Raw genomic sequence first — 259075 nt, forward strand, 5'->3', positions numbered from 1 at the left:
TCGACACACATCATGTATAGCCAATACAGTAGGTTATAGATGAGGAACACACGTCATCTATAGTCAATACAGTAGGTTACAAATGATAGACACACGTCATCTATAGCAAATACAGTGTATTATAGATGAGATACACACGTCATGTATAGCCAATACAGTAGGTTATAGATGATCGACACACGACATCTATAGCCAATACAGTGGATTATAGATGAGGTACACACGTCATCTATAGCCAATACAGTGGATTATACATGATCGACAGACGTCGTCTATAGCCAATACAGTAGGTTATAGATGAGGTACACACGTCATTTATGGCTAATACAGTAGTTTATACATAAGGTACACACGTCATCTATAGCCAATACAGTGGATTATAGATGATAGACACACGTCATCTATAGCCAATACAGTGGATTATAGATGATCGACACACGACATCTATAGCCAAAACAGTAGGTTATAGATGATCGACACACGTCATCTATAGCCAATACAGTGGATTATAGATCATCGACAGACGTCATCTATAGCCAATACAGTAGGTTATAGATGAGGTACACACGTCATCTATAGCCAATACAATAGGTTATAGATGAGGTACACACGGCATCTATAGCCAATACAATAGGTTATAGATGAGGTACACTCGTCATCTATAACCAATACCATAGCTTACAGATGATCGACACACGTCATCTATAGCCAATACAATAGGTTATAGATGAGGTACACACGTCATCTATAGCCAATACAGTGGATTATAGATGATCGACACACGACATCTACAGCCAAAACAGTAGGTTATAGATGATCGACACACGTCATCTATAGCCAATACAGTGGATTATAGATCATCGACAGACGTCATCTATAGCCAATACAGTAGGTTATAGATGAGGTACACACGTCATCTATAGCCAATACAATAGGTTATAGATGAGGTACACACGGCATCTATAGCCAATACAATAGGTTATAGATGAGGTACACTCGTCATCTATAACCAATACCATAGCTTACAGATGATCGACACACGTCATCTATAGACAATACAATAGGTTATAGATGATCGACACACGTCATCTATAGCCAGTACAGTAGGTTATAGATGAGGTACACACGTCATTTATTGCCAATACAATAGGTTATACATGAGATACACACGTCATCTATTACCAATACCATAGGTTACAGATGATCGACACACATCATGTATAGCCAATACAGTAGGTTATAGATGAGGAACACACGTCATCTATAGTCAATACAGTAGGTTACAAATGATAGACACACGTCATCTATAGCAAATACAGTGTAATATAGATGAGGTACACACGTCATCTATAGCCAATACAGTGGATTATACATGATCGACACACGTCATGTATCGCCAATACTTTAGGTTATAGATGAGGTACACACGTCATCTATAGCCAATACAGTAGGTTAAAGATGGTCGACACAAGTCATCTATAGCCAATACAGTAGATTATAGATGAAGTACACACGTCATCTATAGCCAATACTGTAGATTATAGATGATCGACACACGTCATCTATAGCCAATACAGTGGATTATAGATGATCGACACACGACATGTATAGCCAATACAGTAGGTTAAAGATAAGGTACACACATCATCTATAGCCAATACAATAGGTTATAGATAACGTACACACGTCATCTATAGCCAATACAATAGGTTAAAGATGGTCGACACTCGTCATCTTTAGCCATAAAAATAGCTTATAGATAAAGTACACACGTCATCTATAGCCAATACAATAGGTTATAAATGATCGACACACGTCATCTATAGCCAATACAGTGGATTATAGATGATCGACACACGTCATCTATAGCCAATACAGTTGATTATACATGATCGACACACGTCATCTATGGCCAATACAGTATTTTATAGATGAGGTTCACACGTAATCTATAGCCAATACAGTAGGTTATAGATGATCGACACACGTCATCTATAGCCAATACAATGGATTATAGATGATCGACACACGTCATCTATGGCCAATACAGTAGTTTACAGATGAGGTACACACGTCATCTATAGCCAATACAGTAGGTTATAGATGATCGACACACGTCATCTATAGCCAATACAATAGGTTAAAGATGGTCGACACACGTCATGTATAGCCAATACAGTAGTTTATAGATGAGGTACACACGTCATCTATAGCCAATACAGTAGGTTATAGATAAGGTACACACGTCATCTATAGCCAATACAATAGGTTAAAGATGAGGTACACACGTCATCTATAGCCAATACAATAGGTTATAGATGAGGTACACACGTCATGTATAGCCAATACAATAGGTTATAGATGATCGACACACGTCATTTATAGCCAATACAGTGGATTATAGATGATCGACACATGTCATCTATAGCCAATACAGTAGGTTTTAGATGAGGTCCACACGACATCTATAGCCAATACAGTAGGTTATAGATGATCGACACACGTCATCTATAGCCAGTACAGTGGATTATAGATCATCGACACACATCATCTATAGCCAATACAGTAGTTCATAGATGAGGTACACACGTCATCTATAGCCAATACAGTAGGTTATAGATAAGGTACACACGTCATCTATAGCCAATACAATAGGTTAAAGATGAGGTACACACGTCATCTATAGCCAATACAATAGGTTATAGATGAAGTACACACGTCATGTATAGCCAATACAATAGGTTATAGATGATCGACACACGTCATTTATAGCCAATACAGTGGATTATAGATGATCGACACATGTCATCTATAGCCAATACAGTAGGTTTTACATGAGGTACACACGTCATCTATAGCCAATACAGTAGTTTATAATTGAGGTTCACACGTAATCTATAGCCAATACAGTGGATTATAGATGATCGACACACGTCATCTATGGCCAATACAGTAGTTTACAGATGAGGTACACACGTCATCTATAGCCAATACAGTAGGTTATAGATGATCGACACACGTCATCTATAGCCAATACAATAGGTTAAAGATCATCGACACACGTCATGTATAGCCAATGCAGTAGATTAAAGATGAGGTACACACGTCATCTATAGCCAATACAGTAGGTTATAGATGAGGTACACACGTCATCTATAGCCAATACAGAGGGTTATAGATGATGGACACACATAATCTAAAGCCAATTCAGTGGATTATAGATGATCGACAGACGTCATCTATAGCCAATACAGTAGGTTTTAGATGAGGTACACACGATATCTATAGCCAATACAGTAGGTTATAGATGATCGACACACGTCATCTATAGCCAATACAGTGGATTATAGATCATCGACACACGTCATCTATAGCCAATACAGTAGTTTATAGATGAGGTACACACGTCATCTATAGCCAATACAGTAGGTTATAGATAAGGTACACACGTCATCTATAGCCAATACAATAGGTTATAGATGAGGTACACACGTCATCTATAGCCAATACAATAGGTTATAGATGAGGTACACACGTCATCTATAGCCAATACAATAGCTTATAGATGATCGACACACGTCTTCTACAGCCAATACAGTAGGTTATAGATGAGGTACACACGTCATTTATGGCTAATACAGTAGTTTATACATAAGGTACACACGTCATCTATAGCCAATACAGTGGATTATAGATGATAGACACACGTCATCTATAGCCAATACAGTGGATTATAGATGATCGACACACGACATCTATAGCCAAAACAGTAGGTTATAGATGATCGACACACGTCATCTATAGCCAATACAGTGGATTATAGATCATCGACAGACGTCATCTATAGCCAATACAATAGGTTATACATGAGGTACACACGTCATCTATAGCCAATACAGTAGTTTATAGATGAGGTACACACGTCATCTATAGCCAATGCAATAGGTTATAGATGTGGTACACACGTCATCTATAGCCAATACAATAGGTTAAAGATGGTCGACACACGTCATTTATAGCCAATACTGTAGGTTATAGATGAAGTACACACGTCATGTATAGCCAATAAAATAGGTTATAGATGATCGACACACGTCATCTTTAGCCTATACAGTGGATTATAGATGATCGACACACATCATCTATAGCCAATACATTAGGTTTTATATGAGGTACACACGTCATCTATAGCCAATACAGTAGTTTATAGATGAGGTACACACGTCATTTATGGCTAATACAGTAGTTTATAGATGAGGTACACACGTCATCTATAGCCAAAACAGTGGGTTATAGATGATGGACACACATCATCTAAAGCCAATTCAGTGGATTATAGATGGTCGACACACCATCTATAGCCAATCCAATAGGTTAAAGATGGTCGACAAACGTCATCTATAGCCAATACAGTAGGTTATAGATGAGGTACACACGTCATCTATAGCCAATACAGTGGATTATAGATGATCGACACACGTCATCTATAGCCAATACAGTAGTATATAGTTGAGGTAAACACGTCATCTACAGCCAATACTGTAGTTTATAGATGAGGTACACACGTCATGTATAGCCAATACAGTAGATTATAGATGATCGATTCACGTCATCTATAGCCAATACAATAGCTTATAGATGAGGTACACACGTCATCTATAGCCAATACAGTAGGTTAAAGATGGTCGACACGTCATCTATAGCCAATACAGTAGGTTATAGATAAAGTACACACGTCTTCTATAACCAATACCATCGGTTACAAATGATCGACACACGTCATGCATAGACAATACAGTAGTTTATAGATGAGGAACACACGTCATCTATAGCCAATACAGTAGGTTACAAATGATAGACACACGTCATCTATAGCAAATACAATAGGTTATAGTAAGTACACACGTCATATATAGCCAATACAATAGGTTATAGATGAGGTACACACGTCATCTATAGCCAATACAGTGGATTATAGATGATCGACACACGTCATCTATAGCCAAAACAGTAGGTTTTAGATGAGGTACACACGTCATCTACAGCCAATACAGTAGTTTACAGATGAGGTACACACGTCATTTATGGCTAATACAGTAGTTTATAGATGAGGTACACACGTCATCTATAGGCAATACAGTGGATTATAGATGATGGACACACATCATCTAAAGCCAACACAGTGGATTATAGATCATCGACACACGTCATCTATAGCCAATACAGTAGTTTATAGATGAGGTACACACGTCATCTATAGCCAATACAGTAGTTTATAGATGAGGTACACACGTCATCTATAGCCAATGCAATAGGTTATAGATGTGGTACACACGTCATCTATAGCCAATACAATAGGTTAAAGATGGTCGACACACGTCATTTATAGCCAATACTGTAGGTTATAGATGAAGTACACACGTCATGTATAGCCAATAAAATAGGTTATAGATGATCGACACACGTCATCTTTAGCCTATATAGTGGATTATAGATGATCGACACACATCATCTATAGCCAATACATTAAGTTTTAGATGAGGTACACACGTCATCTATAGCCAATACAGTACGTTATAGATGAGGTACACACGTCATTTATGGCTAATACAGTAGTTTATAGATGAGGTACACACGTCATCTATAGCCAATACAGTGGGTTATAGATGATGGACACACATCATCTAAAGCCAATTCAGTGGATTATAGATGATCGACACACGTCATCTATAGCCAATACAGTAGGTTTTAGATGAGGTACACACGATATCTATAGCCAATACAGTAGGTTATAGATGATCGACACACGTCATCTATAGCCAATACAGTGGATTATAGATCATCGACACACGTCATCTATAGCCAATACAGTAGTTTATAGATGAGGTACACACGTCATCTATAGCCAATACAGTAGGTTATAGATAAGGTACACACGTCATCTATAGCCAATACAATAGGTTATAGATGAGGTACACACGTCATCTTTAGCCAATACAATAGGTTATAGATGAGGTACACACGTCATTTATGGCTAATACAGTAGTTTATACATAAGGTACACACGTCATCTATAGCCAATACAGTGGATTATAGATGATAGACACACGTCATCTATAGCCAATACAGTAGGTTTTAGATGAGGTACACACGTCATCTATAGCCAAAACAGTAGTTTATAGATGAGGTTCACACGTCATCTATAGCCAATACAGTGGATTATAGATAATCGACACACGTCATCTATAGCCAATACAGTAGTTTACAGATGAGGTACACACGTCATCTATAGCCAATACAGTAGGTTATAGATGAGCGACACACGTCATCTATAGCCAATGCAATAGGTTAAAGATGGTCGACACACGTCATGTATAGCCAATACAGTACATTATAGATAAGGTACACACGTCATCTATAGCCATACAGTAGGTTATAGATCTGGTACACACGTCATCTATAGCCAATACAGTAGTTTATAGATGAGGTACACACGTCATCTATAGCCAATACAGTAGGTTATAGATAAGGTACACACGTCATCTATAGCCAATGCAAAAGGTTATAGATGTGGTACAAACGTCATCTTAGCCAATACAGTAGGTTATAGATGGTCGACACACGTCATCTTAGCCAATACAGTAGGTTATAGATGATCGACACACGTCATATATAACCAATACAGTGGATTATAGATGATCGACACACGTCATCTATAGCCAATACAGTAGGTTTTAGATGAGGTACACACGTCATCTATAGCCAATACAGTAGTTTATAGATGAGGTACACACGTCATTTATGGCTAATACAGTAGTTTATAGATGAGGTACACACGTCATCTATAGGCAATACAGTGGATTATAGATTATGGACACACATCATCTAAAGCCAATAAAGTGGATTATAGATGATCGACACACGTCATCTATAGCCAATACAGTAGGTATTAGATGAGGTCCACACGACATCTATAGCCAATACAGTAGGTTATAGATGATCGACACACGTCATCTATAGCCAATACAGTGGATTATAGATCATCGACAGACGTCATCTATAGCCAATACAGTAGTTTATAGATGAGGTACACACGTCATCTATAGCCAATACAGTAGGTTATAGATAAGGGACTCACGTCATCTATAGCCAATACCATAGGTTATAGATGAGGTACACACGTCATCTATAGCCAATACAATAGGTTATAGATGAAGTACACACGTCATATATAGCCAATACAATAGGTTATAGATGATCGACACACGTCATCTGTAGCCAATACAGTGGATTATAGATCATCGACACACGTCATCTATGGCCAATACAGTAGTTTATAGATGAGGTACACACGTCATCTATAGCCAATACAGTAGTTTATAGATGAGGTACACACGTCATTTATGGCTAATACAGTAGTTTATAGATGAGGTACACACGTCATCTAGAGGCAATACAGTGGATTATAGATGATGGACACACATCATCTAAAGCCAATACAGTGGATTATAGATGATCGACACACGACATCTATAGCCAAAACAGTAGGTTATAGATGATCGACACACGTCATCTATAGCCAATACAGTGGATTATAGATCATCGACAGACGTCATCTATAGCCAATACAGTAGGTTATAGATGAGGTACACACGTCATATATAGCCAATACAATAGGTTATAGATGAGGTACACACGGCATCTATAGCCAATACAATAGGTTATAGATGAGGTACACTCGTCATCTATAACCAATACCATAGCTTACAGATGATCGACACACGTCATCTATAGCCAATACAGTAGTTTATAGATGAGGTACACACGTCATCTATAGCCAATACAGTAGGTTATAGATAAGGTACACACGTCATCTATAGCCAATACAATAGGTTATAGATGAGGTACACACGTCATCTATAGCCAATACAATAGGTTATAGATGAGGTACACACGTCATCTATAGCCAATACAATAGCTTATAGATGATCGACACACGTCTTCTATAGCCAATACAGTAGGTTATAGATGAGGTACACACGTCATTTATGGCTAATACAGTAGTTTATACATAAGGTACACACGTCATCTATAGCCAATACAGTGGATTATAGATGATAGACACACGTCATCTATAGCCAATACAGTGGATTATAGATGATCGACACACGACATCTATAGCCAAAACAGTAGGTTATAGATGATCGACACACGTCATCTATAGCCAATACAGTGGATTATAGATCATCGACAGACGTCATCTATAGCCAATACAATAGGTTATACATGAGGTACACACGTCATCTATAGCCAATACAGTAGTTTATAGATGAGGTACACACGTCATCTATAGCCAATGCAATAGGTTATAGATGTGGTACACACGTCATCTATAGCCAATACAATAGGTTAAAGATGGTCGACACACGTCATTTATACCCAATACTGTAGGTTATAGATGAAGTACACACGTCATGTATAGCCAATAAAATAGGTTATAGATGATCGACACACGTCATCTTTAGCCTATACAGTGGATTATAGATGATCGACACACATCATCTATAGCCAATACATTAGGTTTTAGATGAGGTACACACGTCATCTATAGCCAATACAGTAGTTTATAGATGAGGTACACACGTCATTTATGGCTAATACAGTAGTTTATAGATGAGGTACACACGTCATCTATAGCCAAAACAGTGGGTTATAGATGATGTACACACATCATCTAAAGCCAATTCAGTGGATTATAGATGGTCGACACACCATCTATAGCCAATACAATAGGTTAAAGATGGTCGACAAACGTCATCTATAGCCAATACAGTAGGTTATAGATGAGGTACACACGTCATCTATAGCCAATACAGTGGATTATAGATGATCGACACACGTCATCTATAGCCAATACAGTAGTATATAGTTGAGGTAAACACGTCATCTACAGCCAATACTGTAGTTTATAGATGAGGTACACACGTCATGTATAGCCAATACAGTAGATTATAGATGATCGACACACGTCATCTATAGCCAATACAATAGCTTATAGATGAGGTACACACGTCATCTATAGCCAATACAGTAGGTTAAAGATGGTCGACACGTCATCTATAGCCAATACAGTAGGTTATAGATAAAGTACACACGTCTTCTATAACCAATACCATAGGTTACAAATGATCGACACACGTCATGCATAGACAATACAGTAGTTTATAGATGAGGAACACACGTCATCTATAGCCAATACAGTAGGTTACAAATGATAGACACACGTCATCTATAGCAAATACAATAGGTTATAGATGAAGTACACACGTCATCTATAGCCAATACAGTAGTTTACAGATGAGGTACACACGTCATTTATGGCTAATACAGTAGTTTATAGATGAGGTACACACGTCATCTATAGGCAATACAGTGGATTATAGATGATGGACAAACATCATCTAAAGCCAACACAGTGGATTATAGATCATCGACACACGTCATCTATAGCCAATACAGTAGTTTATAGATGAGGTACACACGTCATCTATAGCCAATACAGTAGTTTATAGATGAGGTACACACGTCATCTATAGCCAATGCAATAGGTTATAGATGTGGTACACACGTCATCTATAGCCAATACAATAGGTTAAAGATGGTCGACACACGTCATTTATAGCCAATACTGTAGGTTATAGATGAAGTACACACGTCATGTATAGCCAATAAAATAGGTTATAGATGATCGACACACGTCATCTTTAGCCTATATAGTGGATTATAGATGATCGACACACATCATCTACAGCCAATACATTAAGTTTTAGATGAGGTACACACGTCATCTATAGCCAATACAGTACGTTATAGATGAGGTACACACGTCATTTATGGCTAATACAGTAGTTTATAGATGAGGTACACACGTCATCTATAGCCAATACAGTGGGTTATAGATGATGGACACACATCATCTAAAGCCAATTCAGTGGATTATAGATGATCGACACACGTCATCTATAGCCAATACAGTAGGTTTTAGATGAGGTACACACGATATCTATAGCCAATACAGTAGGTTATAGATGATCGACACACGTCATCTATAGCCAATACAGTAGTTTATAGATGAGGTACACACGTCATCTATAGCCAATACAGTAGGTTATAGATAAGGTACACACGTCATCTATAGCCAATACAATAGGTTATAGATGAGGTACACACGTCATCTTTAGCCAATACAATAGCTTATAGATGAGGTACACACGTCATTTATGGCTAATACAGTAGTTTATACATAAGGTACACACGTCATCTATAGCCAATACAGTGGATTATAGATGATAGACACACGTCATCTATAGCCAATACAGTAGGTTTTAGATGAGGTACACACGTCATCTATAGCCAAAACAGTAGTTTATAGATGAGGTTCACACGTCATCTATAGCCAATACAGTGGATTATAGATAATCGACACACGTCATCTATGGCCAATACAGTAGTTTACAGATGAGGTACACACGTCATCTATAGCCAATACAGTAGGTTATAGATGAGCGACACACGTCATCTATAGCCAATGCAATAGGTTAAAGATGGTCGACACACGTCATGTATAGCCAATACAGTACATTATAGATAAGGTACACACGTCATCTATAGCCATACAGTAGGTTATAGATCTGGTACACACGTCATCTATAGCCAATACAGTAGTTTATAGATGAGGTACACACGTCATCTATAGCCAATACAGTAGGTTATAGATAAGGTACACACGTCATCTATAGCCAATGCAATAGGTTATAGATGTGGTACACACGTCATCTTAGCCAATACAGTAGGTTATAGATGGTCGACACACGTCATCTTAGCCAATACAGTAGGTTATAGATGATCGACACACGTCATATATAACCAATACAGTGGATTATAGATGATCGACACACGTCATCTATAGCCAATACAGTAGGTTTTAGATGAGGTACACACGTCATCTATAGCCAATACAGTAGTTTATAGATGAGGTACACACGTCATTTATGGCTAATACAGTAGTTTATAGATGAGGTACACACGTCATCTATAGGCAATACAGTGGATTATAGATTATGGACACACATCATCTAAAGCCAATAAAGTGGATTATAGATGATCGACACACGTCATCTATAGCCAATACAGTAGGTATTAGATGAGGTCCACACGACATCTATAGCCAATACAGTAGGTTATAGATGATCGACACACGTCATCTATAGCCAATACAGTGGATTATAGATCATCGACACACGTCATCTATAGCCAATACAGTAGTTTATAGATGAGGTACACACGTCATCTATAGCCAATTCAGTAGGTTATAGATAAGGTACTCACGTCATCTATAGCCAATACCATAGGTTATAGATGAGGTACACACGTCATCTATAGCCAATACAATAGGTTATAGATGAAGTACACACGTCATATATAGCCAATACAATAGGTTATAGATGATCGACACACGTCATCTGTAGCCAATACAGTGGATTATAGATCATCGACACACGTCATCTATGGCCAATACAGTAGTTTATAGATGAGGTACACACGTCATCTATAGCCAATACAGTAGTTTATAGATGAGGTACACACGTCATTTATGGCTAATACAGTAGTTTATAGATGAGGTACACACGTCATCTAGAGGCAATACAGTGGATTATAGATGATGGACACACATCATCTAAAGCCAATACAGTGGATTATAGATGATCGACACACGTCATCTATAGCCAATACAATAGGTTATAGATGATGGACACACGTCATCTATAGCCAATACAGTGAATTATAGATCATCGACACACGTCATCTATAGCCAATACAGTAGTTTATAGATGAGGTACACACGTCATCTATAGCCAATACAGTAGGTTATAGATGAGGTACACACGTCATCTATAGCCAGTACCATAGGTTATAGATGAGGTACACACGTCATCTATAGCAAATACAATAGGTTATAGATGAAGTACACACGTCATCTATAGCCAATACAGTGGATTATAGACCATCGACACACGTCATCTATAGCCAATACAGTAGTTTATAGATGAGGTACACACGTCATCTATAGCCAATACAGTAGGTTATAGATAAGGTACACACGTCATCTATAGCCAATACCATAGGTTATAGATGAGGTACACACGTCATCTATAGCCAATACAATAGGTTATAGATAAAGTACACACGTCATATATAGCCAATACAACAGGTTATAGATGATCGACACACGTCATCTATAGCCAATACAGTAGGTTATAGATGAGGTACACACGTCATCTTTAGCCAATGCAATAGGTTATAGATGTGGTACACACGTCATCTTTAGCCAATACCGTAGGTTAAAGATCATCGACACACGTCATATATAGCCAATAATGTAGGTTATACATGAAGTACACACGTCATGTATAGCCAATAATATAGCTTATAGATGATCGACACACGTCATCTTTAGCCAAAACAGTGGATTATAGATAATCCACACACGTCATCTATGGCCAATACAGTAGGTTTTAGATGAGGTACACACGTCATCTATAGCCAATGCAATAGGTTATAGATGTGGTACACACGTCATCTATAGCCAATACAGTAGGTTATACATGAAGTTCACACGTCATGTATAGCCAATAAAATAGCTTATAGATGATCGACACACGTCATCTTTAGCCAAAACAGTGGATTATAGATAATCCACACACGTCATCTATGTCCAATACAGTAGGTTTTAGATGAGGTACACACGTCATCTATAGCCAATACAGTAGTTTATAGATGAGGTACACACGTCATTTATGGCTAATACAGTAGTTTATAGATGAGGTACACACGTCATCTATAGCCAATACAGTGGATTATAGATGATGGACACACGTCATCTATAGCCAATACAGTGGATTATAGATGATCGACACACGACATTTATAGCCAATACAGTAGGTTATAGATGATTGACACACGTCATCTATAGCCAATACAGTGGATTATAGGTCATTGTCCGCGTCATCTATAGCCAATACAGTAGGTTATAGATAAGGTACACACGTCATCTATAGCAATACAATAGGATATAGATTAGGTACACACGGCATCTATAGCCAATACAATAGGTTATAGATGAGGTACACACGTCATCTATAAACAATACAATAGGTTATATATGATCGACACACGTCATCTATAACCAGTACAGTAGGTTATAGATGAGGTACACACGTCATTTATGGCCAATACAATAGGTTATAGATGAGGTACACACGTCATCTATAACCAATACCATAGGTTACAGATGATCGACACACGTCATGTATAGCCAATACAGCAGGTTATAGATGGTCGACACACGTCATCTATAGCCAATACTGTAGGTTACAGGTGATCGACACACGTCATGTATAGCCAATACAGTAGGTTATAGATGAAGAACACACGTCATCTATAATCAATACCATAGGTTACAGATGATCGACACACGTCATGTTTAGCCAATACAGTAGGTTATAGATGAGGAACACACGTCATCTATAGCCAATTCAGTAGGTTACAAATGATAGACACACGTCATCTATAGCCAATACAGTAGGTTATAGATGGGGTGCACACGTCATGTATAGCCAATACAGTAGGTTATAGATGAGGTCCACACGTCATCTATAGCCAATACAGTAGGTTATAGATGAGGTACACACGTCATCTATAGCCAATACATTAGTTTATAGATAAGGTACACACGTCATCTATAGCCAATACATTAGGTTATAGATGTGGTACACATGTCATCTATAGCCAATACAATAGGTTAAATATGGTCGACGCACGTCATGAATAGCCAATACAGTAGGTTATAGATGTGGTACACACGTCATCTATAGCCAATACTATAGTTTATAGATGAGGTACACAGGTCATCTATAGCCAATACAGTAGGTTATAGATAAGGTACACACGTCATCTATAGCCAATGCAATAGGTTATAGATGTTGTACACACGTCATCTATAGAAAATACAATAGGTTAAAGATGGTCGACACACGTCATCTTAGCCAATACAGTAGGTTATAGATGAAGTACACACGTCATTTATAGCCAATACAATAGGTTATAGATGATCGACACATGTCATCTATAGAAAATACAATAGGTTAAAGATGGTCGACACACGTCATCTTAGCCAATACAGTAGTTTATAGATGAGGTACACACGTCATTTATGGCTAATACAGTAGTTTATAGATGAGGTACACACGTCATCTATAGGCAATACAGTGGATTATAGATGATGGACACACGTCATCTATAGCCAATACAGTGGATTATAGATCATCGACACACGTCATCTATAGCCAATACAATAGGTTATAGATGAGGTACACACGTCATCTATAGCCAATACAGTAGTTTATAGATGAGGTACACACGTCATCTATGGCCAATGCAATAGGTTATAGATGTGGTACACACGTCATCTATAGCCAATACAATAGGTTAAAGATGGTCGACACACGTCATTTATAGCCAATACTGTAGGTTATAGATGAAGTGCACACGTCATGTATAGCCAATAAAATAGGTTATAGATGAGGTACACACGTCATCTTTAGCCTATACAGTGGATTATAGATGATCGACACACATCATCTATATCCAATACATTAGGTTTTAGATGAGGTACACACGTCATCTATAGCTAATACAGTAGTTTATAGATGAGGTACACACGTCATTTATGGCTAATACAGTAGTTTATACATAAGGTACACACGTCATCTACAGCCAATACAGTGGATTATAGATGATCGACACACGACATCTATAGCCAATACAGTGGATTATAGATGATCGACACACGACATCTATAGCCAATACAGTAGGTTATAGATGATCGACACACGTCATCTATAGCCAATACAGTGGATTATAGATCATCGACACACGTCATCTATAGCCAATACAATAGGTTATAGATGAGGTACACTCGTCATCTATAACCAATGCCATAGCTTACAGATGATCGACACACGTCATCTATAGCCAATACAATAGGTTATAGATGATCGACACACGTCATCTATAGCCAGTACAGTAGGTTATAGATGAGGTACACACGTCATTTATGGCCAATACAATAGGTTATACATGAGATACACACGTCATCTATAGCCAATACAGTGGATTATAGATCATCGACACACGTCATCTATAGCCAATACAATAGGTTATAGATGAGGTACACACGGCATCTATAGCCAATACAATAGGTTATAGATGAGGTACACTCGTCATCTATAACCAATACCATAGCTTACAGATGATCGACACACGTCATCTATAACCAATACCATAGGTTACAGATGATCGACACACATCATGTATAGCCAATACAGTAGGTTATAGATGAGGAACACACGTCATCTATAGCCAATACAGTAGGTTACAAATGATAGACACACGTCATCTATAGCCAATACAGTGTATTATAGATGAGATACACACGTCATGTATAGCCAATACAGTAGGTTATAGATGATCCACACACGACATCTATAGCCAATACAGTGGATTATAAATGAGGTACACACGTCATCTATAGCATCTATAGCCAATACAGTGGATGATAGATGATCGACAAACCTCATGTATCGCCAATACTGTAGGTTATAGATGAGGTACACACGTCATCTATAGCCAATACAGTAGGTTAAAGATGGTCGACACAAGTCATCTATAGCCAATACAGTAGGTTATAGATGACCGACACACATCATCTATAGCCAATACAGTAGATTATAGATGATCGACACACGTCATCTATAGCCAATACAGTATTATATAGTTGAGATACACACGTCATGTATAGCCAATACAGTCGGTTAAAGATAAGGTACACACGTCATCTATAGCCAATACAATAGGTTATAGATGACGTACACACGTCATCTATAGCCAATACAATAGGTTAAAGATGGTCGACACACGTCATCTTTAGCCATAACAGTAGGTTATAGATAAAGTACAAACGTCAAGTATAGCCAATACAATAGGTTATAGATGATCGACACACGTCATCTAAAGCCAATACAGTGGATTATAGATCATCGACACACGTCATCTATAGCCAATACAGTAGTTTATAGATGAGGTACACACGTCATCTATAGCCAATACAGTAGTTTATAGATGAGGTACACACGTCATCTATAGCCAATGCAATAGGTTATAGATGAGGTACACACGTCATCTATAGCCAATACAATAAGTTAAAGATGGTCGACACACGTCATTTATAGCCAATACTGTAGGTTATAGATGAAGTACACACGTCATGTATAGCAAATAAAATAGGTTATAGATGATCGACACACGTCATCTTTAGCCTATACAGTGGATTATAGATGATCGACACACATAATCTATATCCAATACATTAGGTTTTAGATGAGGTACACACGTCATCTATAGCCAATACAGTAGTTTATAGATGAGGTACACACGTCATTTATGGCTAATACAGTAGTTTATACATAAGGTACACACGTCATCTATAGCCAATACAGTGGATTATAGATGATAGACACACGTCATCTATAGCCAATACAGTTGATTATAGATGATCGACACACGACATCTATAGCCAATACAGTAGGTTTTAGATGAGGTACACACGTCATCTATACCCAATACAGTAGTTTATAGATGAGGTACACACGTCATTTATGGCTAATACAGTAGTTTATAGATTAGGTACACACGTCATCTATAGCCAATACAGTGGATTATAGATGATGGACACACATCATCTAAAGCCAATACAGTGGATTATAGATGATCGACACACGTCATCTATAGCCAATACAGTAGGGTATAGATGATCGACACACGTCATCTATAGCCAATACAGTAGGTTACAGATGGTCGACACACGTCATCTATAGCCAATACAGTAGGTTATAAATGAGGTACACACGTCATGTGAAGCCAATACAGTAGGTTAAAGATGGTCGACACACGTCATCTATAGCCAATACAATGGATTATAGATGAGGTACACACGTCATCTATTGACAATACAGTGGATTATAGATGAGGTGCACACGTCATCTATAGCCAATACAATAGCTTATAGATGAGGTACACACGTCATCTATTGCCAATACAGTAGGTTACAAATGAGGAACACACGTCATCTATTGCCAATACAGTAGTTTATAGATGAGGAACACACGTCATCTATATCCAATACAATGGTTTATAGATGAGTAACACACGTCATCTATAGCTAATACAGTAGATTATAAATGATCGACGCACGTCATCTATAGCCAACAGAGTGGTTTATAGATGAGGTACAAACGTCATCTATAGCCAATACAGTGGATTATAGATGAGGTACACAGGTCATCTATAGCCAACCAATAGGTTATAGATGAGGTACACACGTAATCAATGGCCAATACAGTGGATTATAGATGAGGTACACACGTCATGTATCGCCAATACTGTAGGTTATAGATGAGGTACACACGTCATGTATAGCAAATAAAATAGGTTATAGATGATCGACACACGTCATCTTTAGCCTATACAGTGGGTTATAGATGGTCGACACACATAATCTATATCCAATACATTAGGTTTTAGATGAGGTACACACGTCATCTATAGCCAATACAGTAGTTTATAGATGAGGTACACACGTCATTTATGGTCTAATACAGTAGTTTATACATAAGGTACACACGTCATCTATAGTCAATACAGTGGATTATAGATGATAGACACACGTCATCTATAGCCAAGACAGTGGATTATAGATGATCGACACACGACATCTATAGCCAATACAGTAGGTTTTAGATGAGGTACACACGTCATCTATACCCAATACAGTAGTTTATAGATGAGGTACACACGTCATTTATGGCTAATACAGTAGTTTATAGATGAGGTACACACGTCATCTATAGGCAATACAGTGGATTATAGATGATGGACACACATCATCTAAAGCCAATACAGTGGATTATAGATGATCGACACACGTCATCTATAGCCAATACAGTAGGGTATAGATGATCGACACACGTCATCTTTAGCCAATACAGTAGGTTACAGATGGTCGACACACGTCATCTATAGCCAATACAGTAGGTTATAAATGAGGTACACACGTCATGTGAAGCCAATACAGTAGGTTAAAGATGGTCGACACACGTCATCTATAGCCAATACAATGGATTATAGATGAGGTACACACGTCATCTATTGACAATACAGTGGATTATAGATGAGGTGCACACGTCATCTATAGCCAATACAATAGCTTATAGATGAGGTACACACGTCATCTATTGCCAATACAGCAGGTTACAAATGAGGAACACACGTCATCTATAGCCAATACAGTAGTTTATAGATGAGGAACACACGTCATCTATATCCAATACAGTGGTTTATAGATGAGTAACACACGTCATCTATAGCTAATACAGTAGATTATAAATGATCGACGCACGTCATCTATAGCCAACAGAGTGGTTTATAGATGAGGTACAAACGTCATCTATAGCCAATACAGTGGATTATAGATGAGGTACACAGGTCATCTATAGCCAACCAATAGGTTATACATGAGGTACACACGTAATCAATGGCCAATACAGTGGATTATATATGAGGTACACAAGTCATGTATCGCCAATACTGTAGGTTATAGATGAGGTAGACACGTCATGTATAGCCAATACAGTGGATTATAGATGAGGTACACACATCATCTATAGCCAATACAGTGCATTATAGATAAGGTACACACGTCATCTATTGCCAATACAGTAGGTTACAGATGGTCGACACACGTCATCTATTGCTAATACAGTGGATTATAGATGAGGTACACACGTCATCTATAGCCAATACAATAGGATATAGATGATCGACACACGTCATATATAGCCAATACAGTAGGGTATAGATGATCGACACACGTCATCTATAGCCAATACAGTAGGTTACAGATGGTCGACACACGTCATCTATAGCCAATACAGTAGGTTAGAAATGATCGACACACGTCATCTATAGCTAATGCAGTGGTTTATAGATGAGGTACAAACGTCATCTATGGCCAATACAGTAGGTTATAGATGAGGAACACACGTCATCTATAGCCAATACAGTAGGTTTTAGATCATCAACAAACGTCATATATAGCCAATACAGTATGTCTTAGATGATCGGCACACGTCATGTATAGACAATACAGCAGGTTACAGATGATCGACACATGTTATGTATAGCCAATACAGTAGGTTACACATGAGGTACACACGTCATTTATAGCAAATACAATAGGTTACAGATGATCGACAAACGTCATGTGTAGCCAAAACAGTAGATTACAGATGAGGTACACACGTCATCTATAGGAAATACAGTAGGTTATAGATGAGGTACACACGTCATGTATAGCCAATACAGTAGGTTATAGATGAGGTACACACGTCATCTATAGCCAATACAGTAGGTTATAGATGATCGACACACGTCATCTATAGCCAATACAGTAGGTTACAGATGAGATACACATGTCATCGATAGCCAATACAGTTGATTATAAATGAGCTACACACGGCATCTATAGCTAATACCGTGGATTATAGATGAGGTACACACGTCATCTATTCCCAATACAGTATGTTTTAGATGATGGGCACACGTCATCTATAGCCCATACAGTAGTTTATAGATGATGGACACACGTCATCTATAGCTAATACAGTATGTTTTAGATGATCGACACACGTCATCTATAGCCAATACAGTATGTTTTAGATGATGGCCACACGTCATCTATAGCCAATACAGTAGTTTATAGATGATCGACACACGTCATCTATTGCGAATACAGTATGTTTTAGATGATGGGCACACGTCATCTATAGCCAATACAGTAGTTTATAGATGGTCGACACACGTCATCTATAGCCAATACAGTAGGGTATAGATGATCGACACACGTCATCTATAGCCAATACAGTAGGTTACAGATGATCGACACACGTCATGTGTAGCCAATACAGTGAATTATAGATAAGGCACACAGGTCATCTATTGCAAATACAGTAGGTTATAGATGAGGTACACACGTCATCTATAGCCAATACAGAAGGTTATAGATGAGGGACACGCGTCATCTATAGCCAATACAGTAGGTTATAGATGGTCGACACACGTCATGTATAGCCAATACAGTAGATTACAGATGATCGACACACGTCATCTATAGCCAATACAGTGGATTATAGATGAGGTACACACGTCATGTATCGCCAATCCGGTAGGTTATAGATCAGGTACACACGTCATCTATAGCCAATACAGTAGGTTTAAGATGGCCGACAGACGTCATGTATAGCCAATACAGTAGGTTATAGATGAATTACACACGTCATCTACAGCCAATACAGTAGGTTAGAGTTGGTCGACACACGTCATCTATAGCAGATACAGTGGATTTTAGATGAGGTACACACGTCATCTATAGCTTATACAGTGGATTATAGATGAGGTACACACGTCATGTGTAGCCAAAACAGTAGGTTAAAGATGGTCGACACACGTCATCTATAGCCAAAACAGTAGCTTATAGATGAGGTACACACGTCATCTATAGCCAATATAGTAGGTTATAGATAAGGTACACACGTCATGTATAGCCAATACAGTGGACTATAGATTAGGTACACACGTCATCTATAGCCAATACAGTGCATTATAGATAAGGTACACACGTCATCTATTGCCAATACAGTAGGTTACAGATGGTCGACACACGTCATCTATTGCTAATACAGTGGATTATAGATGAGGTACACACGTCATCTATAGCCAATACGGTAGTTTAGAGATGAGGTACACACGTCATCTATAGCCAATACATTGGATTAAAGATGAGGTACACACGTCATCTATAGCCAATACATTAGGTTAAAGATGGTCGACACACGTCATCTATAGCCAATAGAGTGGATTATAGATGAGGTACACACGTCATCTAAAGCTAATACAGTGGATTATAGATGAGGTGCACACGTCATGTATAGCCAATACAGTAGGTTAAAGATGGTCGACACACGTCATCTATAGCCAATACAATGGATTATAGATGAGGTACACACGTCATCTATAGCCAATACAGTAGGTTATAGATGGTCGACACACGTCATCTATATCCAATACAGTGGATTATAGATGAGGTACACACGTCATCTACAGCCAATACAGTAGGTTAAAGATGATCGACACACGTCATCTATAGCCAATACAATGGAATATAGATGAGGTACAAACGTCATCTATAGCCAATACAGTAGGTTATAGATGGTCGACACACGTTATCTATTGCCAATACAGTGGATTATAGATGAGGTACAAACGTCATCTATAGCCAATACAGTAGGTTAAAGATGGTCGACACACGTCATCTATTCCCAATACAGTAGGTTATAGATGAGCGACACATGTCATCTATAGCCAATACAGTAGGTTAAAGATAAGGTACACACGTCATGTATAGACAATACAGTAGTTTATAGATGAGGTACACACGTCACGTATAGCCATTACAGTAGTTTATAGATGAGGTACACACGTCATGTGTAGCCAATACAGTGGATTATAGATGAGGTACACAAGTCATCTATAGCTTATACAGTGGATTATAGATGAGGTACACACGTCATGTGTAGCCAAAACAGTAGGTTAAAGATGGTCGACACACGTCATGTACCACCAATACAGTAGTTTATAGATGAGGTACACACGTCATCTATAGCCAATACAGTAGGTTAAAGATGGTCGACACACGTCATCTATAGCCAATACAGTAGTTTATAGATGAGGTACAAACGTCATCTATAGCCAATACAGTAGTTTATAGATGAGGAACACACGTCATCTATAGCCAATACAGTAGGTTATAGATGATCGACACACGTCATCTATAGCCAATACAGCAGGTTACAGATGATCGACACACGTCATCTATAGCCAATACAGTAGGTTTTAGATGAGGTACACACGTCATGTATAGCCAATACAGTGGAATATAGATGACGGACACACGTCATGTATAGCCATTACAGTAGGTTACAGATGATCGACACGACATCTATAGCCAATACAGTAGTTTATAGATGAGGTACACACGTCATCATTAGCCAATACAGTAGGTTATAGATGAGGTACACACATCATCTATAGCCAATACAGTAGGTTATAGATGATCGACACACGTCATGTATAGCCAATACAGTAGGTTATAGATGATCGACACACGTCATCTATAGCCAATACAGTAGTTAATAGATGATCGACACACGTCATCTATAGCCAATACAGTAGTTTATAGATGAGGTACACACATCATCTATAGCCAATACAGTAGGTTATAGATGATCGACACACGTCATCTATAGCCATTACAGTGGATTATAGATGAGGTACACACGTCATCCATAGCTAATACAGTAGTTTATAGATGAAGAACACACGTCATCTATAGCCAATACAGTGGATTATAGATGATCGATACACGTCATTTATAGCCAATACAGTAGGTTATAGATGAGGTACACACGCCATCTATATCCAATACAGTACTTTATAGATGATCGACACACGTCATCTATAGCCAATACAGTAGTTTATAGATGAGGTACACACATCATCTATAGCCAATACAGTGGATTATAGATGAGGTACACACGTCATCTATAGCCATTACAGTGGATTATAGATGAGGTACACACGTCATCTATGGCCAATACAGTAGGTTATAGATGATCGACACACGTCATGGATAGCCAAAACAGTATGTTTTAGATGAAGTACACACGTCATGCATGGCCAATACAATGGTTATAGATGATCGACACACGTCATCTATTGCCAATACAATAGGTTATAGATGAGGTACACAGGTCATCTATAGACAATACAGTAGGTTACAGATGAGGTACACACGTCGTCTATAGCCAATACAGTAGGTTATAGATGAGGTACACACGTCATCTATAGCCAACACAGTGGATTATAGATGAGGTACACACGTCATCTTTAGCCAATACAATAAGTTATAGATGAGGTACACACGTCATCTATTGCCAATACAGTAGGTTACACATGAAGTACACACGTCATCTATAGCCAATACAGTGGATTATAGATGAGGTACACACGTCATCTATAGCCAAGAAAATAGGTTACAAAAGATCGACACACGTCATCTATAGCCAATACAGTGGATTAAAGATAAGGTACAAACGTCATCTATTGCCAATACAGTAGGTTATAGATGAGGTACACACGTCATCTATAGCCAGCCAATACAGTAGGTTACAGATGATCGACACACGTCATCTATAGCCAATACAGTAGATTATAGATGAGGTACACACGTCATCTATAGCCAATACAGCAGTTTATAGATGAGGAACACATGCCATCTATAGCCAATACAGTAGGTTATAGATGAAGTACACACGCCATCTATAGCCAATACAGTAGTTTTTAGATGATCGGCACACGTCATCTATAGCCAATACAGTAGTTTATAGATGAGGTACACACATCATCTATAGCCAATACAGTAGGTTATAGATGAGGAACACACGTCATCTATAGCCATTACAGTGGATTATAGATGAGGTACACACGTCATCTATAGCCAATACAGTAGGTTATAGATGATCGACACACGTCATGTATAGCCAATACAATAGGTTATAGATGAGGTACACACGTCATCTATTGCCAATACAGTAGGTTACACATGAGGTACACACGTCATCTATAGCCAATACAGTGGATTATAGATGAGGTACACACGTCATCTATAGCCAATACTGTAGGTTATAGATGAGGTACACACGTCATATATCGCCAATACAGTAGGTTACAGATGAGGTACACACGTCATCTATACCCAATACAGTAGGTTAAAGATGGTCGACACACGTCATCTATAGCCAATACAGAAGTTTATAGATGAGGTACACACGTCATCTATAGCTAATACAATAGGTTATAGATGAGGTACACACGTCATCTATCGCCAATACTGTAGGTTATAGATGAGGTACACACGTCATCCATAGCCAATACAGTAGGTTAAAGATGGTCGACACACGTCATCTATAGCCAATACAATAGGTTATAGATGAGGTACACACGTCATCCATAGCCAATACAGTAGGTTAAAGATGGTCGACACACGTCATCTATAGCTAATACAATAGGTTATAGATGAGGTACACACGTCATCTATCGCCAATACTGTAGGTTATAGATGAGGTACACACGTCATCCATAGCCAATACAGTAGGTTAAAGATGGTCGACACACGTCATCTATAGCCAATACAGTGGATTATAGATAAGGTACACACGCCATCTATAGCCAATACAATAGGATATAGATGATCGACACACGTCATCTATACCCAATACAGTAGGTTAAAGATGGTCGACACACGTCATCTATAGCCAATACAGTGGATTATAGATAAGGTACACACGCCATCTATAGCCAATACAATAGGATATAGATGATCGACACACGTCATCTATACCCAATACAGTAGGTTAAAGATGGTCGACACACGTCATCTATAGCCAATACAGAAGTTTATAGATGAGGTACACACGTCATCTATAGCTAATACAATAGGTTATAGATGAGGTACACACGTCATCTATCGCCAATACTGTAGGTTATAGATGAGGTACACACGTCATCCATAGCCAATACAGTAGGTTAAAGATGGTCGACACACGTCATCTATAGCCAATACAGTGGATTATAGATAAGGTACACACGCCATCTATAGCCAATACAATAGGATATAGATGATCGACACACGTCATCTATACCCAATACAGTAGGTTAAAGATGGTCGACACACGTCATCTATAGCCAATACAGAAGTTTATAGATGAGGTACACACGTCATCTATAGCTAATACAATAGGTTATAGATGAGGTACACACGTCATCTATCGCCAATACTGTAGGTTATAGATGAGGTACACACGTCATCCATAGCCAATACAGTAGGTTAAAGATGGTCGACACACGTCATCTATAGCCAATACAGTGGATTATAGATAAGGTACACACGCCATCTATTGTGAATACAGTAGGTTATAGATGAGGTACACACGTCATCTATCGCCAATACTGTAGGTTATAGATGAGGTACACACGTCATCCATAGCCAATACAGTAGGTTAAAGATGGTCGACACACGTCATCTATAGCCAATACAGTAGGTTATATACGATACGACACACGTCATGTATATCCAATACAGTGGATTATAGATGAGGTACACACGTCATCTATTGCCAATACAGTTGGTTATAGATGAGGTACACATGTCATCTATAGCCAATACAGTAGGTTACAGATGATCGACACACGTCATGTATAGCCAATACAGTATGTTTTATATGAAGTACACACGTCATGTATGGCCAATACGTAGGTACGACGGGTGTTCCTTAAAGATTTCCCCTAAACCACTTAGGGTTATCATATTTGGTTGAAATTTCACATGTGTAATGATACATGTATCTATGGGTTATGTCTGAACTTGCAGCACCGATCGCGAACTATTAATCTTACCACTTTTACAGGTGTTATGATCGAGTAGGGTGTGACAATGGAGCCAGTAGAATACCGAGCAGTGATTAGGTTTTTATATTTGAAAGGTCGCACACCAAAAGAAACTTTTGATGAAATGAAAACAACTTATGGGGAAGAAGCCCTATCATATGACGTTGTTAAACACTGGCATCGCCAGTTCAAGTGTGGTCGGACATCTGTGGAAACAGCTGCCATTCCTGGTCGCCCCAATTCAGCCATTGATGAGGACACTATCCATCAAGTGGAGACCGCCATTTTGGCAGACCGACGTATAACTGTTCGCCAGTTAGCACAAGATGTCAAGATCAGTGTAGGGTCTGTGGAAAAAATCATCCATGACAATTTGAACATGCATAAGGTGTCTGCACGATGGATTCCCAGGTTGCTCACACCTTTCCAAAAGCAGGAACGAGTCAATTGCTCAAAGGATCTTTTGGACAGGCAAACTTTTTTGACAGACTTATCACACAGGATGAAACATGGGTCCATCACTATGATCCTGAGACTAAAGTTCAGTCGATGCAATGGAAGCATGTGGAGTCACCACCCCCAAAGAAGGCACGTGTCCAACCCTCTGCAGGCAAGGTCATGCTCACGGTGTTTTGGGACCAGCGCGGAGTAGTGATGATGGATTTCTTGGCAAAGGGTACCACAATTACAGGAGCTTATTATGCTTCACTGCTGCGGAAATTGCGGGACGCTATCAAGCTTAAGAGGCGTGGCATGCTGACCAAGGGTGTCCGTCTCCTGCAAGACAATGCTCCAGTACACAACTCTCATGTTGCCCAGGCACAAGCGAGGTCCTGTGGCTATGAAATCCTTCCACATCCTCCTTACTCTCCTGACCTTGCACCATCTGACTTCCATCTCTTTCCAACCATGAAGTCATTTTTGAAGGGAAAACGTTTCACTGATTTCTGAAGTCAAGTCCTGGTTTGAGACGCAAAATGAGGGCTTTTACAAGCGTGGTCTCCATAGTTGCATAAAACGATGGGAGAAGTGTGTAACTCTTGGTGGTTCCTATGTGGAGAAAGACTAATACCTATGCCAAGTTTCATTCCACTAGGTCCATCGGAAGTGGGTCAGGGGAAATCTTTAATGAACACCCCTCGTATCTCTCATGAGAATGAACTGAGGAACGAACTGGACATGACAAAGGTTTCAGCATCCTTGGTTGCCAGGCTTCTGACTCCTGAACAGGACTATCATCTCTCGTGAGAATTTCCGTCGTTTTACACCAGACCCAGCAGATGATGTCAGCTTCAACCAGGGATTGTAGAAGTAATTTAGGGCGCCTTTGGTGCTTATTGTTTGCAAAAACCTAGATATATAAGAATGCCGCATGATCTTTCACGTAAGGCAAGTGAATAGAAAGTAATTTTAAATTACTACGCGCTTTATATCGCTATTTAAGTGGAATATTTGGGAAGAGACACCCATGAATAACGTCATTTCAAAATAAAATATTGGATATAAATGACAATGATATATCGTCAATTGCGTTCAAACATACAGGATACGAACTTGGGAATCCGTATTTGACCATGGAAACTGCCCTTCGCTTGTGTTTTTATCTCCCCTACTGAAATCTTTCCTACTTGGAGGTAGAAAGAGTAATATAAAAGGGCGACAACTCTTGCCCCTGGAAAGTTTATACCAAAATTGGAACGTGTGAGACAATCCAGCCAAGTCAACTATGTCGTCCGATGTCGATACACTCATGGAAATGGGATTTTCCAGGAACAAAGCGTATGATTTTAGGCTCTGACAATTCAGTTCATACATTTTTCTGAATCTTCAGTGTCTGTCTGACTCGAAGATTGAAACGATGCAAACTTCACGTTTGATTATATTTAGCTACGGGTATTGTTTCATAATTTAAATACACATGATCATTACTAGTTACAAAGAAATAACACTGCTTTTGAGACTTATCTACAGGGTTTCAGATTGTTCAATTTCCGATATTCTTATAGTTATAGTTAACCAAAATGGTGACATAATATTATATGATTTTGAGCAGTGTCCTAGACCAGGCGAAGGAACTAACACGTGAAACAGCTCAATAACAGCAAGTATCGGGAGCGAGCTGCACATTTCCCAACTGGAGATTGTTAACACGTTTATATATGGACGCATGTGTATATCCCCATTCTGAATATAAAATATGTCTTTCAATGTCACTATACATTGTCATTCACATTTTCGACTGCTGACCCCCTGGAATAGTTGTGAGTACATCGGTAAACAAACAAAAAATAATAACAGTATCACAGCCTAAACATATCTGCCGGATATCACATAACACACTTGTGTTTGTCCTGAGCGAGCTGAATCTGATCATTGCTGATAACTGTTTTGATATTTTCACATGTTTCAGGCAAAGGGCCTTGGCAAAAACCAATTATAAGGGAGTTCAGTTAGCTATGGATTGGTGAGTAAAACAGTTTTCTATTATCATGATTACCATGATTAATACAAGTCCCTACGATGGTATGACGTTTTGGGGATTCCAGGATAGAATCGGTCCCAAGCAACCGATGATGGTAATGAGAGGCGATCAAACAAATTGAGTAGTCAGGCTTGGTGACCTGGTTTGATTGCTTGTCATCATACCCTGACGGGATGGATTGTTGCTCACAATATCCATCACTGGATTGTTAGTTCCAGACTTGATGATTTACAAGCTGCCATCATATCGCTGGAATATTGCTGCATGCAGCGCTAAACAACAAGTAAAGTGAAATGATCAATATCTCACACACACATCATACACCTTGATTGTTTTCATCAGGTTCACAGTGAAGTCAAAATGAGTGAAATCTTCATATAACCATCTTCCCGAGGCAAGAGAGTTAACTAACTTTGAAAGTCCAGTTTCCACCCTTGCCGAACTAGGCTGGAATTCCTGGGTTCGATCATAGCGCCACCACTGGCTATTACGAGTTATGTCCTTTCTATGCCTCTCCTATTGACCAATCAGATTCAACCTCTCATATCACTTGCATTTGTTTTAAACAAAACGGTGGCACCCAGTCAAGACGATCTGATCGATAATCCAGATCTATATTGTGATAGAACGAGTCTTACATCGTGAAGTGCATCAAATCACGTGAGCACCTTGATAGAAAACATGAAAAGATTTAGAAAATATCTGTTGACAACAAGTTAGCGGTGCACATGCTTTGCAAATCCTGCAGTCGACCGAAATCTGCATGACACTCTGCGGACCGGATTTCGATTTCGGTGCGCGATTTTGATTGGACTATGCATAGACTCGTTAGTCCAGCCAAAATCTAACTCCATAATACCAGCCTTGTTCGGCAAGGGTGGAAACTGGACTTTTATAGTCAGTTAACTCACTTGCCTCGGGAAGATGCACATAACCAGCTGCCCAGACCATGCTATACCTGGTGGTTTGAAGTACCAGGCTATTAGTTCTATCCAGATATGAAAGGTAGATCTATGGCTGGTATATGATCAATAGGTAGAGATGGTAGAGCTTGAGAAAACCCCAATGGCAACCAACATCAGCCAAAGGAAAATGTCTGGACTCATACTGCATGCATGTATGCATGAACGATTGAGCATTCATCTTGTCCAAAAGTGTTCAGTTTAGGATATTGTTATTAATAATAACAGTATCCTGCAGAAGTATTCACCATAAAGTTTTATGACACAGAAATCTGCTATTTCATGTGGGCATATGGTTTGGATATTTGAAGTCTATCAACATTTCATTGTAAATTCAAAGTTGGACACATGTCTGTTTGGCCACTGACTCCTCTACTTGTCTGATGCAGGTTGTTTGCCCATGATGGAGATGCAGACATTGATGAACCTTTCGAAGCTCCCAAGGGAAATGTTCTTGGTAAAACAGAAGGTAGGGATCACAGTTATCAGCCTCTTCACCATGACACTGTTTGTAAAGCTGGACTCCTTACATAGTCAGCAAAGGTTCTTTACAGTTTCCTGTCCTGTTTAAGACCCTGGTCATTCTTATGCTACTCACAATTTGGAAGATTAACTGCACATCATACATAAGTGTTTTGCTTCAATATCATACCTGGCATGAAATATACTTGTTTGTGCACCAGTATGCAAGAATGCCATATTAGATGTGTGGTTTCAGATCTCCCTGCCCCTCCCACAACTGCAGGGGGAGAGGGGCCGGACGCCCCAGGTGAAGAAAACATGCAAGCCAGGTCACTCAAGTGTGATGAGTGAGTACCCGGGTAGAAGCAACAGCAGCATGCTATATCTACATCACCATTTCACAGGTGATGATGGCCTCAAGGATGCAACTTAACCTGAAATAATACTACCCCTGAGGATACTTTAACCTTGGACAAACTGACTTGTGCCAGCAGGCTAGTGTCAATGTACACCTCTGTATACTAATTATGCTAATTAAGCATTCTAATGATCCGTAAGCATGTCTGATTAGTTGGTTAGTTTACCTATGCTATACCATGTTCCCTATTTCTGCTGTGAGCCTCACACACAGTGACAAGTGTTGTGTAGCCCACCACTAATAGGTAATACTGAAACTCAAGATGACAACAGTCAGCTGTAATGCAGGGTTAGAACTAAACTCGAAGTTTTGCTACCCCGGGCAAAGATAAAATGCCCTTGTAATTTTAAGACAGTGGGAAATTGGGAAATTTGTACCAGCCAACAGGAATTTGTAGTAGCGAGGGCTAGCGGTCTAGTGTTAAGTACTACAAATCATTGTTATATTATAATGACCACAATCTACAACCTTCTTTGGTTTGTGCAAGATTGCATTCAGATGGCTAAGTTAGATAAGGAGCTTACAATACATGTTTTACAAAGTATACTGGATGAAGCATCCCTCATATCCTAGATCAAGAGAAGAATTGTTACGTCCTATGTGTTCTGCAGGTGTGGCAAGTTGCTGAGGTCAGAGATGGACGCTCAGGCCCATGCAGCTCGCACACAACATGCCAGCTTCTCTGAGAGCACAGAAGAGATTAAACCCCTCACAGACGAGGAGAAGAAACAAAAGCTTCAAGAGTGAGTTGACAAATGTGTCTGGAGAGAGTGAGTGAGTTAGTGCCATATTGTTGTAGCTTACAGAAGCCTGGGCTGTAGGATGCATAGATACTGACAGTGTGAGCCAACAAAGGCTTCATTCTTACACCTGTGAATTCCTTTCAGTAGTGACGATTGTTCATGTCCAGTGTAGTAGATGCTGGGAATATATTTTAAATTTAATTAATTTTGGATTATTATGTTAATTGTTCAACTATGTGGTTGATAGGCATGTGTGTACTAGTGAGTGAAGTTGTTGTCAGTCTACAGGACCGGTTGAAGCAGCGGCGGATGGCGAAGGATGAGGAGGAGAAGAAGGAGCAGATCGCCCGGGAGAAGGCCCGGCGCACCACAAACAAGGAACTAGGCATGGCCAAGCAGAAGTAAGGCAGGCACCATCTTGTCACCAACCTTTGTCTGTGCTTCTAAACATGACCTGAAGATGTTAGCTTGATGTGTTAATGACTTGATGTGTTAATGACATGATATGTATATTTTTGCAAAATGAATAATTAAAATAAAGAAGATCAGATTGTAAGAAACCAGTTGTCATGGTTACCAGAAACTTTCACATCGGTAAAATCTATCTGCATATGTCTCTATGTCAACTTTGAGGGAAGAGAAATGGTGATCATGATCACATGATACAGAATCTGCTGTGTCCAAGTGAGTTATTGGGTATATGTGAGTACACATGCAGGTCACAGCTGTACACCTTGGTATATGTGAGTACACATTCAGGTCACAGCTGTACACCTTGGTATATGTGAGTACACATGCAGGTCACAGCTGTACACCTGGGTATATGTGAGTACACATTCAGGTCACAGCTGTACACCTGGGTATATGTGAGTACACATCCAGGTCACAGCTGTACACCTGGGTATATGTGAGTACACATGCAGGTCACAGCTGTACACCTTGGTATATGTGAGTACACATTCAGGTCACAGCTGTACACCTGGGTATATGTGAGTACACATGCAGGTCACAGCTGCACACCTGGGTATATGTGAGTACACATGCAGGTCACAGCTGTACACCTTGGTATATGTGAGTACACATTCAGGTCACAGCTGTACACCTGGGTATATGTGAGTACACATGCAGGTCACAGCTGTACACCTGGTTATATGTGAGTACACATGCAGGTCACAGCTGTACACCTGGGTATATGTGAGTACACATTCTGGTCACAGCTGTACACCTGGGTATATGTGAGTACACATGCAGGTCACAGCTGTACACCTGGGTATATGTGAGTACACATTCAGGTCACAGCTGTACACCTTGGTATATGTGAGTACACATTCAGGTCACAGCTGTACACCTGGGTATATGTTAGTACACATTCAGGTCACAGCTGCACACCTGGGTATATGTGAGTACACATGCAGGTCACAGCTGTACACCTGGGTATATGTGAGTACACATTCTGGTCACAGCTGTACACCTTGGTATATGTGAGTACACATGCAGGTCACAGCTGTACACCTGGGTATATGTGAGTACACATGCAGGTCACAGCTGCACACCTGGGTATATGTGAGTACACATAGAGGTCACAGCTGTACACCTGAGTATATGTGAGTACACATTCTGGTCACAACTGTACACCTTGGTATATGTGAGTACACATTCAGATCACAGATGTACACCTGGGTATATGTGAGTACACATTCAGGTCACAGCTGTACACCTGGGTATATGTGAGTACACATTCTGGTCACAACTGTACACCTTGGTATATGTGAGTACACATTCAGATCACAGTTGTACACCTGGGTATATGTGAGTACACATCCAGGTCACAGCTGTACACCTGGGTATATGTGAGTACACATGCAGGTCACAGCTGTACACCTCGGTATATGTGAGTATACATTCAGGTCACAGCTGTACACCTGGTTATATGTGAGTACACATTCAGGTCACAGCTGCAACCTGGGTATATGTGAGTACACATGCAGGTCACAGTTGTACACCTGGGTATATGTGAGTACACATGCAGGTCACAGCTGTACACCTGGGTATATGTGAATACACATTCAGGTCACAGCTGTACACCTGGGTATATGTGAGTACACATGCAGGTCACAGCTGTACACCTTGGTATATGTGAGTACACATTCAGGTCACAGCTGTACACCTGGGCATATGTGAATACACATTCTGGTCACAACTGTACACCTTGGTATATGTGAGTTCACATTCAGATCACAGATGTACACCTCGGTATATGTGAGTACACATTCAGGTCACAGCTGTACACCTGGTTATATGTGAGTACACATCCAGGTCACAGCTGTACACCTGGGTATATGTGAGTACACATGCAGGTTACAGCTGCACACCTGGGTATATGTGAGTACACATGCAGGTCACAGCTGTACACCTGGGTATATGTGAGTACACATGCAGGTCGCAGCTGTACACCTGGGTATATGTAATTATACATGCAGGTCACAGCTGCACACCTGGGTATATGTGAGTACACATGCAGGTCACAGCTGTACACCTTGGTATGTCCCTTGAGTTGCAAGTAGATAGTGTGTTTATTCTGCTGACAGAATTGAGGAGGAGGAGATAAAGAAGATAGCGGAGCATAGAAGGCGGGAGAAGATGGAGGAGAGGCAGGCCAGGTGAGCAGGAGACACACACTCAGAGTTGCTTCCCTTTACCTATAATGAAGTTTGTAGGTCAGGGATCAAAACTGTATGGGGGCCAAATTTCCTGTTGTTACCTCACCCGACAGAAAGTCAAGTGGGCTTATGTTTTGGCGTGTTGTCTGTCTTCCAACTTTTTTCATTTTCAACATGTCTTAAACTCCAAGGCCTATGTGAGTATGAAGCTGAAACTTTGCATGAATGGTCCCAACTATGATGTTTCTAAATACTGCTCACAGAATCGTTTTCAGCGTTTAACATGTTCAGTGGTAGTGCTAGGACTCCCAGTTGCCTACTAGTCCGAAGCCCCTGTCTAGTAACATTTCTAATGACCTAGTAAGATCAGCTTGTACTAGTCTGCATACTAAGACTGAAAATAACACCCAAATGGAAGGCTAGCAGACTCAGAGTGAAGTTGGCCTGGGTGTAGTGTCCCTTTAAACACAGAGTAGTGTTGTTGCTTCATACTGTGAAACTTGTTGTTTCATACTATGTGGATCAGTAAGTTTTATTTGTGGTTGAATGTGCAAAATTGCAACAATATGTGTGTACCAGTGAGTTCCTCTCTTGGACTGTTGACTTCTTGTTCCAGAGAGCGTGTGAGAGAGCAGATAGCGAAGGACAAGGCTGACAGAGCTGCTAAGGTAAGCTAAGTTATAGCTTTGCAAGCACTCTTTACTTGTGGCTGATAAAAGTGAAACGACTTTGATACTTACTGGTAGTTTTACATCATTGCATTAAATGCTTTGTTAAAAAATCTCTCATTTGGAGAAAATAGGATGTTTAAAAAAATCCCAATTTTGAACCTATCAATGCTTGTTTTCCTGGTGTCCAGGTGCAGTTAGTGTGGAATCCTAGATATTTCTCTGATTTGTTTGTGTACTGTTCACAAATTGAAGTTCTTCAGACCATGCAGTGGATTGAGCTCAATTAATGTGTTAGGTGTTTCTGATCCTAAAGGGGCATGGATGGGCCAGTCGTCTCAGGTGCCGCGATGCTGGTACACAGTGGACTGTTTGTAGTGTGGCCAGACTGTGTGTTCAGTGTGGTCGTGATGCTGGTACACTGTGGACTGTTTGTAGTGTGGCCAGACTGTGTGTTCAGTGTGGTCGTGATGCTGGTACACTGTGGACTGTTTGTAGTGTGGCCAGACTGTGTGTTCAGTGTGGTCGTGATGCTGGTACACTGTGGACTGTTTGTAGTTTGGCATGACTGTGTTCAGTGTGGTCGTGATGCTGGTACACTGTGGACTGTTTGTAGTGTGGCCAGACTGTGTGTTCAGTGTGGTCGTGATGCTGGTACACTATGAACTGTTTGTAGTTTGGCATGACTGTGTTCAGTGTGGTTGTGATGCTGGTACACTGTGGACTGTTTGTAGTGTGGCATGACTGTGTTCAGTGTGGTCGTGATGCTGGTACACTATGAACTGTTTGTAGTGTGGCATGACTGTGTTCAGTGTGGTCGTGATGCTGGTACACTGTGGACTGTAGTGTGGCCAGACTGTGTGTTCAGTGTGGTCGTGATGCTGGTACACTATGGACTGTTTGTAGTTTGGCCAGACTGTGTGTTCAGTGTGATTGTGATGCTGGTACACTATGGACTGTTTGTAGTGTGGCCAGACTGTGTGTTCAGTGTTATCGTGATGCTGGTACACTGTGGACTGTTTGTAGTGTGGCCAGACTGTGTGTTCAGTGTGGTCGTGATGCTGGTACACTGTGGACTGTTTGTAGTGTGGCCAGACTGTGTGTTCAGTGTGGTCGTGATGCTGGTACACTGTGGACTGTTTGTAGTGTGGCCAGACTGTGTGTTCAGTGTGGTCGTGATGCTGGTACACTGTGGACTGTTTGTAGTGTGGCATGACTGTGTTCAGTGTGGTCGTGATGCTGGTACACTGTGGACTGTTTGTAGTGTGGCCAGACTGTGTGTTCAGTGTGGTCGTGATGCTGGTACACTATGAACTGTTTGTAGTTTGGCATGACTGTGTTCAGTGTGGTCGTGATGCTGGTACACTGTGGACTGTTTGTAGTGTGGCATGACTGTGTTCAGTGTGGTCGTGATGCTGGTACACTATGAACTGTTTGTAGTGTGGCATGACTGTGTTCAGTGTGGTCGTGATGCTGGTACACTGTGGACTGTAGTGTGGCCAGACTGTGTGTTCAGTGTGGTCGTGATGCTGGTACACTATGGACTGTTTGTAGTTTGGCCAGACTGTGTGTTCAGTGTGATTGTGATGCTGGTACACTATGGACTGTTTGTAGTGTGGCCAGACTGTGTGTTCAGTGTTATCGTGATGCTGGTACACTGTGGACTGTTTGTAGTGTGGCCAGACTGTGTGTTCAGTGTGGTCGTGATGCTGGTACACTGTGGACTGTTTGTAGTGTGGCCAGACTGTGTGTTCAGTGTGATCGTGATGCTGGTACCCTATGGACTGTTTGTAGTTTGGCCAGACTGTGTGTTCAGTGTGGTCGTGATGCTGGTACACTGTGGACTGTTTGTAGTGTGGCCAGACTGTGTGTTCAGTGTGGTCGTGATGCTGGTACACTATGAACTGTTTGTAGTTTGGCATGACTGTGTTCAGTGTGGTCGTGATGCTGGTACCCTATGGACTGTTTGTAGTGTGGCATGACTGTGTTCAGTGTGGTCGTGATGCTGGTACACTGTGGACTGTTTGTAGTTTGGCAAGACTGTGTGTTCAGTGTGGTCGTGATGCTGGTACACTGTGGACTGTTTGTAGTGTGGCAAGACTGTGTGTTCAGTGTGATCGTGATGACGGTACACTATGGACTGTTTGTAGTGTGGCATGACTGTGTTCAGTGTGATCGTGATGCTGGTACCCTATGGACTGTTTATAGTGTGGCCAGACTGTGTGTTCAGTGTGGTCGTGATGCTGGTACCCTATGGACTGTTTGTAGTGTGGCCAGACTGTGTGTTCAGTGTGGTTGTGATGCTTGTACACTGTGGACTGTTTGTAGTTTGGCCAGACTGTGTGTTAAGTGTGATCGTGATGCTGGTACACTATGGACTGTTTGTAGTTTGGCAAGACTGTGTGTTCAGTGTGGTCGTGATGCTGGTACCCTATGGACTGTTTGTAGTGTGGCCAGACTGTGTGTTCAGTGTGGTCGTGATGCTGGTACCCTATGGACTGTTTGTAGTTTGGCATGACTGTGTTCAGTGTGGTCGTGATGCTGGTACACTATGGACTGTTTGTAGTTTGGCCAGACTGTGTGTTCAGTGTGGTTGTGATGCTGGTACACTGTGGACTGTTTGTAGTTTGGCCAGACTGTGTGTTAAGTGTGATCGTGATGCTGGTACACTATGGATTGTTTGTAGTGTGGCCAGACTGTGTGTTCAGTGTGGTCGTGATGCTGGTACACTGTGGACTGTTTGTAGTTTGGCCAGACTGTGTGTTCAGTGTGGTCGTGATGCTGGTACACTGTGGACTGTTTGTAGTGTGGCATGACTGTGTTCAGTGTGATCGTGATGCTGGTACCCTATGGACTGTTTATAGTGTGGCCAGACTGTGTGTTCAGTGTGGTCGTGATGCTGGTACCCTATGGACTGTTTGTAGTGTGGCCAGACTGTGTGTTCAGTGTGGTTGTGATGCTTGTACACTGTGGACTGTTTGTAGTTTGGCCAGACTGTGTGTTAAGTGTGATCGTGATGCTGGTACACTATGGACTGTTTGTAGTTTGGCAAGACTGTGTGTTCAGTGTGGTCGTGATGCTGGTACCCTATGGACTGTTTGTAGTGTGGCCAGACTGTGTGTTCAGTGTGGTCGTGATGCTGGTACCCTATGGACTGTTTGTAGTTTGGCATGACTGTGTTCAGTGTGGTCGTGATGCTGGTACACTATGGACTGTTTGTAGTTTGGCCAGACTGTGTGTTCAGTGTGGTTGTGATGCTGGTACACTGTGGACTGTTTGTAGTTTGGCCAGACTGTGTGTTAAGTGTGATCGTGATGCTGGTACACTATGGATTGTTTGTAGTGTGGCCAGACTGTGTGTTAAGTGTGATCGTGATGCTGGTACACTGTGGACTGTTTGTAGTTTGGCCAGACTGTGTGTTCAGTGTGGTCGTGATGCTGGTACACTGTGGACTGTTTGTAGTTTGGCCAGACTGTGTGTTCAGTGTGATCGTGATGCTGGTACCCTATGGACTGTTTGTAGTTTGGCCAGACTGTGTGTTCAGTGTGGTCGTGATGCTGGTACACTGTGGACTGTTTGTAGTGTGGCCAGACTGTGTGTTCAGTGTTATCGTGATGCTGGTACACTGTGGACTGTTTGTAGTGTGGCCAGACTGTGTGTTCAGTGTGGTCGTGATGCTGGTACACTGTGGACTGTTTGTAGTGTGGCCAGACTGTGTGTTCAGTGTGATCGTGATGCTGGTACCCTATGGACTGTTTGTAGTTTGGCCAGACTGTGTGTTCAGTGTGGTCGTGATGCTGGTACACTGTGGACTGTTTGTAGTGTGGCCAGACTGTGTGTTCAGTGTGGTCGTGATGCTGGTACACTATGAACTGTTTGTAGTTTGGCATGACTGTGTTCAGTGTGGTCGTGATGCTGGTACCCTATGGACTGTTTGTAGTGTGGCATGACTGTGTTCAGTGTGGTCGTGATGCTGGTACACTGTGGACTGTTTGTAGTTTGGCAAGACTGTGTGTTCAGTGTGGTCGTGATGCTGGTACACTGTGGACTGTTTGTAGTGTGGCAAGACTGTGTGTTCAGTGTGATCGTGATGACGGTACACTATGGACTGTTTGTAGTGTGGCATGACTGTGTTCAGTGTGATCGTGATGCTGGTACCCTATGGACTGTTTATAGTGTGGCCAGACTGTGTGTTCAGTGTGGTCGTGATGCTGGTACCCTATGGACTGTTTGTAGTGTGGCCAGACTGTGTGTTCAGTGTGGTTGTGATGCTTGTACACTGTGGACTGTTTGTAGTTTGGCCAGACTGTGTGTTAAGTGTGATCGTGATGCTGGTACACTATGGACTGTTTGTAGTTTGGCAAGACTGTGTGTTCAGTGTGGTCGTGATGCTGGTACCCTATGGACTGTTTGTAGTGTGGCCAGACTGTGTGTTCAGTGTGGTCGTGATGCTGGTACCCTATGGACTGTTTGTAGTTTGGCATGACTGTGTTCAGTGTGGTCGTGATGCTGGTACACTATGGACTGTTTGTAGTTTGGCCAGACTGTGTGTTCAGTGTGGTTGTGATGCTGGTACACTGTGGACTGTTTGTAGTTTGGCCAGACTGTGTGTTAAGTGTGATCGTGATGCTGGTACACTATGGATTGTTTGTAGTGTGGCCAGACTGTGTGTTCAGTGTGGTCGTGATGCTGGTACACTGTGGACTGTTTGTAGTTTGGCCAGACTGTGTGTTCAGTGTGGTCGTGATGCTGGTACACTGTGGACTGTTTGTAGTGTGGCATGACTGTGTTCAGTGTGATCGTGATGCTGGTACCCTATGGACTGTTTATAGTGTGGCCAGACTGTGTGTTCAGTGTGGTCGTGATGCTGGTACCCTATGGACTGTTTGTAGTGTGGCCAGACTGTGTGTTCAGTGTGGTTGTGATGCTTGTACACTGTGGACTGTTTGTAGTTTGGCCAGACTGTGTGTTAAGTGTGATCGTGATGCTGGTACACTATGGACTGTTTGTAGTTTGGCAAGACTGTGTGTTCAGTGTGGTCGTGATGCTGGTACCCTATGGACTGTTTGTAGTGTGGCCAGACTGTGTGTTCAGTGTGGTCGTGATGCTGGTACCCTATGGACTGTTTGTAGTTTGGCATGACTGTGTTCAGTGTGGTCGTGATGCTGGTACACTATGGACTGTTTGTAGTTTGGCCAGACTGTGTGTTCAGTGTGGTTGTGATGCTGGTACACTGTGGACTGTTTGTAGTTTGGCCAGACTGTGTGTTAAGTGTGATCGTGATGCTGGTACACTATGGATTGTTTGTAGTGTGGCCAGACTGTGTGTTCAGTGTGGTCGTGATGCTGGTACACTGTGGACTGTTTGTAGTTTGGCCAGACTGTGTGTTCAGTGTGGTCGTGATGCTGGTACACTGTGGACTGTTTGTAGTTTGGCCAGACTGTGTGTTAAGTGTGATCGTGATGCTGGTACACTATGGATTGTTTGTAGTGTGGCCAGACTGTGTGTTCAGTGTGGTCGTGATGCTGGTACACTGTGGACTGTTTGTAGTTTGGCCAGACTGTGTGTTCAGTGTGGTCGTGATGCTGGTACACTGTGGACTGTTTGTAGTGTTGCCAGACTGTGTGTTCAGTGTGGTCGTGATGCTGGTACACTGTGGACTGTTTGTAGTGTGGCCAGACTGTGTGTTCAGTGTGGTCGTGATGCTGGTACCCTATGAACTGTTTGTAGTTTGGCATGACTGTGTTCAGTGTGGTCGTGATGCTGGTACACTGTGGACTGTTTGTAGTTTGGCAAGACTGTGTGTTCAGTGTGGTCGTGATGCTGGTACACTGTGGACTGTTTGTAGTGTGGCCAGACTGTGTGTTCAGTGTGGTCGTGATGCTGGTACACTATGGACTGTTTGTAGTGTGGCATGACTGTGTGTTCAGTGTGGTCGTGATGCTGGTACACTGTGGACTGTTTGTAGTTTGGCAAGACTGTGTGTTCAGTGTGGTCGTGATGCTGGTACACTGTGGACTGTTTGTAGTGTGGCCAGACTGTGTGTTCAGTGTGGTCGTGATGCTGGTACACTATGGACTGTTTGTAGTGTGGCATGACTGTGTTCAGTGTGGTCGTGATGCTGGTACACTGTAGACTGTTTGTAGTGTGGCCAGACTGTGTGTTCAGTGTGGTCGTGATGCTGGTACACTGTGGACTGTTTGTAGTGTGGCCAGACTGTGTGTTCAGTTTGGTCGTGATGCTGGTACACTGTGGACTGTTTGTAGTGTGGCCAGACTGTGTGTTCAGTGTGGTCGTGATGCTGGTACACTGTGGACTGTTTGTAGTGTGGCCAGACTGTGTGTTCAGTGTGGTCGTGATGCTGGTACACTGTGGACTGTTTGTAGTGTGGCCAGACTATGTTCAGTGTGGTCGTGATGCTGGTACACTGTGGACTGTTTGTAGTGTGGCCAGACTGTGTGTTCAGTGTGGTCGTGATGCTGGTACACTATGAACTGTTTGTAGTTTGGCATGACTGTGTTCAGTGTGGTCATGATGCTGGTACACTATTGACTGTTTGTAGTTTGGCATGACTGTGTTCAGTGTGGTCGTGATGCTGGTACACTGTGGACTGTTTGTAGTTTGGCCAGACTGTGTGTTCAGTGTGGTCGTGATGCTGGTACACTGTGGACTGTTTGTAGTTTGGCCAGACTGTGTGTTCAGTGTGATCGTGATGCTGGTACACTGTGGACTGTTTGTAGTTTGGCATGACTGTGTTCAGTGTGATCGTGATGCTGGTACACTATGGACTGTTTGTAGTTTGGCAAGACTGTGTGTTCAGTGTGGTCGTGATGCTGGTACCCTATGGACTGTTTGTAGTGTGGCCAGACTGTGTGTTCAGTGTGGTCGTGATGCTGGTACCCTATGGACTGTTTGTAGTTTGGCCAGACTGTGTGTTCAGTGTGGTCGTGATGCTGGTACACTGTGGACTGTTTGTAGTTTGGCCAGACTGTGTGTTCAGTGTGATCGTGATGCTGGTACACTGTGGACTGTTTGTAGTTTGGCATGACTGTGTGTTCAGTGTGGTCGTGATGCTGGTACACTATGAACTGTTTGTAGTTTGGCATGACTGTGTTCAGTGTGGTCGTGATGCTGGTACACTATGGACTGTTTGTAGTTTGGCCAGACGGTGTGTTCAGTGTGGTCGTGATGCTGGTACACTGTGGACTGTTTGTAGTGTGGCAAGACTGTGTGTTCAGTGTGGTCGTGATGCTGGTACCCTATGGACTGTTTGTAGTGTGGCATGACTGTGTTCAGTGTGGTCGTGATGCTGGTACACTGTGGACTGTTTGTAGTGTGGCCAGACTGTGTTCAGTGTGGTCGTGATGCTGGTACACTATGGACTGTTTGTAGTTTGGCATGACTGTGTTTAGTGTGATCGTGATGCTGGTACACTGTGGATTGTTTGTAGTGTGGCCAGACTGTGTGTTCAGTGTGGTCGTGATGCTGGTACACTATGGACTGTTTGTAGTGTGGCCAGACTGTGTGTTCAGTGTGGTCGTGATGCTGGTACCCTATGGACTGTTTGTAGTGTGGCATGACTGTGTTCAGTGTGGTCGTGATGCTGGTACACTGTGGACTGTTTGTAGTGTGGCAAGACTGTGTGTTCAGTGTGATCGTGATGCTGGTACACTATTGACTGTTTGTAGTTTGGCATGACTGTGTTCAGTGTGATCGTGATGACGGTACACTATGGACTGTTTGTAGTTTGGCCAGACTGTGTGTTTAGTGTGATCGTAATGCTGGTACACTGTGGATTGTTTGTAGTTTGGCCAGACTGTGTGTTCAGTTTGGTCGTGATGCTGGTACACTGTGGACTGTTTGTAGTTTGGCATGACTGTGTGTTCAGTGTGGTCGTGATGCTGGTACCCTATGGACTGTTTGTAGTGTGGCCAGACTGTGTGTTCAGTGTGGTCGTGATGCTGGTACACTGTGGACTGTTTGTAGTTTGGCATGACTGTGTTCAGTGTTATCGTGATGCTGGTACACTATGGAGTGTTTGTAGTGTGGCATGACTGTGTTCAGTGTGATCGTGATGCTGGTACACTATTGACTGTGTGTAGTGTGGCATGACTGTGTTCAGTGTGGTCGTGATGCTGGTACACTGTTGACTGTTTGTAGTTTGGCAAGACCAGCCAGCATTCCCCCCCATCAGCAGCCTGCCCCCCTGCTTCCACCCAGACAACAGGAGCAGCAGCAGCCCCCAAGGAGTACGACACCTGCCGACTACAGGTATGTTCCGCAGTGAGGGGACTGGTAGCAGCATCTGTCATCATGTCACACAGCATTGCTTGCTTGTCACCAACTAAACAATGCTAAATAGGTCACATTTCAGCCCTCTAAGTGATAACTCATCCTGGTCACACATGAGTAGTGTAAAATATTCAATACAGACTACAGATTAATTGAACTAATGATGACCTTATGGCAGTACACAAACTAAATAAATGATCTTTAGATGTAATCTTTTGTCAACAACAAGCTTGACATGATTGAATGAATATGTATTCCTTAGCTATTTCACCTACAATCAAGTTTTTCATTTACTCTGTTGCTACTTGCGTTGGCAGATCCGGTTGACCAATGGCCAAGTACTGACCCAAAGCTTCAAGGCTAAGGAACCTCTGGCAGCAGTGCGTCTGTACATCGAGATGAACCGGTCCGATGGCACCGGACCCTTCTCTCTCCTGACATCATTCCCCCGTAAAGTCTTCTCCAGTGAAGACATGGAGAAACCACTAGACACATTAGGTGTGTTTCATATCTATATATTATACTTGTGCATCTCATTAATGCAACAAAGTAACTTTCATTGTGTACGATAATGAACGTGTGTGAGGATATTTTCGGTTTGAAATGTTCTGTTATTTCTTTACCCTTGTATGACCATTCCGATCCTAGGTAATATTTCAAATGTCAATTGAGCTACAGTGCCTTGTGGCTCTACTTTTTCAGTTCCCTGATACGGTAAACTATGTTAATAACGAACACGCCTATAACAAACTGACAGATATAACAAACTGATATTTTTGGCTCCTGGTCATTTTCAGGTATATTTTGTTATATAAAGTTCATAGCCAAAAAGAACATGCTTATAACGAAATAACGGATATGGAGAACACACTTTGTGGTCCCGAATGTACACTGTTAAGGACAATGTTTACGTATGTAACAAACTGTTAATCTTTGAGCTGCTCTCGTGTCACTAATCAGCCTGTCAAAATGTCCACTGCCACACGCAGATGTTTAATTTCCTCAATTTACACCCTTGATTAACAATAGTAAACCGTGATTAGGCTAAAGTTTTTGAAGTGGATATATTCTGTCGCAATCACATGACTTGATGCAAGATGTCTAATAGTCAAACTGCTTATGACTATAACTACAGTTATAATGAAAATTAGCGGTCCCTTTGAATTTGTTATATACGTAGTTATAACCGTAGTTTACTCTTTATTCATGAATAAATCTCTCATGGTAGGTTAAATCATTGAAGATTTGATAGTTTTTATGTTGTTGTTTTTTCAGGCTTAGTTCCATCAGCTGTTTTGATCGTGTCAAAGCCTCAGTGATAAGGTTGTCATCAAGCAAGCATTCATGTGGATAGCAGAGCAATGGTTTTAGTGTTACATGTCAACAAGGCATCTTTGGAACATCATTTTCCAGTTCCAATTGTGAGGCAGGATACAAAGTGTGTGCTCAAGATGTTTCTCAGGAGAGACTGGTTTGTGGACTACAACACAGAGGAGGCGAAATCAGGCTGACTCCCACAGTTGTGTTACACAAGTTACTGAATATCTCAATCGAATTGGATATCTTACAGTGTAGTGTTATACATTCTAAGATCTTTATAGTTTTATGCCTTTGACACTGTATACAGGAAAGTAACTTCTTAAGGTTTTTTGTGTCCATCTTGTCAAGATGTTTTATTCATCACTGTGAAAGGCAAACAAGGAAAAAGGAAGGCTAGTTATTCTTCTCACAACATCATGTCCATGATGGTGGTAATGTATCAACTCAAACTAATACTGTTTCTAGGATCTCAGATACACCACCAATTCCATTTTTAGAAAGGTTTTTGAAACAAATCAATCTGGCTTTTTCTGCTGGCTTGATAAGCATGAATGGCCACGTAGTGTTGATCTGTAACTCACAAGGAAGTGAATGTTTTGTGCCGTAGTCAGGAATATTCCAGCTATATAATGGCAGCCTATAAATAATCAGCTCAGATACAGCTGAACAAACGGGAGAGTGCGTGATTGACAATCCATGGCGCTGGCCGGGGTGTACAGTGTGTCTTCATTGCGACTGCATGATCCTCATCTACACTGGCTCCTACAACAAGCATGGAGCCACTGGAGACTGAGGTCATGTTCTCTTGAGGAATCCCCACAGTCGGTACCTTATGAAAATGAAGTAGGTGATCTCTGAAGGAGCTTGCTTTGTGTGTTTGCATTATTTCTTGTCCATTAAGTCATAACAAATTATATGGTCAATGACCATTACAGTTCTGCTGGTGTGTTTTCCACCATCTCTGTGTAAAATATTATTGCCAGTTTAGTGTTTGTCAAAGTGTTTTTAATTTTGCTTCCTGTGAGATTTCTCATTTAATGGACTGGGTGAGTTGGCCAGGTTTTGAGTGCCATCACACCCTGACAGCATGGATCATAATGTCATCCACTGGGTTGTCTTGTCCTGACTTGACTATTTAAAGGTTGTCTTGTCGGACTTGACTATTTAAAGGTTGCCTTGTCGGACTTGACTAATTATAGGTTGTCTTGTCCAGACTTGACTAATTAAAGGTTGTCTTGTCCAGACTTGTCTATTTAAAGGTTGTCTTGTCCAGACTTGTCTATTCAAAGGTTGTCTTGTCCAGACTTGTCTATTCAAAGGTTGTCTTGTCCAGACTTGTCTATTCAAAGGTAGTCTTGTCCTGACTTGACTATTTAAAGGTTGTCTTGTCGGACTTGTCTATTTAAAGGTTGTCTTGTCGGACTTGACTATTTAAAGGTTGTCTTGTCCAGACTTGTCTATTCAAAGGTTGTCTTGTCCAGACTTGTCTATTCAAAGGTAGTCTTGTCCTGACTTGACTATTTAAAGGTTGTCTTGTCGGACTTGTCTATTTAAAGGTTGTCTTGTCGGACTTGACTATTTAAAGGTTGTCTTGTCGGACTTGACTAATTATAGGTTGTCTTGTCTGGACTTGACTATTTAAAGGTTGTCTTGTCCAGACTTGACTATTTAAAGGTTGTCTTGTCCGGACTTGACTATTTAAAGGTTGTCTTGTTGGACTTGACTATTTAAAGGTTGTCCTGTCGGACTTGACTATATAAAGGTAGTCTTGTCCTGACTTGTCTATTCAAAGGTAGTCTTGTCCAGACTTGTCTATTTAAAGGTTGTCTTGTCCAGACTTGTCTATTTAAAGGTTGTCTTGTCCAGACTTGACTATATAAAGGTAGTCTTGTCCAGACTTGTCTATTCAAAGGTAGTCTTGTCCTGACTTGACTATTTTAAGGTTGTCTTGTCGGACTTGTCTATTTAAAGGTTGTCTTGTCGGACTTGTCTATTTAAAGGTTGTCTTGTCGGACTTGACTATTTAAAGGTTGTCTTGTCCAGACTTGACTATTTAAAGGTTGTCTTGTCCAGACTTGTCTATTCAAAGGTTGTCTTGTCCGGACTTGACTATCTAAAGGTTGTCTTCATACAGCTGGGAAATTGCTGAGTGCTGCATTAAACTACGAACAAACATATTTTATCTTTTCATTGTTATCAACATGCTCCAAATTTGAAGTGTGAAAGTTTGTAAGATCTAGTAGGTGTCTCCCAAAGTAATTTGATGTACTAGTTGGAATTAGTTCATGGTGTCAGTTGTGGGTTTGAATCCCTTGGTCTATGGGTGGGTGTCTTATGTTTACCCTGGTGCAACTAATTGCTCCCTGACAATATTATCCATAGGTGTGATGTTCTCATTGTGAAAGGACATCTGAACTAGTCAGGTTCGATTTAAGGATCTTGATTTACCTTGCTCCAGGTGCATGTTTACGTGAAAGTCAAGTTGCACCAGACAAAACTAGGTTGCACCCTGGACCCATAAGTTTTTCAAAGTTGAAACAAGGGCCGCTCTGCTGCCTGTGTCACATTAATTAATGACATATTGCTGTCAAATGTACATGACACACATTACACATAACACAGAGATTAATGAAGTAGTATGGTAAATGAACCTTAGAGGCAGTGGGGGGGGACACAGGTCCCTGACTTGTTTTTGTTCTGTATACAGACTATGTCAGCATGCTGTCATTGTGATGTCATGGTGAGAATGTCTCACCTCACAAAGGAGATACCCGTTGTTTTGTTTCATATGGATTTCATTATGTCTTTGGACAGTATCAGAAACCACCATTGTTAAGATGATCAAAATGTGCACAGTACTTGTGATCTTGTTTATATCAATTTTAATACAACTAAATCAAAATTAAGACACCAAAATATCCACGCATCATAAAGATTTTTAAAAATAAGACAATATAGCATGATATAGTGTTAGGATAACATGAATTTTGTTATGTAGAGGCCATTGTGCTGTACAGTGTACAGCATTGTACAGATGGTGTGAATTTCCATACACATCATATATGTAACAAATGTTATATATAACTCTCTTAGTATGGCAATTCACACACATGTTCTGGCATTGTGTGTTCATGTTTGTTAGCAGAGCCTATGTACATAGATGTGTTTGATTCTGACATACCAGGGTTTTGTTGAGATGAAGATAACAATGATAGTAACGTGAGCCCAGAGTTGGGATGGACTTTACAGAAATCTACCAGGTAACAAATATTTTGCAAACAAGGTTAATATGATTTTAAAGGACCATTCTGTGAAACCCAAGTACATTTTTAAGAAATAATAAGAATCTTGGGAAAAAACATCACCATGGTTACCGGAATATTGGCAGAATCACATGATAAAATCATGTGTTTACCCTAATAATATCACATTAAATCTCCTGTTGATATGCGGAGATTCAGCAGCATTGAATAGGTTAGCCAGTGATGACATGAATGAATCATGCATTAATCTGTTCTGGTAATGTTCCTTGTAAATATGACTTACAGTACATATCTTATCTTCAGACAAACTATTCCACCACCATTGATTATTGGCACAACAGTGATAACAGCAGGTGTCTATAGGCCATCAACAAGAACTCTCTACTAACAAGGGAGTAGTCTGTCACTTCTGTCCAGGAAATAGGAAATTACAAAACAAAATATCACCTTCCTGCAGCAAGGGAGATAACTGACTACAAAAGTCCAGTTTCATCTCTTGCTGAACTAGGCTGGAGTTATGGAGTTATGTTTATGCTGGACTAACGAGTCTATGCATAGTCCAGCCACAATCTCAAAACGTAATCAACATCCGGTTCGTAAACTGCCATGTAGATTTCAGTTGATTTCATGATTTGCAGAGCATGTGTACCGTCAACAGTGCGTCCACAGATATTTTCGAAATCTTTTCATGGTTGTAATCAAGGTGCTCAAGTGATTTGATGCACTATGTGAAGTAAGACCCATTTTATTACAATATAGACTTGATAATTAATCAAATCGTCTTGACTGCGTGCCGCCATTTTGTTTGAAGCAAATGCAAGTAATATGAGAGGGGGAATCTGATCAGTCAGTAGAAGGGACTACAATGGAGCCCATAAATTCCAGTCTAGTTCAGCAAGGTTGGAAACTGGACTTTTACAGTCAGTTAACTCACTTGCCTCGAGAAGATGCAAAATATAGAAAATGAATTTTATAAACAATATACAGTCAAGTCTCGTTAATCCGACACTCGTTAATCCAACAATCGGCTTTATCCGACACTAATGATGGGAACCGAGTAAATCAGTGCTATTTTGACCCGTTAATCTGACAGTCTTGCACTCCGACTCCGACACACCTAATTTGCAACGAATTTCCGAAATCACTCATTAATCAGCCTTGTTAATCTGACACAGTCATCAGCGTACTCCGTGGTCATCAGCCCACGAGTCCACAGCCCTTGTTTTGATGCGAAGCGAGTCGGCTGATGGCTGCATATTACAACGGCTGCAGAGATAAACTTGCTTGACAATAAACAATTAATGCTTTAAATAAAGAAAACAGGATTAATCACATGCTTAGATTACATCAATCTCATTAACATCAGATACAAGTTCTCGCTGTTGCCGAGGACATCCCATTACAGGTCACGTCAGAACCTTTCACAAACTATGACCGACCAATAAAATGAAGTCAACGTTAGCCACTTAGAAAGCAGCTATCTTAAGCTTTGCGGTACCAGTTTCAAACTTGCAACTTCCATTCCAAACTCAGCTTTTTAAAGTATTTTGAATACGTCATACAGTCAGTAACAGTTATTTTGTGTTGAGCGTTAGAGGTTGCATGATTAGAAAACATATTCCGCTAACAATGTAACGTAACAATATAAATATTTCATTTTTATTTTTTTATTACATTTCTGTATTGTTATCTATCATGTAGTTAATTTCGTTTATCCGACATATTCGTTAATCCGACATAATAATATGCAACCAACCATGTGGGATTAACAGGACTTGACTGTACAGATGAACATGGTGCATGTTCTGAAGTGCTGAATAGAGATATTGATACTGACTCTACTGACCTTGGTGAAAACTCAATTGTTATTTTGTTTTAATTTAGACAGAGTGAAAGAAGAAGATGCCCAACTAAAATGTGCCATATCAAAATCCTGTGTATTGTTGTCTGTGCCTTATGAGTTGTATGAGCAATCCAGTAATACACAGCGCAGTGTGTGCACTTCTTCCAAGACAGTAACAAAACAAAGTATGGGATTCTACACTGTCTGCTGCTTAAAACCATAGTTACCCTGTGCTGGTACATATATCTACCATGTCTGTTAGTAAATACAATGTAGTACCTTAGGAAGTAGAAGATGATACAGGATATATGTTATATAGACAGATATGTCACAAGACTTCTAGAATTAGATTGCCCACATGTTTCTGTCCTTTTCATGAAACAAGTACAGTAAACTACATAATTAGCATCTCCCTCTACATGTCTGATTATATTTATTGGTTGGAAATAAACTGCACACATGAAGCAGGACAATGCCCCTCAGGAGTGCTCGATTTGCCCTGAAATATTTAGATTACCAGATACAGTAATAAATAGTTCGTAAGAGAGAGTTTCTTTTTCAGGTGAGATTCACAAATTTGGTTTGAATGACTTCCTATAAGGTTTGTCAGTGACACAGTGGAAGTGTGAGTGTTGTTGGTGAACACTTGTGCTGTTGCTTCCCTTGAAGGAGACTCTTTGTTCTGGTGGCTTGTGATGCTACTGGAGGGAGAAATTGTTGAAATGCTAGGGTGTTTTTAATTTATACTTTATCCATTACCTATATTGAAAACTGATGAACCTGACAAGTGGCCAGGAATCTTTCCGAGTCTATGTTAGAGTCTATCACCCTGTATTATGCTGATGTTCTGTTCCAGTTGTGTAACAGCATTGAAATGTCATATTAAATATTTTCTAATTTGTTCATGGTGTCTTTCATTTCTAGTGTATCTGGGTTTATGGTGTGTTGGTAGTCATCTGCCCTTCACCCTGCTATAGTGTGGTATGTTGGTAGTCACCTGCCCTTCATCCTGCTATAGTGTGGTATGTTGGTAGTCATCTGCCCTTCATCCTGCTGTAGTGTGGTATGTTGGTAGTCATCTGCCCTTCATCCTGCTGTAGTGTGGTGTGTTGGTAGTCATCTGCCCTTCATCCTGCTGTAGTGTTGTATGTTGGTAGTCATCTGCCCTTCACCCTGCTATAGTGTGGTGTGTTGGTAGTCATCTGCCCTTCAGCCTGCTGTAGTGTGGTGTGTTGGTAGTCATCTGCCCTTCATCCTGCTATAATATGGTGTGTTGGTAGTCATCTGCCCTTCATCCTGCTGTAGTGTGGTGTGTTGGTAGTCATCTGCCCTTCATCCTGCTATAATATGGTGTGTTGGTAGTCATCTGCCCTTCATCCTGCTGTAGTGTGGTGTGTTGGTAGTCATCTGCCCTTCATCCTGCTATAATATGGTGTGTTGGTAGTCATCTGCCCTTCATCCTGCTGTAGTGTGGTATGTTGGTAGTCATCTGCCCTTCATCCTGCTATAGTGTGGTGTGATGGTAGTCACCTGCCCTTCATCCTGCTATAATGTGGTGTGTTGGTAGTCATCTGCCCTTCATCCTGCTATAGTGTGGTGTGTTGGTAGTCATCTACCCTTCAGCTGTGTTTAGCAATGTTCACTCACTCTAACAATGGTGAGGTGAAATGGGGTTTGACATCATGATCTAGATGATTGTACTCATATAGCAACGTGTGTGCACACGTGTGTGTGTATGTGGCTGTTTGTACTAGTCAGGACTAATGCCGATTTTATAGTGCTCGCTCACTGAGATATCATGCTGCAGTTTAACAAGCAGACCAGTCCTTGTTTTAGCACCTTAATGCTTAGCGCCAAGCAGGGTAACAACAAGTACCATCTTTTAATGTCTTGTGGCATGGGGAGGCTTGGGATCGAACCCCGACCTTCCGCTCTCCAGGCAGATGCTGTACCACTAGACAGCAGAGGCGGTCTCTAACAATGGTATTTCACAACTTTTCCGTTGATGTATCATTGGTTCTGCCATACTAATCTGTCATTAATGTACATGCAATAAGCATAAGGTAAACACTGTTATCTTTGTTATATATTTTTTACAAATTCTCGTTTACACGTTGTATGATAACCTTGAGATCTAATGTTGGAAGTATTCCAGAAAGCATTTATAGGACCTCCAGAGCCTTGTGCTTACATATTAGGTAGGACCAATAGGTATGACAGATGAATATCTGAAATGGACAACTAAGATAAAAAGTGAAAGGTGCCGACAGAAATATACTTTAATGCAACTTGTCTTTCTTTGAGCAAGTCTTTTACTTACAGAAAATGTGTTTGAACTTAATGAAGTTGTATTAACAGTGTGGATGTACAAGCTGTGTATAACAATGTGACAGAACAGATTTGTGGTTCTCTCTACAACATTCATCACACTACAACAGGCTAGGTTCATCGTGGATAGAAATGATTAGATTCTCTAAAGGCTGAAAATGTCTACACGGTATAGAAATACCTTTTACACTTAAAGACATTATTCCTCCCATGACTGTGGAGAATGTCAAGACTTGGCTTCAGACATATTGTATTGATGCATATGGTAACTCAAACCCAGGTTTTGAGTATGTCTATCCAATAGCCATGTGGCTAAAGCATTCCCTCATCACACCAAAGGCCCAGGTTCAAATCCCCACATGGATACAGTATGTGAAGCCTACTTGTGTCCCCTGGTGAGATACCACTGGTGTATTGCTATAAGTCATGGAACACCACACTCACTTATTCACTAATTGTGCTTTAGGGACCTCTAAACATTAAACAGCGATATCCCTTGTTCCAAGCACTGCAATACATAACAAATGTAAGATAATTACAAGACAAGGTGTTCAAGACTCCAAGACAGGAATAACCAGAGAAATTGAATTCAGCAGTAGCATTCAGCAGGTGAGATCATGCTAAGGTGATGAAATGTGCATTGATGTAAACAACAGTCTGTGCAGTTTCTGCTCAGGACCTCTTTTGACATTTGGGGTTAATCTTCCACTGTATTCCATCACCAAGTTGTGGCAAAGAAATCGGAGCTAGTAGCAGAACCGCACAGAACCTGAGTGGTCCGAACACACCTCTTAGGTTGTCTAATGTTCCCTGGTTGTATGTTGCGATGTTTCTCTTAGCTTCGTAGCTCGTCTTCCCGCAGATGATCATCAGCATCTGCCATGTGGCAAACATTCCTGTTGCCACTAAACAGGTCAGTGTCATGTACATGTGGATCATGAGGACAAGCAGGGGGAAGGATATCACACCAGTCATCCAATCCCAGATGGGCATGACAGGAAAGTAATGGATGGCAGCAGTCGTATTGAGAGGGAATATTTCACCGAGGAAAGTAAGTTGCAGGTACAGAGCCAGGGCACACCCACAGACTGTGTAGAAACAGAATACTATGAAGTATTTTTGGTTTTGGAATCCTATACATGATGCTGTAAAGTAACAATGGTGGTCTCTCTTCATCATGCACTTGTTACACAGAGTGCAGTGGTGCGAGCGAGGAGGGGCGTCCAGCTGACAGGCGAAGCACTGTTTCCATCCTTCGGGGGTATTGTCACCCGAAAAGTATTTCTCCTTTGTGGTCTTTCGCACGTAATTTGCAACATCGTACCACGTACGATACCAGTTTGCACAAGTCTCCATGAAAACGAAAATTGCCAGAACTTCAAAGATTATAATCGAATAGAACTCTCCCCTAAAATTCGAGGGAATTAGGATGAATATCCCTTCAATCGCCAAACTCAGCAGCATGCACGTGAAATATGTCACACCGACCTTATTGGCTTCTTTCGGTTCCGGTGCAAATTTTGGCGGATTCATTTGGTAATGATTCTTGATCTTTTCTTTCAAAGAAAGTCTTTGTCTCATTTCCCCGCTTTCCATCTTGTATTAAGCGATTTTCCCCTTATGTCCCGTCAAACGTTGCAATCCTTACTATATCGGAATCGACCACGCGATAGCTTTCAACGGAGGGGGAATCCCACTGTAGCCAAGGAGATGTAAACAAATTGCGGGAGCAGTCATTATTATGTACCAAAGCGTTTCCATTAGGTCTATTGTGTGAGCACACAGTATACTATGAACAGGATTTAATACTGAATGTATTAAACATATAGTTACAAATAATATTTATAATACAGGTAACTACATATCATGTATTTGTATACAATATTATTAACCAATTGTAATATTTAGTGGATGCTCCCTCAACGCTGCGCTCGCATGCCCAGACTCATGCTTGTATATGTGGAGTTCAGTTGCTAGCAGGACTATTGTTGGACAAACACGCACTCGTTGTATAGCTTGTCTTTCTACAGAACGCTCGCAACTTGATGACGTAGTACATTGAACGACGTTAGTTTTGAGAGTGAAGTGTCCAGTGAGTTGCTCTCCATAGATGTAGCTGGTCAGCGCTGATAAACGCAATGACCGAATGATTTCGCATCCCAAAGTGGGAGAGATATGACAATCGGTATTGGGAAAATAGCTACAGATAATCGACGTGGGGATTGTAAGAATATGCGTTAAGATATGGGTAAATATTTTTGAAAGCTTATGCATTTTATTAACATCGGAGCCCGTACATAATATTATGTTGATATCTCATATAAGAAACAAACGACACGCGCAGTCGTTGTTTATCCTAAATAAAACACTGCAGGGAAAATACACAACTGGCGGCTGCGTCATTCATAGATTATTCTCCCTGCAATGATTTATTGTACGATAAATAACTCCCACTCGTCGTTTATTTCGTAAATATGTACCTTTTGAGTCCGTTCCATATTGTTTCAGACCATGCTTGTCGTAAAAGGCGACTAACGGGATCTGGTGGTCAGGCTCGTTGACTTGGTTGATGCATGTCATCGATCTCAATTACGTGGATCGATGCTCATGAGGTCAACCACTGGATTGTCTGGTCCAGACTCGATTATTTACAGACCGCCGTCATATAGCTGGAATATTGCTGAGTGCGGCGTTTAATCACAAACAAACACAATATTGTTTCAGAAGATGTGTTAAGTCTACAATTGAATGTTTACCCTATGTACTAGGCAGCGACAATTTTCGACATCTCAGTTAGACATCAAAATGCACTGCTGCAAAGACGCAGTACACGCCAAGCATTCTCATTTGGTGAAATATATTTCACTCCAAGTTGTAAATGCCGACGTGTGTGAAATGTTGACATGCACGAGGCGTCCGTCTTCAATTTCAGTAAAAGAAAGCAACACAATAGTGGAAAATCATTTATCACTCAGCGGAGTTTTCTAATCTTGGTGTGGTGTTTAAGTGCTTTTTCCAATGGACGATGAACAATAATCCCACGTCAGCGTACTAAACGTATGTCTACAATGTTCAACATCAGGTCCAATTCAAGTCGTCTCTCCGTCTATCATAACCACGTGTCCTGCACTGTACACCGCCCAGTCCTCATCTGCTCCCTGTGTCCCTGCAACACAACAGGTTGTGACTCTACCATGACGGGATGGGGGATAGCGGAATACATGCACCAACAGTTTGAGTACTGGTAACTGCCACAACATAACACCACCCATGGGCGGATACAGGGTGTGTGTGTGTGTGTGGGGGGGGGGGGGGGGGGGGGGTGTATAAATTACCACCAAAGACAATAAATAGATCTTAATTGTGCACACACACCCCCACCCCCCCACACACCCACACACCCTTTAAAAAAATTCGTATCCGCCCATGCCACCCGTGAAGAACCGGGGTAGAATTTGTCTCCAGCAACCTATTCTTGCTGTATAAGGCGACTATGCTTGTCTCTTACGTAGATCGATGCTCATGATGTCAATCACTGGATTGTCTGGCCCAGACTCCATAATTTACAGACAACCGCCATACAGCTTGAATATTGCTGAGTGCGGCGTAAAACAACAAACAAACACAACATAATATTCTTCCTACACAAAGTGGGCGGTGATATTGCCGACATATTCCTGACTGCACCGTCACCAGTAAACATAATGTCAATACATTTGCAGCTGGTTACGGGTGCCAGAATGCTATCATTACGGATATCATAAATATTTGATGCATGAGTCATATTAATGCAGTTTCCTCAAATACATGTTTTAATTGTGGTTCTCACCTGAAATCAGTCTCTTCTCTTCTTCTTAAGGTCCATCTTGTCGCGGATCCTGTAGCCGAGATATGCTCCAACCAGCAACGACACCGCGGCCACGAACACCACACTCGAGCCAGAAAAGGCTGCGTTCATTCGAACAAACTCTCTCATTTTTACGCTGGTATTTTCACAAACAGTGCATAACACACCTACAAGATACCGAGACTACCGATATCGTTGTACCTTGGCCCCTGTTGACAGGTGATGCGGTGTTATTGTCCGACTGACATCTAGAGGATGATCACATCAGGCTTCATAACTACACGTGATACTTATTTTGTAAGACTTGATGTTGCACGGTTAAGCGAAGAAGTAGCAAACAGAAAATGCAAGCGTTGTTGCCACAGTGTCTAAACACAAATACAAATAAAACACAACTACCATATAAGTGTATACGTATTACAACACTACAACCAAATCATGTTGTTGTATCTTTTCAACACATATAACACAACTACCATATGTGTATACCTATTACAACACTACAACCAAATCATGTTGTTGTATCCTTTCAACAAACTTAACACAACTACCATATAAGTGTATACCTATTACAACACTACAACCAAATCATGTGGTATCTTTTCAACACATATAACACAACTACCATGTGTGTATACCTATTACAACACTACAACCAAATCATGTTGTTGTATCTTTTCAACAAATATAACACAACTACTATATAAGTTTATACCTATTACAACACTACAACCAAATCATGTTGTTGTATCCTTTCAACAAATATAACACAACTACCTTGTGTGTATACCTATTACAACACTACAACCAAATCATGTTGTATCCTTTCAACAAACTTAACACAACTACCATATAAGTGTATACCTATTACAACACTACAACCAAATCATGTTGTATCTTTTCAACAAATATAACACAACTACTATATAAGTGTATACCTATTACAACACTACAACCAAATCATGTTATTGTATCTTGTCAACAAATATAACACACTACCATATAAGTGTATACCTATTACAACACTACAACCAAATCATATTGTATCTTTTCAACAAATATAACACAACTACTATATAAGTGTATACCTATTACAACACAACAACCAAATCATGTTGTTGTGTCTTTTCAACAAATATAACACAACTACTAAATAAGTGTATACCTATTACAACACTACAACCAAATCATGTTGTTGTATCTAGTCAACAAATAGAACACAACAACCATATGTGTATACCTATTACAACACTACAACCAAATCATGTTGTTGTATCTTGTCAACAAATATAACACAACTACTAAATAAGTGTATACCTATTACAACACTACAACCAAATCACGTTGTATCTTTTCAACAAATATAACACAACTACTATATAAGTGTATACCTATTACAACACAACAACCAAATCATGTTATTGTATCTTGTCAACAAATATAACACAACTACTAAATAAGTGTATACCTATTACAACACTACAACCAAATCATGTTGTATCTTTTCAATAAGTATAACATAACTACTAAATAAGTGTTTACCTATTACAACACTACAATCAAATCATGTATCTTTTCAACAAATATAACACAACTACCATATGTGTAAACCTATTACAACACTACAACCAAATCATTTCACCCGCCCCTTAATATTTAATATCCAGAGGCTTCAGGGGCACGCATACTGCCGCCCCTGAAGACGGTATCACCTTCTCAACTAGGGAATTGACAACCCAAACCAGGGACACCATCTGTCCATCAGAGGAACTCCTCCAAGAGGCACTAAAGGTATTCGAAGATGTGGATCTCGGCGGCTCCACGCCCGCCACCATTGACGGAGAGAGCCAGTTCTAACCTCCATCAAGCCTCCTGTCCGCCAACGCACTCGTCCACTACCCACACATGATCGACATGGACGGGTACGACGTCACCCTAGTGTTCCCCAAAAGCACGGCATACATGTATGTGCACAGGACACTACAACCTGCCTCTCTCGAGGGGATCGCCCTACTCGCCACAGGCACTATCTGACTGAGCCGTGGGCGGAGACTGGAACCAAGAAGAAGGATGGCATGCTGGGTTGAACAAGATCGGCACATAACATCCTCACTTGTATACATTTATAGACATACTGAAGAAGGAGAGGCCACACACCGAGACAACATGATGACGGATCTTGAAATCAACGAATTTCCCTGGTTATACTGTTTTAGGTAGTACAAAATCAATGATTGTTGTATGTTGTATGTATTATTGCATACCAAACGTATCAAATACTTTCTCTACTGTATTACCTAATATATACCGCCGTCATATAGCTGGATTATTGTTCAGATCGGCGTTAAACAACAAACAAACCTAACATATATCTACGTTGCCCACTCACATCTATGGGGAACAACTCACTCGACTCTTCCCGCTTAAAAACAACGTCGTCCAATATGCAATCAATTTGCGAGCGATCATTTACAGACCGCTGTCATATAGCTGCAACATACACTCTTCAAAAAAAAAGGAAACGCACAGGTAGTATGTAGTTCATTGAACCTGACTACACAAAAAATCCGGTATATAAATTGGATATATGTTATTGGAAAATGTTGGTGGCCTGATATTCGACAAACGGTGCGTCAAAACGCAGCCATTGTCGATTTGCAATGTCTTAAACGGCATTGTTTTCACACTTGTTCAAAAATGTCATGGAGGAAAACAATAATGCACAACACGTGCAAGTTATGGCATTCGTAACTCGGGGTAGTGGCTATAAAAAGGCAACTATAAGCCAATAATTTGTCATTCAATTGTCAACATTTTTTAAGTTCGAAAATGCCAAGACTCGGCGCTGCCGATCGGAACATCGCCATAGGACGTATCCAAAGAGGGGAATCGCAGTCTTCTGTGGCACGCCACTTCAACGTCCACCACAGCATCATTTGCCGCCTTTGTAAACCGATATACACAATTCAATTCCACTGCAGACCGTCCGAGAACTTTACGAGGCTGGAATCCGACCCAGAGGACCAGTTATCGTCCCTGCTTTGCAACAGATCCATCGACAGCGACGCTTGCGTTGGTGCCATACCTTACATCCTTGGAATTTGAGAAACTGGAGACGAGTGTGGTTTAGCAGTGATTTACGATTTCTTCGTCGTCGTGTTTATCGTCGTCGAAATGAGCGTTTTGCCCGACACTGTGTACGTGAATTCGACCATTTCGGTGGCAGTAGTGTCATGGTGTGGGTTCCCATATCCTACACAAAGAGATCTGACTTGGTTGTGGTTCAGGGAAATTTGACAGCAAATCGCTATATGAATCAAATTCTTCAACCTCACCTTCTTCCAATCATTGACCGCCAGAGGGAGCTGTTTCAACAGGACAACGTTCCACCGCACACAGCTCGTGTCACGGTAGACTGCCTTCATAATGCCAACATCAACGATTTGTCCTGGCCGTCGAGATCTCCAGATCTCAACCCAATCGAACAACTCTGGGAAGAATTTGATCGACGTGTACGTCAACGTCAGAACACGCCGCAGACACTCGTGAATCTGGCCAAAGCGTTACAAGCAGAATGGCGCAGAATTCCACAGGACAGAATTTGTACACTTATCCAGTCAGTGCCGAGGAGATGCAGAGCCGTGATTGCTGCCACGGGCGGTCACACGAGATACTGAGTCCACCTTGTGGCCTTATGTGGCATGACAATGAACAGTTTTCATTGCCTTTGTACATCGACAACATGTGACTATCGAGCTCCAAATTTTCATATTTGTATCTATGACATTAATTAAATATATCGACTTTATTAGGTACAATAATGTACTAAAAACCTAGCTGTGCTTTTCTTTTTTTGAAAGTGTATATGCGGCGTTATATAGTGAGATTGAGTTTTTGTTAAATTGTCCCAATGTTTCAGATTGTGGAAGAACAAAATCAACTATCGGCCACAAAAATGACACTGCAAGGTGTTTTTCATAAATTAATATTCAAGCTAATAGTTACAAATTAAAATATTTAAAATGGATATTTGGTCTTGCAGCTGTAGCTGAAGCAATATTTGTTATCCAAACAAAATCCCAAGCCTCTCCTCTCCATAATATGAAATAGTCCCTCACAACTTATTGAGACAGCAGTGCTCTATACATCACTTAAAATCTCATACTATTACATCCATCCCCTGTAACAGAAAAACTTGAATAACAGTCGGCCACAGATCGTATTGTTTGGCAGCCATATTGGATTCGATGTTTTTACAAGAGGTCTCATGCAAATGCTGCAGAAAGACGTGACGAATAATGTGAAAACTCACTGTCTCATAAGGTGAAGCAACAGCTTTGAACTTTTGTCTTAAACGCCTTTCACTGTGATTTTATGGATTGTCTCACTACAGATGAAGTGACAAAAACATAACCAGAAGCACCATTACATTTATGACTAATTAATCATGAGCAATCGACAATGATTCGTACACGGTCCACTCCAGGGGGGATATGTTTTAAAATACATCTTACGCAGCCATGAATGTATTTCCGAAACCGAAAGTGACAGATTCTGGACTTAAATTGCTTATGACCTATACCTTTTAAGGACCCCTGTTTACGTATAAAATTGCAGTTTAACTGAACCATTGGATTGATGGTTTTCGTAAAAGCGGCATAAATCATATTATTGTCGCCTCGCCTTATATTTTCTTTTCTGCTAATCAAATGAGACACCGTATACGGCAATTTAAGACACCATAACTAATATCATCATGTACCTATCAATGATATGATTCATTTTGCTTTTGCGATGGAGCCAACATGGAGACGGTCATATCACAGGGGGTGTAATAACCAGACCCGTATTACACTCCTTGTCGGACTGATAAAGCTAGTCAATGCAGTTTGAATGGGCGATCGATATCAGCCTGGGTGGTAAGGAATTGGAGTTACGTCCCTTAGTGCGTTGTCTGCTCGGCAAGCTTTCCCGTGACATCTTCCAAACAAGGGCAACATGAATTCTATTCACTTGTAAAATAGATACATTTTACAATATGATGTTGTGGTATATGCATAAAGGTTATTATGTGTCAGTTTTCATATCATACCCCCTATCGACACGAGACCCCCGATATCAGCCCGAGGGCCTAAGGGGGATCTCGGGCTGATAGGGGACATGATATGAAAACTGCCATAAAGTAAGCTCTAAATATATCACAGAAGCTATTGGCCCAACAACTTGGGCATGTGACACCGTTATTAGTTTCGATATATGTTCTTGTTTGACTTTGCTAAAGTTCCACAGTCGATGTAAAGGGAATGCATGGTGGCTATAATGCATTTTACTGACGCCTCTTTCTACACGATGACTCAGTATCAATGAAATATGGAGAATAAACCTGTTAACTACGCCTTCACATCGACAGAGGATCAGGTATAAAATAATACAACATTGATAATCCTTATTCTTTTATTGTAAAGGTATATTTCTGGTAAAAAGACACTGAAATTACACCAATACAATGGGTGTTACGCAGTGTTCAATTATAAACACTATAGACTTTCACAAATATTCTGATTCACTTTTAATCCTATATAATACACTGTGGGTCGTCGAGTTTACGACCAGTCATCTGCCACTGGTAATCCAGGATAAGTTGAGTTGTGACCTAAGAATTTACCCCGTATGACTATGTAGGAGGTCAACCCACTGGCGCGTATCATTGTGAAGAAAGGGGTAGCGGACGGTCCGCGACAAGCAGTACGATGGATATGTGCGTGTCTCGGCTAAGAATTCTGGTATCGACTTGTCACACTGATCTCTTAATAGTCTTATGAGCAACACTCGCGTCCACGGGAGTGTAGTCAGTTTCATCGCCAAGACTGCACGATCACAACATACGTATAACCTCTGTAACAAACCAAATATGTTTTCCCAAATTCAATGCACCGCCTACTTGTCTCAAACTCGCTTTACGAGTTGGTTATGAGTGTATATGTCTTTAAACAAACTGAGCTATAGAATATATTATTTATTTCTGGTTCTACTGAAAATAAACTTCCTTAATAAGACCAGACGTATTTACACCTTAAGCCTATGTTAGTGAGCTAAAACATTCGACATCGGTTCATTCCTGTTGCTGTTGTTTCTGATGAACCAAACCCGAGACCATGCGACTGGCCAACTGTCTCAAGCTTGATTGCTGTAAGAAGAGTATCCTTCGAGAAATTCATCGCTGCTCTCATCTATATCTATTATTCTTATTCTTGTTGGTGCTTCCTGATAACCTATAAAAACAACTTACTGACACATTTCAGTCCAGAATTAACAATAATTTCATCAATACATCTTCTTCCAATGTTTTCTGAAAGTTTTTTACATTCCATGATTTAAGCAAGTCTAGTTGGCCCAAAAGGACTCTTGTCATAGCCATGGACCTCTCTTGGAGGTTGGGCCATAACCACGTAAAACAGTTTCCAGTTTGTTGTGGTATGATATTCATACTTCTTCAGAAATTAGTCAAACTCTGTTTTATCCTTATTCACTCAGATATTAATAAATATTCCTTCAACAGTTTAATTTTCTTGTAAAAAAATATTTATAAATGCAAAAGTAAAGCGTACGATAACTGAATATCCACAGAAATATGTTGCGAAATATTACAGAAATATAAAGTATGGTAAAACTCCAGCCTCTGATGAGTTGATCAACGCTGCACCAACCAAGGGCGGATAACTCCCACGTAGTTACCGTGCAAGGTGTTCAAAATGGCGATCCCACACCAGACAACTATTTTGTGCTTCGTTACATTTGCAGCGGGTGTGTTTGTAGGATACAAACTTAAGACGTTTCGGGTGAAGTACTTGCAGAACAAACGGGACAGATTGTTAAACAAACTGCATGCGACACAAAGTGAACTGAGAGCAGCAACATCGTCCTGAGCAGTGCACGAGTCACAAGGGAAATTCGATCAACGAAGTTTACAACTCATGATTCAGTTTCAACAACGGAGTCTCGGTTACAGATGATCCAATATAAACTATGGACCCTGTTATATGTATTATAGAGTTACCACCTCAGTAGTCTATGTGGTATAGTGCGAGACCTGGGTGACCTGTCAGAAGAGTTTTAATCGCCATACCCATTCATGTATGATGCAAGGGTATGGGAGCCTGTCATGCTTATAACAAAACCGAACCTTTAAAAATATTCCACAAGGAATATATTGCTCCAGAATGGATGATAAATTATGTCGAGTGAGTCTAGAACTTCCTATTTAATGCAATACACATCTGTCGTATTGCAAGTAGGCCTATATTAAACGAGATATTTATGTGTGTAATAGCAAGATACATGCGTTGAATGTAAAAGTGTGACATAATCTATATCGATCCTGCCAGCAGTGTCCCGGAGTCAGAACAGACTGTTTCATGAATAATATATCTACAAATAATAGCAGATCTATGTGAGTAGGTGAAAAACTTTGGAGGATTGTTTTTAGCAACTGCTCATTATGTTTACGTTTTTACCGAAGTAATGTTAAGAAAATTATAATATACAATATTCTTTATATTTATAGTAATATCCGTGGATCTGTCACATCCGATGTACATGTTCATAACTTCATGCCAATGTGATTTATACTATATTTGAATATAAGACATCTACATACGCAAATGTACGTGCCTTTAAAAAAATAAACCCATTTTGAAACTCAAAGGTGAGAAAATAAACATTTCTTGAAAAGCGCACTTTGCAGTTTTTTGGCATTACTAGAATAAGTAATATTCGTTATCGGCGGAATGGCTTGTTTTCACTTTATAAGTACAAGCACGCATGCAGCTATCTTCGTTAATTAATCATCGCGATATATTGTGTTAAATTTCTGTTTCAAGTGGCGAGGACTATTTAAAGTGATGAGGAAGGTTATTCCCTGTGCCTTTGGTACTTGCATGCATATCGGCCTTTGGCGACAGGGTTATGAAATGCGCATTCAATATACAATTCATATTGGACCAACTTGAGCACATATATTGACACATAGCCATATTTAGCTAAATGGATGTATGGGCAAATTAATGAAATTTTCGTTGTGTTCATTGTAATTCCTGCATTCTGATTATAGCTGAAATAGGTGACGTGTTATTGCATTCATTTCCCAATGAATGTAAAACATTAAGCCACGCCCACCGAATCGGACTACTTTTATTACTACGTACGGAATGTCAGGGAATCCCAAGATGACAGACGAGTGAATTCCCTTTTTGCTTACGTGTATCGTGTATCGTTATGCACAGGACATTTAGCGAAGCCCTTGCATTTTCATTAACCCAAACTACCATTTGCGACCGAAGGCCGAGAAGGAATGAAACAGCAAACGTGCAGGCTCGCTCGCCTGTTTTTTAACCGCTCGCTTGGGTTCCACAAATTTCATGTCTTTCGGTTTCATTTCTAACCCGCACATTTCCAACTGTGTCTTCCCGTTCTCATCGAACTAATGTTTGGATCTGGCGGTAACTGACCATGTCATTTGAAAAAGCCGCCTTCTCCGAAACATATATTTGTTCCGGTTCGTTACAGTCTGACTGTTGCAGTGCTTCTCGCCTCTTGCCTTCATTGACAGGTCCTATGAAGTTAGTATTGATCTCCGTTGATTGGCTACCGATTTGTGGGCGTGTCAAGTTTTGTGCATTAATTTAAAAAAATACATGTCACGCCACGGCATGTATTCCTACGCCTGGAATATTTATCAATCTGGACATTTTTGTCTTCTTTGATTTCTATAACGTATTTTGATTAAACTATTGTACATAACACATGTTTTCGTAGTCGCATTTAATTATAAGGATTGACTGCTATTTTGTTCGGTTCGATGTCCAAACTTGTGTAAGAATCCGCTACGGATACATATCGGTGTTTCGATTCATACCTCAATGAACCGAACAAAATACACAGTCAATCCTTAATTGTAATGTCAAGCAGTGATAGAAACTAACTGTTTCAGTCCTCTAGTCCTTATAATGATCTTACAGATAGCAAAACCCGGGCATATTTCTACTCGTCCTTAGATACCCCACTATTGGGCAGTTTGGCAGGGACTATAGGACTAGTGACAATTTCTAACGCTGTCAAGCATTACCATGTTTAATATACACTTCCCTTATATCTCCATAAAAAAACTCCAAATGTCACTTCTTCAACTACCTCTCCCAATATTTCACAGTTTCCGGTACCTCACATTTTCTTCCATCCTGTGAAGGTCCATGTTTGAATAGTTCTCCAGACAATGTGACTGTGCTTGTCGTTAAAGGTGACTAACGGGATCGGATGGCCAAACTCACTGACTTGGTTGATGCATGTCTGGTCAAGACTGTCATGTCCACACCGCCATCATTTAGCTGGAATATTGCTGAGTGTGACCTTTAACATCAAACAAACAAACAAACAAACAAAACAAACATCTTCCTTCCAACCGTATAATTCTTTTACTTCATACTTCAAATATGCGCCCCCATGGTTTATACTCCCGGAAGTGATTTATTGTATAATAAACAGAGACCACGAGTCGTTTATTTTTTATATGAGATAATCAATATTATGTACAGCCTCTTATTTGCAAGAAGGTAGGTAGGCATGCCGCTGCGGTTCCCATTGTGCCACCCGTCAATGTAGAAAATGTGTTGTTGCAGACAATTTCCAATAGCCTAGCAGGACCTAAGATGAGCGCTGTCATGGACGTCACATCATCTTGGGTTGAAGGGAGGCAGTTCAGTCCTGGAACCACTTTGGCAACTCTGGTCATCAGACTAACAATCTTGAAGGGTGGCACCTCAGGATCAACCAGCTAGCCAGGAAGAGCCACCCTAACGTCTAGGAGGTGGTGCAGCTATTCCAGCAAGGGCAGTCCAACACCTAAGTCAGCATCCTGAGGTTGCACCTAAGCGAAGTTACCGCCAGATCGACGCCCGCCTCAGATCATTGGAGGACGACCTCGTCAACCACCATCTAGCTGACACTGACTACACAGACCATGTGTCGGAACTTCTTCACCTGGACTGAACATTGACATGAATATATACATTTTAACATTTTAAATATTTGAACTTAATGTGTATAAATACGGTAGTAAAATTGATAAGTGGTTCTCTTTTGTTTTATTTTTCTGGTACCGGGAGCGCCAAATCCCGTGTCAGTGAATCGTGTCTGAGCCCTAACTGGTCCCAGGAACGCCACGGGGAGTTTCCCTCCTAAATATCAAATTTGCGATCTCGGGCCGACACCTGATATATAACCCCAATCGTAGATTAAATAATTACCCAAGACAAAATGCGAACCACTGAGCGCTTTATTACCTTGACACCCTTGGAGGTAGCGGTGAACATTACTGAGCTTTTTTGCAGTCTTTGTCAGGTAATCTGAGCAGTTCTACCACAAATCAAGTGAATGACGACAAATACACTGGTGGAGGGTTATACCATCAAACATGGATGACACGAAGGGAGTACTAATTGTTTCAGTTTGCCTGAAACATAAATGTCGTTGCTGTTGCCGGCTAGACGACTGAATAAAGATTATAGTAACTAAACAATATCTAGGTTAAGTTTTACTGGATATTCCTGTACCATGTAATAAACAAACATTGTTATTATGGCTGAGGAGTGAATCTGATCTCCAGTACACATTTCTAGACAAAATTTGAGTATTGGCATCATTACATTTGGCAACCATTAGTGAAATATGTTGTTGGCAATAACGGGATCAGCAAGGACGTCTCCTCATCCAAATGAAACTTGTGATGAATATTAACTATCTACTGAAGGAACTAATACAAAGACAACGAATTTTGGTCTAAAACAAACGAGTCACAATTAGCCATAGTGTCATTATCTTGATACAAAGAGAAGACAGTCGTTATTGTTCAGTCAGTACAGGCACAATATCCTTACAGAGAACGTCACTGCCTCCTTGCACTGTCCTTTATCCATAGGAATTCTGTTATGTTTGTCGTCTACATATTGCTGACATCTTTCTGAAGGGCCTGAAAATGGAACGCAGAAATCCTGACCATTTTACACGATTTAACCACTCATTGTTCTAGTAATACTTTTTGAGAATTTTCTCAACTTCAAAGTCTTGATTATTAGGAGCGTTGTCAGATTTGTCATTTTTGTCATTTGGTTGAATGTCCCCGGGCACAGGTTTCTCAATAGAATTATCACTATACAACAAGTCCTCTACTTTATCTACGTCTAGTTATGCTGGTTCCACACTTTCTTCGTCAGGAACAGGTGAAGTATGATTGGGATGGTCCCTAAGACTACGACAGACCGGTAGAGAAATGCTGTTTCCATCTGAATACATTGGAGTCTTTGCTTTTAGTGCTTCATTGCTTCTTTCCTGTAAGTATTTCTATGGACAATTTCCTAGCCTGTTCCTTTCAATAACGAAATCACATAGGAAGACCTAGGACTCACTCTGGCCATTGTAGCATGGGTGATTAACCTGTTGTTTGTGTTTTCTTGATATCGAGTAACTTGCAGGTCTCTAACACAATGTTACTCAGATAGTTCGTTCCTCTGTCTGAATGAAGATACTGTGGAATGCCATGTCGACAGTTTATGTTCCTGGTGAATTCTGAAACGATAGTTCTAGCCTTAATATCAGTAATATCAGTTCACTATCAAATTTTGTCAAATTGGCAACAAAGACTAACACATACTGATTACCGGTTTCCTTACATTTAGGAAGTGGTCCGAGAATATCTGTACTCACCCATTGGAAGGGCTGGGTTTCAACAGGCATTGCTTGTAATTTGGTCTCAGTATTTTTGGCTGGCATCTGTATAGAGGGTGAAAGGCAGATCAGGTTTTGGGTATCCTAATATAGGAGCTGACACCAGTGCTTCTTCCAGTACGAATTTTGACAAACCATCAGTCCATTGAAACTGAACACCTGATTTAGACAGAGCATAAGAGGTGATGCAATCTTGGAATAGTTTCTGATGAATTCTTTTGTAATATCGAGACATTCCAAGGAAAGTACATAAGTCTTTCAGTGAAGCTGGACTTGGATATGAAGCTATACTGCATCAACTTTCTTGGAATCTGAAGATATTCCATATGACCTAGGTATGTTATTTTGGAATGAGCAAAATGACACTATCATGGATGCAGCTTCAAGTTGGCAGTTTTGAGGCGATCAGACACTGTCCTTATGTGTTTCACACGTTCTTGGTAGTTCCTACTGAAGATTATGACATCATCCAGATATATCAGACATTGCTTTCAGGAATGTCCCCTCAGAACAGCTTCCATAACTCTCTGAAAGGTGCAGGACTCTTCTTTAATCCAACTAGTAGCCATCAGAATTGGTACAGACCTAGATGACACCTCTATGCTGTGTATGGACGAGACTCTGGATCAATAGCTACTTGGTAAAATCCACTTTTTAAGTCAAGGATCGTGAAATAAACGCGATTTTCAGTTCCAGGACTCTTAAGCGCATCCTGCGTAGTAGGTAGAGGGTGAGCATCCAAAAGAACACATTGCATGAAACAATACTTTAATCTGAGAATTGTCAAAGGAAGATGAGTTGTCCCAGTGATTGGGGCTTTAACATTATTGGCATTGGATGTGTGTTGGAGATTTTGGTTAAACTACGATAACGCCAAACTTTTGTGCAACTGATTCTTTTAAAACACAAAAGTTGGATCCAGTGTCAACAGGAGCACGAGTTCGTCGAGGTGAGAAGGGTTCCAATTACACAATCCTGAGAATCAAGTGTAGATTTCGGATAACCCCCTACTAATTGTGTTCTGACAACCGGGACTTCATTATTAGAGTTGACACGTGTCCTGCATGCTGAAATGCCTCCAGCAAGACAGATGCGAGCTGTGTGGTTTATTCCACCACACAAACAACATGTCAGTCCTAGATGGCCAAGATTTGTTGTCGTCATATTTGGTATATCTGTTTAGACGTCTTCGCTGTGTGTCCTTTCCTATTGCAAATCTGGCAAACAGTCGGTTGTGAATGAGCCATGGCATCGATGATGCTGGTATCACGTGGACGTCTGTTTAAATTTACTGTCAACTCTTCCACCTTTAACTGAATGTGGTGACTTGAGAGGTCAAGTTGTCAAACACCATGGCAAGAGTGTTGACCACTGGTGAGGAGATACGAAGAGTTGACTCAATCACAAGTCTCGCGAACTTTATCGCGTCTTGGAATTAGGTTAGTCTATGTAATACTGGTGCTCGGGTGGCTGGCCTAAGTCTACAAATAAATGCTGATAGTTTTACTGTCTGTTTTCAATTTCAAATTGGTTTCATGCCAAACCAGGCCTTAAATCGTTCTAAGGTCCTCTGTGGGCAATTCAAAGAATGGTTCCAATATCAGATTGGAGGAAGCCATGTTAACTGTATGAGGCGGAAAGGACAAAGGATCGTTGTTACATCTCCACCATTTGTTTCGTCCTGGGACGTGTCTTCTACAATTATTCTTGAACGCACAGACAACTAACACGGCCGTATGTGAAATGTACATTGAAATGTACTCCGTTTTGCTACGCTACATGCGTGTCCACGGGACTGAAGTCAATTTCATCGTCTTGTTCTGCACGTGCACAACATGCGTTCACCCTCTCTACCTCGAACAAACCAAATATGTTTGCCCAAATTCTGTACACCACCTTTTGTGAGTTGGTTCAACATATCCTGAATTATCAGTAGATGTTAATCACAAATGCACACATTGGCAAACTCACGAATCTGCCCTTGTCGTCTCATACAGCGGCTACTTGTAGAACATCTGATGTTAAGCCAGGAACCAGTAAGGGGATGCGGTGCATGGCAGAAGCTGGAGCACGAGACAGTGAACGTGTTTATCTAGTCCATTCAAGCCACAAACTTGAAATTTCAAGATACATACTAAGTTGAAATTTCAAGATGCTATGTTGAAATTTCAAGATGCTTAGTTGAAATTTGAAGATTCTAAGTTGAAATTTGAAGATGCTATGTTGAAATTTCAAGATACATAAGTTGAAGTCATCATCTTGAAAGTTCAACTTAGTATCTCTCCCTCTCCCCCTCTGTCCCCTATCTAAACTAAATGAATGCCAGCTGCGGGAGGTTCCCGTCACACAATAAACTGGGTTTAGCCTTCATGAAGAGGAGGCGTCCCTACAATAAACATTCACAGATAGATTTGCAATCGGAGTCCAGTAAGGTACAAGAAAACATTGATGCAGAGGATCAGAGTTCCCCGCCATATGTGATGCCTCACAAACGCATTTTTATGATGTTACTGAAAGGCATGACGGGGCATAATTATGTTAACCACAAATAAGACAATACTGTTGTGGAAAAAATGTTATATATTTTGAGTATTGGGCAATACAGTTGATACATTTGCATAGGGCAGGTCTATTTAAAACAGTTTTCTTACTTAACGCGCACTCAGGATTAATCCAGCTATTTGACGGTGGAGTGTAAATAATCGAATCTGGACCAAACAATCCAGTGACAGTGGAGCTGTGGCACGTAATCAGAACATTGACATTGACAAGATTACAGTAATTCCAACAAATCAGAGATCTGCAGATTTGTTAGTACCTGAAATTAAGGATTGTTCTGGGCTCCATTTGGATTAATGTTGTTGTTTTCATTTTGTATATACACTCAGTAACAAAAGTTTAGCAACACCCAAATCTTGAGCATTATTTGAAAATGAGAAAATGTCAGAAACGGACTAATGCACTGACTTCACGGAGAGAACATATCGCGCCAACACACCAAGTAACGCTGATTTTTAGTGACATCTTCATTTAAACGTGCATTGCACATGATTTTATTCACATCGGGACTCCCGTGAATCTCGTCACATGAATCGCTATAAAACCTCGATGAAACGTTAGTGGCACACATTGTTGAAAGGAAAACACTGGACGCTACACGATTTAAATTATGGGTCGACGCAGAGGTATGCCCCAAAATGCCAGACATGAAGCCATTGGCATGTTAAGGGCAGGGTTGAGCTTGAGACAAGTTGGGAGACACTTTAATGTGCATTACAGCACCATTTCCCGTCTACAGACACGTGTTGCACAGACTGGGACCGTGAAAGATCGAGCCCGCAGCGGCAGACCCCGTAAAACCACAGCAAGGGAAGATCGCTACATTGTGACGTCATCACGACGTAATCGACTAAACAGTGCACCAGAACTTGCTCAAGCACTTCATCGCGCAACTGGAACACGTGTACATGCACAGCTTGTCCGTAATCGCCTCCATTCAGCCGGTTTGCGGGCTCGACGTCCACTATGACGCATCCCCTTAACGCCACGTCACATCCAAGACCGAGTCGCATGGACACGGATCCACCAAAGATGGCGCCACGCACAATGGAGATAAGTGTTATTCACGGATGAATCCCGCTTCTGCCTTCGGTTTACGGATGGAAGAGCCCGCGTATGGCGACGACATAGAGAGAGATTTGACCCTAATAACGTCATTCAACATGATCGATATGGTGGAGGAAGTGTAATGGTTTGGGGAGGAATCCACTGGAGTGGGAAAACAGACCTCGTTGTGCTGAACAACACTCTGACTGCCCAACGGCGATCAGGTGATAACGCCAGTGGTTCTACCGTTCATGAGAGCTCACCCTGGACACATCTTCGAACAAGACAATGCGCGCCCCCACACAGCTCGACTGACTCAGAATCTGTTGCAACAACACAACGTTGACGTCCTCGATTGGCCGGCTAGATCTCCAGATCTTGCTCCCATTGAACACGCCTGGGATATCCTTGGGAGACGTTTAAGAAGGAACCATCCTAACGTCAACAACATTCGTGACCTTGGCCTTGCCCTCCAACAAGCATGGGCAACTATAACTCTTGGTGAGATCAGGAAGCTCATTAGAGGAATGCGTAAACGTTGTGTCGCGGTACAACAGGCCGGTGGGCGTCACACTCGCTACTGAGGGATAGCAACAGTCATGTGTGAAAATGGTCAACAAACCCTCATGTCCTTTGAGTGACTTTTCCTAATCTCTCCTATTGCTGTCACAACTGTGTCGAACATTCATGAATGTCACATTGAACAACACAATGGTCAAGATAACAAAAAACCCATTTCTCTGTTGAGTTTTCTTATTTTGTGTATTTAAATACGGTGTTGCTAAACTTTTGTTACTGAGTATATATATATATATATATATTTCTTAAATGAGAAAACTTACTTTCTGGGACTAAATGTCAATCTACGTCTACACAAACTTTACACGAAAGATGCATTGTGCTTGGTAGGGTGTCCAGAGGATGATGGTAGAGGTTGTCATAGCTTTTCAATTATTTTGGCAATGAAAGATCTTACGCCCCCATACAAAGTTGTCAGAAATACAAAGAAAATGTCTGATATAAGCAGTAGCAATTCAAAAATTAACAATATCCACACGAAATTATTCCATTTGCATTTAGAAGTGAATAAGGACTAATATATGTACGTACGTATGTATCTAGAGTTATGGCCAGAACTAAAGTGAAAACGCGCACTGTTAAAATACTAGTAATAATGTAGATCTACGTGCAAAGTTAACAAATAGTCTAGGCCTAGTAATACAATAGAGCTGGATTACAGGGTCCGCCTAAACTAGGAATATTGTATGTAGAATTGGTTCTATCTTATCTTAGCAAATTCATAATCCTGAAAAATATCCATGTGCCTGAAAAACCAAGTTCACTGAGCTTGTTTTACCACTTTCGTTTAAAAGCTGTCATTATTTTTCTCATTTACTTTTGAGACGAACGCTATACTTTGTGCGACATACAGTCCGTTAACATGCTTACAGGTGTATACTGTACACACATGCAAAACAGCACAAATGTCATGTGAGTAGTTCCGTCACGTAAACGCCAGTAGACATCTAATTATACATATACATTTTATGCAATATTACAGCAGGAGTATATTGCTATGGCAACTTGTTTTTTGGCCGCGAGTGAACCTTGGACTTCAGACTCCCGTACCTTTAAGTTATCTACTTCTTAGGGCTGGGACGAGTCCAAATTTACTACCCGGGTACCCAACCCCCTATTTCCCGACCCTACCCGGGTACCCACTGTAGGTCTCAAGAGTTGGGAACATAACGTCTAATTGGGAATAGTTTAACTGTAGCCCTGGCAAAAACTGTTTAGATTCATGTATGAAACCATATAATAGATATATATGATCTCTTATGAAACGATCGAATCATGCGTATCCTGAAGTTGACAGAAGCTTTATCTTTACTCAAACATATACAAGTCAAAAGGAATGTGTGCATCATCATAAAGAAATGCGAACATCAGCAACTTGTAGTGTAACCACTGAGCTCTAGTGAGTTTCTGTCATTAAACAATATGTCACGTGACTAACCATGGGTCCGGGTAGTACTGTGGGTACCCGGGTCCTACTCAGGACCAACCCGACCCGAGTACCCAAATTACCCGTCCCAGCCCTACCCTGAGTTTCTGTTTAGCATTGGTCACTGTTCCAGAGAATACGATTTGGCCCTAACAATTTCAGGCCATGTACACGCTAAAATAAAAAGAAGCATATTTTACTCATCTACACACTTACGTACTTATTTCCAATGACTATTGTGTAAATTATACACGTCAGGAGTCTTCTATCGTCATGCAACATAATTGTGAAAAATTGTTCGCGAAACCAAACCCCCAACCATTCACTGTGTAATAGTCAGTTGGCCAGGGGTGAAAAACAAGATTTTCGTTCCCACATTTTCCTGTATACCTTAAACCTTTTCTATTGCATAAAGGAGGTATCTGTACACCATTTTCATTGGGTAGTAAGCTTGCAAGTGTGTGCGTGAATTTTCAGGAAGTCAAAATTGCATAAATTGAAGGAAAAATGCATAATTTAACAACATTGGCAGTAACATTTTTATTAAGTCATTAAACTATCCAAATTATGTCTTTGATTAAAGGTAATGTGTTCGCCTATCTGAATTTGGCAAACATTTTGTTTCATATAACTGTTATTCTAATTCTCAGTGAGACATTGATAAAAATCATGTTTTTTTACTTCATTTTCAAATATTGTAAGTAGGTAAAACACTAATTCCATTGAATTGTGACACTAAAACCACTATAACTGGGTATCAAAATCTGCCTCAACCATTGTACTATCCTATACACAAAACAAAATCAAAATATATTACATAGGGGCTGAGATATTGTATACAATGTTACCACACACCCCAAAAATCAATATTGACGAAAATTGTTTATTGAGATATGGTGGTAGATTATGTTGATGAAGTGGATGAGTGGGATAATTGCAACAATGCTTAAAAACACCAAACTAGTAAACTCATAAAAAAAAATGATGTTTCAAGTTTTTCTGTGAACATCTACGAATTTCAAGATGGCCGCCATTTTGACCTGTTTTCAAAATCAAGATCTAATATATTTCTTCAACATGGTCATGTAATATATCATATGAAAGCTTTTTACATTGTCTTTTCAATGATGTACCTTATTCACTGACTTCTGTGGTAATCTTATCCCCAACAATAGAACAAATAATATATCGAAAGCTAATTTCACTAGCGACACCAACAAACCTCCAAAGTCGGATTTTAATAAAATGGACATCGTTTCACTCAAAATTGTAGATATACTGCACTTTTGTCTAGTTTATCATTTGAGTGAAAAAAAACCATGAGAATACTTGTAGTATTATAAATTACACCATAGAGTCAAGAGCCGTGAAATAATGTCACCTCTAGTCACCGTCAGAGTCCATTTCTTCTGGAAAAGTAGGTAAGTTGTTTCTGTTTAGGCATGACATATCACAACTGCACCCAAGGGAACATCCCATGATGTTCTTGGCTCAGCTACACCTGGATGAGGAGCATCTGCCTGTTGTGCATTTACAGGTGAGCAATTCTAGACACAGTGCTGGCATTCGTTTCTGGGGAAAATTGAGCATGTAAGTGGCTTCATATATGAGTTTGGTATGTTATTAAGACTAAACATCAATACAAATTGTCGTGATAACTTGAGATCGGCCAGAGTTGTTTCTGTTATCGGCCAGATAAACTAGGTCAAACTTGGCAATACTATATCTTTCACAGGAGGGAGCGCTGCGTGACGCGCAAATTTTCCGACTCTAACAGCAGGTCAGTGGGTCTGCTGTTGCAGGTGTTGTACAGACGGCTCGTGGCTGTCCTGTTAGATGGTCCACGTGTTTCACATAAATGTCGGACATTTTGGGACAGTAAGCTCCCCTGTCACTGGAAACAAACCCTGCACCAGATATATTTTACAACCACTTGTAACATATAACGTGCTATATATACTTGTTGTATTTGACATTTGGTACACTGTGACATCCATACCTAACTTGGACTATCTGTTCAGGGTCCACAAAAAAACCTGCTAGATATAAAGGCCGCGTGGCTATTGTGTGCCACACTGACTGACGCTCCTGTCTGACCCCAGGCGCTACCCCACCACAACCGCTACTTCTCCCGCGGGTATGAGTGTTGCCAAGCTGCCCGCAATAGCTGTCCACGGTGGGGCATGGGGTATTCCCGACAGCCTGGCCGGGCCGAGCGTGGAGGGGGTGCAGCGTGCAGCCCGTGCTGGGTACGATGTTCTCACCGAGGGTGGGTCCGCCCTGGACGCCGTGGTAGCCGCTATCTGCATCCTGGAGGATGACCCGGTCTTTGATGCAGGTCAGAAGACAACAGCCTTTTTTTCATTGTCTATTTCAAAGTTAATAATGTCGGCAGGTCAAAATAGGTGTACAATTTCGTTGTCATTTTTATAGTGTTCAGTTACGCCACGTTGAGGTAATATACTCTATCACTGCTGTGGGATAAAGTCACATTGACACATCACTGGTCACACACTCGGGTCCAGAAGGGAATGCACGGGAACGCTCCACATTTTTAAAATATACTTATATTTACTTTGAAGGTTTTTATATGATCCCTTAAATGCAGATCCTTTTGCGGATTTTGATCACAAAATGCACCCTTCTTTCCCCAAAAAAATCAGTTTCCGCACGTGGGCTATATGTTGACTTACTGTTACTGGACGCCAACATCAGGACACTGGGGTCGCGTGTTCGTGTGTGTGTGTGTGTGTGTGTGTGACCAATGCCGATTTTATACTGCTAGCCCACTGAAACACTATACCGCAGTTTAACACGAATACATGAATACATGAATACCTCACTCAGACATAGAATACTGACTCCAAGCCGACCAGTCCTTGTTTGAACCCCTAAATGCCGAGCGCCAGGCGGGGTAACAACAAGTACCATCTTTTTACCTCCTAACTTTCCGCTCTCCTGGCGGACGCTCTACCGCTAGACCACGGAGGCGGCCCTCTTAGATTGGTAGACTCACAAAAGAGGAATGTTAGAACATTTAACATTGCGTATGTGATTCTTTGCTTACAAGTTTCTTAACAGTTATCAATATTCCAGTATATTCCGATCTTTCTTAGATTGGTCCTAAATACATGTAATATAATGGTTACACAATACATAGAGTTATAATATGGAGGGATATTTCATCAGTTCTTTTTTAAACATTTTGTTTTCGGTAACCATTATAGCAATTATTATCCCCCGCCACGAAGTGGAAGAGGGATATAGGAATGGGTGCCGTCCGTCCTTCCGTCCGTCCGTCACATTTCGTTTCCAGAGCAGATCTTGAAAACCGTACCATATTTCTTCACCAAACTTGGCACATAGATAGATCTAGTGGTGAACTGGTGCCTTTTGATAGATTTGGATTTTTTAAAAAGTTATTTTTCGAGTTTCCATGGCAACGACTTTGATTTAGACTGAAAATGGCGGTAGTCCTCGTTTCCGGAGCATATCTTGAAAACCGTACCATATTTCTTCACCATACTTGGCACATAGATAGGTCTAGTGGTGAACTGGTGCCTTTTGATAGTTTGGGATTTTTAAAAAAGTTATTTTTCGAGTTTCCATGGCAACAACTTTGATTTAGACTGAAAATTGCGGTAATCCTCGTTTCCGGAGCAGATCTTGAAAACCGTACCATATTTCTTCACCAAACTTGGCACATAGATAGATCTAGTGGTGAACTGGTGCCTTTTGATAGTTTGGGATTTTAAAAAAAGTTAATTTTTGAGTTTCCATGGCAACGACTTTGATTTAGACTGAAAATTGCGGTAGTCCTCATTTCCGGAGCAGATCTTGAAAAACGTACCATATTTCTTCACCAAACTTGGCACATAGATAGATCTAGTGGTGAACTGGTGCCTTTTGATAGTTTGGGATTTTAAAAAAAGTTAATTTTTGAGTTTCCATGGCAACGACTTTGATTTAGAATGAAAATTGCGGTAGTCCTCATTTCCGGAGCAGATCTTGAAAAACGTACTATATTTCTTTACAAAAAGGCCCAGTGAACATAGTTCACAGGAGCTAATGCATTGCACACACCAAACATGTCATATTGGCGGGGGATGTGAGTATTTCATGCTTGTTTAGAACTACTCTAAGAAATGTAAGTAATATTAATCTTGAACTCGAGTAACATGCTGTATGTTTGTCTCTACTATCTGTGACTCCTTGTCAGCACCTTCTAAAGTAGCTAGTTGCCTATGGGTTTGATAACGTGCGTTCCACGAGATCACCGTTCTCAGAAGATCTCTGTCTTGTCTTGTGGTACAATGCTATAAAACGCTTGTATCCTAGGTAGACGTTGGTGCTCTACCGGATAATTCTCTTATTACAACACACAAGTCCGTCTGTGGGTCCACAACGTTTATTCTTGATCTTACTATATCTATATAACTACATAGTAGTATGGCCAAGCAGGATCTCTGAGGCGTGATAGAGCCAACCTGCCTAGCCGCTGTCCGAGGGTCAAGTCCCGACTAACAGAAAGCGTACTACCTTTAACCCTCACTGTCAGACTGCCATGTATCGTGTTACGTTACATACATGGACAGCCTGCAGTATTCCGCACCTCATCCACAAAGTTAAGCTTCAGTGGCCAACCGGCCATTCTCTGGCACTAATTAGGAGCCACTGACCTGCACATGACTCCGTGCTGTTTGCCATAGTAATAATAGTCCCGCTGCTGTTATAATTTGATTTGGGCAACGATGTGAATATTTATCTATATATATAATTAACTTATTTAACTCAGGGAATATATAAGACATATACATATTCCCTGTTAAAACCTATACTCTGCCAAACTGCCTACGATATACGCCCTTTCTGTAAAGAAGGACGTGCCCCACGTCCTTATAAAGCATTGTGAATGAGGTAGGGATTAAATTACAATATACATGATACAAGTTAAATTATAAAGCATGAAACATGTTAAATTAATACAATAGGGTAGAGACGGTATAGCCATACCATTCCGATTGTACTGATGTGACAAATTATACAACCATGTATCAACCATGTATCAACCATGGTTGATTCACAAAGTTTAAATGATGAATTCCTATTAAAATTGAACAACATCCACGATAAGCTGTATATTATTAATCCATAAGTTAGTATAATAATAACAATATTTTCACAATAGGAAAGCAGACTGAGATATATGTTGTGGAACCCGATTTTCTTTTTGCTACAACAGACGGCACATTTCAATGTGTTAATTAACACCAGATTACGTCAAGTACATGGATTAACACAATAAAATAAGGGACACCAGGTATAAATAACATGGTTACACAAATACGTTTCCACTGAGCAGTGAGGTAGAACCTATTTTTTTTTAAAAATATAGCTTTACAGGAATCATGGTAAGGTGCCATGTACCAATTCACCGTCACTAATAATATACACGACGCTCAAATCTCACACAGTTGCTCACAGATAGCTTATCATTCTTACGGTAAATGATCAGTCACACCTATAAATGCTCTCTCTCTCTCTCTCTCTCTCTCTCTCTCTCTCTCTCTCTCTCTCTCTCTCTCTCTCTCTCTCTCTCTCTCTCTCTCTCTCTCGTACGTACTTTTATCTCTCTCCCTTTCTACCTGTCTCTCATTTACTCTCACCACATCACACCATTTAAGTCAACTATACAACTTATTAATACATCATATCAGGTTCACGAGCATCCTCATACATAAATCATAAATTTATACCATAAACATCATTACATTTATCATAAACATCATTTTCAATTTCAGGCGCATAATATTTCTCTTACACTACTGCTCATGACAAACAAAGCATTACGAGCGGATCTCAGACGTACTTAAAACATACATTCATACATCAAATAGCAGTGAAACAACGCCCTAATCAAATTGATATATTTTAGTGCATATTACTAAACGTCGGGAAGGGGCACAGGCTACTAAGTTGACGGGACATATACACACAGGTGTATGCTACAGCTGAGAGAAAAAAGAAAAGGGACAGAAAATTGTATACATGTACAAAGAAAGCGTTAAGTGGTGGCAGAAAGTAATTAACAGGGGTGGGTGGATTGAGGCGACACTCTTGGGGACTCAGGTGGTATAACCCACAGTGGACGCACTTGTATGGGTGTGTGTGCGCATGGTATACTGGGGGTGGGAAGATGGGAGGTGGTGGAATGGAAAGGGGAGGGGGAGACCAGTGGGAGGGAAGGGTTTGATGGGGGAAAGCCTTGTTTGGGGAGGGTTGGAAATCAGTTGTTGGGTTGTGTCGCTCCTCCTTTACGTTTGGGATATCTGTCCTTCAAACACAGGAGTCCATCAGTGGGTCCACAACACTTTATTTGTGATATAACAGCTACAGCATGTGCATAATCACGATTGTTGTAATGGGACAGACATGGCCAGGCAGCATATCAGAGGCGTCAGAGAGCCAACCTGCCTAGCCGCTGTCCGAGGGTCAAGTCCCGACTAACAGAAAGCGTACTACCTTTAACCCTCACTGTCAGACTGCCATGTATCGTGTTACGTTACATACATTGACAGCCTGCAGTATTCCGCACCTCATCCACAAAGTTAAGCTTCAGTGGCCAACCGGCCATTCTCTGGCACTAATTAGGAGCCACTGACCTGCACATGACTCCGTGCTGTTTGCCATAGTAATAATAGTCCCGCTGCTGTTATAATTTGATTTGGGCAACGATGTGAATATTTATCTATATATATAATTAACTTATTTAACTCAGGGAATATATAAGACATATACATATTCCCTGTTAAAACCTATACTCTGCCAAACTGCCTACGATACTTGGTTCCAAATTATGATAAGAGAAGGTTTATCCCTCAAGTTATATTTTGTTACGTATAGACTTAAATTAGCCTTCCATAAGCCCTTCAGGACAGTTAAATTACTTCCAGACAACTGTTGGTCCAAGTGAAAGTGTCCGACTTATCAACACACAGTGTATGCAACCCGTGAAGATCCTGGTTAGAATAGGTCTTGCTTGTCGTAAGAGGCGACTAACGGGATCGTCTGGTCAGGCTCGCTGACTTTGTTGATGCATGTCATGGTATCCCAATAGCGTGGGTCGATGCTCATGATGTCATTTACTGGATTGTCTTGTCCAGACTCGATTATTTACAGACCGTCGTCATATAACTGGAATGCTGCTGAGTGAGGCGTTAAACAACAAACAAACAAAACACACAGAGAAAATATTTTAGTCACGTGGGAGTTGTCACGTGGAAACAGTTTTACTGTTCCTCTGCTTTATGAACAAACACTTCTGTTTGCGTTTAGAAGATAAAAATTGGACTTCGTTGTATCTGGAGGTCGTTCACTTTCACTTTAGACATCCTCTTATATGAAGGTCATATTAACCTACTGGAGAGTAGTGAAGGCCAAAATGTGGGGACTAGATTTGTCTCTGTGTCTCAAACATTCTTCAATATCATAATCATACGTTGACCAGATGCGGTCAGATTTGCATCGGTATTTTCTTGTTATTGTCTTTGCATGTTGTTTTCTACAACCAACAGGCACGGGGTCGGTGCTGACGCTGGATGGTGAGGTAGAGATGGATGCTGTCGTCATGGAAGGACGTAACCTAAAAGCAGGGGGTATCGCCTGCGTCCAGAACATCAAAAACCCGTGCGTCCTGGCCAGACAGGTGCTGGAAAAGGTCGGTCGGTCACTCGATTATCCAGGGTATGATTTCTCCATTCTATGATGGTAAATAGAATGGTGATAATCGAGTTTATTCTGTCCAAATGCAGAAATATTAGCAAATGGGTATTGTTTAGGATCGATTGATCATGCCTCGTACGCCGATCGTAGCGCTGGTCTGCGAATCAAGTGCAGCCATATAAAATGTCTCCCTCTTGATATCTTTATGTCAGTAGACAACCTGCTGTGTAAACGATGGTCAGTTCCCCGTGGAATTGGTTCCATTCGGAGCTACATTTGCCAGTGTAAATGTATTGTTAAAAACATTTCCAACTAAAAACTGTGCCATGGGAATAATTCACGTATTAACAAATGAACAAGTCTCAGTGGTTCAAGTGAACAGGTAGATTGAAGCGAAGCATGTGTTGTCGTGTCATGTGACCATGTCGACTGTTCTGTGTTCACCTGCAGACAGAGCATGTTTTGTCGTGTCACGTGACCATGTCGACTGCTCTGTGTTCACCTGCAGACAGAGCATGTATTGTCGTGTCACGTGACCATGTCGACTGTTCTGTGTTCACCTGCAGACAGAGCATGTATTGTCGTGTCACGTGACCATGTCGACTGTTCTGTGTTCACCTGCAGACAGAGCATGTATTGTCGTGTCACGTGACCTTTGTTGACTGTTCTGTGTTCGCCTGCAGACAGAGCATGTATTGTCGTGCTATGTGATCATGTTGACGGTTCTGTGTTCTCCTGCAGACAGAACATGTTTTGTCGTGTCACGTGACCATGTTGACAGTTCTTAGTTCGCCAGCAGACAGAGCATGTATTGTCGTGCCATGTGATCATGTTGACGGTTCTGTGTTCGCCTGCAGACAGAGCATGTTTTGCTGGTCGGCCCGGGTGCCAACAAGTTCGCGTCCGAGTGCGGTATTCCAACAGTGCCAGATGAGTCGTTGATAACAGACACTGCCAGAGCCGAACTGGAACACTTCCGGAAGTACAAAACTACCGTCAATCAACTCTTTAACAACAGGTGTGGAGTTGTCATATATCTCATTCTGACAGACAGTCTTAATCAAACATAGAGCGTGTAAAATAACATTGCAGTATTTACATCGTCAAAGTGAAATTATATTTGTCTTTTCTTCAGAGCATGTCACGATTGTTTTGTGTTCGTTATTCCAATGAAATATTGCATCCCAGGTGTTTTTATAACAGAGAGGTCCCCCTAGGCCATGACACAGTTGGGGCAGTAGCAGTGGATCAGACTGGCTGTGTGGCGTTCGGCACCTCTACTGGAGGCATCACGGCCAAGAGACCTGGAAGGGTGGGGGACACGTCTATAGTGGGTGAGTGAGGCGTCGGGGCAGAGAGTCCAGACAGGGTGGGGGACACGTCTATAGTGAGTGAGTGAGGCGTCGGGGCAGAGAGTCCAGACAGGGTGGGGGACACGTCTATAGTGGGTGAGTGAGGCGTCGGGGCAGAGAGTCCAGACAGGGTGGGGGACACGTCTATAGTGAGTGAGTGAGGCGTCGGGGCAGAGAGTCCAGGCAGGGCGGGGGACACGTCTATAGTGGGTGAGTGAGGCGTCGGGGCAGAGAGTCCAGACAGGGCGGGGGACACGTCTATAGTGAGTGAGTGAGGCGTCGGGGCAGAGAGTCCAGGCAGGGCGGGGGACACGTCTATAGTGGGTGAGTGAGGCGTCGGGGCAGAGAGTCCAGACAGGGTGGGGGACACGTCTATAGTGGGTGAGTGAGGCGTCGGGGCAGAGAGTCCAGACAGGGTGGGGGACACGTCTATAGTGGGTGAGTGAGGCGTCGGGGCAGAGAGTCCAGACAGGGTGGGGGACACGTCTATAGTGGGTGAGTGAGGCGTCGGGGCAGAGAGTCCAGACAGGGTGGGGGACACGTCTATAGTGGGTGAGTGAGGCGTCGGGGCAGAGAGTCCAGACAGGGTGGGGGACACGTCTATAGTGGGTGAGTGAGGCGTCGGGGCAGAGAGTCCAGACAGGGTGGGGGACACGTCTATAGTGGGTGAGTGAGGCGTCGGGGCAGAGAGTCCAGACAGGGTGGGGGACACGTCTATAGTGGGTGAGTGAGGCGTCGGGGCAGAGAGTCCAGACAGGGTGGGGGACACGTCTATAGTGGGTGAGTGAGGCGTCGGGGCAGAGAGTCCAGACAGGGTGGGGGACACGTCTATAGTGGGTGAGTGAGGCGTCGGGGCAGAGAGTCCAGACAGGGTGGGGGACACGTCTATAGTGGGTGAGTGAGGCGTCGGGGTAGAGAGTCCAGACAGGGTGGGGGACACGTCTATAGTGGGTGAGTGAGGCGTCGGGGCAGAGAGTCCAGACAGGGTGGGGGACACGTCTATAGTGGGTGAGTGAGGCGTCGGGGCAGAGAGTCCAGACAGGGTGGGGGACACGTCTATAGTGGGTGAGTGAGGCGTCGGGGCAGAGAGTCCAGACAGGGCGGGGGGCACGTCTATAGTGGGTGAGTGAGGCGTCGGGGCAGAGAGTCCAGACAGGGTGGGGGACACGTCTATAGTGGGTGAGTGAGGCGTCGGGGCAGAGAGTCCAGACAGGGTGGGGGACACGTCTATAGTGGGTGAGTGAGGCGTCGGGGCAGAGAGTCCAGACAGGGTGGGGGACACGTCTATAGTGGGTGAGTGAGGCGTCGGGGCAGAGAGTCCAGACAGGGTGGGGGACACGTCTATAGTGGGTGAGTGAGGCGTCGGGGCAGAGAGTCCAGACAGGGTGGGGGACACGTCTATAGTGGGTGAGTGAGGCGTCGGGGCAGAGAGTCCAGACAGGGTGGGGGACACGTCTATAGTGGGTGAGTGAGGCGTCGGGGCAGAGAGTCCAGACAGGGTGGGGGACACGTCTATAGTGGGTGAGTGAGGCGTCGGGGCAGAGAGTCCAGACAGGGTGGGGGACACGTCTATAGTGGGTGAGTGAGGCGTCGGGGCAGAGAGTCCAGACAGGGTGGGGGACACGTCTATAGTGGGTGAGTGAGGCGTCGGGGCAGAGAGTCCAGACAGGGTGGGGGACACGTCTATAGTGGGTGAGTGAGGCGTCGGGGCAGAGAGTCCAGACAGGGTGGGGGACACGTCTATAGTGGGTGAGTGAGGCGTCGGGGCAGAGAGTCCAGACAGGGTGGGGGACACGTCTATAGTGGGTGAGTGAGGCGTCGGGGCAGAGAGTCCAGACAGGGCGGGGGGCACGTCTATAGTGGGTGAGTGAGGCGTCGGGGCAGAGAGTCCAGACAGGGTGGGGGACACGTCTATAGTGGGTGAGTGAGGCGTCGGGGCAGAGAGTCCAGACAGGGTGGGGGACACGTCTATAGTGGGTGAGTGAGGCGTCGGGGCAGAGAGTCCAGACAGGGTGGGGGACACGTCTATAGTGGGTGAGTGAGGCGTCGGGGCAGAGAGTCCAGACAGGGTGGGGGACACGTCTATAGTGGGTGAGTGAGGCGTCGGGGCAGAGAGTCCAGACAGGGTGGGGGACACGTCTATAGTGGGTGAGTGAGGCGTCGGGGCAGAGAGTCCAGACAGGGTGGGGGACACGTCTATAGTGGGTGAGTGAGGCGTCGGGGCAGAGAGTCCAGACAGGGTGGGGGACACGTCTATAGTGGGTGAGTGAGGCGTCGGGGCAGAGAGTCCAGGCAGGGCGGGGGACATGCAATTTCTGGGGTTACATGTATCAATCTGCTGCAGGTTCTGGGGGGTACATGTGTCTATCTAGGGGTACATATGTCTATCTGAGGAAAGATTTGTCTATCTGTTGCAGGTTCTGTGGTTACATGTGTCTATCTGCTGCAGGTGCTGGGGGGTATGCCGACAATCGGTCCGGTGCTGTCTCCTCTACAGGACACGGGGAGGGGATCATCAGGGTGTGTCTCGCCAAGCGTATCACCGATCTGATGGAACAAGGTAACAACAATTTCAGCGAATGAGGTGAATGATTGGTAACTTATAATTATACACAGTGTATCCAATGTCCACGTGATGCCTATACGAATGAGTGAGTGAGTAAGGTTTGATGCCGCTTTGAGCAATATTCAAGCAATATCACTGTGGAGACCCAAGAAGTGGGCTTCTCACGCGCACTATGCTTCCCCACCTCCCGCTGGCTACACGGGACATGTTTTCGTTCTGAACAAGACAAACACTATCATATGAATTCATGTGTAGGACGTTTGGCTTCATTGTCTTCCTATACAATCGGGGTTGTTAAAGTTATTCTACCTCAGTTTGAATCATAATGTAGGATGCCCACCTCCACAGCACCACTGCACACGTCAGCTCCCATAGATAACCTTCTCCCTGCAGGCGTCCCGTGTCAGGAGGCGGCAGACCGTGGCCTGGCCTACATGACTGAGCGAGTGGGCAGCGCTGGAGGGGTGGTGGTGGTCAGTTCTCAGGGTGACGTCGGCTTCTCCTTCACCACGGACAGGATGGCGTGGGCGTGGGCACGGGGAGGGGAGCTGCACTACGGCCTAGACCCCGGACAACACACAGGGGTCAGTCTATAGGCTATACGGGACAATAGTGAAAACCTCGCTCAACATGTGCAGCTGGAAACCTTTGGAAACTCCATCCGACGATCGCCTTTGTCATGTTTGTCACTAGGGAGTGACGCTGCGGGTTCGGTTCCAAATTCAATTTAGTGCGGTTAAATCTACTGGTCACATAGCTACATTGAAAACACAGTATGTTTCTCTCCTAATTCATTCTTCCTGATTCCACACTAGGGCGTCTGATTTTGTCATGTTTTATCAATAAGTTTGTTCCTATGAACAAATTGAGCAGTTAGAATTGATATGTTGTTTGAAGTTGTTGTAAAATACAGTGAAGCCGTATTAAAGAAATGAGTTAATCGATGGTGAAAGTTCAGTTTTTATTTTCCGGGTGAGTACAACATCACAAGTACATACATTAATTTATGGAATGCCTGGATCTGTTCTGTTGCAACCCGCGGCTAAGCATTCATCGTTTAACAGTTTTTAATTCATTCCTTGTGAAGAGATCTCCCGTTTAATAACAAGAAGCTCCGACGTGTATACAGTTTGGCCCTCACTGTATGGAACTTCATACTCCAATGAACTCACACAAAGTGAAAGTCAATTCTTATAATGTTTATATATCACTATATTTACCTCAAAGGACGTACACCTTGATCTATACACGTGTCTGTGACTTCATGTCAACACTGACAGCCATACAACAACCAGCTGTATCGCGGAATAAAATAGTTCCTCAAAACGAGAGGTGACATGAACTTATGTATACTCTACGGGGACAACTTGGTAGTTTCTGTAAACAAATGTACTCAAATAATATCCTCATTAGATAAGAAAGGTATGTGAAGAACTCAGTAAGTCACAGTGACAGCGCGTCGTAATACATTTACATCAAGTACAAGACGTCAAAATGGCCGACACGATAAACGTGACGGGAGAGATTTCGGAAGTTGTTCATAAACCTGTGGCGGTTACATGTTTTAGTCATCATTGATCAACTGGCCGATCATTGAAAGGTGATTAAAGATGTATCAAACAGACACTAAGGTAAATTCATAGATTGCTGTAGACTGTCACTGTCAGCTTAGACACGGATCGAGTCGATACACTACGTTTGGATGTGCATGCATTTCTTCGTTTTGTTCATTCGGAGGGGTCGTAGCAGGGATAGGCCTATTAGTGAACAATCATGCAGTCAAACTCTCTGACTTTTTTAATGTATTCTGAAATACTAAGTTCAAGATTAAATGGTCTAAATGATCAGAAAGAACGCTTCTGTATGTGCTTGGGAATGTGGAACTAGTCCGTCAGTGTTTACGTCATTTGAAGAACACGGTCTCCTGAAAAACGTATGAACGTCATATTGTGTCGTTCATACACTTATGAACGACAATTTGTGAAAGCTGTATATCGTGTAAACTTCAAATTAAAAAAATTAGTTAAGTGAGTGAGTTGGGTTTAACGCCGCTTTTAACAGTATTCCAGTTATATCGCGGCGTGTCAGCTTGATATGGGAGGAAAGCCCGAGGTGATGCGTGTCTCAGACGCTTACCACTTCGGTGAAACCCACGAGCACGGGTATGGTGCTGACAAAGCTAGAAACATAATCGGAGCGAACTGGGATTCGAACCCACAATCATAGGTTTCTGGCGTGCCTAAGGGACGCAACTCTGCACAGCGAATCGCGGCACCTTAGACGACTAGGCCATCCGTGCCCCCAAATTAGTTAAGGATTGACTGTGTGATTGTTTTCGGTGCTACGCGGATTCATACAGTTTGCACATCGGTTTTTCGATTCCTACCTCAACGAACCGATAAAAATACACAGTCAATGCTTATAATAAAATTCGACAATGAATACATGTTTTATCTACAATCGTTTAACCAAAAACAGTTGTACATATGAAAACGGACAAAACTGACGAGATTGATAAACATTCCAGGTGTAGGAATGTATACTGTGGCGTGACATGAATAAGGTGATTGTTTAATTTAGGCACATATCTTGACACACCTACAAAGTCAGTAGCCAATCAACGAAGAGTAGGATAAAAACAAAGTTCATAGGACCTGTCAATGAAGGCAAGAGGCAAGAAGAACTGCAACAGTCAGACTGTAAAGAACCGGAACAAATATGTCCGGGAGAAGGCGGCTGTTTCGGGCGAGCGAGCCTGCACGTTTTGTTGTTTAATTCCTTCTCGGTCTTCGGTCTCAAAGAGTTGTTTGGACAATGAATATGCATGAATTTCGCTTAATGTCGATACACATGACGATACACGTGAGCAGAAAGGGAATTCCCTCGATTGTAATATTGGGATTCCCCGACATTCCGTAGTATTAAAAGTAGTCCGTCTCGGTGGGCGTGGCTTAATCTTTTTACCTTTGGGAAATGAACACACTCCGTCGCAGTGGTGACTCAGCATGGAACTCTGGGTAGGAGAGTGGGAAATGAATGCAATAACACGTGACCACTTCAGCTAATCAGAATGCAGGAATTACAATTGACACAACACAAAGTTAACATTCAACACGTACAGACGGGACTATGTGCGTGTGCGTGTGCGCGTGTGCGCGCGCGCAACTGTGGACAACGTTTACATTGCTCCTAGTCGGATTATCTAATACCGACAGACATTTCTAATTTTCACGAAACCCCATAGATACATGGACACTAGAGCTGTAACGGGTGGAGATCTCGTTTGTCATTACCCGACTCGATCGGACATGAATACCAGTTTTGGGGGATGTCATGTAAATCAATGACATTCACTTCATTAATTAATAACCGATCTGCAGCAACCCATGCCTTTCGGATATTTAAAAGATGCGACTAACGGGATCAGTCAGTCTCGCTGACTTGGTTGATGTCATCGTATCCCAATTGCCTGGATCGATGCCAATGATGTCAATCACTGGATTGTCTGGTCCAGACTCGAGTATATACAGACCGCTTTCATACAGCTGCAATATTGCTAAGTACGGCGTTAAACAACAAACAATACGGCGTTAAACAACAAACAAACAAAACCCAATCGCCATTGTACTATGAAAGGAACTGTACAAAGTAACATCTACGACGCCTTCACGTCATATCTTAAAGTTAGTGTGGGTATTATATTTGTAAAAACACACATTTTAGCACACATACATACTCATACATACAAAAAGGGCTATTGATGCTGTGATCGCGCGACTTATCACATTTTTTTCTGGAAGCACATTACTTAAGACTTGTGTGTTGCTGATTTATTTTGGCCGATGACGCCTTTGACTTTCCAAAGAGTTATATTTTCTCAAAATCGAAATTTAAAAACAAAAACATATTTCAAGTCGTGGCTTGAATTGTTTGTGCTCTCTATACGCGTTATGGCGAAACGTCTGTTTTTTATTCTCGATTACAGTACAACATTTTGAAAGGGAAAAGGACTTAGGAGGCTTTTTGTAACCACATTACGCACTTGCATGAAACTCTCCTGGTGAGTGATTGTTACGTTGCACGCAGAAGACTGATGTAGGCCATGTCATCACAATCATTACTTTCCAGTAATCAGTTCATCACAAAGTCACCGTTGCCCTTGATTATATAAACAACTACTTGATATTGACATACATGATATGAACATGACTAGACCTTCAACACTACAGTCTTGATGCAGTTGTTGATGACATCATACACAGTGACATTCGGACGTTCAGCTCTACCACTGATGACACGGGTAGTTCCCCCAGTTCTCGAGGGCAGGATCGTTAGCTTTGTACATGGTGAACATCGTCTGACACCGGTAACACCAACAATAGCGAGGCCGAAAGTTGCTCCGCATCTTCTGTTCCTCGGTCAGAACAGCGACGCCATTTTCGAAAACACGAAACTCTTTGAACAGTTCCGGTTCCGGTGTCATACTTTCCGGTTGATCCTCCTCGTGCAGCATCTCCTCGTCCTTGTCACCGAACGACATCTCCGCCAATTTACTGATCAGCCATTTCGTGTCGTCGTCACACACAGAGCGTCTCCGCGACTGAATGTTATTCATCTGTCGTGATGAGTCTGTTCTTTTGAGCGACATGGGTGACGGCACAACATCGATCGGAGGTAGTGTGACGCAAGACCCTTTCCTGGACCGTCCCTTGGCACCTTACAAACACATACACAAGCGGGGTCAGTAAATGCCCTCCGTGTCAAATGGTTTAAGAAAAAGTAATAGGGCATTTGCTCGAAACCCTGGCCTATCCCGTTAACGAATATATCGAGAAACAATGTATAGATAGCCTCAGTAATAAAAACCTCTATACCATGATGGCATATTGCTTTCAGGGTAAAATATTTTTTGTTCAGGATCGGTGCACTGCACGTCAATCTGAATCAACGATAATGTCGGAAATGTCCCTCGTGTTTCTTGTGTTTATAATAAATTATATCTCATGACCCAAGTACCAAGTGGTAAATAAATTCGGGATTTCTTCCCACTCAAGTTGACATGCTGTTCAAAGAGACGCTAAACTAAACGTGCTCGCTCGTAATCTCTTTCACATTCCCAGTGAGAGATTAATTTCTTTACCCTCATCAGCAGTTTTGCAACTGTTCGCGGCAAGTTACAGCTTGTGATGATTTCAGTTATCATGTTAAAAAGCGTGTTGCTATGAAACATACCATCCGCTGGGTTTCTCGGCCTCAAGTAGGTGGAGTCGTAGCTCTTCTTCCTCACCGACGAACAGGGGAGCTACAGTGACATCAAGTTGGAAAGTTAATATGGACAAATCTTCATAGTTGTGGTATCTGGTTTGAGCCATCAGTGTCTGTCTTCACGGCGATATTTACAGTTAAACTATATAACCTCGACGTATGAAAAGCCTCAAATTCTAAGGATTGTTTTTATTCCCTTGCTGTATGATGGCGGCAAGACAATCCAGTGTAGCACGGAAGTATGTGGTTTTCGGTAATATGCACGTAACCCCTCCACCATCAACTCTTAATTCGTTTTGCTGCGCGTGATAACATGCTATATGACTAAATCATATTAATACGGAAAGGGTTAACAATTTTAACTATAGGTTTAGTTTAGAAAATATAGCAGTTTGTTAAATAAAGTGTGAGTTGTTCTATGTTTCAGTATCCGGATAATGTACAATTTCATTTCAACCAGATTTTTTCTTTTTTTGCACTTCCATACGTCAAGATCTGACAAGACCCCTAGAGGAAGTCACGTCATATGACCCATGACTGTACTTCGACCAGCCAATCAAACAGAAAGCCAATCATACATCAACTTTCTAAAAGGATTCGTCTTCTACATAACGCACGACCCTCGACACCAAATCCTTTTAGGTGTAGATGTCACGGCGCTAAGAAACCCCTCTTTTTGAGGCCATGGAGTTTCTGACTACAAAAGCCCAGTTTCCACCCTTGTCGAACTAGAATGGAATTTCGTGAGTCGATCGTAGCGTCACCAGTACCTATTACGAGTTATGTCCATTCTTTGTCACTCCTATCGACCAATCAGATTTTCATCCGAAATAAAATAAATTGCTAGGCTGTCATCAGGACTTTAGAAGCTGCAGGCCCTGACTAAAGTCTTCAGGCCCGCATGAAAAAATATGGCGCTTAATATGACACATAAATCGACACGTAACTTTAAAGCCGTAAGGACTCGTACAAACTACGGGCCCGATACGAGATCTACCTGCCACGGCCCTACGGGCAGGCGCGTATTTCGAACACTACTTGCGTATGCTTCAAATAATATGACGGCGCCCAGCCAAGACGATCTGATCCATAATCAAGATCTATATTGTAATAAAGCGGGCTTTACCTCGCGAAGTGCATCAAATCACTTGAGCACTTTGATTAAAAAATGGAAAGATTAGGAAAATACCTGTCGACGCCAAGTTGACAGTACACATGCTTTCAAATCCTGCAATCGATCGAAATCTGCAGGCAGTCGCCGTGTTGTTTTCGAACCGAGTGTCGCTTTCGTTACTCGATTTTGATTGGACTGTGCACAAACTTGTTAGTCAGGCCAAAATATAACTCCGTAATCCCAGCTTATTTCGGCAAGGTTGGAAACTGGATTTTTATAGTCAGTTAACTCCCTTGCCTCGGTTCAAGATGTATATATAGTCCACATTATATAGAAATGATCCTATATAAAGCCTCTGTTATTCCATTCGTACCGAGAATTTAGAAGCCAGTGCGTTGATTGGCTGAATAAAACTGGCTGACCTAAGGTGACCTCCTATGGAGTCTGTGTCAGATCTTGACAGAAAGTTATTTAATTCACGTTATTGAGGTATCATGTGCTTACCTGAGACGCATGCGCCATGAGGGGAGTTACGCTGGTCAATATCTTCTGTAAAAGGTCAAGACTACAAAAGAACCAATGCACATATCTCAGTGGACATACTGTATGCGTTGCAGGTTTTCTAATATACTGAACAACAAAAGTTCCTGTGACATTGAATAAGATTTAATGCAAAGTTATGTTTTTTACCAAATCTGAAACAATTTCGGTTTGCAACAGATAAAAGACTCTTGTAAGTGTTCAAATGGTTTAATTTGCCATACTGACTTCAGAAAATGCGTGATTTCATTAAAAAAAACATGAACATGCCAAAATGTCAATTTACAAATCAATAGCGTGTGTGTCCACCTCTGTGCTCGATTGCTGAAAGATCAAGGGAGCGAGCCGGCCAGGGGATGACATTCACGTTGTTTTGTTGAAGGGAATCCTGAACAAGTCGAGCAATATGAGGCCGGGCGTTGTCATGTTGAAAGGTAATGCCTGGGCCATGACGACGCAAACACGGTAGAACAACAGGGCCGATGATCTCGTCGCGGTAACGCTGTCCATTGAGATTTCCCTCTACCACTATCAAACGGGTCCTCTGTTTTGCTGTAATCCCACCCCATACCATAACGCTGCCGCCCCCGAACCGATCTTCTTCCATGACACAATGATTGACGTAACGTTCACCTCGACGTCGGTACACTCGAATCCGTCCATCGCTGTGGCTGAGGTGAAAACGAGACTCGTCAGTGAATAGAACTTGTCCCCACTGCATGGTCGTCTAGCGTAGACGCTGTCTGCACCACTGTAGACGTGCTTGACGGTGGTTTCCTGTCAAAATGGGACGTCTCGCGGGTCTTTTGGCGACAATCCCTGCACATCTGAGGCGGCGACGTACGGTTTGTGAAGATATTCGTCGAAGGCCAGGGATGCTTCTTGCAGTCACTGTTGCTGGCTGGAATCGTAGGTGTGTTGTTCGAATCCAGTTGTCTTGTCGATTATTGGTTACGCGTGGCCTGCCACTCTGAGGATGCTCTCTGAATGCATTCGTCTGTTGCCAACGTTGCCATAAACACCAAAAGGTGTTTCTGTGGACGTTAAATTGTCATGCAACATCACGTTGACTCGATCCTGCTTCAAGCATACCTATGGCTCGCAGACGCTCATTTTCGGACAGGCGTGGCATTTCGTAATGTTGAATAATTGCGTAATTTTGTTGTTTTTCTGAGTGGTTGTTGTCAGCACGATGATAAACATTGCATATGGAATCCCGTTAACGCACATGTTTTTATACCCATTCTTGGGTAGTCAAATGCATGGGGCTTGCATAAAAGTCAACTTTTGCATGGAATGCATGCTTTTCTGTAGCAGTTGCGTTCTTGTGACTTGATCCCATACATGTACTACAATATTGAAAACCAAACTTTACTTGTTTGAAAAATACACTAAAATATTGGTGTCACGGGAACTTTTGTTATTGAGTATATATGCGTATATACTGTAGTCTAATTTTGTCATCACATCTCCAGCGACTTCCAATACAAAAACCCATGCTTGGATTTTCTTTTCATTTGTTTTCTAAACGACTGATGGTATTTTTTAATTCAATGAACAAAAAGACACTCTGCTCCTTATATACAAGTATACAATCACAAACACATGTACTACCTCAATGGACACTATAAAAAATGGCGGTCTTGTGTGAGGCAGTAGCGACTTTGTTGTATTCCCTTATACATTATATTACTAATACTACACACTGGATTGATTGATGTATTGCACCTCGCTAAATATAACTCATTGATGCTTGAAAGAATTTTTTCATTCTCATTAAAATCAGATCTTAGTTCTCGCTAACGCTAAACAAAGTTAGCGGAAGCCAGAACTAAGATCTGATTTAAATAAGATTGGAGATACTTGGGTAAGCGTGTATATATACTGAACCGCAAAAGAAACGTCACCATGGATAGATATATGAGAAACCTTATTTGTCCAAACACTATAAACATACTCTGAGACATATTATAAAGATGAAACTTGGCAAAACTTTTCATCACGGTTGAAATTAAAGTGTCAAATGTTCTTAAAGTGAAACACAACACTAGTTTCTGAGAAAATGGCATCACAAGTCAGTATCTCGTGTGTTCGTCATGTGCATTGATGACTGCCGTGCAACGTCGATACATGGAATGGATGAGGCGGTTGATGAAGGCCATAGGCACTTGAGCCCACACTCGGAGGAACGCCTGACGCAGTCCAGCTGCACTTGTCGGCCTTGGTCGGACGTCATTCAGCCCACTCTCCTACCCAGAGGTCCTTGCGGTCGGCAGCCAGCATAGTACCTCTGCCACAGGCCAGCGCCATGTGACGATTCGTCACATCCTTCACAGTCCATTCAAGATATTGCGTATGCTTTTCATCCGTTTCATTTTTGACAAGTTTTCACATATTCATAAACAAATGTCAAAGAATGGTTACGGTTCATTAAGAACGTATCCTAAAACGTGAAAATTGGTTGTACGGCTCCACGTGCTGTCATCCAAGCCCAACGGAGAGCTAGCGATACGGTCACTTTGATGTATAAATACATATTGCCATGCAACTCACTGTCGCAGTTGTAGTAGCATATCTATATAACTATGCAAATCAATATGTAAACCGTCCCTAAATACTTGCATTAGTCCGTTCTATTCTGATTTCTGAAAAGGCGCGTTTGTTTACAAACAAGAGAAAAGTTCCGGATATGCAAATTGGCCTGTGGCAGCGGTGTTATGCTGAGTCGCCACTTGCAGGAGTGTGCATTCAGCCGTCTTTGAATCTCGTCCCACAGGTGCTCAATGGGATTGAAATCGCGACAGAGGGCAGGCCACTGCATGGTTCTGATGCCATTCTGCTAGAGGAAGTCTCTTGTTGCTCTCGCAGTGAGGACACGGGCGTTATCATGCTGAAACTCGTGGTTGCGGCGACGAGGTTGCGGCGAGGTATGGCGTGTGGTCTCAAGACTTGATCAAAGTACCGAGCTGCTGTGACATCATTGCCTCTCCCTGGACCGATGTTCTGGAAGACCAATTCCACCCCACACCATGATGCTCGGCCCACCTCACGAGTCTCTCTCAACAACACAAGCATCCGAATAACGTTCACCACGGCGTCGCCAGACTCTCTCTTTGCCATCTGCTGTTGAGATACAGTAACGGCTCTCGTCTGAGAAGAGGACTCTTCTCCACTGCTAGTGGCGTCAATGCTGGTGCTGTGTTGCCCACTGAAGACGGTCCCGGCGATGACGTGGTGTCAGAATGGGTCCTCGGTGTGGCCTGTGACAGTGGAGGGGTCTGCTCGTCAATCGTCGACGCACGGTGTCCGCACTAATGTTTCGCTGGTGCGTCCCCATAGTATGTCGAGCAGTTTCCGCAGGAGTAACAAAGAGATCACGAAGATGCTGTCGCACAATCTGACGATCTTGACGTCGGGTGGTGACCCTTGGTCTTCCACTAAGTGGTCGGTCATCTGTAGTGTTGGTGGTCAGGTTCCGTTGCTGGAGCCTGTATATATGGTCCTTACGTGGAGTCGGCCTCCGTGGTCTAGTAGTAGAGCGTCCGCCCGGATGGCGGAAGGTCCGGGGTTCGATCCCCGCCCGCGTCATACCAAAAGCCGTTAAAAGATGGTACTTGTTGTTACCCTGTCTGGCGCTCGGCATTAAAGGGCTAAAACAAGGACTGGTCGGCTCGGAGTCAGTATACTGTGTCTGAGTGAGGTATTCATGTTAAACTGCGGCATGGTATCTCAGTGTGCTAGCACTATAAATCGGCATCAGTCCGGACTAGTACAAGCAGCTACACACACACACACACGCACACGTGCATGCACGTCGCTATATAAGTGCAATAATCTTGGACGCGACGTTAAACCCCATTTCACCTCACCTCCTTACGTGGACTTGAAATGCACTGGCTACTTGCCGGGCGGTTTATCCAGCTTGCAATCGTCCAAGGGCTTGGTGTCGCTGATTTCTTGTCAATCTTGGCATGTGGTAGCAATTCAATAACGAATGAATGTTATCCGATCTGGGTGATTTTTATAGGGCAAAAAATGGGGGAACGCATGTGCAATTCAATTTGCACGGAACTCACGTGCATCGGGTTACCATGGCCGTTGCCGTGATACGTTTGGGCGATCGGTTTTTTTGTCATCTGCTCTGGGTTTTTTATCATCAAATTTCGGACAAGGTAATGTTAAATACCTCGACAAAAATTAACCAGATATCTAAATGACAACTTTTCATGCAATGTTACTTGGGGTGACGTTTCTTTTGCGGTTCAGTATACATAACTTATCCCTTGATCTTGAAGCACGTATACATTGCAGCCAATATTTATCATGATTTTGACACTAAAGCTGAAAATATTTTTTTCCAGAAAAAGCGCTACGTTTAGAGAACTCAATATATGTAATACTTGTTTTCATGTAGCCCAGTGAGTAGTTGTATGGGGACATTATATTTAGCAATTTCTAAATACAAATAATGAACTTGGCCGCCTATCACAACAAAGACAATTAAAGAGTAGTTGGTATGAAAATTAAGAAGGGTTGCAGTTCCTTGTTCTGTTAATGAGAAAATAATTTTGGTTACAATCAGAAATGTCAAATTTGTGAAGGGAGTTAAAACTGACCCATTTCATGCTGAGCTGTGACTTATGAAATAAAGGAATACACCGAGTAAAACTCACTTGCGGCTTTGATTGTGTCCTGGATTCCTCTACTACTCCTCAGTTGTTTTAAACTATATATCAATATGCATTTCTGCTGCTTAGCAACTGCTTACTCTTCACACAATTATAGCGAGTTTGCATTTTAGTTTCCATGGCAACAATGACAACGTGTTAATGAAACTAAACGTGAAGACTTGTCAGTTGAGTACAGGGCATCTTCCGTTTTCAATAGTTGTAATACAATATACAATTATGGAGGACACCCCCAAATTGCCACAGTGCAATGTTCTCCATGTACTGAGGTGCTTGTATTCGCCATGTCATCATAAGCATGCAGTCAGCTAATCATCAGAGTTACATGTTTTATAAATAAACATTAATGTATCAACCGCACCTCCCTAACGAGGCCATATAGAGGACCGTCACTGGAAATGGTACATAGGGCAGGTGTACAACGTGCCATATATGGGGCTGTCACACTAAAGGCTATATAGGACTGGTGTACAACGTGCCATATATGGGACTGCATGCCACACTAAATGCTATATAGGACTATCACAACATGCCATATATGCGGCTGTCACACTAAAGGCTATATCGGACTATCATAACATGCCATATATGGGGCTGTCACACTAAAGGCTATGTAGGACTATCACAACATGCCATATATGCGGCTGTCACACTAAAGGCTATATAGAACTATCACAACATGCCATATATGGGGCTGTCACACTAAAGGCTATATAGGACTATCACAACATGCCACATATGGGGCTGTCACACTAAAGGCTATATAGGACTATCACAACATGCCATATATGGGGCTGTCACACTAAAGGCTATATAGGACTATCACAACATGCCATATATGCGGCTGTCACACTAAAGGCTATATGGGACTGTTATACAACATGCCGTATATGGGGCTCTCACACTAAAGGCTATATGGGACTGTTATACAACATGCCGTATACGGGGCTCTGACACAAAATGCTATATGGGACTGTTATACAACATGCCGTATATGGGGCCCTCACACTAAAGGCTATATGGGACTGTTATACAACATGCCGTATACGGGGCTCTGACACAAAATGCTATATGGGACATCCTGTTGTGATGTATAAATGTAAACAAATACCAGTTCTAGTTTCTGTTTCAATTTCCTCTATAATTTAAGTTAACAGCTCACACAAAAACACAAACCTATTCCTACGTAAAGAGATATCAGCTTTATTTGGCCAAAAAGTGTAACCAGATAAATGCACATTTTAATCATAGGCAAAATCTGTTTTGAAGAAAAGGTTGTAAAAATTGATTGTGATTATTTTTATTATACAATTTAGTTTAAAATTATGCAACGGCAATGGCATATTTGTTTTCTCGTGGTATTTTTTAAATGTTACAAAAGCGAAATGGAGAAAGATTAAGCTTTGCGTAATTTGTCATTAACATCATTTATTACAAGTTCATAAGCTGAAAAATGGCAATATGAAAAACTGATTTTGCAAATGTATAGGCGGTAAAATTGTTACGGATTTTGAGATTCACTCTCATATATATTATACATGAAGCTATTTCTTTTAGTCCAGAGCGGTAAAATGTGCTTGCACAATCCGATACAGACTCTTTAACCCACGCAAAATATATTTGAGTGTTGTATCAGGTATAGCCTCATCGTTATACATCAGCCTGAAGAAGGAGGCACATTTTACATGACGTTTTCTGAATAGTGTATACTTCGAATGCAAACTACTACGAAAATTGATACTTTATATACAGTTACGCATTCCTGTGATTACGACGTGGCAATTCCAAGTCCGGGAAAGACATTTCAGCGGACGATACCGGGACTGCACGTTTTTAAGCCCTGAGCTTACAGATTTTGACTATATTAATTGGGTAACATTTTAACAGAGTGAGTGAGTGAGTGAGTGAGTTGGGTTTAACGCCGCTTTTAACAGTATTCCAGTTATATCGCGGCGTGTCAGCTTAATGTGGGAGGAAAGCCCGAAGTGATGCAGGTCTCAGACGTTTACCACTTCGGTGAAACCCACGAGCACGGGTATGGTGCTGACAAACCTAGAAACATAATCGGGGCGAACCGGGATTCGAACCCACAATCATAGGTTTCTGGCGTGCCAAATGGACGCAACTCCTCACAGCGAATCGCGGCGCCTTAGACGACTGGGCCACCCGCTAATGGGCTTAAAAGCGCTATATGTTTCGATTTATGAAAAAGGTGCAGTCCAAGTAAACAAAGCTCCGTCTCGGCGCGTGCTACGTCAGGCAAGATCATAGATCGGGCTGTATGGAGCCTGATCTATGACGTCACAGTATTGTTGCTTTGGCGCGGACATTGAAATTTGCTGGTAGATTCAGGGGAGATTATTACAGTTGAGCTGTTCGACCTCTAGTGGGATGGGAAGGCGAAACAGCAACAGGGAGAAAAAGTCCCACATACGGAGAATTAAGGATTGGGTATATAAAAAGCTAAGCTCCAGAAAAACAAACAAGGTAAGAGGACATATTTTCTCCGATTATCGAAATGTCAATATTTTTTTGGCTTTGAGAACATCAGAAACACGCACACGCACACGCACACGCACACGCACACGCAAGATCGTACACGCGCACCCGATTTCATTCTTTATTGGTCGTTCATTTTCGATAACATGCGATGAAATAGATATGTGCAACCGTGTATAAATGCTTCTATTTGGACTAGAAAATCTCCGCGGAAAGGAACATTATCACGTTTTCTTCAAGACATAAAACCTTTGTGGATAACAACTTCTTTACTCCTTGTAACGAAGTTTCCATAACATGTTTCATGTTCGTCCTACTTCTACATCTTTTCTTCACAAAAACATTAAGAAGGAACTTGATTTTGAGATGGAAATACTGTCTTCTTAACAGCGTCATTTTGTTAATTAAACTGTACATAGGGTGAAACATGTTTTGCTAGGGCCATGGGGAGGAGGAGTATCTTCAAGCCGCACCCATCGTCCACAGAGATATGTGAGTTTACATTCATCTGGGTCAAGCTTGAAAATTAGTACTGGCAATTTAATGGACTGTCGTATCTCAGAGTGAACTTAACTTTCACATGGAAGCTAAAGCTATAATGATCAACCAATAGAACTGTTAAATGGTACATTGTTGATATTGACTCGTGCAGGACACATGTACAGGTTGTACATGTTGTAACTGTGTCAAATGTAATTAAGGTACTGTGCTCCGCTTCCAAGATATGTAAACGTAGTTTTCATCTGTACTGACGCAAACCATTTTAATCATTTGAGTCAAAACAGTGACATGTGATATCTGATGACGTCTAAACTGCCTTTCGGTTAGTTAGTGTGAGACAGGGTGTCATGAGATAGAAAATGTGCAACTTGTCTGGAACTTGACAACACAATAAATGGGTTTTCTGTGTATTTTCAGGTTCGAGAAGGAGACTGAGACTAAGGACACCGTATCTGTAAACACTACACAAACAAAGACCAGTACAGAAACGGAGAAAGAGTAAGTACATTGTATCCCCGTGTTAACGATAAAAGAGAACAAAGTAATGTAATCACAGATTTACTATTTCTTTGTTGACATCACAAATTTAATTGGTTACCCTGTGAAAGTTTGTTTATATAAGCAAATACGAAGCGCTGAGATCGTCTGAAGTCATCACAGACAATAAAAGTACCATTTGTTTCAGACGGGTGTTAGATCTGAAGAAGATGTTCAGGCCAAGTTTTGATCAGTATGAGCGTTTACAGTTTCGGAAGTGTCCATGCGAGGGGACTGGCAACCACCCCTTGGTCCCCTCCCGATCAGGCCACACACAGACAAGCCATGAAGACCTTTTTTCGAGGTCGTCCAAGTCGGCCTCAGAGGCACGAACAACAATGGCAGATACATTCCCTCAGTGCCAAAAGTCAGTATTGGCCAGTCATCACCAGTCTAAGCTGCCCAGGGAATGGAAGCCGTAAGTACAATGGAGTGTGTTTTCAAGAACAACAGAACATCAGAATACTTGCAAAAGATCTGCAATAACTTATACATACACATTACTTGAGGTTACTGACTATGCCTGTCATCTTAACGCAAGATTCGCAGCTGAATAGCTCTTACCCTTGTCTAATGTATTTTTCAGATCGAAGCATCCTGGTTCACAGTGCACTTCGATGGCCTTCACTGCCATTTTGACATCAGGGTTTCTTCCCGTGGGATTGTGGACCCAAACCATCATGGACAGGATTCTCTTCCTCGGAGACAAGCTCCACGCCTGTCTGTTGGCCGAGATGGGCAGATGGGCACCCTGCAATGGCCACCTAGCTGCGGATGAGATGCCGTCTCAGCCAAAGGACACGCATGGCATTTGGGGGGTCAAGTGTAAGAGAAACCTTGAGTACCAGGGTTTCATTCACCCTGACCTGACCTGTCTGTCCTCCCTCAGACGCCAGCTGACGGAATGCGGTATACCCGACCAGCGTCTGAGGGATTTAGATGACGCCATCAGCAGCTGTTTTAGTGCCGGATCTGCTGGCTGCTTGCTGACATCCTGTGGTGTCAGTTCAGCCATTTTCAAGAACCCCGAAGGTGGTGTCGTGGTCTTCGACTCCCACGCCAAGGACGTCACAGGCCGCACATGTTCCGAGGGAAAGTCGTCTCTGTTGACATTCATCTCCCTGGATGGTGTGGTGGCCTACTACAGGAGTCAGCTGGGAGGGGGGACCAGATACTGCCTTACGGGGTTCCTGGTCCAGCCAAACTAGACAAGGGCAGCAGCTGGTCAGAGCTCCTCCAGACACTGACTGACGCCCTGAGTAACAGAGCACCGCTACCTCCTGCTGGGCAGTGAAATAGATGAGGCTATATCATTACCTGCTGTTTTACAGATACTAATCGCAGCATTATGTCAAATGCCTTTGAAGACAGAAAAATGAGTTCATCAGAGTGCTTGAACAGTCTTTGCTCCCTTACAAAAGCAAAGGGAAGCTCAGCACCATTATATGGCATAAATGTCTCAGAGGAGAACGAATGCCAGTCAAACTGGCTAAATAGTAAATAGAAATGGCTTTAATACACTTACTGCACCAGCGAATGACCGTTGAGCATGGAACTAGGAACGTTTATTGAACAAGTGTCTAGATGGGATAAATGAAGACTATTGACAAGCTTTTATTAAACACGTACTTTTTATTGTTATTTTACACTTCCGTGTTTTAACATCTAACATCCTCAGTGAAGTGGAATATAAATGATTTTACAAGCAAATGACAATTTGGTTTTTTTGTTCCAAGATTCAAATTAATAAAGTTATGAATTATTATCCATATGGTGAATACAAGATGTTGAAAGCAAACTTTGTCCTGGTAGCCTTCTTGGTAGATCTCACCTAGAAAGGGCAGGTCGGTGGTTGTGACAGTGAGACACAGACCGGCTACATCAACAGGGCCACTGCTGGCCTTGTAATGGCTGATCACAGAAACTATTCACACCAGCCAATAAGGTCACCTGAAGCCTAGTAGGTATTTATTCTTGTTTGTAATTTAACGCCGCACTCAGTAATATTCCAGCTATATGACGGCAGTTTGTAAATAATTGAGTCTGGACCAGACAGTCCAGTGATTGACATCATTAGCAACAATCTACGCATTTGGGATACGATGACATAGATCAACAAAGTCAGCGAACCTGACAACCCATCCCGTTGGTCGCCCGTTACAACAAGAATGAGTTGCTAAAGACCTATTCTAACCCGGATTTTCACAGGTCTCAAGCCTAGTAAGCTGAATTGTGTGATACACATAAATGAGTTTTGCTGCTTTTAGCGTTAATACAGCATCATCACTGCGGAGGACACCAGAAATAGGCTTCATGTACCCATGTGGGGAATTGGATACATGGCTTCGGTGTCACGAGTCAATGATTAAAGCTCTTGGGTCCAGTTTGCTCCAGGCAACCCTATGATGTGGATTAAGGCAGGAGCTCTCCTCTTGCAGATGGTACTGATACTGAACTATCCCTTTCAGGAACATTAAAGGAATTTGTGTATACCATAGTAAACAATCAGTGCTGGAGCCATGCAGGTAGTTGTGTAGGACATATAATCCTCCAGAGGCATCCAAATAAACACCATACAGACACGTAGCTATCATAAACATTATTTATTGCATAATGAGTAATGTCCAATTTGATCTTTGTAACAAAGTTCACAGGTGTCATAGAGCACTAGATGAATAGTGTACATTTCTTAAAAAGGCTATATACAAGTGCAGATGAAATATACAATGATATGATGAAGGTTATTACCACTGTACTATCAGAGACCATATACTGCATGGTCTCTGGTATTATGAACAAAGAACAAATGAACCAACAAGATTAATGAATTGTTACCTTTGACTGTAGGTTTCAGGTAAAGGGTAAGGATGCCCTCTGAATAATTTTTATCACACAACTCATTAAAATGTGTCATTTCAGAATCCTTACATGATTTGAAAGGTAGAAATGCCATGTAGTATGCACAATGAAAACTGTCTGACTACAAAGAAACAGCGCCATGTATATCACGCAGGCCCCTGAAGCAGGATAGTGATATAACTGAAACACTAGACTCATATATATAAATAGACAAGGGACGTCACTCGCCATCTTGACCGAAGTTGAAATCGGCTGTATCGTTTAAATTAAATGGAAATATATGCATGTCATGTTCACAATACCTCCCCACCTACCTCCAAATAGGACCTGCATGCCACAAACCTTCATTTTTGGCAATTTATTACCTATATCGGGTGAGTTTATCGAAATGTTGGCTCAGTCGCGGCTTCAGGGGCCTGTGTGGATCAGTACACATTCCTCCAGACAAACACAACACAACCCACTCTTCGGCAAGTCACTTCACGCTAACAAATGTGGGCCAAGTGCACCCATCATCTATATTCTACTATATGAAACTATATTATTTTTTTATGGATTTTTCCATTTGGCATACACTACCCATTTCATGAAAGACAATTAATAATACTTCTTTAGGCATTTGGAAGTAGTTGCACAAAATACTTTAAGTTCATTCACACAAATTTGGAGCACTATTTATGCCAAAACAATATGTGTATGTTTCCGGTTTCCTGGACCTAACTGGGAGCCCCATTCTAGCTCCATCACCATTCAGATAAATCTGTATTTCAAGATATGAGAGCAAATTTGATGCCCTTCACTAAAGATAAGCCAGTCATTGAAAGGAACCGAACTAATTATCTCATTTCTTGACAAGCTAAAAAAAAGAAACACTTATTTTTACCTTATTGTACATGTATCATGGTCTTTTCCATACATGTTAGTCCATGATAACGACATCTGCCTATGCCAGTCCTGAGTGTGAAAAGCTTACTATCTCCTAATTGCCTTACTGGGAATGCAGTGAATAGAGGACTGCTGATGGAGACGAGGGTGGGTGCACAGGGTACTCAACAACAAGCAGCTCAAGAGTCCATGGGACATACACAAGGACAACATGGCTTTAACAGTTTCAAGCCTTAGCCAACTGAATAATGGTATTCAAATCATTCCTTTACTCATCCCTTATATCTTGTATGCAGGACTTCACTTCAATAACAGAAGACATAGTTTCATGCCATGCCTAATGGCTTGTCATATGTACTTGTGTGATCACAATATTTTACTGAAATACATCATTACCTACTTTTGGTCAGCTATAGAATAACCTAGGATTGCCCCTTAAAAATATATCTTCATCTTCTATGTTAATGTAACATTACTTCTATGTATAGGTCACATTTATAAGCACATTGCACTTATTAAAAATGTTTATTGAACATATATCCATTCCACTGTATCAAAAGATTATGTCACTTGAAAAACTCATAACTTGTTTGAACATATATAGCTACACACTGTTACTTTAAATGACACATTATGAATCATTCACTGCATTAAAGTGTAGCAAAATGTATGAAAACAATTCTGTACACATGCATCAAGTACAGTACTCCTGTTCTGCTGACTAGTTTGTAAGAAAATGCCCAGTCCTGATCCCACCATAGTGTTTACTGATATTTCAACTTCTTTAACAAAATAAATTATAACCACATAAAAATGATAAAACATCTTTCCTAATGATTTCAAATAAAAGAACAAACTAATGTTTCACTGTCATAAAAATATCAAGATTTCAAAAATGATGAAAAGAATAACCCTGCTCAGACAACATGGAGAATGCTCTTGCCTTAGAGAATACAAGCTGATGAATACAACTGCAAGGAATTATTTTTCGTCCTTGTTCACCAAGTTGCAAAACCTGTAGATGTATGCATTCTACCAGCAGCTTATGGCCAGTGGTTTGTTGATGAATTTGTTCTACTGGATGAGAAAGTTCTCAATCTTTCGCTATGAGTCATTAGCCCAGCCATTCACCTTGACCTGAGACTTGATCTTCTTGACCTTGATGTCTGTATGCGGAAGACAGTCTGCCAGGCTCTCCGTCAACTGGATGAGGCTGAGTCGGTTGATGGGGACAGTGGGGGCTTCAGGCTGCTTCTGCAGTTCCACATAGTTGGAGGGATAGAAGGGGATCCACATGGCCTGTCGGTCATGGTCGGAGGGGGGATCGGGGGCACACATGTCAGAGTTGACAATCACACCCCACTCCAATAGCTGAAGTTTCTGGAGTTTCGACACCAGAGTGAGAGTGTTGGAATTGACTGCTGCCATCTGAAACAATAATACAAGACTTTCATGCCAGAAAACCTTGGATAATTATATGTTACAATACCATTGATTCAAGCAGATAAAAAAGAACCCACTCGTCCGATGGTAGATGACCAGATGGTGAAAACATGAATACGTACATACACCCAAAAGACAAGTGTCAAAATGTGTGGTGTCACCCTGGGCAAGTGACTTAGTTCAAATATGCCTCTGTTCACCCAGCAGGGAATAGGTACCCAATATGTGAGGTGGATGTTAAAACCCTCTTGCTCCCGAAGGCAGCTTGAGCTGTATACTCCCCAGGGAGTTGGGAATGATAACTGCATATGATCCACTGGTCGGGTAACAACTAAACCACATCAGGTGCGTTATATAAATGTATAATATAATAATATTAGTAAAACCCTAAATATATTTTATATTTGTATACTTATCCTGCATTACCCCTCAATGCATATTGCTGCTTGTTCTTGACAGAGAAAAGAGCTGTGTGAGGGTCTTTGCTTGAAGAAGTTGTTCCAACTAGCTGAGAGGCCAACCCTGTCACACAGCTCCCACGTGACCAAAGGAAGTGACATCATGGATCCTCACATTACTCTGGAGTCTGGAACATCGGAAGACATCGTGGGGAGGCAGCTCTGTGATGGGCGGGTCTCTTTAGACGCAGTAATGCAGGATAAGTATACAAATATAAAAAATATCTATGAGTTTACTACAATTTTTACTTATCCTTCATTACTCCTTAATGCATCTTTATCCGACGGAATCAGTGGAGGGAATACCTTCAGATGTACACTTTCATCTCAGAACTGTTCCCTCAGCTAATCCTCGGCTGTGTGGTTGGCTTCGAGTGACCAATCCATGTATGGGAACCTCCGTTTCCCTCAGTACGTTCTCGGCTGTATGGTCGGCATCAATGACCATTTCATGGATGGGAACCAAGAGTCAGGTATGCGGTGTGTCCAGGTACGTCACAGCCATAGACGATAACCCTCTCAAGTTAAAGTTGTAGACTGGTGTACCAAGCTGTGAGTGGGGCATGAACCTTCTAGTCCAGGGCATTTAAGCCAGGGGAGGTTGAGAGGCCGGCTCTGGACTTGGAGGCGAGGTCAGTGGCATTTAGCAGTGGTGACCTGTTGGGCCACTACTAACAGGCCAAAACTGTGTACGCCTTCCACATCCTCCAATGCGACCTCTCGCAGGTAGTGACTGACGAAGACTGTGTTTGATCGCCAGAAACATCCCTCCATGATGGCACGTAGAGAACAGTTGCTGGTGGAGGAGACTGCCCAGATCTCATGCAGGTTGTTTAAGCATGGGGGCCCCAATCCAGCTGCCTCGTAGGCCTGGAGAATGATGGCTCGTAGCCAGAGGGCGATCGTGTTGCGGCTGACTTCCGCTCGCAAAGTCGCAGATACTGGTATGAGGAGGCATCGTCGTTTTCTACGGCGGTCCTTGGATCGTTTGATGTAGCAACGGAGTGCTCTAACCGGACATAGACAGAGCTCTTGTTCATCTTCCGCGCCCACAATCGAAGATAGGGGAGGGATGAGGAACAATCTGTCTGGCTGTCCTTGATTCTTGGCAATGAAGTCCCGGCACAGTCCGAGATGCACGACACGCGTGACGTAGAAGGCATGTAGCTCACTCTCACGGGCTGCAGTTGCGAGCTCCAGTAGGAAGACCGTCTTTTTCGTCAGATTGTAAAAGGACGTCGCTTTGAGAGGCTCAGCAAGGTGAGAATGACATTCAAGTCCCAAGCCGGTGGATGAAATTTCGCCTTTGGTCTTCCAAACTGAATGAGAGAAGCAGAGCCTGTAGTTCCCGGGATTTTCATCATGCACCGATCTTCTGGAACTGCCAGGACAGAGTTGAGTGCCACAAGGTAGGTCATGAAGGTACTACCCTTGAGCTTGCGCTTGTGGCGAAGATAGAGCATGAACTCAGACAGGAATTGAGGCGATGCAGTAGTGGGGTCTTGATGTTTGCCTCTGCAAAAGCTCTCAAAGGATTGCCACTTGTCGTCATAGAGGCTCCTGGTGGTTTGGTGATGCGCTATCGTGATGGCCTTTGCCGCTCTGGCTGAGTAGCCTGTGGTGTTCAGTGCTCTCTGTAAATGGACCAGATGTGAGGACATAACTTGTCTGCTCCTGGGTGTGGCTGCCTGCTGCGAGGGTGGATCAGCAGGTTTGGCCAATCTGGGAGTCTGGGAGTGCTAGCACTCTGAGGTCTACGAACCAAACCCTCGCCAGCCACAAGGGCACGACCAAAGTCAGATCGAGGTTCTGTGTTGATCGGATCCTTTGGACAAGCCAAGGTGGTGGCAAAGCGTACGCCCAGGGGATGCTGAAGGCGTTGACTGCCCAAGCCAGGGGATCCGGCACCTGCGAATTGTAGGTCGGTACCTGGTAGTTCTAGCTGGTGGCGAATAGGTCTATGTTGAGGAGACCATGGTCTCAAAAGTAAGAGCGAAGGTTTCTCGGTTGAGCTCTGTGGGGGCAACCTTGCCTGGCCGAGATAGAGCAGCCTAGGATGTTTCGGCAGCCTGGAATGTGTTCGACCTGGAACTGTATCCCCAGATAATCAACCAGGTGAAAGAATCGGAATGTCTGTTGAAGGAGCGAGGTCGAGTGAGTTGTACCCTGGCTAAGTAGGCACCAGACGACGCTTATGTTGTCCGTCAAGATGGAGAGCCTGCTCCCAATGAGCAATGGCCAAGATAAGCCCCTCCAGTTTGAGATAGTTGATATGCCATAGGCGCTGATCGGCGGACCACAGCCCCGAGGTGACCTGTCCCTCTAGGTGTGTGCCTCATCCCTGCAGGGAAGCGTCTACCAATAGGCATAGAGAGGTAGTAAGCCCTGTCAAGGAGATGCCGCCTAAGACATTCGATTCCACCGTCCACTACCGGAGACGCGGCTTGACGTGATCCGGGATGTGGATTGTTGAAAGCGGCGAGGTTGTGAATCATCCTTCGTGTGTCTGAGTCCTTCTTGGGGACGAGGAAGATGGGTGAATAGAAGGCCGGTGTTATGGCTAGGGCGTGTATGACCTCTATTGCTTTCTTGTCCAGCAGCGCCGAGATGTTCTGGCTTAGTAGTTGCTGTTAAGTAGGGGGATAGGTGTCCACTATAGGGGACGACATGAGAGGCGGGTCGTTTATAAGCGCCAGCTTATACCCGTGTTGGAGGATGTTCGTGACATATGGGTCCCACAGGATTTCCCAATTCTGCCAGAATCGACCCAGTCTCTCACCTACTGGAGTGTCGACAATTTGGACAACTGGGGGCGGGAGGTCCCAGTCGTGCGTGTCTGGGGATTCACTTGGAGTCCCTGCAGTTGGCGCTTCCTTCCTTGGGAGTGGCCACAGCGAGACTGGTATGAGCCAGAGGACTTGCCTTTACCTAAGATAACTGCCCGAGAGGTTGAGGTGGAGGGAGTTGCTTTGCGGCTGTTAGGAGCCAGACTGGGACGTCTTAGAGAAGGATGGCTTTGACACCCTGGCCTGGGCCTTGAGAGCCGTCTCGTCTCAGTTGATGGCTGAGATTCGGGAGTGAGTCTTGGAGATCTGTCCGTTAAATAGGTCAGGAGCTGACCCATTGTTGATGAAGCGGATCTCTCCTGAACTCTGGTTCCCAGTCAGGTAGAGCAAGGTAGCCCAGGCATCTCGTGGTTGTAAGCACAATCAGGGCGGCATGCATATGGGAGTGCATATGCTCAACTTGTTGCTGGAGGTAGGATACGACGGTGGTCAGGTGGTCTTTCCTATGAGGGTTATCCTCCAACAAGTCCTGGAGAAAGTCCATAAGTGAGAGAAGCTTGAGAGTGTGGCGAATTTCGGTCTCCACATAGGTGAGTTTATTGTCAGACACTTGTACTGAGGTGGAGTGCTTAGACCCAGTCATGCGGTGCAGATCCTCATCTAAAGCATGAGCGTGGCCCACGACCTGGAGAGATCAGATCGGGTAGTTGCCTCGTTAATAGCGTGGAGGTCTGAAGGACGGAGTCAGAGAAAGTTTGCTGAAGTCCTCATCCAGGACCGAAATCATGTCCTTGATCAGCGGGTCTGGTGGGAGCGAGGTAGGTTCCAGGATTGCTGTCTTGCTATTGACCTCTAGGCCAGGAGAGGGAGCGGCTGTCTCTAGTCCATCCGCCAACCAGTCTGCAACCTGGCCTAGGCAAAGGTGGGACTCGCCTTCTGTGGGGGTGTCATCGGATGAAGGTGCCCTCCGAGGAGCTACTTGAGCATCTGCGAACAGGTCGAGGACCCCGACGAGACGACCGACTGTCACTCTGACGTAAGGGCGAACTTGGGGAAGCTGAGTAACGAGAGGTAGATGGACATCAATGAGCGATGACAGAGATGGTGTCTGTATAGGCGTCCGACGAGGCGCTGGCAAGGGCGTGGGCGTCTGTATAGCAGCTGTTTGGTGGATAGGCACCGTCTGTATAGGCGCTTGGAGAGGCGCCTGCAGAGGCGCTATGGGTAGCGCTTTTAGAGGCATCTGTATAGGCGCTGGGGCAATAGGCGTCGACGTCTGCATGGCCTGTAAGTACTGGAGGAGAGAGGTGTCTGTCATGGGCATCTGTGCCGTAGGCGGGGGTGCCTGTAGGAAACCATGCGTCTGGCCAGTGGACTGTATAGGCGCCGTTTGGTAGGAGAGCGTCATGGTGGTGTCCACTGCCGTAAAAATAGACATGACATAGTAGTGGTCGTCAGGGTGCTCTGGGTAGAGGCTGCGACCGTGGGGACCGACATCATGATAGTAGTGAAGGCCAGGGAGTTGTCGTCTGAGATAGCCGATATAGTAGTGGGCGAATTCTAGGAAAGGTCAGACATCTTGCGCCGGTGTTTCCTGGCCTGTTGTGATCTCCGTTTTCTTGACACACAGAGGTACTGTCTGAAAGCTGTGGGGGAAAGCAGGAGACAGTCTTTACATCTTGAACCTTGGAGGCATTGAGATGTACAATTAAGGCACAGGGGGTGGGGAACCCACGTCAACATATTACGCCAGCACTTTGAGCAGGGGGGCATGATATCTGCAATGAAGCAGTGTAAAATCACAATGCATCCCCGGCCGATTATGTATGCTATAATTCGTTTATCCCACTTCGTGCGGTTATGAAACAATTATATACGAAAAACATATGAGAACATACAAAATGAAGACAAAATACTTGCAAGGGTACGACAATGGTGAGGTACCGAGCAAGAAGAATATAGAACGGAGGCCAGTTCATAAGTCGCTGGCCACGTAAAATATTCAAAATGGCTACTTGAAACAAGACACCTGGGATTATTCATTGTTTTCTTTAGAGAAAACGCCAGCAGGTGTCAAAAAATGTTATGCACATGTTATCAAACATAGAATGTACAAAATACAAACCGTATGCACAACCCAAAGACAATAAACATTAACTCAAGGAGCAAACACGTGAGGGTTTGAACAAGTTTATGCTACAGATGGAAAACAGGTCTTTACTCAGCAAGTGATAAGAGTAATGTGAGGATCTGTGACGTCACTTCCTTTAGTCACATGGGAGCTGTGTGATAGGGCTGGCCTCTCAGCTAGTTGGAGCAACTTCTTCAAGCAAAGACCTTCACACAGCTCTTTTCTCTGTCAATAACAAGCAGTAATATGCAATAAGGAGTAATGCAGGATAAGTAAAATATATATATAAATAATTAATAATAATAACATAATATATTAATTATGGGGGTCACCGGAAATAGGCTTCACACATTGTACCCATGCAGGGGGAATTGAACTAAGGCCTCTTGCGTGAGGTGTGAACACTTTAACCACTGGGCTAGGCACCAAATCATCATCCTTCACGATGGTGCATGGGAGGAGAGTTGCTAAGGTTGCAGCTTCAAGTTCAAATGGTAATTGGTGACTATGGTGAGGATCACGACTTACATCTGTTGCCTCCGGCCAGACAACCAGGGACTTGAGCTTGGTAAGCTGCTCCAGTGTGATGTACAGCGTGTCTGCCAGGCTGAAGTGAATCAGCTGAAGCTCCTCCAGGCTGACAAAGAGATACACTCCGTATAATGGGTCCACACAGATACTGACAGGCCAACTCAGGGCCATTAGGTCAAAGTGTTGCAAATTTGTTTCCAAGTAGGTAAAAATATCCCTCAAATTCATGTGAAACAATTACTTTGACAAAAGATTGTTTATCATAATTTTGTTTGTTATTTGTTTGTATTTTTTTTGTATGTTGTTTAACGCCGCACTCAGTAATATTTCAGCTATATGACAGTGGTCTGTAAATAATCGAGTCTGGACCAGACAATCCAGTGATTGACATCATAAGCAACGATCTACGCCACTGTGATATGATGACATGCATCAACCAAATCAGGGAGTCTGACCACCTGATCCCGTCAGCCGCCTCTTACAACAAGTAATTAACATGTTATGAAGAGTTATACAGTAAACCATCCAGCATGAAGTAAGCATGATAGGTATTGCTATTATTCTACTGACAAAATATAAGTGAACTGATGAAATGACAGTGAAGTTTTAATGACGATAAATGTCTGTTAAATTTTAGGCATGCAGATCAATTGCAGTAGTGATTATGAGCTCCCTTATAGGCTCACCTCACACACTATGGTTTCTGTGTGCACATGCATCACGTGCTGTTCATGCATGATTTGAAATTTCATTGCGATTAAATGTTACATTCACATGCAACGCCTCATTATTGTAAATGTATCTCTGTACATTGAAATCATTAGTTCCCTTATTTTTCGTTGGTAGTGTACTTGTATCGCAATTGGTTATTGCCAGTTTGGTTATCAGGAAGGAAAATGAAGTAGAACTCAAATAATTTGTATTTTGAAAAAACTTCCATTTTTTAACTACTTGTCATACTTGACAGCTTAATGTATGTGCATACCATCAACCAGAGGCATCTTTCTGTTCTCTTTCATGTCAACAATATAATTCTATTCTTATCAACTGAAGGTTTCTTTGAAGAATGTTAATCTGTGTAATATTGAACAGAGCTGCACAGTTGGAATGTGACGACTGGTAGCTCCACTTACTTCTCCAAGGAGGACAGAGCATCGCCGAGGCCGATGTCAGGGATCTCCCCCCCATACTCCAGGCGGAGGTGAGTGAGGTTCGTCAGCGAGCCCAGCACAAAGTAGGTCTGTAACAATGAACACAATCATAACAATCTCTCTCAGTAACCTACATCTCGCTGAACATGTAAAGGTTCCTTGTTCATCAACACAGACATGTGTCATAATCCGGCATATTAGAGTTTAATGGAGTCGGATTCACTGCCAAATAATCTCATAATTACAAGGTTAACACTTCTCACCCATGGAGAGAAAACGTCCAGAAGACAAACAGCAGTTCTGGTGAATTGACAACACTGCTCATTGCAATCGAAAGATGTTGTAGAATTTTCCTATTCGGAATATTCTATAAGTAATACGTTACCACTGTTATACCGAGGCTGTTGTCTTCCACAACTGCTGCTATAGCGAAATCTACCACAGAGATCTCAATTACCTCATGCAGCACGTGCGTAGCCACCTAGCTGCCATGTGACACCCTTCACTCTTGTCTCTTGCGAGAGCAAGTGCTCGGGGGACGGACGGGCGGGCAGCAGCCCAGTGGTAACGTATTACTTATAGAATATTCCGAATAGGAAAATTCTACAAATTACATTAAGTAATACGTTACCACTGTTATACCGAGGCTGACTACCACAGTAGGCGGTGGGGAGCACCTACAACCCGAATCCTGACTGCTAGCGTTCCTTCTGACCAGCGGAAGTAAACACCAAGGCGGAAGCACTCGATGCGCATGCACCTAGCTAGGCGTTACCCTATAGGAATACCAAAGCACTGTCAAGCGCATACCGTAAGGCTCAATCGTCATTGCCAAAACGATTGGTGACTCCAAACGGCCCCACTGGATAGGTATTTCATCGCCGCAGCGGATGAGAACACTGTATCCGCGTGAGCTTAATCTTAGATCAGGTTAAACAGTCGAAAAGAGGGAAATTAATTTCATTCAGACCGTATATCCCAGAGCAAGCCTACTTAAAGTATGCATTAGGCGCGTGACCTAATTCCAGTATTTGTAAGCATGCATCACAAGGTTGGGATACACGACAGACAATTAAAGACATAATTGTCAAAATACAAATAAGGACAAAGCACACAAAAAGCCGCCCTCACCTGTGGTGTGAGTGCGCTGGTTTGCGGGACCCCAACTCCTGTACCCACGGCAGTGGGAACATTGGAGTCGACCCAGATTGACCACCCTGCGAAGGTCAGACGCCTGAGGAGTTCGGAATTGCGCTGGGCACACCCCTTAGTTGCCCGCTTGCGCCACGATCCGCGGGCCAAGACGGTGCACACTCTCCACGACGGCATCAGCGACCTGTTTGAGGTAATGATTGGCAAAAACCGAGTCAGAACGCCAGTAACAACCTCGTAATATTCTGCGAACAGAGATATTCGAGTGTAGGGCAAATGTTGCAGCTAGCGCCCTGATCTCGTGCGGGTTTGACCCCGCTACCGGTAACCCCCGAGACGGGTACGCCAGATTGATGACAGAACGAAGCCACAACGCAATCGAGTTGCGAGTTATGTCAACCGTGCGATTAGGGTTACACGATATGAACAGACGGTCACGCCCTTGTCTACGTTCATTCGAAGCCTTAAGATAATACTTAAGGGCCCTAACCGGACACAGCGCTCTGTCCTCAGTATCAGCAGGATGTAAGATTTCTTTGAGTGATCTTACAGTGAATTCTCTCTCCGATTGCCCGATTCTCTGATTCTTGGCGACGAAGCCCATGAGCAGGCCCAGGCGGACCGCTCCTTCGTCACCCCTATCGAATCGTGCCTTGGCGACATCGAGTGCATGAATTTCGGATACACGTGCCGCCGTGGCAAAGGAGAGGAGAAATGCTGTTTTCCAAGTCACATGCCGGAACGAAGCACTATGCAAGGGTTCATACGGAGCTTCCGTAAGTGATTGCAACACTAGGGAAAGATCCCAGGCCGGTGCCCGAAGGCGGCCCTTCTTAAGATCGTGCTGTTTGAAACCCTTGATAATACCCCGTATCACCGGCTCTTTGGAGAGACTGGTACCCATAGCAACGTCCCGTACCGTAGCAACGGACGAGACATAGTTGGCAATGGAACCCCCGGAGAGTTTCCGGGTCTCTCGCAAGTGAGGCATGAAACGAGAAATATCCTGCACAGATACCTTATCTGGCGAATGAATGTGATGTTTACAACACCACTTCGTGAAAATAACCCAACGTGCATTATACACCTTCTGGGTAGAATCACGATGCATACTAACGTATGCCCGAGACGCCCGGCGAGAAAAAACTTTACTCCTCAGACGCTCGGTGACAACATCCACGCGTGCAGATTGAACTGCCCTGCGTTTGGATGAAGCTGACGGGTGTGAGGGTGGATCAAGAGATCCGGTCTCACAGGCAGTGGAAGTGGCGACTGCGTGACCTGGGTCAGCAAGTCGGGGTACCACGATCTGTTCGGCCACATGGGCGCGAACAGTAACATTCGACAGCGAACTCCTCGGAGCCGGCTTAGAATGTGTGGTATCAACGCTGTCGGCGGGTAAGCATAAGCGACCAAGCCCGTCCAGTCTAACGCGAGAGCATCGTGATCGATGGCCCTCGGGTCCGGGACTGGTGATACAAACAACGGGAGTTGATTGTTGAACCGCGTTGCGAACAGGTCGACCATCGGACGACCCAAACGTTCGCACAGCCACTGAAACACTACTGGGTTCAGCATCCACTCTGTGAGGCTCGGATCCTGAGGCCTCGATAGAGAATCGGCCAGTACGTTCTGAACACCTGGGATGTGACGGGCGCGTATCTGGCACGGGACACTGTCCACCAGAGCGTAAAACTCGAACGTGAGATCGAGTAGCGAGTGACTGTGGGTTCCCCCCAGTTTGTTCACATAGGACACTACCGTCGTGTTGTCGGTCGCCAGCATGAGCCGGGCGTCGACGAGACGATGCTTCCAGTGATTGACTGCGTTGATCACTGCCTTGAACTCGAGACAAGTGATGTGAAGACCTAGTTCGTCTACGTACCACAGCCCCGAGCTCACCTCCCCCTTTAGATGGGCGCCCCAGCCCACTAGAGAGGCGTCTGTATACAGGGTCAACGTGGCCCGGTAGGGCCGCATAGAGACTCCTAATAAGACAATGTAAGGGACCGTCCACCACTCCAGATGCGGTCGGAGCCGATCCGGGAGGGCGACGGTCGCACTGTTCACCTCCGTTGCTAACAACTGGATTAAAAACCGTTGCAGCGGGCGGAGTTGGAGACGACCCCGTGCGGTGCAGTCCTGGGCTGATACAAGTAGCCCTAACAGCTGTTCCCAAAAGTGAACAGTCTGTTGCACCGCTAAGACTTTGGCAAACATCGCCTGAATTTTGTGCCACCGGTCTGGGGGGACAAAGAGGCGATGGGACACCGTGTTGAACCGACCTCCGATGAACAGCAAGTTCTGAGAAGGGGTTAACTCGCTCTTGGGGAGATTGATAATCCACCCAAATTGCTCCAAGAGCCGACGTGCGAAATCGAGATGGCGTGACAGGGTGTCCGTCATTCGATTTGCTACTAGCGAGTCGTCCAGGTACGCGAAGTACCGGACACCCCTCCTGTGGAGGAACCCCACTATGGGGGTGGTTAACCGGGTGAACAGCCAGGGAGCGGACGTGTGAATCATTCTGAGTTCGGCACTGTCCTACTTGGGAACGAGAAATATCCTGGAGTAAAACCCTGGTGTTATTTCTGGTAGAGCTAACTCCCGTACTGCCCCTTCTCCACCAACCTGCCGATGGCATCGGAGAGGATGGGAAGATCGGTTTCCTGCCAACGGGGCAACGGTGAGCGGCGGATTCGCTTTGAGATCAAGCCGATAGCCGTACCGAATCATGTTGACCACCCACGGGTCGTCGAACACTTGTTCCCAATTCTCCCAGTAAGTCTGGAGTCTGGCTCCCACTGGGGAAGGAGAGGGGGCCCTGACAGGTTGCAGCAGGCGCAACTGTCCAGGGCCAAGTGACTCGGGTTCGCCTAAGGGCCAACCGAAGTTGGCGCTGTCGGCATACGAACCCCTCCAATGAGAGTCACCTGGAGGGGCCCTTGCCGTCCGTCGACGACTTGGGCTTCCCCCAGTTCCCCGTCTTCCCGCGAAAGGGCAGCTGATTGCCCATACCGGAGCCCTCAGGGCGGGCTACTTCCCAGAGGAAGAAGAACCCGACCCCTTAGACCTACAGGCCGCAGCAGCCTGGGGCGCGCTCCGGTTAGGAGCGGCACCCAGGCGCCTATGCAGGGACCCAACAAGAGCAATTGTGTGCCGAGAGTCCTCGGCAACGTACTCCAGGGAAGCATTTAAACTGAGCAGGCAGTTGTAAATGCGCTGGTCATGGTCCGTGGGAGAACCTTCGACCAGACGGGCCGCTGCAGCCAAGTAAGTGTCTCCGTGAGACATGGAGTGCCGAGCGAGGGCGTCCAGCTGGTGCAAGGTAGCTTGCGTTACCGTAGCAGCCGGTGGGGCACGGACACCCAACCGCTCAACATGGGCCTCCGCGGTAGGACCAGCCTCGGGAAAGGCAAGGTCATGTACCGGGAATAAACCCTTTCTCCACGACGTCGGAGGCAAGGGGAGACCCCGACCGGAGGCCGCCGCGAAGGCGTTCTCCAAGGAAGGCTTGAAACCGTGCAGCAAGGTCGATGCGGGGAAAGCCGTGTCGGAAGACTCATCGTATACCTCGGAGGAACCCACAGTCGTGGATTCCCCGCGGTACCGGCCGGGGCATGTCCTCAAAGAGGTCATAAACCATGGCCATGCGGTCCTAAACCGATAGCGGGAGCAACGGTTCGGGGGAAGGACCGGTGACCACGGGAGCCGCCGCCGTACCGGTGGACCCCGCGTCCGACCCCGCGGCCACCGAAGTGGCCGGAGACGGAACAGCCAGCGGCCTATCCTGAGATAAGGCCGCCAGCTTGGAGTCCACAAGTTATGCAAGTAATGCAGCGACGGAATCCCCGGAGAGCACACGGGCCGCCAAGAGATCCGCCGCTTTACCGGTGGACCCCGCGGCCACCGAAGAGGCCGGGGACAGAACAGCCAGCGGCCTATCTTGCGATAAGGCCGCCAGCTTGGAGTCCACAAGTTTCGACAACAATGCGGCGACGGAATCCCCAGACAGCCCGAGGGCCGCAAGGGGATCCGCCGCAGCCGAGGAGGTGGTACCCGCACGGGGACCCCGACCGGACGAACCGGCCACCACAGGGGTGGAGACGGACTGGACGTACAGCCGGTACCGCTCAAACTCCGCAGGCCCCAGACCTTCGCACAGGATGCACCGGGTGTCCCCGCAAGGAACCCTGCACCGCGGGCAACGATCGTGGGGATCCCGGGAAGACAAAAACTTTCTGCACACCCCACAACTCCGAGGAGCAGGGGTAGAGGGGGTGGATACTGGGGACATATCCATGTCAGACATTGATTGTTTGCTATAAACAAAGAACAAAACATGGTTACAACGCACGCACCACAATGATTCACAAACGAACATTTTCACAAGAAAATAAACGAGCAATGTGAACATATAACATACACATATAACTTTTATTAAAGAAATAAGTTATGTTAACCCCCAAAACATACAAGAACAGGGGAAACGTAAAACACAACGTGCATACGCGAACCCCGCAAGTATATAGAAAAAAGGGCGGGAAAATTATAACCAAGCGTAGCTACCGCAACGACCATTAAAAGCACAGTTTATTAGAGAATAAACTATAATAAATATCACCAAATCTTCAAGGAACGCTTCAGCAGGAGAAAACACGTCTTGCTAAGCAGACGAAGGAGACAAGAGTGAAGGGTGTCACATGGCAGCTAGGTGGCTACGCACGTGCTGCATGAGGTAATTGAGATCTCTGTGGTAGATTTCGCTATAGCAGCAGTTGTGGGAGACAACAGCCTCGGTATAACAGTGGTAACGTATTACTTAATGTAATTGTTTTACACAAGTAACAACACATGGACTACAATCACCGCTGGATTGACCTACTTCATTTGAATCTGCCTCATCTGGAGTTTTATGCGAATGTCATGGCGGGAAAGCAAACAATAATTATTAACTACTACTACCCCATATTATATCATGGAAGTCCAAGTAAATAGTCTTGCCGTTGGTGTTTGCTGATGAGTGTCTTTAGATTTCTAAGGAAAGGCTAATCGCATTAGCTTGACACCTTTAAGGCTAGAGGTTGGCAATTGCATTTACTTTGTGATCAACTTATATCAGAATTTCCCAGAATCCTCACAGGGTCCCATCATTGCCCCTACTACAATAGAATGTCCACAGGGAACCTTTCACACACCACACTTCAACTCACCTCTGATGACCAGGTGTTACAGGTGCCTCACAAGTTCACCCTGCTTCAACTCACCTCTGATGACCAGGTGATATATGTGCCTCACTAGTTCACCCTGCTTCAACTCACCTCTGATGACCAGGTGTTACAGGTGCCTCACTAGTTCACCCTGCTTCAACTCACCTCTGATGACCAGGTGTTACATGTGCCTCACTAGTACACCCTGCTTCAACTCACCTCTGATGACCAGGTGTTACAGTTGCCGACCTCCAGGAACTTGAGCTGCTTCATGTCACGGAGGAAGTGGAATTCATTATCTGGGATGGACTTCAGCGTAGTCAGGGACTGAACACAAAGAAGGAACTAGTTAATCACAGGTAACACTTAGTCACATAGAGTTGTCCTACTTATTCCAGCAAAGCATGAAGCGTGTTCAAGTAGAAAACAAACACTGTCTTACCAGGGTTTCCAGGTTCTTGAGAGCTGCCAGTTCCGCCAGGCCTCCATTGAATGAGAAGGCAGGTAGAGTGAGGCCCCCGGTACCTCGGAGTCGCAGTTCACGCAGGTGCTTCAGACACACGAACTTGCCCAGGTCAATTTTACATGGTATGTTCCTGGTGGGAAGAAGACAGTATATTCATGAGGATATATAACAAGATGTCACAAATATCCCATGTTGTTACATAGCAACGTTTCATAATATATGTCAGTAGCATAGTGTGGGGTTATGAAGATGACCACAAATACTCCTTGATCTGCACAACACATGACAAACACAGAATCCACTTCCTTTAACTCACTTTAAAGTCTTCCTCACAATGTTGGGTCATACATTCATGTGTTTAGATATGACATGTTTACAAGTTCAATTGGTCATCAATATTTGTTAAAATGTCTTGTGCTGCCTGAGGCTATTTATGGTAATGCTTATCAGTGTAGTATATTGTTTCAAGAGTAATGTTAAAAATTAACTTGGTGTGATGCACATATGTGTACAAGTCCATCCATCATCTACGGGCAGTATGAAGTTACAGATGTGGCCATGTACCTATTCTGATCTCCGTTGACCTCTGAGATGTACTCTGATTTGAAGACTTCGAGGTTGCCCAGTTTCTCACACACCAGGTGGAGCACAGAGGCTGGGACATGGCCGAACTCGATCTCTCGCAGACCCACCAGGTGATGCAGGTTGGCAATCATCAAATGCCATGTCCTGTTCCTGTCATGTTTGTGGAACATCCCTTGCAGGCACTGCAACATAAAACCAGGCCGTCGACATGATGGGCACGTCCATCAAAACATGGGCTTGGCTTCAGTCCCAAGAAGTAATACAACAAAACATGGGCTTAGCTTCAGTCCCAAGAAGTAATACAACAAAACATGGACTTAGCTTCAGTCCCAAGAAGTAATACAACAAGGACTTAGCTTCAGTCCCAAGAAGTAATACAACAAAACATGGGCTTAGCTTCAGTCCCAAGAAGTAATACAACAAAACAAGGACTTAGCTTCAGTCACAAGAAGTAATACAACAAAACATGGACTTTGCTTCAGTCACAAGAAGTAATACAACAAAACATGGACTTAGCTTCAGTCCCAAGAAGTAATACAACAAAACATGGGCTTAGCTTCAGTCCCAAGAAGTAATACAACAAAACATGGGCTTAGCTTCAGTCCCATGAAGTAATACAACAAAACATGGACTTAGCTTCAGTCCCAAGAAGTAATACAACAAAACATGGGCTTAGCTTCAATCCCATGAAGTAAATAATACAACCTGGGATTAGCTTCGATTCCTCGAAGATAACAATACATCAAAATATTGCTACAGCACAAAAGTTTATCAAGTGAGTATGAAAACCTAATTTTGTTGAAAGGGAGCATGTTTATCATTTACAACTGAAATGAAGTGAACCAGCTATTGTACACTTGCACAGTATCAAATTGTCACTGTTGTTTGTTTGTTACATGATGCTTCATTCAACAATATTCCAGCCATATGACAGCTTCCTGTGAATTACAATCAAATCTGGACTACACAAACCAGTGACAGAGATCATGATCAACGTCCACGTCATCTGGGTACAATAACTGCAAGCAGGTTAGTCACTGAGTCGGACCCCCCCCCCCCCCCCCGATCCATGTAGTCAGCCATAACACAAGCACCAAATCCCCTGGCACAATGTCACTGCGGCAAGAATCTATTGCCATGATTTGTGCTGCAAGGGAATGGTGACATAATATATTAGGCAGTTTACAGCTGTGAGAACATCGTCAACAGACTATATTCTCACAAAATGAGGAAAGTTGACCCTGTGTCAAGTATGTATATCTATACACTATTCATGTTAGATATTATGATAAGCTGCCAATGAAGAGAACTCCACATTTCTGATGTTTGCCCTTATAAGCCGTAGGCACCTGGGACCTGCAGTACCCTGTACTACCAACAGACAGGAAGACTAAAAACATGCACGGTTGTGAAACCTACCAGACTCTCGACTCGGACCTTCCTAAAGAACTGTGCTGCAGGTTCCCACTCGCTGATCACTGTGCTCCGGAGACGAACTCGCTTCCACTGCAACAACACAGAACACTCAAACATCAGGGACTTTTTGTTTAATGCTGCATTCAGCAATAGCACAGCAGTAGCACAGCAGTAGCACAGCAGCTTGTAAACAATTGAATCTGGGGTCAGGCAAACCAGTGACTGATATTATGAGCAACATCTGACACCACCAGGTTACAGTAACAAGTTACAAAAGGGGCTAGCCTAACCGTACAATCCATGGAGGTACCTCTTACAACAAACATTGTCCACTCTATGCTGGAATCCCACGCAGCTACTAAGGAACTTCGTCACAAAACACAATATATTCTAAACAAGTGATCAAACATCAACATACAATAACTTCTAAGATGGTAATAAAGCATAAAGATTGTTAACTTTTCCATGACTTGATAATTGGAACAATTATTGTAATAATACTCACCAAACATGGTTGTAAGGAGATTTTATTCCAAGTACGACAAACTGCTCCAGCCCTGTCAAAACAACATCAACATAATCAGCAGAAGCAGCAGAAGCATTCGAACCTATCAATTTAAACCTTATCAACGTAAATCAACAACATCATACATTACAACAGTCCAAATGCAAGATCTCTACTACAAACTAGAAAATAAAATGAACACTTTCAGTACAAATTTCACAATTCAAAACCCACCTTAGGAGATCTTTAGTCCGTAAATATTCGAAGATTTGTAACATACAGTCATAACCTGCATACAGTTTTTTTATATAGCAGCAGGTTGCATCAATAGCTTGTCTCCGCTTAGACGCTCGAGTGGAGGGAGAGGAAATGATGGACATGTCCTTCTTAGCTGCAGGTGGCTCCTCCCCTGGGGGTTGCACTGCTGGGCTGCCTTGTTTAGGGTCAGCACTATCCATAGAAGCTGTGTTATTGGACACTGTCACACTAAGTTTGGCATTGGGATCTGTTGGAAGAGGGAACGTGTTGGGAGGGAGCAGCACCTTCAACCCGTCACTCGAGTTTATTACACATGACGGAGGCACCACAATCTGAATATTGTTGATTTTCAAGGCCAAAGGCTGTGAAAGTTTTAATCTCTTTGTCACACCTTCTGGTAGAGTCAATAATTGTGCATTGAGAGGAATTTCCGACTGCTTGGAAGTGCTTGTAGTGAGCTGTGCGTCAGTCCTAGGCTGGATTCCATTTGAACCTTGAGACACCGGTACAAGCACCCCCGGGGCCACTGTAAGCCTGGGGGGTGGAATAGTGGGCATGGTGGCCTGAGCAGGCTTGTTGAGAGATTGCTGGGGTGGGGGGCGTAACAAAGTGAGAGGGGGCGCGGCCCGTACTACACCTGAAGTAGGGATGGAAATTGTGGCTGGGGTGGGGAGAATGGGTGGTGCTCTCACACTGGTATTGACAAGAGTATGTACCGGCACTGGTGCTCTCACCGTTGCCGTGGGGATACTCATAGTCCTTACACTGTTGGTAGCCAGTAAACTGGTCATCCTTGGAACCTGACACACAGGCACAGATGTCACTATATTCAAACTGGTGAAGTTGGGCAAGTTGGGCTGTCTCCGGTCAAGGATTGATCGTAATGCTCCAATGGCATCTGAATTCTGGTTGATTGTTGTTGTTGTTGGGACTGTCCTGCTGGGCCGTATAACACCGGGGGTAACTGCCACAGGAATGGTTGGACGCATCATTATAGTGGATGTCGGGGTCACAAACGGCCCAGACACAGCTACGAGAGAGGTTGGTGTCGGGATAGACGAGTTGGGCATGACTAGTGTGGGTCGGATTGACACAGTGCTGGCTGGAGTGCTCAGAGACTTCGTGGGATGCTGGGCACATATCTGCAGAATCAGAAAGACTTCTTCTGTCAACCATCACAACATTCACATTCCACAAAACACATAGGACTAGGTTAAATTGATTAGAACATCAGTTCTAGTTTTGTCACTGAAATCTTCAATTAGTTGTAGGATGTGATACTCCTTTATAACCTATGAAGTGAAGGTGGGGTAAAATGGGTTTTAACGTCGTGTCCAAGATTTTTGCACTTATATAGCATTCACTCTGTGTGTGTTGTGTGTTTTGTGTGTTCCACTCTCTGAGAGAATGCACTTCCCCTAGAACACAGAGGCCGTCATATTGGATTATGAATCCATTTCTGATATTTTTCATTTTCAAAAATCTCTTTAAAATTTTGAAGGTTTCATATTGTTTGATATTGTTACAACACACTATCAACACATGAGCAAAATGCACCATTTAACCTGAACCTACCAGACAGAGGAAGCTGGTCTTTAAGCCCCTGACCCTACCAGACAGAGGAAGCTGGTCTGTTAGCCCCTGAACCTATCAGACAGGGGAAGCTGGTCTGTTAGCCCCTGAACCTACCAGACAGGGGAAGCTGGTCTGTTAGTCCCTGAACCTACCAGACAGAGGAAGCTGGTCTGTTAGCCTCTGAACCTACCAGACAGAGGAAGCTGGTCTGTTAGCCCCTGAACCTACCAGACAGAGGAATCTGGTCTGTTAGCCCCTGAACCTACCAGACAGAGGAATCTGGTCTGTTAGCCCCTGAACATACCAGACAGAGGAATCTAGTCTGTTAGCCCCTGAACCTATCAGACTGAGGAAGCTGGTCTATTAGCCCCTGAACCTACCAGACAGGGGAAGCTGGTCTGTTAGCCCCTGAACCTACCAGACAGGGGAAGCTGGTCTGTTAGCCCCTGAACCTACCAGACTGAGAAAGCTGGTCTGTTAGCCCCTGAACCTACCAGACAGAGGAATCTGGTCTGTTAGCCCCTGAACCTACCAGACAGAGGAATCTGGTCTGTTAGCCCCTGAACCTACCAGACAGAGGAATCTGGTCTGTTAGCCCTTGAACCTACCAGACAGGAAGCTGGTCTGTTAGCCCCTGAACCTACCAGACAGGAAGCTGGTCTGTTAGCCCCTGAACCTACCAGACAGAAAGCTGGTCTGTTAGCTCCTGAACCTACCAGACAGGAAGCTGGTCTGTTAGCCCCTGAACCTACCAGACAGAAAGCTGGTCTGTTAGCCCCTGAACCTACCAGACAGGAAGCTGGTCTGTTAGCCCCTGAACCTACCAGACAGAGAGCTGGTCTGTTAGCCCCTGAACCTACCAGACAGAGGAAGGTGACCTTGTCTTCCTTGCAGTTGACACACCGGGGATGGAAGAGACACATACATCCAGCACACTGTAGAGTGGGGGGGGTCCCCTCCAGCCCTGGACACTGCAATGTGCACAGCTGACCCAGGGAGCCCGGGGGAGACAGGGGCGTTGTCGTCTTGCTGGACGCAGAAAGAAACCATTAATTCAACACTGTATAAGTCTTCTCAAATTAGTAAAGCTAACTTTTTTTTAACATTTTGATACTTATCCTGAATTGCTACCTCAATGCTTCTACTGCTGTTCTGTGACTAGGAGACGGAGCTGTGAGAGGTCCTGGCTACAGAAATTGTTGTACCAACCACTTACTTCCTCCCACAGCTACCATGTGACTGGAAGTGGCGATGACAGCCATTACCACATCACTGCTAGTAACGGACATCTGAAAGAATTTTGCAGGGAGGTACCAAAGCAATGGGAGGGCACTTTAGACGTTCTAATGCAGGATAAGTATCCAAAAGTAAGTAATATTTAAAATTTTACAATTTTTGTTATCTTATTCTTCATTACTACCTTGCATCTTTACCTCTGCATCTTTATCAGACGGAACAGAGAGGAGCACACCTTTCAGATGGAATTCAGGATATACCCTCCAACCAGTCCGGGTAACCAGATAGCATCCTGAGTGGGAATCTACTAGTCTGGGATAATTACTACCAGAGAGGTTGCAGGGTCAGTTCCAAGTTGTAAGAATCTGGGGTCTGGGGTTAAGATTGTCTGGGGTTAGTCACCTGCTGTGCTACCACCAGTGGACCGAAACCATGAGCACCTTGCACATCCTGAAGAGCCACGTCTCAGAGATAATGACTGGCGAAGACCGTATCCGAGCTTATCCGAGTATCCATGATGGAGTGGATGGAACAATTGCTGTGAAGAGCCATGGTCGAGGCGACAGTTCGAATCTCATGGGTATTGTTGGGTCTAGGTCGTATGCCTGCAGTATAATTGAACACAGCCATAGTGAGATAGTGTTACGACTAACTCCCGTCTTGGAGGTAGGCGAGTCCGGAATAAACAGTCGTTTCCAAAATCCACACTTTGATTGATGGAGGAAAACCCTTAAGGCTTCATTTGGGCACAGAAGTAGTTCATCCTCCCACTATTGATGATAAAGGAGGAACGGCGAAAGATCTGTCCGGCTGTCCTGGGAGTTGATTCTTAGCAATGAAATCCCAGCACAGCCCAAGATGGACAGCACCGTGTGCTCTATGTTTGAACCGTACTCGGGATACAACAATGTAACTCATACCAAGCAAATGCCAAAAGGAAAAACGTCTTTTTTGTAAGATTGAAGAAAGCGACGAGTGGAGTGATTCAAAGGGAGCAGTACGGAGCAACTTCAATACCACGTTCAAATCCCAAGCACTAAAGTTCCGGGATCTTAAACATTCTACGATCCGTAAGAACTGCTAACATCTAATTGAGGGCTACCAGATATATAGTTATGGTACTACCCTTGAAGTGTTGCTTGTTGCAGAGAAACTGAAGGAATTCAGCCATAAACTACAGAGTACATGTCAAAGGTCTTTGTGCAAAGAAGCCGAGTAACCTTTATCACCTAGGGCACAGGGGAGATGTGCCAAGCGTGCAGACAAAACTTGACTGGAGCTAGGTGTGGCAACTGACTGTGGGGATGTACCAGTAGGTGTGGCCACCTTTGGGAGCTGTAGGTTCGGAGTCTGGCTGGTGGCAAATAAGTGAATCAGTGACAGGCACTAGACGACTGTGATGTTGTCTTGGACATGGCGAGCACTTGGCGCTGAAGCCAGTACTGCCAGTGAGACATGGCCAGGATGAGTTCTTCGAGTTCCAAACTGTTATGTGCCACCAGAGCTGATTGTATGACCACAGATCGGAGGCTGTCTGGTCCTCCAGATGTGCCCCCCCCCCACAAGCCCTGTCATGAGGCGTCAATGAACAGGTGGAGTGAAGGCTTGAGCGCTGTCAAGGTGACGCTGTCACAGACATTTGATCTCACATTTGCGTCCACAAACGCAGATACAGGCGGAGGTGAGTCTGGAGGGCTATAGAGGTCCGTGGGTTCTGCCGATGTCAGATCCTGAGCTGACGTGAGAAGGCCCATTAATACATGCCATTGATGCAGAGTGCTAGCTTTGTGAAGGGCAGGAAGAAGATGGTGCTGTGTTTTGTGCCACCTGTCGTCTGGTACCAGGAGGAGATCCTGGTCTGTGCGAAACTGGCCGCATATAAACCAGAGCTTGAAAGACGGAGTGAGTTCCGACTTGAGCTCGTTGACAATCCATCCCAGTTGTGTGAGTAGACGACTCACGAAATCCCTGTGAAGTAGAAGCGTTTCTGTGTCCTGATGATTCAGTAGGCAGTCAACGATGTAAGACTCGAACTGAACGTTACTCAGGTGCAGGTATGCCGTAATTGGCTTGATGATCTGGGTAAACATCCATGGGGCTGTGGAAATGCCAGATGGGAGGACCGGCCACTAGTAGTGGATACCCTGGAAAGAGAACCTAAGAAATTTCCTGCAACTGGGGCGGATGGGTACATGTAGCATCCTGGAGGTCGAGACTGATCAGGGAATCGTTGGCATTGATTCTGGTCCTGAGCAGTCTCAATGTAGTTAGATGAAAGTAGGGAGGACAATCGAGGTAGTGCTTGTTGAAGACAGCGAGATTGTGTATCATCCGGAATTTGGATGAATCCTTCTTGGGCATCAGGAACACTGGAGAATATAATCCTGGATGTGCCACTAGATCGGGAACAGTCCCGACCACCTGCTTGAGCACCAGAAGCCAGACAAGAGAGTCGGGCGTCCGCCATGGGGTAAGAGGTGGGTGAGGTGAAATTGGGTTTAACGTCGCGTCCAAGATTATTGCACTTATATAGCGACGTGCATGCACGTGTATGTGTGTGTGTGGCTGCTTGTACTAGTCCGGACTGATGCCGATTTATAGTGCTAGCTCACTGAGATACCATGCCGCAGTTTAACATGAATACCCCACTCAGACACAGTATACTGACTCCGAGCCGACCAGTCCTTGTTTTAGCCCCTTAATGCCGAGCGCCAGACAGGGTAACAACAAGTACAATCTTTTAACGTCTTTTTGTATGACGCGGCCCGGGATCGAACCCCGGACCTTCCGCTCTCCGGGCGGACGCTCTACCACAAGACCACGGAGGCGGTCCCATGGGGTAAGAAGTTAGTGATGGGTCTTCTATGAGAGAGAACCGGTATCCCTGACAAATGATGTTGGTGACAAAAGGATCTTAAAGAATTGTCCAACTGGCCCAAAACCTGGCCAGTCTCCCACCTGTGGGCATGTCTATAACTGGGACGACTGGTGGTGGGAGACCCCTTGTGTTGGCGATGGCGGGGTTGATAATTGCCTTGTGGCTTTGTACGGTCTTGACTTGAGGGCAAGCCTTAAGAGAGGTGCGCCTAGGCTGATAATTGCCTGTTTTAGCTGGTATAATTTGTGCTGATTGTAGACATGCTCCAAAGTTGGAGACATGTGCTTGGGTTGCAGAGATCATACCCTAGTACACCAGACTATAATATATACAACTGAGAACGTATTGGTTATCAAAGGATAAGCAAAAGGATAGGCAAAGGATGCTATCTGGTTCTTCAAACTGGGGAGCTTTATTCTCAAACGTCTGTACAGTCAGATGACTAGCAGTGATGTGGTTATACGTGACATCTCCACCTCCAGTCACATGGTAGCTGTGGGAGGGAGGAAGCCACACAACTAGTCGGTACAACAATTTCTGAAGCCAGGACCTCTCACTGCTCCGTTTCCTAGGTCAAAGAACAGCAGTAGAAGCATGAAGGTAGTAATACAGTATAAGATAAAAACTTGAACAAATATCCCGAGCCCTAAAAGATCAAAAGAAATCCCAACCTCTACATTGCATAATTAGAAACATTTTCACTTGACATTAATGAAATAATTGGAATCAGAAAAGTGAAACCTGAGCGTGCAATGACAATCATTGAGTTACAAGGGCTAATCTAAAAAAATCCCTACCTCGGAGGCTTAAAGCTTGGGATACGTGGAGTTGTGCTCTTCCTGGCAGTAGCTTTTTTCCGTGGCGGGCCAGAGCTCGTGAAGGAGCCACTGGCATCATCATCACTGTCCGTGTCCACATCGCTGTGGGAGCGCTTGATGCTGACAGCAGGCGAGGCAAACCGGACAGTGGGGCTGAAGTTGACATCAGTGTCCCCTTCATCCTCCTCGTCCTCCTCCTCCTCCCTCTCAATCACAACCTCGGGGGGAGGGTAGGACAGCTTGGACGGACGGCCTGGTCTACGTCTGGGGGAGGCTATACTGTCAGATGCAAGTGTGGCATTCCTTGTTGACACCGGACTCTCTGCCTTGAGGCTACCAGTAGAAAACGCAAGCTCGTTATTTCTAAAGGGAGTAGATGCATGTTTAGGGGAAATGGCAAAACCAAAATGTTTGTTGTACGCCGAACTCAGCAATATTCCAGTTATATGACGACGGTCTGTAAATAATCGAGTCTGGACCAGACAATCCAGGGATTGACATCATAAGCATCAATCCATGCAATTGGGATATGATGACATGATGCATCAGTCAGCGAGCCTGACCACCTGATCCCATTAGTCGACTCTTACGACATGCACAGTCGCCTCTTAGGACAAGTATGGGTTGCTGAAGGATTATCTGGTGACGATACCCTTAATACATTTTTACATTTCCTTTATTTTTCAATGTTGTAAATAATATTCATTATTTCACTGCAAAGGCATGAGTTGAAAATATGGATTTATAATCTACATTTATACGCTCATCATTTCATTATCTCTTGATCATTGAGTTGCATGTGATTCGTAGTACACAGTTCATACAATACTGTCAAAGAGACCCACCTCACTCGGAACACTGTACTATTCTCTGGACTCGGCGAGGCTGAGCGCAAACCTTGACCTCGACCTGGAGATGCGCCTCGACCTCGACCGCGACCCCTTCCTCTCCCCCTTCCTCGACCTCTCCCAAATCCCCCACCACCTCCTCGAGACTTTTTCTGGAAACATCTCCGTCCTCTGTTTGCCTGCCTCAAGACTTCAAACGGTGGTTGAGAGATACACTTCCGGGCAAAGGAAAAGTTGTCGATGGACAATGGGGACTTGGTCTTTGTCACTGTTGAAGATAAGGAAATGGGTGTAACCTCATGTCCAAGATTATTGCACTTACCGTATTCGACGTATTAAGCGCCCCGCTCTAATAAGCGCCCACAGCGAGATTTGCTGATATATTGGCTAGTGAACAATCCCAATTAGCACCCCTTCCGACCCCTATTCCATATAATACGCACCGCTTCCTTCCCCTATTCGCGTATAATACGCACTGTGTGATATATGCACCCTTTATTATTGGCAATTAAATTTTTGAAACATATATCTGTCATACATAAACATTTCAGGCTGTCAGCATAAATCACGAAATTTATCTTTCAACTCTGTTTTTTTCACCAAAATAATATTCTAATAAGAGCCCCCTATTTCTAATTTTGAGAGCGCCCTGGGCGCTTATTACGTTGAATACGGTATATAGCGACTTGTCTGCAAGTGCATGTGTGGCTGCTTGTACTAGTCCGGACTAATGCTAATTATATAGTGCTAGCACACTGAGATATCATGCCACAGTTTAACTTGAATACCGCACTCAGACACAGTATACTGACTCAACGCCGACCAGTCCTTGTTTTAGCCCCTTATTGCTGAGCACCAAGCAGGGTAACAACAAGTACCATCTTTTAGCATCTTTTGGTATGAAGAGGCCGGGGATCAAACCCTGGACCTTCCACTCTCCAGGCGGAAGCTCTAAAAAGCTGTAACAATCCCAACAATGATTGGGATAGTGTGCCCATTCCTTGTCTTTTAATGACATTAGGTTGATAATATCCTTCACACTCTTCCCATATTACGCACATAGGCAGTCTCTCAGGGTTATCAGGGTTATCAGGTTTCGCATCAGAGTTGATGCCTGTCCAGAATGTTTGATGCTTAAATTGCTTATAATATATACATCCCCCAATGTGAAATATGTTCTAAAACAATTTGTACTATCACTGAGAAATGGAGTACTTAACACTGAATTCAACACGCTAAACTTTTGCCTTGGTTTGATTGATATGTGAGTGAGTGAGTGAGTATGGTTTAACGCCGCTTTTAGCAATATTCCAGCAATATCACGGCCGGGGACACCAGAAATGGGCTTCACACATTGTACCCATGTCGGGAATCGAGCCAGGGTCTTCGGCGTGACTAGCGAACGCTTTAACCACTAGGCTACCCGACCGCCCCGATTGATATGTGAAATGACACATGATGAGGAGTCATGCTTTGAGCACACCCTCCATGATAAGGATTCTTGTAGAATTTTCCTATTCAGAATATTCTATAAGTAATACGTTACCACTGTTATACAGAGGCTGTTGTCTCCCACAACTGCTGCTATAGCGAAATCTACCACAGAGATCTCAATTACCTCATGCAGCACGTGCGTAGCCACCTAGCTGCCATGTGACACCCTTAACTCTTGTCTCTTGCGAGAGCAAGTGCTCAGGGGACGGACGGGCGGGCAGCAGCCTAGTGGTAACGTATTACTTATAGAATATTCAGAAAATTCTACAAATAACATTAAGTAATACGTTACCACTGTTATACCGAGGCTGACTACCACAGTAGGCGGTGGGGAGCACCTACAACCCGAATCCTGACTGCTAGCGTTCCTTCCGACCAGCGGAAGTAAACACCAAGGCGGAAGCACTGTTGCGCATGCACCTAGCTAGGCGTTACTAGGAATACCAAAGCACTGTCAAGCGCATACCGTAAGGCTCAATCGTCATTGCCAAAACGATTGGTGACTCCAAACGGCCCCACTGGATAGGTATTTCATCGCCGCAGCGGATGAGACACTGTATCCGCGTGAGCTAAATCTCAGATCAGGTTAAACAGTCGAAAGAGGGAAATTAATTTCATTCAAACCGTATATCCAAGAGCAAGCCTACTTAACGTATGTATTAGGCGCGTGACCTAATTCCAGTATTCGTGAGCATGTATCACAAGGTTGGAATACACGACAGACAATTAAATGCATAATTGTCAAAATACAAATAAGGACAAAACACACAAAAAACCGCCTCACCTGTGGTGTGAGTGTGCTGGTTTGCAGGACCCCCCACTCCTGTACCCACGGCGTGGGAACATTGGAGACGACCCAGATTGACCACCGTGCAAGGACCGACGACTGCGGAGTGTGGAATGGCGCTGGACACACCCCCTAGATGACCGCTTGTGCCGCGATCAGCGGCCCAAGACGGTGCACCCCCTCCACGTCTTCATCGGCAAAAACCGAGTCAGAACGCAAGTAACAACCTCGTAATATTCTGTGAAAAGAGATATTCGAGTGTAGGGCAAATGTTGCAGCTAGCGCCCTGATCTTGTGCGGGTTTGACCCCGCTACCGGTAACCCCCGAGACTGGTACGCCAGATTGATGACAGAACGAAGCCATAACGCAATCGAGTTGCGAGTTATGTCAACCATGCAATTAGGGTTACACGATATGAACAGACGGTCACGCCCTTGTCTACGTTCATTCGAAGCCTTAAGATAATACTTAAGGGCCCTAACCGGACACAGCGCTCTGTCCTCAGTATCAGCAGGATGTAAGATTTCTTTGAGTGATCTTACAGTGAATTCTCTCTCCGATTGCCCGATTCTCTGATTCTTGGCGACGAAGGCCATGAGCAGGCCCAGGCGGACCGCTCCATCGTCACCCCTATCGAATTGTACCTTGGCGACATCGAGTGCATGAATTTCGGATACACGTGCCGCCGTGGCAAAGGAGAGGAGAAATGCTGTTTTCCAAGTCACATGCCGGAACGATGCACTATGCAAGGGTTCATACGGAGCTTCAACACTAGGGAAAGATCCCAGGCCGGTGCCCGAAGGCGGCCCTTCTTAAGATCGTGCTGTTTGAAACCCTTGATAATACCCCGTATCACCGGCTCTTTGGAGAGACTGGTACCCATAGCAACATCCCGTACCGTAGCATCGGACGAGACATAGTTGGCAATGGAACCCCCGGAGAGTTTCCGGGTCTCTCGCAAGTGAGGCATGAAACGAGAAATATCCTGCACAGATACCTTATCTGGCGAATGAATGTGATGTTTACAACACCACTTCGTGAAAATAACCCAATGTGCATTATACACCTTCAGGGTAGAATCACGATGCATACTAACGTATGCCCGAGACGCCCGACGAGAAAAACCTTTACTCCTCAGAAGCTCTGTGACAACATCCACGCGTGCAGATTGAACTGCCCTGCGTTTGGATGAAGCTGACGGGTGTGAGGGTGGATCAAGAGATCCGGTCTCACAGGCAGTGGAAGTGGCGACTGCGTGACCTGGGTCAGCAAGTCGGGGTACCACGATCTGTTCGGCCACATGGGCGCAATCAGTAACATTCGACAGCGAACTCCTTGGAGCCGGCTTAGAATGAGTGGTATCAACGCTGTCAGCGGGTAAGCGTAAGCGTCCAAGCCCGTCCAGTCTAACGCAAGAGCATCGTGATCGATGGCCCTCGGGTCCGGGACTGGTGATACAAACAACGGGAGTTGATTGTTGAACCGTGTTGCGAACAGGTCGACCATCGGACGACCCAAACATTCGCACAGCCACTGAAACACTACTGGGTTCAGGATCCACTCTGTGGGGCTTGGATCCTGAGGCCTCAATAGAGCGTCGGCCAGTACGTTCCGCACACCTGGGATGTGACGGGCGGGTATCTGGCACGGGACACTCTCCACCAGAGCGTAAAACTCGAACGTGAGATCGAGTAGCGAGTGACTGTGGGTTCCCCCCAGTTTGTTCACATAGGACACTACCGTCGTGTTGTCGGTCGCCAGCATGAGCCGGGCGTCGACAAGACGATGCTTCCAGTGATTGACTGCGTTGATCACTGCCTTGAACTCGAGACAATTGATGTGAAGACCTAGTTCGTCTACGCACCACAGCCCCGAGCTCACCTTCCCCCTCTAGACGGGCACCCCAGCCCACTAGAGAGGCGTCTGTATACAGGTTCAACATGGCCCGGTAGGGCCGCATAGAGACTCCTGATAAGACATTGTAAGGGACTGTCCACCACTCCGATCCGGGAGGGCGACGGTCGCACTGTTCTCCTCCTGTGCTAACAACTGGATTAAAAACCGTTGCAGCGGGCGGAGTTGGAGACGACCCTGTTCGGTGAAGTCCTGGGCTGACAAAAGTAACCCTAACTGCTGTTCCCAAAAGTGAACAGTCTGTTGCACCGCTAAGACTTTGGCAATCATCGCCTGAATCTTGTGCCACCGGTCTGGGGGGACAAAGAGGCGATGGGTCACCGTGTTGAACTGACCTCCGATGAACTTCAAGTTCTGTGAGGGGGTTAACTCGCTCTTGGGGAGATTGACAATCCACCCCAATTGCTCCAAGAGCTGACGTGCGAAAGCGAGATGGCGTGACAGGGTGTCGGTCATTCGATTTGCTACTAGCGAGTCGTCCAGGTACGCGAAGTACCGGACACCCCTCCGGTGGAGGAACCCCACTATGGGGGTGGTTAACCGGGTGAACAGCCAGGGAGCGGATGAAAGACGGAATGGGAGTACAACCCAGTCGTAGTGCCTGACTTGAAAGACAAACCTGAGATACTTGTGATGATCCGAGTGAATCGGAACATGCAGATAAGCATCCTTCAGGTCGATCGAAGCGAGCCAGTCGGCCTGCATGATCAGAGCTTTCAGGTCCGCCAAGCTCAACATTCTGAACTTGGGCGGCTTGTGCAGGTAGAACCCGTTGAACGATTTCAAGTTGTGAATCATTCGGCACTGTCCTTCTTGGGAAAGAGAAATATCCTTGAGTAAAACCCCGGTGTTATTTCTGATAGAGATAACTCCTGAACTGCCCTCTTCTCCGATAGCATCGGCGAGGATGGGAAGATCGGTTTCCGAATAGAAACCTGCCGACGAGGGCAACGGTGAGCGGCGGATTCGCTTTGAGATCTAGCCGATAGCCGTACCAGATTGTGTTGACCACCCACGGGTCGTCAAACACTTGTTCCCAATTCTCCCAGTAAGTCTGGAGTCTGGCTCCCACTGGGGAAGGAGAGGGGGCCCTGGCTGCGGCAGGCGCAACTGTCCAGGGCTGAGTGACACGGGTTCGCCCGTGAAAATGGCTGCTGAGAGCCCTTACCGGAGCCCTCAGGGCGGGGCTTCTTCCCGGAGGCAGAAGAACCCGACCCCTTAGGCCTGCCGGCCGCAGCATCCTGAGGCGCGCTCCTGAGGCCTCGGCAGACACAGCGGCCTGTTGTTCTTTTAGAACTCCAGGGATCTTGTTATTAAACAGGGTCCGAGCAGACCAAGGCTGCGAAAGGAGCACCTCCTGATTAGCAGCGTCCAACCCTGAGGCAACCAGATACGACTGGCGCCGGAGAAAATGGCACGTGCCGGAAATAAAGGCCGAAGCCCCGGCAACGTACTCCAGGTAAGCATTTAAACAGATCAGGCAGTTATAAATGCGCTGGTCTCGGTCTGTGGGAGAACCTTCGACCAGACTGGCCGCTGCAGCCAGGTATGTGTCTCCGTGAGACATTGCCAGCATGGAGTGTCGAGCGAGGGTGTCCAGCTGCTGCAAGGTACCTTGTGATACCGTGGCAGCCGGAGGGGCACGGACACCAAAACGCTCAACATGGGCTTCCGCGGTAGGACCAGCCTCGGGAAAGGCAAGGTCATGCACCGGGAAGGACCCTTTTCTCCACAACGGTGGAGGTAACGGGAGACCCCGACCGGAGGCAGCCGCGAAGGCTTTCTCACAGGAAGGCTTAATCCTGCACAGCAAGGTTGATGCCGGGAAAGCCTTGTCGGACGACTCGTCGTACACCTCGGAGGAACCCACGGAGCTGTGGATTCCCCGCAGTATCGGCAGGGGCTTGGGCATGTCCTCGAAGAGGTCATAAACCATGGCCATGCGGTCCTTAACCGATAGAGGGAGCAACGGTTCGGGGGAAGGACCGGTGACCACAGCAGCCGTCGCCGTACCGGTGGACCCCGCGTCTGAAACCCGCGGCCACCGAAGAGGCCGGTGACGGAACAGCCAGCGGCCTTTCCTGAGATAAGGCCGCCAGCTTGGAGTCCACAAGTTTAGATAGCAATGCGGCGACGGAATCCCCGGACAGCCCGAGGGCCACCAAGGGATCTGCCGCAGCCTTGGAGGTGGTACCCGCAAGGGGACCCCGACCGGATGAGCCGGCCACCACAGGGGTGGAGACGGACTGGACGTACAGTCGGTAGCGCTCAAACGCCGCAGGCCCCAGACCTTCGCACTGGGTGCACCGGGTGTCCCCGCAAGGAACCCTGCACCGCGGGCAACGATCGTGGGGATCCCGGGTCGACAAGAACTTGCGGCATACCCCGCAACTCCGAGGAGCAGGGGTAGAGGGGGTTGGAACCGGGGACATTTCCATGTCAGACATTTTTGATTCTATGAACAAAGAGCAAAACATGGTTACAACGCACGCACCACAATGATTCACAAACCCTCCATGATGAGGAGTCATGCTTTGAGCACAACCTCCATGATGACAAGTCATGCTTTGAGCACAACCTCCATGATAAGGAGTCATGCTTTGAGGACACCCTCCATGATGAGGAGTCATGCTTTGAGCACAACCTCCATGATAAGGAGTCATGCTTTGAGCACACCCTCCATGATGAGGAGACATGCTTTGAGCACAACCTCCATGAGGAGTCATCCTTTGAGCACACCCTCCATGGTGAGGAGTTATAATTTGAGCACACCCTCCATGATGAGGAGTCATGCTTTGAGCACACCGTCCAAGGTGAGGAGTCATGCTTTGAGCACACCCTCCATGATGAGGAGTCATGCTTTGAGCACACCATCCAAGGTGAGGAGTCATGCTTTGAGCACACCCTCCAAGGTGAGGAGTCATGTTTTGAGTACACCCTCCATGATGAGGAGTCATGCCTTGAGCACACTGTCCAAGCTGAGGATTCATGTTTTGAGTACACCCTTCATGATGAGGAGTCATGCTTTGAGCACACCTTCATGATAAGGAGTCATGCTTTGAGCACACCCTCCATGATGAGGAGTCATGCTTTGAGCACACTATCCAAGGTGAGGATTCATGCATTGAGAACACGCTCTATGGTGAGGAGTCATGCTATGAGCACAACCTTCATGATGAGGAGTCATGCTTTGAGCACACCGTCCAAGGTGAGGAGTCATGCTTTGAGCACACTGTCCAAGGTGAGGGGTCATGCTTTGAGCACAACCTCCATGATGAGGAGTCATGCTTTAAGCACACCCTCCATGGTGAGGAGTCATGCTATTAGCACACCCTCCATGGTGAGGAGTCGAGCTTTAAGCACACCCTCCATGGTGAGGAGTCATGCTTTGAGCACACCCTCCATGTAGAGGAGTCAAGCTTTGAGTGAGCGAGTTAAAATGCTCCATGCCTTGAGCATGTCTTTCATGGTAAGGGATCTCAATCCCCACCCTTCAAAACCTAAACTGCTTCCTGTCCTTGCCCAGCACTGGAAACATAACTACGTCTGAGCAACTATGTACAATCTAAAATACCATCCAGCAGTAAACCAGTTCAGTTAATCAACATGTTGAAATATGTGGATCATAAATTATATTGGTATACATTCCCAACAGTAAAGTGCAAAGTGTTGTCTCAAGGACACACAGTGGAGGACAGACACAGAAAATCATCACAGTTTCTACTTACAATAATCAGCAATCTGGACCATGGACCTCTGAAAGTAAATGGATTGTGTTTAATAAGTGCAATACAACAACATAAGTCACAAGTCCTTATGATGATATAAGAAAGAAAATCTTACTACTGTTGTTAGAGTCTACAATTTCAATAAACGATTGTGTAGATACTTGTTATTTTTATCTCAATGTAATCTATCCTCAGGTAGTCTGTAAATAATAGTCTGGACCAGACAATCCAGTGATTGATATCATGAGCATCAATCCACGCAAGTGTGCGTGCATATACTAGTCTGGACTAATGCTGATTTTATAGTGCTTCCCCAATGAGATACCATGCCACAGTTTACCATGTATACCCCACTCTGACACAGTATACTGACTCCTATCCGTCTAGTCCTTGTTTAGCCCCTTAATGCCTAGTGCCAGGCAGGGTAACAATAAGTACCATCTTTTTACATCTTTTGGTATGAAGCGGACGGGGATCGAACCTCAGACCTTCCACCCTCCAGGTGGACACTTTACCACTAGACCACCAAAGTGGTCCCAAACAATTGGGATACAATGTCATGCATCAACCAAGTCAGAGTGCCTGATCACCCGATCCCATTAGCCGGCACTTACGACAAGCATGGGTTACTGAAGAACTATTCTAACCCAGATCTTCATGGGTCAGCACAGTAACTCAAACACTTACCAGTTTGGATCCTTCTGGGGGGTGGTAGTAAGTGTCCATCTGGGTGTTGGATCCCTCCACTACTGCACGCACCACCACCTCCCTCCTCCAACCTGCAGCACACAGCACAGGAACTCTCAGCATGGTACCTCCCTACCACCTACCTACTGGGGGAGTTCTAACATCACACCTCTACCAGGGAACTATACACGGGCCATGATGGAAAGGACAATGAAGGAAGAGTGTGCAGGTCTTGTAGGTTCTTTACATGCTTAAAATGAGGTAGAAACAATAGTTATCATTGTTAATAATTCAAAGGAACCAACTCTGTTACATCAACCAACCACCTCCCCAGTATTCTGTATCTAGGATGACTGATGTTGGAAAGAAGTGAAGACTTCCTGTCTGTTCATGGGTAAAAGGTTTAGCAAGGGAGATACTATTAGCATCAAAACTGATTATGGATAGTTGACTGTTGAAAATCTGAAGATTGTGACGACAACCAAACATAAAGGTCTTGTATTTCTAGGAATTGATTGAGTTTTGACCAGACAATCCATTGATTGATATTATGACCTATCTTACACACTGTCACTAGTGTCAGGGTAATATGGTGACAAAGGATCGACCAAGTCACCGAACCTAACCACAAGATCCATTAAGTCGCTTCTTATGAGACCGCTAGGGACCTATTTCCAACCCAAATACCCAAGGAAGTAACGACAGACATTATTCCTTACCATAATCAAAGGGCACCCTCAGTAGTGACATATCCAGCTTGTACTCATGCTGACGACGAGGTGCTGAAATTAAGGATCATGTTGACATTATTATCTCTTTTCAGAGAGAGAGAGAGAGAGACCTATTATCATGTTTATTGTATAATTAATGTCAGCTTCATTTGGTTTGGTTTGCTCAAATATGACATTAATTTCAGTAGTGGTTAGTACTGTCACATCAATTCTGATGACTGTTGTTCTAGTTACAAATAGAACTGACCATGGTCTGAATTATAAGTCAAACACTTATTTAGTTACTTGATGTTCTTTTCTTTTCCTTCCATTCAGCATCAATCATCAAGCCCATGTCATCCTCTTCTGTAACAAATGAGGCACCAAAGTCTTTTGACTTGCGGCCACGTCTGTTTGATCTACCCACAACTTTAACGCCATCAACTTCGGATTCTGTGTCACTGTCATCATCATGCTCAGCAATTTTGTTGACATTCTCTGCCGTGAGAAAGGAGTCGTCACCCCCTTCGCCTCCATTCTCCTCCTCTTCAGCATTGTCCATCTCCACCACTGCCTCTCCACCCTCCTCAGCCGTTACAGTGCTCACAGTGTCCTTATCATTGTCATTATCATCTTTCACACTCTCACTTTTTCTTTCAACATCATCAACCTCCTCCTCAGAATGAAACTCTGTCTGACAGGCAGACATGGTAACACTTTTGGGCTTTGTTGAGCTGCCCTCCTTCTCAGCCTCCTCTACCCCATCACCCACAACTTCTTCCTTGGCACCCTCCCCTTCTCCATCCACATCCTTTGAAGGATCCTCACCATCTCCTGCACCACACACAATATCCTCTTCAACACCCTTTTGTTTCTCTGTATCAATGCCTTTTTCTTCATGTCCATTTTTGTTCTGTACCGCATCTGCCTCCTCGGATCCTACAGTTTTGTTCCTTTCTTCTCCTTGGTGGTCTTCATGGCCACCATTACAACCTTCACCGGAATGTCCTACTGATGGTCCTTTGGATTCTTGACCATCATCCAAATCATCTTTATCACCACCTTCATCACCTTCTTCCACATCCATACCTTCCTCATCAAGTGCAGTTTCCACACCTTCATCTGATATGGTTTCAATGCCTTCCATGTCTGGTGCGGTTTCCATACATTCTTTATCTGGGGCGCTTTCCATACTTTCTTCATCTAATGTGGTTTTAACACTTTCATTGTCTGATGCAGTTTCTACAACGTCCTGAACAAGAGTAGCATCCTTGGCATCTACCCTCTTTTCCTCATCTGGTGCAGTTTCCACACCTTCCTCTGGTTCTGCTTCTGCATCTGCTTCTGCTTCTGCATCTGCTTCTGCATCTGCTTCTGCTTCTGCATCTGCTACTGCATCTGGTTCTGTTTCTGCATTTAGTTTTGCATCTGCTTCTGCTTCTGCTTCTGCATCTGGTTCTGCATCTGCTTCTGCTTCTGCTTCTGCTTTTGCATCTGCATCTACTTCTGCATCTGCCTTCATATCTTCCTGATCCTCCTCCTCCTCATTCCTGTGTGGGGACAGTGTCAGTATCATGTCCTCCTCATCCTTGCCTGGCTCTTTAGTTGCTCCTGCACCCTTAGCTTCTTCAGCTTCTACTGATACGGGAGGACTGGGAGGTTTCTCAGAGAAATAGTCATGATCTGAGGGCCCAGTTTCAATGTGGTCGGTGTGTGCTGGTGCTTGGGTAAAGTAGTCATGGTCACCCTTCGAGGACTGGGATGTATCCACTGCTTCCATGACGACACCAGTCTCCATCTCAATGCCAACTGTCTACATCAGCAGTTAAATATTGGCAAGAAGTACCACTCATAAAACTGCATCCTCAACAGTCATCCTCACTGAAAATACAAAAATGAGCTGATGAAACGGACTGTTTCTGTTTTTCTTAACACAATGCTGAATGTTTGCTTGTTTAACGCTGCACTCGGCATTTGCTCAGCAATATTCAAGACAGTGATCTGAAAGTCCAGTGATTGACATCATTATCATCAATATACGATGACATGCTCAATCAATTTAGAATGCCTGACCAGACAATCCCTTTTGCCGCCTTTTATGATAAGCATAGGTTGCTGAAGACCAATTATAACATGGATCTTCATGGGGCAATGCATTTATGAAGATTCCAGGGTAGAATAGGTCTTCAGCAACCCATGCTTACCGTAAAAGGTGACTATGCTTGTCGTAAAAGGCGACTAACGGGATTGGGTGGTCAGTCTCGCTGACTTGGTTGATGCATGTCATCGATCCCAATTGCATGGATCAATGCGTGGATGATATTAATCACTGGATTGTCTGGTCCAGACTCAATTATTTACAGACCGCCATCATATAGCTGGAATATTGCTGAGTGAGGCATTAAACAACAAACCAAACCAAGCATTTATGATAAAACAATGCATTTAGGATCAAGTGAGTGTTTTGTATTTCACATCAAAGTCATACTGTATTTAACCGTAACCTCATGATCAACATTAACCATGAATATTCTGGTCATCACGATCATTCTCACTGATTTGGAGGGTTAAATCGCATTTCTGATGGCACCTGAATGTATTTTTTTCTTTTTTCTTATTATTGTTGTGCTTCATTAGATTTTTAACTTAAAATTCATTAACAAGTTTCTGTTGTGGAAAGTCTAAGATCAGATTAACTCATGTCAGAAATCGTATAATGTTCCTGCACAAATCATCATGGATCAATCAATCTTTAAGGTCTACCAAAGAGACACTGAGGAAATCAGAGCTCCAGATAAGCTATTATTTGTGTAAAATATGCACAATTATTAACGAAACCCAACTAATTTTCAGTAGCTAGCCCTCCACAAAGAAAAAATTCAATAATGTAACGAGACTGAGCTAATTATTTAATGTAGCCTTTTCAGCTAGCTTACACATCTTTTCAGATTTTAATTCACTGACCATAAGCAGGCATCTCATACATTTGATCTCTACTGTAGTGATTAATGCAAACAAGTGTCATCAGGAGATGACATATCCCGACCTGGTGCAATTCTGCTGCAATTCTTGTGCAAGCTGTCTGTGATGGACGTTGTACTTGTGATCTGTTCAGCATTGTTTATATATACAAAAGTACAGAAGTACAAATGTCCATCACAGACAAGTGAACCATGGGCATCAGCCACACTGTATATCTTACTGATGGGGAAGGGAGTGAACTGACTTTAACTGTCCAGTTTCCACCCTTGCTGAACTAGGCTGAAATTCTGTGACTCAATCATAGTGCCACCAGTGGCTATTTTGAGTAATGCCCCTTCTATGTCCGCTATATTGACGAATCAAATTCCACCTGTCATATTACTTGCATTTGTTTCAAACAAAATGGTATCCCAGTCAAGACAATCTGATCGATAATCAGGATCTATATTGTTATAAAACAGGTGTTACCCCGCGAAGTGCATCAAATAACTTGAGCACGTTGATTAAAAACATGAAAAGATTAGAAAAATATCTTCGACTCCCACTTGAGGGTACACATGCTTTGCAAATCTTGAAATCGACCTAATCTGCACAGCTGTTTATGGACAGGATGTTTTTTCGTCACACGATTTTGATTGGACTATGCGTAGACTCGTTAGTATTGATTTTAAGGCCTTATGAAACATGTAAAATCAGTTTGCGATGTCTGATAATTTATTACACTGATATCGTTCCTTGCATGAACTCAAATTTCTGGAATGATTTGTTGATATTCCAAGTCAAAGTCTAGGTTCTTACAGACTGAACAGCGAAACTTCAACTTGTGCCAGCAGCAATTTGCGGAGAATCTATTCTCAGCACAAACAGTTAACATCATTGTTAAAATTGAAACACGCATATTTGTTACATTTACAATGAAAGATCTGTATGTTTCTATCGATGAAACAATGGCATGCCAAACAAATTTTACCCAAAAGAATATTTGTGGGAAAATGTCTAACCCGCGTCGTAGTCGGTTGTCACTTGCAGAAAACGTGTATCGACATTCTGCGAAAATAGAATTCATTGCACAAAGCACACATAAATATAAAACAAATTCAACATTTCATCAACATACATGTGGACATGTGATGACCTTGCACAGGAAGTGTTTATAAATAAACCTCATTACTATGCAAGTTTAACAGAGACCCCTAGTGGCCATCTCAAATTACAAAATGAAATGTTGCATGGCAAAAGAAAAGAAACAAAGAAAAGTCTGTAGATGTATATATGTCTAAAACACTGATATAATCAATGTGTGGAAATTCAACCAAAACACTTTCTGACTACGTTTAGTATAATATTAATATCAGATAAATCGAGGTTGACAATATTCTGAAAAGTTTTATTGATCGAAGGTGTCAATTGGTAGTTATCTGCCCTTGGAAACATTTCCGCAAACTAGAAATTTTATTTTCACGAGACTCCTGGTATACTGATTTAAAATTCTTTCCGCTTAGGCAATAAAGCCAAACTAAGTACATAGATCGACAGATATATCTACTTTCAAAAGAGGAAGACAAGCACGGGAGAATTCCACATGCGATATCTCTATTCCAGTGCGACGCAGCGGTCTCCCAGTCCCTAATTAGCGTGTGCAATGTAAATAAAATCGATTGTCACAAAATTAATTAATGTACATGGTCAGTATCAGAATATAATAAATTTGTGCCTGGAGAGTTGTTACGAATAATGCGAATACATTAAGTCGTCTACGGCCACACTATTACGATGAAACATACTAACCTGAAAACTTCCCCGCCATTACGGACAGGATATTGTCTAAATTCCGGAATAGCGGAACAAGAGTTTTATGGAATCTACGTGTACCCATGAAAGTGTGCCTCAAGGTTCCACGTCACCTTGAATCGTAGAGATCATACAACGCATGTGTATTTAAAAGACCCTGTAGACTTAAACATTCCACGAATGATACTCAATGTTCAAATTAGCAAACATATGTGATCCTAACTATTATAGTATCTTTATTAATTAAAACATCTCTCGCGAGATGAGTCCCATTTTAGTATTCTTGCTAATCTCATCTACAACTGAATGAGAAACAATACATTGTTAAGGTTAATCTACTTATTAGCAAATCCAACTTTTGTCCTGCATCGTCCCATACTCGAATGGATTAATGATTGTTGATATGTTTACACGGTGAAGTATTTGTTCAGGCATTAGTTTCTTCGTTCATAGACAGGCCTGAATAGTGACAGTTTTCCCCGGGCTGGATTACAACTAGACAAACGCTTAGTCTCCGAGAATATAGTATTGTGATTGAAACAAAGAACTCCATTTATACATAAGGTGTACACGGACAGATGTTTTAGTGATTTCATTTGTGTTATACTCGATAAAAAAACAACCCAATATTATGGCATTAATATATAACTCTGTCATGTACGGAAATAAAGGTAAACCACCAACATGGTTATCGACTAAATAGATTCATCTGATTAGATCGTGGCTATACTCTGTCTGTAAATACACGTGACGCAACGCACGTACGGCCAAGACCAATTTGTGTGCTGAGGACTGCAGTGGTTATACGTTGTTTCGCGCTCGACAAGTGAGTGCGTGAGTGAGTTGGGTTTAACTGCCACTTATATCACGGTGATTACAACTTGCTGTGGAAGGAAAGCCCGAAATGATGCAGGTTACACATTCGTTTCTCTCTAGAAAAGCTACTACTAAAACAAAACCTATTGATGCCACGACCAGAGGCTCTAACATTGAATATACATGTTTCGTTGCCACCCCATCATACTATTCCGAACCAGAACTTTAGAATTTGTTTGTGTAGGTGAACTTTGATATGAAAGAGAAATGATAAGAAAAAACATGGCCTCATAGCAAAGAAATTATATCCCAAAGCACCTTGAAGTTTAGTTATCATTGAACACATCTTTAGACAACATAACAAACTTTATCATCAATTATCACCAGGAAAAATAATCCTTTAAATGTTAATAAAGATGTATATAAACGTTTTTTGCTGATTTCCGTATGACACAGAGCAGACACACACCCCAGTACATCTGTAACACCTGTGATCAGCTTGATCCTGACGACCGGCAACACATTACTGAAGCAATACGACGTCACTGACACCGTGTATAATCTGCCATCAGTAATCTCTCACTGGGGCGGTCGGGTAGCCTAGTGGTTAAAACGTTTGCTCGTCACGCCGAAGACCCGGGTTCGAATCCCGACATGGGCACAATGTGTGAAGCCCATTTCTGGTGTCCCACGCCGTGATATTGCTGGAATATTGCTAAAAGCGGCATAAAACCAAACTCACTCACTCACTTAATCTCTCACTGGCACAAGACTTAGTGGTAAAATACAATGCAACAAACTAATAAAAACGATCATACGTTTGGGTAATTTCATGTGTGGTAGAATAAAAAAAGGGTGTTTTATTTTATTTAATTAAGTCTCCAACGCGTCTGACATAAAGTGTAAGTCTGAGTGGTGGATACGAATTTATTTAATATCCTACATATTTGGGGAAATAGAGAGTATAATACATTGCACGTAAAACATAGTGCCTTGTTTGCGTTCTGAGGTACATGGTACACGCCTGCTGGATCACGCAACACATATATGTGTATACGTTACTCAATCAAGTGCGGATCCAGCATTTTTAAAAGCGAGGGGTCCAAGATATCAAAATCTTACCTCAAACAGCTAAATAAAATTGGACAAATGTAACTGTCCACGAGTGATGCAAAGAAATCCTTTTAATTCAGTATCGTTGTGGTTAAATGATTTTTGTTTTGTTTTTGTGAACGGATCAGCCAATGTTAGTTTGAGTTCACCTCAAAAACCATGTCCACAATTGAAATCCGTTTTCGGACTTGATGTTCACTTTTGTATCTGAAAAATTGCTAATATTATATATTCTTTCCCCCACTTTACAATTTGGGTTCGACCACATTCACGATTTCTCATACAGTATTGCAAATCAAACACGTACTTAACAGTAACAGTTTGGTGATAGTTAAAATAAATAAAATAAATGGTCACATGACACAATATGGCTGCCACCATGAAAACGTGTTGTTGTTTATAAACAAGTAACGATGCATTACATTTCCACTGAACATTATTCCTGATCTTGTACTGCACTATATTTTGCGAGTCTTTATAAGCTTTATTGGAATGGCTAATCGTAAATGATGACATCTCTGACATGTTTGAGAGACAGCTTATTTCTCAATGACAAATCGACACCAGCTTGTTTTGACGTTTTGACCCTCTCCCGGCACTCGAGTAGTTTTTACTAAGACGGTGACATCACACTGACATGCATCGTTGTATTTATTGTTCCCGTTTCTTACGGCTTACGAGAACGATAGAATGCGTTGCTTCTACTATTCCGAGATATTTTGGTGCAAGAAACTTTACAAATGATTCTACACATGAACCAGCCAACCCAACACAACGCGTGGAGCCGGTGTCCTTGCAGCAATCGTTGTTAAATGCAGAAGATGTGCCAAGCAAGGAAGATGTCTTGTCCAGTCATGAGGTGTTGGCGGGAAAGACTGTTACTCGTTCAAGCCACTACATCATTGACAGAGATATAGCAAGTAATTATACTGATGAGAAATGAAAATGGCTCCAGTATAGATGTGAAAATATCACCCCAATCCAACTTAAATAAAACTGAATAACAGAGTCACCCTATAAACATATTGATAAATATCTAAACAGTTAGCAAATATGGATTTCAAGATTTAATGTTGGAAAACATGCTCTGATGAAACTCAATTGGAGTATACGTTTCTGTACTCTAAACAAAGTATATGTGAATTGAGCTTGATCGGGAAACTGACATGACATTTGTCATATTTGCAATTTTTTCTTAGAGATTGGGGAATGTGTTGTTTCCTTTGGAACTTTTAATATGGAAATCTTTGCCCAAACATTTCTTTGCTTTAGCATGTGCAAGGCTAACAACAACTATGATAACATTTCAGCAATGACATAATTATATTGAAGTAAGTATTAAAATTTACTTCTACGAACACCAATGGAAAGTGTCTCTATATTGTGTAAAATTCAATGATGACCATTAAAAGAATGCCTGCATGATCGCACGGAAACTTAAAACAGCTGTTCAATGAATTTTGGAGGTAGCTTTGTAAATAATGTGTAATGTATGTTTCTGTAATAGATGTTCTTTTTGTGCATATCAATAAATCTTGCAAAATAACAGATGATTAAAACATTGGTCACCGTCTTTTAGTTCTGTTTAAAATGAACTTCTGGGTAACCTGAAATGGGAAACTAATGTCAATAGTTAGTGAAGTTACTGAAGTATTCCTTATTTCAGTTTTTATTCCCCTAAAGATCCGGGGTTAGAATTGGTCTTCAGCAACCCATGCTTATCATAAGAGACGACTAATGGTATTGGGTGGTCAGGCTTGCTGACTTTGTTATGCATGTCATTGTGTCCCAATTTTGTAGGTGGATACTGATTATGTCAATCACTGGATTGTCTGGTCCAGACTCGATTATTTACAGACCACCACCATATAGCTGGAATATTGCTGAGTGTGGCGTGAAACAACAAACAATTCATTTACATTTTCATTTTTTGTGACAAACAAATAAATGAAGGCCACAAATTTGGGCAGTGTATCAATGTGGCATGCAATGGAACACAAGAACAACCTTGTGAGTCAGATAGATTTCCTTATGTTTTATGTTCTGTTGATAATCTTTTGAATATTAAAGCATTTTAATGTCAAACATCAGAGTTTTTATGAGAGACAGTACCACATTAATGTTTGAGATTGATCCCTCTTGACAATTTTGTTATTGAGTATCAAGTCTGGACCAGACAATCCAGTGATTAATATCATGAGCATCGATCTACGCAATTGGGATACGATGACATGCATCAACCAAGTCAGCGAGCCTGACCACCCGATCCCGTTAGTCGCCTGTTACGACAAGCATAGTCACCTGTTACGGCAAGCATGGGTCCAAAAACCTATTCTAACCCAGGTCTTCACGGGTCATTCAGAATGTGTATCGGCACTGTGTCAAAGTGAATTCCCGCCGTCCTGATGGACAGTAGTCTAGTTGCTCGTCATGCTCAGTTGTGTCAGCCAGAATATAGACTCACACAGCTGATGAACCCTTGTGGGCAGAGTCAGACGGTTTGGTAGAAGCCAGAGCATAGTGTTCCTTTAAGTATCTCCATACAATATGTATTGTGACTTACGTATCATGATGTATTGTTATGTGAGGTAGTTGTATCATCATGATGCCCCTAATTATTACAAACATTAAAAATTATCAACTTAAACATGAAAAAATATTAGTGGCCAATTTCTACCAAGATTTGAAATAATGACTTGAGTTATGTTTTCAGGGGCCATTGCTACAGCAGTTAACCAAAACAAGCCATCTGAGAGTTGTGTCCTTGTGGAGGCAAACCCTGGTGAGTGAGCTTGACTTCTCCCTTACCGTCCATCAGCATGGTCCTGTGCACAGAGCACTTATCATGGGGAGACAGCACTCCCCAGTCTACCATTGTGACACATCTTCTGCCCTGTGAGAGAGCTTACTGTCAACTCAAGAGAGCCATGGCTACAGCTGGTAGGCCAGGTCTCCTCTCATCATGTTGGTGTAGATACTTGATAGGAAAATGATCGGCGTCTCATTTCATATTCCAGTTTATTGTTGGCAGATCCATCACCCAAGCAGAGCTACAGATAAGCAGCGTATTTGCGTAAAATACCCCCCCAAAATATTCAAAACCCAATTACTTTCAATTAACTTGCGTACAGAAATGCATGCATTAAATGAAAAACTCAAATGTATAACAACAGCTCGTGTAAATACCCAATGAAGCTTTTTCAGCCTGCGTTCAAAGAAGCTAGTTTCCAAAACACAATTACGGGCTAATTTACTTTCCGAGTCATGCCCATATATTTAGAACAGTTATATACATCTAAAACATTATTTCATTTTTTACAAATCTTATCATGGGGAGACAGCACTCCCCAGTCTACCATTGTGACACATCTTCTGCCCTGTGAGAGAGCTTACTGTCAACTCAAGAGAGCCATGGCTACAGCTGGTAGGCCAGGTCTCCTCTCATCATGGTGGTGTAGATACTTGATAGGAAAATGATCGGCGTCTCATTTCATATTCCAGTTTATTGTTGGCAGATCCATCACCCAAGCAGAGCTACAGATAAGCAGCGTATTTGCGTAAAATACCCCCCCAAAATATTCAAAACCCAATTACTTTCAATTAACTTGCGTACAGAAATGCATGCATTAAATGAAAAACTCAAATGTATAACAACAGCTCGTGTAAATACCCAATGAAGCTTTTTCAGCCTGCGTTCAAAGAAGCTAGTTTCCAAAACACAATTACGGGCTAATTTACTTTCCGAGTCATGCCCATATATTTAGAACAGTTATATACATCTAAAACATTATTTCATTTTTTACAAATCTTAAAATGGTCACTAATTTTGGGAAATAGCCAATAGAGTGATGAATGGATGAGTGAAAACATACTGGTTACCCAATGGAAAATGTAATAACCCAATTAAAACAGAAACCCTAGAGTAAAAACTCAATTGCTCAAAAAGTTATCTGGAGCTCTGCCCAAGTAACCAGCTGTTAATAAGAAATAAAATGCCTGACATTTTTAAATCCGTATGCTTCACTTACCAGTACATTCCTTAAAACAACACTGGCTGTTAGTTTCTGTCACCTTACATGATTGTGCGCTCAGGCTGTACAAGGGCGGCATCATCCCGAGGCAAGGAGTTAACTGACTGTAAAAGTCCAGTTTCCACCCTTGCTGAACTAGGCTGGAATTTATGGGCTTGATCGACACTACCAGTGGCTATTATGATTTATGTCCCTTCTATGTCCCCTCTATTGACCAGTCAGATTCCACCTCTCATATCATTTGCGTTTGCTTCAAACAAAATGGCATCGCCCAGTCAAGAAGATGTGGTTGACAATCGATATCTATATTGTGATAAAACGGGTCTTATTTCATGGAATTCATCAAATCACATGAGCACCTTGATTAAAAACATGAAAAGATTTGCAAAATATCTGTTGACACCAAGTTGGCAGTACACATGCTTTGCAAATCCTGCCATCGCCTGAAATCTGCACAGTAGTTTATGAACCGGATGTCAATTTGTTGCACGATTTTCATTGGACTCTGCATAGACTTGTTAGTCTAGCCAAAATATAACTACTAAATTCCAGCCTAGTTCTGCAAGGGTGTAATCTGGACTTCTATAGAAAGTTATCTCCCTTGCTTCAGGAATATGAAGGATGGAGGCCTTGAAGGGCTTGTCTTACTATGGTTCTTGTACTTTCAGGGCCTGGAATATTGACAAGGGCTTTCTTTGATGCAGGGTTTCAGCATGTTGTTGCTGTAGAGAGTAAGCCAGAATTCCAGCAATACATGCAGGTACATCATGCACTTTCAAACATCAGTGTCACTACTTGGTAACGGACAACATCAACATAATACTTTAGGGCATACTTAATCACAAATGCTTGACCAAAATTAAATTTGGAAAACGAAAATAGTGTAGAACAGACAATAAAAAATAATTCTCAGTACAAGCAGTGTATGTGATAAATACTAATACATTATTATAATCGCCATTACAAATGCGTATGCACAAAATACAACATACAGCTTGCCTCTCGGCTGTTACCTATCCCGAATGATTACATTACATAATGTTTATATCTATAGGTACCTTTACAAATTCAAGTGGCTTAAAGTGATATGCTTTGTAAAACAGCATTCATAAATATGAAACAAATTCATCCTCAGTAAATACGTTCTATATCTATCCAATTCTTCCTTTGGATAAAACTGAAATATAGAAGCTCCTACTTTCCAAGTTCCTGTTCTCTGTTATACATGTTTAATACAGTATTGATACAAAAATAATGTTAGATGACTGTAGATATTTCTCTCTGTAACTGTTCTACTTTGGACAAGCAAACAGAAAATGTTTTTCACCTTCCACAACAGCGATATCTACTGTAGAATGACTAACGACAAAGTCACTCTTCTCTGGGAATACTTTCCCACCTGCCACCTGGAACTCATGAACAGAGATTATTTCCTTAGGAATCATCTCACAGCCTGTTCAGTATGGTTGCCATGGAAAACAAACAACTTTGCATGAAGATCATAGGTGAAACTACTAATATGTTTCATAAGGTTTTTTTCCGTTCAAACCTTTTGCTTTTGTTACCATGGCAACAATATTGATAAAGCTCTTTGGGGCCTCTGACCATCTATGAAAATAGGTTTATGAATATAGCTGGTAGCTAGTCTGTCAGTTTCTTATTCTATACACATTCAGATACTATGATTTTGACTTTATCATGTTTAATCTTCAATTTAGCATGGTTTAGCCAAATGTATTATTATATCCATGGTAAAATGCATCTCAGTTACATACGGTAAGTATTACATTGAATTTATCAAACCATTTCTTTGCACAAGTGTTTTGACATCACATGACTTGAAAAAGATAATTTGAAAAAATCACAACTACACCTTTTTAGTCATCTGTCCCTTTTGTTCCATGTCTAAATTGTTTCCTCACACTGATCAAATCTACATCTTTTAGCAATTGGATACATGTGTATGTGGAGACAATTCTCGTGACCATGTTTACAGTTCCTTTAGGAGTGACCCATATAGATCCGGGTTAGAATAGGTCTTCAGCAACCCATGTTTGTCGTACAAGGCGACTAACGGGATCAGGTGGTAAGGCTCGCTGACTTGGTTCATGTGTGTCATCGTATCCCTGTTGTGGGGATCAATGTTCATGATATCAATCACTGGATTGTCTGACTTGATTACATACAGACCACAGTCATATAGCTGGAATATTGCTGAGTGTGGCGTTAAACAACAAACAAACAAACAAAATCCTGCATGAGGGTTGGGTCAGCCTGCCAGCAATACAACTTTGTGTGAATGTGTAGATCTACTTAAGTTACTTCAGAAATGACATCACTAACTTTTCAGCAATGAAAGTACACTGCGTTGAAACTGATGTTGAAAGAATTAAAACCAGGTAGTCTTCATATGATTTTTTTTTCACCGTTGGGACTGACAAAAATTGGGTGGAAATGGTAATTTTATAGTTGCCAGTCCAATGGGACTGGCAGTTTCAAAAGCCAGTGGGAACACTGTGTAGTCCTAAGTTTTGTGTACAGGACATTGAGAGGACGGTGGGATCAGACCGACTCAAATATTTTGACTTCGACCCTTTCATCTTGTGGCGGCGGGACATGCTCGCAAACAAGCACGACGCCACGTACAAGGAAGTGGAGAACAACATTGCACAGTACATGACCTCCAGTGTACCGACAGGTCAGACATGGTCAGACATGGCAGATGGGTTGCCGCAGCTGATTTACTTTGTGTAGAGCGTTGTCACTCCCACAATGAAACTGGAGAATTGATAACTTGTGTGAATCCATGAGTGAGTGAGTAAAGTTTTACACTGCCTTTTAGCAATATTCCAGCAATATCATGGTGGGGGACACCACAAAGAGGCTTCACACTTTGTGCCATGAAGCCAGGAACACTTGAGTCTTCAAATGTCCAGGTTGCACATCCTGAAACCTGCCTTCAGGGGGATTTCCGTTGAACATGTTGAAACATTTGAAACATTTTTTATAAAACATTCCTGAGTTATTAAAAACTGTTGCTTCTTGCTACAGACAGTCCTACTTAATTATCCCAAAAGCTAAAGGAAGAGCACTGACAAGGACCCTTTTATGGCCTTTGAACATGAGGAATTTCAATGTTGGGGAAACCTTTCAAAAACTGTGCAAAAATATTCTCAAGTGTTCCAATGGATGACAACTGCCTTTGATAAACTTTAACAACCCAGGTTAGAGTTTCTGGTTCCAAGTGGTGTGTGGTCAGCTTGGCGATGGCTGATTGCGTGTCACCGTGCATGATGGTGTGGATAGCTGCCCATGATTTTAGTCACTGGTTTCCCAGGTCTAGACTCCATTATTTACAGGCTGCCATCATAAAGCTGTAACATTGCTGTTGTACAACATTGACTGACTCATCATTCTCGTCAATGTCAGGGCTCGATTTAGCTATATTTTACATGTACTAGTGCAGTGCCAACTCAAGTTGCCCACTGAATCACTTTATGATGTTTAGATTATCCCAATAATGATAACCATTATGCATTATGATGGTTGCCATTGATGCCATGGCCACAGAAGTACTGTAGCCCTGTACTAACTGTGTTAAAAATCATGACACAGTTATCAGACATGATCAGAGATATGAGATTTTATTTATTTAGACTAGTTTATGCATCTACGATTTGATCAGACCTGGTTTTGTCTGGTGTAACGAGGTTGTCAGGTTGCACCTGGTGCAAGGTAAATCAAGCCCTTTAAATAAAGCAGGATTCAACTGTCTGTCATTGTCATGCATTATTGAGTGAAATGTTTATTTAGCACTACTGTAAATATGACCTGGGTTGACTGGATGTGTTCTGGTGTTCTACAGATGTTCCTGTCAGTGTGTTTGGTGTTCTGAGTAAAAACAAGGAGTATCCCTTCCTCTCCTACCTGTCCAAGACCTTTGCCCTGGGGGAAGGGCTGTTTTCTGTGAGGCCAAAGAACTGGTTCTTGTTTGTGTCTGCTAAAATTTATCTGGTGAGTCCCGCCACAGCTGCGTAAGGCATTTTACCTCAACTAACTTGTTTCACTGATCTGTCGACCCAAAATATCACAGACGTGGAATGAAATTAAACTTGGTCACTCGTACCCAGATTTGTTGCAAGAACCAATTAGAGAAGATGGGATGTTTACACCAGCCTGATAGTGTGTGATTGTGCCCCATGATGTGTGACCTGCCTGACAGTGTGTGATTGTGCCCCATGATGTGTGACCTGCCTGACGGTGTGTGATTGTGCCCCATGATGTGTGACCTGCCTGACAGTGTGTGATTGTGCCCCATGATGTGTGACCTGCCTGACAGTGTGTGATTGTGCCCCATGATGTGTGACCTGCCTGACAGTGTGTGATTGTGTGCCCCATGATGTGTGACCTGCCTGACAGTGTGTGATTGTGTGCCCCATGATGTGTGACCTGCCTGACAGTGTGTGATTGTGCCCCATGATGTGTGACCTGCCTGACAGTGTGTGATTGTGTGCCCCATGATGTGTGACCTGCCTGACAGTGTGTGATTGTGCCCCATGATGTGTGACCTGCCTGACAGTGTGTGATTGTGTGCCCCATGATGTGTGACCTGCCTGACAGTGTGTGATTGTGCCCCATGATGTGTGACCTGCCTGACAGTGTGACTGTGTGCCCCATGATGTGTGACCTGCCTGACAGTGTGTGATTGTGCCCCATGATGTGTGACCTGCCTGACAGTGTGTGATTGTGTGCCCCATGATGTGTGACCTGCCTGACAGTGTGTGATTGTGCCCCATGATGTGTGACCTGCCTGACAGTGTGTGATTGTGCCCCATGATGTGTGACCTGCCTGACAGTGTGTGATTGTGTGCCCCATGATGTGTGACCTGCCTGACAGTGTGTGATTGTGCCCCATGATGTGTGACCTGCCTGACAGTGTGTGATTGTGTGCCCCATGATGTGTGACCTGCCTGACAGTGTGTGATTGTGCCCCATGATGTGTGACCTGCCTGACAGTGTGACTGTGTGCCCCATGATGTGTGACCTGCCTGACAGTGTGTGATTGTGCCCCATGATGTGTGACCTGCCTGACAGTGTGTGATTGTGTGCCCCATGATGTGTGACCTGCCTGACGGTGTGTGATTGTGTGCCCCATGATGTGTGACCTGCCTGACCGTGTGTGATTGTGCCCCATGATGTGTGACCTGCCTGACAGTGTGTGATTGTGTGCCCCATGATGTGTGACCTGCCTGACGGTGTGTGATTGTGCCCCATGATGTGTGACCTGCCTGACAGTGTGTGATTGTGCTCCAACCATGTGTGTGACCTGTGTGTGATTGTGCTCCAACCATGTGTGTGTGACCTGTGTGTGATTGTGCTCCAACCATGTGTGTGACCTGTGTGTGATTGTGCTCCAACCATGTGTGTGTGACCTGTGTGTGATTGTGCTCCAACCATGTGTGATTGTGCCCCAACCATGTGTGTGTGACCTGTGTGTGATTGTGCCCCAACCATGTGTGTGTGACCTGTGTGTGATTGTGCCCAAACCATGTGTGTGTGACCTGTGTGTGATTGTGCCCCAACCATGTGTGTGACCTGTGTGTTATTGTGCTCCAACCATGTGTGTGTGACCTGTGTGTGATTGTGCTCCAACCATGTGTGTGTGACCTGTGTGTGATTGTGCTCCAACCATGTGTGTGTGACTTGTGTGTGATTGTGCTCCAACCATGTGTGTGTGACTTGTGTGTGATTGTGCTCCAACCATGTGTGTGTGACCTGTGTGGGATTGTGCTCCAACCATGTGTGACCTGTGTGTGATTGTGCTCCAACCATGTGTGTGTGACCTGTGTGTGATTGTGCTCCAACCATGTGTGTGTGACCTGTGTGGGATTGTGCCCAAACCATGTGTGTGTGACCTGTGTGGGATTGTGCCCCAACCATGTGTGTGTGACCTGTGTGGGATTGTGCCCCAACCATGTGTGTGTGACCTGTGTGTGATTGTGCTCCAACCATGTGTGTGTTACCTGTGTGTGATTGTGCTCCAACCATGTGTGTGTGACCTGTGTGGGATTGTGCCCAAACCATGTGTGTGTGACCTGTGTGTGATTGTGCCCCAACCATGTGTGTGTGACCTGTGTGTGATTGTGCTCCAACCATGTGCATTGTCGCTCATGCACTTTACCTCTGTGTTGCCAAGATTTGATAATCTTGAATATGGCTGACTTTTCTTTAACATGGCATTGACTCACTTATAGAGAAACTTATTTGATGTTGTTACTCAAAGCCACCTGGTGTTCTCTCTGACTGTCAACTAGTCTGTTTCCCCAGCAACTGAAGATTTGTCGTGGTGACGTTTGGTCGTCCGTCTTCTACAACAAAGTTGCTGTCGTCATCTACAGTTTCTTTGACTTCAAATTGCTGATGGAGGTAAGATGAAGCCAGCTTCATTTGGAATGTTACCTATGAATATGATTGTGAGTAAATCCCTTCAGATAATTGCTCATTGGTTGCAATGGAAATTGAAGTGAGATTGTTCATACCTGTAATATTGACAATTTCATTTAATGTTTCTAGCTTGAACACAACAAATTTGCACCTCCATTTAGGAAGAAAAAGAAGAAAGTGGTAAGTTACACATCATGTGTTTTTTTTTAATACGATTATAGTTTTATTTAATATTTATCTACTAAAATTATGAAAGAATCGTAATAAAGCTATGATGGTTTAACCAATGGTAAGGCAGAAATGTGAAGTGTAGTGTCACGGTGTCTGTTGAGGACCGTGTGTAGTATAGCCTCACAGTGTCTGTTGAGGACTGAGTGTAGTGTAGTCTTATAGTGTCTGTTGAGGACCGTGTATAGTATAGCCTCACAGTGTCTGTTGAAGACTGTGTGTAGTGTAGTCTTATAGTGTCTGTTGAGGACCGTGTGTAGTGTAGTCTTATAGTGTCTGTTGAGGACTGAGTGACGTGTAGCCTTATAGTGTCTGTTGAGGACTGAGTGTAGTATAGCCTCACAGTGTCTGTTGAGTACTGAGTGTAGTGTAGTCATAGTGTCTGTTGGGGACTGAGTGTAGTATAGCATCACAGTGTCTGTTGAGTACTGAGTGTAGTATAGCCTCACAGTGTCTGTTGGGGACTGAGTGTAGTGTAGTCTTATAGTGTCTGTTGGGGACTGAGTGTAGTGTAGTCTTATAGTGTCTGTTGAGGACTGAGTGTAGTGTAGTCTTATAGTGTCTGTTGAGGACTGAGTGTAGTATAGCCTCCCAGTGTCTGTTGAGGACTGAGTGTAGTGTAGTCTTATAGTGTCTGTTGGGGACTGAGTGTAGTGTAGTCTTATAGTGTCTCCTGAGGACTGTGTGAAGTATAGCCTCATGTCGTCTGTTGAGGACTGAGTGACGTGTAGCCTTATAGTGTCTGTTGAGGACTGAGTGTAGTATAGCCTCACAGTGTCTGTTGAGTACTGAGTGTAGTGTAGTCATAGTGTCTGTTGGGGACTGAGTGTAGTATAGCATCACAGTGTCTGTTGAGTACTGAGTGTAGTATAGCCTCACAGTGTCTGTTGGGGACTGAGTGTAGTGTAGCCTTATAGTGTCTGTTGAGGACTGAGTGTTAGTATAGTCTTATAGTGTCTGTTGGGGACTGAGTGTAGTGTAGTCTTATAGTGTCTGTTGGGGACTGAGTGTAGTGTAGTCTTATAGTGTCTGTTGGGGACTGACTGTCGTGTAGTCTTATAGTGTCTGTTGAGGACCGTGTGTAGTATAGCCTCACAGTGTCTGTTGAAGACTGTGTGTAGTGTAGTGTTATAGTATCTGTTGGGGACTGAGTGTAGTGTAGTCTTATAGTGTCTGTTGAGGACTTTGTGTAGTGTAGTCTTATAGTGTCTGTTGGGGACTGAGTGTAGTGAAGTCTTATAGTGTCTGTTGAGGACTGTGTGTAGTGTAGTGTTATAGTGTCTGTTGGGGACTGAGTGAAGTGTAGTCTTATAGTGTCTGTTGGGGACTGAGTGTAGTGTAGTCTTATAGTGTCTTTTGAGGACTGAGTGTAGTATAGCCTTACAGTGTCTGTTGAGGACTGAGTGTAGTGCAGTCTTATAGTGTCTGTTGAGGACTTTGTGTAGTGTAGTCTTATAGTGTCTGTTTGGGACTAAGTGTAGTGTAGTCTTATAGTGTCTGTTGAGGACTGAGTGTAGTATAGCCTCCCAGTGTCTGTTGAGGACTGAGTGTAGTGTAGTCTTATAGTGTCTGTTGAGGACCGTGTGTAGTGTAGTCTTATAGTGTCTGTTGAGGACTGAGTGTAGTGTAGTCTTATAGTGTCTGTTGAGGACCGTGTGTAGTGTAGTCTTATAGTGTCTGTTGGGGACTGAGTGTAGTGAAGTCTTATAGTGTCTGTTGAGAACTGAGTGTAGTATAGCCTCACAGTGTCTGTTGAGTACTGAGTGTAGTGCAGTCTTATAGTGTTTGTTGAGGACCGTGTGTAGTGTAGTCTTATAGTGTCTGTTGGGGACTGAGTGTAGTGTAGTCTTATAGTGTCTGTTGGGGACTGAGTGTAGTATAGCCTCACAGTGTCTGTTGAGTACTGAGTGTAGTGTAGTCTTATAGTGTCAGTTGAGGACTGAGTGAAGTGTAGCCTAATAGTGTCTGTTGAGGACTGAGTGTTGTGTAGTCTTAAAGTGTCTGTTTAGGACCGTGTGTAGTATAGCCTCACAGTGTCTGTTGAGGACTGAGTGTAGTGTAGTCTTATAGTGTCTGTTGAGGACTGTGTGTAGTGTAGTCTTATAGTGTCTATTGGGGACTGAGTGTAGTGTAGTCTTATAGTGTCTGTTGGGGACTGAGTGTAGTGTAGTCTTATAATGTCTGTTGAGGACTGAGTGTCGTGTAGTCTTATAGTGTCTGTTGAGGACTGAGTGTAGTGTAGTCTTATAGTGTCTGTTGAGGACTGAGTGTAGTGTAGTCTTATAGTGTCTGTTTGGGACTGAGTGTAGTATAGTCTCATAGTGTCTGTTGAGGACTGAGTGTAGTGTAGTCTTATAGTGTCTGTTGAGGACTGAGTGTAGTCTAGTCTCCCTGTGTCTGTTGAGCACTGAATGTCATGATGCCTTCTGTGTTCAGACCAGGCTCTACCCTGAGTGCGATGTCAACACAAAGTACCTGGTACAGCTGTCAGTCAAGCCTAACATAGAACAGATACTCCCTCCCAGTGAGATCACTACCTTTGCCATGTTCCTTAAGCAGCTGCTGTTCAGGAGGAATGACAGGTTCATCCCTCGAATGGAGTAAGTTTACCTCATCTCTACCAGAGCAGGCCAGTTAGGGACTGGTCATTTATGACAGGGAGGTGGGGGAGTGGGGGGGGGGTCAGAGGTTTGGGATGTACTTAATAATCACCCTCCCCAAATATTCATGTTTTGTATGCACCCCACCCCCCGAAAAGACCAAATGTAAAAGCACTTCTTTTTTTTTATAAACTTTTTGTTTATTACTTTATACATATGAGTGGACCGATAACAGCTAAATCGTTCATTTAATATGTCTGAACACACCTGTTAAGTCCTCAAGATTCCACAGAAACCATACATGCAAGCTAGAGTCATTTAAACTGCATATATGGACATATAATGCTTTAGAGATGGTATAAATGCTAAATGCTTGGATATTTACCCCCAGGTAGATGACTTATCCAAATATGTCCTCTAAAGTAACGTTGATGAGGCCTATGATACAGTCTGTTCCTGTCGTTAAAGGAACAGGCTGGTCAAAGTGTTTTTTTTGTCAAGACAACAAAACTGAGAAGCTTTCTTGCCATGTATAATTCTAAACGCAGTGACGTTGGTGCAGGTTACATCAATCTTGCAGATGATCTGATAGCATTTAATAATGCTGGATTGCTCCCCAAAACTCTTGAAATCTCAAGGCTAAATGAAGGGGATGGTGTAAAAAATACATTGATGTGACATTCAGCTAAATTTCACAATAACTGCAAGCTTTTATACAGCAACTAAAACGAGTTCAGAAGAGGAGCAGTACATCACCCCCATGCACTGATGTTGTTGGTAAGAAAGCACGTGGTGACCGGTACCAATGGCAACAGAACATAACCGTGGATAATGTTTGTTTATTCTGTGAGGAACCGTCTAATACATCTGATCCACTGCATGAAGCAATGACCAAAATGATCATTGAGAGAGTTTGAGGATGTGCAACAAAGTTGCTTGATGATCATATCTTAGCAAAGGTATCATCTGGAGACCTTGTTGCTAGTGAGGCAAAGTACCTCTCTAAGTGTTTGATCGCCCTGTATAATAAAGCAGCCAGACATAAAACATCAGAACAAAGCCAGCTACAAAGTCCTTACTGCCACTGTTCCAGGAAGACGTCGCAACAGTAGCAATGATGAGGCATTCGTTGGATGTTATCAAGGGCATTGTGTTACTTTCCAACCCAAGACAGACACCTGTTGTTACAGTGGACCAACCATTGTTTGCTATTGTCAAGAACATCCAGTGGAAATGGCCATTATTCTATGGAGCGTCTGCACATCGAGTTGGCTGCACTTAGGGCTTTAGGAAATCTTCTCGACGACAGTGGATGGGTAGGGATACTGGTTCAGGCAGAGATTGCCACAGGTGGCACAGCAGATTCAGTCTTGAAGGCAGCTCACATCACCCGCACAAGAAGGGTGCACCAGGTGACAGCTTGTGCCATGTATTTATCCCTGCAACAGGCATATCAGGCGTATATGGAATCTGTTGAACCCAACATGGTGACAAAGTTCTGGTACATGGTCTATGAATTTCAAATCACCATGCTTGTGTTTGTGCAATCTATTCGTACAGTATGTCTATTCCCTGACCAAGCTTGTTCCTTGGTTTTTTTCTTGACCACTACCACTATGCACGATGGATATCAGTCCACCTCCGAGACATGGTGACCTTGTCCAAGCTGCACCCCAATGTCCATGCTCAGTTCTTGAATGTACAGTTCACAGTGAACAAGACACCTCATGCTTACTCAAGAATTGCTATTGATCAAGCACATGAGCAACATAATGCTGTGGTAAAAGATGATGGTGGAGCTGTTGGGCTGACTGAGAATCCAGCTGCTCTCCAGAGATGGATGGTCAGTGGACCCGAGATGGCACATCTCATCAATGACTTGGAAGTTTCATTGGATGATGCACAGAAGAAACCTGACATGTGCCATCATGAACAATGTCCTGGTGTGCAAAAGGCTTTCATTGGAGATGTCACTTCACTGAAATCTGTTATTGAAGAGTATGGATATCCATTCCTTGAAACTAGGTGCGACCTTCTTGTACTTGATACACAGGGCATTGCTGATAAATCTGTTGGTGACTCTTGTATAAGCTTGAAAAGCTTGGATGTAAACAATACAACACATTTGTGAAAGAACTGCTTGTAGAAAAGTCAAAACCTATAGACGGCCCAATAAAGAAGAACAAACTTTGTCTCTTTAGTACACCAGTGAAATGACAGAAAAGTGACAGAACTGTTACAGAAATCTCTTAGTTCACATGTTAAAGCCAGGTTCAACAAAGACTTCTCAGGACGTCTTTCAAGTGCCAACGAATAGATGTTGTTTGGAAAAAATATAGGTCAGACTCTTTGAAAGAACAATCACGAGACAAGAGAGGTAAAGGAGTGCGCCGTTGAGTACAGCCAAACAATCTAATTAAAAAAAACTGGGGAGACTTCTTGAAACTTGCTGAAAATAAGAAAGAACTATTTGTGTTTCTCAGCACAGAAGCTATCACTATCCAAACCTACAAGCAAGTCATTAGCACACTGCACGAGGATGTTGTCTACCACCTGCCTAGAACAACAGAAGGACTAGCACCTTGCACACACGAGGAAGCAGACAGCCGAATTATGGTCCATGTCGCTGATACAGCTAAACAGTACAAGATTCTCATCCGTACAGTGGACAGTGATGTTGTTGTGATTGCTGTACATGTGTTTGCACAGCTACGAATGCTACTAACGGCTTTGGGGGTGGCCTTTGGCACAGGCAAACACTTCCGACTGATTCCTGCACATGACATCGCTTAAGCAATTGGACCAGACAAGAGTCTCGCACTTCCCATGTTCCATACCATGACTAGATGCGACACTGTCTCCTGCATCACTGAAAGAGGACAGAAGACAGCGTGGGATACCTGGAACATGTACCCTGAGGTCACTGCAGAGTTTGCTGCACTAATGAACCAGCCACAATTGACAGATGTCGATAAGTCTATGGACACTGTAGAGAGATTTTCTGTCCTGCTATATGACAAAACCAGCTTGAAGTGTCATGTGAATGAGGCAAGAGTGGATCTCTTCCACCAACACAATCTGCCCTTCTACACCACGTGAGAAGAGCAGCTTACCAGGCTGGGCATTGTTGGAGCCAGGCTCTTAGACCAGTGGTTGACATACCACGACCAGCAGGATGAGGTTAGACAAGAACCGATGGAGGAACATGGGAAGTCATGTAGAGCGGCCCCCAGCAGGCCAGCAGAATGTGCAGAGAACTACTGCGATGTGGCTGCACAAAAGGTTGTCGGGCAAACTGCAAGTGCGTCAAAGCAGCATTAAGCTGTACTGCACTGTGTAAGTGTGATGGATGTTGCTAGTACATGTACGTGAAACCAGTAAATTGCAATGGAAAACTTATTCGTCTTGAGATATGAGTATTAGGTATTTTGAAACCTTATTGTGCGCACCCAGACAACAGCAGAGACATATAAGCGAACACTCCCAATATGCTTATCTTGGATGGGTTATACTTCTACAGTGACTGATAAGAGAGTCGCCCATACGCGTTGATGCCATATTATCAGGAATGTTCCAATTATCAAGGGTTAATACACTCAAGGAGGTTTTCAACTTACTTGATATAAAACACATTTATTTACCCACCAATATAATGACTCCGGCTGTCATAGTTACCAAGATATCAACAGATATTTGTCAGAATGTTGGCCATTTTTTAAGATGGCCGCTAAGGTCGCCGAAGGTCAAGTCAATGATGGCTCTATATCTAAATTTAGCCGTATTGGTATGATGTATATTGATGCCAAATTTCATGCTTTTAACACAAAGTGCACGATTTTTTCATAATATGGCAAAATCCGCTGGACTAAATAGTGTGACAACACCCTGCCTAATTATTCAGTGTAGTCTCTTCACCTTGCCGACATGTATTTCTTTCCAGATCTTTAGTTACTGACCGAGTACAGGTATCACACATACACGAGCTCTACTGACGTGAATAATGCATGACCAAGGCACAATATGTATATCCCTGTTTATGATACAGCTTCAACCTTTGACTTTGACGGCTCCCAAATAGTATCTCGGCTATCATGGTGAATGTGAAACTTTGGGCTTTTACTCAGCCAGTTTGGCATAATGGTTCATTTAGTAAATATGCAGTAAGAATGTTTGTTGTGTAGAAACTTTTGTCATTTCTTTTGGTTATTGGTCTTAATTGTTGTATTGCGATCTAATACAATATTCCAGAAATGTACAGGTGAGCTACAGATCCTTGTGCCTCTTTCTTTGATGAATATCTGCAGGCACGACTGAGGTTCTGAGTTGACTGTAATACTGGTGTAAATTTCAGTGATATTGATGAAAGAATGCACAATCAAAGATATATGTATTTGTGTAACTACTTGGTATCCTCAGTAATAACAGGCACTGCTATTGTGGTTTCTAATCCGAGCCTACTTGTGACAACAGACAGCTGATCCCGGGGTGCGGGCTGCACCTGATCCAGGCCAGGTTCTCCATGATGCAGCTAGTGATGGACCTCACTCCCGCACAGCTGCTGGAGGTCTTCAAGGTGAGTCTCCGCAAACGGGCTCAAGTCTCTAGACAGGGATGCCATACTCCACACACCCCACACCAGTCTCTAGACAGGGATGCCATACTCCACACACCCCACTCCACACACCCCACTCCACACACCCTACTCCACACACTCCACACCAGTCTCTAGACAGGGATGCCATACTCCACACACCCCACTCCACACACCCCACTCCACACACCCTACTCCACACACCCCACACCAGTCTCTAGACAGGGATGCTGTACTCCACACACCCCATTCCACACACCCTACTCCACACACCCCATTCCACACACCCCACACCAGTCTATAGACAGGGATGCTGTACTCCACACACCCCATTCCACACACCCTACTCCAGAAACCCCATTCCACACACCCTACTCCACACACCCCACTCCACACACCCTACTCCACACACCCCACACCAGTCTCTAGACAGGGATGCCATACTCCACACACCCCACTCCACACACCCTACTTCACCAACTACACTAGTCTCTAGACAGGGATGCCATACTCCACACACCCCACTCCACACACCCCACTCCACACACCCTACTCCACACACTCCACACCAGTCTCTAGACAGGGATGCCATACTCCACACACCCCACTCCACACACCCCACTCCACACACCCCACTCCACACACCCCACTCCACACACCCTACTCCACACACCCCACACCAGTCTCTAGACAGGGATGCCATAGTCCACATACCCCATTCTACACACCCCACTCCACACACCCTACTCCACACACCCCACTCCACACACCCCACTCCACACACCCTACTCCACACACCCTACTTCACCAACTACACTAGTCTCTAGACAGGGATGCCATACTCCACACACCCCACTCCACACACCCCACTCCACACACCCTACTCCACACACTCCACACCAGTCTCTAGACAGGGATGCCATACTCCACACACCCCACTCCACACACCCCACTCCACACACCCTACTCCACACACCCCATTCCACACACCCTACTCCACACACCCCATTCCACACACCCTACTCCACATACCCCATTCTACACACCCTACTCCACACACCCCGCTCCACACACCCCACTCCACACACCCCACTCAACACACCCCACTCAACACACCCCACTCCACAAACCCCACTCCACATACCCTACTCCACACACCCCACTCCACACACCCCACTCCACACACCCCACTCCACACACCCTACTCCACACACCCTACTCCACACACCCCACTCCACACACCCCACTCCACACACCCCACTCCACACACCCTACTCCACAAACTCCACACACCCTACTCCACAAACCCCACTCCACACACCCAACTCCACACACCCCACTCCACACACCCCACTCAACACACCCCACTCCACACACCCTACTCCACACACCCTACTCCACACACCCCACACCAGTCTCTAGACAGGGATGCCACACTCCACACACCCCACTCCACACACCCCACTCCACACACCCTACTCCACACACCCTACTCCACACACTCCACACGCCCCACTCCACACGCCCCACTCCACACACCCCACTCCACACACCCTACTCCACACACCCCATTCCACACACCCTACTCCACACACCCCATTCCACACACCCTACTCCACACACCCCACACCAGTCTCTAGACAGGGATGCCACACTCCACACACCCCACTCAACACACCCCACTCCACACACCCTACTCCACACACCCTACTCCACACACCCCACACCAGTCTCTAGACAGGGATGCCATACTCCACACACCCCATTCCACACACCCTACTCCACACACCCCATTCCACACACCCTACTCCACACACCCCACTCCACACACCCCACACCAGTCTCTAGACAGGGATGCCATACTCCACATACCACACTCCACACACCCTACTCCACACACCCCACACCAGTCTCTAGACAGGGATGCCATACTCCACACACCCCATTCCACACACCCTACTCCACACACCCCATTCCACACACCCTACTCCACACACCCCACTCCACACACCCTACACCACACACCCCACACCAGTCTCTAGACAGGGATGCCACACTCCACACACCCCATTCCACACACCCCACTCCACACACCCTACTCCACACACCCCACTCCACACACCCTTCTCAACACACCCCACACCAGTCTCTAGACAGGGATGCCACACTCCACACACTCCATTCCACACACCCCACTCCACACACCCTACTCCACACACCCTACTCCACACACTCCACACCAGTCTCTAGACAGGGATGCCATACTCCACACACCCCATTCCACACACCCTACTCCACACACCCCATTCCACACACCCTACTCCACACACCCCACTCCACACACCCTACACCACACACCCCACACCAGTCTCTAGACAGGGATGCCACACTCCACACACCCCACTCCACACACCCTACACCACACACCCCACACCAGTCTCTAGACAGGGATGCCACACTCCACACACCCCACTCCACACACCCTACACCACACACCCCACACCAGTCTCTAGACAGGGATGCCACACTCCACACACCCCACTCCACACACCCTACACCACACACCCCACACCAGTCTCTAGACAGGGATGCCACACTCCACACACCCCACTCCACACACCCTACACCACACACCCTACACCACACACCCCACACCAGTCTCTAGACAGGGATGCCACACTCCACACACCCCACTCCACACACCCTACACCACACACCCCACACCAGTCTCTAGACAGGGATGCCACACTCCACACACCCCACTCCACACACCCTACACCACACACCCCACACCAGTCTCTAGACAGGGATGCCACACTCCACACACCCCGCTCCACACACCCCACTCCACACACCCCACTCCACACACCACACTCCACACACCCTACTCCACACACCCCACACCAGTCTCTAGACAGGGATGCCATACTCCACACACCCCACTCCACACACCCCACTCCACACACCCTACTCCACACACCTCACACCAGTCTCTAGACAGGGATGCCATACTCCACACACCCCATTCCACACACCCCACTCCACACACCCTACTCCACACACCCCATTCCACACACCCTACTCCACACACCCCACTCCACACACCCCACTCCACACACCCCACTCCACACACCCCACTCCACACACCCCACTCCACACACCCCACACCAGTCTCTAGACAGGGATGCCATACTCCACACACCCCACTCCACAAACCCTACTCCACACACCCCACACCACACACCCCACTCCACACACCTCACACCAGTCTCTAGACGGATGCCATACTCCACACACCCCATTCCACACACCCTACTCCACACACCCTACTCCACACACCCCACTCCACACACCCCACACCAGTCTCTAGACAGGGATGCCATACTCCACACACCCCACTCCACACACCCCACTCCACACACCCCACTCCACACACCCCACTCCACACACCCCACACCAGTCTCTAGACAGGGATGCCATACTCCACACACCCCACTCCACACCCCCCACTCCACACACCCTACTCCACACACCCCACTCCACACACCCCACTCCACACACCCCATTCCACACACCCCACACCAGTCTCTAGACAGGGATGCCATACTCCACACACCCCACTCCACACACCCCACTCCACACAACCCACTCCACACACCCCACTTCACACACCCTACTCCACACACCCAACACCAGTCTATAGACAGGGATGCCATACTCCACACACCCCACTCCACACACCCTACTCCACACACCCCATTCCACACACCCTACTCCACACACCCCACTCCACACACCCCACTCCACACACCACACTCCACACACCCTACTCCACACACCCCACACCAGTCTCTAGACAGGGATGCCATACTCCACACACCCCACTCCACACACCATACTCCACACACCCTACTCCACACACCCTACTCCAGAAACCCCATTCCACACACCCTACTCCACACACCCCACTCCACACACCCCACTCCACACACCACACTCCACACACCCTACTCCACACACCCCACACCAGTCTCTAGACAGGGATGCCATACTCCACACACCCCACTCCACACACCCCACTCCACACACCCTACTCCACACACCTCACACCAGTCTCTAGACAGGGATGCCATACTCCACACACCCCATTCCACACACCCTACTCCACACACCCCATTCCACACACCCTACTCCACACACCCCACTCCACACACCCCACTCCACACACCCCACACCAGTCTCTAGACAGGGATGCCATACTCCACACACCCCACTCCACAAACCCTACTCCACACACCCCACACCACACACCACACTCCACACACCCCACTCCACACACCTCACACCAGTCTCTAGACGGATGCCATACTCCACACACCCCATTCCACACACCCTACTCCACACCCCCCATTCCACACACCCTACTCCACACACCCCACTCCACACACCCCACTCCACACACCACACACCACACACCCCACTCCACACACCCCATTCCACACACCCCACACCAGTCTCTAGACAGGGATGCCATACTCCACACACCCCACTCCACACACCCCACTCCACACAACCCACTCCACACACCCCACTCCACACACCCTACTCCACACACCCAACACCAGTCTATAGACAGGGATGCTGTACTCCACACACCCCATTCCACACACCCTACTCCACACACCCCATTCCACACACCCCACACCAGTCTATAGACAGGGATGCTGTACTCCACACACCCCACTCCACACACCCTACTCCACACACCCCATTCCACACACCCTACTCCAGAAACCCCATTCCACACACCCTACTCCACACACCCCACTCCACACACCCTACTCCACACACCCCACACCAGTCTCTAGACAGGGATGCCATACTCCACACACCCCACTCCACACACCCTACTTCACCAACTACACTAGTCTCTAGACAGGGATGCCATACTCCACACACCCCACTCCACACACCCTACTCCACACACACCACACTCCACACACCCCACTCCACACACCCTACTCCACACACCCCACACTAGTCTCTAGACAGGGATGCCATACTCCACACACCCCACTCCACATACCCCACTCCACACACCCCACTCCACACACCCTTCTCAACACACCCCACACCAGTCTCTAGACAGGGATGCCATACTCCACACACCCCACTCCACACACAACACGCCACACACCCTACTCAACACACCCCACACCAGTCTCTAGACAGGGATGCCATACTCCACACACCACACTTGTTCACATGTCACATGAACACTTGGCAGTGTAGTTCACATGTCACTTGAGTTGTCAGGTAGAGAACACTGAGCAGTGTAGTTCACATGTCACTTGAGTTGTCAGGCAGAGAACACTTGGCAGTGTAGTTCACATGTCACTTGAGTTGTCAGGCAGAGAACACTTGGCAGTGTAGTTCACATGTCACTTGAGTTGTCAGGTAGAGAACACTTGGAAGTGTAGTTCACATGTCACTTGAGTTGTCAGGCAGAGAACACTTGGCAGTGTAGTTCACATGTCACTTGAGTTGGCAGGCAGAGAACACTGAACAGTGTAGTTCACATGTCACTTGAGTTGTAAGGCAGAGAACACTTGGCAGTGTAGTTCACATGTCACTTGAGTTGTAAGGCAGAGAACACTTGGCAGTTTAGTTCACATGTCACTTGAGTTGTCAGGCAGAGAACACTGAGCAGTGTAGTTCACGTGTCACTTGAGTTGTAAGGCAGAGAACACTTGGCAGTTTAGTTCACATGTCACTTGAGTTGTCAGGCAGAGAACACTGAGCAGTGTAGTTCACGTGTCACTTGAGTTGTCACGCAGAGAACACTGAGCAGTGTAGTTCACATGTCACTTGAGTTGTCAGGCAGAGAACACTTGGCAGTGTAGTTCACATGTCACTTGCGTTGTAAGGCAGAGAACACTTGGCAGTGTAGTTCACATGTCACTTGAGTTGTCAGGCAGAGAACAATTAGCAGTGTAGTTCACATGTCGCTTGAGTTGTCAGGCAGAGAACACTTGTCAGTGTAGTTCACATGTCACTTGAGTTGTCAGGCAGAGAACACTTGGCAGTGTAGTTCACATGTCGCTTGAGTTGTCAAGCAGAGAACACTTGGCAGTGTAGTTCACATGTCACTTGAGTTGTCAGGCAGAGAACACTTGGCAGTGTAGTTCACATGTCGCTTGAGTTGTCAAGCAGAGAACACTTGGCAGTGTAGTTCACATGTCGCTTGAGTTGTCAAGCAGAGAACACTGAGCAGTGTAGTTCACATGTCACTTGAGTTGTCAGGCAGAGAACACTTGGCAGTGTAGTTCACATGTCACTTGAGTTGTCAGGCAGAGAACACTTGGCAGTGTAGTTCACATGTTACTTGAGTTGTCAGGTAGAGAACACTTGGCAGTTTAGTTCACATGTCACTTGAGTTGTCAGGCAGAGAACACTTGGCAGTGTAGTTCACATGTCACTTGAGTTGGCAGGCAGAGAACACTGAACAGTGTAGTTCACATGTCACTTGAGTTGTCAGGTAGAGAACACTTGGCAGTGTAGTTCACATGTCACTTGAGTTGTCAGGCAGAGAACACTTGGCAGTGTAGTTCACATGTCGCTTGAGTTGTCAAGCAGAGAACACTTGGCAGTGTAGTTCACATGTCACTTGAGTTGTCAGGCAGAGAACACTTGGCAGTGTAGTTCACATGTCGCTTGAGTTGTCAAGCAGAGAACACTTGGCAGTGTAGTTCACATGTCGCTTGAGTTGTCAAGCAGAGAACACTGAGCAGTGTAGTTCACATGTCACTTGAGTTGTCAGGCAGAGAACACTTGGCAGTGTAGTTCACATGTCACTTGAGTTGTCAGGCAGAGAACACTTGGCAGTGTAGTTCACATGTTACTTGAGTTGTCAGGTAGAGAACACTTGGCAGTTTAGTTCACATGTCACTTGAGTTGTCAGGCAGAGAACACTTGGCAGTGTAGTTCACATGTCACTTGAGTTGGCAGGCAGAGAACACTGAACAGTGTAGTTCACATGTCACTTGAGTTGTCAGGTAGAGAACACTTGGCAGTGTAGTTCACATGTCACTTGAGTTGTCAGGCAGAGAACACTTGGCAGTGTAGTTCACATGTTACTTGAGTTGTCAGGCAGAGAACACTTGGCAGTGTAGTTCACATGTCACTTGAGTTGTCAGGCAGAGAACACTTGGCAGTTTAGTTCACATGTCACTTGAGTTGTCAGGTAGAGAACACTTGGCAGTGTAGTTCACATGTCACTTGAGTTGTCAGGCAGAGAACACTTGGCAGTTTAGTTCACATGTCACTTGAGTTGTCAGGCAGAGAACACTTGGCAGTGTAGTTCACATGTCACTTGAGTTGTCAGGCAGAGAACACTTGGCAGTGTAGTTCACATGTCACTTGAGTTGTCAGGTAGAGAACACTTGGCAGTGTAGTTCACATGTCACTTGAGTTGTCAGGCAGAGAACACTTGGCAGTGTAGTTCACATGTCACTTGAGTTGTCAGGCAGAGAACACTTGGCAGTGTAGTTCACATGTCACTTGAGTTGTCAGGTAGAGAACACTTGGCAGTTTAGTTCACATGTCACTTGAGTTGTCAGGTAGAGAACACTGAGCAGTGTAGTTCACATGTCACTTGAGTTGTCAGGCAGAGAACACTGAGCAGTGTAGTTCACATGTTACTTGAGTTGTCAGGTAGAGAACACTGAGCAGTGTAGTTCACATGTCACTTGAGTTGTCAGGCAGAGAACACTGAGCAGTGTAGTTCACATGTCACTTGAGTTGTCAGGTAGAGAACACTTGGCAGTGTAGTTCACATGTCACTTGAGTTGTCAGGCAGAGAACACTGAGCAGTGTAGTTCACATGTTACTTGAGTTGTCAGGCAGAGAACACTTGGCAGTGTAGTTCACATGTCACTTGAGTTGTCAGGCAGAGAACACTTGGCAGAGTAGTTCACATGTCACTTGAGTTGTCAGGCAGAGAACACTTGGCAGTGTAGTTCACATGTCACTTGAGTTGTCAGGCAGAGAACACTGAGCAGTGTAGTTCACATGTTACTTGAGTTGTCAAGCAGAGAACACTTGGCAGTGTAGTTCACATGTCACTTGAGTTGTCAGGCAGAGAACACTTGGCAGTGTAGTTCACATGTCACTTGAGTTGTCAGGTAGAGAACACTTGGCAGTTTAGTTCACATGTCACTTGAGTTGTCAGGTAGAGAACACTGAGCAGTGTAGTTCACATGTCACTTGAGTTGTCAGGCAGAGAACACTGAGCAGTGTAGTTCACATGTTACTTGAGTTGTCAGGTAGAGAACACTGAGCAGTGTAGTTCACATGTCACTTGAGTTGTCAGGCAGAGAACACTGAGCAGTGTAGTTCACATGTCACTTGAGTTGTCAGGTAGAGAACACTTGGCAGTGTAGTTCACATGTCACTTGAGTTGTCAGGCAGAGAACACTGAGCAGTGTAGTTCACATGTTACTTGAGTTGTCAGGCAGAGAACACTTGGCAGTGTAGTTCACATGTCACTTGAGTTGTCAGGCAGAGAACACTTGGCAGAGTAGTTCACATGTCACTTGAGTTGTCAGGCAGAGAACACTTGGCAGTGTAGTTCACATGTCACTTGAGTTGTCAGGCAGAGAACACTGAGCAGTGTAGTTCACATGTTACTTGTGTTGTCAGGCAGAGAACACTTGGCAGTGTAGTTCACATGTCACTTGAGTTGTCAGGCAGAGAACACTTGGCAGAGTAGTTCACATGTCACTTGAGTTGTCAGGCAGAGAACACTTGGCAGTGTAGTTCACATGTCGCTTGAGTTGTCAGGTAGAGAACACTTGGCAGAGTAGTTCGCATGTCACTTGAGTTGTCAGGCAGAGAACACTTGGCAGTGTAGTTCACATGTCACTTGAGTTGTCAGGCAGAGAACACTTGGCAGTGTAGTTCACATGTCACTTGAGTTGTCAGGCAGAGAACACTTGGCAGAGTAGTTCACATGTCACTTGAGTTGTCAGGCAGAGAACACTTGGCAGTGTAGTTCACATGTCACTTGAGTTGTCAGGCAGAGAACACTTGGCAGTGTAGTTCACATGTCACTTGTGTTGTCAGGCAGAGAACACTTGGCAGTGTAGTTCACATGTCACTTGAGTTGTCAGGCAGAGAACACTTGGCAGTGTAGTTCACATGTCACTTGAATTGTCAGGCAGAGAACACTTGGCAGAGTAGTTCACATGTCACTTGAGTTGTCAGGCAGAGAACACTTGGCAGTGTAGTTCACATGTTACTTGAGTTGTCAGGCAGAGAACACTTGGCAGTGTAGTTCACATGTCACTTGAGTTGTCAGGCAGAGAACACTTGGCAGTGTAGTTCACATGTCGCTTGAGTTGTCAGGCAGAGAACACTTGGCAGTGTAGTTCACATGTCACTTGAGTTGTCAGGGAGAGAACACTTGGCAGTGTAGTTCACATGTCACTTGAATTGTAAGGCAGAGAACACTTGGCAGAGTAGTTCACATGTCACTTGAGTTGTCAGGCAGAGAACACTTGGCAGTGTAGTTCACATGTTACTTGAGTTGTCAGGCAGAGAACACTTGGCAGTGTAGTTCACATGTCACTTGAGTTGTCAGGCAGAGAACACTTGGCAGTGTAGTTCACATGTCGCTTGAGTTGTCAGGCAGAGAACACTTGGCAGTGTAGTTCACATGTCACTTGAGTTGTCAGGCAGAGAACACTTGGCAGTGTAGTTCACATGTCACTTGAGTTGTCAAGCAGAGAACACTTGGCAGTGTAGTTCACATGTCACTTGTGTTGTCAGGCAGAGAACACTTGGCAGTGTAGTTCACATGTCACTTGTGTTGTCAGGCAGAGAACACTTGGCAGTGTAGTTCACATGTCACTTGAGTTGTCAGGCAGAGAACACTTGGCAGTGTAGTTCACATGTCACTTGAGTTGTCAGGCAGAGAACACTTGGCAGTGTAGTTCACATGTCACTTGAGTTGTCAGGCAGAGAACACTTGGCAGTGTAGTTCACATGTCGCTTGAGTTGTGGGTAGGCATGGTTAAGAAATGAACATCTGGAATGCATCAGGGCACATCAAAACTATGGTAAACCTGTCACAGATCGCACAAAGATATGATAGCTATTGTATCTCTGACAGAGAACTCATTTGTGTTAGAGATTGAAAAAACAGGGTCTTTCCCAATGACGTCGCAGGGATTTCCCAGCCGCAGACAATAACAACAACATGAAGAAGTGACACGGAATTAATGATCGCATTGTCAGGTCACATTGTTTAACACGCAACTATTTGAGTGATATTCCGTACAATCCTACATATGTCCTACATGTAGACGTTTTGTTCTTATCATTAACAGATGCCATGACTACCCGAACACAAATAGCACTCGTGTGCTATGCAAAGACATTTTTCAAGGTTCTCTCGCAAGCGTGCAGAACTTTATGTGAACACATTGCGTACAAAGTCAAGGACAAAAGTAAGAGACGTTTTTTAAAATGACAATGACTAGGCGAGACCTTTGATTGAACAGCATTTAAGATGCATGTTCAAGTCTGATGTTATGTGATGTATTCTGGGTCTATCTAGATCCATAATTCTTTTCAAAATTTGAAAGTGACACTAATTTGTATTCGCAAAGAGAGATAATTTAGGAATTGTCAAGTCGTCTCATGGAACATGCCACAAGTTAACGTGAACATACATACAATGTAGTCCTTTTCTATCCTTTTAAATTAAGTCGAGCTAATAAACTGATTTGTCCGATTTCATAAAACCTGGCTGAGGAGCGAAATACATTGTATATGTGTCATATCTCTTCCAGAACGTAGTTAAATGATACTTTACAACGATGTTATTGTCTGAATGTCTTAAGTATCTATATTTTTTTAAAACGTAAAACGGGTAGATGCACACTTAAATATTAAAAAGGCCAAAATCAATTATTGTTTTAAATTTGGTTTATTGAATTTAACATTTAAAGAAAATGTTTATTTTATATTGATCAGTAAATTTCATTCAATAAACGTTTTCTGCAAACATATGATGAAAAGTGAATTTTTAACTATGCTACTTTTTGACAACATTTTAAGCCCAAACGAGTATGGGAACTCATTTTTTGTTTGATTTTTTATACGAAAAGCTGTGCTTAACTTTTGATGTAAAAAATTTCTATAAATTGTTATATATGATGGAATACATCTGTATGCCGTTAATCACCTGTATTTAAAGAATGCAATTGTTCAACAGACAGTTTTTAATCACTTGTTATCAAATATTTGTATAGATAACCTACATATTGTATTTTAAACGAAACAAAATACAATAGCTTTTGCTAGAAAAATATTAAACATACTATACAAATACATTTGATCACATGTATTTCCTTGTTAAGTCAATAAATACTACACTGTATAGTTAAAATTCAAATTGTTAAAACCGCTGGTCCAACACAATTTTAGATGTAAAAACTGGTGCGAAACCTTTATGGTTTTTTTACATTTGTAGATTGATATAATTTTATAAAATGTGAAAATAAAGACTAAAGCATTGTTCACATGCGATCCAGAAAATATAACAGCGGAACTCTGCGCTTTATGAAAACTGTAACATTGAACAAAGTCTCACCAGGCGAATTCAAAGGGAAACCACTCTCAACTAGAGTGTGAACTAAGATTAGCTGCCCCTGAGTTATCAATAAGATCACAGTCATTACTATAGCCTGCTGACACCTTCCATTTATTTAACAAATTATGTTGTTTCACACTTCTTCAGCATGGACTTGGATAGAAATATATTTTAAGCTATTGACTATGGCAAAGTATGCTGCCATCATGGATGAAGATAAAATAAACTTACAACAGGTATGGGGCTATCTTAGTTTTACGACAAACTTAAGATATCTTAGGGCTATGATAGTTTCGATTGGAAGGCTACGATAACCTTCCATTTTTCTAAAGATAACTTTACGATAATTTTAGGACTACGATCGTTTCAAAAATCTAGACCCTGGACTTTATGAAGTCAATGACTGACAGTAGGGTTCTTCAAAGACGTGGAAGTGAATGGACATCTCTATTATCCACTACATGGATTTGAATTTACTACTTTGTGTAAGAAGGCCTAATTTAGGGGTTCTGTTTTCGTGAGATCTGATGTCTCTATTCACTTATGATCTGGGCATGTGCTAAATATGAGTAATTTATTTTCAGTCACTTCTCACCTGGCCGGAGTATCCTGACTCTCCTCTGTCCTTTATCTTGATGGAGAGGTCAGAGGTCGACATTGACGAGGAAGAGGTCAAGGACAAGTTAAAAGAGGAGGAGGACATGGCCCAAGAGGGCAGCAGGGTGGGCCGCAGTGGTGGTGGAGACTGATGATCTCACCTCTCCCTAGGTCCTGGAGGGCAGCAGGGTGGGTCACAGAGGTGGAGACTGATGCTCTCACCTCCCCCTAGGTCCTGCAGGGCAGCAGGGTGGGTCACAGAGGTGGAGACTGATGCTCTCACCTCCCCCTAGGTCCTGCAGGGCAGCAGGGTAGGTCACAGAGGTGGAGACTGATGCTCTCACCTCTCCCTAGGTCCTGGAGGGCAGCAGGGTGGGTCACAGAGGTGGAGACTGATGCTCTCACCTCTCAATAGGTCCTGCAGGGCAGCAGGGTGGGTCACAGAGGTGGAGACTGATGCTCTCACCTCTCCCTAGGTCCTGGAGGGCAGCAGGGTGGGTCACAGAGGTGGAGACTGATGCTCTCACCTCCCCCTAGGTCCTGCAGGGCAGCAGGGTGGGTCACAGAGGTGGAGACTGATGCTCTCACCTCACCCTAGGTCCTGCAGGGCAGCAGGGTGGGTCACAGAGGTGGAGACTGATGCTCTCACCTCTCCCTAGGTCCTGCAGGGCAGCAGGGTGGGTCACAGAGGTGGAGACTGATGCTCTCACCTCTCCCTAGGTCCTGCAGGGCAGCAGGGTGGGTCACAGAGGTGGAGACTGATGCTCTCACCTCTCAATAGGTCCTGCAGGGCAGCAGGGTGGGTCACAGAGGTGGAGACTGATGCTCTCACCTCTCCCTAGGTCCTGGAGGGCAGCAGGGTGGGTCACAGAGGTGGAGACTGATGCTCTCACCTCCCCCTAGGTCCTGCAGGGCAGCAGGGTGGGTCACAGAGGTGGAGACTGATGCTCTCACCTCCCCCTAGGTCCTGCAGGGCAGCAGGGTGGGTCACAGAGGTGGAGACTGATGCTCTCACCTCCCCCTAGGTCCTGCAGGGCAGCAGGGTAGGTCACAGAGGTGGAGACTGATGCTCTCACCTCTCCCTAGGTCCTGGAGGGCAGCAGGGTGGGTCAAAGAGGTGGAGACTGATGCTCTCACCTCTCAATAGGTCCTGCAGGGCAGCAAGGTGGGTCACAGAGGTGGAGACTGATGCTCTCACCTCTCCCTAGGTCCTGGAGGGCAGCAGGGTGGGTCACAGAGATGGAGACTGATGCTCTCACCTCCCCCTAGGTCCTGCAGGGCAGCAGGGTGGGTCACAGAGGTGGAGACTGATGCTCTCACCTCACCCTAGGTCCTGCAGGGCAGCAGGGTGGGTCACAGAGGTGGAGACTAATGCTCTCACCTCTCAATAGGTCCTGCAGGGCAGCAGGGTGGGTCACAGAGGTGGAGACTGATGCTCTCACCTCTCCCTAGGTCCTGGAGGGCAGCAGGGTGGGTCACAGAGGTGGAGACTGATGCTCTCACCTCTCCCTAGGTCCTGGAGGGCAGCAGGGTGGGTCACAGAGGTGGAGACTGATGCTCTCACCTCTCCCTAGGTCCTGCAGGGCAGCAGGGTGGGTCACAGAGGTGGAGACTGATGCTCTCACCTCTCCCTAGGTCCTGGAGGGCAGCAGGGTGGGTCACAGAGGTGGAGACTGATGCTCTCATCTCCCCCTAGGTCCTGCAGGGCAGCAGGGTGGGTCACAGAGGTGGAGACTGATGCTCTCATCTCCCCCTAGGTCCTGCAGGGCAGCAGGGTGGGTCACAGAGGTGGAGACTGATGCTCTCACCTCTCAATAGGTCCTGCAGGGCAGCAGGGTGGGTCACAGAGGTGGAGACTGATGCTCTCACCTCTCAATAGGTCCTGGAGGGCAGCAGGGTGGGTCACAGAGGTGGAGACTGATGCTCTCACCTCTCCCTAGGTCCTGGAGGGCAGCAGGGTGGGTCACAGAGGTGGAGACTGATGCTCTCACCTCCCCCTAGGTCCTGCAGGGCAGCAGGGTGGGTCACAGAGGTGGAGACTGATGCTCTCACCTCCCCCTAGGTCCTGCAGGGCAGCAGGGTGGGTCACAGAGGTGGAGACTGATGCTCTCACCTCCCCATAGGTCCTGCAGGGCAGCAGGGTGGGTCACAGAGGTGGAGACTGATGCTCTCACCTCCCCCTAGGTCCTGCAGGGCAGCAGGGTAGGTCACAGAGGTGGAGACTGATGCTCTCACCTCTCCCTAGGTCCTGCAGGGCAGCAGGGTGGGTCACAGAGGTGGAGACTGATGCTCTCACCTCCCCCTAGGTCCTGCAGGGCAGCAGGGTGGGTCACAGAGGTGGAGACTGATGCTCTCACCTCCCCCTAGGTCCTGCAGGGCAGCAGGGTGGGTCACAGAGGTGGAGACTGATGCTCTCACCTCTCCCTAGGTCCTGCAGGGCAGCAGGGTGGGTCACAGAGGTGGAGACTGATGCTCTCACCTCTCCCTAGGTCCTGGAGGGCAGCAGGGTGGGTCACAGAGGTGGAGACTGATGCTCTCACCTCTCCCTAGGTCCTGGAGGGCAGCAGGGTGGGTCACAGAGGTGGAGACTGATGCTCTCACCTCTCCCTAGGTCCTGGAGGGCAGCAGGGTGGGTCACAGAGGTGGAGACTGATGCTCTCACCTCTCCCTAGGTCCTGGAGGGCAGCAGGGTGGGTCACTGAGGTGGAGACTGATGCTCTCACCTCTCCCTAGGTCCTGCAGGGCAGCAGGGTGGGTCACAGAGGTGGAGACTGATGCTCTCACCTCTCCCTAGGTCCTGCAGGGCAGCAGGGTGGGTCACAGAGGTGGAGACTGATGCTCTCATCTCCCCCTAGGTCCTGCAGGGCAGCAGGGTGGGTCACAGAGGTGGAGACTGATGCTCTCATCTCCCCCTAGGTCCTGCAGGGCAGCAGGGTGGGTCACAGAGGTGGAGACTGATGCTCTCACCTCTCCCTAGGTCCTGCAGGGCAGCAGGGTGGGTCACAGAGGTGGAGACTGTTGCTCTCACCTCCCCCTAGGTCCTGCAGGGCAGCAGGGTGGGTCACAGAGGTGGAGACTGATGCTCTCACCTCCCCCTAGGTCCTGCAGGGCAGCAGGGTGGGTCACAGAGGTGGAGACTGATGCTCTCACCTCTCAATAGGTCCTGCAGGGCAGCAGGGTGGGTCACAGAGGTGGAGACTGATGATCTCACCTCTCAATAGGTCCTGCAGGGCAGCAGGGTGGGTCACAGAGGTGGAGACTGATGCTCTCACCTCCCACTAGGTCCTGCAGGGCAGCAGGGTGTGTCACAGAGGTGGAGACTGATGATCTCACCTCTCAATAGGTCCTGCAGGGCGGCAGGGTGGGTCACAGAGGTGGAGACTGATGCTCTCACCTCTCCCTAGGTCCTGCAGGGCAGCAGGGTGGGTCAAAGAGGTGGAGACTGATGCTCTCACCTCTCAATAGGTCCTGGAGGGCAGCAGGGTGTCACAGAGGTGGAGACTGATGCTCTCACCTCTCAATAGGTCCTGGAGGGCAGCAGGGTGTCACTGAGGTGGAGACTGATGCTCTCACCTCTCAATAGGTCCTGGAGGGCAGCAGGGTGGGTCACTGAGGTGGAGACTGATGCTCTCACCTCTCCCTAGGTCCTGGAGGGCAGCAGGGTGTCACTGAGGTGGAGACTGATGCTCTCACCTCTCAATAGGTCCTGGAAACAATACTCTCAATGTCTCCAGACAAACATCAGTGCTCTCCCTTGTCCCATCAGTGGCTGCACACTCTGTAGTCTATTTCTGATGTGTACTATCCATCCTCATATTTGATATACAAGTGAATATTATGAAGAGAAATGTGTGGCCAGTGTATCAACTACTCAAAAGTATATGCCTATCTCCCTTTGATCAGTTGAGTCTGGTGATAGTGTTTGAGTGGTGTCCCGGCCTGGGAGACCAAGTCAGGACCTGCTACTCCACTACAACAAACAAGCTTATGTCCGTCAGAAGTCTGTGTACAGTGGGGGTAGGCTGCATTGCCTTTGCCATTTTATCATCTGAGTCTTCCAACTGCAATCAACGCAACTTGTCTCATGTAACTATAGTAACTGCTTGTTCCAACTAGATGTAAATTGCGTAATCATTCATTGAACACCATCATACAAACTGACTTCCAATCGAGTGAAAAAAGTGGAGCTTAAAAGTGGAACACTTTGGTCATGACAAAATGTCTGTTCCTCATATTCTCAGCCCTTCAGACATACTGATTCTGTGTCCTTGCAGGAGACAATGGATAACAGTCTGAGTGTCAGTCCCTCATAATCTCAGCCCTTCAGACATAATGATTCTCTGTCCTTGCAGGAGACAATGGATAACAGTCTGAGTGTCAGTCCCTCATCTTCTCAGCCCTTCAGACATACTGATTCTGTGTCCTTGTAGGAGACGATGGATAACAGTCTGAGTGTCAGTCCCTCATCTTCTCAGCCCTTCAGACATACTGATTCTGTGTCCTTGCAGGAGACAATGGATAACAGTCTGAGTGTCAGTCCCTCATCTTCTCAGCCCTTCAGACATACTGATTCTGTGTCCTTGCAGGAGACGATGGATAACAGTCTGAGTGTCAGTCCCTCATCTTCTCAGCCCTTCAGACATACTGATTCTGTGTCCTTGCAGGAGACAATGGATAACAGTCTGAGTGTCAGTCCCTCATATTCTCAGCCCTTCAGACATACTGATTCTGTGTCCTTGCAGGAGACGATGGATAACAGTCTGGCATGTCAACTAGTAGTACATCTGACATGATGTACCAGGGGATATTTGCTAAGTTAGTGATAATCATGATAATAATAAATTGAACATGCTATTTGCATATATATGATATGGCAAAAGTGTCAGTTTAGATAATAAGAAAGGTTTTCCAGTATGTGATGAAAGATTTAGTGCTTGATTTGATAATAAAACTTTATTTTATATGCAAATGTTGTTTCTGTTTGTCAGTAATGTTTTGTTGATCCTGAAGTGTAAGCCTCATTTCCTGCTTAGATTTCTCCACATGGTTCAGGGGTAGAATAGTGAAGATATTGACATGGCATCATTCCATGGGCATATTCACCAGGCAATACCATGGTAAAGATATTACGGAAGCTGTCCCTAGCAGCAGATATTCAATACCTCCATAAAGATATTACTGAAGTTGCCCTACATAGCAGCAGATATTCAATACCTCCATAAAGATATTACAGAAGTCGCCCTACATAGCAGCAGATATTAAATACCTCCGTAAAGATATTACTGAAGTTGCCCCCCCTAGTAGCAGATATTCAATACCTCCATAAAGATATTACTGAAGCTGCCCTACATAGCAGCAGATATTCAATACCTCCATAAAGATATTACCAGAAGTCGCCCTACATAGCAGCAGATATTCAATACCTCCATAAAGATATTACTGAAGTTGCCCCCACTAGCAGCAGATATTCAATACCTCCTTAAAGATATTACAGAAGTCGCCCTACATAGCAGCAGATATTCAATACCTCCATAAAGATATTACAGAAGTCGCCCTACATAGCAGCAGATATTCAATACCTCCGTAAAGATATTACTGAAGTTGCCGTACATAGCAGCAGATATTCAATACATCAATAAAGATATTACTGAAGTCGCCCTACATAGCAGCAGATATTCATTACCTCTGTAAAGATATTACTGAAGTTGCCCTACATAGCAGCAGATTTTCAATACCTCGGTAAAGATATTACTGAAGTTGCCCCACCTAGCAGCAGATATTCAGTGCCTCCATTAAGATATTACTGAAGTTGCCCTACATAGCAGCAGATGTTAAATACCTCCTTAAAGATATTACTGAAGTTGCCCCACCTAGCAGCAGATATTCAATACCTCAATAAAGATATTACTGAAGTTGCCCCCCCTAGCAGCAGATATTCAATACCTCCTTAAAGATATTACAGAAGTCGCCCTACATAGCAGCAGATATTCAATACCTCCATAAAGATATTACAGAAGTCGCCCTACATAGCAGCAGATATTCAATACCTCCATAAAGATATTACTGAAGTTGCCCTACATAGCAGCAGATATTCAATACATCAATAAAGATATTACTGAAGTCGCCCTACATAGCAGCAGATATTCATTACCTCCGTAAAGATATTACTGAAGTTGCCCTACATAGCAGCAGATTTTCAATACCTCGGTAAAGATATTACTGAAGTTGCCCCACCAGCAGCAGATATTCAGTGCCTCCATTAAGATATTACTGAAGTTGCCCTACATAGCAGCAGATGTTAAATACCTCCTTAAAGATATTACTGAAGTTGCCCCACCTAGCAGCAGATATTCAATACCTCAATAAAGATATTACTGAAGTTGCCCTACATAGCAGCAGATGTTAAATACCTCCATAAAGATATTACTGAAGTTGCCCTACATATCAGCAGATGTTAAATACCTCCTTAAAGAAATTACTGAAGTTGCCCTACAAAGCAGCAGATATTCAGTGCCTCCATCAAGATATTACTGAAGTTGCCCTACATAGCAGCAGATGTCAAATACCTCCATAAAGATATTACTGAAGTTGCCCTACATAGCAGCAGATGTTAAATACCTCCTTAAAGATATTACTGAAGTTGCCCTACATAGCAGCAGATAATCAATACCCCGGTAAAGATATCACTGAAGTTGCCCTACATAACAGCAGATATTCAATACCTCCGTAAAGATATTACTGAAGTTACCCTACATAGCAGCAGATATTCAGTGCCTCCATAAAGATATTACTGAAGTTGCCCTACATAGCAGCAGATATTTAATACCTCGGTAAAGATATTACTGAATTGCCCCACCTAGCAGCAGATATTCAATACCTCCATAAAGATATTACTGAAGTTGCCCTACATAACAGCAGATATTCAGTACCCCCATAAAGATATTACTGAAGTTGCCCTACATAGCAGCAGATATTCAATACCTCGGTAAAGATATTTCTGAAGTTGCCCTACATAGCAGCAGATATTTAATACCTTGGTAAAGATATTACTGAAGTTACCCTACATAGCAGCAGATATTCAATACCTCCATCAAGATATTACTGAAGTTGCCCTACATAGCAGCAGATTTACAATACCTCGGTAAAGATATTACTGAAGTTGCCCTACATAGCAGCAGATGTTCAATACCTCCTTAAAGATATTACTGAAGTTGCCCTACATAGCAGCAGATATTCAATACCTCCATCAAGATATTACTGAAGTTGCCCCACCTAGCAGCAGATATTCAGTACCTCCATAAAGATATTACTGAAGTTGCCCTACATAGCAGCAGATATTCAATACCTCCATCAAGATATTACTGAAGTTGCCCTACATAGCAGCAGATTTACAATACCTCGGTAAAGATATTACTGAAGTTGCCCTACATAGCAGCAGATGTTCAATACCTCCTTATAGATATTACTGAAGTTGCCCTACATAGCAGCAGATATTCAATACCAACATCAAGATATTACTGAAGTTGCCCCACCTAGCAGCAGATATTCAGTACCTCCATAAAGATATTACTGAAGTTGCCCTACATAGCAGCAGATATTCAATACCTCCATCAAGATATTACTGAAGTTGCCCTACATAGCAGCAGATATTCAATACCTCCTTAAAGATATTACTGAAGTTGCCGCACCTAGCAGCAGATATTCAATACCTCCATAAAGATATTACTGAAGTTGCCCTACATAGCAGCAGATGTTAAATACCTCCATAAAGATATTACTGAAGTTGCCCCACCTAACAGCAGATATTTAGTACCTCCATAAAGATATTACTGAAGTTGCCCCACCTAGCAGCAGATATTCAGTACCTCCATATAGATGTGGCTGTCACTGTTTTGTGTGGAAAAAGTATAGGTTAGAGTATGAGGACTTGGTGTCTAATCATTGCTTCAGAAGACTCCCACTAACCTGTCCCTCTATGACACACGGGGCAAACTGTCCCTCTGTCACACACAGCAACCTGTCCCTGTATCACATACAGCAACCTGTCCTTCTACGACACACGGGGCAACCTGTCCCTCTATCACACACAGGGCAACCTGTCCCTCTGTCACAATCACAGCAACCAGTCCCTCTATCACACACACAGCAACCTGTCCCTCTGTCACAATCACAGCAACCAGTCCCTCTATCACACACAGGGCAACCTGTCCCTCTGTCACAATCACAGCAACCTGTCCCTCTATCACACACAGCAACCTGTCCCTCTATCACACACAGCAACCTGTCCCTCTATCACACACAGCAACCTGTCCCTCTATCACACACAGCAACCAGTCCCTGTATCACACACAGGGCAAACTGTCCCTCTGTCACACACAGCAACCTGTCCCTGTATCACATACACAGCAACCTGTCCCTCTATCACACACAGGGCAAACTGTCCCTCTGTCACACACAGCAACCTGTCCCTGTATCACATACACAGCAACCTGTCCCTCTATCACACACAGGGCAAACTGTCCCTCTGTCACACACAGCAACCTGTCCCTGTATCACATACACAGCAACCTGTCCCTCTATCACACACAGGGCAAACTGTCCCTCTGTCACACACAGCAACCTGTCCCTGTATCACATACACAGCAACCTGTCCCTCTGTCACACACAGCAACCTGTCCCTGTATCACATACACAGCAACCTGTCCCTCTGTCACACACAGCAACCTGTCCCTGTATCACATACACAGCAACCTGTCCTTCTACGACACACGGGGCAACCTGTCCCTCTGTCACACACAGCAACCTGTCCCTCTATGACACACACGGGGCAACCTGTCCCTCTGTCACACACAGCAACCTGTCCCTCTATGACACACACGGGGCAACCAGTCCCTCTATCACACACAACAACCAGTCCCTCTATCACACACACGGGGCAACCAGTCCCTCTATCACATACAGCAACCAGTCCCTCTATCACACACACGGGGCAACCAGTCCCTCTATCACATACAACAACCAGTCCCTCTATCACACACACGGGGCAACCAGTCCCTCTATCACACACAACAACCAGTCCCTCTATCACACACACGGGGCAACCAGTCCCTGTATCACATACAGCAACCAGTCCCTCTATCACACACAGCAACCTGTCCCTGTATCACATACAGCAACCAGTCCCTCTATCACACACAGCAACCAGTCCCTCTATCACATACAGCAACCAGTCCCTCTATCACACACAGCAACCAGTCCCTCTATCACATACAGCAACCAGTCCCTCTATCACACACAGCAACCTGTCCCTCTGTCACACACAGCAACCTGTCCCTGTATCACATACACAGCAACCTGTCCTTCTACGACACACGGGGCAACCTGTCCCTCTATCACACACAGCAACCTGTCCCTCTATGACACACACGGGGCAACCAGTCCCTCTATCACACACAACAACCAGTCCCTCTATCACACTCAGGGCAACCTTTCCCTCTGTCTCACATGGGGCAACCTGTCCCTCTATCTCACACGGGGCAACCTGTCCCTCTGTCACACACACAGCAACCAGTCCCTCTATCACACACAGCAACCTGTCCCTCTATCACACACAGGGCAACCTGTCCCTCTGTCACAATCACAGCAACCAGTCCCTCTATCACACACAGGGCAACCTGTCCCTCTGTCACAATCACAGCAACCTGTCCCTCTATCACACACAGCAACCAGTCCCTCTATCACACACAGGGCAACCTGTCCCTCTATCACACACACAGCAACCTGTCCCTCTATCACACACAGCAACCTGTCCCTCTATCACACACAGGGCAACCTGTCCCTCTATCACACACACAGCAACCTGTCCCTCTATCTCACATGGGGCAACCTGTCCCTCTGTCACACACACAGCAACCTGTCCCTCTATCACACACAGCAACCTGTCCCTCTATCACACACAGGGCAACCTGTCACTCTGTCACAATCACAGCAACCTGTCCCTCTATCACACACAGCAACCTGTCCCTCTATCACACACAGCAACCTGTCCCTCTATCACACACAGGGCAACCTGTCCCTCTGTCACAATCACAGCAACCAGTCCCTCTATCACACACAGGGCAACCTGTCCCTCTATCACACACACAGCAACCTGTCCCTCTATCACACACAGCAACCTGTCCCTCTATCACACACAGGGCAACCTGTCCCTCTGTCACAATCACAGCAACCTGTCCCTCTATCAAACACAGGACAACCTGTCCCTCTATCACACACACAGCAACCTGTCCCTCTATCACACACAGCAACCTGTCCCTCTATCACACACAGCAACCTGTCCCTCTATCACACACAGGGCAACCTGTCCCTCTGTCACAATCACAGCAACCTGTCCCTCTATCAAACACAGGGCAACCTGTCCCTCTATCACACACACAGCAACCTGTCCCTCTATCACACACAGCAACCTGTCCCTCTATCACACACAGCAACCAGTCCCTCTATCACACACACAGCAACCTGTCCCTCTATCACACACAGGGCAACCTGTCCCTCTATCACAATCACAGCAAACTGTCCCTCTATCACTCACAGCAACCTGTCCCTCTATCACACACACAGCAACCTGTCCCTCTATGACATGCCAGATAGTGGGCCACCCTGTTGCTGCCATCTGCAGTGAGCTAGCATATCATAGTAAAAATATGATATTTGAGTCATATTTGTTTTTACTAAGGCCCTCTTTAATGCTCTCAATTCAGCATGTCCTGAAATTGGTGCAGCTTTTAGTACAGTATTTTCCAGTATGTTAATCAGCGGCATTTAAATCTAAGGCAATGTTATTACAGCACATACAGCATCATATTGTACATAATCTGGTAATTCCACTGCATTGTAGAACATTAATTGCGATGGGCGGTTTCTTATTGTGTAGCTTCACCGCACCCCACAATTAAAATTCAATCGTGCAACGCTTGACGTCAATGCCACGTCACTGTGAGACTGTACAGTCCAGGGAGGAGGGACCTAGGGTGTTTCATATCAGTTAATGATGCTATCTTGAGAAAACATCAAAACAGGAGCACTGGTGTGCATGTTGTGATGCATGAACTGTGCAGGTTTCAATGGGTGTCGTATGTTTGTACCAGTATCATGTTGGTGGTGTTTTTAGTAATAGATTTCATGAGTCATGTCCGACATGTTTACTCCCTAAAATACTTAAATTTGCAAGGACGGATCCAGCATTTTAAAAAGGGAGTGGTTCAAAATATCAAAATCCTCTCTCAGAAAATTGTACCACCTACAACACCCCTTATGGATCCACCTATTATTTGTGGTGTGGTATTTGGCTTATTTTCATCATGAATCTTGGTTTTAGGTTACCCCAGTTGCTGTGCAGAGTTACAGCCCTTTGCCATGCCAGGTTCTGCTTAAGAGTGTTCCAGTCCATGGTTCACCTCAATTATGATCCTTGATCTGTCAACCAACTCACTCATTAATCTCTCAAATGTAATAAATTTCAATTCCAAATCAAATTATTTGTTCAACAGTTGCTGAATGAATAGAGGAATTTCATTATTTCGACAATGGCATGCATCGCTTTAGCAGGTTATGAATATTTGGCCATCCTTTCTTGTCAGACTTTGATGTCAAATCAGCAGATGGAACATCATTGACAAGATGTATCTGGGGTTAGATTTACAGTTTCTCTTCCTGTCATGAATACATGATACCTTTTTATGGATAACAACTCCTTTATTGTTTGTAACAATGCTTCAGGGCTATTTCTGGCCCCTTCACCGGATGAAAGTAGCCCCAAGGTGTCTGTTTGTATCAGCAGAAATTATTCCACACATGTACTTGGTCTTGATCGGAGCCGGGGGCACGGGTGGCCCAGTCGTCTAAGGCGCCGCGATTCGCTGTGCAGAGTTGCGTCCCTTTGGCACGCCAGAAACCTATGATTGTGGGTTCGAATCCCGGTTCGCCCTGAATATGTTTCTAGGTTTGTCAGCAACATACCCGTACTCGTGGGTTTCACCGAAGTGGTAAACGTCTGGGACCTGCATCACTCCGGGGTTTCCTCCCACATTAAGCTGACACGCCGCGATATAACTGGAATACTGTTAAAAGCGGCGTTAAACCCAACTCACTCACTCACTCACTTGATCAGAGCCAGGGTGGACCTCACCTGCCAACCTGCGTCAGCCTCTCTATGTGTTCTGTTCACTTCAGGACTTGGTAGCCTCTGCCTCTGTATCTGTTTAATAGTGATGAAGGAGGTGATGACAGTAACCTGGTGTATAGTCCATAGTGTCAAAGGATGTGAGTTCCATGAAAGATGGGGTAAATAAGACAATAAGTCGTCTTTTCACAACCAGTTTATGTGACAATAGTGTCGTTTAATCTCTGAACTGTAATTAAATATTTTTGTTGTTGTTGTTGTTCAGTGTTAAGACAACTGCTACTATGAAGGTGTATAGAGTTAGCTACATCTTCCTGAGACTGACTATAAAAGTCCAGTTTCCACCCTTGCCGAACTAGGCTTGAATTCCAGAGTTACATTTTCGCTGGACTAACGAGTCTGTGCATAGTCCATTTAAAATTGCAAAACTAGACATCCGGTTCGTAAACAACATGGATTTCAACATGCAGATTTCCGTCGACTGAAGGATTTGCAGAGCATGTGTACTGCCAACCGAATGTCAACAGATATTTTGCAAATCTTTGCATGTTATAAATCAGGGTGACTTGGCACCACCATTTTGTTTGAAGCATTTTCAAATGATATTAGAGGTGGAATCTTTTTGGTCAGTAGGAAGGACATAGAAGGGACATAACAGGTGCCTCAACGATCTAGTCTGGACATTTTATTTAGGCCTTGGGATGTTTAGTTTCGTAGTATGCAGGCAGGTTTCCCAACACCTTTGGGCATGGACTAGTCAGAAAGATATGTATATTTTGTAAAACGTTTTTTGTCCGAGTGTATGTTGTTTCTGAATTTCTTGTATGTTTGATGAGAGATACCCACCGTCGCCCTAATAACTTTCAGCATTTCCCAACTGTTATCTTTTGGGCATGTCCTAGCCCTACTACCATCTGCAACTACTTGGCATTAATTGGAGGTTACTTGGCATTAATTGGAGGTTACTTGGCATTAATTGGAGGTTACATGGTAGTGATTGGAGGTTACTTGGCATTAATTGGAGATTACTTGGCATTATTTGGAGGTTACATGGTAGTTATTGGAGGTTACATGGTAGTAATTGGAGGTTACATGGTAGTAATTGGAGGTTACTTGGCATTAATTGGAGGTTACATGGTAGTAATTGGAGGTTACTTGGCATTAATTGGAGGTTACATGGTAGTAATTGGAGGTTACATGGTAGTAATTGGAGGTTACTTGGCATTTAATGGAGGTTACTTGGCATTAATTGTAGGTTACTTGGCATTAATTGTAGGTTACTTGGCATTAATTGGAGGTTACTAGGCATTATGTGTTGGCTATTTGGCATTATTTTTAGGCTACTTGATATTAATTTTGGACAACTTGGCATTATATTTAGACTAGATTGTATGTCTTGTAAACTACTTGGCATTCCATCTTGGTATGGGAAAACCCTCTGCCTGGCCAGCAGGGAGCCACGCCCTCAGGTTGTTGCCAGCACTCACCCACCCAGCTGAAACATGCAGCCATGCACAAGTCTCACGACTTGGCAAGTACATGTCCACTCAGTTAATGCTGCATTAGATTCAGCTCAGTCCTTTAAGCTTACACATGTATTTATTATGGAACTATATCAGTCACCAATGCAGACAGAAACTGTTCTGTAAATAAACATAAATGTGAGTCAATGATAAAAAAAAAGGGAGTTTAAGCCAAGGTAAAGTCCTCAACTTACAAAAGGAGAGGGGAAATTCAGCTGTAATTCCCACTAACTTAATATATATATATGTGGCCTAGATTTGTGAGCCAGGTTGAGGACAACAAATACTTCAACTGTGAGTCAGTGCTATAATGGGTACTTCCTGGTGTGTGGAAACTGAAAGATACCCTGTCAGGACATATGGGTCAAGGTTGTCCAGTGCAAGACATGCTGTGTATGTACAAAAAGAGTCATTACTTATTTATCCCAAATTTGTATCAGTGATGACTCAGCATCTCCCTCTACTAAGGGACACTTTTTCCTCCTTTAGCGATGGATCTACTGCTCGAAATACACCAGCAAAATGTAAAACGTACAAATCTGTTATTTGTAACAATTGATAAAGTGTGAAGTATACTATCTTGACACTGCACTATAGGGAACACAGTTCCCCTTCCCTGACTGTATACAGGTCACTATGAAAGTATCAAGTCCAATCTCATTAAAATCAGACCCCACCACCACAGGAATAACCTCCACTAAGGCACCCCACATCCACAGGAATTACCTTCTCCATTAAGGCACCCAACAACCACAGGAATTACCTTCTCCACTAGGACACCCACCACATCCACAGGAATTACCTTCTCCATAAGGCACCCAACAACCACAGGAATTACATTCTCCACTAAGGCACCCACCACCACCACAGGAATTACCTTCTCCACTAAGGCACCCCACCACCACAGGAATTACCGTCTCCACTAAGGAACCCACCACCACCACAGGAATTACCTTCTCCACTAAGGTACCCACCACTACCACAGGAATTACCTTCTTCACTAAGGTACCCACCACAACCACAGGAATTATCTAATCCACTAAGGCACCCAACAACCACAGGAATTACCTTCTCCACTAGGACACCCACCACATCCACAGGAATTACCTTCTCCACTAAGGCACCCCACATCCACAGGAATTACCTTCCCCACTAAGACACCCCACAACCACATGAATTACCTTCTCCACGAAGAAACCCACCACAACCACAGGTATTACCTTCTCCTCTAAGACACCCCACCACCACAGGAACTACATTCTCCACTAAGGCACCCACCACCACCACAGGAATTACCTTCTCCACTAAGGCACCCCACCACCACAGGAATTACCGTCTCCACTAAGGAACCCACCACCACCACAGGAATTACCTTCTCCACTAAGGTACCCACCACTACCACAGGAATTACCTTCTTCACTAAGGTACCCACCACAACCACAGGAATTATCTAATCCACTAAGGCACCCACCACACCCACAGGAATTACCTTCTCCACTAAGGTACTCACCACAACCACATGAATTACCTTCTCCACTTAGAAACCCACCACAACCACAGGTATTACCTTCTCCACTAAGACACCCCACGACCACGGGAACTACCTTCTCCACTAAGGCACCCACCACCACCACAGGAATTACTTTCTCCACTAAGGCACCCACCACCACCCCAGGAATTACCTTCTCCACTAAGGCACCCACCACCACAGGAATTACGTTCTCCACTAAGGTACCCACCACCACCACAGGTATTAACTTCTCCACTAAGACACCCCACCACAACAGGAACTACCTTCTCCAGTAAGACACCCACCACAACCACAGGAATGATCTTCTCCACTAAGGCACCCACCACATCCACAGGAATTACCTTCTCAACTAAGGCACTCACCACAACCACAGGTATTACCTACTCCACTAAGAAACCCACCACAACCACAGGTATTACCTTCTCCACTAAGAAACCCACCACAACCACAGGTATTACCATCTCCACTAAGACACCCCTCCACCACAGGAACTACCTTCTCCACTGAGGCACCCCACCACAACCACAGGAATTACCTTCTCCACAAAGGCACCCCACAACCACATGAATTACCTTCTCCACTAAGAAACCCACCACAACCACAGGAATTACCTTCTCCACTAAGGTACCCACCACTACCACAGGAATTACCTTCTTCACTGAGGTACCAACCACAACCACAGGAATTATCTTCTCCACTAAGGCACCCACCACATCCACAGGAATTACCTTCTCCACTAAGGCACTCACCACAACCACATGAATTACCTTCTCCACTTAGAAACCCACCACAACCACAGGTATTACCTTCTCCACTAAGACACCCCACGACCACGGGAACTACCTTCTCCACTAAGGCACCCACCACCACCACAGGAATTACTTTCTCCACTAAGGCACCCACCACCACCCCAGGAATTACCTTCTCCACTAAGGCACCCACCACCACAGGAATTACCTTCTCCACTAAGGTACCCACCACCACCACAGGTATTAACTTCTCCACTAAGACACCCCACCACAACAGGAACTACCTTCTCCAGTAAGACACCCACCACAACCACAGGAATGATCTTCTCCACTAAGGCACCCACTACATCCACAGGAATTAACTTCTCAACTAAGGCACTCACCACAACCACAGGTATTACCTACTCCACTAAGGCACCCACCACCACCCCAGGAATTACCTTCTCCACTAAGGCACCCATCACTACAGGAATTATGTTCTCCACTAAGACACCCCACCACCACAGGAACTACCTTCTCCACTAAGGCACCCACCACCACCACAGGAATTACCTTCTCCACTAAGAAACCCACCACAACCACAGGTATTACCTTCTCCACTAAGACACCCCACCACCACAGGAACTACCTTCTCCACTAAGGCACCCACCACCACAGGAATTACCTTCTCCACTAAGGCACTCACCATCACCACAGGTATTACCTTCTCCACTAAGGTACCCACTTCAACCACAGGAATTACCTTCTTCACTAAAACACCCACCACAACCACAGGAATTACCTTCTCCATTAAGGCACCCACCACAACCACAGGAATTATCTTCTCCACTAAGGCACCCACCACATCCACAGGAATTACATTCTCCATTAAGAAACCCACCACAACCACAGGAATTATCTTCTCCACTAAGGCACCCACCACAACCACAGGAATTACATTCTCCACTAAGAAACCCACAACCACATGAATTACCTTCTCCACTAAAACATCCACCACAACCACAGGAATTACCTTCTCCATTAAGGCACCCACCACAATCACAGGAATTATCTTCTCCACTAAGGTACCCACCACCACAGGTATTAACTTCTCCACTAAGACACCCCACCACAACAGGAACTACCTTCTCCAGTAAGACACCCACCACAACCACAGGAATGATCTTCTCCACTAAGGCACCCACCACATCCACAGGAATTACCTTCTCAACTAAGGCACTCACCACAACCACAGGTATTACCTACTCCACTAGGACACCCCACCACCACAGGAACTACCTTCTCCACTGAGGCACCCACCACCACCCCAGGAATTACCTTCTCCACTAAGGCACCCACCACCACAGGAATTACGTTCTCCACTAAGACACCCCACCACCACAGGAACTACCTTCTCCACTAAGGCACCCACCACCACCACAGGAATTACCTTCTCCACTAAGAAACCCACCACAACCACAGGTATTACCTTCTCCACTTAGACACCCCACCACCACAGGAACTACCTTCTCCACTTAGGCACCCACCACCCCCACAGGAATTACCTTCTCCACTAAGGCACCCACCACCACAGGAATTACCTTCTCCACTAAGGCACTCACCATCACCACAGGTATTACCTTCTCCACTAAGGTACCCTCTTCAACCACAGGAATTACATTCTTCACTAAAACACTCACCACAACCACAGGAATTACCTTCTCCATTAAGGCACCCACCACAACCACAGGAATTATCTTCTCCACTAAGGCACCCACCACATCCACAGGAATTACATTCTCCATTAAGAAACCCACCACAACCACAGGAATTATCTTCTCCACTAAGGCACCCACCACATCCACAGGAATTACCTTCTCCACTAAGAAACCCACAACCACATGAATTACCTTCTCCACAAAGACACCCCACCACCACAGGAATTACCTTCTTCGCTTAAACACCAACCACAACCACAGGAATAACCTTCTCCATTAAGGCACCAACCACAACCACAGGAATTATCTTCTCCACTAAGGCACCCACCACATCCACAGGAATTACATTCTCCATTAAGAAACCCACCATAACCATCGGAATAACCTTCTCCATTAAGACACCCCACCACCACAGGAATTACCTTCTCCATTAAGAAACCCACCACAACCACAGGAATTACCTTCTCCATTAAGGCACCCCACCACCACAGGAATTACCTTCTCCACTAAGTCACCCCACCACCACAGGAATTACCTTCTCCACTAAGGCACCCCACCACCACATGTATTACCTTCTCCACTAAGGCACTCACCACCATAGGAATTACCTTCTCCACTAAGGCACCCCACAACCACAGGAATTACCTTATCCACTAAGGCACCCCACCACCACAGGAATAACCTTCTCCACTAAGGCACCCCACAACCACAGGAATTACCTTCTCCACTAAGAAACCCACCACAACCACAGAAATTACCTTCTCCACTAAGACACCCACCACATCCATAGGAATTACCTTCTCCACTAAGGCACCCCACAACCACAGGAATTACCCTCTCCACTAAGAAACCCACCACAACCACAGGTATTACCTTCTCCACTAAGACACCACCACATGAATTACCTTCTCAACTGAGGCACCCACCACCACCACAGGAATTACCTACTCCACTAAGGCACCCACCACCACCCCAGGAATTACCTTCTCCACTAAGGCACTCACCACCACCACAGGAATTACCTTCTCCACTAAGGTACCCACCACTACGACTGGAAATACCTTCTTCACTAAAACACCCACCACAACCACAGTAATTACCTTCTTCATTCAGGCACCCCACCACCACAGGAATTACCTTCTCCACTAAGAAACCCACCACAACCACAGGTCTTACCTTCTCCACTAAGACACCCCACCACCACATGAACTTCCTTCTCCCCTAAGGCACCCCACAACCACATGAATTACCTTTTCCACTAAGAAACCCACCACAACCACAGGTATTATCTTCTCCATTAAGGCACCCACCACACCCACAGGAATTACCTTCTCCACTAAGGTACTCACCACAACCACATGAATTACCTTCTCCACTAAGAAACCCACCACAACCACAGGTATTACCTTCTCCACTAAGAAACCCACCACAACCACAGGTATTACCTTCTCCACTAAGACACCCCACCACCACAGGAACTACCTTCTCCACTAAGGCACCCATCACCACCACAGGAATTACCGTCTCCACTAAGGCACCCCACAACCACATGAATTACCTTCTCCACTAAGGCACCCCACAACCACATGAATTACCTTCTCCACTAAGAAACCCCACCACCACAGGAATTACCTTCTCCACTAAGTCACCCCACCACCACAGGAATTGCCTTCTCCGCTAAGGCACCCCACCACCACAGGAATTACATTCTCCACTAAGGCACCCCACCACCACAGGAATTACCTTTTCCACTAAGGCACCCCACAACCACAGGAATTACCTTCTCCACTAAGAAACCCATCACAACCACAGAAATTACCTTCTCCACTAAGACACCCACCACATCCATAGGAATTACCTTCTTCATTCAGGCACCCCACCACCACAGGAATTACCTTCTCCACTAAGAAACCCACCACAACCACAGGTCTTACCTTCTCCACTAAGACACCCCACCACCACATGAACTTCCTTCTCCCCTAAGGCACCCCACAACCACATGAATTACCTTTTCCACTAAGAAACCCACCACAACCACAGGTATTATCTTCTCCATTAAGGCACCCACCACACCCACAGGAATTACCTTCTCCACTAAGGTACTCACCACAACCACATGAATTACCTTCTCCACTAAGAAACCCACCACAACCACAGGTATTACCTTCTCCACTAAGAAACCCACCACAACCACAGGTATTACCTTCTCCACTAAGACACCCCACCACCACAGGAACTACCTTCTCCACTAAGGCACCCACCACCACCACAGGAATTACCTTCTCCACTAAGGCACCCCACAACCACATGAATTACCTTCTCCACTAAGGCACCCCACAACCACATGAATTACCTTCTCCACTAAGAAACCCCACCACCACAGGAATTACCTTCTCCACTAAGTCACCCCACCACCACAGGAATTGCCTTCTCCGCTAAGGCACCCCACCACCACAGGAATTACATTCTCCACTAAGGCACCCCACCACCACAGGAATTACCTTTTCCACTAAGGCACCCCACAACCACAGGAATTACCTTCTCCACTAAGAAACCCATCACAACCACAGAAATTACCTTCTCCACTAAGACACCCACCACATCCATAGGAATTACCTTCTCCACTAAGGCACCCCACCACCACAGGAATTACCTTCTCCACTAAGGCACCCCACAACCACATGAATTACCCTCTCCACTAAGAAACCCACCACAACCACAGGTATTACCTTCTCCACTAAGACACCCCACCACCACAGGAACTACCTTCTCCACTAAGGCACCCACCACCACCACAGGAATTACCTTCTCCACTAAGGCACCCACCACCACCCCAGGAATTACCTTCTCCACTAAGGCACTCACCACCACCACAGGAATTACCTTCTCCACTAAGGTACCCACCACTACCACTGGAAATACCTTCTTCACTAAAACACCCACCACAACCACAGGAATTACCTTCTCCTTTCAGGCACCCAACCACCACAGGAACTTCCCTTCTCCACTAAGGCACCCACCACCACCACAGGAATTACCTTCTCCATTCAGGCACCCCGCAACCACATGAATTACCTTCTCCACTAAGAAACCCACCACCACAGGAATTACCTTCTCCATTAAGGCACCCACCACATCCATAGGAATTACCTTCTCCACTAAGGCACCCCACCACCACAGGAATTACCTTCTCCACTAAGGCACCCCACAGCAACAATCATCTAAGGATAAATAGAGTGAATTTTGTAGCCTGATGCAGCTTCACCACTAAGCGCAGGCTAGTTTCCCCGCACTGAGGTGAAGTCCATTCTTGATATTAATTGGGGCATGGGTGGCATAATTGTCTCAGGGGCCTCAATATCTTGGGCGCTCTAGAAGCCTATGATTTTGGGTTCAAATCCCGGTTCACCCCGATAAAGTTCCTGGGTTTGTCAGCACCATACCTGTTACTTGTGGGTTTCACCAAAGTGGTAAATGTCCGAGACCTGCATTACTTTGTGCTTTCCTCCCACATTAAGCTGACACGTGGTTAAAAGACTGGAATACTGTTCGAAGTGTGCGTTAAACCCAACTCACTCCCACTTGATATTAATGTGTCGCCTACTGCTGGAGGCAGGACACCCCTCATTCAAACACTAAAGAGACATAAAACACTTTTTTTCAAATTTTATTATAAAATAATGACATTTTATCCTTCAAAATGTTCATGGATTTTTGAGATCATGTGACCTTTCACATAATATTCACATAATAAATACATACAGGGAAAAGTAAATGCAATGATGACGTAATGTGAGAAATAAATAGTTACTCTCAATATCAACCTTTATGAGCATGACAAGGCCAGACTTTTTCTATTGGCTTACAGATTATTTGGTGAGAAGTCGTGTTGGGAGGGTTTGGGAAAATAAAATAGCTTTTAACATTTCCTTAGAAAGATTATCGGTTATCAGAACATGTTGCCAGTAACACACGCATAAGTCGCGGGAATAATGATAATTAGGGTTTATAAGGTAATAAGGTTTATTGTTTACCTATTCTTGCGTTAAAATAACATCAATATTGAGTTGGTTTTAGGCACTATCAGGAAGTCCAATAGTGAAGGTTGCGACAAAAACCCAAATTAAGAATGATTTGTGAGTTTTATTGTCTCTCAATTTTAACAGATTGTCAACTATCCAGGGTATTACTAGATGTCAGAATCCACCAGTCTCTAGTATACTCTGGCAATGATGTCATAGAAGTAGGGTATTCACAAGCATTATCAAACAATAATTATCATTGTTAATATTTCAAAGAATACTACCACTATTACATCAGAGGCATTATCACTATTACCCACCCACCTTCCCAACAATCGGATTCTATGATTTAGATTTTGGAAACAAGTGCATAGGAAATACAGGAAGCAAGATACTAGAACTACATGTACCTATGGATTATTAATGGAGAAAAGGACTTGTGTTGAAAAGCTGAAGATTTTATAGAGTGAAGACTGCCAAAATATGTGATTTAAGGTAGTGATGTAACAGAGGTAGGCTATTCACAAGGATTAATATTTTTAATTTAATTTACGTTATGGGAAGTGAGTGAACCACTCTTTAAAAAGTCCAGCCTGAACATGTCAACACTAACATACACACCAACTTTAGTTTACTAATCTGCAAGCATTCCTCCTATAGCAGCATGAGGAGTGTCTGCAGTTCTACTTCAATACTCTAGTAATGTGCAATAAATATACTGCATTGTCAAACTGCCCTCCTTAAGATGGATAATGAACATGACTAGGCACTTGAGTGACAAGTACAGCTGGTGGAAGAATGAAGGCCCTGTTCTGTAGGAGATGATCAACTACAATAAATTAAATGCATATATCAAACTCGATTACTAATAGACTGCATCATATAACTGTAATGTTGCTGAGGGCAGTGTCAAACAGCGAACAAACAAAACTCATAAATAATCATCAATGTTCATACACTTTGTAATTTTGAGAAACTTGTTTGTCGTTTTTAGAAGGTATTTTGGTTCACAGTTACCAACACACACCTGGTAATGCCTAAAAACGGGGATTATGGTCTTGGGTCTTGCACCCACTTTCCATTCAGGTCTAGCTGTTTTAGGTGCTTCATTGTTTCCTGTAAGTTATTCAATGTTGGTTTCTTGCATGCCCCTATATGGCTGATATTCTGTTTTTGTTTCCAGTGATCAATATTTCTCACTTGTTATGTTGGCAGCTGTTTTTTTATACAAGGTAAAAAGATAAAGGTGGAGGTAAATTTGTAAAGCTCAAATGACATATGCATCTACAAAACAACATCTTTTGAGGAAAGACTCGGATCCCTCCCTTTGTTGAAACAAGATAATAGCTATAAAATAAAGGCTGAATTTGTTGTGGCCTATTTTTGGACATGGAAGTGACTAAGTACAGTGACTGTATCACTGACTCCATCACGAGCTAGCTGCACACAAGCAGGTGGAGCTTATAGGAAAGATTGTACATTCACTGTGTTAGGTATAAGGTTTGGCAGGTGGGTATACTGGGAGTGTATTACCAGGCTTCTAAGACACAATAGAAACTGTTAAAACATTAAAAAAAACTATTATAAACAGGGGCATGACTTTGGTATGCAGTGGGACATTTACACCAATAAGATTGTACATTCGACTCAACTATGTGTGAATGTATATACAACATTCCGATGGACACAATGATACATTCATACATAGATGTAATGACACACACACACACACAGACACACAGACACAGACACACACACACACACACACAGACACGCACACACACACACACGCACACACACACACACACACACACACACACACACACACATTTACAATGATACATTTAGTCTATACAGATGCCCACTTACATCCTACCCCCACATGTCTACACTGTACTTCGGCTATGCAGGGCTGTATCAACTAGTCCGGCCAAGTGACCGGCCATCACAGGAGCATGCCAAATGCTTTAGCTGGGAAGTAAATGAATGCTACAAGGAATGGTGGATATTCTTGTTTGGTCCTAGTAACCATCCACTGGGTGACCCCCCAGATACCTGATGTGTCAATTGAGTATGTCTTCTATCAGGTGCTCCAGTTCACTTTGTGACTTGTGCCACCCATGACCACCCCCACCCCTCATGTTTTACAATCCTACATCCGCCACTTTGGTGAAATGGGGGTCAGCATACACCATCTATTGATACAGATCCTCATCATGCTCATTGCTCAAAATTTTAGATAATTCTTTGCAGTATTTCTGTGAGCTAGTTCCATCCAAGTGATCACGTATATGTTTTGTGTCTGCAACAACACGGAATGAATCTTTCTCAGAGATTCTCAGGTCAAAATGACTTCTCTTCTTGATAGGTTCCTTATCCAGAAAGATGATCACCCTCCTGTTTTTCAGTCGCTGTCTGTTGCACCGGACCTTCTTCTTGGTGGATAGCATCATGCGGACAGTCAGTTGGTTCTTGCCAGGAGTCAGGAATGAATCGTGGTATTTCTCCCTGAGGTATCGGCGCTTCAGGTTCCGGCATTTCATCATAATGCTTAGTTCCTCTTTTTCTTTCAGGAAGTGCTTGATGGTGCACCGGATTGCTGAAAGAGATTAATTTCATGGGAATCAGTTCTACAGGTATATTGTTCTTCACATGAGTTCTATTTGGCCGTAGGGCATTATCGCAGTATGGCAGTGTTTGCTGGCCACTGGTTCCCCATGTGGTTCAGAGGGGTTCTACTGTCTATACCTTCATCCTCTGCATCTCATCTTCCCTAGGCAAGAGAGTTAACTGTCTTTAAAGTCCAGTTTCCACACTTGGTGAACTAGGCTGGAATTCCTGGGCTTGATCGAAGTGCCACCAGTGGCTATTAAGAGTTATGTCCCTTCCATGCCTCTCCTATGGACCAATCAGATTCCACCTCTCGTATCACTTACCTTTGCTTCAAACAAAATGGCGGCACCCAGCCAAGATGATCTGATCGACAATCAAGATCTCTATTGTGATAAAACAAGTCTTACAAAGTGCATCAAATCATGTTAGCACCTTGATTAAAAACATGAAATGATTTAGAAACTATCTGTTGACGAGTCAGTGGTGCACATGCTCTGCAAATCCTGCAATCGACTGAAATATGCATGACAGTTTACGAACCGGATTTCGATTTCATTCAGCGATTTTGATTGGACTATGCATCGACTCGTTAGTCCAGCCAAATTGTAACTCCATAATACCAGCCTAGTTCAGCAAGGGTTGAAACTGGACTTTTATAGTCAGTTAACTCACTTGCCTCGGGAAGATGCAGCATCTGTGCTACATGCCTGTTGTCAACTGACGTAAAGTAGCCTACAGTCACTCAAATATGGAATCTTACTGGTGGGCATTATGAAATATCTAATTTGACCTGTTCTGGTCAATGGACCACCCCTGGACCACCCATAACGCACACTGGACAACCATATACCTCTGAGGGTATCAAATGCTAAGTATTGAGCAGGTATATATTTCAGGCAGTTCTAGTATTATTGGTATTAGCAAATTCCCTTACCAAATGTTTGGAAGCACTCTTTCACCTCAATCCCATTCAGATTTTTCCATGTCTTCCATCTACATAAATTTTCCATTGGATGTATATCCTTTTTCCACTCAACGATTCCATTGGATTTGCATCGTCCATCTTTGCGAAAATACACCATTGTGTTTTTACAACATCGCTGTCTTCTGCGGCCTCGTCGGGAAACAACTGCATATCCCCCACAGCAGGATTTCTTCTTGGGGTTGTAAAGCTCCTTACCACAGCAATAGCTGACCATGCTGAAGTAGGGGGAGTTTCCACAGCAATCGTCTCCATGCTCTTCCATCAAGAACTGCTTATTGCCACAACACACAGTGACATCAGCATTGTAGTAGGAGCCTCCACACTTCTCATGACAGGGGTTTTGGTGTGAATGTTTAGGGTAAGACCTAGCCCCACAGCATCTGCAGAAGATGAAGCATCCTAATTATGTATCAGAGCCTGACAGTGCTGTTTAGCAGGTGATGTGGGATGATGAGTATCAAATCACTATACACACTTGGCTTTCATATGGTGGGGCTGGGTTAAACTTATTTCCAACTCATTCACTCAGTCAGGTAGGGGCTGTGCTTGAAAGTTATCTTTCCTTAAATACTTTAAGCTTCCGAAAATAAGTCTCTTGTTCCTTGTGTCTCTTTTTTGAAATTTTGAACATGACAAGGGCAGGTAACTCTAACCATACTACACTGACATAAGGTATATTTTCAAGGAAGGTTGTACAACCACACTGGTGTAAGACAATAATGAATGTATGGTGTTCCTGGTCATGTCTCCAAACACACACCATCAGCTGCAGCATCTGTTCACCCTTTCACGGCCACCTCCGCAGTCTAGTGGTACAGAGGCCGCCAAAAGTGCGAAAGGTCCGTTCATTCCACGGCATATCAAAAGACGTTAAAAGATGGTACTTATTACCCTGTCTGGCGCTAGGCATTTAGGGGCTGAAACAAGGACTTGTTGGCTCGGAATCAGTATACTGTGTCTGAATGGGGTATTCATGTTAAACTGCAGCATGGTATCTCAGTAGGCTAGCACTATAAAATAGGCATCAGTCCGGTCTAGTATACACACACACATGCATGCACATCGCTATATAAGTGCAATAATCTTGGATGCAATGTTAAATCCCAGGTAAATCTCACTTCACCTCACCTCAACCTTTCACTTTTAACTGGGCCATGATTACCATCCCTGCTGTTTAGTATAATCTACTCACTCTGCATCATTGGCTGACTCATTGTGGACGTGACCCTGGCAGCACATCTGGGTGGTCTCACTGTAGACTGTCTGCTTCAGATCCCAGCGCCGGCAGCAGCCGAGAGTGTCTCCGGGAGGAAAGTAGTGGACTTGACCGTTGCAGCACACAGCTTTATTGTCACTGTATGGGACATGGCCACAGTACCGGTCATCAAGTTTCATGATTGTCTGGACTTCCCCTTCAACGCACTCCTACATAAACAATCATGTTGCAACGTACTGGTACTTCAACCTGGAGTGTATCTCACAATAACTAGGTTTCTTTGGCTCATATCTCACAATAACTAGGTTTCTTTGGCTCATATCTCACAATAACTAGGTTTCTTTGGCTCATATCTCACAATAACTAGGTTTCTTTGGCTCATATCTCACAATAACTAGGTTTCTTTGGCTCATATCTCACAATAACTAGGTTTCTTTGGCTCATATCTCACAATAACTAGGTTTCTTTGGATCATATCTCACAATAACTAGGTTTCTTTGGATCATATCTCACAATAACTAGGTTTCTTTGGATCATATCTCACAATAACTAGGTTTCTTTGGCTCATATCTCACAATAACTAGGTTTCTTTGGCTCATATCTCACAATAACTAGGTTTCTTTGGCTCATATCTCACAATAACTAGGTTTCTTTGGATCATATCTCACAATAACTAGGTTTCTTTGGCTCATATCTCACAATAACTAGGTTTCTTTGGCTCATATCTCACAATAACTAGGTTTCTTTGGATCATATCTCACAATAACTAGGTTTCTTTGGATCATATCTCACAATAACTAGGTTTCTTTGGCTCATATCTCACAATAACTAGGTTTCTTTGGCTCATATCTCACAATAACTAGGTTTCTTTGGATCATATCTCACAATAACTAGGTTTCTTTGGATCATATCTCACAATAACTAGGTTTCTTTGGATCATATCTCACAATAACTAGGTTTCTTTGGCTCATATCTCACAATAACTAGGTTTCTTTGGCTCATATCTCACAATAACTAGGTTTCTTTGGCTCATATCTCACAATAACTAGGTTTCTTTGGCTCATATCTCACAATAACTAGGTTTCTTTGGCTCATATCTCACAATAACTAGGTTTCTTTGGATCATATCTCACAATAACTAGGTTTCTTTGGATCATATCTCACAATAACTAGGTTTCTTTGGATCATATCTCACAATAACTAGGTTTCTTTGGCTCATATCTCACAATAACTAGGTTTCTTTGGCTCATATCTCACAATAACTAGGTTTCTTTGGATCATATCTCACAATAACTAGGTTTCTTTGGCTCATATCTCACAATAACTAGGTTTCTTTGGCTCATAGCTCACAATAACTAGGTTTCTTTGGATCATATCTCACAATAACTAGGTTTCTTTGGCTCATATCTCACAATAACTAGGTTTCTTTGGCTCATATCTCACAATAACTAGGTTTCTTTGGCTCATATCTCACAATAACTAGGTTTCTTTGGATCATATCTCACAATAACTAGGTTTCTTTGGATCATATCTCACAATAACTAGGTTTCTTTGGCTCATATCTCACAATAACTAGGTTTCTTTGGCTCATATCTCACAATAACTAGGTTTCTTTGGCTCATATCTCACAATAACTAGGTTTCTTTGGATCATATCTCACAATAACTAGGTTTCTTTGGATCATATCTCACAATAACTAGGTTTCTTTGGCTCATATCTCACAATAACTAGGTTTCTTTGGATCATATCTCACAATAACTAGGTTTCTTTGGCTCATATCTCACAATAACTAGGTTTCTTTGGCTCATATCTCACAATAACTAGGTTTCTTTGGCTCATATCTCACAATAACTAGGTTTCTTTGGCTCATATCTCACAATAACTAGGTTTCTTTGGCTCATATCTCACAATAACTAGGTTTCTTTGGCTCATATCTCCCAATAACTAGGTTTCTTTGGATCATATCTCACAATAACTAGGTTTCTTTGGCTCATATCTCACAATAACTAGGTTTCTTTGGATCATATCTCACAATAACTAGGTTTCTTTGGATCATATCTCCCAATAACTAGGTTTCTTTGGCTCATATCTTCACAATAACTAAGTTTCTTTGAATCATATCTTCACAATAACTAGGTTTAGCCCAGACAATTTTTCTTGGTCTGATCAAATAATAAACATAATTCCACCAAACGATACAAACCTTTTCCGAGCTGTTGTATGTGGCAAACTGTCTTGAGTAATAGCTTAGACAGCAAGCGTCATGACCTTCCTTGGTCTCCACCTGTGTGTTTTGGCAGCACATCTTGCTTGGCGCCAGCCTCGCTCCCCCACAACATGTACTGCCTTCCTTCAGTGCCTTCAGTACCCTCGATGGGGAACCTACAATGAACAGGTAATCAAACATCTCAACCGCATCACAACTGCCAACAACTGCATGGCATTATTAGTGAAAAAAGTTTTATTTTTTTTAAGATACAAATAATTGTATATTTCACCTAAACAGATAATTATTTTGAACTCTGGATACAGCTCTCAAAATTACTTGAAATCACAGTTGTCAGCACAATTGAAGAACCTAGTTGACCTAGACATTCGCACATGCCGGGTGCTGTAAGTTGCAGAAACACCTGGTACCATTGTAGACAATGATTCCAAAGTATACTAGCCACATAAAGAAACTGTGCACGGAGAAAATATATTCTGGAATGAAATACAACACAGCAAGAACAAAATGATGCAGACGCTGTAGCAGCTGAATGATCGGACCATAAGAAAATGTCAACGGGACCTGAACAACATCTGTTACGATGACGTCAGAAGATCAAAATGGAGTAGGGGGTCAAACGACAAAGTCACAAAGTCAATAACGGGTATGACCACCCTGTGCTTGAATCACAGCAGTGCATCGGTGATGCATGGAGTCCACCAAATGGGCATGGAAGGCCTGGGGAATGGCCTGCCATATCCTCCTCAAATCCTGTGCCAAGTCACGGACGTTATCTGGAGGATGTGGAAGACGACGCAGACGGCGCTCCATTTCATCCCACACATGCTCTATTGGGGAGAGATCTGGAGAAATTGCAGGCCATGGCAGTAACATGACATTGTTATGGTGAAGGAAATCCATTGCGACCCTAGCCGTGTGAGGACAAGCGTTGTCCTGTTGAAATGTCAATCCCGGGCCATTACGTTGCAGGAAAGGAATGACCACAGGCCTCAGATTCTGATCTCTGTAGCCAACACCGGTGAGATTGCCCTGAACAACCACCGAAGGGGTTCGGTGCCGTGCTGTTATCCCACCCCAAATCATCACAGAGCCACCTCCAAAACGATTCCTCTCCACAATACAGTTGTGTGCATAACGTTCTCCCAAACGCCGGTAGACACGTTGGCGCCAGTCACTGTGGGAAATGTTGAACCTCGATTCATCTGTAAAGACAACATTTCTCCACCATATTCGAGGTTGGCGAACATGATTTCGACACCATCTTAGATGGTTGACTCGATGACGGTGTGTCAGGATGGGAGGTATGGCAGGGCGTCGTGGTCGAATCCCGTACTGACGTAGGCGATTCCTGACAGTGTTGAGATGGATACGGCGCAGTCCAGGAATTGTCTGGGACGTCGTTACTGCCGTTTGGAACCTGTGTCGGAGATGTGTCACTCGAATCCATCTGTCCTGTCTTGGCGTCGTTACTCGGGGACGTCCTGAACGTGGGTGGTCGGCAACGTCATTTGTGTTCTGATAACGCCTCACCAATGCTGATATCGTGTTATGGTGGCATTGGAAATGTGTTGCCACCTGTTGTTGCCTCATTCCCGCTCGGATCATTCCAATGGCTTCATGACGTTGTGCAGCTGTCAATCTTGGCATGATTTGCTTGTGATATGCTTGTGTCTGCGCCTGAGAAGTTTTGAATTTTTGAATGACCAGAGATCATGCTTTCCAAAGTGACAGCGAATTTTGAGTTGCACATGCTGTGTACAGCTGCACAGGATGCACGTGCAGTAACACATTGCACGTCCATAGGCCCCCATCAATGACGTCATATCGCATGGCACGTGCATGAGCTTTTGAATGTCTCCAATAATTGCTGTGTTCAAACCTATATTTCATATATGGACGGTGTGCCCTTATATCTATATTTTCTCCGTGCACAGTTTCTTTATGTGACTAGTATACATACAGATCGGACCCTCCAGGTTAGTTTGCACTCTCTTCACATGACAGAGACACCAGTTTGATTACACCTGATGCTTTGATATTGTGAACAGCATGACAGCATGTCAGGAAACACATCTTTAATCTCTCAGAAACCATACAGTAACGATGACAGTGTATAAGGCCACATACCATCACAGCAGAAGTGAGTGTCCTTCTTGTAGGGGTGTCCAGCACAGCATCCCTGGCTGTGCCCATCTATCCTGTGTGTCCCACAGCATGTGTCATGGCTGCTAGATCTGGTCCAGGTGCTGCCAGCACAGCATAGCTCTGCCGTGGTGTTATAATACCCTGAAAACAACCCAACCAGTATTAGACAGCTCACACAGTCCAGGCTGATGTAAGTAGAAACAGGAAAGTCTATCCTGGTGGGAAGTACAGTTGATCAATCAACCTACCTGTCTCACTACCCACACAGCACTGCAAGTGGTCATCAGCAGGAATGACAACCTCGGCCCCAGGATACTGGGAACAGCAGACTTGTCTCTGGTTATTGTACCCAACTGTGCCACAACATTCCACCGTAGGGTTTCTTTGGGACATGTCTTCAGGGTCCAGGTACGGTTGATCATAGATTTTGTCTGAAATCAAGATTCAGGTAATTAAGTGCCTGTGTTTATGTAACCTGTTCATAAGCAGAAAAAACTTATTCATTTGCAAATCTTGTTCTGTGCCTTTAAGAACATTTTATATTCAGATTGTGGGAGAAATTTGGTTTTGTATCCAGCTGTGTTGGCAAAATCTCGAAGGAATCCTAAATATAATGAAATATATCTACTCTTATTGAGGGAGATCATAGGTCTTGTCTACACAACTTAGCCAGACTATGATACATAGACGCAAGCAGCTTGTCTGAAAACTAACTGCAAGGCTAGAAGTGCTTCTGATTATACTTTTGGACATATACAGTCACGGTAACTCTCATATAATATCTGAACTAGATATAAAGTCCATTACATTTCTGGGTTAGCAGTCTGCAGCCATAGAAGTACATCTAACGTATATGTGTGAGTGAGTGAGTAAGTTGAACATTACTTCAGTTACTTTAACGACTGTTACCTGAATGAAACCCATGAACCGGTATGACAAATAAGGAATCATAATCAGTGCTAATCTGTGATTTGAACCCAAGATCATCTTCACGACTAAGGGATGCAACCTTTCACATGAATGTGTAAATTGTCAGAAGATACTACTATGGGTGTGGAACGTCTCTCTATTCTCAGTTATATGCCTCACAGACCCTGAACCATATTATTTTCCCTTCCACCCAGCCCTTTCTGTAATGCAAAAACCCTAGATGAAGCAAGTCTAGATTTTTCTTACATCTCATCAGAGTTCCTTTTCAGTTTAAATGGAGTTATTTGTTTCTATCAACATTAAGTATTTTCAGAGACTAGGCGTTGGTCTACTGTGATAGTGCGATGTTACATTTCCTCACTCACCATCACAGCAGGACTTCTCACGGCGTGAGATGATCTTGCCATCACAGATCTCGTCCAGTCTGTTGACTGCTATCGGATTGCGTGTGTTGCCGGAGATGTTCCAGCGGCAGTTCTGATTGGACAGGTCGACAACAAGGTGACCACAGCACGTGTAGTTCGGGCCGCGAACGTGTTTGCTGACCAGTGCAGGGTTATCTTCATTTTGACAACACATCTGCGACGTTAGGTTGATGTACTGCTTGCCGCAACAACCCATATCTGGAACAGCGTTGGAACTCAAATACGATTTTCTTTCAAAATGCTGTTTGGATAATAACAATAGGGCAATAGTTCCCGAGGCAAGTCCAGTAGAAACATTTATCCACCAAAACTAGTAATAGCCGATTTTGTCTCTTATAACATGAAGGTTTTTTAACAGCCAACGTGCAGAGTTTCGTCCCTTGCGCACGCAAGAAACCAATGATTGGGGGTTCGAATCCCGGTTCGCCCCGATTATTTTTCTAGGTTTGTCAGCACCATACCCGTGCTCGTGGGTTTCACAGAAGTGGTAAACGTCTCAGACCTGCATCACTTCGGGCATTCCTCCCGCATAAAGCTGACACGCTGCGATATAACTGGAATACTGTTAAAGGCGGCGTTTAACCCAACTCACTCACTCACTCTTTTCCTCAGTCACTTAAATCGCCTGTGACGCCATATTCGGTGGATGACGTCGTCTTGCATTATTTGCAGTCATATGACGTCAAGTTCCTATGGACTTCTTCACATACAATGGAACAATTTGAACGAAGCAAAATTGTTGGGCCGTGCCTATTTTTGGAATATTTCATAAATCTAGTGAAGACAATAGTATGTCAGTCGTTCTGGGAACCTTTAAGTTTCTTTGGGATATATATTTGAAAAGAAATCTGGATTTTTGTGATACTTGTCGTCATTTTGGGGATTTGACTATTCTCTGATGTTGGTGAGAGTTTAAATTATGTTTTAATACAATTTCACGTTAAAGAAGTCTCTATAACTCACCTGGGTGTCTAGGATGGCTGACACCCCCGCAGCAGACTGTCCTCTCCATGGGGATTTTCGTGTTACCGCAGCATCCATACTCCACCCCATTCTCATCGTACCTTTCGTACATCTTGTCTTCACAACACAGCCCATGGTTTTCGTAGTAGACTCTACCTGTCTCTACAACACAAACCGCCACCATCAGCACCACCATACAACCCCATCGTGACCACATTGTCTTAACTGCTTGCTTCTTTGATTTGAAGTCATTAAATAGAGGGAAATACAATCTTAGTATCCATACACTATTTCACCTTGAGTACATCTATACGCACAATCGGTGTGGGGATTCCCAAGTTGTTAAAAAATACTTGCGCAAAATCATGATACTGAATGACGTCGCGAAAGCTAGGTCACGTGAGAATCATATCTGTGTAAATACATCCGCGTACATGCAGACAGCACAGGGGTGTGTTTGTGTGGCAGGTCAGCAGGTCAAGGGGTATGTGTACTTGGGCGGTTGTGGTTCGAATGATTTCGACAATATAATAGCAGTTAAGATATTCAAATAACAGTGAAGCACTCCCACGTACGAAACTACAGGGAAATACAGATAGGAAAAACACGCCAAACGTACTTAAGAGATAAGATGAATTGTGTAAACCTGTACAGGTTAGGACGATATGTTTGTGAGATAGTATGCCCACGCTATTTGACGTCAGCTGCATTCAACGCATGTAATCAACACAGGGATTCTACAAATTCTACAAGGCAATCTTAGCGTAACGACTGTAGGAAGTCTTGTTGCCTAAGGGAGTTATTGTGACATTATAATCATAGTCCATATCGCTACCGCCGTAACAACAATAACCACGTGCGCATCGACAGCGGTGACGGGGTCCGACGTTACACTACGTCAGACAGATGCGGTCCTTTCAAATACATGCGCATTGTTTCCATGGCGACAGTCAGCGTAGGAATATCTTAGTATTAATCGCAGAGTCCAACTGGATTATTGGTTGGGTTTTGTTATTAAAGGCCGCACTCGGCAATATTCCAACTATATGACGGCGGCGGCACCAGACAATCAGTGACTGACATCGTGAGCATCGATGCACGCATGGGATAGGGTGACGTATAAGTCACCAAGCTTGACCACCCAATCCAATCACGTCTTGTGAGGACCTATTCTTACCCGGTCCAACTGGAGCAGGACGGCGGTGTACCAGGTTATGAACTGTACTGTAAATAAGTCGTGGCATATGAAAAATATGTCTCGTTTCTCCAACATCCCTTTTAAGCTATTTGAGTTGTTGCTGGGTATAAGGCTATAAAACCGATATTTGCGCATTCATGCCGTAATAATAGTCCGCAACAGTCTGTCTATATCACATGGGCCCTTAACTAAGCCATACTCGACTATCCAGCCTATTATATTTCCATTATATTATGATAACGCATGAGAATAGACATTGCTATAATACACTGGATAATCGAGGCTGGGGTCAGGCAAACCAATGGCTGAGAGCATGAGAAAAGATCAACCCCGTCTGGTTACAATGCCCAAAACTCCGGTTCCACCGGCTGTCACGACAAGCACGAGTGGGGTATACGTGCTGCCGCCCTGCCCTTAACCCTCAGGCATAGGAATGGACTTGGGGATTGTAGAAAATCCCTTGCACACGAATGACGAGTTGATGGTTACACAGTTTTGACAGCATATAATAATCAACAATATTAAATCGTGTCCATGCACGTGAGCCAAGGTTGTGTTGGCATCTGCATGATTCAGCCAGACGACCTCCCCCTAAACTTCAGCCACCCGGAGGATGAACCGCGTAGGGATTTTATGACTGGAGCATCTGCTAGTGCTCGCTAGTTTCAGGGGTTTTCGACTACCCAAGGCTAGTGCAGTAAATGCCTCGGCAAGTGACACAGAGGAAGCCACATTGTATGTTTGTTGTTTATATCTGGCGTGACGAGGTTTAAGAAGAGAATACAAAATCGAGTTTGGGGCAGGCAAGCCAGAGAGGGACAATTCACGCCATTGATACACGATACAATGCAACCAGTCAAGTCACAGTCTGAACACCCGAGTCAATCTAACACAACCCGACGAGATGTATCGTGTACTGGGGAACAGTTCAGGGTGCCGTTGTACAAAGCGATCTTTGCGCTAAGGTGATCGTAACACCCATACCTTAACATAGACTTAGGACAGTGGCAGCGCTAAGGTGATCGTAACTCCCATACCTTAACATAGACTTACGACAGTCGTAACGCTAAGGTGAGGGTCACTCCCAATACCTTAACATATGCTTACGACAGTCGTAACGCTAAGGTGATCGTAACTCCCATACCTTAACATAGACTTACGACAGTCGTAACGCTAAGGTGATCGTAACTCCCATACCTTAACATGACTTACGACAGTCGTAGCGCTAAGGTGATCGTAACTCCCATACCTTAACATGACTTACGACAGTCGTAGCACTAAGGTGGTCGTAACTCCCACACCTTAACATAGACTTACGACAGTCGTAACGCTAAGGTGATCGTCACTCCCATACCTTAAAATAGACTTACGACAGTCGTAACGCTAAGGCGATCGTCACTCCCATACCTTAACATAGACTTACGACAGTCGTAACGCTAAGGTGATCGTCACTCCCATACCTTAACATAGACTTACGACAGTGGCAGCGCTAAGGTTTTGTACAACGGCACCCTGACCCTGAGTTCCCTCGCGGCCCAATTTAGAACACTACTTCTTCACTTGAATACACCAACACCCGTTACCTAAATCAGTACGATATACACACTCTGTATGTATAAGTGTGACTTTACACACACAAAAAAACGTCAGACGTTTTGTATTTTCCGAGCGACGGCGAAGGAAATACAATCGAACCCCGTTGTCTCGAACAAATGTTCGAGTTACCCGGGGTTCGAAACATCAGGAAAACATTATGCTTAATTCGAATACTTGAGACTCCCAAATGAATTCGAGACAACCGGGAATTCGACACATCCAAGTTAGACTCAACGAGGTTTTACTGCATATGCATCGTAATACAAGTTTCGTAAAAGCAGTTTGTTGACGTAAGGGTAATAACGCCACTATCACCAACAATTAACTCATAACTGATTAAATTTCGAGGAGCTAACAGTGTGCATGTGACGTTAGTGACAGTTGATATACGGTGACCGCCTCCGTGGTATAATGGTCGAGCTGGAAAGCGGAAGGTCGGAGGTTCGATCCCCGGTTGCGTCATACCAAAAGCCATAACAAGATGGTACTGGTTGTTACCCTGCCTGGCGCTAGGCATTAGGGGTCTAACACAAGGACTGTATATCAGTATGATGTGTCTGAGTTTGGTATTCATGTTAAAGTGCATGCGAGTCGCTATATAAGTGCAATAATCTTGAACGCGACGTAACAACATTTCACCTCAACTATTAGATACTGTGACGTCATCACCTACTGTTATGTCAATATATTAAACATGTGTTTATTTATAGGCAACAAAACTATATGGGTCTATTTTACTAAATACAGTGTAAACATTATGAAGATTTATATTTAAAATCTCAAATATATTTAACTGCATCTTTATAATACCATTTTAAAGGTCCCCGGACCGAATACGGTCATTCCAGTAGATAGATCGCGTTAGCTTCCAGCTGGGTACGATACTTTCAAGATGTTCGCTTTCGTAATTGTGGGGCGGTTGGGTAGCCAAGTAGTTTAAGGGTTCGCTCGTCACGCCGAAGACCAGGGCTCGATTCCCGACATGGGTAGGCTACAATGTGTGAAGCCCATTACTGGTGTCCCCCGCCGTGATATTGCGGGAATATTGCTAAAAGCGGCGTCAATCCATACTCACTCGTAATATTTGTTATGAATTAATGATTTCAATTTAAATGTCAACAATGTCTTTAAACATTTAACTGCTAAACACCATGTCGATGCTGTCGCTGTTGGTCTGTTATTTACACAGGATCATGCGCGTTTCTCTTATCCTTTGCAGCAATGTTTGGTTGTCGAATACATAGAGCTTAATGCGTAAGAACTGTCACAATTGTTGTTTCCCGAGCGAGAGTGAGGGCAAATACATGAATTCTGACACTGCTTTCGTGAAATCAAGACACAAGCGCATAGAATACATTTGTGCCCCACACTTTATAAGCTGTAGTGAAAATACAGTGTTTCTGTACTGATAACAAAGCAATCTGCTAACAGAGGGCGCTGGCATAACCAGTCTTTTTTCCAGGCTTGACGGAAATAACCAAAGTTACTATTGTGACGTCATCCATAAGACGTCAAAGATGTTTGTCTTGCATCAACAATAATGTTGGCATAACGCCAACAATTAACTCGCTATGTAACCCTCGAAGTGATATTTAGCAGAGATTTAAGATATCTTCACCATCCCTTCTGTTTCTGTTTACATATGGTAAGAATATAGACAATTCACGCCGCGAATAGCTGATGCGGCGTTAAGCAATAATCGCTCACTCGCTTGAAACATATATGAATAACAAGACCAGTTTTTATACACCATACCTATGATTCCAGAGAAAGTGTTAGCTTCATTACCTTTGCAGCATTTCTTCCCCTGTGTATAACGCTCCAGCACTCCGCCACAGCATGTTTGTTGGCTGCTCTTGTAGGGCTTCCATTTTCCATTTATCAAACACTCATCTACCCCGAAAGCCAGCTCTGTTGAAAATGATGCGAATTATTATCATGGACTTTGTCGTCTTTTATTGTTGTTCTTGTTGTTATTACTAATATTGAAATTATTACCATCATGGTTTTTACTGTTAATGGTGATGATGATAATAATAACTAATATATAAATACTGTTATCATGACTAAATCATAACGATGGGGACGCTGAAAGCAACACGTTCTCATGCAAGAATAAAGCCATTAACATTCCTTTTCATTTAGGAGGCACGGGTGGCCTAGTCGTCTTAAACGCCGCAATTCGCACTGCAGGCTTGCAGTGAGTGAGTTAATATTCACCGTCACATCGGCAATATTTCAGCCATATAGTGACTGCTGGCTTGCATCCATAGGGCACGCCATGAACCTGTGATAGTCCCAGTTCGCCCCAGTTCTGTTTCTTGGCTTGTCCCCGTGCTCGTGGCTTTCACCAAAGTCGCACATGTCTGCATTATTTATAGTGAGGGACTTTCCTCCCACATTAAGCATATTCGCTGTGATTTAACGAGAATACTTTTCAATGCGGCGTAAAACTCATTCACTCACTCTTGTGTAACGAGGCGACGGTATTACACACGTGAACGGGTTTTTTTCTAGTATAGTTGTATGGCTTATTGGTAAAATGTGTAACGATTGGAGGCATGGCGTTGTGTTATCAGTATCAGACGGGATGACCTGCACGTGGTGTTTGGGCCTGGATCAGGTAAACCAGAGATATAATATAATACCCCGCGATCACCAAATAGAACAAGTTTAACCTGGTATCGTAATCGTAGTGGTTGTGTTGGTGGTCGAATCGGAGAGGTGAGTAGTTTGCAGAGAGTTATCTCCCTTGTACTGTCATTCTACTTCCTTGACATCAGGAATGCAAAATTAATACATCGGGGTTGTTGCTTGCCGCATAACTTTGCATGTTTCAAATTTTAGTCAATTTATAGCAGTTCCTCATTTACATTGGATGCTATATAGCCTCACGTTAACTCTACCAATAACATTAAAAAGAAACACAATTAAACTAATATAAAGTGTCGACTATTAAAATTGTGATACCCGCCATGATACAGTCCGTTACAAAGAGATGTCTGACTAATTTGAAAGATTTCCAAGGGCTTATAGAATTTCAAATGTTATGTTTCCATTTATATTATTAATATTCGCGCCAATGGACTTTTAAAGATAATGTACAGTAAAAAACGTTTATGACGAATACGCTTATAAGTAACTGACGGATATAACGAAATGTGTTTTGATCCCGTCCATTTGCTGTATATTTGTTGTATATATGCTTATAACGAACTACGGTTATAACGAACTAACCTTAGTTGCCCCTTTAAGTTCGTTATAACCGTACGTTACTGTATAATTATCGCAAAAGCAATTGCTTTTGTGTTCAAAACTTGTAAGTAAAAAAGCAATTACAATACATGTGCAGCAACGAGCTAAAAAGATGGGCTATATTTTTATGTGGTTGTACTCCGTCATCAATATTTAGTGATCATTTTTTAAAATAACTGACTACTGACGCACTACATAATAACAACAGTACAAAATGTACAAGTAATCAAAATCAGAGAAAACACCGCCTTAAAATACCACAAGTATTTTGCTAGGGTCCGTTCGACCACAGTCCACTGCATCAACAGCAGGGTGGATTGAAAACAAAGTACCATATCTGTTAATGAAATCTATTTCAAAGATGACGTGCACTTATAACTGTAACATTAATGTATTATCACATCAATATAAGTTATTAATAGAAACACATCACCATGGCGGTATTGGCCAATACGTGATTTTCCAACATCTGCATCATCGACTTATGGGTTGTTAAACAACAACTACAACAACTTACTGAGACTTCTACGACTCAGCATTCGTATTTCAATATAATCTTCAAGGCGGATGATGGAGGTAAAGGGGTTTGAACACCAACACCATCAACATGCACTCTGTGTATAACGCTATGTAGTTTCACAGGTTTAAGCATAAACGTCGTTGTTTAAAAGACACGAAGGGGGCTATCCACTCTAGTTGAAGATTCGTAGGTCAGGCGAAATAATGACTAACTAGTTTTTGATACTAAGAAACTGGCGAGAGCTACGCTGAAGCTGTATTGGTGACAGATATCGTGATCTAGATGTCCGAGTAACGGTCCCGGTAGAGCTATTGCCATAGAAACTTGTAGAGTGACTTAGTGTGTATAAAAAATGGGCATCGGCATGGGTTTGTTTTGGACATGTAATAAAAACAGGTACCACAGACATTGCTGACTACGTCAGTGAACCAATGCTCTGACGTTTGGTGCGATAATTGTCATATTATACGTGCGCTTCCGCTAATTGCGGTTCCCATGTACCAGCACATTCCGACTAAGAGAGACACACACTATTTCCGATCGAGGCACTATATATGTTAAGGAAACTCAGTCTTTAGCTCGGCATTGAATATTCCATGAATAGTTACCATGAGTATTAATTCTAGGCACGGAATAGTATTCACTATAATTATTGATGCAACGACGGATATTGAAGGACGCGGAGTGCTTCTGTGTTAAATAGCTGTACACATGTACCTTAATATTGTACAACGCAATACAAACTGCACATTTATCTTTATGAAGTAGTATATAAAGTATACAAGTGTTGTCGATTAAACGTTTTAACATTCGTCCTTTATTGAATTACCCGAATTCGTAAATGATTAAAATGATCTCTCTTTAATGTAGGATATGTAGCAACAAAACCACCAGGTTGTGCATCAGAGACACTGACTGACAAGAGATGGACCTAAACATGAAATTGTCATTAGAATATATCGCAACAACAAATTGTGTGTTCCGAATAGCCAGCATAAAACATATATTCTCAAAACAGTCCTAAATTGAATAAAGTGAAAATAAAATGTTACTTACCAGAATTCAGTATGAAGATAGCAAAAGCTAAAATATTGTTCGCATTCATGTCTTTGAGTTAACATGAGACAATTAGTTGAAGTTGATCTCTTCGAAGTTTTGTTCGGATTGATCCGTTTTCAGCTGCGTCCAGCTTTTGTATCATATGTGTCCCTACTAAATTTAGAAGTGGGAATTCCCTTCGCGACATCATCCGCCATTTTCTTTCGGCGTTGCAAGCTCCGCGCGTGATTCCCTTTGGAAAATGGACAAAACAAATGGTAGGCGTACTTTTTTTCAGAAAAAGGGACACCATCACGTGACATATTAGAACGAGGAATGTTCCCCAGTGCAATAACGCCCGTGTTCTTTTCTAGGCTAATGACCCACAACAGATACACATGTCCGGGTACGTTTAAATTTAGGAAAACAACGCACCTAATATCCATGCGTTGTTTGTTTGCTTGCTACCATGTAAGCATGCGGGTGGAATCCTTATGTTGACGCATGTTCGCGGTATTTCTGGTCTGCCTAAATATAAAAACACGTTTGGGGGATTCCGTGACCTGTCCGGGTCTGTGACACAGAATCAACAACAATAGTAACCATAAGCAGAGACCATATAATGGTCACTGCCATAAGTGAATGTTTTCAATTTGCTGTAACACTTTAGTTTCTTCATGTTGACTGTTTATAAGTCCCTATCGTTGTGAAATGACCTTCTCCCAACACACCTTAGACCTGCATGTAGCCTATATCCCAATGTACATGTAGGCCTACATTATGTAGCTAATATGGTTTTGATGTAATTTCAATACTGACACGTTTGTGCACAATGAAATGTTTCAGAAAAAATAAACAATTACATTAATATAGTTCTAAATGTATCAAGTGTTTATAAGCAGTTTAAAAATAACTTAATAACTCGGGGGCAGTGGGGTAAGCCTATGGTTAAAGCTTTGGCTGGTCATGCCGAAGACCCGGGTTTGATTCCCCACATGGATACAATGTTTGAAGTCCATTTCCTGGATTCCCCCACCGTGATAATGCTGGAATATTGCTAAAAGTGGTGTAAAACCATACTAACTCACTCACTCACTTGATGGGGGCATGGGTGGCCCAGTCGTCTAAGGCGCCGCGATTCGCTGTGCAGAGTCGCGTCCCTTTGGCATGCCAGAAACCTATGATTGTGGGTTCGAATCCCGGTTCGCCCAAATTATGTTTCTAGGTTTGTCAGCACAATACCCGTGCTCGTGGGTTTCACCGAAGTGGTAAACGTCTGAGATCTGCATCACTTCGGGCTTTCTTCCCACATTAAGCTGACATGCCGCGATATGACTGGAATACTGTTAAAAGCGGCGTTAAACCCAACTCACTCACTCACTTGATAAGTAACACATTTTAGTTAGGACAGTTGAAATAATATCTATTGTGCCATTCTGATTTGGTCCCCTGGAGGAGGAAATACCCATGTTAATTAGCATTATTTATAGACAATGACTAAAGCCAGAATGCACCCTTTGTACTGAAGGGGATATGGTAGGCTTCATAGCTTTCACTTCCCATATTGCATGAAGATCAGAGAAACTTGGTGTATGGTCTCTTGTGAAAATGAACTTTACTCAATTAAAGATTGATGCCAGAGGACACACCATATATTATGTATATTCTAGAACCTCAGTATGTACATTTTAGGCAAATGACAGTATCAATGACAACTGGTTAATGTACTGTAGGAAGTGAAATGTTACATTGATCATGTTGATGTCCTCAAACATCTGTCATCATCTACCTTACTGACGGCCATAACCAGTGTCCATGGTATATGTAAAGAAGTGTAGTACCCTGAAATAAACATATTCTTTAACAACCCCTTGGACTTTATCTGTTTGCCTTCGTATTCTGTAAACCTGATGACTTACTTGAAGGTCCTTTGGCAAATATCATCCCTTTAACTTGTTTGGTTTGATGACTATTTACCTGATGATAACACCAAACAGTGATATTACTCAAATATATGTAACCCAGACTGCAATGCCACTGGTGCGGCCTACCTTTAGAATACAGTACCACAAACTTTTCAAACACGTGATCATACCCTATGACGTAATTTGTAGTATTTTGTTGCCAGTCAGGGGTCATCGAGTGTGCATAAGTTCCTCCCAGTGATCTATCATCTCTACACGAAATGTCATTGAATACGCCAAGCGCTGTGGAGAGTTTTGAATATTTGTTTACTGAATATAGCCTGCGGCGGCGCATTTTATAGCAAGCGCTATTTTACGAAAGCACTTTTATTTTTTATATATTTTTTATTTCGTTTTTCTCGTAATTCAAGTGGCTAAAAGGGTTATAAATGGGAACTAATATACATATATTATTTTTTCGGTGCATTAATTTTCATTATTATGCACAAGATTGTAGTTTGTTATTGATATTTAACTGGTGCTGAACACATCCAAATGTCGCCAGTGTTAGGGTAGGTTACCCCAAACTCTATCCTTAGCACTTGGATCCCTTTTACGATCAATCACCCTTTTACGATCATTAGGGTTAGGTACTCGTTTAGTGGCTATTATAGATTATATAGCGGCTCCTTATATTCTTCCCACAAAAATTTCGAGTAAAAAGAATGAAATGGTTTTGTGTCGAATATTTTGGCTACTGGAAACTGTCCTGGAACATTCACACAAGCCACTTTCCCCGGCTACATTTTTCATAATTGATTCAACAGCGAACTCACCGTTGTGTCGTCACTAGTCATGCTTATTCCTCCATCGTTCCTTACTATTATCCACATCATCCTTACAGTGTTCCCTACCACACTTTTCTGTCACAAAAATCACCCGACGAATTATTAAATACCATATCATTCATGCGCACTCGTGTCTGACGCCTGGAGCCGTTTTCAGTTCGCGGCATATCGGCTCATTCCTCACCCCCCGGTATCTTGTAGATTACGGAATGGGACGAGTGTGCCAAATGGCATCGGGATCATTCGTAAGTGTCCGTAGACTAAAGTCACGAGACACCATGCCTACCCGTAACCTTCGTAAGTGTCCGTCACCTATTCGACCCTTTTTGTTCAGTTCTGTAACGTCATAGGCATGGTGTGGACGTAGCTCAGTCCGTTAGCTGTCAGGCTAACAATCCGAAGGTCACGGGTTCGCGTCCGACGGATTCTCACTGAAACTGGTTGCTTGTCTTGTGACATGTGACCCACGGCAGAGATCGTCCTCACGAGAAGTTGTGGTACTGTATTCTAAAGGTGCTCACCAAAAGTGTAGACGTTTAACAAGGATGCCAAGTTCTAGGGCTGGCTAAAAAGATGGGAAGAAATATTAATGATTATCGATATGAAATTGTTCTCATCAATAATAACTTATATAAACCATTGTGATGAAATAAAGTTTAGTTTTACCAAAACAGACCTGTTATTGTCAATAATGTCAATTGTCGAAGATAAAAAGGAACTGTTTTTTGTTATACATCTATCTCAAATGTCCATAAAGTAATCCATGCACATATGTGTCACTGCTCACCTGTGGCATGACATATGTTGATTTCTTTCGGGACTTTCTTGCATATTAACTTAAAGTTACTTCTCAGATATTTATCAATAATTGTCCAATATTTAGTTAGTGATCTCTAATCTATGGATAGCCAGCCCTACCTATTTCTGTCCCCAACTCATCATTGATAATTCCAATACTAGTACAGGAGTACCAGTGGTCCAGGCATTGTCTCTTCCTGCTGATGACACAGGTTCCATTCCCCGAGACTGTGTTCAAAATAAAAAATTGCCATCAGGACCCACAGATTTTAGAAGCTGCAGGGCCTAACTAAACTCTTCAGGGCCTCATTTATGAAAAACTGCCGCTGATTGTGACAAATAAATAAACACATACATTTACCAGGTAATGGTTCTGTTTCAACCAGGTAATGGTTGATTAAAATAATGAAGTAATATTAGTCTAACTTAACAAGGAGAAACAGTGAGTGCATTGGCTGACTGTTTCTCTCTGATATCTTCATGAAATTCCAATGCTTCTTGTAATTTCAGAGAACCACCTCCATGTGTCATGGTACGACAGTGCCTGGATACCACTCCTCAACCAGTCTAATGTCCTTGACTACTTCTCTGAACGGAGCAATCCATTCTACGACCGCACATGCAACAACGAGATCATCAAGATGCAGCGACTTGGTGTCGAACATCTCAGGTAGAGTTTCAACCTTGACGCTTGATAATCACTCTCAATATCTGGATACTTGTTTTAATAAATTAAAGCTGATAGCCAGACATGTAGTAGCCTGATATGCAATACGCTCAGACAACATGGTGTTCTTTCCTTCTTGGACATGGTGTTCTCTCCTACTCAGACATGGTGTTCTCTCCTACTCAGACATGGTGTTTTGTCCTACTAAGACATGGTGTTCTCTCCTACTCAGACATGGTGTTTTGTCCTACTAAGACATGCTGTTCTCTTCTACTCAGACATGGTGCTCTGTCCTACTTGGACATAGTGTTTTGTCCTACTCAGACATGGTGTTCTGTCCTACTTGGACATTGTGTTTTGTCCTACTCAGACATGGTGTTTTCTGTCCTACTCTGACATGGTGTTCTCTCTTACTCAGTCATGGTGTTCTCTCCTACTCAGACATGGTGTTCTCTCCTACTCAGACATGGTGTTCTCTCCTACTCAGACATGGTGTTCTGCCCTACTTGGACATGGTGTTCTGCCCTACTCAGACATGGTGTTCTCTCCTACTTGGACATTGTGTTTTGTCCTACTACGACATGGTGTTCTGTCCAACTTGGACATGGTGTTCTGTCCTACTCAGACATGGTGTTCTGTCTTACTCAGACATGGTGTTTTGTTGTACTCAGTCATGGTGTTCTCTCCTACTCAGACATGGTGTTCTCTCCTACTCAGTCATGGTGTTCTGCCCTACTCAGACATGGTGTTCTGCCCTACTCAGACATGGTGTTCTCTCCTACTCAGACATGGTGTTCTCTCCTACATGGACATTGTGTTTTGTCTTACTACGACATGGTGTTCTGTCCTACTTGGACATGGTGTTCTGTCCTACTCAGACATGGTGTTCTGTCTTACTCAGACATGGTGTTTTGTTGTACTCAGTCATGGTGTTCTCTCCTACTCAGACATGGTGTTCTCTCCTACTCAGTCATGGTGTTCTGCCCTACTCAGACATGGTGTTCTGCCCTACTCAGACATGGTGTTCTCTCCTACTCAGACATGGTGTTCTCTCCTACATGGACATTGTGTTTTGTCCTACTACGACATGGTGTTCTGTCCTACTTGGACATGGCGTTCTGTCCTACTCAGACATGGTGTTCTGTCTTACTCAGACATGGTGTTTTGTTGTACTCAGTCATGGTGTTCTCTCCTACTCAGACATGGTGTTCTCTCTTACTTGGACATGGTGTTCTGCCCCCCGACAACCTGGTGCTCTATCCTACTCAGTTCATAAAAAAAAAATATTCTGCATACAAATTTAATTGGCAGAAAAGTTAGAATCCCAAATTTGATTTCCTTTATGCGGATTCTTTCAGTGATTGATAGAGAAAGAGGCCATAATAACAGAAGGTAACATTCTTGTAACTGACTGTGTTGCGGTCATTGATAACAGTATTAATGTTCTGTTGCAGTAATATGACTGGACTGGAGTACATCCTACTGCATGTACAGGAACCTATCCTGTATGTCATTAGGAAGCAGTTCCGGCAGTCACCCACTCAAGGTCAGTACTACTCTTAAATGCTTTGGATCCCTTTCTAACCCCTTCACCTCTTTCCTAGCCTTGATGATTTTCTTAACACCCCCACCAAAATTTCACTGCCAAAACATCAGATCTGCCCTCAACCTCTCTGTCCACCTTCCTGAACCTCTCTGCCCACCTTCCTTGACTCCCTTAACCTCTCTTTCAACCTTCCTTAACCTCACTGTCCACCTTCCTTAACCTCACCGTACACCTTCCTTGACTCCCTTAACCTCTCTGTCCACCTTCCTTAACCTCAACGTCCACCTTCCTTGACTCCATTAACCTCTCTGTCCACCTTCCTTAACTCCCTTAACCTCTCTGTCCACCTTCCTTAACTCCCTTAACCTCTCTGCCCACATTCCTTTACCTCACTGTCCACCTTCCTTGACTCCCTTAACCTCACTGCCAACCTCATTAACCTCTCTGTCCACCTTCCTTAACTCCCTTAACCTCTCTGCCCACATTCCTTAACCTCACTGTCCACCTTCCTTGACTCCCTTAGCCTCACTGTCAACCTCATTAACCTCACTGTCCACCTTCCTTGACCCCCTTAATCTCTCTGTCAACCTTCCTTAACTCCTTTACCTCTCTTTCCACCTTCCCTAACCCCACTGTCCACCTTCCTTGACTCCCTTAACCTCTCTGTCCACCTTCCTTAACTCCCTTAACCTCTCTGCCCACCTTCCTTAACCTCACTGTCTACCTTCCTTAACTCCCTTTACCTCTCTTTCCACCTCCCTTAACCTCTCTGTCAACCTTCCTTGACTCCCTTAATCTCTCTATCCACCTTCCTTGACTCCCTTAACCTCTCTGTCCACATTCCTTGACTCCCTTAACCTCTCTGCCCTTCTTCCTTAACCTAATTGTCCACCTTCCTTGACTCCCTTAACCTTACTGTCCACCGTCCTTGACTCCCTTAACCTCTCTGCCCACCTTCCTTAACCTCACTGTCCACCTTCCTTAACCTCACTGTTCACCTTCCTTGACTCCCTTAACTTCTCTGTCCACCTTCCTTAACCTCTCTGTCCACCTTCCTTGACTCCCTTAACCTCTCTTTCCACCTTTCTATACCCACTCAACCTCTGTCCACCTTTCTATACCCACTCAACCCCTGTCCACCTGTCTATACCCACTCAACCTCTGTCCACCTTTCTATACCCACTCAACCCCTGTCCACCTTTCTATACCCTCTCAACCTCTGTCCACCTTTCTATACCCACTCAACCTCTCTGTCCACCTTTCTATACCCACTCAACCTCTGTCCACCTTTCTATACCCACTCAACCCCTGTCCACCTTTCTATACCCTCTCAACCTCTGTCCACCTTTCTATACCCTCTCAACCTCTCTGTCCACCGATCTATACCCACTCAACCCCTGTCCACCTTTCTATACCCACTCAACCCCTGTCCACCTGTCTATACCCACTCAACCTCTGTCCACCTTTCTATACCCACTCAACCTCTGTCCACCTTTCTATACCCACTCAACCTCTGTCCACCTTTCTATACCCACTCAACCTCTGTCCACCTTTCTATACCCACTCAACCCCTGTCCACCTTTCTATACCCACTCAACCTCTGTCCACCTTTCTATACCCACTCAACCTCTGTCCACCTTTCTATACCCACTCAACCTCTGTCCACCTTTCTATACCCACTCAACCTCTGTCCACCTTTCTATACCCACTCAACCTCTGTCCACCTTTCTATACCCTCTCAACCTCTGTCCACCTTTCTATACCCACTCAACCTCTGTCCACCTTTATATACCCACTCAACCTCTCTGTCCACCTTTCTATACCCACTCAACCTCTGTCCACCTTTCTATACCCACTCAACCTCTGTCCACCTTTCTATACCCACTCAACCTCTCTGTCCACCTTTCTATACCCTCTCAACCTCGGTCCACCTTCCTCCACCTCCATTTAAACCTCTCAACTTAATGCAGTTATTTACAAACACAGCTAACCCTTGTATTTCCTACTACTTGCCAGCATTTGTATTCTGTGCCACGCTACTTGATGTCCCATGTGTTGTTCTAGTGAGCCCACTGGCCATGTACTACATCATTGGAGGGATTGTGTACCAGGCACCGGACCTCGGCTCTGTCGTAAACTCCAGATTGGTATGTAGAGAGCTTACATAGTGTTTCTCCTCTCCACTTACCTGTGTTGCAGTAACCACCCCCATTACACTAAGTTCACTCTTCAATGTAATGGAGAATTTTGTGCACTGTTCTGTGATTGTTACCCACAATGCCTAGGGAGGTGACATGGCCTAGTGTTTGCTAGTCACCAAATGTTTTATTTCTTTTGTAAATTTAGAAAAGAAATAAGTATTTTTAATGGGGGGCGATGTTTGTTCAGGTACCCTGTAACTGTTTTGACAACATATCACTAATGATCTAGGTACCGGGTACATCTGTATTATAGGATAGCGGAGTGGTTTGCACGTCTTGCCAAAAACCTGGGTTCAATTACCCACATGGGTACAATGTGTGAAGCCCATTTCTGGTGTCCCCTGCCATGATATGGCAGGAATGCTAAAAGCGGTGTTATGCCATATTCAATCACTGTATTATCATGCATATTAAATACACCACTGCTCTGCTAGATCCGAAATAAACATGACAGTGTTTACTTATGTGAGTATCAATACACACATAAGTAAATTTACTCACCATATGCAAATGGGTCATGTGAACACATTTGCTCATGTAGCAACATTACATCAGGTGTATATCTACATGAGCAACACCAATGTTGCAAAAGTATCTTTGCACATGAGTATATTTACATGCCATGTATTTTGTGCGTGTGATCAGCCAAACACTTTAGTAACAGGTTTGCTTATTTGCTTATGGTCTGTGAATCATGATTATGCCTCAGTGCCAGAAGACAGGTGGCTGTTACCTTCAGTAGAACATGATCAGCATGATATACATTGTTATTGAGCGGCGAATTCGCAGCAAATAATATTCAGCATGTTGCTCCCCCAAACCCCCATTTCATTTTGATTAATTTTATCTCTATTTTTTTGTATTTGCCCGCAGTTAACATGTTCAGCTTCAGTTATTTCACTGACAGACATGTTTCCATCCATAAAAGACACATAAATCAGTTACAACTTTTTTCTTGAAGAACATCTGAATCGTGTAATGTCAGAATATTTAAGCCATATTTTCCACATGTGTTTATGTAGGAACAAAGTTATGAGCCAAGTCATTGTGCAAAGACACTACAATCTGAAACTAATCATCTTTCCACTGTACATCTTTCCTATCCTCTAAATCCTCATCTAACTCGGCACATCTGCGGCGGTAGGGTAGACTAGTGGTTAAAGTGTTGGCTCGTCATGCAGAAGACCCGGGTTCAATTTCCCACTTGAGTACAACATATGAAGGCCATTTTCCTGTGTCCCCAGCCCTGATATTGCGGGAATATTGCTTAAACCATTCTCACTTACTATTCACATCTAGCACAGATTATGAAATACAACATATACTGTTTTCACACTAGTGGCAATTCCAACTGACACATCAAGTCACTTCTGGAGAATCTCCACCTTCCCTTCACCCGGTTGAATGGTCATCCTAGCTCAGCTTAGCCGGTAGTTGAATTGTTTTGGGACAGATCGGATCTGGGTGTAATCTAATAGGAGGCATCTGCCACTCATGTAACAGGCATCTTGAATTCCTTGTCTGAGCACCACATACTCTTGACCATTCCACATATACAGTGGTCCCTTGACTTAACGCTACTCCGGATGCACCGCGGGGTAAACCATGGCTCCCAAAAATGCATGAAGAATTTTCCCCTAAAAGCGCGTTAAAGCGCGTTAAAGCAAATAAAGTTATAAATAAACTGATGAGATTTAATTCCAAGTCGATGTACACATGTGTGTATTTGTAAAACAATTACGTTCATTGTACCCGGCTGCATGTGATCGAAACCATTCTGCCTTTTGTTCGGTTGTGAAAAAACATATCGTACACAGATCTGGCATTAAACTCACATAAAATCAAATCACAGCAACAACATACATAAGCCGCATTGTTTGATTTAATACTCATCTCAGCTTGTTGTTATTAGTAAGATAACATGTGAGATGTCTTCGGACTTCAAACCGGCCTCGCGTAATGCAATAACAACACTCGTAACAATGGCTTCCGGTATTTAATCCGGACTTGAGAAACCGTGAGAGACCTATAAAAAACATTGGAACTTCATTGTTTAAATAGCATAATTACGAAGGGTATAAAATAAATCTTAGTTCATTAGTCTTTACCATTTCAATCATGGCAACCACTGCGAGTAAATCTAAGCGACAGGCGTACACTGTTAAAGACAAGTTGGAGATTGTGAGGCAGGTGAGAGAGGGTGAATCGCAAGCTAGCGTCAGCCGTTCAACTGGGATTCCAGCAGAGACCATACGTGGATTGCTAAAAGAAGAAAAAAACTTCAAGATCTTGCATTTGAGACCCAGGAGATCGGGGGATTGCAGAAGAAGCGAAATAAAGGGGCAGCGGACTCTACACTGGATGCAGCGCTGTTTGCGTGGTTCACGCAAAGCAGACATGGTGGCATACCACTATCTGGCGAGATAGCAAAAATGCAGGCTCAGAAACTGTCCCTAGATATTCATGGCCCCAATGACACATTCAAGGCCAGTGCCAGTTTTTCCACAAGTTTGTCCCAGCTGTCCGTGACCATCTCCGATCACGGAACTTGGAGGAGAAAGCCATCTTCCTATTGGATAACTGCCCCGCCCATCCCCCAGCAAGTACATTGCAGTTGCATGATGGACTCATAAAGGCATTCCTATTGCCGAAAAACACGACCTCCCTCATTCAACCGCTCGACCAAGGGATAATCAAAGCATACAAGGCACATTATCGGAGATTCTTAGTGAGTGTGTTGGTGGAAAGAGGATTGGACCCCGTTGCGTTCCTGAAGACAGTCACAGTGAAGGATGCTGTTCTTCACACATCCAAAGCCTGGATGAAGGTGACGCCAGCCACCATCAACAACTGCTAGATGAAGGGACTTGGGCCAGCATTCGGGGTTGACGAAGATTTTGTGGGGTTTCAGGAAGAAGATGTCATCGATGCTGTACCAAAGTTCCGCGACTATGCTAAGGAGAACAGCATCGATGTATCCCAAGAGATGGCCATGATGTGGAACGCGTGCGACGACGACCTGCCGATTGCCGAACTTCTCAACGACCAAGAGTTGGTTGCCGCAGCAATGCCCGTCGAAATCATCGACGATGAAGAGGAAGAGGAAAACAGTGACAGTGAAAACAGTGTTCAGCCAATGGCACCCTCCATTCGAGATGCTATTAATCGGGCCGAGCTTTTATTGCGGCACTTAGAAAAAAGTGACAGATACGAACAACTACACGTGATGCAAGTCCGCTGCATACTGTCACAACTGAGAACCGAGGAACGTGACCGTCAGAAACAATCGAAAATTAATGACTTTTTTAGTAAATAGAAATGTGTTCATGCATAACGTCATGTACACGCACCAGTTGCATGGTATGAGTGCAATTTTCCCTTTGCATAATTATCATTATTAACAGAACTAAATATATCTCTTATCCACTCAAATCTACGTTTGTGTTTGTGTTTGATTTTTATAAATCGCTCAAATAACCGTGTAGTTACGCACGTCATATCAATGTACATTGTACATAAAGTGCATACAGGGAGCCGGCTGTGTCCATATGTGTTTTCATAACTTTGACACGTTATTATTTATTAACCAATCACAGCCTCGGTTGCACATTAGTTTCGTTACAAGGCTTCTCTGGCTTTGTAATGTACTGTCATCGATTGATAATGTGAGTAGGTCGGCGATCGGACCAATTTTCTTCCGAAAAACTTAAAATATAACAACACTTATTTAGATTCTACATGTATAACATCCAGTCATCAAATAATACAGACTACTTTGATTAACTTACACAAAGTATTTCTATTTTTTTAAGCATGCAGTTTGAATCATCGTCCACGATCAGTGTTACATACATCTACATGTCCAATGCCACCATGAAATAATTGCGCCACTGTTCCATTCACTACCATCATTACGTAATGTAAACCTCAGCAAGGAATATCTGTACAACGCTCTGTCCTAGAATGCGGGGTCGGTTTCTTGGACCCCGATGGCAGCGGTATATCGAGGGACCACTGTATATCAGTAAAGGGATAAACAGCTGGCAGGATTATGGAGTACCATGGCCTTGCCTGTTCAGACAGTCAGCATGGGCATGTGCCGAGTCCCATTGATTGCACCGCCACGTGCCCTTGCAGACAGTCAGCATGGGCATGTGCCGAGTCCCATTGATGGCACCGACACGTGCCCTTGCAGACAGTCAGCATGGGCATGTGCCGAGTCCCATTGATGGCACCGACACGTGCCCTTGCAGACAGTCAGCATGGGCATGTGCCGAGTCCCATTGATGGCACCGACACGTGCCCTTGCAGACAGTCAGCATGGGCATGTGCCGAGTCCCATCAATGGCACCGCCACAGTTTGGGAATCCCCAGATCTCTTTGTAACCATCAATGACAGCCTTTCGGTTGTTATCTTTAGTGGGACTTGTGAAGTCAACAACAGCACTGCAGACATCTTGCACAAATTCCCATACTGTAAAAGACCGGTATCACTTCAGGCATTCCTCCCACATCATGCTGGCACGCCGTGGTAGATAACTGGAATACTGTTCAAAGTGGCTTTTAACCAAACTCACTCACTCACTCCCATACTGTAGACTTATTTTCCTACGCCAGAATCCTTCCATCCTTCCTGAACTCAGCAGATGAAGCCGCCAATAGATGCCAAGCTTATGATCTACATCCAGATGTTCTTGAACTCTTTAGTTTTTTTGAAGCCCCTGGCAAAGAAAGGAAAATGTTTTTCTGGTCTTTCAAAAGTTTTCCCTGATTTAATGATCAGTAAAGCTTCCTTTAACAAAATCATTCCACAATGCACATGATCTCCTGGTCTCTGTCCGTAATCATTTTGTTTCCTGGAGCACAACTCGAAAACCGTTCAAAATTTTAAACAGAAATAGGCAGATGTATCAAACAGAGCCTGAAACGGTGCCTTTTGCTGTTTGCGGATTTGGGGCATTTCTATTTTTCTCGATTTCCATGTAAACGATTTGGACTTAGTCTCAAAATGGGTGGTGAATGTTGTTTCCAGAATAATTTCACTGTCTTAGCTAAGATTTGTTTCATCAGTCAGATGAATTAATGTTGCTGTAGGTTGAAGACAGCTTCAAGAATAGCTGTTATTGCAGTAGTAATTTTGGTCATAAGTCTAAGATTTATCTCGGCTAAGACATACATGTGAATAGGCTGCCTGGTTGTTGAAGTCTTAGCTTGTCCGAGGCTAGATGTCACTTTTGTGGCTACAATGTGTGAAGCCTATAGTTTGAGTCCCTTCTTCTATGACATAGTAGATATATCCATATTCACTGACTGTCTCTGTACAACTGATGTCATAAGAATGTCCTTCTGAATGTTTATGTACTTTCTTATTTCTCGTTTTAGCTAAATACTGTACACAATCTCCAGTCTGCATTTGAAGAAGGTAGGTATTTACAGTTTCAAATAAAATTCACAGCGTGTCCAACATGACCAATGGCTTTTCTTTCATCCCCCATATGATGCAGGGGGATCATCATCTGTTCTGTCTATCCATCCGTCCATTGGTCCATATTTTGTTTTCCGGAGCAGAACTTACATAACCTTTTCATAACCGTGAAAAATGTTTTATCCAAACTTGGTACCTGTATTAACCAGGGGCTGACATGGTGTGTTTTGCTATTGTTGGGGCCGGGGGGATTTGTCATCTTCTGCTGCTGCCTCTTGTTGTTTCAACTATGTTCCATTCAACTCTCTACATATTAGTACTCTTAGTGGAGAAAGTAGAACATTATAACAACCTGAATTTTGTATGAGGAGCCGGTCTAGCCCCATAATCCTAAGAGGACTCAGATTTGTTCATTGCAGAAAATCAAAATATAAATATATATTCCTAATTTTTACACCAATTTTCAAAAGACGAATTTTCTTCTAATAATTACAATCTGTGATTCTGATTGGCCGACTTTCAAAATTGAATGTTATTTTTCGATAACTTTAGAAAGCCTTGCAACCCTGAAGTACTTTGTCAAAGGAATTCCCCATGACCTCACTCGTCAGTGCAGCGACTTGAAACATTTGAAAGAATGTTTTACCCATGAAGATGCGGGTTAGAATAGGTCTTCAGCAACCCATGCTTGCTGTAAAAAGCGACTAACTAGGTGGTCAGTCTTCGCAACATGGTTTATACATGTCCCAAATGTGTGATGTCAGTCACTGGATTTTCTGGTCCAGACTCAATTATTTATAGACCGCCGTCATATAGCTGGAATATTTGCTGAGTTCGGTGTTAAACAATGCCTAAACATGGTATCGGGGACTCTCTCGTATGAGACAGCCCCCAAAGTACAAGGTTACAACTATCAATAAATCAATGAAACATTTCAAAGAAAACAATTCTTGCAATAAGAGCACCATGTAGTATATGATTTCTTTGTAGTCATATCTTCCAAACAGCCTTCTGTTTCACCGCTTGTTTGCCTTTCATTTGCTTTACCTTTATCACCAGCTTACATTACTATCTTTCTTTAATTGCTAAGATCTTTCTAAAACTATTTTGAATCGTTACTGAAATACAATTGATTATTAATACGACCTAGAAAATATTAAGGTCCCTGACATCTTTGTGAAAGGTATCTCTATATTCAAGCTAAAACGTTCGTGTGACAGGACATAGACAGTAAACAGCATGTATCCTTGCAATGCCAATTGTACCCGACTAAGATATTTTGACGATTAACGATGATTAAGTTCGTAAGTAGATGGGGGCACGAGCGGCCCAGTCTTCTAAGGCACCGTGATTCTCTATGTAGAATTACATCCCTTAGACACGCCAGAAACTATGATTGTGGGTTCGAATCCCGGTTCGCCCCGATTATGTTTCTAGGTTTGTCAGCACCATACCCGTGCTCGTGGGTTTCACCGAAGTGGTAAACGTCTGAGATCTGCATCACTTCGGGCTTTCCTCCCACATTAAGCTGACACGCCGCGATATAACTGGTATAATGTTAAAAGCTGCGTTAAACCCAACTCACTCACTCAATTGTAACTACATTGTATAAGGATTGTATTTCTTTTCTGTGCATTTATCAAAGGAAAACAGTCACAAACTTAGTATAAGATCTCTCCACTAAACTATATACAATTTGTAAATGTGAAAAGCACAGAAAAGGAACAACAATCCTTAAAGAAAGCACAAGGTCTGAATTTGAAATATCAATATGATTTGTAGCAACAGTGAGGTCATATTTGTTCATGCCAGTAAAACAAAGTTAAGCTTTATTGCTTAAAGTTAGTTCAAACTAACAGTTAGCAATGACTAGTTTGTGACAATTTAATATCTTGTAGTCAGAAATATCTGTACATAACACACATTGAGATCATACTGTCCTCTCATCAACAGACCACCGTCTACATCTTATTATCACTGATTGTGTAATCTTTGACTTGGATACATCACTTTGTAACAAGGGTCCATTTCTTTTATCAATGTATACATAGCCTCCTTGACCAGCAGGGGAGGTCGGGTAGCCTAGTGGTTAAAGCACTCGCTCCTCACGCCGAACACCAGGGTTCAATTTCCGACATGGGTACAATGTGTGAAGCCCATTTCTGGTGTCCCCGCCGTGGTATTGCTGGAATATTGCTAAAAGCGGCGTAAAACCATACTCAATCACTCACTCACTCCTTGACCAGCAATAAAAATGCACCTCAGCTTTCAGCTCACTTTGAGTGTACTTGGTAGCAACAGTGTGATGGTGTTTTATATTAAGATATTAAAATTTGCTTAAGGTGTATTCTGGCCTGGGAAATTAGGAAATGCTATTAGTGTGGTCCTGGTATGTATGTGTATGTTATCTAACAGTCATGCAGGATGTGCATTGTTGTCAGGAGACCACCACTCACTGTGAAACTATGGGAAGTCAAGCTGTGTCATGGCTCAAAGTAGTAGTTGAGGACAAAACATTTTTCTGGTTGGGGTTTTCACAAGTCTAAATATTTTGGTGGTGTATTTCAACATATGTACATTGTACTTGACTTATGATTCAAATCACAGAACTATAAATATGAGTAATAATGCATGACAGTAAGGAAATAAACCCTCAAAATTTGACAGAAATAAGGAAATGCTAGCCACTGTGTCACACTTCAGTAGTTAGACACCCCTGTACAACAGTATTATAGAATGTATAATGTGACACTGGTCCCTGTACAACAGTATTATAGAATGTATAATGTGACACTGGTCCCTATACAACAGTATTATAGAATGCATGATGTGACACTGGTCCCTATACAACAGTATTATAGAATGTATAATGTGACACTGGTCCCTATACAACAGTATTATAGAATGCATGATGTGACACTGGTCCCTATACAACAGTATTATAGAATGTATAATGTGACACTGGTCCCTATACAACAGTATCATAGAATGTATAATGTGACACTGGTCCCTGTACAACAGTATTATAGAATGCATGATGTGATACTGGTCCCTGTACAACAGTATTATAGAATGCAGAATGTGACACTGGTCCCTATACAACAGTATCATAGAATGTATAATGTGACACTGGTCCCTGTACAACAGTATTATAGAATGCATGATGTGACACTGGTCCCTATACAACAGTATTATAGAATGTATAATGTGACACTGGTCCCTATACAACAGTATTATAGAATGTATAATGTGACACTGGTCCCTATACAACAGTATTATAGAATGTATAATGTGACACTGGTCCCTTTACAACAGTATTATAGAATGCATGATGTGACACTGGTCCCTATACAACAGTATCATAGAATGTATAATGTGACACTGGTCCCTGTACAACAGTATCATAGAATGTATAATGTGACACTGGTCCCTATACAACAGTATTATAGAATGTATAATGTGACACTGGTCCCTATACAACAGTATTATAGAATGTATAATGTGACACTGGTCCCTTTACAACAGTATCATAGAATGTATAATGTGACACTGGTCCCTATACAACAGTATTATAGAATGTATAATGTGACACTGGTCCCTTTACAACAGTATTATAGAATGTATAATGTGGCACTGGTCCCTTTACAACAGTATTATAGAATGAATAATGTGACACTGGTCCCTATACAACAGTATTATAGAATGTATAATGTGACACTGGTCCCTATACAACAGTATTATAGAATGTATAATGTGACACTGGTCCCTATACAACAGTATTATAGAATGTATAATGTGACACTGGTCCCTTTACAACAGTATTATAGAATGTATAATGTGACACTGGTCCCTATACAACAGTATTATAGAATGTATAATGTGACACTGGTCCCTATACAACAGTATTATAGAATGTATAATGTGACACTGGTCCCTATACAACAGTATTATAGAATGTATAATGTGACACTGGTCCCTATACAACAGTATTATAGAATGTATAATGTGACACTGGTCCCTATACAACAGTATTATAGAATATATAATGTGACACTGGTCCCTATACAACAGTATTATAGAATGTATAATGTGACACTGGTCCCTATACAACAGTATTATAGAATGTATAATGTGACACTGGTCCCTATACAACAGTATTATAGAATGTATAATGTGACACTGGTCCCTATACAACAGTATTATAGAATGTATAATGTGACACTGGTCCCTTTACAACAGTATTATAGAATGTATAATGTGACACTGGTCCCTATACAACAGTATTATAGAATGTATAATGTGACACTGGTCCCTATACAACAGTATTATAGAATGTATAATGTGACACTGGCCCTTGTACAACTGACAGTTTCTAGCTGGTGCTGCAGGGTTGAGAGTAGCCCTTCTGGTTATTGTGTGTATAGCTCCTTACAGCAGACCTCTCTGTTAGACTCTATACCAGAGGGGTAGCAAGGTGTCAAGCCCTTGGATTGAGCTTGGACTGTAAACGACAAAGGGAGGTCACTCTGATTTACAAGCACCTCAATCTGCTGCCACCAACAACAATCAGAAATAAACTTGCAATATTTCTGCATGAGTTATGTTGAATAAGTTGAGCATGAGCGCTCTCACAATAACTTTTCATACATGTTTAGTCAACATAGAAACAAGCATGATTATACAAATAACCAATGTCAATTGCCTTTACAACTTCTTAACTTTTAAAACTATGTTATATGAAAGAAACTCAAGGTCCAGAGAAATGAAACTTAATAAATATGTGTTGGAACAGAATGTGATTTAGATTTCTTCATGGCATGGAATGGAAAGATTTAGTGTATGATTATAGAATTGAAAACATATTTTTGAATTATAGCATCATCTTTTCAGAAACTGGTTAGAATATCTAACTAAAAAGTAAGTGCACAAAGACTTATACATCTGTGTTTGTGATGACGACCTACGACCATCAACACAGATATATGTTACTTGCTTTGTGTGAGATACCAGATACAACAGTAACAACACAATATCCATACATCTGCAGTACATCAATCAGTGCACATCAGTACACATACTATGCAAGTACATACACAAGGTATGACATATTGGGATGTATTGTTGGGGACAATGACATATGTGGTCATGGAATCAGAAGGTTGGAATGTCAGTTGAGATATGATAGTCCTGCTGCTGTATGTCTACCGTATATCGCTGTGTATAAGGTGAGTCTTTCGTAGATCAAATGAGGGGCTTTCAAGGGGGCGTGGGGGGTCGTTTTTTATGCAGGGTTGAAGAGTTTTGATGTTTTTCCCCCCAACACAGACATAACTGTGAGCACGTAACACCGGAAATACCATGTCAACAAATCCGTAATGAAGTATGCAAACTAGTCATGTAATTACACTGTCTGGTTATAAAAACAGTTAATTATTTATCTGGACTTACCTTTGTAATCTATTTTATTAATTTTAATCCAAATTACATTCAATATTGTTTGTTTTATTTTCATTTGGTCAAAATCGCGTGTGAAGTGATCAGGAAATCACACAATTCACCGTTATATTCAGCAACCAAGGTCATATTACCGCTATTGACGCCTTGAAATGAACTTTAGTGGATCAAGAATGGATATATATATATATATGTATGAAACGATACATGTCAATGTAGACCCCCAAATCATGTGACTGACACTGACCTCGAATATTGACTCGTCACATGATCAGTATTGACCTGTCACGTGGTGAATACAGACCTGATAACAAGATGGTGTCTGGTACTAACATTTGATTGTTCGCAGCTAAGTCACACTAGTAAAACTGAATGGTTTAAAGGCATCATAGACTTTGATGTGAATTCTGGTATAACAAAACGAATGATTACTCCTCCGTCTAGTCAAACCACCTCCATGACCTCAGGGGTTGGAGACAAGGGTCCTTGTTATCACATACTGATCAAGAGTAATTATTTGTATAATATATACTCACCGCCAAAAGAAACGCAAGGACCATACATGCTGGTTAATATATGAAGAATTACTAATATTCAAGAGATCTTACATAATGCATAATGAACGAACCACATGTGACGTCATAGATGACTTGAGATGCTGTATTTGTCTCGTGCAGGATTAGCGTGTAGAGTTTGGAAATCACATGCAGTATATTGTGATAAGAATAAAGACACGCTGTGATAACACTTGACTGTTAGTTTTGTCATTAAGTGGTACACATTGGAAACATCTCCTTTTAACGTACATTGTTCTCTGTATGTTTCTATGGTTCACGTTTCTTTTGGTGGTAAGTATATTATAAACACAGATATCCACTTACAATTCATAGGCATAAGACTATGCCTGATTCACTTTTAATCCTATATAATATAACCATGGGTCATCCAATTTACCACCAGTTATCCGCTACTTATAATCCAGGATAAGTTGAGTCTGGACCTGACAATTGACCCCGTATGTCTATGTAGGAGGTCTGCCCACTGGCACGTACCATTGTGAAGAAAGGGGAAGCAGGTGGTCTACGACAAGCAGTACGATGGATATGTGTGTATCTTGGCTAAGAATACTGGTATCGACTTGTCAAGCAGATCTCTTAATGGTCGTATGAGCAACACTTGCGTCCATGGAGCGTAGCCAATTTCATCATGACCTGAGACATGCACAACTGGCGTACACCCTCCGAACTTGTAACTGTTTCTAGGCTCGGCAGCACCATACCCGTGCTCGTGGGTTTCACTGAAGTGGTTAACATCTGAGCCCTGCATCACTTTGGGCTTTCCTCCCACATTAAGCTGACACGCCGTGATATAACTGGAATAATGTTAAAAGCGGCATTAAACACAACTCACTCACTCACTGTACCTGTAACAAACCAAATATGTTTCCCCCACTTTTGTGCACTGCCTGCTTGTCTCAAACACAATTTGTGAGTTGGTTCAACTTATCTTGGTCAACCAGTAAAAGTGTTTTGCATGGTTGTAGATGCACTGGCTATGGAGGTCACTGTTTATTTATGATTACGTAAACAAATACTACCCATAAACAAGTATCTACACTTATGTAATATGCATATTCATATCAAAAGTATTGTTTTATCTATACATAAACTAAAACATACACTTGATAGACAATATACTGAGTTAATAATGGGCCTGTGCTCATACCACACCTGGGGACCATGCTGTGTCAAGTATCTACCATGTCTACATTACTAGCTGTCTGCAGAAAAAGTAATAATATGTACAGTACATGCATACATAACAGTAAGAATAAATGTAACTCAGCTCTCTATATAATATTTTTCATCATTAACACAAGAGCTGAGCATGGTGAAATAACGCTTTAAGATGTCTTCCATTCATTCATTCAGTTGTTCATGCTTAACCTTACCGCTTGTATCACGAATGAGCTTGGGTAAATTAACTTACAAGACTGGTAAGATAATTAATTTCAAGTGTTCTTACAGGAAATATGACGGTCCTGTAAAGTAATGAAATGATGTAGTGTACTGCACTGTAAGATTGGGATGCAATAGTTCCCCTGTCCTGTCCATTTCATACATTTGTGCATACTGGATGCACATTTCTGTCGGGAAAGACTTCCGCCTGTATCCCCCTCCACATGTTATATATGTATGCATTGCCGCTCAATCCTTTCAAATCATATATAGTTTTAAGTGTAAAACCCTGGTACTTTTTGTTTAATGTTATTACATGTTATAATGAATTTTTGATAATTATTTGGTTCTTTCAAGCAATGGAAATAAAACTATACATTTGTTACTGCCTCAGTATCACAAATGTAGCTGATGTTTACAGGATTACATGGCTAACAATGAAACTTACAAAGTCAATGCTTTGTTGTGAGTTGAGGAAATATTGATGGATTGTGACCATGTTTGTTGCTGGCTGTTTTTGAGACAGGTCATGTTTGAGAATGAACAGCTTTGTAACAAGGTCAAAGGTTACGTGACAATGGCTAAAAATCTGGTCTTCGACATATATCAAACATTAATGGATTTAAGCATGTTTAGTAAATTTATATTTATAAATCATCATCATTTTGGCATTGATCTGTTGGCATCAATATTTACCAAAAAATAATTTCACAACATTATCTAAGAAACAAGAAAATATTAAGGATAATGGCTGTAAGTAGATTCAAGAAACCAGGTAGAAACAGCTGAAACTTTGAAGCATAATGGCTGTAACTAGATTAATGTTTGTTCACATCATCATGTTGAGACATCATTAACCAAATGATCCTGTTGTTTTCCAGCACAGTCCTTCTCCAAGTACAATCCTTCCAAAGGTTACTGGTGGGAGTTCAAGGACAAGGAAGAGAAAGGTCAGTAGACTTAAACCAGGCTACGTCAGTCAGTACCGTCACCGCGGTACATCAGTTAGTACCATCACCACGGTACATCAGTTAGTACTATCACCACAATGTCACATGTGGACGATGTTCTTGTGTAGGTCACATGTGGATGATGTTCTAGCGTATGTCACATGCGGATGATGTTCTTTTATATGTCACATGTGGACAATGTTCTAGCTTATGTCACATGTGGACAATGTTCTAGTGTATGTCACATGTGGATGATGTTCTAGCTTATGTCACATGTGGACAATGTTCTAGTGTATGTCACATGTGGACAATGTTCTAGTGTATGTCACATGTGGATGATGTTCTAGCTTATGTCACATGTGGACAATGTTCTAGCTTATGTCACATGTGGACAATGTTCTAGTGTATGTCACATGTGGACAATGTTCTAGCTTATGTCACATGTGGACAATGTTCTAGTGTATGTCACATGTGGATGATGTTCTAGCTTATGTCACATGTGGACAATGTTCTAGCTTATGTCACATGTGGACAATGTTCTAGTGTATGTCACATGTGGACAATGTTCTAGTGTATGTCACATGTGGATGATGTTCTAGTGTATGTCACATGTGGACAATGTTCTAGTATGTCACATGTGGACAATGTTCTAGTATGTCACATGTTGCAGACAAACCTGAAGGGAAGGAGAAGAGGAAGCGTGAGGAGCCGAGCTCACTGTTTCAGCGCCAGAGAGTGGACCTGCTGCTTGGAGAGTTGGGCAAGAAGTATCCACCCCAATTTGTGGCCCCCAGTCATCCAGAAAACAAAGGTAGGTTTAGTGCCTTTTAAACATTCATCCAGTCAAGTCCATGATTAAACTTCTACTATATTCTACAATTGTTATTATGGTTACCATAAAATGTTAAAACATGGCTCTTATTGCGGTGTATCTGCCGTCCTAACTGCTAAATATTATTAGAATTATCTCATCTTGTCATCAGCCTTTCTCTACTTGGACTGACTTGATGCTGTTAGTAGACTGACACTAAATCAACAGCTCTCCTTTTACCATGGTAACAAAGTTAGATGTTACGAAACTTCAAATATACGCACAAGGTTTCAGATCATTGACTTAATGTCATCCAAAATGTCCAACAGATTTTTTTCAAAATGGTAATGATCTTGAAGAATGTCATCAAAATTTTAGAAATCATGAAAATGTCCTTTAAATGCCCTCTGTCTCTACCAAAATGACCAACAGAGCAAATTGTAGTTCCAGGCATTTTGTTTTATATGTAGGGTTTCATTTTAACTTCATTTCATTTGTCAAGTTGACTATATGGTTGTGAGGGTGAGATGAATATGCATTGGGTGAAGTGAAGGTGTTCTTGAGGTGCAAGTAAGTCTTTCAACCACAGTGGACTAGCTTTGAAACCATGTGTGGCTCTGTGTTTCAGAGGAGGCTGCCAAGCCAGAGGTGAAGCAGGAGGTGAAGCAGGAAAAGGCAGAGGACAAGAACAGCTCCTCATCCCCAGCCGCCAATGCTGCCATGAAGCCTCCCCCAGAGAAGAAGGCCAAGATGATGCGATGATAATCAGTGCGGCTTGTCCTAGTGGACAAAGTTTAGGTGAAGGCCATGGTTTATTTGGCTGAATGGACACAGTTGAGGTGGAGGTCAGTGTGGCTTGACCTAGTGGACACATTTGAGGTGGAGGTCAGTGTGACTTGACCTAGTGGGCATAGATGAGGTGAAGGTCAGTGTGACTTGACCTAGTGGACACAGATGAGGTGGAGGTCAGTGTGACTTGAGCTAGTGAACACAGTTGAGGTGAAAGTCAGTGTGGCTTGATCTAGTGGACACAGTTGAGGTGAAGGTCAGTGTGACTTGACCTAGTGGACACAGTTGAGGTGGAGGTCAGCGTGACTTGACCTAGTGGGCATAGATGAGGTGAAGGTCAGTGTGACTTGACCTTGTGGACACAGATGAGGTGAAGGTCAGAGTGAGTTGACTTAGTGGACACAGTTCAGGGGAAGGTCAGTGTGACTTGACCTAGTGGACACAGTTGAGGTGAAGGTCTGTTTGTCTTGACCTCGTGGACACAATAATTGTTACTAGTTGGCAGATAGACTGGAGAATGGCTGGAACACCTCGGTGGCAGGAGATGTACATGGATTTAAAGTAGTATATCTGCAGAATATATGTTGCGAGTGCTATAAAGATAAGGTGTTACTCCTGGGTTACTTAACACTGAAAAGCGAATTCAGTTCCAATCATTGACACAGCGTTGAATAAACAATTGAGAAAGTTTACTCTTAGGTTAACGTCTCATGTAATAAGGTAGTTTGATTATATTGATATCCATCTTGTTACTGGAGAATCTGTGTTGTATGTTTACATTCTTATCACCGTCATGTCATTGCTGTATATAGACTCAGTAATAAAACTGATGCCACATAAACTACTGTCTCATTGCCAATGACTCGGAAAAATATTGTCTGGATCAAATCAAATTTCAAACAGTTCATATGTAAGTACAGGTTGGGTGAAACATATTTAATTACCTGCCAACCAGACTTGATGTCAGGCCAAGCTGTTTGAGGGGAGGGAAAGATTACAATGGACACAAAAGCAGCAATTTATGGGACACTCTACATGCCAAAATAAGTGGCTACCTGTCCTCTGTATCTACACGGAGGAGGAGGAGGAGGAGGAGGAGGGAGTCAGTGTGTGTGACATGGGTCATCATGTGTCCGCCACCCCGCACAGTTTGCAGAGCTGGTCATACAGCTGCAATAGTTCCAACTGTGCACAGTTGTCAAACTTACAGTTGTCTCGAAGTAAAATCTTGGTCCCTACATATTCTTTCTTTATTCAATCATTATTTAACCTGGTCTGTGTCTGGAAGTCCCTTCCAGTCCCAGATATGTACTTCCAGCACACATTTACTCTGGTAAGTGGATCTCGCCTGACTCATCGGTCATCACCATTCAATTGATGATCAATAATGAAAGAAATGTTGAACATTTATTTCAGTTTCCCGTTTGTGTGTTGCATATGTTTTCCTGACAGTCGGTAAATGTATCCCTTGTTTATTTCTCAGTTGTGTCGAACCTCAGAGAACTCCAAGTAGGTCTGTTCAACTTCGACACAGTGATGTTTGACTGTACATTCATTCCTTCAGACACAGACTACTAGTTCCTCATCTCAAAAACCACTACAGTAAAAGTTTACTGAAAAATACAGCATTCACAGTGAATCCTTCTGTGAACCCACCAGGCAGACTGTTTTGAAACATATGTAGTGTTTCAATCTGTACAAAGAGGTAAGATATTCTTTTTGAGATATTTAAACTGGCTATGGAAGTTCAATGAAATGTGGTGTATCTAATCAGATCTCTATAAATATCTTTGGGACATTTCCACCATGCATGGCCATTTAAGGTCAAGGTCAAAAGCTTATGCAAACAGTATGCATACTTCTGTCAAAGTTCAAAGTCACATGTTCACAGAAAATAAGGGTTGTAAACAGTTATATTTAACAATGAACTGGGTCATTAGCACTTTAAATACTACATCTGCAGGTGGTTTCTTTCACTTAGTGCTTGTAATGTACTACCTGTACATGCTGCTAAATATAGCCACTCGCAGTCACCTGACTGTCGACCTTCAGTCGTAGTGTAACCACTGATTAAAACTCAATGATGATATTACTTGAAAAGTGCATTTGCTATTTCAGTCATTATTGTCAGTACTGTTCCTTGCTGCCGGAATGGCTTGTTTTCACTGATCATCACAATATTTCCGGATTCTATTTCAAGTGGCTAGGACTCTGAACCAAAAGTGTATGTAACTTTTATACTGAGGTAACTAGAGTCATGGGACTTTACTTAACCAGAAATGATTTCATCAAGCTGGAAGTGCATATAACTTTCTTATTAATGTGGCTCCAGATTAGAGACTTACTATTTTACTATTTTTTTTATTAGACATGTATGTTTCAAGATTGGAAGTGATTTCGTTAAACTGGAAGTGCTTTTGACTTTGTGATTAAGGTACCTACAGACAACAGTTGTCATGCAGTGAGCGTATTGTTTCCAAACTGAAAGTGATGAAAATGAAACAGAAGCGCTTATTTTAGGGCAGCTAGAGGTACAGGACTATGTTGTACTGCATAGGACCACAGAAGGGACCAAAGATGAATGTTCATGAGGTCAGCTGTGAGCTGATTTGGAAAAGTCAAAATTGACGATGGTACATGATTCTGGTGGGAATGTTTTTGGGCATTCTGGAAAAGATGCACATGGATGTGGCTGCTTCTATTTGTGCAGAGAATGCAAACACCTTTCTGGTTAGAACAGTTGTCTGTCAGTTTCATCCAGTACTCTGAAGAAGTTAATTGGTAAGCATGTAAAGAGTATATTTAGAGATAGGTATGTAACATACTACTCAAAACAACATGAAGAACACCCGATTTTTTCATATAATTATAGTTTTCACACTCCAGCTTGATAATGATGTAAGAATTACATCGAAACATGGCTATATGTAATAAACCAGAAGTTGTTTTCCATAAAGTTGTAGATTTTCTAGTTATAGTTAATCTGTCATGCCTTGAGAGATAAACTATAGTCATGACAAACATGGGTTTGGTGAAACTTGCGGCATTGCAACATTCAGCTTCAAAGGTCCACAGGTTACAAACACCACCCAGGTGAGCTACCCGGGGGGTTTGCTCGTCTGACAAGCGAGGTCATAGGACACGAGGGTGCAGGCGGGGCACAGTTGTGATACACCAGACTATTTTATGTTTTTCCACTTAATTTAGGAGCAGAAGAAAGGTTGCACATATTGTAGATAATTACAAATGAGACGGACATGCACCCTTCTGAAGTCCCAGGTAGATCTCGCTGTGCAGAGTTGCATCCCTTGAGTACACCAGAAACCTATGATTGTGGGTTCAAAGCCCTTTTTGCCCAATTGTTTCTAAGCTTGTCAGCACCATACTTGTTCTCCCACATCAAGATGACACATTGTGATATAACTAGAAGACTAGAAGCCAGGCCCTGTGTGGAAGGGATAGGTAGACCCATTGCCAGGCCCTGTGTGGAGGGATAGGTAGACCCATTGCCAGGCCCTGTGTGGAAGGGATAGGTAGACCCATTGCCAGGCCCTGTGTGGAGGGATAGGTAGACCCATTGCCAGGCCCTGTGTGGAGGGATAGGTAGACCCATTGCCAGGCCCTGTGTGGAGGGATAGGTAGACCCATTGCCAGGCCCTGGGTGGAGGGATAGGTAGACCCATTGCCAGGCCCTGTGTGGAAGGGATAGGTAGACCCATTGCCAGGCCCTGTAGGGAGGGATAGATAGACCCATTGGCAGGCCCTGTAGGGAGGAATAGGTAGACCCATTGCCAGGCCCTGTGTGGAGGGATAGGTAGACCCATTGCCAGGCCCTGTGTGGAGGGATAGGTAGACCCATTGCCAGGCCCTGTAGGGAGGGATTGGTAGACCCATTGCCAGGCCTTGTGTGGAGGGATGGGTAGACCCATTGCCAGGCCCTGTGTGGAGGGATAGGTAGACCCATTGCCAGGCCCTGGGTGGAGGGATAGGTAGACCCATTGCCAGGCCCTGTGTGGAGGGATAGGTAGACCCATTGCCAGGCCCTGTGTGGAGGGATTGGTAGACCCATTGCCAGGCCCTGTGTGGAGGGATTGGTAGACCCATTGCCAGGCCCTGTGTGGAGGGATAGGTAGACCCATTGCCAGGCCCTGGGTGGAGGAATAGGTAAACCCATTGCCAGGCCCTGGGTGGAGGGATAGGTAGACCCATTGCCAGGCCCTGTGTGGAGGGATAGGTAGACCCATTGCCAGGAGAATAGGTAGACCCATACTGCTGACTCCGCTGATTGTGTGTCGTGTGTCCTGTTCCTATCGTATCCCCGTCCCTAGGGACATCTAGAAAACTGATATATAATATGAAGGAATGAGGGGTCACCGCAACAGTAGCTGGTGTGTCATGTATGCCGATGGGTTGGATCGACGTTTACTACCAGCATAGGACAAATTCGAATCTGGAATGTTCACGGGAGTGGAGACGTGTGTAACTGGACATTGTCTCAATGTAATTAGGGTCATCATTAAACAAGAGTTAAAAACGTTCACATTGGTTCTTGAATGACCTAATCTTATAGTCTATAACACGTCCTGCCTCCCATCCATAGTTCAGCTTTACCCTGTCTGGCGCTCGGCATTAAGGGGCTAAAACAAGGACTGGTCGGCTCTGAGTCAGTATACTGTGTCTGAGTGGGGTATTGGCAGGCCCTGTAGGGAGGAATAGGTAGACCCATTGCCAGGCCCTGTAGGGAGGGATAGGTAGACCCATTGCCAGGCCCTGTGTGGAGGGATAGGTAGACCCATTGCCAGGCCCTGTAGGGAGGGATTGGTAGACCCATTGCCAGGCCTTGTGTGGAGGGATGGGTAGACCCATTGCCAGGCCCTGTAGGGAGGGATAGGTAGACCCATTGCCAGGCCCTGTGTGGAGGGATAGGTAGACCCATTGCCAGGCCCTGTGTGGAGGGATTGGTAGACCCATTGCCAGGCCCTGTGTGGAGGGATAGGTAGACCCATTGCCAGGCCCTGGGTGGAGGAATAGGTAAACCCATTGCCAGGCCCTGTAGGGAGGGATAGGTAGACCCATTGCCAGGCCCTGTGTGGAGGGATTGGTAGACCCATTGCCAGGCCCTGTGTGGAGGGATAGGTAGACCCATTGCCAGGAGAATAGGTAGACCCATACTGCTGACTCCGCTGATTGTGTGTCGTGTGTCCTGTTCCTTTCGTATCCCCGTCCCTAGGGACATCTAGAAAACTGATATATAATATGAAGGAATGAGGGGTCACCGCAACAGTAGCTGGTGTGTCATGTATGCCGATGGGTTGGATCGACGTTTACTACCAGCATAGGACAAATTCGAATCTGGAATGTTCACGGGAGTGGAGACGTGTGTAACTGGACATTGTCTCAATGTAATTAGGGTCATCATTAAACAAGAGTTAGAAACGTTCACATTGGTTCTTGAATGACCTAATCTTATAGTCTATAACACGTCCTGCCTCCCATCCATAGTTCAGCTTTACCCTGTCTGGCGCTCGGCATTAGGGGCTAAAACAAGGACTGGTCGGCTCTGAGTCAGTATACTGTGTCTGAGTGGGGTATTGGCAGGCCCTGTAGGGAGGAATAGGTAGACCCATTGCCAGGCCCTGTAGGGAGGGATAGGTAGACCCATTGCCAGGCCCTGTGTGGAGGGATTGGTAGACCCATTGCCAGGCCCTGTGTGGAGGGATAGGTAGACCCATTGCCAGGAGAATAGGTAGACCCATACTGCTGACTCCGCTGATTGTGTGTCGTGTGTCCTGTTCCTATCGTATCCCCGTCCCTAGGGACATCTAGAAAACTGATATATAATATGAAGGAATGAGGGGTCACCGCAACAGTAGCTGGTGTGTCATGTATGCTGATGGGTTGGATCGACGTTTACTACCAGCATAGGACAAATTCGAATCTGGAATGTTCACGGGAGTGGAGACGTGTGTAACTGGACATTGTCTCAATGTAATTAGGGTCATCATTAAACAAGAGTTAGAAACGTTCACATTGGTTCTTGAATGACCTAATCTTATAGTCTATAACACGTCCTGCCTCCCATCCATAGTTCAGCTTTACCCTGTCTGGCGCTCGGCATTAAGGGGCTAAAACAAGGACTGGTCGGCTCTGAGTCAGTATACTGTGTCTTAGTGGGGTATTCATGTTAAACTGCGGCATGGTAGCTCGGTGAGCTAGCACTATAAATCGGCATCAGTCCGGACTAGTACAAGCAGCCACACACACACACACACATACACGTGCATGCACGTAGCTATATAAGTGCAATAATCTTGGGCGCGACGTTAAACCCCATTTCACCTCACCTCACCATAGTTCAGCTTGTCTGTGGTGTCAATATGTACACTGATCGGCATAGATAGCTGTACGTCGAAACTGAAAGTGGAGTAACCTTACTAGCGTGACCTCAATAATAATACACCCACGTGGAGTATGCCAGGTTCTGTTATGAGTTCATTGTGTAGAGTGAGGCATACAATTAAATATAACTCAGATTTTCCATTGCGGGGGAAGGGTTATTTCACATACATACTTCCCGCACGCCCCTAAAGTGCAGATTTTATTAGACGGATGCTATCTTACAAGGTCGGCCTTGACTAAGAATGTATTCCCCAGAAATAGGCTCTCTTCTCCGGCACACCAGCCAAAACCCAACCCGGGGTGCTTTAGGAGTCCGTGGGTTGGAGTCATGTGGTTTTTTTTCCTTCAGAAAGGCGGGGATATTTTTTTCTTCATAAAAGAGAACTGAGATCTTTTAACGTCACATTTGAAATTCAACATAATTTTTTCTCACTGTTTCCTAAAACAGTACATATTCAAGTGATTTTAAAACAGAACAATGACAATAGCAGTATATTAAAGCATTTTAATATGATAAAAGAGCATTTTACAACACCATGTGTAGCAAGGCCCCAGTGTGCAGTTTTCAGATGTTTGTACTCACAGCTGCCTGAGGAATGTACTTTTCAATCACTAAGATTGTGGATGGTGGACATAAACAGCATAGCTTTTGATGCAAACTGGAGAGTGAGTGAGTTAAAATTTAACGTCGCATCGGCATTATTTCAGCCACATAGCTACGTAACTTGAAGAAGAAACGTTACCAAACTGAAATTTGGACACGCTGGGTCCAAACCCCGAATAGTGTTTACGATATGCTTGAGAATCATTCGCCCAAACACAACAAAAACAACTTGCTGAGTAATGCACGTACTACAGTACTCAGATCAACGGAACTTGAGTTTGAAGTGAAACTTTGGCTGCACTTACATGCCAACCTACAAAGATATGGGTACAAAACGAACGATGTACTGTTCCTTCAAACCCAAACGTTGGACAGTGACAAAGAACATGCTAAGGTTAACGCTAAAACAGACAGAACAATCTGTTGGTATGATATATCAAGGAGCAACGCATGACCACGTCGCAAGGCGTTTGGGCTGTAGCTGAAAGAACCGGCTCATGTCCTGTTAGACTGGGCGGAGGAGAGACAGGCCCAGTAGTCCAGGCAAAATAAGGTTTCACTTAGAACAAATTGCAACAGAATTTATTTCACCACAATGCATTTCTACAAGGTCCCGAAAACAACATACTAAAAGTCCCAAGCAATCCCAATTTGGGAACTATGTCAAGTTTGCAAAGTCCAATATGGCCACCAACTATCAATATATCTTCTATGTTTCAGATGAGGTTCGACGTTTTGGTGTATTATACTGCGAAATAGCCGTATTATGTTTCTAAAAGGATATTCACAACTACTGAACGTTTTCGACTATTGACAAATCTGCAAAAATCCAAGATGGCCGACAAGATTCCTAAATGGGTGATTACACTGTATGTGTGTGTTAACAGTGTGCTAGAACTTATATGCCTATGACTTGAAACGCTAACACTTTTAGATAGAAACTTTGTCACCAGAGCCCAAAATTACAAGATGACCACCAAGAGATTGATGGCTAGACATAGAATATCAATACACTGTTGGTCTCTGATGACATATGGGAGTAATTTGAACTTCTACATTGGGGTAACCAGACCCAAGGCGCCATGTACAATACTGTCATTTGTATAAATCCAATATAACCACAAAATATCAATATTTATCTCAAATTACTTATAACATGACAATAAACGCTATGACAAGTTTCGTTTTCATTAATGTAAATACATGTTGGAAACAAGTATGACCTATGAGGTCTCTTAGAATTTACCCAAGACCAGTGGTTTCACAAGAAGTCGATGAGTTATCTCCCTTGTAGTTCATTTGTGGAATTCCAATAAAACCACCAAATACCAATATTTGAATATAACTCTGAAAACGTTTGATCCTCTGCTCATTCCATTACATGACTTTGTGATTCATGAATATTATAACCCGAAGAGTAGTGGCAAAGTTGTCATGGTGAATGCTGTAGATATTCATTGCAAGGTAATTGCCTCCTGCCACTACCACCTACAAAACGCTACATGCGTATCCTCCATCTCAGGAATCATATTCAGTTATTACAGTGACGTCATTAGCGTCCAGAAGACTGTGTCGCTACAATATCAGGGGTGCGTTGCAAAGCGCCAATCGCTTGCAAGCGATGTACCGCAATTCGCCTCACAACGGTGCGCTAACTTTCAGTTAAGCGCAACAATCGCTGGCTGAGGTCGCTTCGTTCTCAAACCCAAATGGCGGCTGGATTTAACAGCGGAACAAGAAATTCTTGACTGGATCAACTGGGAAATTGGCAAAGGCAGCTAACATCGAACCACTCTAAGTCTGCTCCACATCTACAAAGTAGTCATAAATGTATCGGCTTGTCATCGAACTTCTTCAGTTACGTTCTTCATTAGGGCAAGGCAACCGAGCGGTAGTTGCGCCGCCTTTTCGGAAGAGTGAGCAAACGCTTCGAGGTGTTGCAGACCCCAGGCGATTGATTTCCATTCTCTAAGCGATTCGTGGCTTGCAACGCTCCCCAGAGCTTTTAGACCACTACGAGACGTGACGATGACACTAGAACAGAGACATCGAGGGGCTCGAGCACTGCGATGCTGGTAGGACAGAAACTGGCAGAGTCAAGTTACAGGAGAGCAGATTCTATCGTTTCGGAGCAGATGGAAGTATATGTATCCACCTCCGACGAGAAGAACGAACGTCGCGTTGTTGCGTTCATGATGTCGAACCATTTGGAGGTAGCAGCATCTGTAGACAAGTCTATGTGGCATCATCAGCCCTGTCAAGGCGGCATCTGTAGCCAAGTCAAGACAGATCTGGTGATTTTGGAAGGAAACATCACTTGGTAGCGTTACATTGACCAGTCTCTCTACCCTGTTTACCTACCGCTCTTGCAACAGAATCCCCGGACCCAGGTGCATCAAGATAACACAAGGCTTATACAATATCTTGTCTTGGCCAGACATACCACCAATAGAACACTTGTGGGATCACCTTGACCGTCAACTTAGAGCACCACCAGGTCGCCTTATATCATGATCAGTCAGCACAGGCCCTGTGAGAAGAATGGCGTTGAATCCCATTTCTTGTGACCTGTCCGTCGTCGAGTTGGGGCGTGCATTGATGTCCGTGGTGCGCATACACAATACTGATTGAAGGTTGTGAGATTTTGAAGGATTAAAGGAAGTGTCATGTGCTGATTTCAATCTTGTTGGCTACTGAACAACTGACCCCATCCTCCAAACTGTGGACACAATACCTTCATTTTTGTTCTCATTCACGTCATAACTGGTAATGATACTGATAATTTATGTGAGAATGGGGACGGGTTGTCGGATCAGGCTGAGTTTCATGGCGTATACGATAATACAGGGGGCTGACCTGAGACCCAAACGTTTGTTTTGGCGCATATTATAGACAGAATGTCGAATTATATCACATATGAGACTGTCTACTGTATATTCGACGCCAAGTGTCGATGACATCTTATACCTTGCTACAACCTTCTTGTCTCCGTGCCACACATCCCTACACACTCCGGCGCAGCGGTGACTTAGCATAACACCAATACCACAGGCTAATTTGCATATCACGTGCCCGGACTTTTCTCTTGTTTGTAAACAAACGCGCTTTTTCAGAAATCAGAATTGAACGGACCACTGCAAGTATTTTGGGGCGCTTTACATATTGTTTTGCATAATTATAAGAATATGCTACTAAAACTGCGACAGTGAGTTGCATCACAATACATATTTACATATCAAAGTGACCGTATCGCTAGCTCTCCGTAGGGCTACGATGACAACACGAGGAGCCATATAACCAATGTAAACATAGGATAACTACGCAAATAGAAGTAGTTTTTCACGATTTAGGATATTTCTCAGTGAAAGTAAACCATTCTATGTCATATGTTTAAATAGATATGTAGACTTGTCAAAAATGAAACGTCGCTCTTAATTGTAATAAAGAAGTTGTACATCCATAAATTCTTATCCTTACTTAAAAATGAAACCGATGAAAAACATATGCAATATCTTGAATGGACTGTGTAAGATGTGACGAATGGCAGAGGTACTATGCTGGTCGCATGGAACTCTGGGTAGGAGAGTGACATCCCTACATTAACCAATACCCTGAAATAATGGAGAGATTCCGGAATTGCCACTCCTTCCTTATGGGGCCAGTGGCGTAGTGGCGTAGCTCAGGCACTAAGACACAGGGCTATATTGTGTGTTCATATTGTGGCAGGCAGTTGTATATATTGTATAGGTTTATTTCAGCTTCTTATATTTTTTACTTTGGGTCAATTTCAGGTCGATTGACAATTAGTTTTCGATGGTCAAGTATCATCCACTTGGCTAGTTTTCATTTCTTCTCTTTTAGGGTTGACAGGTTATTCCATTCTCTTTTCTGTTGTTTCTTGACCCGCCCATTGTTTAATACAATAGCCTTGGCCAGTCAGCTTGGCCTTATGCAACTTTACCTTTCTTTTCCACCTCTAACACACTGAAACTTACACTGCCACTAACTCTGCACGACTAAGGACAAGGAAAACCACAGTGCCAAGGTTAGTTTTTTGTTTTTTAAAAATATTTTTTATTCAATTCAGTATATGACAGTACAGAGTAATACATGGAGTAGCACGTCTTGTGGCATACTTGTTAGGTATAGGTTACCTATACAGCAGACAGCAGGTCAGCAAGTTTAAGTTCGCTACAGGTGTCCATCAAAGTTTACACATGGTGAAAACGGGCAAATATTTGCCATATTTATTAACTAAGTGTGGAGCTAAATCCTTACAAATTGGTTGTGTAAAAAATATATATATATATATATAAATAATAATAATAAAGATAATATATAATAATAATAATAATAATAATAATAATAATAATAATAATAATAATATAAAAAGAAAGAAAGAAATAGAGACATATTAACTAGACAGTTCATTTGCCAAATCTTTCCATTTTCTGTCAAACTGTCTTATTGTATTGTTTTTGTGTGCAATTGATTCCTCTATCCGATAATATATAAATTAAAGTCTTCAGAAACGTTTCAAGTGACAATTTGTTTTGCTTAATACTTGATACATGTATATATTTTTTGCATGCCAGTATAATGTGATTTAACAGAATGTTAGAGTTGTACCCAAGTAAAACAGAGCATTTTGTAAATGTAAATTGTTTTGAACATTTTGCATTCAGAAAACATTCAACTTTAGCCAAAAACTCTTTAACATGCTTACAATTCCAATATACATGAAGTAAGGATTCAGTATCAGTTTCACAAAATGAGCACAGAGCATCATCGAGAAATTTTATTTTAAACAATTCTTTCTTTGTATAGATGGTGCGATAAATAAATTTATATTGAAAATCAAGTAATTTTACATCTTTGGTACATTTTCTATATCTCCTTGTCTCCTTGTCTACACCCCCTTTCGTTACAGAAGAATGTAGATAAGTGTCCATTTTGTATGATGCAAGATGAAGCATTATTTTGTAAGTATGTGTATCCATTTTCTTATATGAGGTCCAAAGCCAAACCTTTCCTGTGTCAGCATTGTAAATTGTTTTGAAACAGTATCAAAAGCTTTTCAAAGTCTATAAGTAATAGTAAACCAGGCTTATTTTGTAATTTTGTTTCAAACAAGATATCATATAGTAGTCGTATGTTTTCGCTAATACATCTTCCAGGGAAAAAGCCAGTTTGGTTTTCGTGTATAAGAGTATTAAGTGTTGTTTTAATTCTGTTTGCTATGTACATGTACTCAAAATTTTATATAGTGAATTTAAGAGAGAAATTGGTCGCCAGTTTTTGAGTAGTTGTTTATTTTTAGTGCCTTTGGGTGTACAGGTATTGACACCTCTATTCATTGTTAGACTTAAAGTGTTATTTCTAAATGTTTCCGTAATATATCTGTATACCAATATTCCAAGATCTTTCCAGAAAAATTTGAAAAACTCTAAAGGGAATCCATCGATACCTGGGCTTTTGTTATTTTTCATAGATTTTACAGCCTTTGTTATTTCATTCATGTTAATCATATCTTCTAAATAATCAAACTGTGATTTACTAAGTTTTGGTGTGTTAAGTTTGTGTAATAAAGTTTTGGATTCATTAGTTATTTCTCCACTTGAGGAGCATAGTTTCTCATAGAAATTTCTTTGTTCAGTTAAGATGGATTGTCCATCGGTTATTAACTCCTTTTTTTTCATTTATAATACTGTTAGTGCCAAGGTTAGTTACTTAATAAACGTAGCATATAAATAGTATAAACTTTTCTAAGTATACTTATCATCATAAAGGTATATCTGATATATTTACATCTATTCTATTTACAGTAAGTAATGATATGTATGCACGTGTTTGAATGTTTGTTCAGGTAGTAATCCATCTGAATGTGCTAGGTTACTGCATATAAGAAATGCAGGTTATTATTATATATTTTATATTGTATATAAAGAATATCTAGTAAATTATCAATAGTTTATATTTGACTAGATTGTAATAGTGTATATATGGTATATCTAGTCATAATCATTATATCTTAGTTATAAAGTATGTCAGTTGTGTAATGCTACTGAATAGTTATTTGCATTACAGTATTATATTAATTAGTTACAACACATAAGTCATTCTGTGTTGTATATTTAGGTCTCACTATGCATGCATGTCGCTGCTGTGGGTAGGGACAGACACACCCCGGTGTCACCCACAGGGTATGTATGATATGTTTATTTGTGTCTGATTTGTGCAAATATCTGTAGGCAGTATTTAATATTATATAAGAATAAGTAAACTGTAAATATGTAAATCATATTCATGGCTACTAAGCGCTACATGATGTTTTGTACCATACTTTCATGTAATTTATGATTATGTTATATGCATTGAGTAAGTTCATAGAATATATATATACTGAACAACAAAGGTTCCTGTGACATTGAATAAGATTTTATGCAAAGTTAGTTTTTTTTACCAAATCTGAAACAATTTCGGTTTGCAACAGATAAAAGACTCCTGTAAATGTTTAAATGGTTTGATTTGCCATACTGACTTCAGAAAATGCGTGATTTCATAAAAAAAAACCATGAACATGCCAAAATGTCAATTTACAAGTCCACCTCTGGTTCCGATGCAAGCAACACATCTTCGTCTCATGGAATGGGCCAGGCGTCGCACAAATTCCTGTGGGATATCTGTCCATATCTGCTGGAGCATGTTTCGAAGTTCCTGGAGTGTCTATGGCACATGTGGTTGACGTCGAAGGCGCCGATCCATCTCATCCCACATGTGCTCGATTGGTGAAAGATCAGGGGGGCGAGCCGGCCAGGGGATGACATTCACGTTGTTTTGTTGAAGAGAATCCTGAACAAGTCGAGCAATATGAGACCCGGCGTTGTCATTTTGAAAGGTAATGCCTGGGCCATGACGACGAAAAAACGGTATGGGCCCATGATCTCGTCGCGGTAGTGCTGTCCATTGAGATTTCCCTCTACGGAGGATGGTCTCTGAATGCATTCGTCTGTTGCCAACGTTGCCATAAACACCAAATGGTGTTTCTGTGGACGTTAAATGGTCTTGCAACATCACGTTGACTCGATCCTGCTTCAAGCGTAATGTTGAATAATGTTTTTCTGAGTGGTTGTTGTCAGCACGATGATAAACAATGCATATGGAATTCCGTTAACGCACATGTTTTTATACCCATTCTTGGGTAGTGAAATGCATGGGCTTGCATAAAAGTCAACTTTTGCATGGAATGCATGCTTTTCTGTAGCAGTTGCGTTTTTATGACTTGATTCCATATATGTACTTCAATATTGAAAACCAAACTTTACTTGTTTGAAAAATACACTAAAATATTGGTGTCACGGGAACTTTTGTTATTGAGTATATATACTGTTGTAATATATAGTATGCATAAATGTCTGCTCGTTATTCCATAAATATTCTGTGAGACATCATTTAAATTGGCATTATAGTAAAGTTTTATGCGCCTGTATACATTATCATCTATTATGATTTATTGTGCGTTATACTTATTGTATAATCATGTATTACATGGTGAAAATCTTGTCCGTATATCATCGCTATATGACTGTCGAGGACAGAAATAAACACCTCCCAACCCGCAGTTTGTTTGTGGAATGTTCCATCTACTGCACTATACCCCTCTGCAACAATAATACAAACAGAAAGTACGCACTGCTATACACTTACAAGATGATGTGGCAAAACACAGAGACTACATTGAACCTAAGCCCTCCTAGTTTGTTTCGTTCATTGTCTGAACCTCCAGTGTTTACTACCTGTTACAGCATCAACCATGTCACACATGCGCGGAAGACAGGGCAGAATAGGTCACTGCTTGTCGTAAAAGCCCAGTAATGAGGATGTGGAAGTGCAATGTGTTACCTGCGTCTCAGTGTTTGATTGCGTGTCGTAGTGCCCCACGGCGGCGGTCGTTGCTGATGCTGTCGACCACTTGTCTGCTTGGCCCATACCCGATTAATTACAATGTTGTATGGCTGGAATTGGGAGAGAGACATTATGTGTGTTCAGATTTCAAATGTTAAAATTTTAAATAGTAATCACAAATCTAAAAACTCCAAATGTTTATCGACTAACGGGATCGGCTCGCTGACTTGGCTGATGCATGTCATCGTATCCCAATTGCGTGGGTCGATTCTCATGATGGAAATCACTGGATTGTCTTGTCCAGACTTGATTATTTACATACCACCGTCATATAGGTGGATAGAGGGGTAAATATGTACTCCGAAACGTGTTCCTCATGATTAACAAGTTGACATTTATTTGTGAAAGGGGGCCCTGCAGCTGGTGTTAATCAAAAGGATAATAATTCCGACCCTCCCGGTTAAACACCACTTGCAGACTGCAGCTTACACTCCCATTGGTTTTAGGAGATACACTCACTCATTTATTCAAGCCGGCCAAGCGTGTACCTATAGCTGTAGCCGCGCGGTTGGCGACGCTAACTAGGTCAAAGTACTGAACTGAATATACGGGCCCGCGGCTGCATATATGATCGTGTGTACTAGCTGCACACTACATACTGCTTAACGCACAGGCAGTCGTGACTCATTGTATGTCACAAGGCTATTTGATCACACATTTGGTATTGTGTTTATGTGACCTTGTTTTGATAACTACCTGTCTGGGTTTTCCCTGACGATTCCCCCGGGGCGAGTGGGGGAGTTTTAACTGTTAATTGGACAATATAATAATAGACTCTGCATGATGAATGGAATTAGTGAAAGAAAATAACATTAAATAACACGGGAAATATTTCAGCTACAGGGCGGTATGAATGTTTATCTCTATTAAATGTTAAAGGTAAAGGTGTTTAATTGCATCGGGCTGTTTTATCAAACTCGTAAATGTCCTTCACATGTGAACCATAAAACGCTTTAAAAGTTGTGGCTTTGAACGTTGTATCACTTATCAAACTACTTTTGAGTAAGATTCGTGTGGCGCTCTTTGAAATGTTCGTAGAAAAGGCATATTCGATTGTACCACAAAAGTGAAATGTAGAAGCAAAGGCTGCTGGACTATTGCTCGACATAGAGGGAAATGTTGAGAATAGGAAAGTTAAAAAAGTCATGCCAAAGTGACTAAAGGCTCCTCACAAGACTATATGGCGAGGGATGACACATTGATGTTTTGTCTGATTCAATAAATTGAATTCAATAATTGTGAAGATCTTCGAATTCACTTTTGAAAACAGATTTCAGGTAGAGGATTCTATAAATCTCTGATTCCAGGAAATGCAGGAATCTGGGAAATAGCCCGTATGAAGTATGGAATAGTTTTCAATGCATATGTGGCAAGGCACCATGACAAGGACCTTGTTGACTCCTTTGAAATGTCAACTGAGATGTCCTAATCCAGTAGCTCCTGCACGCATCCCCCGTGTATCTGACAATCCGCGTGTGGTCATCATTATTTAAATCAGCGTAAATATTTATATTAACATCCTCAAAGATGCTCTACATAATGTTGATATCTCATATATGAAATAAACAACTTGAGGTCATTTGTCGTACAATAAAACACTGCTGGGAAAATAAACCACTCTTGTTTTATTCTGCCCCAGTGTTTTATGGTACCATAGGACGCGACGTTAAACCCAATTTCACCTCACCTATGGTACCATAAAACAACGACCAAGAAATGTTTATTTCTTAAGTAAACAAGGTTATGGCTTGCCGTAACTGCACTGCACGTCGACAGATGGTCCTCCCTCGCGCTGCAGTACATGTATCAGTAGCCTCCCGCTGCATAACATGTATCAGTAGCCTCCCGCTGCAGTACATGTATCAGTAGCCTCCCGCTGCATTACATGTATCAGTCGCCTCCCGCTGCAGTACATGTATCAGTAGCCTCGCGTTGCAGTACATGTACCAGTAGCCTCCCGCCGCAGTACATGTATCAGTAGCCTCCCGCTGCAGTACATGTATCAGTCGCCTCGCGCTGCAGTACATGTATCAGTAGCCTCCCGCTGCATTACATGTACCAGTAGCCTCCCGCTGCAGTACATGTATCAGTCGCCTCGCGCTACAGTACATGTACCAGTAGCCTCGTGCTGCATTACATGTATGAGTAGCCTCCCGCTGCAGTACATGTACCAGTAGCCTCCCGCTGCAGTACATGTATCAGTCGCCTCCCGCTGCATTACATGTACCAGTAGCCTCCCGCTGCATTACATATACCAGTAGCCTCGTGCTGCATTACATGTATCAGTAGCCTCCCGCTGCATTACATGTATCAGTAGCCTCCCGCTGCAGTACATGTATCAGTAGCCTCGCGCTGCAGTACATGTATCAGTAGCCTCCCGCTGCAGTACATGTATCAGTAGCCTCCCGCTGCAGTACATATATCAGTAGCCTCCCGCTGCAGTTTTTGTATCAGTAGCCTCCCGCTGCAGTACATGTATCAGTAGCCTCGCGCTGCAGTACATGTATCAGTCGCCCCGCGCTGCAGTACATGTATGAGTAGCCTCGCGCTGCAGTACATGTATCAGTAGCCTCCCGCTGCAATACATGTATCAGTAGCCTCGCGCTGCAGTACATGTATCAGTAGCCTCGCGCTGCAATACATGTATCAGTAGCCTCGCGCTGCAGTACATGTATCAGTAGCCTCCCGCTGCAATACATGTATCAGTAGCCTCGCGCTGCAGTACATGTATCAGTAGCCTCGCGCTGCATTACATGTATCAGTCGCCTCGCGCTGCAGTACATGTATCAGTAGCCTCGCGCTGCAGTACCTGTACCAGTAGCCTCCCGCTGCAGTACATGTATCAGTCGCCTCCCGCTGCAGTACATGTACCAGTAGCCTCCCGCTGCAATACATGTATCAGTCGCCTTTCGCTGCAGTACATGTACCAGTAGCCTTTCGCTGCCGTACATGTATCAGTAGCCTCCCACTGCAGTACATGTATCAGTAGCCTCCCGCTGCAATACATGTATCAGTCGCCTTTCGCTGCAGTACATGTACCAGTAGCCTTTCGCTGCCGTACATGTACCAGTAGCCTCCCGCTGCAATACATGTATCAGTCGCCTCCCGCTGCAGTACATGTATCAGTAGCCTTTCGCTGCCGTACATGTATCAGTAGCCTCCCGCTGCAATACATGTATCAGTAGCCTCCCACTGCAGTACATGTATCAGTATCCTCCCGCTGCAGTACATGTATCAGTAGCCTCCCGTTGCAGTACATGTATCAGTCGCCTCGCGCTGCAGTACATGTATAAGTAGCCTCCCGCTGCAGTACATGTATCAGTAGCCTCCCGCTGCAGTACATGTATCAGTAGCCTCCCGCTGCAGTACATGTATCAGTAGCCTCGCGCTGCAGTACATGTATCTGTCGCCTCGCGCTGCAGTACATGTATCAGTAGCCTCCCGCTGCAGTACATGTATCAGTCGCCTTCCGCTGCAGTACATGTATCAGTCGCCTCCCGCTGCAGTACATGTATCAGTCGCCTCCCGCTGCAGTACATGTATCAGTAGCCTCCCGCTGCAGTACATGTATCAGTCGCCTCCCGCTGCAGTACATGTATCAGTCGCCTCCCGCTGCAGTACATGTATCAGTCGCCTCCCGCTGCAGTACATGTATCAGTAGCCTTTCGCTGCAGTACATGTATCAGTCGCCTCCTGCTGCAGTACATGTATCAGTAGCCTCCCGCTGCAGTACATGTATCAGTAGCCTTTCGCTGCAGTACATGTATCAGTAGCCTCCCGCTGCAGTTTTTGTATCAGTAGCCTCCCGCTGCAGTACATGTATCAGTAGCCTCCCGCTGCAGTACATGTATCAGTAGCCTCCCGCTGCAGTACATGTATCAGTAGCCTTTCGCTGCAGTACATGTATCAGTCGCCTCCTGCTGCAGTACATGTATCAGTAGCCTTTCGCTGCAGTACATGTATCAGTAGCCTCCCGCTGCAGTTTTTGTATCAGTAGGCTCCCGCTGCAGTACATGTATCAGTAGCCTCCCGCTGCAGTACATGTACCAGTAGCCTCCCGCTGCAGTACATGTATCAGTAGCCCCCGCTGCAGTACATGTATCAGTCGCCTCGCTCTGCAGTACATGTATCAGTAGCCTCCCGCTGCAGTACATGTATCTGTCGCCTCGCGCTGCAGTACATGTATCAGTAGCCTCGCGCTGCAGTACATGTATCAGTCGCCTTCCGCTGCAGTACATGTATCAGTAGCCTCGCGCTGCAGTACATGTATCAGTCGCCTCCCGCTGCAGTACATGTACCAGTAGCCTCCCGCTGCAGTACATGTATCAGTAGCCTCCCGCTGCAGTACATGTATCAGTAGCCTTTCGCTGCAGTACATGTATCAGTCGCCTCCTGCTGCAGTACATGTATCAGTAGCCTTTCGCTGCAGTACATGTATCAGTAGCCTCCCGCTGCAGTTTTTGTATCAGTAGCCTCCCGCTGCAGTACATGTATCAGTCGCCTCCCGCTGCAGTACATGTACCAGTAGCCTCCCGCTGCAGTACATGTATCAGTAGCCTCCCGCTGCAGTACATGTATCAGTAGCCTCCCGCTGCAGTACATGTTTCAGTCGCCTCCCGCTGCAGTACATGTATCAGTAGCCTCGCGTTGCAGTACATGTATAAGTCGCCTCCCGCTGCAGTACATGTATCAGTAGCCTCGCGTTGCAGTACATGTATCAGTAGCCTCCCGCTGCAGTACATGTATCAGTAGCCTCCCGCTGCAGTACATGTATCAGTAGCCTCCCGCTGCAGTACATGTTTCAGTCGCCTCCCGCTGCAGTACATGTATCAGTAGCCTCGCGTTGCAGTACATGTATCAGTAGCCTCCCGCTGCAGTACATGTATCAGTAGCCTCCCGCTGCAGTACATGTATCAGTCGCCTCCCGCTGCAGTACATGTTTCAGTAGCCTTTCGCTGCAGTACATGTATCAGTAGCCTCCCGCTGCAGTTTTTGTATCAGTAGCCTCGCGCTGCAGTACATTTATCAGTAGCCTCGCGCTGCAGTACATGTATCAGTAGCCTCGTGCTGAGTACATGTATCAGTAGTCTCGCGCTGCAGTACATGTATCAGTAGCCTCGCGAAATAGACGAACTGTTCATTCTAAAATATATTTACATTCTTTCATTTGTGTTAATCAACAATTTTGGGACGACATGAAATTGATTCCTTTTCGCCTCTTGAATACCAACTACATTGAACGTCATTGTTGTCCTATTGCTCTGTGTACCTATCCAGAGCATGGCGGAATCTTAAATACTAAAACTTATATAGTGAACGACTCGATGAAGACACGTGTGATGGATACATGTACATCATATTTCATATGTGTTACGCTCAT

The 259075-nt window shown here is 43.5% G+C and overlaps 8 protein-coding genes and 1 long non-coding RNA gene across 19 annotated transcripts; 5 read left to right on the forward strand and 4 right to left on the reverse strand.

The window, feature by feature from the left end:
* Window positions 1-27387: 27387 nt before the first annotated feature.
* Window positions 27388-48008, forward strand: LOC124124337 (UBX domain-containing protein 1-like). Of its 2 annotated transcripts, XR_006859454.2 has the most exons (12): window positions 27398-27516; window positions 28148-28201; window positions 29571-29650; window positions 29900-29990; window positions 30673-30804; window positions 31086-31205; window positions 33393-33464; window positions 34081-34132; window positions 42293-42403; window positions 42742-42922; window positions 43700-44885; window positions 45301-48008. XR_006859454.2 is itself a non-coding variant. In XM_046487481.2 (11 exons), the coding sequence occupies exons 1-11, from the start codon at window positions 27464-27466 to the stop codon at window positions 43741-43743; spliced, it is 990 nt and encodes a 329-aa protein (XP_046343437.1). In that variant the 5' UTR covers window positions 27388-27463; the 3' UTR covers window positions 43744-48008. The 2 variants fall into 2 exon arrangements, 1 of the variants encoding a protein (XP_046343437.1); XM_046487481.2 differs by having other exon boundaries at window positions 27388-27516; window positions 43700-48008.
* Window positions 48009-51115: 3107 nt separating this feature from the next.
* LOC124124350 (palmitoyltransferase ZDHHC22-like) lies at window positions 51116-52891 on the reverse strand. The gene has a single exon (XM_046487492.2). The coding sequence runs from the start codon at window positions 52772-52774 to the stop codon at window positions 51851-51853; it is 924 nt and encodes a 307-aa protein (XP_046343448.2). The 5' UTR covers window positions 52775-52891; the 3' UTR covers window positions 51116-51850.
* A 1237-nt stretch (window positions 52892-54128) lies between these two features.
* Window positions 54129-55253, reverse strand: LOC124125416. Its single transcript, XR_006859638.1, has 2 exons — window positions 55008-55253; window positions 54129-54344 (listed from the first exon to the last, which is right to left on the reverse strand). It is a non-coding gene; the product is annotated as an uncharacterized LOC124125416 (long non-coding RNA).
* Window positions 55254-73876: 18623 nt separating this feature from the next.
* On the forward strand, window positions 73877-84999 carry LOC124125096 (isoaspartyl peptidase/L-asparaginase-like). Of its 3 annotated transcripts, none has more exons than XM_048403008.1 (7): window positions 73877-73951; window positions 74517-74752; window positions 79989-80131; window positions 80994-81154; window positions 81340-81470; window positions 83938-84048; window positions 84448-84999. In XM_048403008.1, the coding sequence occupies exons 1-7, from the start codon at window positions 73920-73922 to the stop codon at window positions 84648-84650; spliced, it is 1017 nt and encodes a 338-aa protein (XP_048258965.1). In that variant the 5' UTR covers window positions 73877-73919; the 3' UTR covers window positions 84651-84999. The 3 variants fall into 3 exon arrangements, with proteins under 3 accessions (XP_048258965.1, XP_048258964.1, XP_048258966.1); XM_048403007.1 differs by having other exon boundaries at window positions 73880-74004; XM_048403009.1 differs by having other exon boundaries at window positions 73885-73951; window positions 74436-74752.
* A 12991-nt stretch (window positions 85000-97990) lies between these two features.
* On the forward strand, window positions 97991-100971 carry LOC124124380. 2 transcript variants are annotated; one of them, XM_046487535.2, is made up of 4 exons: window positions 97991-98148; window positions 99079-99159; window positions 99347-99616; window positions 99785-100971. In XM_046487535.2, exons 3-4 carry the CDS (start codon window positions 99369-99371, stop codon window positions 100404-100406), a joined length of 870 nt encoding a protein of 289 aa, XP_046343491.1. In that variant the 5' UTR covers window positions 97991-98148; window positions 99079-99159; window positions 99347-99368; the 3' UTR covers window positions 100407-100971. The 2 variants fall into 2 exon arrangements, with proteins under 2 accessions (XP_046343491.1, XP_046343483.1); XM_046487527.2 differs by lacking the exon at window positions 97991-98148 and having other exon boundaries at window positions 98242-99159.
* Window positions 100972-101786: 815 nt separating this feature from the next.
* LOC124124362 lies at window positions 101787-142518 on the reverse strand. 3 transcript variants are annotated; one of them, XM_046487502.2, is made up of 17 exons: window positions 142481-142518; window positions 138017-139591; window positions 137720-137782; window positions 137001-137092; window positions 136314-136341; window positions 128387-128657; window positions 127521-127874; window positions 123470-123638; window positions 121011-122176; window positions 120777-120828; window positions 120275-120361; window positions 118835-119037; window positions 118247-118400; window positions 118024-118131; window positions 111425-111531; window positions 110289-110397; window positions 101787-104370 (listed from the first exon to the last, which is right to left on the reverse strand). In XM_046487502.2, exons 2-17 carry the CDS (start codon window positions 139506-139508, stop codon window positions 104047-104049), a joined length of 4779 nt encoding a protein of 1592 aa, XP_046343458.2. In that variant the 5' UTR covers window positions 139509-139591; window positions 142481-142518; the 3' UTR covers window positions 101787-104046. The 3 variants fall into 3 exon arrangements, with proteins under 3 accessions (XP_046343458.2, XP_046343474.2, XP_046343466.2); XM_046487518.2 differs by lacking the exon at window positions 142481-142518 and adding an exon at window positions 141694-141739; XM_046487510.2 differs by lacking the exon at window positions 142481-142518 and adding an exon at window positions 141663-141735.
* Window positions 142519-144775: 2257 nt separating this feature from the next.
* On the forward strand, window positions 144776-179522 carry LOC124124391 (dimethyladenosine transferase 2, mitochondrial-like). 3 transcript variants are annotated; one of them, XR_006859471.2, is made up of 11 exons: window positions 144776-145332; window positions 147126-147194; window positions 149112-149203; window positions 150985-151141; window positions 152309-152457; window positions 154771-154869; window positions 155017-155067; window positions 157552-157715; window positions 162186-162288; window positions 174547-178142; window positions 178263-179522. XR_006859471.2 is itself a non-coding variant. In XM_046487547.2 (10 exons), the coding sequence occupies exons 1-10, from the start codon at window positions 145050-145052 to the stop codon at window positions 174709-174711; spliced, it is 1332 nt and encodes a 443-aa protein (XP_046343503.1). In that variant the 5' UTR covers window positions 144776-145049; the 3' UTR covers window positions 174712-179522. The 3 variants fall into 3 exon arrangements, 1 of the variants encoding a protein (XP_046343503.1); XR_006859473.2 differs by lacking the exon at window positions 178263-179522 and adding an exon at window positions 172695-172814 and having other exon boundaries at window positions 174547-174679; XM_046487547.2 differs by having other exon boundaries at window positions 174547-179522.
* Window positions 179523-195905: 16383 nt separating this feature from the next.
* On the reverse strand, window positions 195906-215489 carry LOC124124407 (proprotein convertase subtilisin/kexin type 5-like). The gene is made up of 10 exons (XM_046487560.2): window positions 215395-215489; window positions 212352-212474; window positions 207770-207931; window positions 206747-207004; window positions 205700-205882; window positions 205434-205592; window positions 203280-203458; window positions 201053-201285; window positions 199810-200240; window positions 195906-198861 (listed from the first exon to the last, which is right to left on the reverse strand). The coding sequence occupies exons 1-10, from the start codon at window positions 215441-215443 to the stop codon at window positions 198458-198460; spliced, it is 2181 nt and encodes a 726-aa protein (XP_046343516.1). The 5' UTR covers window positions 215444-215489; the 3' UTR covers window positions 195906-198457.
* A 51-nt stretch (window positions 215490-215540) lies between these two features.
* Window positions 215541-239568, forward strand: LOC124124413 (mediator of RNA polymerase II transcription subunit 6-like). Of its 3 annotated transcripts, none has more exons than XM_046487598.2 (8): window positions 215541-215654; window positions 219437-219596; window positions 221048-221139; window positions 223204-223286; window positions 228723-228762; window positions 237059-237127; window positions 237798-237938; window positions 238567-239568. In XM_046487598.2, exons 1-8 carry the CDS (start codon window positions 215639-215641, stop codon window positions 238698-238700), a joined length of 735 nt encoding a protein of 244 aa, XP_046343554.1. In that variant the 5' UTR covers window positions 215541-215638; the 3' UTR covers window positions 238701-239568. The 3 variants fall into 3 exon arrangements, with proteins under 3 accessions (XP_046343554.1, XP_046343531.1, XP_046343546.1); XM_046487575.2 differs by having other exon boundaries at window positions 215648-215782; XM_046487590.2 differs by lacking the exon at window positions 215541-215654 and having other exon boundaries at window positions 219418-219596.
* The last annotated feature ends 19507 nt before the right edge of the window (window positions 239569-259075 follow it).

Source organism: Haliotis rufescens, unplaced genomic scaffold (assembly GCF_023055435.1).
Source record: "Haliotis rufescens isolate VD_foot unplaced genomic scaffold, xgHalRufe1.0.p SCAF_3, whole genome shotgun sequence".
NCBI classification, from domain to species: Eukaryota; Metazoa; Mollusca; class Gastropoda; order Lepetellida; family Haliotidae; genus Haliotis; species Haliotis rufescens.

What these genes read in the sequence shown, in the direction of transcription:
- LOC124125096 (XM_048403007.1), top strand. Translation starts at nt 73,892, where the DNA reads ATGATGTTCTTGGCTCAGCTACACCTGGATGAGGAGCATCTGCCTGTT. An exon ending in TGACCCGGTCTTTGATGCAG is followed by an intron (nt 74,753 to 79,988) that starts GTCAGAAGACAA and finishes TACAACCAACAG; the next exon opens with GCACGGGGTCGGTGCTGACG. An exon ending in GGGGGACACGTCTATAGTGG is followed by an intron (nt 81,471 to 83,937) that starts GTGAGTGAGGCG and finishes TATCTGCTGCAG; the next exon opens with GTGCTGGGGGGTATGCCGAC.
- LOC124124362 (XM_046487502.2), bottom strand. Translation starts at nt 139,508, where the DNA reads ATGGAGACTGGTGTCGTCATGGAAGCAGTGGATACATCCCAGTCCTCG. An exon ending in CCCCAGAAGGATCCAAACTG is followed by an intron (nt 136,342 to 137,000) that starts GTAAGTGTTTGA and finishes ATTTACTTTCAG; the next exon opens with AGGTCCATGGTCCAGATTGC. An exon ending in AGGTCCGAGTCGAGAGTCTG is followed by an intron (nt 119,038 to 120,274) that starts GTAGGTTTCACA and finishes TTTATGTTGCAG; the next exon opens with TGCCTGCAAGGGATGTTCCA.
- LOC124124350 (XM_046487492.2), bottom strand. Translation starts at nt 52,774, where the DNA reads ATGGAAAGCGGGGAAATGAGACAAAGACTTTCTTTGAAAGAAAAGATC.
- LOC124124391 (XM_046487547.2), top strand. Translation starts at nt 145,050, where the DNA reads ATGCATCGTTGTATTTATTGTTCCCGTTTCTTACGGCTTACGAGAACG. An exon ending in CATTGACAGAGATATAGCAA is followed by an intron (nt 145,333 to 147,125) that starts GTAATTATACTG and finishes TTATGTTTTCAG; the next exon opens with GGGCCATTGCTACAGCAGTT. An exon ending in CCTTGTGGAGGCAAACCCTG is followed by an intron (nt 147,195 to 149,111) that starts GTGAGTGAGCTT and finishes TTGTACTTTCAG; the next exon opens with GGCCTGGAATATTGACAAGG.
- LOC124124337 (XM_046487481.2), top strand. Translation starts at nt 27,464, where the DNA reads ATGTCGTCCGATGTCGATACACTCATGGAAATGGGATTTTCCAGGAAC. An exon ending in GGATTTTCCAGGAACAAAGC is followed by an intron (nt 27,517 to 28,147) that starts GTATGATTTTAG and finishes CACATGTTTCAG; the next exon opens with GCAAAGGGCCTTGGCAAAAA. An exon ending in AGGCTGACAGAGCTGCTAAG is followed by an intron (nt 34,133 to 42,292) that starts GTAAGCTAAGTT and finishes GACTGTTTGTAG; the next exon opens with TTTGGCAAGACCAGCCAGCA.
- LOC124124407 (XM_046487560.2), bottom strand. Translation starts at nt 215,443, where the DNA reads ATGAATGCGAACAATATTTTAGCTTTTGCTATCTTCATACTGAATTCT. An exon ending in CACTCACTTCTGCTGTGATG is followed by an intron (nt 203,459 to 205,433) that starts GTATGTGGCCTT and finishes TGTTCATTGTAG; the next exon opens with GTTCCCCATCGAGGGTACTG. An exon ending in CATACAACAGCTCGGAAAAG is followed by an intron (nt 201,286 to 203,279) that starts GTTTGTATCGTT and finishes TTGTTTATGTAG; the next exon opens with GAGTGCGTTGAAGGGGAAGT.
- LOC124124380 (XM_046487527.2), top strand. Translation starts at nt 99,056, where the DNA reads ATGGGTTTTCTGTGTATTTTCAGGTTCGAGAAGGAGACTGAGACTAAG. An exon ending in AGTACAGAAACGGAGAAAGA is followed by an intron (nt 99,160 to 99,346) that starts GTAAGTACATTG and finishes CATTTGTTTCAG; the next exon opens with ACGGGTGTTAGATCTGAAGA. An exon ending in CTGCCCAGGGAATGGAAGCC is followed by an intron (nt 99,617 to 99,784) that starts GTAAGTACAATG and finishes TGTATTTTTCAG; the next exon opens with ATCGAAGCATCCTGGTTCAC.
- LOC124124413 (XM_046487575.2), top strand. Translation starts at nt 215,713, where the DNA reads ATGTTCCCCAGTGCAATAACGCCCGTGTTCTTTTCTAGGCTAATGACC. An exon ending in CTTGGTGTCGAACATCTCAG is followed by an intron (nt 219,597 to 221,047) that starts GTAGAGTTTCAA and finishes GTTCTGTTGCAG; the next exon opens with TAATATGACTGGACTGGAGT. An exon ending in CAAGGACAAGGAAGAGAAAG is followed by an intron (nt 237,128 to 237,797) that starts GTCAGTAGACTT and finishes CACATGTTGCAG; the next exon opens with ACAAACCTGAAGGGAAGGAG.